This window comes from Esox lucius, chromosome 13 (assembly GCF_011004845.1).
Source record: "Esox lucius isolate fEsoLuc1 chromosome 13, fEsoLuc1.pri, whole genome shotgun sequence".
NCBI classification, from domain to species: domain Eukaryota; kingdom Metazoa; phylum Chordata; class Actinopteri; order Esociformes; family Esocidae; genus Esox; species Esox lucius.
The window spans coordinates 27339129-27594226 of record NC_047581.1 but is presented as its reverse complement, the minus strand read 5'-3'; the positions used below and the strand labels follow the sequence as shown (position 1 = coordinate 27594226).

General features: G+C 42.9%; 10 protein-coding genes across 23 annotated transcripts; 7 read left to right on the top strand and 3 right to left on the bottom strand.

The window, feature by feature from the left end:
* Positions 1-20959: 20959 nt before the first annotated feature.
* Positions 20960-31001, top strand: LOC105014517 (arachidonate 15-lipoxygenase B-like). The gene is made up of 17 exons (XM_034296525.1): positions 20960-21008; positions 21601-21682; positions 21921-22043; positions 22468-22618; positions 22818-23025; positions 23130-23211; positions 23434-23556; positions 23776-23879; positions 24218-24390; positions 24495-24638; positions 25036-25239; positions 25820-25906; positions 26088-26257; positions 26562-26683; positions 28067-28167; positions 28580-28750; positions 30555-31001. Exons 1-17 carry the CDS (start codon positions 20960-20962, stop codon positions 30732-30734), a joined length of 2274 nt encoding a protein of 757 aa, XP_034152416.1. The 3' UTR covers positions 30735-31001.
* Positions 31002-37872: 6871 nt separating this feature from the next.
* LOC105014467 (ubiquitin-associated protein 2) lies at positions 37873-58682 on the top strand. Of its 4 annotated transcripts, none has more exons than XM_010876836.5 (27): positions 37874-38011; positions 39682-39822; positions 39973-40050; positions 40225-40335; positions 40804-40963; positions 41068-41154; positions 42106-42169; positions 44852-44943; positions 45289-45341; positions 45422-45477; positions 46456-46672; positions 47204-47450; positions 48182-48426; positions 48852-49051; positions 49135-49366; positions 49668-49707; positions 49867-49990; positions 50219-50276; positions 50380-50560; positions 50701-50792; positions 51349-51396; positions 51687-51765; positions 52176-52538; positions 52834-52938; positions 53170-53243; positions 55529-55720; positions 57927-58682. In XM_010876836.5, exons 2-27 carry the CDS (start codon positions 39724-39726, stop codon positions 58017-58019), a joined length of 3390 nt encoding a protein of 1129 aa, XP_010875138.2. In that variant the 5' UTR covers positions 37874-38011; positions 39682-39723; the 3' UTR covers positions 58020-58682. The 4 variants fall into 4 exon arrangements, with proteins under 4 accessions (XP_010875139.2, XP_010875138.2, XP_010875135.2 ...); XM_010876833.5 differs by having other exon boundaries at positions 37875-38027; positions 51346-51396; XM_010876832.5 differs by having other exon boundaries at positions 37894-38011; positions 51346-51396.
* Positions 58683-61927: 3245 nt separating this feature from the next.
* pcsk5b (proprotein convertase subtilisin/kexin type 5b) lies at positions 61928-108943 on the top strand. Of its 3 annotated transcripts, XM_034296375.1 has the most exons (24): positions 61928-62529; positions 68979-69083; positions 74701-74847; positions 78681-78824; positions 79274-79350; positions 82483-82571; positions 82700-82872; positions 85632-85844; positions 87067-87167; positions 88549-88652; positions 90111-90228; positions 92076-92264; positions 92502-92638; positions 94535-94660; positions 95151-95253; positions 96731-96924; positions 98546-98630; positions 99551-99654; positions 99736-99874; positions 100218-100333; positions 106239-106341; positions 106726-106862; positions 107669-107869; positions 108761-108943. In XM_034296375.1, exons 1-24 carry the CDS (start codon positions 62350-62352, stop codon positions 108844-108846), a joined length of 3171 nt encoding a protein of 1056 aa, XP_034152266.1. In that variant the 5' UTR covers positions 61928-62349; the 3' UTR covers positions 108847-108943. The 3 variants fall into 3 exon arrangements, with proteins under 3 accessions (XP_034152266.1, XP_010875133.2, XP_010875132.2); XM_010876831.4 differs by lacking the exons at positions 106239-106341; positions 106726-106862; positions 107669-107869; positions 108761-108943 and adding an exon at positions 101619-103577 and having other exon boundaries at positions 61936-62529; XM_010876830.4 differs by lacking the exons at positions 106239-106341; positions 106726-106862; positions 107669-107869; positions 108761-108943 and adding an exon at positions 101610-103577 and having other exon boundaries at positions 61937-62529.
* Positions 108944-110585: 1642 nt separating this feature from the next.
* LOC117595434 (proprotein convertase subtilisin/kexin type 5-like) lies at positions 110586-118653 on the top strand. The gene is made up of 14 exons (XM_034296524.1): positions 110586-110772; positions 110948-110990; positions 111093-111232; positions 111321-111524; positions 111698-111781; positions 112070-112265; positions 112448-112662; positions 112755-112997; positions 113802-114035; positions 114155-114332; positions 114537-114754; positions 115055-115161; positions 115255-115450; positions 116765-118653. The coding sequence occupies exons 1-14, from the start codon at positions 110757-110759 to the stop codon at positions 117181-117183; spliced, it is 2493 nt and encodes an 830-aa protein (XP_034152415.1). The 5' UTR covers positions 110586-110756; the 3' UTR covers positions 117184-118653.
* A 4261-nt stretch (positions 118654-122914) lies between these two features.
* rfk (riboflavin kinase) lies at positions 122915-129879 on the bottom strand. 2 transcript variants are annotated; one of them, XM_010876824.3, is made up of 4 exons: positions 129403-129879; positions 128392-128543; positions 124984-125092; positions 122915-124883 (listed from the first exon to the last, which is right to left on the bottom strand). In XM_010876824.3, exons 1-4 carry the CDS (start codon positions 129482-129484, stop codon positions 124732-124734), a joined length of 495 nt encoding a protein of 164 aa, XP_010875126.1. In that variant the 5' UTR covers positions 129485-129879; the 3' UTR covers positions 122915-124731. The 2 variants fall into 2 exon arrangements, with proteins under 2 accessions (XP_010875126.1, XP_010875128.1); XM_010876826.3 differs by having other exon boundaries at positions 124990-125092.
* A 2920-nt stretch (positions 129880-132799) lies between these two features.
* On the bottom strand, positions 132800-171431 carry LOC105014463 (prune homolog 2 with BCH domain). Its single transcript, XM_034296523.1, has 20 exons — positions 171352-171431; positions 171206-171256; positions 170846-170890; positions 170289-170452; positions 164475-164624; positions 164188-164276; positions 151591-151749; positions 145524-149188; positions 145023-145073; positions 144405-144899; positions 140167-140237; positions 139462-139686; positions 138043-138222; positions 137761-137860; positions 137501-137632; positions 137326-137412; positions 136752-136850; positions 135898-135939; positions 134114-134143; positions 132800-133607 (listed from the first exon to the last, which is right to left on the bottom strand). The coding sequence occupies exons 1-20, from the start codon at positions 171429-171431 to the stop codon at positions 133574-133576; spliced, it is 5949 nt and encodes a 1982-aa protein (XP_034152414.1). The 3' UTR covers positions 132800-133573.
* An 18119-nt stretch (positions 171432-189550) lies between these two features.
* foxb2 (forkhead box B2) lies at positions 189551-190571 on the top strand. Its single transcript, XM_010876909.3, has one exon. It carries the CDS (start codon positions 189630-189632, stop codon positions 190569-190571), a length of 942 nt encoding a protein of 313 aa, XP_010875211.1. The 5' UTR covers positions 189551-189629.
* Positions 190572-200169: 9598 nt separating this feature from the next.
* On the top strand, positions 200170-201456 carry LOC105014515 (C2 calcium-dependent domain-containing protein 4C). Its single transcript, XM_010876908.3, has one exon. The coding sequence runs from the start codon at positions 200170-200172 to the stop codon at positions 201454-201456; it is 1287 nt and encodes a 428-aa protein (XP_010875210.3).
* Positions 201457-203568: 2112 nt separating this feature from the next.
* On the top strand, positions 203569-242719 carry vps13a (vacuolar protein sorting 13 homolog A). Of its 7 annotated transcripts, none has more exons than XM_034296236.1 (71): positions 203569-203806; positions 204576-204619; positions 204734-204776; positions 204914-205009; positions 205117-205218; positions 205821-205930; positions 206031-206090; positions 206277-206336; positions 206447-206527; positions 206632-206689; positions 206871-206998; positions 207469-207575; positions 207769-207940; positions 208333-208395; positions 208656-208791; positions 209086-209145; positions 213617-213711; positions 213819-213961; positions 214359-214557; positions 214832-214946; positions 215376-215512; positions 215748-215880; positions 215980-216097; positions 216219-216360; positions 216435-216519; positions 216656-216834; positions 216942-217098; positions 217699-217778; positions 217890-217949; positions 219549-219744; positions 219887-220003; positions 220311-220414; positions 220685-220852; positions 221079-221386; positions 221555-221702; positions 221833-221980; positions 222558-222682; positions 223028-223197; positions 223654-223883; positions 223995-224314; positions 224452-224814; positions 225221-225322; positions 225404-225556; positions 226051-226312; positions 226484-226644; positions 226850-226953; positions 227064-227358; positions 227476-227910; positions 228056-228160; positions 228393-228539; positions 228717-228848; positions 229082-229215; positions 230035-230112; positions 232508-232634; positions 233125-233354; positions 233576-233729; positions 233807-233953; positions 234057-234138; positions 234254-234323; positions 234528-234642; positions 234923-235036; positions 235233-235378; positions 235476-235557; positions 235681-235794; positions 235879-235954; positions 236110-236273; positions 237318-237602; positions 240304-240389; positions 241082-241205; positions 241475-241549; positions 241724-242719. In XM_034296236.1, exons 1-71 carry the CDS (start codon positions 203707-203709, stop codon positions 241772-241774), a joined length of 9810 nt encoding a protein of 3269 aa, XP_034152127.1. In that variant the 5' UTR covers positions 203569-203706; the 3' UTR covers positions 241775-242719. The 7 variants fall into 7 exon arrangements, with proteins under 7 accessions (XP_034152127.1, XP_034152126.1, XP_028980284.2 ...); XM_034296235.1 differs by having other exon boundaries at positions 228717-228869; XM_029124451.2 differs by lacking the exon at positions 209086-209145 and having other exon boundaries at positions 228717-228869.
* A 664-nt stretch (positions 242720-243383) lies between these two features.
* On the bottom strand, positions 243384-254069 carry LOC105014514 (guanine nucleotide-binding protein subunit alpha-14). 2 transcript variants are annotated; one of them, XM_020052226.3, is made up of 8 exons: positions 253628-254069; positions 249993-250177; positions 247547-247701; positions 245454-245582; positions 245208-245334; positions 244882-245035; positions 243980-244171; positions 243384-243842 (listed from the first exon to the last, which is right to left on the bottom strand). In XM_020052226.3, exons 1-8 carry the CDS (start codon positions 253758-253760, stop codon positions 243652-243654), a joined length of 1266 nt encoding a protein of 421 aa, XP_019907785.3. In that variant the 5' UTR covers positions 253761-254069; the 3' UTR covers positions 243384-243651. The 2 variants fall into 2 exon arrangements, with proteins under 2 accessions (XP_019907785.3, XP_012992203.2); XM_013136749.4 differs by lacking the exon at positions 243980-244171 and having other exon boundaries at positions 253628-254067.
* Positions 254070-255098: the final 1029 nt, after the last annotated feature.

The following is a 255098-nucleotide window of genomic DNA, read 5'->3' as shown; positions in this document are numbered from 1 at the left end:
GGCCCGTCTGAAGTTTGCCAATGACCATCTGGATGATCCAGGGGAGGAATGGGAGAAGGTCATGTGGTCTGATGAGACAAAAATAGAGCTTTTTGGTCTAAACTCCACTCGCTGTGTTTGGAGGACAAAGAAGGATGAGTACAACCCCCCAAAACCATCCCAACCGTGAAGCATGGAGGTGGAAACATCATTCTTTGGGGATGCTTTTCTGCAAAGGGGACAGGACAACTGCACCATATTGAGGGGAGGATGGAGGGGGCCATGTATCGCGAAATCTTGGCCAACAACCTCCTTCCCTCAGTAATAGCATTGAAGATGGGTCGTGGCTGGGTCTTCCAGCATGACAACGACCCGAAACACACAGCCAGGGCAACTAAGGAGTGGCTCCATAAGAAGCATCTCAAGGTCCTGGAGTGGCCTACCCAGTCTCCAGACCTGAACCCAATAGAACATCTTTGGGGGGAGCTGAAAGTCCGTATTGCCCAGCGACAGCCCTGAAACCTGAAGGATCTGGAGAAGGTCTGTATGGAGGAGTGGGCCAAAATCCCTGCTGCAGTGTGTGCAAACTTGGTCAAGAGATTTTAGATTCCATCATTCACAGTTGAAGAGTACCTATGATAAAAATTAATGAATGAATGTAAAAAAAATTACTTTAATATATAAAGAGCGTATTACAATTACAGTATCAAAGATAAAAGGTCCCCTCCATGAACTGCCACCTTAACGTGGTGGAGGGGTTTGAGTACCCGAGTGACCCTAGGAGCTATGTTGTCTGGGCCTATATGCCCCTGGTAGGGTCTCCCAAGGCAAACAGGTCCTAGGCAACGGGTCAGACTAAGAGCGGTTCAAAACCCCCTTAATGATGCGTACAATTTTGAGTTCCGTGACGTTGCCCGCTATGGCGCAGCCGGGGCCCCACCCTGGAGCCAGGCCCGGGGTTGGGGCTCGTATGAGAGCGCCTGGTGGCCGGGCCTTTCTCCATGGGGCCCGGCCGGACTCAGCCCAAACGGGCGACCTGGGGCCGCCTTCCCGTGGGCTCACCACCCACAGGAGGGACCATAAGGGGCCGGTGCAAAGAGGATCGGGCGGCAGTCAAAGGCAGGGGCCTAGACAACCCGATCTCTGGACACGGAAACTAGCTCTAGGGACGTGGAAGGGGAAGGAGCCTGAGATCGTGCGTGAGGTTGAGAGGTTCCGATTTGAGGTAGTCGGGATCACCTCTACGCACGGCTTGGGCTCTGGAACCACACTCCTTGAGAGAGGATGGACTCTTCACCACTCTGGAGTTGCCCATGGTGAGAGGCGGCGGGCTGGTGTGGGTTTGCTTATAGCTCCCCAGCTCTGCCGCCATGTGTTGGAGTTTACCCCGGTGAACGAGAGGGTCGTTTCCCTGCGCCTACGGGTCGGGGATAGGTCTCTCACTGTTGTTTGTGCCTACGGGCCGAACGGCAGTGCAGAGTACCCGACCTTCTTGGAGTCTCTGGGAGGGGTGCTGGAAAGTGCTCCGACTGGGGACTTTATCGTTCTACTGGGGGACTTCAACGCCCATGTGGGCAACGACAGTGACACCTGGAGGGGCGTGATTGGGAGGAACGCCCCCCCTGATCTGAACCCGAGTGGTGTTCAGTTATTGGACTTCTGTGCTAGTCACAGTTTGTCCATAACGAACACCATGTTCAAGCATAAGGGTGTCCATCAGTGCACGTGGCACCAGGACACCCTAGGCCGCAGGTCGATAATCGACTTTGTTGTCGTCTCATCTGACCTGCGGCCGTATGTCCTGAAAACTCGGGTGAAGAGAGGGGCGGAGCTGTCAACTGATCACCACCTGGTGGTGAGTTGGATCTAATGGCGGGGGAGGAAGCTGGACAGACTTGGCAGGCCCAAGCGTACTGTAAGGGTCTGCTGGGAACGTCTGGCAGAGTCTCCTGTCAGAGAGATCTTTAACTCCCACCTCCGGCAGAGCTTCGACTGGATCCCGAGGGAGGCTGGAGATATTGAGTCCGAGTGGACCATGTTCTCCACCGCCATTGTCGAAGCGGCCGCTCGGAGCTGTGGCCATAAGGTCTCCGGTGCCTGTCGAGGCGGCAATCCCCGAACCCGGTGGTGGACACCGGAAGTAAGGGATGCCCTCAAGCTGAAGAAGGATTCCTATCAGGCCTGGTTGGCTTGTGGGACTCCTGAGGCAGCTGACAGGTACCGACAGGCCAAGCAGACTGCAGCCCGGGTGGTTGTGGAGGCAAAAACTTGGGCCTGGGAGGAGTTTGGTGAGGCCATGGAGAAGGACTATCGGCTGGCCTCGAAGAGATTCTGGCAAACCGTCCGGCGCCTCAGGAGAGGGAAACAGTGCCCTACCAACGCTGTTTACAGTAGAGGTGGGCAGCTGTTGACCTCAACTGGGGATGTCGTCAGGCGGTGGAAGGAGTACTTCGAGGATCTCCTCAATCCCGCCGTCACGTCTTCCATTGAGGAAGCAGAGGATGAGGGCTCAGAGGTGGACTCGTCCATCACTCGGGCTGAAGTCACAGAGGTGGTCAAGAAATTCCTTGTTGGCAAGGCACCGGGGGTGGATGAGATCCGCCCTGAGTACCTCAAGTCTCTGGATGTTGTGGGGCTGTCTTGGTTGACACGCCTGTGCAACATCGCGTGGCGGTCGGGGACAGTGCCTCTGGGATGGCAGACCGGGGTGGTGGTCCTTCTTTTTAAGAAGGGGGACCGGAGGGTGTGTTCCAACTATAATAGCACAGGTTGAGGGCAGAGAGCAGATCAAGAGCCTGCGTGTCCGAAATGCGTGCTCTCTTCATGAGTGTGTCTATGACCAAGCCCAGGTAAGAGACCTGCTGGGCTGGCCTCGACACGCTCTTCTTCCAATTCACCGCGAGACCCAGTCGCGTGAGAAGGGACATCACTAGGACAGTGTGTGTCCTGGCCAATTCCAAGGACGACGCCAGAATCAGGAGGTTGTCTAGATAGGCCGAAAGCCGACATTTGATCTCCTCATAGCGAGCAGGATGAGGAGCCACCACGGTTACTTCTGTAACAACAGGTGAACTCACAGGACGCTCGGTAGCCCGCGAACGGCGGGAGAGAGAAGAGCCCGGCATTTGCATACGCGGACGTTGCACCCTGAGAGGGGACGCGTTGCCAAGGAGACGACGAGTAGGGCAGACAGGACTGGGATGATCAGGGAGGACAGGTAGCGAGACAGAGGCGAAAGCCGGCGGCGTTACCTGCCGTTTGATCTCGTCACAGCGAGAAGAATGAGAATCCACCACGGTTACGTCTGTAACAACGGTTGGAAGCTCAGGATGCTCGGAAACCCGCGAGTGGCGGGAGAGAGAGGAAACCGGCATTTGCATACGCAAACGTTTCCCTGACGGCGAGTGAATGTAAACACAATCCTGCCGAGCAGAACTCTGAGAGCGAACACGCCTCCGAAACCGCTAGCCGGCGCTTATGTCTATTAGAGGTGGCAGGTAGAGAGGGGAGAGAAGTTATACCTATAACCCCCCGAAAACACTCACTACCCTAAACGTAACTAACAAAACTCTTATCCTTACACTGCCTAGGGAAAGGAATAGAGCGTGCACAAGCAAACACATTAGAAAACCTACCAGCTGCAGAGCCTGCTGGTAAGTGACTTCTTACGCCCGAGTAACGTTTGGCTTGTTTATTAAAACGAAAGGATTGTGCTCTGTTAATGGAGGAAGAGGCGGGGGCCGTGAGGGCAACGTTGCTACTCACAGCCCGCTCCACGCCTTGTCAGGATGGTCTGGGCTTCTTAGATGGCCATGGGACGTTGAGTCTGGGAGCGGGTTGTCTGCGACGCACAGGAGAAGGAGCAGGAGCCGTGGCAGCAGGAGGAGGAGCAGAGGCAGCAGCAGAAGCGGCGGCAGAGACCTGACGGCGCTGGCGACGTTTGGCAGAAGAGCCCTGGCGATGAGAAGAGGGTCGTGAGGCCGAGCAGGAAGGATGACCAGCGAGAGGAAGGTGGCGAGACAACTCCTTTTTGTCCCATCGCGCACCCTCCTTTTATCTGTCTTCTTGAAAGACGCTATGGCCGTGTGGACAGCGTCACCGAATAAGCCCTCTTGGGAGAGAGGTGCGTTCAGGAAGGGTGCGCGATCAGGCTCACGCAGGGAGGAGAGAGACAGCAACAAATGACGTGTCTGACCACGGCAGACGCCACCAAGCGCCCGGTGCAGACCGTCTGAGCCTGGTTAAGGTGCAGAATAGCTTGTAGATTAGCCGCCACCTATTCGACGTCACATGACGACAGAGTAGGAGAACGGTCTAAAATATGGGAGGCTGCTGACACGAGAAGAGCAACGTTGTTCGCCGCGGCCAGGGCCTGTGACCCCAAAACGTAAACCTTATCCCACAGCTGTCCTGAGTAGCGGTCCTTGTGGGATGGCAGGGCGGGCTTCTTCCCGGACCAGGCCCAGGAGGGCTGAAAATGCACGGCCAGCTCGGGAGGGGTGGCCGAGCTGATGGGAGCCAGCCTACCGTGGACCCTGGTCAAGGTGGAGTAAGATTTGACAGGTGCCCTGGCAGAAGCTGGAGCAGACCAGGAACCCTCAGCGAAGGCTTTAAAACCGCGGATGTTTGAAGGCTCCTTCGGCGCAGGCAGGGGAGGCAGAGGCAGCTCTTGAACCCTCTCAATCATACCCGCAAACTCCACGCGGAGAGGGGGCGGACGGAAATAAGCAGCAGAGGAGAGATCTCCTCCATCTCTCCATGGAGAGAAGGAGAGGCGCGAGAACTGCCACCACAACCCACGTGGGAAGGGGGCGGTTCGCCTGTGTCAGAGGAGTCCGGTCCCGCGTAGGAGCATCCTCCTCAGACATCTCGTCGTCCTCGTCACCAGAACTCAAGATGGCGGAGATGTCCACCTCCTGTTCGAAAAAGCTTGCCCTCATGTAGAGAGGGACAAGGCAGCGCAGGAGGAGCAAACTGGGGGGTCTGTGAGTCCCTCACGAGCGTGGGCCGGTCCCAGGCAGGAAACACAAGAACGATGGGGGTCCTGGTCTGGAGACAGGTCGGCGCAACGGCAAGCGGCAGCGAAAAACTTCTTCATGGTGAGACGTCGAGCTAAAGAATGTCGACGGCAAAAATTCTCAGGCTGAAGTAAAGTAATCAGTAAAGCATTCAACAAGCGTTTGCTGAATAAAAAGGGAGGGCGTTCTCTGGGCTCACAGGTCATATATAGGGGCAGGCGTGCCCTGGCTAATGCATCTTGCATAATGAGTTTTCAGTACGGCCGCGAATGCAGCCAGGGTAAACCACTAGGAGCTAAAGCCCCTCTAGGGGACGGAGCTCCACGACATATAACCAACTGACTGGGTTTTTAAACCAAGGGGTTGTGTGATGTGATTGGGTAATGGAAAAAGGAACAGGTGGTGCAATTAGGAGGGCTGTCCACTGATTGGTCCACCTCAGCAGTCAGGCGATGCACTCATGACTGCCACGTGGGAAACACCAACGAGCACAATCAGGAACATAACCTGGGGAACCTGCAGGAGGGGAAAACACAAACGCACATACGTGGTACCTGCATGCGTAACAGCATACTGTGACTTCCCTGTCCATCCCTTCTGTAGTTGAAGCAGACCCCTGGAGATGACAACCCCATCTTCCTTCCCACTGACTCTGAGTATGACTGGCTCCTGGCCAAGATATTTGTGCGAGCTGCAGACTTTGCTGAACACAAGCTCAACTTTCACCTGCTGCGTACTCACCTGCTGTCTGAGGTCTTTGCCATGGCAACTCTTTGCAACTTTCCCATGGTGCATCCCCAGTACAAGGTAACTATCTCCCTACAGGCCTTACAGTATTTCAACAACATCATTTTTTAATACCTTTATAGTGCTGATCATCAAAAATAAATAAATAAAGAAATCTCATTAGATCTTACTTACTGACACTGAAATAAGCTTGTGGGCCAACAAACTTTAGCCCATGATACAGTTTACTTTAAACAGTCAATTTGAAAAGGGTACACTAACTTCAGCCACAGCTGGCAAATAAAAGCTATAGAGTATATTTAAAATGTATTTAAAACCCTTTTTACAACAGCAGTTGTCAAAACGTGCTTTTACAGAGACACCCGGGCCTTAAACCCCAAGGAGCAAACAACAGTAGTGCTCTAGTATTGTCTGTGTACCAGGGAGCAAGGTTCTTGTTGTGTATTTCTTTTGTTTTTAGTGGTGCAACCGTATCTAAAGTTAATGAGCGAACGTGTAAGAATATCAAATAATTTATTTCTAGTCCGAGAATTTATAGTACGGCTTTTGAAACTCATAGTTTGTGGAGCAAGTGGATTTCTTGTTTTAACGGTAAATGTAATAAGACAGTGATCCGATAATCCAGGATTTTGGGGGGAAATTATTAGATCTACAATATCTATTTCTCATGACAGGACTAAATCTAAGGTGTGATTGTGGCAATGTGTTGAACCTGAGACATGTTGGATAAAACCCACTGAGTCAATTATGGCTTCAAAGGCTTTTTGAAGAGTGTCATTGAACTTTTCCATATGAATATTGAAATAGCCAAAAATTAGAATACATCTGCCATGACTACAAGGTTAGACAAGAATTCTGGAAACTCATTGAGGAACATTGTGTATGGCCCGGGGGCCTATAAATAGTAGCTATGTTAAACGATTTATCGGCCTGGTTAACTTTCATGAGTAAAACTTCAAAAGAATGAAAATCAGTGATATGTTTGAGAGTAAATTTATATTTACTGTCATAAATATTAGCAACACCCCCTCCTTTTCGGGATGCACGAGGGATATGATCACTAGTATAGCCAGGAGAGGCCTCATTTAAGGCAATTAATTAATCAGGCTTTAGCCACGTTTCACATAAACCAATAACATCTAGTGTACGATCAGAGATCAATTCATTTACTGCAACTGCATTTGGAGCAAGGGATCTAACAAGGTTGTTTTTGTTAGCACTACCTTGTTTAACTTTTCTCAGCCTGGAACGAGTCACAGTGGCAATAGGTAAAGCTGTACTAACTACTCTGGCTATGCTATCGACAGACTCCACTATGCTAGCAGGCTGGCTAGCCTGCGGCCTGACCTGCACTCTATCTCATGGTGAGGCTATAGGAGTGAGACTCCTGTCAATGTTCCTAGATAAAAGAAGAGCACCACTCCAGCTAGAATGGAGTCCGTCGCTCCTCAGCAGATCAGGCATGGCCCTATTTCTGGGAGAGTTCCAAAAAGAGAGCCAGTTATCTACAAACTCTACCTCCTGCAACAGGCAGAACTCCGTTTTCAGCCTGCGATTGAGTTGCACAAGTCTGCTGTAGAGCTCGTCACCACCCCTAGCTGGGAGGGGGCTAGAGACCATTACTTGATGCCGACACATCTTTCTAGCTAGTTTACACGCTGATGCTATGTTCTGCTTCGTAACCTCTGACTATTTCATCCTAACGTCGTTGGTGCCAACGTGAATAACAATATCTCTGTACTCTCTGTACTTGCCAGTTTTAGACTTCGCTAGCACCAGCCCCAGATTTGCGGCTATGTCGGTGGCTCTGCCCCCCGGTAAACAGTGTATGATCGCCAGCTGATTCTTTAGTCTAATACTGCGGGTAATGGAATTGCAGATGACTAAAGTTTTTAGTTTTTCAAGGCCACCGGTAGAACATGCCTGCCGATCATTCCCCTCCGAAGACGGCTCGGGCCTTGACTCCGACTCCAGTGGGGAAAACCTGTTCAAAGTCTCAGTTGGTTTTAGCGATTCAGGTTTAACTGGTCGCCGGCATTTCTTCCCAGTGACCAAGAGAAAGTTCTTGCCCGGCTGCAGGAGCTGTGCCGGGGGGCTAATAAGATTATCGTTTTTTCCTGGTGGCACTGACACAGTTTTATCTATTTCTACACTAACATGATCCTTGCCTGGCATTTGCGTCAGAAGCTGAGCCTCTAACTCTGCTATCTTTACCTGAAGACGATAGTTCTCCTCCATGTTGTTGCTACAACAATTACAGTGATAAGGCATTTTAATGATACTTAGTCTCAGGTGTTCAGGGCTGAGTAGTTCAGTTAATTTTGTCCAAAAAGAGTCCCAGTGTAGTAAAGTTGGTTAAAGGGTCAACAGATAAAAAATATTGCGTTGGTAAAACTGTTAAAGTAGAATTTTTACCTTATTCCTAGCTCCCATGATACCTTGCGTGAATTATGGGCACGACTTCCAGAGCCGGGGATTGCCATGGTAACGGTCATAAACAGTCATTGCAGTAGCCAAGCGTGCCGCACAAGCCCTGAAAAGTGAAGCCAAAACGTCTCGATCGCCCCCTGGTGAGTGGTCCCAGTATAGGTCATAAACCCCGCCCTCCCCATGTTATTCAATGGGACGCGAGATCAACTAAACAATTAAATTACCCTTCAAATATATTTTTTCCGAAGCTGGTTTCTGTCATTTACTGTAGTTTGTATCACGCTAATGTAAATTCAAGAGTTTGTTTTTAAAATAAGTTTGTTTTTAGTTAGTTATTTAATGCTCTAAAAACGGTGGTGTGACGTCGTGATTCACAGCTATCTGAGCCGAGGAGCCACTGAATCTTCGGAGGACTGAGGAGATTGGAACTTTACATTTAATCTCTAAACTTCTATAATTGATATAATTTTACACGGACATAATGGGTTGTTCTGCAGTACATTGTGCTAACCGATCTGGCATTTCCAATCGATCTTTGAATTTTTTTCGGTAAGTTACATTTATAAGCTATTTAATTAGTAAATAAATGTAATGGGCTAGCTAACGTTAGCTAAAAGACAACAAGCCTCGTTAACAGCCATGTTAATAGCTAGCAGGTGATCGTTAGCTAGAAGTTACCAATTATTTTTGTATTAGGCCTATTCTAAATTAAGGTTAAACATGATGTAAGTTAGGCTATAACATATCGTCTAGGTTTAACAAGCAAAGGTTGTACTGTACTTGGACTTGCGATTGATTACGGTATGCGCATTCTGCGAGGGAGAGTGAGGGCGGGGCACAGGGGTGGCGCCGTTGATTTCGCGGCTTTACGGCTTTACTTCCTTCTCGCTACTGCGCATAACTACTGCGCAGAACTGGTCCCAAGATCGCTATCTGCGCAGACGCAAGTCCAAGATGTCCGCGCCGTATCAGGACACTGGTGGCTTCATTTTTCACCAATGGAAAAGAGCGAAAGGGCGTCGTCCATTATATATACAGTCTATGGCAGTAGCTAATTGTCTTTCAGCGTTTGGGAAATAAAACATGTGGGAACATAGCCTGTTATATGGGACAATGTGATTATACCTCTGCCTTCTACTATTGAGGGATGGGAGGACGACCTGAAAAAGTGGCCTCAAATAACGTACACTAGCATATTTAGCTACCTTGTCAACTCTGTTGCTACAGACGGTGAAGCTATGAATAACCTGAAAAGCTTGGTGATTGAGAATGCAGTCAGACAGGGAAAGACAGGAATATCATGCACTGATGTACAGAGAAGTGGAATGCAGGCATATGGAAGAATGTAGAGCAGAAAAAGGTGAAGCATGTTCATTTCAAATGTCACAAACCAGACCACAAAGTAGGATGCAGGTTTTCCCATGTCGGCTTTTTGTCCACAAAATGAAATGAGCACACATACAGGATTTTGGGTGGTCTCTTCAAGGCTAGGTTTAGAAGCCACATTATTTTGTATTCCGCATCTGTTGGCAGGTGATGGAAACTGTATCGTTTATCACAAGAACAATCCCTTTTTGTTGTGGGTGTGTGGTCAACACACTGTTGTTGAAGCCGCAGATTTAGCTTAGTCTGGTTGTTAGTACAGCCGCGAACAGCACAACAGATTCCAGAGTTCCGCAATGACATTTTATAACAATAATAATAACGACCTATGTTAAAACACAAACCAGTGTAAGTTAAATTATAGTTGAAATTACTTTAGAAAGAAACACTGTTGACGGCTGGCTGGGGCCCGAGCCATGTCTTTCTCTATCACTCTGGCTGGGGCTAACGTTAACATTACTAGAAAATGGCTCATTCCGCTATCTCACCGGAAGTTGCACCCATAATCTTTCTACAGTAGCCCCCCTGAGAGTGAATTCGAAAAAGTTTGGCAGGTAGCGTACAGCAACTCAACAATCCCACAATGCAACTGATCTGTCAAAGGTCAAGGCCATGTTCAAGCTTGTTAATTTATTCAATTTAATTTCAGCTTGCAGTGAGTAAAACAGTTTAAAGAAAAACTAAACTATTAATATTAATCAGCAATGTACTACTTTAATCATTTTAACTGGTTGAATAAATCACTGCAGTCATGTTTGTGGTATTACAAGCCTTTTCTAATTACTGGTCATTTCTAGGATTATATTAACTTTATCATTACCTAGGGATTGGGAAATGGCAACATTTAATGTGGGTTTCATGTTTACCTGTGTTATTTAAACTTTGTCTGCAGTTTGCAGTGTGGGTGGTCCAGGGATGATGATGTTCCTGAAGAAAGCAGTGGCCTCTTTGTCTTACAGCTCCCTCTGTATGCCGGAGGACATCACTGCACGCGGGCTGGAGTCACTTCCCAACTTCTACTACAGGGATGATGGACTCAAGCTGTGGAACATCATTCAAAAGTATGAGAGTTTGAATACAGTGGAAAAAAAGGTTTACTGTATGCCTCAAATGGATAGTTAAAGTTCAGATTCTAGAGGATTTCAGTGACATTCCCAAAAATCTTTTGAAAAAGACTGGGCATTTAATGAAGAAAGGAATATAGATTCCCTTTGTAAATGTCATGATAGTGCCCAACAATGTTTGGTGTAAAATAGCCTCTATAACTGTGTGTTTTGGTCATGTATGTTTTATATTGTCATCCAGGTATGTCCAGGGAGTGGTGGAGTACTACTACTGCCAAGATGCTGACGTCCTTATAGACACAGAACTGCAGAGTTGGATTAATGAGGTCTATATCCATGGCTTCAGGGAAAACCCCAACACAGGTTGATAATTATATAGATAGATAGATAGATATAGATAGATATATAGATAGATATATCTCTTTATCTACACTCACCTAAAGGATTATTAGGAACACCATACTGTGTTTGAACCCCTTTCGCCTGGAAAAGTTTTGTTATGCTAAAAAACCTAACCTGGTGGAATATCACACAACTAGTTGGGTCAATTGGCAACAGGTCAGTAACATGATTGGGTAATAAAAGATAATTACAGAGAGGATGGGTCTGTTAGAAGTGAGGATCTCATAATCTACAGTACATAATATCATTAAAAGATTCAGAGAATTTGGAGAAATCTCTGTATGCAAGGGACAAGGCCAAAAACCCAATATTTGATTGTTATGATCTTCGGGCCCTCAGGCGGCACTTCATTAAAAATTATTCATGATTCTATAGTAGAAATCACTGCATGGGCTCAGGACCACTTCCAAAAACCATTGTCTGTAAACAGACTTTGTCATGGGTGACTTGCACATCAGTGAAGGCACCATTTATGTTGAATAATATACAGTTACAGGTTTTGGAGCAACATATGCTGCCATCCAGACAACGTCTTTTTCATGGAAGGCCTTGCTTATTTTAACAAGACAATGCCAAACCCCATTCTGCTCTTGAGTACAACCCCAAGAACACCATCCCAACCGTGAAGCATGGAGGTGGAAAAATCATTCTTCGGGGATGCTTTTCTGCAAAGGGGACAGGACGACTGCACCATATTGAGGGGAGGATGGATGGGGCCATGTATTGCAAGATCTTGGCCAACAACCTCCTTCCCTCAGTAAGAACGTTGAAGACGGGTCGTGGCTGGGTCTTCCAGCATGACAACGACCCGAAACACACAGCCAGAGCAACTAAGGAGAAGCATCTCAAGGTCCTGGAGTGGCCTAGCCAGTCTCCAAACCTGAACCCAATAGAAAATCTTTGGAGGGAGCCGAAAGTCTGTATTGCCCAGCAACAGCCCTGAAACCTGAAGGTCTGTATGGAGGAGTGGGCCAAAATCCCTGCTGCAGTGTGTGCAAACCTAGTCAAGAACTACAGGAAACGTATGATCTCTGTAATTGCAAACAAAGGTTTCTGTACCAAATTTTAAGTTCTGCTTTTCTGATGTATCAAATACTTATGTCATGCAATAAAATGCTAATTAATTACTTAAAAATCATTCAATTAGATGTTCTGGATTTTTGTTTTAGATTCCGTCACTTACAGTTGAAGAGTAACTATGATAAACAATTTCAGACTTCTACATGCTTTGTAAGTGGGAAAACCTGCAAAATCAGCAGTGTATCAAATACTTGTTCTCCCCACTGTATTTTCTTTTCATATGTGGGTCTTGATGGTTTCATTTGTCATGGAGGCTGACAAGGAGAAGAATAAACTCAAAGAAATAGACTTTAAATTGACACATTTTGGTCAAATGCTGTTCTATTGGAAATCAATAAATAATAACAATTGATATCAATACTGAAACAAACAAAAAATGAATAAATAAAGTCTGTAATTTTAAATGCTAAGACAGAAGAGATGATCAATTCCAAGTGCCTGTTGTTAGCTGTTGACATCTTCAGCTAGTTTACCAATCACATAAAGAGAACTTATGTTAACTGACGTAAAATATTAAATATGCTCATTTGTTGTCATTTGAGGGTTTTTTCCATCAGTTTCATGAACCAATATGTTCTGTTTATGAGAAAGGCAAACATTTCCTTGAAAACATTTTATAGGATTATGACTCTGTACTTTAAAAAAGTTTTACTATTGATGAACTCCATGGTATTTACAAAATTTCTATTTCCAGTAAAAAGTGTAAACTAGTGGATGTAAATACACATTTAATACTTCATTAGTACATTTTTATGAATTTAGGAATATGCTGTTTTAAAGTGTTTGTATAATTACGGTTTGCAAATGTTAGAACACGACAGGTGACCATCTGTCTTCTCTTGTGGTTCCAGGTAACTTCTCTTCAAAAACCTGTATGTGAACAAGATACCTATACATGATAGATGGTCCATATAGAAAATACGTATTTCCTCATAACAATCCTTGTAAAAATATGTCAGTATTTCCTCATTCTACACAACAAGAGGTACGTCAAAAGTATTCACTTTTCAAGTGCGAAACCCACGCTCCTTATGTTCAGTTGTGGTTCCAGATAATATCTCTTTAACCTGTTAGATATCTGTACATGATGCATTGTCCATATAGAAAATATATATTGCATCACAGAGTTCCTTGTAAAAAAACGTGTTTAATGTCTTCTTTATTACTCTGAACTACAGGTGTGTCAAAGGTATTTTCTTTTCATATGTGGGTCTTGATGGTTTCATTTGTCATGGAGGCTGACAAGGAGAAAAATAAACTCAAAGAAATTGTCTTTAAATAGACACATTTTGGTCAAATGATGTTCTATCTTGATATTGGAAATAAATAGATGAAACCAATTTATACCAATACTGAAACAAAAATAAAGTCTGTAATTTTAAATGCTAAGACGGAAGAGATGATCAATTCCAAGTGCCTGTTGTTAGCTGTTGACATCTTCAGCTAAAGTTTACCAATCTCATAAAGAGAACTTATGTTAACTGACATAAAATATTAAATATGCTCATTTGTTGTCATTTGAGGGTTTCTTCCATCAGTTTCATGAACCAATATGTTCTGTTTATGAGAAAGGCAAACATTTCCTTGAAAACATTTTATAGGATTATGACTTCGATTTCCAGTCAAAAGTGTAAACTACATATTTCCTCATAGCAATCCTTGATAGAAAATATGTTTCAGTATTTCCTCATTCTACACAACTAGAGGTATGTCAAAGGTATTCACTTTTCAAATACGAAACCCACACGCCTTATGTTCAGTTGTGGTTCCAGATATCTCTTTGAAAAACAATTTTAACCTGTAAGATATCTGTACATGATGCATTGTCCATATAGAAAATATATATATATTGCATCAATTCCTTGTAAAAACATGTTTAAAGTATTCCTTATTATCCAGAACTACAGGTGTGTCAAATTTATTTTCTGTTCATACGTGGGTGTTGAGGGCTTCATTTGTCAGGGGGGACTGACAAGAAGAAATGAACTCAAAGAAATAGTCTTTAAATAGACACATTTTGGTCAAATGCTGTTCTATCCGGATATTGGAAATAAATAGATGAAACCAATTTATATCAATACCGAAAACAAAAGATTCATAAGGAAACCTCTCCATTGATTATATTAAGTGTACAGTTTTTTAAAAAAGCTTGAAAAAATAAAGTCTGAAATGTAAAATGCTTAGACAGAAAAGATAATAAATTCCGAGTGCCTGCTGTTCTCAGCTGACTTTATCTTGGCTTTTTGTAAAATAGAGGAGCACCAAGTTTTTAGTTAGATTAAGAGTTAATATATACTGACAGAATACGTTTTTCTAGACTTTACCTTTTCAGCTAATGTTTGGCAATCTCATAAACAGAACATATTGGTTTATGAAACTGAAAATCGGATTAAAAAAACCTAACTGAAAACAAAATGGCGTATTTAATGTTTTCCCTCACTAAACATAAGGAACTCTGAAATCCATTAAAAACTTACCATAGCGGTAACCATAATAGCATATCTTTATTTTGAGTTTAGAATGTTGGAAAACTTACGTTTACTGACTTGAAATATTAAATATACTTATTGGTTATAGATCAGATTTTTTAATCCCAATATCAGCTTCATGAACAGATTTGTTCTGTTTTGAGATTAGCAAAAAAAATTGGGTTATGACAGATAGACCACATCTTTTTGGTTTAGCAGCCATATTTCAGTATTTACTCACTTTAAAAACCCAATGTTTTATACTGGGCCATGATTGGCACAGATCTTGAAAAAACATACCCAGGGAGGAACTTTAAAGTTAAATATTAAAATAAAATACATGCAAGCACGCACACACATTTCCAGCACATTTTTATGACACCTTTCATTAAATACCTCTCAAAAAACTTTGGGACACCAGTTTACCAATCTCTCTCAAACAAGGTTAGACCTAAAGCACACAAACACAAGGTTTGACCCAAAACACACACACAACGACCTTAAACTACGGATCCCCTCAACCACCCTCCCCTGGCCAACCCCCTACTTACCTGAGAAGCATCTCCTCAGCTAGCATGCACAATACACTTTAAAATATCCCAATAAAACCACTTTAGTTATGATTGACAACTTATGTACACAACTTTCAGCATGAGAGTAAACACACAAAACTCACCTAGAATGACCACCTTGAGGACACTTCATATAATAAGGCATCCGGAAATGGCTGAACAATCATAAACAAATGACCATAAGTGGCAGTCTTATCGCCATCAAAATTAAAATGTTATCTCAGAACAACCTTATAACAACCTTATCTCATAAAGAGAACATTATAAGTTAATGAAACTGAAAATAAAAAATGTAACTGACGAACAAGTGAACATAGTTAATACTTTATGGCAATAAAAGTAAAGAACTCTGAATTTCATGAAAAACTGTTGGTTACCTCAGCAGGTTGATTTTATTTTGAGTTTACAAGGTTGGAAATCCAGGAGAAAAATAACTCAAAGAAATAGTTTTTAAACATTTTGGTCAAATGCTGTTCTATCCTGATATTGGAAATCAATAAATAATAACAATTGATATCGATACTGAAACAAAACAAAAATACAAAAATAAAGTCTGTAATTTTAAATGCTACAACGGAAGAGATTATCAATTCCAAGTGCCTGTTGTTAGCTGTTGACATCTTCAGCTAGTTTACCAATCACATAAAGAGAACTTATGTTAACTGACATAAAATATTAAATATGCTCATTTGTTGTCATTTGAGGGGTTTTTCCATCAGTTTCATGAACCAATATGTTCTGTTTATGAGAAAGGCAAACATTTCCTTGAAAACATTTTATAGGATTATGACTCTGTACTTTAAAAAAGTTTTACTATTGATGAACTCCATGGTATTTACAAAATTTCGATTTCCAGTAATAAGTGTAAACTAGTGGATGTAAATACACATTTAATACTTCATTAGTAAATTTTTATGAACTTAGGAATATGCTGTTTTAAAGTGTTGGTATAATTACTATTTGCAAATGTTAGTACATGACAGGTGACCATCTGTGTTCTCTTGTGGTTTCAGGTAACTTCTCTTTAAAAGCCTGTATTTGAATACCTTTTTGATTCCAGTGTGGTTCCAGAGAATTTCTCTTCAACAACCTGTATGTGAACAACCCAGCTAACAAAATTACGTTCCAGGACGTGACCTCAACGTTATTTTAGTCTCCACAAAGTCACGGTTATGTACTTGTGAAACGTTGTCTGTACGTACCAGTAGTGTCAGCTGACGAAAGTTACGTCCCAAGTCTATTCAGGGCATAGAAATTTGGGGGCCTCTGAAAGGCCTAATTACGTTATTTAGTAACGTTATAAAAGTTGCCTGAACGTGCACATGATTACGACCCCTATTGGTACTGTAAATTATGTTATGAGGATCACTTCAAATTAAAGCTGCGAGCAGCGTTTCAGGGGGCCAAGCAGGGCACATCTCACTGCATGCTCTCACTAGAGAAATGTTTTGCTATTTAAAAATGCTGAATGCCGCTAGTAGTCAGGATGTCCAATCGAAGGAGAGGAAATCAAAACAAAACAAAAAGACCTTGAAACCAGAAAAGAAACCAGGCAATCCTAGTTCAGCCGATTAGGAGGGATAAATATTGTTGTCACTGGCAGGTTTCAATCCTTGGTTTTCTATGTGGCAGACTGTCTTTAATCATTACACTATTTAAACAGCAGAATGCAACCTCAGCCATTAAATTTTTGCTGAAATAACGTGGACAAAATAACATTTATTAACAGAACTAAAGTGTAGTCTTGCACAAAGACTATGTAGCTAATAGCTATACATCCTACTTATAACGAAAACAGTGACTCCAATCACTTCATGGCTGATTTGTGTCTTTGGAAAACAATAACAGTATATAGGGGTCACGTAAAACGATTATTCTCCTAAACATATGAGAATCATGGTATTACAGAGGGGATATATATTGTAGTGTGAAGGGTGAAAAGTACAGTGGATATACATTTCTAAAATACAATATTTGGAATATCTCAAATGGGAATTGAACCAGGGTCAGAATATTGCAGAACAGGGATGTCCCCACTACACCACAGGGGCTACTTGTTGTCCCTACAGCTTTCTATTCTCTCCAAATGTAAATTTTACCCCAGCCATTACAATTTTGCTGAGATAAAGTTGGCAACAAAATGTTTGTAACGGAACTAAAGTGTACTGTAGCTATACCTCCTACTTATAACGAAATCAATGACTCCAATCATTCTATGGCTGGTTCCTTTCTTTGGAAAACAATAACAGCATAAAAGGGTCACGTAATACAATTATTCTCGCAAATAAATGAAAATCATGGTATTTCAGATATGTATTGTGGAAAGGCATTTATGAGATATAGAATTTAGAATATCTGAGAAGGGAATCAAACTGGTGTCACAATATTGAAGGACTGGGATGTTCCCACGACACCACTGGGCCAGCTGGCAGAATGAAGAGTTTCATCAGGTTGTGATCTATAATACCCGAAATAACACACACATGCATATTTTGTAAATCCACCAGAAACATTTACAACAATATAACTTTTAAAAACAATGGTCCAGTCGTCCTTTACACCAATTGTCATCCAAATCCATTCAGCTATTTCAGAGGAAATGTCATTTAAGTGCGTTTTTATCAAAAGCAAAATTGTGAGAAACATCGGTTATGCTTATAGTGCCCCCAAGTGGTATTTCTGTATGGGAGTTTTCCTGGCCATTCCTCGCAGACACATTTATGAGTATGTTTAATTTCGTAGCTGTCGTAGCTGTTTGCATATAATCAATCTATTGAGTCTCCTGAACATTTCCTACAATACATTCACTGCGGCATATAGAATAGTTTTTTTTTATAGGCCAATATGTATTTCATATCCATTGAGTTACATTGTGGCCAATGGGGTGGGTGGAGTAAAACAATTGCAAAACAATTGCAAATACAGAGTGCCCCTTGATTTCTTTGCATATAATTACTCTATCCACTCTCCTGAAGTCTTATTGTTGCTACGGAATCTCTAATGTTGCCAGCATGACATATATCTAGTTAGCTAGCTAGCTCTTCAAAAGTATCCTACAGATGTTCGCCCGCCCCAAATCTGATTTTGTTTGTGCTACTGTCGACTTTGTGTTACTGTCGCCCCCACCTCATTTCATATAGTATGAACAGCACCATTGATTCTGAGCAAGACGACATGGAAAAATAGCAAGCGATCTTTTTTTACAAAGGGCAAATTCGTAAAACCTGTACAACTTGCCTTTCATATAATCTTACAGAACCATTGATTGTGTTTGACTGTCTCATTCAGACAGTGGATTTTTCAAAAGACCTTCTTCGGCAGGAAATCTTTCTGGATAAATCCTTACCTTTACCACAAACGTCAAGGGTCGTTGTATTCAGTTTTTTTCCACTTGAATAAGTTTACACGCAGGTTTCAAAGACGTTCCCTGGATATCTGAATAGTGACGGGATATTTAACCTTTGCGTGGTGTTAGTATTTTAGTTAGTCAAGTCAAATGTATTTGTATAGCACATTTTCATACACAAGGCAACAAAGTGCTTTCCAGAAGACAAGAAAGACATATATAAAATGTATGTCACCAAATGTTTGTGGGGCTGGTGGACCCACAACTTTATTGGGCCTAACAACATATCCATAAATATGTCAAAATACTTCAGCCTAATAGATGATGACAAATACAAGAAAAGCAAAAAAAAAAAAGCTCAGTCCACGATGAACATTAATCTAATATACAGTATCTCACAAAAGTGAGTACACCCCTCACATTTTTGTGAATATTTGATTATATGTTTTCAAGTGACAACACTGAAGAAATTACACTTTGCTACAATGTATAGTAGAGAGTGTACAGCTTGTATAACAGTGTACATTTGTTGTCCCCTTAAAATAACACAACACACAGCCATTAATGTCTAAACCGCTGGCAACAAAAATGACTACACCCCTAAGTGAAAATGTCCAAAGTGTCAATATTTTGTGTGGCCACCATCTTTTTCCAGCACTGCCTTAATCCTCTTGAGCATGGAGTTCACCAGAGCTTCACAGGTTGCCACTAGAGTCCTCTTCCACGCCTCAATGGCGACATCACAGAGCTGGTGGATGTTAGAAACCTTGCGCTCCTCCACTTTCAGTTTGAGGATGCCCCACAGATGCTCAATAGGGTTTAGGTCTGGAGACATGCTTGGCCAGTCCATCACCTTTATCCTCAGCTTCTTTAGCAAGGCAGTGGTCCTCTTGGAGGTGTGTTTGGGGTCATTATCATGTTGGAATACTGCCCTGCAGCCCAGTCTCAGAAGGGAGGGGATCATGCTTTGCATCAGTTTGTCACAGTACATGTTGGCATTCATGGTTCCCTCAATGAAATGTACCTCCCCAGTACTGGCAGCCCTCGTGCAGCCACAGACCATGACACTCCCACCACCATGCTTGGCTGTAGGCAAGACACACTTGTCTTTGTACTCCTCACCTGGTTACCACCACACATGCTTGACCCCATCTGAACCGAATTCCACTAATCCATGTCCTTAGTCTGCTTGTCTTCAGCAAACTGTTTGCAGGCTTTCTTGTGCATCATCTTTAGAAGAGGCTTCCTTCTGGGACGACAGCCATGCAAACCAATTTGATGCAGTGTGCGGCGTATGGTCTGAGCACTGACAGGATGACCCCCTACCCCTTCAACCTCTGCAGCAATGCACTGACAGGTAACGTTATGAATGTACCTGTAACGTCCAGAAAAGTCTGTGACATTCAGTACCTCTGAAAGACCTTAGGGGAACGTTATGAATGTACCTAGAATGTCTGGAACAGGCTGTGACCTTCAGTACCTGTATTAGACCTTAAGGGAACGTCACAAATGTCTCAGTTATGTTCCTTGTTAGCTGGGAAGATACCTATACATGATACATGGTCCATATAGAAAATACATATTTCCTCATAGCAATCCTTATGTTTCAGTATTTCCTCATTCTACACAACTAGAGGTGTGTCAAAGGTATTCACTTTTCAAATGCAAACCCACGCCTCTTACCAAGCGTGTTGACAAATCATATAAAATAACCATGATGTCCGAGGTACTGAGTACAACGAAACCTAGACATCTCATCACTGAGTTACTGCATCTAATTGGGGTAAGAAAGCTGATATTTATACGGAACGTACATATTTATAACATTCTTTCTTACTTGTCATGTAATGAATGGACAGTGGATCCTATATGCCAGTGTTAGAAATCGGCCGTTTCGTATAGTGGTTGTAATAATTAGCATACCCGTTTGTCAAGGGAGAGAGAAAGTATATTATTTATTGCAGCATTAGAAAGTCTTGTTCATGAGGTTACGGACCTGGTCTTCCTTACACAACCTCAATCTCTTCTCACTGTAATGTTGGTTACCAGCTAGCCTATACATTAAGGGCGTTTCTAACTTTTTAGGAGTCAACCCCCATGCCATATGGCCATCGTAAACATTCCTGTCATTAGAGCGCTACCTACTGAGAGAATCTAAACAGAGAGGTTTCTGTTGTTCTCATTATCTAGGCACATTCACTTCCAATGAAACGTACATTCATATTGTAATTGTTAATGCTCAGATTCTACACCAGTCTCATTTGACTTTGCTGTTGATTTTTACATACAATATGTAATTGTCATACTTAAAGCTTTAACTGATGCTCTAATAGATTGAAATAGCTTCAGATGGACTTAATGCCATTACTCTGCCACACTAGATGAAGAGAATAATTGGTCTTCCACAATTTGGGAAATATTATTTAATTCAGCAGACAGACATTGTCTTGATTTGGTTTACAGAGTCACCATGGTTGTGTACAAAGCAGAGGTCTTCACTGGAGATATGCTGGGTGCTGGTACAACTAACTTTATCTACATACAACTCATTGGCACCAAGGGAGAAAGTGACATAATCGCCTTCCCCGGTCGTGGGAGCCGATACCCAGGGGGGGTAAGTAACAAATTGCCACTATTTGCAACTCTTCAACAGTCAGTTCATTCTAGTTACAATATTGAAATATGAATTGTCACCATCTGACTACATGTTTTATATGGAACTATTTACCTTCAGTTCTTTCAGGAGATGTGGTGAGGAGTGAACAGATGGTGAGAAGGTCTTTGTATCTTTTTCCTCAGAAGGATGAATTTGAGGTGCCAACTACTTCTAGCCTGGGCCACCTTGTACACTTGAGGTTGCAGACGAAGCATCATTTATTACACTTCACAGATAAAGAGTGGTTCTGTTCCAAGGTTGTCGTGACGACGCCAGAGGGAGAAACGGTCCCTTTCCCCTGCTATCAATGGGTGTCAAGTGACAAGCCGGTTGTCTTGAGAGATGCCGTTGGTCAGTAATAGGAAACAGTCTTATCACTGTCTTTTTGTGTCTTTCTGTTTGTCTCTCAATTGATACTTGGTTTGACTGACAATTCTATACTTTCTTCTTTCAAGCTACCCTGCCATTCAATGACCCCAACCCAGATGCTGTGAAGAACTGGAAGGAGGTGCTGGAGCTTCGGAGAAAAGTCTACAGGTAAAGTGAAAAACTAAAATCTTACTTGACACTGAGGTCATATTCATTGGAATACACTGTAATAAAAAAATTTGCAACAGTGACACAAAACATCCATATTTTTCCCTTCATTTTGTGGGGACAGAATAAACAACAACACATACTGTGATTAGGATGTTAAGAATGTCATATCTTGGCTGATGATTCTAGATTCCATAGTTAGTGAATGACAGCACCTGAATCAATGTGTTTTGTCCAGATGGAGCAAGTTTCTAGATGGTCTACCTGAGTCTGTTAAAACAAAAAGTGTTTTATCCCTGCCCCGTGGAGTTCAATTCTCAAAAACCAAGTTTGAGGAGTCCGCCTTGACCATCGGCGCAGCGTAAGTTGAGATAACCCATAAAGAAATGAAACACACTCCCTTTATATTGATGCTATTTTGTAAAAATAAGAAAATATATGAAAATATATGAAATGGGATCATTATTATAAATATATGGTGTCCATATTTCACACCCTCATGTCCAATTATTGAATACTTGTAGTAAAATGAAGATGTCTAGTGCTTAGTAAACCTGATCAGAAGCGGCTTTGTTCTGTCTCTAAAGACTGTTGGAGTTGAAACTACAGGGACTTTTGGACGATAAGAAACCATGGACGAGCATGAATGATATCGATCAAGTTTTCTGTGGCCAAAAAACAGATGCTTACTCTGCCACACTAGATTAAGAGAATAATTAGTCTTCCACAATTTGGGAAATATAATTTAATTCAGCAGACAGACATTGTCTTGATTTGGTTTACAGAGTCACCATGGTTGTGTACAAAGTAGAGGTCTTCACTGGAGATATGATGTGTGCTGGTACAACTAACAGTATCACCATACAACTCATTGGCACCAAGGGAGAAAGTGACAAAATCGCCTTCCCCAGTCGTGGGAGCCAAATCCCAAAGGGGGTAAGTAACAAATTGCCACTATTTGCAACTCTTCTACAGTCAGTTCATTCTAGTTACAATATTGAAATATGAATTGTCACCATCTGACTACATGTTTTATATGGAACCATTTAACTTGAGTTCTTTCAGATCACCGAATTAAGCAGATGTGGTGAGGAGTGAACAGGTGGTGAGAAGGTCTTTGTATCTTTTTCCTCAGAAGGATGAATTTGAGGTGCCAACTACTTCTAGCCTGGGCCACCTTGTACTCTTGAGGTTGCAGACGAAGCATCACATTTTCCACTTCATAGATAAAGAGTGGTTCTGTTCCAAGGTTGTCGTGACGACGCCAGAGGGAGAAACGGTCCATTTCCCCTGCTACCAATGGGTGTCAAGTGACAAGCCGGTTGTCTTGAGAGATGCCGTTGGTCAGTAATAGGAAACAGTCCTATCACTGTCTTTTTCTGTCTTTCTGTTTGTCTCTCAGTTAATAATTGGTTTGACTGACAATTCTATAAATCCTTCTTTTAAGCTACCCTGCCATTCAATGATACCAACCCAGATGCTGTGAAGAACAGGAAGGAGGAGCTGGAGCTTCGGAGTAAGGCCTACAGGTAAAGTGAAAAACTAAAATCTTACTTGTCACTGAGGTCATATTCATTGGAATACACTGTAATAAAATGTTTTGTAACAGTGACACAAAACATCCATATTTTTCCCTCATTTTGTCGAGACAATGACTGTGATTAGGATGTTAAGAATGTCATATCTTGGCTGATGATTCTAGATTCCATAGTTAGTGAATGACAGCACCTGAATCAATGTGTTTTGTCCAGATGGAGCAAGTTTCTAGATGGTCTACCTGAGTCTGTTAAAACAAAAAGTGTTTTCTCACTGCCCCGTGAAGTTCAATTCTCATTCACCAAGGCCACGGAGTTCTTCTTGACCATTGGCGCAGCGTAAGTTGAGATAACCCACAAAGAAATGAAAAAAACTCCCTTTATAATGATTCTATTTTGTAAAAAAAATATGAAAATATATTAAATGGCATAATTATAATAAATATATGGTGTCCATATTTCACACCCTCATGTCCAATTATTGAATACTTGTAGTAAAATGAAGATGTCTAGTGCTTAGTAAACCTGATCAGAAGCGGCTTTGTTCTGTCTCTAAAGACTGTTTGAGTTGGAACTACAAGGACTTTTGAACGATAAGAAACCATGGACGAGCATGAAAGATATCGATCGAGTTTTCTGTGGCCAAAAAACAGATGCTTACAGTAAGATTTTTTATACAGACTGAAAGTAATGTCCCTGTAAAAGCGTTGTTATACAGACTGAATGTAATGTTCCTGTAAAAGCATTTTTATACAGACTGAATGTAATGTCCCTGTAAAAGCGTTTTTTTACAGACTGAATGTAATGTCTCTGAAAAAACTTTTTCCAAACATGATGGTGGTGGTGGTTCTTTGATTCTTATAAGCAACTACAATAAAACATACAATGAAGTTTCCATAAATTCCAATACAACATAAGCATTTTCAACAGACTAAAAACACACACACATCCTCTACATTACCTTTTTTTTTTACATTGATGGTTTCTTGTTGTCTCTCAGAGTATGTTGAAGAGCACTGGAAAGAGGACACCTTTTTTGGATACCAGTATCTTAACGGTATCAACCCAATGATGATCCGTCGTTGCTCCAAGCTTCCAGACAACTTCCCTGTCACAGAAACCATGGTGAAGGCTTCTCTCCAGGAACAACGCAGCCTGGCAGAGGAGATTCAGGTTAGTCAAACTGGAAACGTAGAAAATAATGGCCAACTCTCCCAGCAGAAGCAAGGCAATAACGTGATGTCAGTTTTTTGTGCTTCTTTGCCAATTTCAAACAGAATGGCAACATGTTCCTAGTTGATTACAAGAACCTGGATGGAGTGACTGCAAACGTGATCAATGGGAAACAGCAGTACCTAACCGCTCCTCTGGTGCTGCTCCACAAGAACACTGATGACACCTTGAAGCCCATTGCCATACAAGTAACACTGACCTTCACTTAATCTACCTTCTAAATTATCCAACATGATATAGTTTAACAATAAGGCCAGAGGGTGTCAGAACACCATGACTAATAGTTAAGCTGCACTGCTGTTGTGTTGCCTTGAATCAGAGTTATTTGGCAGAGTGGCAAGGCAATAGATGTACTACATTTTCAGATGGATACCAGGGATGTCAAAAATACAGACTAATCATTTTCTACTTACATTGTTTTTCGGTTAAAATAGCTATCAGGGGTTTGTGGTACACGGCCAAAATACAATGGCTAAGGGCTGTATCCCCTCTTACATTGTATATACCACACCCCCTCGGGTTCTGCCATTAGCCACCCTAAGCTGTAACAGCATACTGTGACTTCCTTGTCCATCCCTTCTGTAGTTGAAGCAGACCCCTGGAGATGACAACCCCATCTTCCTTCCCACTGACTCTGAGTATGACTGGCTCCTGGCCAAGATATTTGTGCGAGCTGCAGACTTTGCAGAACACGAGCTCAACTTTCACCTGCTGCGTACTCACCTGCTGTCTGAGGTCTTTGCCATGGCAACTCTTCGCAACTTTCCCATGGTGCATCCCCTGTACAAGGTAACTATCTCCCTACAGGCATTACAGTATATCAACATCATCATTTTCTAATACCTTTATAGTGCTGATCATCAACTTTTAAAAATCATAAAGAAATCTCATTTGATCTTAGTTACTGACACTGAAATATGCTTGTGGGCCAACAAACTTTAGTCCATGATATAGTTTACTTTAAACAGTCAATATGAAAAGGGTACACTAACTTCAGCCACAGCTGGCAAATAATAGCTAGCTGTCAGAATATATTTAACAAAGGTTCACACACCTTAAAAAATTTAATTTAATTCCAGCTAGCATTGAATAAAGCATTTTAAAGAAAACTAAACTATGGATTATAGTTTCTCTTGGCCAATTGAGTACTTTCAGGGGGAGGTACCATCAATGTAACAGCAAGTAGAAAAAATGCTAATAGTTTTAAAATGTATTTATATTGTGTATGTGGTTGTGTCACAAACAAAAGGGCTTTTGGGAAGGATGAAATCAAGGAATCCTCCATCGGGATTTTCTGAAAATGTAGAGAATTACCATTATTTTGAAGCCCTATTTAGTTATTACTCATGCTTATGCCCTGTCCTGCCAGCTCCTGATGCCCCACTTCCGCTACACACTGCAGATTGACACGTTGGCTAGATCACAGCTGATATCGAAGCATGGGATCATCAATACGGTAGATATTATGAAACTGGTTGAAAGAAATCACTGCAATCATGTTTGTTGTATTACTAGCCTTTTCTAATTACTGGTCATTTATAGGATTTTATGAACTTTATCATTGCCTAGAAACAGGGTAATGGCAACATATAACATGGGTTTCATGTTTACCTGTGTGATTTAAACTTTGTCTGCAGTTTGCAGCTGTGGGTGGTCCAGGGATGATGATGTACCTGAAGAAAGCTGTGGCCTCATTGACTTACAGCTCCCTCTGTATGCCGGAGGACATCGCTGCACGCGGGCTGGAGTCACTTCCCAACTTCTACTACAGGGATGACGGACTCAAGCTGTGGAACATCATCCAAAAGTATGAGAGTTTGAATACAGCGAATAAAGGTTTACTGTATGCCTCAAATTGATTATAAGTTCAGATTGTAGAGGATTTCAGTGACTTTCCCCAAAATCCCAATTTTTCCAGTAAACCTTGGAGGACTGTGTTTTCATATTCCCTCCAGATTCCAATAATCTTTTGAAAGATCTGTGCATTTAATAAAGAAAGGAATATGGAGTATTTTTGTGATTGTCATGATAGTTCCCAAAAATATATGGGTTAAAATAGCCTCTATAACTGTGTTGTGTTTTGTACATTCATGTTTTATATTGCCATCTAGGTATGTCCAGGGAGTGGTGGAGAACTACTACTGTCAAGATGCTGACGTCGTTAAAGACTCAGAACTGCAGGGTTGGATTACGGAGGTGTATGACCATGGCTTCAACAAAGAACCCAACACAGGTTGATAATTTCCTATACACACACACACACACACACAGACACACAACCCTGATGGTACAAAGACTACAAATGTTGAAAATGAGACATTTTATTGTTTCTTGAAAAATATATGACCACTTTGAATTTGATGCCAGCAACACATTGCAAAGAAGTTGGGAAAGAGGATACTCTAATGCCAAAAAACTAAACCTGGTGGAATATCACACAACTAGTTAGGTCAATTGGCAACAGGTCAATAACATGATTGGGTATTAAAAGATCATTCGACAGAGGCTGGGTCCATTAGAAGCGAGCATAATCACCACTCTGTGAAAGACTGCGCGGCCATGTAGTGCAACAATTTAAGAATAACGTTTCTCAGCGTAAAATCGCAAAGTGTTTGGGGATCTCATCATCTACAGTACATCATATCATTAAAAGGTTCAGATAATCTGGAGAAATCTCTGTATACAAGGCGGAAAACCAATATTTGATGGCCGTGATCTTTGGGCCCTTTCACTGCATGAAAAATAGATAGGATTCCATAATGGAAATCACTGCATAGGCTCAGGAACACTTTCAAAAACCACTGTCTGTGAACACACTTTGTCATGGGTGACTTGCACCTCAGTGAAGGCACCGTTAATGCTGAACAATATATACAGGTTTTGGAGCAAAATATGCTGCCATCCAGATAATGTCTTTTTTTAGGGAAGGCCTTGCTTATTTCAGCAAGAAAATGCTAAACCACATTCTGCACGTATTACAGCAGCATGGCTCCATAGTAAATAAGTCCGGGTGCTAAACTGGCCTGCCTGCAGTCCAGACCTGTCCCCTATTGAAAACATTTGGCGCATTAGGAATCTAAAAATTCAAGAGGAGACCCCGAACTGTTGAACAGCTGAAACCCTATATCAAGCAAGAATGGCTTCACTTTCAAAACTACAGCAATAGATCTCCTCAGTTCCCAAACACTTACAAAGTATTGTTAAAAGAAGTCATGAAACACGGTGGTAAACATGCCCCTGTCCCAAATTTTCTGAAATGTGTTCTTAGCATCAGATTCAAAAAGGGGGTGTCTTTTTGTAAAAACAATCACATTTCTCAGTTTCAGTATTTGGTATGTTGTCTTTGTACTATTTTCAATTAAATACAGAGATAAGTGATTTGCACATCACTGCATTCTGTTTATATCTACATTTTACACAGCGTCCAAACCTTTTGGATACAGGCTTGTAAGATCTTGCCTTATTGGTCTCTGGTCAATGTGGAGAATTATTTTTGTGTAGGATCAAATAAACCTCTGAATAATTCTAAAGAATGTTGTATTTGCTTTATGACCATTCACATCTCAAGGCCAAATTACTCTTTTACAATCAATTGTTTTAAATTTCCTTTACATAGGAATCCCTCAGTCTTTTACATTGGTGACTGATTTGGTTAAGTTTCTCACCATGGTGATCTTCACTGCATCTGTCCAACATGCTGCCGTCAACAATGGGCAGGTATGACAACATTGCATTCATTTGAATTCATTGTACATTTTGAGATGTGGTTGTTCTGAAGATTCATGACGTTGTTACAGGCTTCCAATTACCAGAGGCCATGCCCCTTTCCTACATCTGTTCCTACTCCTCAGCCTTTTTCACCTTTGTCATTTCTTATTTACGCGATATGCTTTACCTACCTATTAAAGAAAGAGTGAGCAAATCTGTTCTCAAGTTGATGGTGTTTAAAAAAAACAATAATCACCACTGTTTACCATCTCAACCTTTTACCTGCTGCTCTGTTAGCTAACTACCAGTTCAGGTCAGAAACAGTCCAGAGATTAGTGAACCTAATATACAGTCCACACCAGGAAATTAAAATTACTTTTTATAAATGATCTTCTTTAATTGACCTCTTTATCTAATCCAGTTTGATTTTGCTGGCTGGATGCCCAACGCTCCCATCTCCCTGCAGAAGCCCCCTCCCACCACTAAGGGGCAGTCTACTGAGAAGACCATGCTGGAAACATTCCCGGACATTAATGTAACTGTGCATGGCTTGGCAACAGTGTATCTTCTGAGCAAGCAGTCAGATGACTATGTGAGTATATTATATGAAGACATGCATCTCAATTGACAGGCATGTAGCACACTGTAGTGTTTCATCTAACATTCATTAGCAGAATCAGAAAGTGTTTCATTGCCAAGTTTCACAACAAACTAGGAATTTGTTCTGGCCCGTTAGTGCAACAATTTGTACAAAAAGATTAAAACAAATAAGAATAGTGAACTAAGCAAATAAATAGTAGACTGGTCATTAATAAATTACTAAAAAATATTTAAAAAAATAGGTGCAAGATTTCTCCAGTTGAGGATTGTGTGTGTATGTGGGGAGGTGTCATAGACTTGTCCAGTTGAGGGTTGTGTGTATATCTGGGGTGGGGTTATAGACTTGTCCAGTTGAGGGTTGTGTGTGTATGTGGTGTGTGTGTGTGTGTGTGTGGGGGGGGGGGGGGGGGGGGGGTTATAGACTTGTCCAGTTGAGGGTTGTGTGTGTATGTGGGGAGGTGTTATAGACTTGTCCAGTTGAGTGTTGTGTGTGTATATGGGGGCGAGATATAGTCTGGTTGGCTCAGTGGGCATGTTCATGAGGCCTACTGCTGTAGGAAAGAAACTGTTCTTGTGGCGTGAGGTTTTGGTCCTGATAGACCTCAACCCTCTGCCAGAAGAGAGAGCTCTGAAGATTCAATTTCCCGGGTGAGAGGGATTAGCCCCAAACATTGCCGCTCACCTCCGTGTCCTGGAGGTGTGTAAGTCTTGTAGAGATGGTGGATTGCAGCCAGTCACCCTCTCTGCAGCCTGCCCTTGTCCTTGGCAGTGGATACAGTGTACCAGAAGGTGATGGAGGAGGTGAGGATGGACTCTATCATGGCAGAGTATAAGTGCATCATCATGGCCTTTGGCAGGTTGAACATTTTCAGCTACCACAGGAAGTACATCCTCTACTGAGCTTTCTTTGTAAGAGAGGTGATGTTCAGATCCTGGGCGATGGTGGTGCCCAGAAAGCGAAAGAACTTCACAGAGTTGACTGGGGAGCCACCCAGTATTTAGCCTCTCTAGTCTTTTTTCCCCACTCCCGAACGCCTCCTCCTTTTCCAAATGCAGCCCCCTTCTGAGTTTAGCTGTGAACCAGGGTTTGTCATTCTTGTAACTCACCCTAGTCCGTGTTGGTACGCAGCTGTCCTCACAGAAGCTAATGTATGATGTCACAACATCAGTGTACTTATCCAGACAATTAGTGACAGACCTAAAAATGTCCCAATCAGGTCATTCCAGACACGCATGCATGGAATCTGTTGCTTCCCCTTCTTTGACCTAGGCACAACAGGCTTAGAAAGTTTTACTTTTTGCCTGTATGTGGGTATTAGATGGACCATGACTTGGTCTGAGAGTCTCAGAGAAGCAAGGGGCACAGTGTGATAAGCATTGGTGATTGTATTGTAGCTGTGATCCAAAGGGTTTGCCTCTCTGGTCAGGATTTTGATAAACTGTTTTTATTTGGTGGGCTATCGGGCACCCTCTGTTAGTTGGTGAATAGACATTAAAACCCATCACTTTATTTGATGTAACAATAGTTTTAGTTCTTGGACATTCTATTGGTTCCCTTGCAACAAACCCACAAAATAAATAATAAAGTATCAGAAATTATTTTTTATAACTTAACTCAGGGTTTAACTAGTTGTACCATCAACTGCATTCCAAATGGCTCCCTATTCCCTTTGTAGTGCACTACTTTGATCAGGGCCTCTGGGTCTCTGGTAGAAATGATTGCAGGAACAGTGCACTATATAGTATATAGGGTACCATACTGGATGATATCTGACTTTTCTGATCCTCTATTTCAGGTTCCTCTTGGAAAATACACAGATGACCAGTTCATTGAAAAGATCCCACTGGAGAAGATTAAACAACTCCAGAAGGAGCTGAACATCTTCAACTATGAAACCAAAATCAGGAATGTTGAACTGCCATTGCCATACACCTATCTTATGCCTGAGCATGTAGAGAACAGTGTAGCCACATGAAGTGACTAAAGGAGCTAGGCTATCACTTGAAGATCACTGGGATCTTTATGGCTTCACTGGAAATCTAAGACACAGAGCAGAGAATGAATGGTCTGTTGCTTGTGCCTCTCTTTTAGTTTTATAAACATTAATATACTAAATACAATCACTTATAATGTAATCAATTATAAAGACAAAAACATTTGAGAAAGTGAAGGGGTCTGAATTCTTTCTGAAGATAATGGTACTATTACCTAGCCATCCAGCTTGTCTACAGAGAGCATTCTTATGGGTTTAAACAGTTGATTTGAGTGTTTTCTTCAAATGTTTGTTGTTTGCAAAGTTATTAAAACCAATTAAACAGAAACATTTCAAAATATATACTGTTCTCTTTCCTTAATTTAACAAAGTTTATTATATAAAGTATCTCACAAAAGTGAGTACACCCCTCACAGTTTAGCAAATATTTGATTATATCTTTTTATGTGACAACACTGAAGAAATGACACGTTGCCACAATGTAAAGTAGTGAGTGCACAGCCTGTATAACAGTGTGAATTGCTGTCCCCTCAAAATAACTCAACACAGCCATTAATGTCTAAACCGCTGGCAACAATATTGAGTACACCCCTAAGTGAAAATGTCCAAATTGGGCCCAAATCTTTTTTTCAGATCCTCAGAGAGTTCTTTGCCATGAGGTGCCATATTGAACTTCCAGTGACCAGTATGAGGGAGTGGGAGAGCGATAACACCAAATTTAACACATCTGCTCCACATTCTCACCTGATACCTTGTTACACTAACGAGTCACATGGCACCAGGGAGGGAAAATGGCTAATTGTTCAAATGACTGTGCCCCACTCCTAGTCTAGTGAACACAGATTCATCCAGTCTGCTTCTAGATGCCCTCCTTCCACCCCCAACTATACACGGTACTCTGAATAGGTGCCTCCCATTAGAGTCCCCATTCCACTGCTGCTGTAATCTCATCATGGTCCCAGTCCATACTACATATTAAGCCTGTGCTCTGCTCAGGGATACTGCCATAACTACCTCATCACTTTCAAGGGCCTGTTTGCTATGCCGATCATCTGCTTCATTACCTTTCACCTATGGGGACCGCATTTTCAAACCCGCTAACCGGGACCCTTGTGTAAAAGTTCAAATGGTTTATTTGTCATTGTCAGGGCCTGGGCGGAACCCAAAAGCAGACACTGACAAGTAGTGACAGGGAAGGGTGATTTAATCGACCAACAGAAAGGTGTAGGAGGTGGGTATGGACGGAGTGCTGGCAGGGAGGATGGCGTGCAGATGGTTGTAGGTTCCCAGGTAGACAGGAAGGTGAATGCAGGTAAGGGCGTGGTAGTTGATCTGGTCGTGGTGGCAGAATCCAGGTAATCCTGTGATGGAGCGGAGAACAGGGTGAAACAAAGCATATAACGAGCAGGTAAGTAAGACTAAGCAAATCTTCAGTTTAGGCTGGATGAGCACGACATATAAAGTACAACTAACGATCCGGCATGGACGAGACGTCAGAGCTCCTCTTAAGTGCTGCCGGTAAGTGGTGGAATCGGGAACAGGTGCGTGACGACCAAGGGGAAACAGCTGGCACCGGCATCACCCCGGAGTTGATGCCACGCCCCCTAACAGGTTGCCAGGACGACCAAAACAGAGACACAGAAACAGACAGGAATGGATATCCACACACACACTCAATCACGGGGGAGGGACTGTGACAGTCATTTACAATAACAAGTTACGGCAATGAAATGCTTGGTCTTCCTACTCCCAACAGTGCAGTTAAAAGTTAAAAAGTAACAGTAATTTTAATTGAAGAAAATAAGATAACACAATCAGTAATAACACAAAACAAAAATACACATCAATAATAATAACTATACAACTATACAACTGTAGTACAATGTAAAAGTGACAGGTGTGCATGATATAAAGTGACAGGTGTGCATGATATAAAGTGACAGGTGTGCATGGACTATGGATGGAAGGGAAAAGGGGTCCCTGAGTTGAGCAGCCTTACAGCCTGTTGAAAAAGCTGTCCCGTAGCCTGTTTGTTTTGGACTGAATACTCCTGTACCTTCTGCCTGACGGCAGCTTGGTAAACAGTCCGTGGCATGGGTGGCTGGGATCTGTAATGATCCGTTTACTCCTCTTAGACCTCTCTGTGTAGAGATCTTGCAGGGATGGCAGGTTAGACCTTGTGATGCTCTCTGCTGTTTTAATCACCCTCTGAAGTGCTTTACGGTTGAGGGCGGTGCAACTGCCATACCAGGCGGTGACACAGCCGGACAGGATACTCTCGGTAGTGCATCTGTAGAAGTTGGAGAGTATGCTGGAATCCATGCCAAATCTCCTTAATCGGCATAGGAAGAAGAACTGTTTCTTGGCCTCCTTTAACGTGACGTTAGAGTGATGAGACCAGGTCAAGTCATTGCTGATGTTGCCGCCGAGGAACCAGATGTTGTGAACACTCTTTACTACAAAAAATATAGCCAGGCAAAGAAATTAATACAAATAAAAAATACAATAATAAAGCTAAATTATACAATACACAGTACACTAGCTGCAGTTTAAAGAAAATAGTACTGTAAACTAGCGGTCATCTGGCTAGTAATTATTGAACATATAGCTACATTGAGGCAAAAAAGTATTTGATCAGCTGATTTTGTACGTTTGCCCACTGACAAAGAAATTATCAGTCTATAATTTTAATGGTAGGTTTATTTGAACAGTGAGAGACAGAATAACAACAACAAATTCCAGAAAAACGGGTGTCAAAAATGTTATAAATTGGTTTGCATTTTAATGAGTGAAATAAGTATTTCATCCCCTCTCAATCAGAAAGATTTCTGGCTCCTAGGTGTCTTTTATACAGGTAACGAGCTGAGATTAGGACCACACTTAAAGGGAGTGCTCCTAACCTCAGTTTGTTACCTGTATAAAAGACACCTGTCCACAGAAGCAATCAATGCTCAGATTCCAAACTCTCTACAATGGCCAAGACCAAAGAGCTGTCAAAGGATGTCAGGGACAAGATTGTAGACCAACACAAGGCTGGAATGGGCTACAAGCCAAGCATCTTGGTGAGAAGGTGACAACAGTTGGTTGTGATTATTCACAAATGGAAGAAACACCAAACAATGTCAATCTCCCTCGGTCTGGGGCTCCATGTAAAATCTCACCTTGTGGAGTTGCAATGATCATGAGAACGGTGAGGAATCAACCCAGAAATACAAGGGAGGATCTTGTCAATGATCTTAATGCAGCTGGGACCACGGTCACAAAGAAACAATTGGTAACACACTATGCTGTGAAGGACTGAAATACTGCAGCGCCCCCTGCTCAAGAAAGCACAGGGCCATGTACTGTAAAATCCTGGGTGAGAACATTCTTCCCTCAGCCATGGCTATGAAAATGGGTCGTGGATGGGTATTCCAACATGACAATGACCCATAAAACACGGCCAAGTCAACAAAGCAGTGGCTATAGAAAAAGCACATTAAGGTCCTGGAGTGGCCTAGCCCGTCTCCAGACGTTAATCCAATTGAAAAAGCTGTGGAGGGAACTGAAGGTTCGATTTGCCAAACGTCAGCCCTGAAACCTTAATGACTTGGAGAAGATCTGCAAAGAGGAGTGGGGCAAAATCCCTCTTGAGATGTGTGCAAACCTGGTGGCCAACTACAAGAAACCTCTGACCTCTGTGATTGCCAACAAGGGTTTTGCCACCAAGTACTAAGTCATGTTTTGCGGAGGGGTCGAATACTTATTTCACTCATAAAAATACAAATCAATTTAAAAAAATTTTGACATGAGTTTTTCTGGATTTGTTTGGTTCTTATTTTGTCCCTCACTGTTCAAATAAACCTACCATTAAATGTATAGACCGATAATTTCTTGGTCAGTGGGCAAATGTAAAAAATCAGCAGGGGATCAAATACTTTTTTCCCTCACTGTATGGCAAGTATGGCACTAATATAAATAACAGTGTAAACTAGCATCAATTGGTAGGGATATTGAATATTATAGATACATGAGTGTGACAAGCTTAAGAATGGTGGCGTAGCATATTACAACCACGTAGTGAGAATTTGAGGAGAAAAATGTATACACAGCAAAAGTAAAGCAAGAAGTAAAAGCAATATTATACATAACACTGTACATAGCAGCAGTTTAAAAAGAGTCCTGTAAACTAGCATCGATATTGGTAGCAGTATTAAATATTATTAAATATTATTTTGAAACTGACTCCACCTAATGGACAAAATGCATTGATGCAGGCACTGTCATTCACAAACTACGGAATCTGGAACCATCAGCCAAGATTTGACATTTTTAACATCCTTGTCACAAAAGCTCTGGATAACATCCTCATCACAATAACTGTTGTTGTTTATTCTGTTGGCACAAAATGAAGAGAAAAATAGGGATGTTTTTTGTCACTGTTGCAAAACTTTTTAATACAGTGTACTCCAATGAATATGACCTCAATGTCAAGAATGATTTTAGTTTTTCACTTTACATCTAGGCCTCACGCCGAAGTACCAGCTCATCCTTCCTGTTCTTCACAGCCTCTGTGTTGGTGTCATTGAATGGCAGGGTAGCTTAAAAGAACAAATCATAGAAATTTCAGTCAAACCAAGTCTCAATTGACAGACAAACAGAAAGATAGAAAAAGACAGTGATCCTATTACTGACCAAACGGCATCTCTGAAGACAACATGCTTGTCACTCCACACCCAGTGATAGCAGGGGAAATGGACATTGTCTCCTCTGGCATCGTCACGACAACCTTGGAACAGAACCAGTCTTGATATGTGAAATGGAAAAAGTGAGGCTTCGTCTCCAACTTCAACCGTACAATGTGGCCCAGGCTAGAAGTAGTAGGCACCTCAAATGTAGCCACCTGTGGTTAAAGATATAATGACTTTCTCATCACCTGTTCACTCCTCCCCATATCTCTTTCATTCAGTAGTCTGACAGAACTTAAGGTAAATGGCTTTATGTACATCTATGTAGGGATGACAAATCATATTTAAATTATGTTACTAAAATTAACATTACAGTAGAAGCGTTGCAAATGTTGGCAAAGGGTTACTCACCCCCCCCCCCCCCCCACCTCTGTTTTGGCCCCAATGATTGGGGAAGAGGATTTTGTGCAATTGTATATAGACCTCCTTAATATAATAAGGATTTTATCCAAGACTTCTCAGACTTCCTATCTTCTATTGTACTTACTTCTTACTTCATGTTTGCTAGCCATCTAAGACTATGGTTAGAGAGGTTTTACAACTTCTTGACTCATTTAATCTCACTCAGTATGTTAATGAATCTACACACCAGCATGCTCATACATTAGATCTTGTTCTATCATTTGGCTTTCCAATTTGCAATGTTGAGTTTTGCTTATTACAGTACCTGCCTTTCAGGGGACACACTTCCAGATCCAAGAATAAGAATAATCTTTATTTGCTAAATACATTTACAAATTACACAAAAATTTGATTGGTGCAAAGATGTGGTAAGTTGAAGAAGAAAAATTGATACAAAGGTGTTGCAAGTGGATTAAGGAACAGAATACATACATTTAAAGTAAACAAGCATTTATGAGCACATTATATAAGTGGTAAAAGTATATCTTATATGAAATAAATAGTTTGCAGACAGCACCAACTTTTTCTATTGAATGGGGTGAGGTCTTTTTCGATTGGTGCTTGCCACCAAATACTTTTGTAACTTATTTTACCAAGTATGTATGCTAAGAACTCATTCTTATTTTCTGTAATGACCTTGGAGAAATTAGGGTTAACTGTCTTGGTCAGGGACAGAATGACAGGGTTTTTCACCTTGCCAGCAAAGGAATTATAAAATTGTTGGTACAATACACAGTGCCGCTAAGCCAGAGAGGCGAAATACTGATAACTTGAGGCAACCTACACATCCTGCCAGGTGGCCAGGCCGTCCGTTCCCCGAGCTGAGCGACTGAGGACGCAGGACAGGGGCCCTGACATAAAGGCGGGAGAACCGTTCAAGGGCGTTTGGAAAAACCTAAAAAAAACTGCCAGCCCACTGTTGGAGGGTACATGCTCCCTGGAAAGCAGAACATTACTCTGAAGAAGGTGGTGTTGGCTCCAAACCCACAATAAGTGTGCCACCATCAATGGAGAACAGGAGTGTGTCTCACAGTGTCTGTCCACACACCACTGCTTTCCAGTTGTTGGTCCTGACCAGACACGCTGCCCAGTCAGGGAGCTTTGGAAACTGAAAATTCATGAAAAAACATATATACATAAATGGCCAGTAAAACTACATCAATACATTTACACATGTTAGGTTTTCTCCTTTCATTTATGAAACTCTCCATTGGAGAGTTTTCATTCTTCTGTTTTCCTTATTTGTCATTTGACTTCATTAGCCAGCACATAAACAAAGTAACACACCCACTTGTTTTTGGCACACAAACATTGTGTAGGCTACATTACATCATATGGGCAGCAGCCATAGAGGTAAAATAATTATGCAGGAAAGAAAGCTCCTTCCCAGAGACTTCTGCTCAAGTGTTCTGTGCGCATTACGCAATAAGCACAAGGTTAAGAGCAGTGAAGTTTATGGATTAACAAAACTTGGGGCCTTTTAGATCCAGGCCTGGATAAAAGGCGTGTGTGTTTCTTGCTTATACCACACAGCAACAGTTGCACTTTGGTCTCAACTCCACAATGTTTGACCTGGCTCGCCCAAAACAAACATTGCCTGAATAGCCTAACCTGGGATATAGGGGATGCATGCAGGACTGGGCATATATCGAGATAATATGCAACTATTTCCAAAATGATAAGAAATATTGAAATCATCATTTACAGATTACCTGACTGTCCCTGCCCTAGATATAGAATATATCCCTAAACCATGCAAAACAATATTGGTTGTTTTTTGTCCTACAGCCTGATGATTTCGACCTATAGCGTGAAAGGAGTGTTTTTTTACTTTTTTTTTTTACTTCTTTCTGATATGTGTATCCAGTAGGTGGCAGTACAGTGGTCCGAGAGAGACGACTGCAGCTTGATGCTCCCCGTACATACAGTACCTACAGAACAAACAACTAAATAGTCAGCAGCTCCTTGCCGAAGTTGAGGGAGCGAGCACGTACACAAGAGCGAACTACGTAAAACCACATGATTTGCTATTCGTGCTGTGAGTGGTGGATTCGGTTATTCGTGGTTGAACAACGGCGCGGTGGGTCACGTGACGGCATCTGCTGCTGGCTGAGCGAAGCGTGTTAGCAGGTAAAGAAATAAAAAGGTTTGTTATGATAACATAAACGATAAATACACTACAGGCCGTTCGTTGTATGTGTTTGATCCACTTTACTTGAGTGCTACCCCTCACGAAAAGACCAACAACATCATAATTTCACGTTGCTGGTTAGCTTAGCCACTTCAGTGCTAAAGGGACGATTAGGTATGGATGGAGCTAGCTATGCTAGATAGCGCTGCGCTTCGTGTTTATTGCCTTGTGAGAATGGTTTCAAACAAATGTTCAACAAAAAATAGCTAGCATGCTCTCCAGCTACCCCACGGAAAGTGGCTAACGCGTTACATTCTGGCTAACTAGCCATGTTCGCATGCTTCTTTCTAGCAGATCGTGTTGTGGTGTCTCCAACTGTTATCTTAAATAATCTTACATGTTAGTTGATTTAAAGTATAGCGAACGCATTTTAGTAGGTTCACGTGCGTGGATTACGTAGTAAACTGGCTTGCAATACATTTCTGATCGACTATTTATATCATTACAACCAGTATTAGCTTAACTAGCTAGCCGGCTAATATTAGCAGATTACACAAAGAATTCCGTCCTCGACAACGTTGTTTATTTTTGTCCCTGACACTAGTGAGCACAAGTGATCTGTCGTAACATGCTTATTTATCGCATGCCAGCGGTATGATATTTACAATTACAGTATGCGACGATTAAGAGGCTGCTGGTCTAGGTTTTCCCCAAACATTTAACACATTTGAGCGAATACTGTACTTTTACCATTGTTAATAGCTCACGTTCACAAATGATAGCTAGCACGCGTTTTGACGTGATTAATCCGAATACCGTTACCAATCGTTTTAAATTATCATAGTATCTATAATATGGGAATTCATTGATTCTTGGATTTGGCTAACGTTAGCCTGCTAGAATATCAAATTATATTGATAAAATTTGATACTGTTACTCAACGTTTCTCGTCGAGTAACATCATTCTCATATTTATATATATGAATTGGTACCTACCGTAGCTTATTAGCTAGGTGTTATTGATTATGGTTTGTTAGAACAAAACTGTCATAGTAAACAAGTCTGGCTACTTCTTTGTTAGTGAGACGACATGGTAACAAGCTAACTAGCTACGCACAATCATAGGGTTTTCGGAAGCATAACGTTTATTCTCTCGTTAGGCCACCTATCCAAGTACCAGTCCGTTAACAAAGCATGATTAAGCTAGTACCTAGCTGTTTCGTTAACTTCGTGGGCAAATAAAAACTTCGCACGTTGCAAGTTTCTGCAATCCTTTTGACTGGGCGCGGTGGTTTCACAAGGCCTTTGCAAGAACCACGTAGCTAGCTTTAAATTAAGATGTACTGTTATGTCAATATTATTGCGACCCAAATCCTATATTTTAATTAAATGCTTATACATGCCAATTAAGTCGAGTTTGATGCCAACCATAGACAGATTGTGTAATGACTCTGACTTCTGTTTGTGAATCTGTTTTTGACATTGCATGAGATGTAAGTTGACACTAGGGCAGCCCCCTCGCCACAATGTCTAAATTTGAACATGAGGTGCGATGGATGGGGTCATAGTCTTACATGGCACTAGTGGACAAAAGCATTACTCCTCTGTATAAAAGCAGTCCTGCTGTTGACGTGATTATAACTGTACCCCTCCTTTTGATTTATTACAGATTTTTCTATTTTGTACATACATTGTTTTGTATATACTGTATATGATGACTTCAGTGGTCAGCAATCCAGCTCGAGGACCTCGGGACAGAGTGCTGCCCACCACCACCACACAAACCACACAGCCACAGAAACAAATACAGGTGACTTTCATATACACTTTCAATGTAACAGTGTGTTAAATAAACATGCCTATCACCTTTCATAGTAGAAAATAAAATTAAAATAATGTCTCGTCACGCACAAACTTTAGAGGTCCTTTTTGTATGTAACCATGTCCTTTCTAAACGCAGGCCACAGCAGAACAGATACGTCTTGCCCAGATGATCTATGACAAAAACGATGCAGACTTTGAGGATAAGGTGAAACAGGTAAGAACCGTGTGAAACTTCAAGGTGTGGCGTACAAATTTTGCCCAGTCTATGTATGTGTACTATACCAGTGTTCACTTGCACTACAGCTGTGTCCCTTGCTTGAGTGTCTGAGTGCCACTGAGTCAGAGATGTGTGCATATGCTGATTGTGTGTGTGTGTGTGTTCCCATAGCTGATTGAGGTGACTGGGAAGACCCAAGATGAGTGCATGGTGGCCCTCCATGACTGCAATGAGGATGTCAACAGAGCCATCAATTTCCTGCTGGAAAGCACTTCTGACACGGTGAGGGTCGTCTGCAGGTTCTCACAGGTGTACACATCCTGTAAAGCTAATTAAAGGTTGTCTTAACGACAGCAAATATACTTCGTTCTAAGCATTGTATTTGTTACCGGTAGTTTTCTTGTAGCAATTTCTTTGTATGAAATAGATCTAGTAGGCGATTCTGGGGTTTTGGCGCACTTACAAATAATGCTCCAACATGCATCTTTAAAGAGGTAGTCTGTAGTTTCAACTAAGGCCAAAGCCTGGAGAACTGTAACCACTTTCAAACTCATAGTTATTAACTGACTGTCCTGGAATCAACATTTTATATATTTTTACCATGCTTAGAGGCCATACTGTCATGTATTTACTTATTACTGAATTCATTTTATGTCCAAAATCAATTTCAACTACTCAAGACTGCCAACTGTCTGTTTGCCTTATTCATTATTGAGTATATATGTTTACAATAAGCTCTTTGTTTCCCAGACCTCCTGGGAGACAGTTGGGAAAAAGGCGCGTGGCCCGGGGAAGGATGGAGGTCCCTCAGAAATGAAGGACAACAGAGAGAAGAGGGGAGATCGTGAGGCAAGCCGGGGCCGTGGTGGCCCCAACAGAAGGGGCCGTGGAACCAACCGCAGCCGAGAGGGTGAGCGAAGGACGACCGGGAGATGGGTGTCGTAGTGTGTTGGTAAAATCACATCTTTGAACGTCGGTTGTATGCTCTTTCCTTCTTTGGCTGTCATCCTTCAGTGCGATCAGAAGAGAATGGGTTTGAAATGGGTCCAGGAGATCGAGGGGCTGAACGTGGTCGCAGAGGAAGGGGCGTCGCTGGCAGAGGTCAGTGGTACTACTAGAATGATGTATCTGCTTGTAATCTCTGTTGTACTGCATGTCATGTTACTGGTACTACCCATGGATAGAGCCAGCCCCACCAAGCCCTCGATTGTACTGTGCCATATCCTCATCTGGCCTTACTGTGGCGCTTAATAAACGTTTACTGTGTCGTGCTCTGCTTTATATTCAACCAGATCCTCCAATATATTAGCTACTAAGCCCACTTGCTATTGTTGACCGGGCTGTTTTGTACCCAACATTGCATGTAAAGCAGCCATGCGGGTATCTGGTGGGCAGGGTGAACGATTTTAGTTGGTGTTGTGGCTATTTGTGTCACCTAGCAATTACCACACGTCATAGAACATGAGGAATGTACTGTGTCCTTCAGCTGCTCGTTTGGGGGGGGGGGCAGCCAAGGGTGTTCTTTTGGTTGAGACAAACATTCAGAGAGTTCAGGGGTGGGTTCACCAGTGACTGTCGTTGGTCTCTGAGAATGTATGTGTCATAATGTACTAAGCTCTCTAGGCCATGCCAGCCCTGGCTGTCAGACAGGAGACCCAAGCTCGGATTCTGATATGTATTATCAGGCTTTCAGTCCACTCAAAAGTCTTATCCAGATGTGTGTTACTGGCCCATTGCAGAATCCCCACTCAAACTTGTTTTATGCAACACGTATTTGACCATGGGGTGATAGGATGTCTAGCTGTTAGAGCGTCTGATCACTAACTCCCAGAGCCGACAAGGAGAAAAGTGTAGTTCTGTCCCTGAGCAAGGCAGGTAACCAAAGTGCACCCTGGTCGTTGTTCTGAATGAGTGTCTTGTTACTTAACTTTGCCGATTTTAAACAAGGGTAAATAAACAAATATTGACCATATTTCTCTTTAAAAAGAAAATGATTAGACTGGTGTGTGTGTTTCACAGCTGTTGTCAGACATTGTTTTTTTTTTTCTTTAGGATTGGGGGTTCGCGGTAGAGGAAGAGCAGCTGGCGGTAACAGGTTCTCCTCTCAGGGAATGGGGTGAGTTCAAGGATCAAATCCATCCAGTGTCTCTTGCTTTTAGACACTTGATGTTTGTGTGGGTGTGTTGGGGGTGTTTGTTTGAAAGGGAAATCAGTGACTGGCCATAGAATGCTTAACTACACATGTAAGAATATTACTTTCAGTATCAAGTTCATTATGAAACAGGGTTATTCTTTACTGTTTAGATCCCAATGCAATTCTAGAATACTCAAAATAATTCAGACTCCTCTCCCACGTTTCAAACAGAAATGGCGCAAAAAACATTAGTTTTCTTGATTTTAAAGAGCAAATGGTTTTGTTCAATATGACACCAAATTCTTGTAACTTGGAATAATATAAATGTTTTTCTCACTACGTGGACACTTGTGATCAAAAATTGTTCACAATCAACGCAAATGGGGAAAATGGGTTCACCTCACAGTGCTGTCACTGTTCCTCCACCACCGAATGTTCCTCTGTATTTTACTTTTAACTTTTAGTCATTTAGCTGATGCCCTATATCCAGAGCGACTTGCAGTTGTGACTGCATGCATTTCCTCCACATCTCCCTTGGCAAGCGCAGCACACGTTTGCCCCCGCACAATGTCTCAAAGTAGCCCGATAGTTAGCTAGCTAAAGCAAGCAGCTGGGGTCGTTTGTATATTTTTGAAGGTAGAAACGACTACAAACTAACTAGTTTGCTGACAAAAATTACTGCCTCTACTTGTGGCTAGTTAGTGGAAGTTACAGCATGTCGCTGGGCAAGCAAAGCACACATTTGTTACCACAGCTAATGTGCTCACCCATCAAGTAATCACCACAGGGTTGCTATTGTCATCTAAAATATTACCACATTTTGTAAGCATCGAAATGGCCAAGGCCAATATAAATCAGCTTTTTATTTACGTTACATACTCATTGGCCATGTTGCACGCTTCCAAACCGAGTGACATGACGGTGGTGTGTAATTGTAGATTTGAAGATGTAGTGACTCAAAGATGAAACAAAGTTCTGTAACTTTCCAACTGTCGCACTTTGTTTCTTCTTTGCTTCCCAAACACTCTTCCTCACTGGGCCTATGGGCAAGATGCACTTGTTTATAAGTTTATAGTATTGCCATAATAGTGGTAAGTGGTTCATTTAGCTCTTAGCATAAACAATGTTTAGTGCCCATTGCCTAATTTATGGTCAACAACCACTTCTCTTAATTTCTAAATTATTTCCAGGGACATATACCTCTCAACGTTTCTTTTTAGAACTTAAAATTGTTAAAGTTGAAAAATATATTTTTTGGGCCTGGTGAAATCTAGAATGCCTGTCACTGGCCAATTGTGCTGCCACCATTTCCTGTCCTTAGTAATTTGACTACTATTTTGCATCTATTTATAGTGGTACGCTTTTGGTTCGGCATATGATACTTAGACGTTTGGTCAGGCTTAACATTTTGGCTATGCTTAATATGTTGTTTCAACATGATGTATGTTATACTGTTGAATCATTTGTTTCATTACTTATCACTTGTAGCCATGTGTGACACCACACACACGCATCCAGCTCTTGGACGCTACATATACACTTGTTGAAATTTGGGGTCACTTAGAAATTTCAGTTATTTGAAAGAAAAGCTTCTTTTCTTTGTCCATTAAAATTACATCAAATTGATCCAAAATGTCTACAGGGTAGACACTGTTAATGTTGCAAGTTACTGTTGTACCTGGGAACAGCTGATATTTTCTTTTTTTAATGGAATATCTAGATAGGCAGTGGCCCATTATCAGCAACCATCCCTCCTTTCTTCCAATTCTGCATTGTATTTGCTAATCCATGTTGATCATTTTAAAAGGCTAGTTGATCATTACAAAACCCTTTTGCAGTTATGTTAGCACAGCTGAAAACTGTTGTAATGAATAAAAAAAGCTATAAAACTGGACTTCTTTGGACTAGTTGAGTATCTGGAGCGTCAGCAATTCTGGATTAGATTACTGGCTCAAAATTGACAGAAAGAAAGCACTTTCTTCTGAAACTCATCAGTCTATTCTTGTTCTGAGAAATGAAGGCTATTCCATGTGAGAAATTGCCAAGAAACTAAAGATAATTTGTATGGTACATACCACATCAAGCCAATCCAATTTATGGGAGGTGCTTCAGGACACGTGGTGAAATCTCTTTGGATTTACAACTAGAATGCCAAAGATATGCAAGACTGTGCTGCGAATGGGATGAGGATTTTTCGATGAAAGCAAAATTTGAAACACTTATTTCAATAAAAAAAAAAATCTAACTTCGTCAATATCTATTTCCTATTAATTTTGCTATATTGTCTATTCAAACGCTTTTCATGGACAACAAGGACATTTCTAAGTGATCCCAAACATTTGAATGGTAATGTGTATGGTAATCTGAGCTGATTGGCCATTCCTGGCTCAGTATATGTTCACTTGATTTGCTCTCCCCTGATTTAGCCGTAAAATGCTTCAAACTGAGACCACTTGAAATACCCTTTTCTGATTTTAATGGGAATGGTTAGGGACCACTGATAATAGATCGTTGACTGCTTGTTTCTGATGGGCTTGAAGGGCATTCTAGAGTGTGCATTATTTCCTTATAATGCACGGTATGATTTAATGACTGGACCTCCTTACATGTGTGTTATTTTCTAGACAATGTAATTCCCCTTGTTGATCTTTAATTCTCCTCAAGGATCTTCAACCCTGCTGATTACTCTGCCAATTCTGGCTCGTCGCGTCAGGAACATTGGGATACGGAGGGGAACGAAGGTGGCGACGGAACAGGTGAGACCTTTCATGCACCCTGAATTATTTTATAAGGCCAGCTGGGTTTGCCTGACATCTCACAGTTTCAGAGCTTTAACGCATATTTGTGTTAGTAGCCGCATAGGCCACATTTTCAAACAGGATTCCTATATTAAATCAAAAGGCTGAGTTTAAGGCAACATTGAATGTTGTCCTCAAAACAATTGTACGGGTAATCGCAAAGGATAAAGAACAAATCTTAATGCGGCAAAGATAGTGTTGTGCTGAATAGGGCGTGAAGATGTGAAAAATGAGTGTGCAAATTTAATACGTGATTCAGGTGAGGTCTAACTCTTGTACTCATCTTATCTCCTCACCTCATAGGAACATGGAGAGGCAATTTGGAAGACTGGGCTGCAGAAGACTGGAATGAGGATGTGAGTGATCTTTGCCACTGGATTTCATAATGCAGTGAACACACACTATGGCTCTCTTACTGAAATATCTTTGTCCACAGCTCTCTGAGTCCAAGGTGTTCACTGCCTCTGTGAACCACACCACAACTGGACACAGGTAGGTGCTGTATCTAATGCTACTACGGTAAAGCACACTTAACACTGGTAAAAGACTAGCGTAACTCTGTGAGGTGTTTCACGGTTACAACACGTCGTCAGATTGAGGTGTTATACCAGTTCCACAGAGGGCCGTGTGCATTGCAGGTTTTCACTTTTACATTGTGCTTGACTGATTAATTGGGTCACTAATTAGTTAGGATTTCCCCTCACCCAGTTATTCAGGTCTCAATTGGAATACATTAGGCCTGCCATATATATATATATATATACACATACACATACTACATATATATATGTATACATACACACACACACACAACGTGTGTGTGTGTGTGTGTGTGTGTGTGTGTGTGTGTGTGTGTGTGTGTGTGTTTATATTACATAAAAACTGCTAAACACGGAATAGCAAGACGGAGGCCACTCTTGAGATTCTCTGGTCTGGTGAGACCTAAATTAAACTATTAGGCGTGCATACAGAGGTTGTGGAAAACCTGATCCAGAGGGTGCAGGACCTTAGACTGGGCTGCAGATTCATCCATCAGCACAACCACAACAGGAAGCACACAACCAAGACAGCACTGGAGTGGTTTAAGAAAAGGTCCTTTAATGTCCCTGAATGGCCTTGGCAAAACTTAGAAACACTGTTGAATATATGTGGGGAGGCCTGCAGTTCCTTGACCCTCCCCCATCCAATCAAACTCCGCATGGGTCAATCTGCAAAGAATAATGGGAGGAAATGCCCAAATCCATATGTGCACGTCTGGATGATGCATACACTAGATGACTCCGTAGCTGTGGTCGCTATCAAATGCGCTTCTAAACAGTTTTGAATACTTACGCACAAGTTTTCAGTTTTCTTTTCAATTAATTTTATAATACTTCTAAATACTTTTTTTTTGCACAAATACAGCAGCAGCTCAGTGTACTCCTGTCTTTCTGTGCTATTGTAATCATGTCGGCTCTTTCTCTTCTCCAGTGTGGACGTGGACTTGCTGCTGCCCAAGGCTGGCGGCTCTGAGGCAGAGCTGGGTGGCTTGGACCCCCCTGCCTCGGAGGGCCTTGGGGGCCAGAGTCTGGTGTTCACCAACTCCCACCATAACAGCACTCGCTCTGCCACGCACAGCTACGCCAGCGCTGCTGCCAACAGCTATGCCAGCGCTGCCTCTGGCACCAATTACAACCACGCCGCCCTGGTGAGGCTCTCAGACACTTTTCTGGAACTTCATTTCAAATAATTCCCAAAAACTGTATGAACCGCAGATAAATGCCAGTGACTGTTCCCCTTGGTAAATGTGTAATTTCTACTGTAATTGACCAAAGGATGATTTTCCAAGTCTGATTTTCTTATTATTGATGGCGTTTTTTTTATGTCCTAGCAATATAGACGTTATAAATAACTGGAAAACCAGTTTGGATTCAGATTGCGTATTGTTTATATAATCTTTTAAAGATTGGTTTAATGCCTTAATATGTAAGAGTTTTTTGCTTAAGTGCATTTTATTTGATTTGGTTGGCCTTTACAAGTTAAATGAAACATTGTGACATTAGTGTTTGTTGTTGTCCTGGAATAGGATAGCAATCAATAAAAATGTCAATTGAGATTGCTCAGTTAAACATGTTCTTATATACTGACACACTAGCTAAATTCTCTCAAGTGAAGCGACACCTCCATCCATGGTTTCACATCCAGGTGTACTATCTACTCTGTCTCCCCTGGTCGTCAGTCCTCAGTTTTAGGTTCTGGTTTTGGGGTTCTGAGTGGGTCCAAGCCGACCACGGCTGAGGTCAGGATACCAGAGCAGCTCAATGGACCCCGGCTCTCCCCGAGGTCCAATCCACACTTGGTCACCTCAGGCATTGCCAGTGTCACCAAAGAATCTGGTTTACCTGCTGTTCATGGCTCTCCCCTGGTTTCTGGCAGTGAAGTCAAGACCCAGGGATTGGAGAATGGCCCAGTTCCGACCTCTCACTGTAAGTGACAAACTGAAACCTGATTTCCACTGAGATGTGGTTACATGGCGGGGATTGACATTGAAACTATTCATATACTTTCATGTATATAATGATTTGAAATATCGACTGCCTATCGCGCCCGACTGCTGGAAAGCTGTTATTAAATGTGAAATTCATGCATAAGGCAACCAAAACCATGAAATAATGTCCTTTTTAAACATTTATCCAAATGCATCAATGTGAAAGCTATGAACGGGTGAGATGTAAAGATTACAATTTTTTTTTGAAGGATTGTGCTTTTGGTTATTTTCAATAGCAATAGGAGAAGTTAATTTTTTTTTTAAAGAAAATTTTCTTTCCTCCATGGTTCTTTGGTCGGCCTTTAGCTAAGCTAATTGAAAGCAAGATATTTTCTGCCTCTTAATTAAGTCATTTGCTGATAGGCTGCCCTTCCTACTGGAATCTCAAATGCAGTCACTAGTTGACTACATCAATCCTCTTTTAACCACATCTATCAAATTCTGTATAATATCATTGTTTTTGTTGCACAATGTAATGAAATGCTTGATTAAATATACATTTTTTCTGTAATTGAGAAGATGGCACTTATTTAATTTCTTTAAAAAAAAAAAAGTGGGGTGCTAATGGGTTGTAAGTGAATTGGGGTGAACAGCCCTGCCAATGCACTTCCACGTGCTTCTACTGTGCTCATGGCACCATTAACCCCTGTGGTGCTTTGTCTTCTCCAGTGGATCTGAAGTTGCAGCCAGAGCCGTCCGCAGTCCTCAGCCAGCTGGCCCAGCGGAACGCCCTGGCCCAGGCAGCGCCTCTGTCTCTTCCCCCCCAGGTCCCCTCTCCCCCAGGCCATGGTCACCACGATGCTGGACCCCTGCCTCCCAGAGAAGGACCCTTCCTCGACCACCAGGCCCCCATGACCGAACCCCCACAGAGACAGGTCAAGACCCAGAGACGCAGAGTACCTCCTCCCTCCAAGGTGGGTGTGGAAGTCAAGGTTGCCATTTCACTAACAGTGGGCGTTGTTTCCCTAAGACTGCGTTCTGCCATTTTATGTTTTCATGTCAAGATTCACATGGATGTCAATCCGAAATGGTAGACTGGGCCCAGAATGGAGCAGCTTTAGTAGTCTGTGCCTTACTGTACATCAGCATCATGGTGCCCAATGTTTTAAACAGATCGTCGCATTTGTCATGATCTTATTTTTTTTCCAAAACGCCCAGCTTTAGTTGTCTGTCTCATTCACCTTCTACTTTCAGCCAGTCCGTTATCTCATTGGGCCCAGGTGAAAAACAGCCACCTGCGACTGAACATAAATAGCTATTGCCTTGAGCCTACATACAAGGAGTGTTTTCAACCATTTGTAAACATAATATATACCCCCCTCCCCGTTGCTCCCGTCAGATCCCCTCATCTGCGGTGGAGATGCCAGGCTCGACAGACATGTCTGGTCTCAACGTGCAGTTTGGGGCCCTGGACTTTGGCTCAGAGCCCAGTGTGACGGAGGCGGTCCACCAAGCCGAGCCCCCCAGGGAGCAGGCCCCCTCAGCCGTCCCCATACCTCCGCCTCAGAGCAGCTTGTTCTCCAAGCCTGGACCTGCCAGGTGGGTGTCTTGTTGTGAAGGGCTCAGTATCGTGGTAAGCTTGTCTCACGCTAAAATACTTCTCTTTCCTGTGTTGTTTGCAGTGAGCCCCTGGGCAGCTTGCCGTCCATGCCTCAGTCAGTGTCCAACCCCAGTTTCCCCTCCCCGTCTCTGGGCTTACCCAGTGCCACGCCTTCCCCCTCCCTGGGTCTACCCAGTGCGGCACCACCTTCCTCCACCCCCTCTGCTAGCAGAGTGGACAGCGCCACCCCACGCAGCATGCCCCCTCACATGGGCTACACCCAGAGCAAAGACCCCCCTGCCGCCCCCATCACTGTAAGTCACCCTGACCTCAATCATGTGTAACAAGGGCTTGTAGTTTTCAGCTTCAGGGACACTTTTTTGTAACACTTTTTGTGCCTCTTAAACATGGAGATGATGATGGTTACAAGCACATATCTGATTACGATGTAGACCACCTCAATTACTGAATCTCCTGTGGCCAACAGACTCTGTAAAGAATCTCAGGGGTGATTTTAGATGAGTTTGCGGTACAATTTTAGACCTTTTGGGAAGGCATGTCCGCTGATACGTAACATCAAACTGCACGTTGAGACCATGTCAATGTGTTTCACAGAATGGCTATGGTGGTGTGAGGACACAGGGCCCACAGGACTGTAAGTACTATGGAGAATGTTACCCAAGAGACTAATTCCTTTTTGGGGGGTGGGGGGGGGGGTTATTGCTAAACCTTATACTTAACAAACCAGATGGGGACACTGCCCCTAACCCCCCTTATGTCATGGCTCCTTATTTGGTCGTCTGTCTCCTGTCAGCAACATCGTTGACCTCACGGACATCAAAGCCAGAATCGCCTCCCACAAACAGCGACAGTGGCCCTGTCCACCACGTTCCCTCGCCGGCCCCCACCCACTCCGGACCCCTGCCATCCCTCAGCAGGTAAACCCATCTCCCAGTCATTGACATGAGACTGGAGATAATGATGGTTACAAGCACATAGCTGAATCTTAATGTGGACTACCCAAACGACTGAATCTCCAATTGCCATTGACTAATAGTAGAATTAGAAAATGTGAGTCCCTGTTGTCATCTGTTGGTTCAACCTGTTTAAGATGCAGCCGTTGATTTGGTAACTATGGTTGCTGTTTCCGCTCCATCTGTCTTCAGTCATGTGACCAGTACGTACTCGTCGGGATCGGCCCTGTCCACTAGCTCCTCCCTCACGGTAAGTGCAGTCTGTTCTCGGGATGAGGTGGATCACGCTGGGGTTGTTTGTGTGGGTGGAGTTTGATAAGTTGCTTTCAGGCTAACTCCACCCTACCCCACAGATGACCAGTGAGGATAGCACTACTCTCCACGCCTTCTCCTCCTCGGCTCCTTCGATCAGTGCCGCAGTGAGCAGCTCCAATGGCATGATGCACGCCCCCGGGGCACCTGGTCTGACGGCTAACGGGAGTGCCCCCCTCTCGGCTGCTGGACGCACTGCCCAACCTCTGCTGACCACCTCGGGTGAGTCCTGGAGAACTCTGCTGTCACACCCGTCTGTTACTGTGGCATAGTGGCCCTTCTGCCATTGTTATTTGACAGTAGACTCTTCCAGTCTGATTAGATACCCTTGTCTCACTGTTTGTCATTCATGTATTCCACAGGCAAAGCGCCCCCTAACCTTGCCCAAGGAGTGCCCCCTCTTCTGGCCAACCAGTACATTATGGGCCCGGGAGGCCTGCTGCCCGCCTACCCGGTATCTATGGAAGCCCTCATTCACACTCTTCCATGCTCTTGTTACCCCCACACACACAATCTAGTAGGAGCCCATTAATCGGCCTGTATTGTACATCTTAAGCAATATCTGAAGCCACTGACTGGCCAGGTGATGCAGCTGTAGTGAGGGACTGAAAATACTAACTGCGAGGTCACGTCCGTTTTAACTAAACTCATGAAATTTAGTACATAGGTTAAGACTGTTTTCTCTGAAGGAACGCATTTGCCTTAACATATAGTTCCTGCCTTATGAAATGGTCACATCAAGCTATTCAGCCCCAAAACAGTCCCTTGCCCATGCCAGCTACATCAGAATGCCCTCCATTTTCTTGTGTAGAACTCAAATGGTGACTTCCAGATTTGATTAGGCATGTTGCAATTAACCTTAATTTTTTAATGAATTGGTTACAACACAATATGAACAGCAAATTTTTTGGGGTGAAATCTCTCCTTTCATTTCATTGTTTTTATTTTGCTCATGAGTTATAGCAAAATATTTTGACCTCTTTCATTCTCTTTTTCCTGCTCTAAAGCAGATCTATGGATATGAGGACCTGCAGATGCTGCAGTCTCGTCTGCCTATGGTGAGTGAATATTCCCACGTGCGCATGTGCCGATGAAGAGTGACGCAGCACTAATTTCTGTTTTCCCGTTATACGTTACCTGCTCAATTTGGTTGTAGACCCAGATATAATTTTAATCAAAAATATAATTACTTTCAGCAAATGGAGATTATGATGGTTACAAGCACATAGCCTAATCTCAATATGTGGACTACCTCAACGACTGAATCTCCTGCCTTCTGTTGACTCTAATGTTGTTACTTCTCCTGTGGCTGTCGAGGCTGAGCTGTCTTTGTTGATCTCCCCTGCAGGACTACTACGGGGTCACATTCCCTGGTACGACTGCAACGATGCCTGGCCGCGATGGGCTAGCCAACAATCCATACTCAGGTAGTGCTCTCGAATCGAAGGCAAGGCGCAGCTGTTGAGTGAAGCACCGTAATGTGGAGATGATGATGGTTACAAGCACATAGCTGAATGTTAACATGTGGACCACCTCAATGACTGAATCTCCCATCTCCTGATGACTAACATTAGAATAACTTCATTCAGCTCTTGAAGGCAGTGGTGGCTAAACGGAACTAGGGATGTCACGAGAACCCATACTTCGGTACTAAGTCAATGCCAAAATTACTGTGATTGAACCGACCTTCACCCACCCTTACAGCGTAACTCATTTATTGAATTTGACCGACTGATTTTAGTTGTTTTTAAGTGTTGTCCTTAATACAGTCAACTTAACTTCTGTGACCGAAACAGAAAATGTCTATAGATCACCTTCCTCCCTCCATCTTTTTTAGGTGAAGCGACCAAGTTTGGACGAGGGGACTCCTCATCTCCGGTTCCCCCTACCAGCCTGTCGCAAGGCCCTGCCTCTCAGCCTCAGCAGCCTCCCCAGGCTCAGAGTCAAGGACAGGGGCAGAGCCAGGGCCAGCAGACCCAGAACCAGGCCTTCCTCAATCCCCCTCTGCCCCCAGGCTATGGCTACACCGGCCTCCCCTATTACGCCGGCATGCCCGGGGTGCCCAACGCCTTCCAGTACGGCCCCACCGTTTTTGTGCCTCCGGCCTTGGCCAAGCAGCCCAACATGGGCCTGGGAAACCCCTCCAGCCAGTACCACCAACAGCATCAGCCAAGCTATGGCCAGCACGCTTATGGAGCAGGTCTGTGTCTGTGTGTGCGTGTATGGGCGTGTGTTTGTGTGTGCGTGTGTGTGTGTGTGGGAGTGAACTGAAATCGCAGCCTGTGTTTTTGGCAGAGAGGGAGAGTTCTTGCTTAGCGAGCATGCCCCGCCCCCGCCCCCCTTCGCCGGATATAGTCGCTGTTCACATGCTATTCTAGCCGGTTGCCTTATTGCTTCTCTCTCGGTTCTTCTCCCCCCCCCTTCCTCTGCTCTCCTTTTTACTCTCCCTCCACTTCACTCGTTCCTCCTGGTCCTCTCCATTCCTCCTCTCTCAGCTTTTGACGACCTGTCTCAGGGCCACGCGGGGGAGTACAGTAAGGGAGGGTACGGAGGCTCTGCCCAGTCCCAGGCCAAATCAGCTGGCAGCGGCCCGGGGAAAGGTACACTCACTGGCTCGGCTGCCCCAGGACGCACCCCTCCCCGCCCCCGTCACACACCCCTACTGTTCTGAAACACCTCCCTCACTACTAACCACGGAAAACTCCCTCACTCACTACTAACCTATAAAACGGTCCACTGCCTCACCAGGCATTTTTAATATTGTCTTCCGCCAACGTGCCGCCTCGGGGGTCAGACTGACGTGCATGTGCCATGTGTCCTCTCGCTCACAGCTCCGGGTTTGTCCGGTTCGGCCAGCAGCGGAGGGGTACCTGATATGGGCGCTTCAATCTATAGCAAGACACAGGTGAGCTCCGTGTCTACTGTGGCCCATGCTGAAGTAAATCCGCATCCACTTCGTTGTTGTTGTCAGGGTGGGAAATGAACTTTATTGGCCACCAGCCACAGTGACTGGTGGATGCCCAATTTTACCAGCCACTTAGATTTTTTTTTTACTAGCCAGTCTTTTCCCCAATTAAAATAAGTGCAGTAGCTTATTTTGAATTTCTTCAATGCGTTCATAGTATTATTAATACATGTTTTATTAATATAGGCAAATGACTTAAGTGACGTGAAAACAAGCCTTTGAGACCATGGATTTCTCAGATGGTCAAATTACGCCAATCAGTTTCATGTCATTCAATGTCATATTCTACAGTAACTGTTGGCCTGTGGGTTTAAATAACTAAAGAAACTCTTCTAACTAAACTTTACTCTTCTCCGAATAACATAGCATGAAAGTGTCGCTTTAGTCTTCTTCAGAGTCATCTTCCTCTTCAGATCTCATCTTTAAGTTTGGTCTTTCTCTTCCTGGCTCTTCTTTCCATGAAATCTGGCCTCCTTGCTCTGATGCTGGCCTGATGCCACAGCTGTATGGCTGACTCGGGATCAAAAGTAATTAGAATGAGAAATGTGACTTGGATAAAAATGTACCTGCACTACAAATATGTACCTTATCCATTTAACAGTATGAGTTCTACTGCCTTTTAGCAATCACAAAACCCAACTTCAAATTAGTAATTAACTTACTTGCACATCCAAACATAGTCCTGAAAAGGTCTGCCCTTCTTGCAGATGGCATGGACGTTTCTGAAGAGATTTCTTATTCTCTCCAACTGGTCATCGAGGCACCACTTGTTTGAGAATTACCTTGTCTTTTTCTTCTCTTCTCCCTCGACCGTTTCTACATTCACCTTATCTACAGGTTCTGACCTGACAGCAGGCCTTTTAACTCCGGGGATATGTCGCCACATTTCAACCGTTAACTTTCCTTTCGTCTGCACCTCAGCTCAGGCTATATAGTGCTATATAGACTAGCACTGAAAACCAATCAAATGTGAACCTCAACTAAAGTGCATTTCTTGTTACTTAGCAATGGCATTTCTCGTCAAAAGCTGTCCAATTCGTTACCAGTAATGTTATAAGTAGTAACAAATAAATTAAAGTTCTACAGTCCACCCGCCACTGTGGCTGGTATTCAAGGCCCAGGTACCCACCACTGTGGCTGGTATTCAAGGCCCAGGTACCCACCACTGTGGCTGGTATTCAAGGCCCAGGTACCCACCACTGTGGCTGGTATTCAAGGCCCAGGTACCCACCACTGTGGCTGGTATTCAAGGCCCAGGTACCCACCACTGTGGCTGGTATTCAAGGCCCAGGTACCCACCACTGTGGCTGGTATTCAAGGCCCAGGTACCCACCACTGTGGCTGGTATTCAAGGCCCAGGTACCCACCACTGTGGCTGGTATTCAAGGCCCAGGTACCCACCACTGTGGCTGGTATTCAAGGCCCAGGTACCCACCACTGTGGCTGGTATTCAAGGCCCAGGTACCCACCACTGTGGCTGGTATTCAAGGCCCAGGTACCCACCACTGTGGCTGGTATTCAAGGCCCAGGTACCCACCACTGTGGCTGGTATTCAAGGCCCAGGTACCCACCACTGTGGCTGGTATTCAAGGCCCAGGTACCCACCACTGTGGCTGGTATTCAAGGCCCAGGTACCCACCACTGTGGCTGGTATTCAAGGCCCAGTTACCCACCACTGTGGCTGGTATTCAAGGCCCAGTTACCCACCACTGTGGCTGGTATTCAAGGCCCAGTTACCCACCACTGTGGCTGGTATTCAAGGCCCAGTTACCCACCACTGTGGCTGGTATTCAAGGCCCAGGTACCCGCCACTGTGGCTGGTATTCAAGGCCCAGGTACCCGCCACTGTGGCTGGTATTCAAGGCCCAGGTACCCGCCACTGTGGCTGGTATTCAAGGCCCAGGTACCCGCCACTGTGGCTGGTATTCAAGGCCCAGGTACCCGCCACTGTGGCTGGTATTCAAGGCCCAGGTACCCACCACTGTGAAGATGTACCCGCATGTGGCTGATGCTAATTTTCCAACCTGATTTTTGTTGTGGAAGCGTTGGTGTCTGACTAACAGGCTCTGATTAGTAGTCTGATTTAAAGGTTAATAGTAGTCAGATCTAGGCGCTCACGACCTCAGCGCCGCCAGATTGAAACACTCATATTAACTCAACGCGGTTAATGATTCAGCATTTAGGCCACATATTGTTCCTATCTAACCTCTGTCACTCTGTCCCAGTCTTTTGATAAGCAGGGCTTCCATACCGGAACCCCCCCTCCCTTCAGCCTGCCATCTGCCCTGGGGGGCACTGGTCCCCTGAACCCCGGTGGTGCCCCTGGTTACGCCCCAACCCCCTTCCTGCATATCATGCCTGCCCACCAGCAGCCCCACTCCCAGCTGCTGCACCATCACCTGACCCAGGACGGACAGGTAGCGCCGTCTTAACGCATTAATACACACCGTACAAGTCTTTGCTGTCCCGTCACTTATGGGGGCACTGAAGGTGTTCGTTTACAGCAGGTGGAGAATGGAAGTGTTGGGCGGGGCCATTCTGCTCTGGTCCCGGAGGGCCAAAGCCCTTGGTTCGGGTGTTTCCTGGTAGTCTGAATCAGGTTTTAGTCTCTCCAGGAGCAGTGTGGGATTGCCCTGTCATGCACTCTTATTCCACACCAGCTGTTAATAAACAACATGGACATATGTTGCCTCCATACGCGCTTCATGGATTTTATTTTGAATCATGACAGCATTGGTGGCGGATGCCTTATTATCATAGTCACTTACACTAGATCTGTAAAACTGATGTAACTACATTTAACCAACCACTGTTGCCATTAACAAATGACAATAACTGAAATTGTGATAAATGACATTTTGAAAAGCAGGTACAACCAACTAGTTAAAACAAATGTTGATGTAACCACTAGGTAATATCCTTCTTCTTTGACTCAATAGTAGGGATACAAACATTTGGTACATTTCCTGCCTTTTCCCCAAATTGCAGTTGGAGGAGGAAATGTCTAAAAGTGAATTCTTTAAACTAGGTGGAAGGCTACTGTAACTAATGTCCCATGTACAGTGGATATAAAAAGTCTACACAACCCTGTGAAAATGCCATGTTTTTGTGATGTAAAAGAATGAGACAAAGAAATAATGTCAGATATTTTTCCAATTTGAATGCTAACAATTCAATTGAAAAACCAACAAACCTTCGAGGGGCAAAAATAAACTCTCAATAACCTGGTTGCATAAGTGTGCACACACTAACTAATACTTAGTTGAAGCACCTTTTGGTTGAAAACAGGGGATGTGGCTGTGTTCAGAATTAACCAATCACATTCAGACTCATGTTAAATAGAAGTCATTACACACCTGCCATCATTTAAAGGGACTCTGATTAATCACAAATAAAGTTCAGCTGTTCTAGTAGGAATCTTCTGACATTTTCTTACTTGCATCTCAGAGCAAAAGCCATGGTCCACAGAGAGCTTCCAAAGCATCACAAGGATCTCATTGTTGAAAGATATCAATCAGGAGAAGGGTACAAAAGAATTTCCAAAGCATTAGATATACCATGGGACACAATGTCGATAATCATCATCAAGTGGAGAAATATGGCACAACAGGGGACATTACCAAGAACTGGATGTCCCTCCAAAAGACGAGAGAACTGGTCAGGGAGGCCTCCAAGAGGCCTACAGCAACATTAAAGGAACTGCAGGAATTCCCGGCAAGTACTGGCTACATGTGACAACAATCTCCCATAATCTTCATATGAATGGACTATGGGGTAGGGTGGCAAGACTGTAGACTTTTCTTACAAAGAAAGTAGTCCCCCAAAAGCATGTGGGGAAATTACATGGGTGTTATGGTCTGAACTTTTAATTCAAAAAGGTATGTTTGGCGCAAAAACAACACTTCACCCAAAGAACACCATACATACAGTGAAGCATGGTGTTGGCAGCGTCATGCTTTGGGGCTGTTTTTCTTTAGCTGGAACTGGGGCCTTAGTCAGGGTGGAGGGAATTATGAAGATTCACCAGAAGATAAACATTCAGTTGAACATCTGTGGGGTGATCTGAAGAGGGCTGTGCACAGGATGTCCTCGCAATCTGACAGATTTGGAGCGCTTTTTCAAAGGAGAGTGGGCAAATATTGCCTCATCAAGATGTGCCATGCTAATAGACTCCTACCCAAAAAGTGCTGTAATAATATCAGAAGGTGTTGGCATGATTTATCTCTCATTCTTTTATATCACAAGAACCTGGAATTTTAACTGGGGTGTGTAGACCATTTATATCCACTCACTCACTATTGTACAGCTCTGGAAAAATTAGGAGACCACTGCACCTTTTTCTTTCCTTTCCAGAAAAGTTGAGTGAGGATCAGAAGTGTTCAATTTGCAGTGGTTTCTTAATTTTAACCCTGTTCCTCATTCAAAGCATTCCTTTTCGACTTGTTTGGAAAGAAAAGAAAAAGGTGCAACTTTTTGGTCTTGATTTTTTTCCCCGGGGCGGTAAAGTTGCTCTGGATAGCTCTCCGCTAAATCACGCAAATGTAAACAAATAAATCCGATCTCAGAACTTGGCAGTCCTAGTCAATATCCTGTCTGAGTGTGGTATGTGCTCTCCTCCTGCAGGGCGGCCCAGGTCAGCGCAACCAGTCCAGCAGCATGCAGCAGAAGAGCCAGGGCAACAAGTCCAGCTACGGCAGCCCTTACTGGGCCAACTGAAGGACTCTGTGGGGGCCACCTAAGGTCCTCCATCCTAAAGGCTCTGTGTGTGAAGCTCAACAAAAACACACTACCCAAACATAACCCCCCCCCACCCCTTAACTCCCTGTAGCCCCCAAAGTCCTCATAACATTTTCTCTTTTCCCTTTTCAAATTGGTTGTACATGTAAGATATTTATGTATGTATTTATATATATACTGTATATGTAATAGTAGAACATGAAATGTGGTTGATGCATTTTATTTTTGAAGGACGTTTTTGTTTACTTTTTCAAAACTGCAGAAAGACGTTACAAAAAATAAATCGAACTCCTCTAGCGGAAAATGGAAAAGGAGAGAGCTTGAGCACTGAGTGAAATGAGGACATCTCAGATAGGGGGTTTCCACATTAACAAACTGCTTTTGTTTCCATTTTTATACACAAATCTTGAGTGACCCTGCTAACCCCACTCATTTTGACCCTCTTTTAAAAACACTTTTTTGTAGCCATAGCCACCCTCCCCAGCCTTCCCTGCTTTTTTGTTTCAGGTGGGGTGAGGGTGGACTAGGTAGGGAGGATGCCCCTCCCACAACGATCTCCCCAAAGACCTGCCCATTCAATTTTATATTTTTATTTAATTTTAAACCGTTGTTTCTCTCTAAATAAAAGTTCTGAGCAGTAAATGTCTTGACCAAGTTTTTTTTCCTCGTGGTCTGATTGTGAGGGCAGATGGGATTTGGATGTTGTGATTAATGCATGTTTTATTGGTAATTTTGTGCTTGAACTGACTTGGGTTACTACATCACAAATGCTTTGTTCCAAGAACCATCCCTCTTACTGACCCAGGAAATGGATGTCACTTAGAAAGTGACTGTCTCTAGTCTGCACACGTAACTTGTCAAGCAATTTAATTTCCCATCGACATAAAATGCAGAATGTGCTTTCTCCGCAAACCTTGTAAGATCTGTGATGTGCAGGTTGTCTGTTACAGCTGGATCTATAATCTTAAAATACAGTAAAAATATGTATTTTTCAATTCAATCTTTACTACTGTTATTTGAATGTAAATGCTGGCTTTATTAGTATTATTTAGTAGGACATGTTGATTTGTTGGCTTTGTCAAATGATGTGCAAAGATGGGGGCAAAACTTCACTGTAGTTTCTCACTGGTGGTTTGTTCCTCGGCCATATGGTAGTTTGGTGAGAGCAGAGAGCTGGAAGCACCACCCATGACAATACTCAGGTGTTTCGCTTCATAGGCTTACAACAGCAGTCTTAACCCTTGCCTCTCGCCAACATATACCCTCACCTAATGTATTCAACCACTGGAGGGCGCCTGCAGTCCTAGAGTTATGGCTTTCACAGTCTCCCAAGGCCACACCTCCCATCTCGTCAGGTCTCCTTAGAGGTCTGGAAACATGCCTATCAAAGAAGTTGCCGCTGACTATCAGCGGCAAGATTTCTATTGGATATTAGTTTTCAAATAGCCTCCACTCTCAGGCTCATTAAAGGCGGGCTTAGCGTTGTTTCACAATTTCTTCCAACTGGATAGAACCCTTTCACCTTAAAGGTAACATTGAAGTCTAGTAAGATCTAGTATTTTGTATTTCTGACTGCACATAGACACTGGCAGTGGTCACTGGCCTCGTAGTGGGTATCCATTGAGCAGCCTGTGTTTGTATTTAGACAAAATAATTTCGTAGCCCCCAAAATATACTGCTCTGTAGCCTATTCTAACCGGAAAGGGCAGGATGCGGAAGGGTGAGTGGCAGTTGCCATTGTGCTCAACTGAGGTTTTAGTGAACTTCAATTGGTCAAATCTCTCAGGAGTCCAACAGAGAACGGTCCAGGGCTGGCTATATCCATCCCTAATCTGTCATGTTTTAAATGTCCATAACCTTGGCAACATGTTAATTATTTCATGCTTCAAGTTTCCTGAAGTGAGTACTTCACCATCCTTATACCATATTTTGTATTTTCCACAAACAGCAGGATAAAATAAGCTTTTTTAGAGCATACAAAAGAATGTCCCACCAACCCCTAAGTTCCCTTAATGTGAAAAATATTCAAGAGGTGAGGTGTGTCACCAATATAAAACAGCTTAGAGCTGTTCTTAAGCACAAGACACCACAGAGCAGCACGGCTTAGCTGTGGTATATTGGGAATACACCACAGCTTAAAAAAAGTTATGTCCTCATATCAGTGCTACCAGCCAATGAGCATCCAGGATTCCAACCACTTGGTTTATAATGAATATGATAAACTAGGTGGTTAAAATCCTGAATGCTAATAGCCTGGTAAATGAGAGGGTGTATGACATGACATCACTTTTCACTGCTGTGATTGTGTTGGTAACCTGTTTATAAGAGCAGTAAAGCATATGGGGGGGGGGGGGGGGGGGGGGGGGGTGATATTGCCATAGCTATACCACGGCTAAGCCTGTCCAGACACTCCGCTATGCGTCGTGCATTTAAACAGCTCTTGGCCGTGGTATATTGGCCATAGACCATACCCCATCGTGCTTTTTTGTTTAAATGTAGGTTTTAAGATATGTTGCGTTAGACGTGATTGTTCTAGGCAGCGCAACTCTCTGGCTACCACCGTTTCATATCATGGGGCAAAATAGACCGATATTGGCGTCTTAACGGTGGATTGATGCCCTATCTTGAATATTTTAATGAAGTCGAGCAGGAATGTACGCAGGAATGCCAATGTTTGTTGTCACTTGTAGTGTAGCTGCTCTCTCAGATGTTCTCGACAAAGACGTTCTGTGGTGGTTCACTCGGTTCATTCCCGAATTCGGAGGCTGTCACGCGACCCCCCCAGCAGTGAGGCCGCACAGTGAATGAGGGCTCGTGAGCTGGGTAGTTGATTTCGTTTTCAAATCATTGCCTGTTTTTTCTCTTTTCAATGCTTTCAATTACAAGGCCGTCCTTGCGCTGAATGCTCATGGTCACGGGGTGTTTAGTTTTCTTTCATCTCGTTTTGGAGGACCGTGAGATATTCTTGTCCCCCATTTGTTGTTAGATTTGACAGCGGGGTCCATTCAGAGAAATTGGCCGCAATTAGAGCAATTATGGTGATTCGCTACTTGTGTTTGAGGCGGAACAGAGTTTTCGCTGTGCGCGCCATCCCTGGCTTGCTACGGGGTTACTCTGGGCAACTGCTACAATAACAAAAACCTATCAATCAGTAGTAGGCCTCAACTTGGCCAACAAATAACACCAACCTCAATAATGACACCATGAGCCTACTACCGTAACAAATGTTTAGTGGAATGTAGGTTACTGTGCAACATCTTTAACTAGGCTGAGCTCTGATGAGAGAGGTGGCAGCCACAATTAGTTATACTGGCTTGGAATCGTGGTGATGATAGGGCCGACCTAAGCCTTTTCTGGGCCCTAAGCGAGTTTTGGGTAGGGGGCCCCCACTTTGCTATCAAAAGATTCTACTGTATATAAAAGATATATATAAAAAATATAAATAAATCCACGTAGCAGAGTTACTTCTGTAGTTTAAAAAAATTATTACAATTATATTGACTTTTCCATCGGTCTTAGATAATTAAAATGTGTAACAAATTATCTATAATTTTACACATTTATGTATCCATGAAATGTCCCTGATAACAGTCTAAGTGATTTTCAAAATGCTATTTTTGTCAGGTCTATAATTAATTAAGCTGGGGAGTAAAACTATGTTTTTGTGTCTGTTATTTTTTAAAGTAACTATGTTGCAATGATAACTTGTTAAAATAGCCTATATAATTAGATTACAGTAACACAGTTTGACAAATTGTACTAAATCCACCTGCCATACCCTGTTATATAAAAAATATTTAGAAAATAACATTTACAGTATTGAAACGGGAATGTTTTCTGAGGCCAGTTTGATATCCAACGTCTGGTGTGCCTTTAAGACCCAGCGGAGCGCGGGCAGCCCCATGGTTAGTTGTTTCTACTCTACGGTGTGTCGCTAGTTATTTGGGGGGAGGCGCTGTAGCCATTTCGCCACTTTAAAGAGAGGAGAACCAACATCCGAGTTTTGTGGAAAAGAAATTAACCTAAAGCACTGTGCTCAGATCTACTACCCCCACCGCTGCGAATGAGCAGGACCGAACGCAAACTTCGAACTCTCCATGCACAGCACGCGGAGATTACAAACCAGGACCGTATAACGGGCACTTGAGGCTTTTTGCTTTTCCCGTTTTTTTTCTCCTTTGCGTGTATGTGGATGTTGAGCGAACAGTTCTATGAGAATCTTGCATGCTCTGCGGCGAGAAGAGAACTTTGGTTGTTTTCCTAGTCTGAGGAGGGAGACGCGAGAGGCTCCGGGGAAAAGTGGGGGAAGATGGTTTGGAACGCTGCTATGAGAAGAGGCTTGATGTGCGTTCTGGCGCTCTGGCTTGGTTTCTCATCTGCCCCGTGCAAAGCTCGGATTTACAACAACCATTGGGCTGTACGGATAAACGGGGGACCCGACGTCGCTGATCGGATAGCGGGCAAATATGGTTATAAGAATATGGGACAGGTATGTGGCTTCTGTAAAAGTTAACGTTATCTGTTTTAATTCCCTTTCATTCCAAAAATAATTGGACATCACGCACTACGATGTTGTTTTCCTTGATAAATACATCATTTCTATAACAAACCGTGGGTTTTTGTTGTCAGTCGAATTGAAGTTCAAACGTCAAGGTTAGCCAGCCGGGTCCACTTTGGAGAGTCCACCCCCAGGGCCGCTTGCCGGAACACTAAGCCAACGTTACCTACACCCTACATATTGTGCCTTGATCCTTGGACTGTGTGTGTACACGGGACAATGACATGAGCAAAGATATAGAGAGGAAGTGCGGTGATTAGGCTCCAAACCGATGGGACAACAGGTGCCATTGACTCCACACACCCGCAGAATCGATCTTTTTTTTATTTATCTTTTATACCAAGTTCCTAGTATTTCATGGGTCAAACTAATACGAGCCTGCCTGATCGCTCGTGAGCTGTAAGATTAACTTTATAGTCTAATAATCTTTTAACAACTGTATAATACCACCAGTGCTGGTAGCCCAAAGGCTGTATTAACACAGGCAGCCTAATTCATAGTACCCCCATTGATTGTTCTTTTTGCCATTATCTTCTGACATCAGATTTTCAGAGCTAATCTGATTTGTCAAAAGAATTGGCCGCAGAGTAACTTAAGTCTGGAAAGCGTTCGTTGCTGTTGCCGATGTAATGATTACCCTGATTTGATTTGCCTTTAGTCTGTTATGATGTCATTCATTCCCAAGCATAGCGCCACTCTCCCCACCAACCATCCGCACTCAGATCCATAGCTGGTTTCCGGTACCACATTGCACAATATGTCATGGCTTAGAGAAGGAGTGTGTATTTAATTGGAGGCATTTCTTTAAAAAATGTCCTAGATCACAGGCCCATGCAAGTTCAGCATAGGCAAAATGGGGTTGCTTAGCAATACATTTAAGAGGGTAGCCTATATGGGATAAATTGTGTAACAAAAAAAACAGCTAGTCCAAAGAGCTCACTTTATATTCATGCATAAGGCCATAGTATGTTTTCTGACAGGTTGGGAAGGGGTGTCTTAATAGTCAAGACTTCGTGTCCTCAAATCTCCTGCCCCTTTACTCCCTACTTATGGGTGAGGTGGCACTTCTCTCAATTCTCATTACGCTACCCTGCTTCTATAAAGCTACCCCTGCTTTATGGGAATTGAGAGAAGTGTCCCCTCTCTCTCTTTGGGAACTCCTCCTGGTGTAGTGCAGCCCCCCTTGCCCCTCATTTCCATGTGAATATTGGGTGCTCATTGGACTTTGACACTTAATAGGGGGTTTCCTTCCCTTCCAACTCTGAAATAATCTCCCATGGGGCAATATTGCTCCAGTCTCCTCGCCTGAACTTTGACACCAGACTTGCCTATCTCTCACACAAACAGAATGTGGACCCTATGTTCAGACAGTTAGTACACTTTCTATATGTGCTGTTGGAAATGATGAATATCAAGCTGGCACAAAAAAGGTGTGCGTGTGTGTATGAAATAAAGTAATTTTTAAAAAACCTAACAAGTTCCCATTATTTTGTTATTGTTTTCAGAAAGACTGTTTTCAGGAGACCCTGCAGAATTAGTGACCGCCTTTGTAAAGACGAGCAAAAAAAGCATATGCAATTATGTCAACGTTGTTCATAAGCTTGATCTTACATCCACAATAAGAGAGAAATCTAACCTTTATTTGAAGTGATGACTCCCATCTCAATTGCAATTGTCACCCCTACAAAAGTCATAAATATATCAGAGCTTAGGTGAACTATTCAGGAAGGAGAATAGATTGTATTTTGCCCCCACGCACAGTGAAGGGAATGGTTTGTATCACAGTTAGAGGATTACAGAAGTTGGTTGAATATTGTATCACCAAGTCTCCAAAAATACCACCTCCATGCCAACAAGCTATTTGGATGTCTTGCCAGAAGAAAGCCTCTTCTTTTATCAAGACAAATGTATAGTGCCTGAAGTTTGATTAATGTAATTGGGACTTTAATTGGAAAATTGTAAGAAAAAATTATAGCTTTTTGGACAGAAATGCCAGGGGAAGGTTTGGCAAAGAAAGCGGGAAGTTCTTGTAGAAATTAACATAATCCCCATTGTGAAGTGGGGTAGTAGTAGTGAATATGTGATGTTCCTGGGCTGTTTTTGCCTCAAAGCTTTGAAAACGTGTTTACAATACATGGCGTCATAGACTCTAGGAGTGTTTAATCTGTCTGTCTCTGGCACAATGTCATATTTGGGTAATCTTTAGATCTTCCAACGTAATAGTGATCAGAAACATTCCCCATGATCCAATCAAAAACGTCTAAATCAATATATTTTTTTTTTGGAATAATATCACCTCCAATATCTCCTTTGATTTCTCATTTTGGAGTGGAAGTCAATAATCCATCAATATTTTCTTTGTTTTTACTAAGGAGGCCAATAATTGTGGAGGTTGTATTTAGGACAGTTTAATGACTAATGACATGATCATAAAATTGAGGGAGACTGGCAGAAACAGACAAGGATGGGGGAGTGATGGTACTGAGAGTGGCTGAGAAGGACAACGTAAATCAGTTGGCAGGGGTGGCTAGCTGGGATCATACTGTACATTTTACAATGATACACAAACACTCCACAGATGGATGGAGAGGGAGGATGGAAGAAACGCAGGCAGAGTTGTTGGCAGTTAGTAGAGCACCTCTATCCGGCATTCTGGATGGAACCAACCAACCTTTAATCCTCTTACACATGAAGCCCCCCCTGCCCATCGCCAAGCACTGGGCCAAGCACTGATCTAAGTACAGTTGGCCATTTCTATGTAAAACAATGCACAACCTCCAACATTTGAGATTCCTAAGAGCGCATCTAATTTGTAGTTAAATCAAAGCTAAGAGGCTACATTTTTTTAAATAAAATTGCCAATATGCAAAGGCACTGCCAACTAATATCAACATTTTATACTGTTCCTCACAAAATTAGATGTCAGGAAAGTGTGTAAAGAAAGTCTCACTTGTTCAAACATCATGTTTCATCATGATCTGTTCGAATGTTATTGATTATCTGTTCAAACTCCCGATGGGCCAAAATCTTAATCGTCGAGTGTGAATCTAAATCAACTATATTAAAACAAGAGAAATCGTTTTTCCCAATGGAAAATTTCCATAGGAATTCATTTTTAATTTGGGACTAGGGTTAATTTGTGTCTGGGAAACTGCCCCAACGTAGTGTTTTCATATTTTTGTATGCTTTTCATATTTATAAGATATTCCTGTTCTTTTTAAAGAAAATTTCACACAGAAAGTATATCTTTGTAAAATGTTAACAAAGCACTGACCTTATCTTTTATAAGCCTTTTGCATTTAATTCAGTCTGTCATGTTTATTTTGCAGTTTGTATGCAGGATACCTCATAATGAATGAATTAAATCCACTGTTATGCATTTCTGTAGTAGATAGGAAAGACACATGATAACATTCCATAACAAGTGTTGATCCATTTGAGTTACTGTAGTTCACTAACCAAAAACTCAGTGTCATCATGGCTAACTTGTCATCATAGATAATAATCCATTATTTTTGCTAACATCTAATACAGAGTAGATGCTATCAAATCTTTTTCTTTGGAAGATCTTTAAAATAAGTGTGTGCCACTGTTATTATGGAATGGTGTGTGTGTGTATATATATGTAACTGCATATGTAAATGCATACATCATTATTTATGGCTGAATGAAGATCAACTGATGATTCCACACATAATACCTCCATCCATCCATTCATCCATTCATCTACACTCACCTAAAGGATTATTAGGGACACCTGTTCAATTTCTCATTAATGCAATTATCTAATCAACCAATCACATGGCAGTTGCTTCAATGCATTTATGGGTGTGGTCCTGGTCAAGACAATCTCCTGAACTCCAAACTGAATGTCAGAATGGGAAAGAAAAGTGATTTAAGCAATTTTGAGCGTAGCATGGTTGTTGGTGCCAGACGGGCGGTCTGAGTATTTCACAATCTGCTCAGTTACTGGGATTTTCACACACAACCATTTCTAGGGTTTACAAAGAATGGTGTGAAAAGGGAAAAACATCCAGTATGCGGCAGTCCTGGGGACGAAAATGCCTTGTTGATGCTAGAGGTCAGAGGAGAATGGGCCAACTGATTCAAGCTGATAGAAGAGCTACTTTGACTGAAATAACCACTCGTTACAACCGAGGTATGCAGCAAAGCATTTGTGAAGCCACAACACGCACAACCTTGAGGCAGATGGGCTACAACAGCAGAAGATCCCACCGGGTACCACTCATCTCCACTACAAATAGGAAAAAGAGGCTACAATTTGCACGAGCTCACCAAATTTGACAGTTGAAGACTGGAAGAATGTTGCCTGGTCTGATGAGTCTCGATTTCTGTTGAGACATTCAGATGGTAGAGTCAGAATTTGGCGTAAACAGAATGAGAACATGGATCCATCATGCCTTGTTACCACTGTGCAGGCTGGTGGTGGTGGTGTAATGGTGTGGGGGATGTTTTCTTGGCACACTTTAGGCCCCTTAGTGCCTAATTGGGCATCGTTTAAATGCCACGGCCTACCTGAGCATTGTTTCTGACCATGTCCATACCTTTATGACCACCATGTACCCATCCTCTGATGGCTACTTCCAGCAGGATAATGCACCATGTCACAAAGCTCGGATCATTTCAAATTGGTTTCTTGAACATCTCAACCCAATGGAGCATCTTTGGGATGTGGTGGAACGGGAGCTTCGTGCCCTGGATGTGCATCCCAAAAATCTCCATCAACTGCAAGATGCTATCCTATCAATATAGGCCAACATTTCTAAAGAATGCTTTCACCACCTTGTTGAATCTATGCCACGTAGAATTAAGGCAGTTCTGAAGGTGAAAGGGGTTCAAACACAGTATTGGTATGGGGTTCCTAATAATCCTTTAGGTGAGTGTATATCTACCACACTTAAAGGGAACATTCTCCGAATACTTCTATCCATTCATCTATATCTACCACATAAAGGGAACATTCTCAGAATACTTCTATCCATTCATCTATATCTACCACACATAAAGGGAACATTCTCAGAATACTTCTATCCATTCATCTATATCTACCACACATAAAGGGAACATTCTCTGGAAATACATTCCAAAAGTAGACTATGTGCGTGTGTGTATATATATATGGCATTTATATAAATGCCGTTGTTTACTTATGTAATATATTGCCACAGAATGTTCCTTTTATATGTGGTTTTATCAGTTTAGTTCAGTATCAGTTTATCATTCAGTCATAAAGAAATCTGAAGTGCAGGGCACTTCGGATTTTGAGTGGGTTTTATTGGGTGTTTGTGTAAAAGAATGAGTGTGTGTTTGTATATAACTCTAATCCTAATATACTGTTTAGCGTTTTTCCTCTTGGAAGTACTGTCCCTATTTATATAGAAGGTTTCATTCAAGTCTAAAGGTGTGCTGTGAAAGTACTTCATTTGAAATGTATTTACCATTCATTAATATAAAGTATTTAGCTAAATGTTATAAAGTATTTAGCTAAATAAGTATTTAGCTAAATGTTTTAAGATGTTGTTACACATATATAATATCTCTGTCTCTGTATGTTATGAATAAATATACTGTACGCCATCATTTTAAAATGAGTTGAGATCCCATTGTGGTACTTTAATATTCCGGTTGAGTAATGAATGAATTCATGTTAAAAAAAAAAAGTCCAAATATAGATATTTTCTAACAGAGCCAGCTGTAAATTGTCATGACAGTTTTTGTTTCTTTGTAGCACCTACAGATTATACACAATTGAATGGCATAAATATGCCATCGTAAAAATAATTTATCTTTCTACTTTTACAAATGTCAAATTCTTTGTATGTCAAAAGGCCTCTCTCCAAAGACTTCTTTGGATGACATTTTGTGAAATCCCTTGATATTTTTTGGGTCCTGATGTCATGAAGAATCACTTTTTCTTTAACTGAAGAATATCTAAATGACTTTATTTTCATATTCTGTTGCAATAACCATGGCTTGTATGATTAGTTGAAACATTGTGGCTCGTCCTGAAAGGATATACACTTAGCTCTTATAGTCACTGGGAACAGTATCTGACACCTGGCCGCCATGACAGTTTCATTATCTGGTTCTGAATTATTCAAGTTAATCACTCTTCGCCTGCCACACGTCTATTTCTGTCTTTTTGGTTTGAGGTTTGTGGTTCCCTGAAAGAGGTGACTCTTTAATTCCTCGGTCAGAATCGGTGGACGTTTTTTACCCTTGTGATCTTGTGAACCAAATACACATTCTTTTTCTGTCTCCTGTGAGTCTGTAATGTCACATCTAGCGTGGCGCTCTAATTCTGACCGTTGTGCTGATGTATTCACTGGAGACTGATCCCGCCGTGTTGTCCTCCGCAGATTGGTGACCTGAAGGACCACTATCACTTCTTTCACAGCAGGACAATCAAAAGGTCTACGCTCTCCAGTCGTGGTGGCCACAGCTTCATCTCCATGGAGCCCAAGGTAAGCCCGTCCCCACAGAGGCCCAACCGTGCTTTCCCCCCCCCGCCGGGTTATCGACACCCTTTGCATAATTGATGCGTCTCTGGTCCTGGTGCTGCTTACCGTACAACACACACCTTTAGTTCGGCTCACGCACTCTGGAGCACGGCTGTCATTCGGCGTGAGCCTCGGTGTGTTGTATGAAATATTACCCTCTGAGAAGTTGGCCGTGTCTCACTGACTCACAACTTCGCAAATACTCCGCTGGCAAGGGGGCAGTTTTGCTTTGACAGCCATCACACTATATGACTAGGGCTACGTTATCGTACAAGTGTCTGAATAGGAAAGTTTAAAGCCAAAGCAGGGAAATATGTCTGGATTTGTCTCTGGATAGGTTAAGTGCACCTGTGTCTGTCTGCTTGTGTGTGGTAAGAGAAAGGTTGCAGGGGAATAAACAGGAGGCACTGTATGGATATACCAATATTTCTCCCTCTTCTGTTGCCATCCCTCCCTCTCCCTCCGTCCTCCTGCTCCGGTTTCTCGCCTGTGTGGAGGGTTGACGGGGAGGAGATGGGTAAACGATGCCAGCTGGCCCACTAGTCAGTGCTGGGAGTCCCTGTCTGCTCTCTTCACTACTGTTCAGGGATCAGTGTCCTATCATTACCATTCTGATGTCTTCTTTCACTTCTGGTTTGGGGCTGTTCTCTATCATTGGTGCTCTAGAATTAGTCTGTGTAGTTCGTTATAGAACTAATCACGTTCCTATTCTTAGATATTTAATGACAGTTTGTGTGTGTCTGTGTGTGTGTGTGTGTGTGTGTTTGTGAGTCAGATGGGTGTAGCTGGCATGCCTTGTGTGTGTGTGTGTGTGCGCGCAGTTGGACTTCCTGTTTGCATGCAGGTCTACATGGTGGCAGGGCAGTGATAAGGCCTTAATTGTGTGCTGACTGTATGGCTGGCCCACTTGGGTCACGGTCAAAGGTCAAGTCTGGTCCAAGGTCATCCAATTGGAGACGTGTAAATGAAACCATATCACTTTTACCATTCTTTACAGGTCACAGAAGGAAGGATTTCACATGTTTCTTATCTAACCATCTATAATTGTTTGGGGAAAAGTCAAAACTCCATTTAGCTTGCTGTGACTAGTATATTTGACCTGGAGAAAATAAATGTTATGTATACATTTTACCCAAAGTGCATATGGTCCTTTTTGTTGTCGAATGTGTTCTACTTTTGTTTTTAGTATTTTTATATTCCACCCGGTTTAGTATGGTTGTGAAAAATCAGCAGGAGGAAGAACTGGGTCTTGCAGTGTGTTAAGAGTCTCAATTAGTATGACGTTATATTTTGGTGTCAGGCGAGGCAGACGCTTGAAGCGTGAAAGCAGTTGGGATGAAATAATTGAATAACATATACATTCATTTTGCAACACTTGCGCAACGTGTCGGGTCTAGTCAGGGTGTTGGACTTACAAGGCATCCACAGACTGCGATGGGGTGGCCCGGAATTCTGTTTATAGATTTACTGAAGTTTGAAAAAATAAATATTGAAAAAACCCATCATGCAGCTCACAACACCAGGGTCTTTGCGATGCTAGTCTGAAACACAGTTACTTCAGTTTATGGGCGGCGGTGTGTCCACTAGGTTTTTGCACTTTAGGATAAAAATATGCCTCGTTTGTCTCTTCGTATTCCTTTTAACATTTGCTTTCACCCTGTTGTTTTATCTATATTGAACCATCGCTCCTCAACAAAGCAACTCTCTAGAGCAGAGTTCATTTGATTGGTCACTTTCCAAGAATATCCTCGAGAAGGAGGGGGGCCGGCCTCATGTAGGGGCTAGCGAACTAGCAAGTATGCTAGATAGTGTGTGGCATCAACAGCCAACTGTGAATCTATGGAGATCTTTGGTTAAATAACGATGCGGTGTCCCAGAGAATTTGTACAAAGTTACTATTTTCTTATCTTTGGTCCGGCTCTTCACACTCCCCCCAAGGTCCCCCCTTCCACTTTGCTTCCCTTCATGGAAATGAATGGGACTCCATTGTTTCATCGTCCCCCTACTTAAGATGTTAAGATGCTCATAATGCATTACACAAACACGCTGAGGGACATTGGATGACAAGCAGACACGCAGGCAGACTTCACACACACACGCACGCGCGCACACTCACACAATGATGGCTCGGCTGTTTCAGCTTAATGAGGTTATTTAAATGGTGGTTTTGCAACTGACCAGAGTTCAGGTGAAATGAGCCGAGACTTACCTGCAATGGACTTTTGAACATGTTTTATTATGAAGAAGTTAATTTGAAATATACAGTTATACAATTTGATTTATATTATTGTATTTACCTGAGAAAACAGGCACATAGAGAACAAAACAAACGTGAGTAGCTCAACCGGGGATTGAGCAAAGAAGTTAATTACCTGCTACCTACCCCTAGCACCCTGCGCACCCATACCTCCCTCAACCCACCAGGTCAGATGTCCAACACAACACCTAAAAACACCCATACCTCCCTCAACCCACCAGGTCAGATGTCCAACACAACACCTAAAAACACCCATACCTCCCTCGACCCACCAGGTCAGATGTCCAACACAACACCTAAAAACACCCATACCTCCCTCAACCCACCAGGTCAGATGTCCAACACAACACCTAAAAACACCCATACCTCCCTCGACCCACCAGGTCAGATGTCCAACACAACACCTAAAAACACCCACACCTCCCTCAACCCACCAGGTCAGATGTCCAACACAACACCTAAAAACACCCACACCTCCCTCAACCCACCAGGTCAGATGTCCAACACAACACCTTAAAACAGAACTGCTCTGCAAGAGATGCGGAATTCCGGAAACAAACGTCTGCGAGAACATTCTTATCCATCTACAGTTGAAGACCACGAGTTTGTAATAGACTAGTCCTTTAATAGCGCGGGCTTCATACAGAATTCCTGCCATTCATTCTGACTGAAATGCTGCTGTGTGTAATCAATTGGCAGTTTCAGGTCGGAGAGGAAAGATGTAGTTGCATTTGGGACAGGCACCCCCAAATGGTTAGGTGGAGGAGCCCAACGTGGTCTGGATCTCCAAACGGAGTGGTTTGGATCCCCTGTACTCTTGAAGTCATATCATCTTGTCCACAATCTCCATCATCTGCTGTTCGAGCAAATCTCGGGCTGTTTCTGTTTCCGAGTCTGACAATGCTGCTGGGGGGCTTGGAGGCAGGGTGGAGGGGCCTCCTGGCTATGTCAATGGTCCATCTGTGCCTGTCCTCTGCACTCCGGGGGGCTGGTCCGTTTGGCATGTTGCTGTACTGTAGTTGGTTTAGTGTGTCTATTAACACAGTACATCAGCAAAACATAATAAAATAAAAAAAAAAAAACGTTTTTCTTCAGTTTTACATTGTTTGTGTTAAGAAATTTCTCTAGGTCAACATTCCTGCCTTAAGTTTTTCTGTGTTCCTCCCTTTCTTTGCTCATCTGTTCTCTCCTGAAAGATTTGTTTTAGTAGGTAATACTTTACCTGATATTTCCTTCAACAACTTCACCCCTTTTCTCCTTTATTTAACAGAAAGATATGAACTGACTTATTATATTTTACCCCTGGCTTTACTAACAGGGGAAATCAGTATTACTAATTCTACAGCCACAGCGCAGTGTTTTTTGCATACTAGGTCTGCAAAAAGATTCAAGAATTTTGCTCTCTTCTGTTTTCTTGATATTTTCTGTTTATCGGGTCCCATTAACTTTATTTCTAGACATGTGGATTGCCATGATGACACTATTTTAGAAGTTACAACTTGCTCTTAAGTGCTACCTGTGAAGTTCCTTCTGTAGAGAGGCAATACAACATTACGTAGAGACCTATACAATTATTTCAATGCCCCAAACTAGACCATTGATGTTTTGCTGTAGAAGTAATGTGACGAAATGCATATGATGTCACTGGTGCAGTCTTCCTGCCCAACACCCGGAGCTGTGATGATATAGTATGTACCTAAAAAGCTTTTTTTGAACAATGCTTATTACTTTATTTAAAATTGGTAATACTTTTTTCATCTATAAATTATGAAATTCTTGATTTTACACAACTGCCTAGCTTGCGTGGTTTTTTGCCAAACTGAAAATATGTATTGTTTCTTATAGAGAAAGGGTTCACCTATTATGGTGGAGACGATCGGACCGTAATAGTTCCTTTTTTCATCGTTTAATTATTTGCTTTTTCATTCCTTTTTAATTTGTCTTTCCTATTCCTCTAATTTTACCTTTCTTTGTTTTCTGTTTACAGGCTTAGAATGCAATCATTCAGCCTCTCCGATAAGCTATAAATGATTCTTATAGTAAAGAGGGAAAGTCTGTGTTGTCATTGGTTTCAAGTGTTCACCTAACACTTGTTCTAAGTCTGTAAGTGTACATTCTGCCATCAGTCCCCAATGAGCCCAAACAGATCAGAGGAATCCCCTTAAGCCAGCAAACCATTCAGATCATGTCAGCTGAAAAAGCAGCCTCAGCCTGATGGAGAACGAACAGACCCGTTTCAGGGATCCTTTTCAAGAATTCTTCTGCATCATGAAGCGAATGGAAGATTTGTCGCTTGCCATTGGATCCAATGCAAAGCTGTGCCCTGAAGAGAGTTTGGGTTTTTTCTAGCCCAGTTAATTTAATCTGGCTATCACATGATTATAGTGGATTGCACAATCTCTAGACAGTTCCAGGGAGCTCCGGGGATCTTCCAAAATGGGAATGGAGTGGCCACTTTTTGCCCTTCGTCTTGTTTTCAGCATGTGAAAGACATGCTCAACTGAATTCAAATCGGGTGGTTGACTTTGCCAGAAAGACCTTTAATCTTTTCTGCTTTTTGGCCTTGAGAAAATGCTATGGCATTTTATTTGGGATGATTGTCCTTCTGCGTGATGAAGCACTGTCCAATGAGTTTTGTATCTGAGCAGGCAAGATGTTTTTGTTCACTTGAGAATTCACTCTGATGCTGCTGTCAGCAGTCACATCATCAATGAAGACAAGTGAGCCAGCTCCTGTTACAGCCATTCATGCCCAAGCCATAACACATAACACTACCTCCACCATGTTTCATAGATGAGGTTGTGTATGTTGGATCATGGGCAGATTTTTTCATTCTACTCTTTTCTCTTTGCATCTCTCTGGTACATGGTAATTTTGATCTAATCTGTCCATAAGACTTTGTGTTCCTATAAGTAAATTTCAACAAACTTGTCATTCTGCTCATGTGGCCCCTTAATGGTTTTCATCTTAAAGTTCTGCTGGTGTATTTTCCTGAAAAGGTGTTAAGATTATTTTTCACCATTGAAAGTATTCTTTGGTCATTCATTGTACCGGTCTGTCAGGCTGCTCAGCACACCGCCACTTTCTGTCTTCTTTATATACAAGTAGTTGATTTTGGCCGTGTCTGATCAGTTTATTCAATTTATTGGTATGCACACTCATTTTGTCTGTCAGCCACTGTTTTACTTAGTTTGCTTCTCCACAAATAACCCCCAACCCCAATGGTCTATTTTAAACATTCAACCTTGTGTATTCCTCTTCAGTGATTGGATGTTGTTTGATGCTGTTTTTAGTCACTGACCAATGGTTTGGTCTCTGTTATAGGTGGAGTGGATTCAGCAGCAGGTGGTTAAAAGGCGGATCAAGAGGGATTACAAGGCAGCCCCTCCCCCACTCTCCAGCCCCTCCCAGACCAGCCCTGCCCAGTCCATCTTCTTCAATGATGCCAAGTGGACTAGTATGTGGTACATAGTGAGTATGCAGATCAGAAAATACCCTAGCTCTTCAGGTCAAAGGTCACCAGACTTAGCAGTGTTCTGATCTACTTAATGAAGGCCTCCTTGTATGTACTGGTGACTTTCCACATTTGACTTTCCACACATTTATCTGAGATTGACATAGGTTGGAGGGTTTAAATGCATACAGCAGTGTCAATTAACTCCAGACTGCACAATATATACTTTTGTGTTTTCTCTGATCTTTCTCCATATTAAAGGCCCCAAAATGTCCATGCACAGGCGGATCCCAATTTGGGCATTCCCCACGCCCCATTCCCCACGTCTTTGCCTAAATAATTGGGAGCAGGCTATTGCTGTGAATAGTGCTTGTTCAATAAAACAAAGTTGGGATGCTCTGTAAAATGTGAATAAAAAGAGAATGCAATGATGTGCAAATAATTTTAACCCTATATTCAGTAGAAAATAGTACAAAGACAACATTTCAAATGTTGAAATTGAGAGATTTTGTTTCTTGAACAATATATGCCCTCATTGAATTTGATGCCTGCAACATGTTTCAGCAAAGCTGGGACAGAGGCACCAAAAGACTGGGAAGGTTTTTTTTTATGCTAAAAACTAAACCTGGTGGAATATCACACAACTAATGAGGTCAATTGGCCACATGTCAGTAACATTATTGGATATTCAAAGATTCAGAGAGGATGGGTCTGTCAGAAGTGAGAATGGGGAGTTGTTCACCACTGTGAAAGACTGTGCAGGCAAATAGTGCAACAATTTAAGAATAACGTTTCTTAACGTAAAATTGCAAAGAGTTTGGGGATCTCAACATCTGCTGTACATAATATCATTATAAGATTCAGAAAATCCGGAGAAATCTCTGTGTGCAAGGGACAAGGCTGAAAACCAATGTTGGATGTCCGTGATCTTTGGGACCTCAGACGACACTGCATTAAAAGCACTGGAAATCACTGCAAGGGCTCAGGACCACTTCCAAAAACCATTGTCTGTGAACACAGTGCGTCGCTGCATCCACAAATTCAAGTTAAAATTCTACCATGCAAAGAAGAAACCATATATGAATAAAATCCAGAACCGCCGCTGCCTTCTCTGGTCCCCAGCTCATTTAAGATAGATTGCCACGAAGTGGAAAACTGTCCTGTGGTCTAACAAATAAAAATTTGACATCATTTTTGGGAATCATGGATGCCACGTCCTCTGGGCTCAAGAGGAGAGGGACCACCCGGGTTCTTATTAGCGCACAGTTCAAAAGTCAGCATCCGTGATTGTATGGGGGTGCATTAGTGCAGATGGCATGGGTGACTTGCACTTCTGTGAAGACACCATTAATGCTGAATAATACATGCAGGTTTTGGAGTAACATATGTTGCCATCCAGACAATGTCTTTTCCAGAGAAGGCCTTGCTTATTTCAGCAAGACAATGCCAAACCACATTCTGCATGTATTACAACAGCATGGCTCCGTAGTAAAAGAGCCTGGGTGCTAAACTGCCTGCAGTCCAGACCTGTCAACCATTTAAAACATTTGGCGCATTATGAAACGAAAAATACGACAAAGGAGACCCCAAGCTTTTGAGCAGCTGAAATCAAACGAGAATAGGAATTTTACTTTCAAAACTACCACAGTGGTTTCCTCAGCTACCAAACGATTTGCATGGTTTAAATGATTTGCACGTTATTGCATAGTTTTTATTTTATTTACATTTTATGCAGCGTCCCAAATAGTTTTGAAACAAGGTTGTAGTTAGATCAAAGCTCAGTGTTGACAAGACAGCAGTAGATACAATTATTTTCGTAAGTCTTTTTATTATGATATGAATGTGTTATTTATAATACTGGGGGGGGGGGGTTGCATGGAGAACCTGCCCGCCAGTTTCTTGCTGTGTATTTGCCTTAGGTATACATATGACTGTATACATACTACTATATTAACTAAACATTAAATCAATGTTTATGTATGCAGCAATATGTTTTTCTGAGTATTATTTTTGGGCATTGTTCATCTTGGAAAAATATCTTCAAGAATTCAGGGGTCAATAAATTAATCAGAGATGTCATGCCAGAGTTCTCTTTCATAACATCATAAACCTGACATTTTAAAATATATTTAAGAGAACATTTAATTTGTGATGCATCTTGATTTCTGATGCATCTTGATACAAAAATGGGGGTTTTGCACAACTCAGAAATGTAATATTCCAAAAATAACTTTGTAATTTCATGGATAGTTGTTGAAGTACACCTTTTTGCCTCTGGTTACCCGGGTGGGCATGTCTGCATGTGTGTGATTACGCCCATGAGGTGAGCTTGTGGTCAGGACAGCAGACTGCATGTGGTCGGCTGGTGCTGGCAGATGCTGCCAGCACCAGTAAAAACTACTAAAAGTAGAAAAGTAAAAACTACTATCATTTGTGACCGTGAGAGGAGACTAATTAAATAAGGTAAAGAAATTAATGTGAAGAACGTGCTTTTCATGCACTGAAGCGCTGGTGTCTGCAGACACGACCGACTGTTGATTTGACTTTACACTTTAGCATTTAGTTACAGAGGTGTAAATAAGGTTGGCATGTCTTGGGGGGTGGGGTGATCTTTGTGCCTCTATTTCCCCCATCACATCACGTCTACACATCAATAGTGTTTCCTGTACACTGTGTCTGTGCTTTTTAGAAACTCTATGGTCTTTTGATCTTCTGGCTTCTGTTCAACGGTTAACTTGGCAAAGATAACACCAATACTTTGACCTAATGTGCTTCCTCTTGTCTCTCAAGATTTTTGGACTTTGGTTAATAAATAATCAGTCAGAGTAGCTATCAGTTTTACCAATGTTGCTAGAATTTTATTTTAGTAATGCATCTTAAACAACTTTGCAAAATTGTACCGGTAGCTATTTTTTGTGTCCACATTGTTCATGATAGTTAAGACACTTGATTCAAAACAAATAGCAATAACTCATGCTAAAAGTAACAATTGCATTATTTTCTAATGGCTCTGCACCTCTTCCAACTATTTACTTTCTCTTCAACGTTCTGCCAAATTGTCTCTGAAATAGTTGATGTGTGAAATAGATTAAGCGCATAATTTACATACAACCTAGCTGCGAAATAGGATATTGGTTCTTTTAGCCATAGGGAATTTTAGAATTGCTTCAAATAATGTCTGTGTTTTGTTTATGCTCTTATATAAATGTTTGACCGAAAATGTTGTAGTCTACAAATAGAAATGAGGCAGAGAGGTAGGCTAAATCATCATGATCAAATCTTGGATTAAGAAACATGAGTTTAGTAGCCGATACATAAAAGGTAAAGGACAGGGTAGAGGAGTTCTGCATCTGGCAGAGTCATCTGGCACCATAATACAAACTTTTTCCATGACAAGAAGTCTTACAAGAAATGTCAATCATTGACTGATTGGCTTAAACCTTCTCTTTGGGCACGATTATGATCCCAAACACTCTACTTGGAGCCAAAGTCTGTGTTAGATTGGCCACCCCAGAGCTATGACCTCAACATAATTAAAGCTGTGTGGGATCACTAGAACAGAGAAAATTACAAAATGCTGCCAAAGTCAAAAGAGGTGTTATGAAAAATCCTGCAAGACACTTAAAATAGCCAATAGATGCTTGTGATAGATTGCATGAAGTCCTTTTGAAGGAACTATTACTCTGGTAGTTTAGTGCTAACCTGTCAAGTTCTCTGGTAATAAAGTGAAAAACCAACCTTAAAGCTTTCACCAATTCATTTCAGATCAAAAAACCGCAATGTTGGTCATCAGTGGTTTCAAAATTTTCCAGTGGCTTAAGACATAACTTTGTGATTGTGTTTGTTCCAGCACTGTAATGATGACATCCATAACTGCCAGTCGGACATGAACATAGTGGGGGCATGGAAAAGAGGTTACACAGGGAAAGATGTGGTGGTCACCATCCTAGATGACGGAATCGAGAGAAACCACCCCGACCTCGTTCAGAACTATGTGAGTGTGTCTATGTGTGTGTTTGTACTTGTGTTCCTGAGTATGCGGGAGGTAGTCGGTGTATGCGGGAGGTAGTCGGTGTATGCGGGAGGTAGTCGGTGTATGCGGGAGGTAGTCGGTGTATGCGGGAGGTAGTCGGTGTATGCGGGAGGTAGCCGGTGTATGCGGGAGGTAGTCGGTGTATGCGGGAGGTAGCCGGTGTATGCGGGAGGTAGCCGGTGTATGCGGGAGGTAGCCGGTGTATGCGGGAGGTAGCCGGTGTATGCGGGAGGTAGCCGGTGTATGCGGGGTTGGAGTCGGTGTATGCGGGTTGGAGTCGGTGTATGCGGGTTGGAGTCGGTGTATGCGGGTTGGAGTGTGTGGCATTTTCAGTTATTTGTTTAGTTAATCTACTCTGGCCTGTGCCATGGGAAGTCTGTGATGGTAACGTTTTCTCCCACTGTTCCCAGGACAACCTGGCCAGTTATGATGTCAACGGCAACGACATGGACCCCATGCCCCGTTACGATGCCAGTAATGAGAACAAGTAAGCATTGCATTGTGTGTCTGTCTCTACCCATGTGTGCTTGTCTCTGTAAGGTTATGTATGTGTGTGTGTGTTTGTGTGTGCGTATTTCTTTGCATATGCATGTTTGTCTATGTAGTGTAGTGTCATGTGTAATAGTATAGTGTATAGTGTGTGTATAGTGTAGTGTGTGTGTGTGTGTGTGTAGTGTGTGCATAGTGTGTGTGTGAGCCCTGTGTCCTGTGCCAATTTGGCTGTTAGTGTTTTTGGACGCTCTAGTCCAAATGTCTTGGCAAACACTGAGCACTCTGTGGTTGTTTTTCTTAAAGACACAGGAGTTTTACTGGCCCACTGCTTCATAGTGATCAGGCTCTGCACTCTCCCTCTCTGAATGGACCTCGTTGAGAAGTCTGTTACAGTCATCTGCATGTTTTAATGTCCATGCTCGCATATTGCTTCATAGTTCAGGGCTCCCAAACCTGTTGTCCATGGTTAACCAGTGGTCTGCTGGGATACTGCAGGTGATCTGACAATTTTTCTAGATAAAAAAAGAAGCTTCTTAAGTATTGTTCTCCTTTCAAAATCATAACCTTGTGGAGGATTAATGCTATTATCGGGATTTTGAAATTCAACGTAGGGCCACCCTGTTTGACACCGATTTGTTTGTGCAAACCGATATGCGGTTTTCACAATATACAGTGGGGAGAACAAGTATTTGATACACTGACGATTTTGCAGGTTTTCCCACTCACAAAAATCCAGAAAATCTCATTGTATGATTTTTAAGTAATTAATTTGCATTTTATTGCATGACATAAGTATTTGATACATCTCAAAAGCAGAACTTAATATTTGGTACAGAAACATTTGTTTGCAATTACAGAGATCATACATTTCCTGTAGTTCATTACCAGGTTTGCACACACTGCAGCAGGGACTTTGGCCCACTCCTCCATACAGACCTTCTCCAGATCCTTCAGGTTTCGGGGCTGTCGCTGGGCAATACGGAATTTCAGCTCCATCCAAAGAGTTTCTATTGGGCTCAGGTCTGGAGACTGGCTAGGCCACTCCAGGACCTTGAGATGCTTTTTACGGAGCCACTCCTTAGTTTCCCTGGCTGTGTGTTTCGGGTCGTTGTCAAGCTGGAAGACCCAGCCACGACCCATCTTCAATGTTCTTACTGAGGGAAGGAGGTTGTTGGCCAAGATATCGCGATACATGGCACCATCCATCCTCCCCTCAATACGGTGCAGTCGTCCTGTCCCTTTTGCAGAAAAGCATCCCCAAAGAATGATGTTTCCACCTCCATGCTTCACAGTTGGGATGGTGTTCTTGGGTTTGTGCTCATCCTCCTTCTTCCTCCAAATACGGCGAGTGGAGTTTAGACCTTGAGCAGGGGGACCTTGTGTGCGATGCAGGATTTTAATCCATGACGGCGTAGTGTGTTACTAATGGTAGTGTGTTACTTTGAGACTGTGGTCCCAGCTCTCTTCAGGTCATTGACCAGGTCCTGCTGTGTAGTTCTGGGCTGATCCATCACCTTCCTCATGATCATTGATGCCCCACGAGGTGAGATTTTGCGTGGAGCCCCAGACCGAGGGAGATTGACCGTCATCTTGAACTTCTTCCATTTTCTAATAATTGCGCCAACAGTTGTTGCCTTCCCACCAAGCTGCTTGCCTATTGTCCTGTAGCCCATCCCAGCCTTGTGCAGGTCTACAATTATATCCCTGATGTTCTTACACAGCTCTCTGGTCTTTGCCATTGTGGAGAGGTTGGAGTCTGTTTGATTGAGTGTGTGGACAGGTGTCTTTTATACAGGTAATGAGTTCAAACAGGGGCAGTTAATACAGGTAATGAATGGAGAACAGTAGGGCTTCTTAAAGAAAAACTAACAGGTCTGTAAGAGCCGGAATTCTTACTGGTTGGTAGGTGATCAAATACTTATGTCATGCAATAAAATGCAAATTAATTATTTAAAAACCATACAATGTGATTTTCTGGATATACTTGAGGTCCAAACGTCCTCAAAAGTTTAGTATATCACGGGAAATCTTTACTAGTGAAGACATATTGCCTGTCATCAATTATACAAATTGCTCTTTTAGGCTTGGTGTAAAGGTTATGATTATAATGGGGTTTTAGGGGTTAAGGTTAGGGGTTATAATGGGGTTTTAGGGGTTTAGGTAAGTGTTATAATGGGGTTTTAGGGATTTAGGTAAGTGTTATAATGGGGTTTTAGGGGTTTTAGGGGTTTAGGTAAGTGATATAATGGGGTTTTAGGGGTTTAGGTAAGTGATATAATGGGGTTTTAGGGGTTTAGGTTAGTGTTATAATGGGGTTTTAGGGGTTTAGGTTAGGATTATAATGGGGTTTTAGGGGTTAAGGTTAGTGTTATAATGAGGTTTTAGGGGTTAATGTTAGGGGTAAGAAAATAGAGGATTTTTAGTGGAAATCAATTGTGATTCCAAAACCGTCCTCATGAGTATAGTAAAATAAGGGTGTGAGTGCATGAGCGTGCATGCGTGTGCATTCGTTTCTGCGTTATTGTGGGTGCGTGAGCGTGTTTGTGCGCACGCGCTCCTTTATGTGCATGCCCCCCGGGATAGATGCTGGGTTGCCATGACAGCAGTCAGTGGTGACTCTGTGCCGTTCGGTCCAGATGTTCTGGGCAGGAGGCCCAGTCGCGCTGAGCTAGAGGGTGTTTGCTTCTTCCTCCCTTCTGGTGTGTTTGTGCTGGTCACTGCCCTAGGTCAGTCGTCACCAGCACTCCAGTCTGTTGAGGAATGTTACCCCTGTTTGTCGAGAGCTCTGGGACATGAGGAACATCTTCGTCTCGACATATTCCAAATATCTGAGAGTTGTATATATCCCAGCTGCTGCTGACACCACAACCGTGTTTATTACATAGCAGACAAAATAAAACAGAATAACAGGCCCTTGTCCTTCATCTGAGGAAGCCTGGCCCTGCCCCACTCCACTTTCCCTGTTCTACCATGTGTCCTTAGAGCTTAAACACCACCTTTTACATCCTTAGCCAACTGATCCGTGGATTCTTCTTTTTTTGGAGTTTGTTGACATATTGAGTTTGTGAATGTGTGGAAGGTACATGTGTGTTTGTGTCCTTGTAAAGTGTCTCTCCTCTCTTTTTAGACATGGAACACGCTGCGCTGGGGAAGTGGCTGCATCTGCTAACAACTCCCATTGCACTGTGGGAATTGCCTACAACGCCCGGATAGGAGGTGAGTCTGACCTGTTATGATTTTAAAGCTATTTGCTGTGTGAGTGTGTGTGTGTGTATTCACTATATGTGTCCATGTCCATTCACTGTGTGCGTGTCCATTCACTGTGTGTGTTCACTGTGTGTCAGGGGTGCGAATGCTGGACGGTGATGTGACGGACATGGTGGAGGCCAAGTCTCTGAGTCTGCAGCCGCAGCACATCGACATCTACAGCGCCAGCTGGGGCCCCGACGACGATGGGAAGACGGTGGACGGCCCCGCCACTCTGGCCCGACAGGCCTTCGAGAATGGCATCCGCATGGTGCGTCCCACACACACGTCTACATTAAACGCACACACACTCATCCGCATGGTGCGTCCCACACGTGTCTACATTAAACGCACACACTCATCCGCATGGTGCGTCCCACACACGTCTACATTAAACGCACACACTCATCCGCATGATGCGTCCCACACACCCGTCTACATTAAACGCACACACTCATCCGCATGGTGCGTCCCACACGTGTCTACATTAAACGCACACACACTCATCCGCATGATGCGTCCCACACTCGTCTACATTAAACACACACACACTCATCCGCATGGTGCTTCCCACACTCGTCTACATTAAACACACACACACTCATCCGCATGGTGCGTTCCGCACACTCGTCTACATTAAACACACACACACTCATCCGCATGGTGCGTTCCGCACACTCGTCTACATTAAACACACACACACTCATCCGCATGGTGCGTCCCACACGTGTCTACATTAAACGCACACACTCATCCGCATGGTGCGTCCCACACACGTCTACATTAAACGCACACACTCATCCGCATGATGCGTCCCACACACCCGTCTACATTAAACGCACACACTCATCCGCATGGTGCGTCCCACACGTGTCTACATTAAACGCACACACACTCATCCGCATGGTGCGTCCCACACTCGTCTACATTAAACACACACACACTCATCCGCATGGTGCTTCCCACACTCGTCTACATTAAACACACACACACTCATCCGCATGGTGCGTCCCACACTCGTCTACATTAAACACACACACACTCATCCGCATGGTGCGTTCCGCACACTCGTCTACATTAAACACACACACACTCATCCGCATGGTGCGTTCCGCACACTCGTCTACATTAAACACACACACACTCATCCGCATGGTGCGTTCCGCACACGCATCTACATTAAACACACTATCTCTGTGTGCTTGGCATGTACATGCAGTTTATTTGTATTCATGGGAAGTGTCATAGAGGGGTGTTGACTAGGTCCAGTGGTGAGGATGTCCTCTCTCTGGGTCAGAAAGGCTGTGGACCTTTTAAATGTACAGGTGGTAAAACGGTGTTCTGTTGTTCATGGAGGTGGTAGGTTAGGTAGCCCACATTGGTTTGGCATGGAAACTGCAGAGGCCTCTTGTGCTGTTTTTAAGTAAGAAGGCAGGAGAGGCTGTGGTAAAAGGCTAGTATACCATGGGTAGGTTTTAGGCATGTGGCGGCACAGAGTTCAGTTAGAACAGTAAAAAGGATCCCAGTTTTAGTGTCATTATCGCGTTGTTAACCGGTTTAATGCTTCTCAGGGGTTTGGGGCGTATTGCCAATAAGTCAAGGCACTTAAGAACAGCTCATAGTAGTGGTATAATGGCCATATACCACTCCCTCTTCATTGCTTAAATAAGGCAATCAGCCCTCTGGATTCAGTAAGTGGGTGACAGGTTGGGGGCGGTGCCAGGGTAATGAGTGGGGTGTGACGTGTTAACAACATGGAGTTGTGTGAGGGATCACTACATGTCACAAACAGGGTTTTGGCTGTTGTTGTGTTGAGAAGGTGTTGAGAAGGTCTGCATACTAATAATAAGTTTGACTCACCTGATTCCTTGCGTTCCCATTCAACTGTTTAACTGATAAATTATAAATTCATCAATAAATAATTATGTCAAACCCCCCCCCCCCCCCACAAAAAAGTGTAAAAAGACGTTTGGTTAGTGACTAAATGCTAAAGTGTTTCTTTTTCCTATTTAGACAAATTGGGCATTCATCTATTTGTCTTTCAAACTATCTGTTTCATGTCTCCAGTAGCCTGCCATAACCAGCATGGATAGAAGCTGATTAGTATTGTCATGTTCCAATATAGGTCCATAACCCCAGCTTGTGCCATGGGCGAACTTTCAGTCCCTTAGATCTGAAATAATTGGATGGTGAAAATTGGTGACCTGGCTGACTCTACCCACATTGAGGAAGACCTGGGAGGAATTTAAGTTTGTTGTCAGGCAGACCAGAAACTTTCATCCAGCATGAATAGAAGGCAAAGCAATTCAGGCAATTACAGGACAACTCTTGTCCTGTAAAGAATCACAGAGCTTTAGAATTACATGATTACATCATTTATTCATCAATCATAATTTATTAAACATATGGTTTCCATCATCATTTCTCACAACTACTGTTTGACAAAAGAAAAATTCACTGCTGTTGAACAGATAACATTTTTGAGCTTCACAACTTTTCTGCTACAGCTGCCGTTTCCATTAAACTCCTTTTTTTTCTTTCTTTTCTCTATCTCTCTCTGCTTCTGTCATTCTCTCTCTGTCTTGTCTGGTCCCTCTTTCGGTATTTCCAGAAATACATTTACAAGATTCCCAGTATCAGTAGGGAATAGGCAGGAAATCTGGGAGTCCCTCAACCTGAATTTCTGAAGAAGCGTTTGATTGGGGAAAGCTACCAGCACTTCCCATAACCCTGTGTTTATGTGTGTCACTCAACAACCTCCTCTACGCTCCTTCCTCCCTTCCCCTCAAACCTGGTGCCGGTGGTCGGTCAGCATTTCTTTCTCTTGCAGGGTCTGTGGGTACCTTTGGGAGTGCTCTCCTCGCTCCGTCTCCTCGCTCCGTCTCCTCGCTCCGTCTCCTCGCTCCGTCTCCTCGCTCCGTCTCCTCGCTCAGGCGTCTGATGTTACAGTTTCAGCACTGAGTACGGTGGAAGAATGTTTGTTTCCGTCCTGCCTGTAATCTAAATGACATGAATTTGATTTCCTGCCAGGGAAGGAAGGGGCGCGGCTCCATCTTTGTGTGGGCGTCGGGGAATGGAGGGCGAAGCCGGGACCACTGCTCCTGTGACGGCTATACCAACAGCATCTATACCATCTCCATCTCCAGCACGGCTGAGAGCGGACGCAAGCCCTGGTACCTAGAGGAGTGCTCCTCCACTCTCACTACCACCTACAGCAGCGGAGAGAACTATGACCGCAAGATAGTGAGTCTGTCTCAGAGAAAGAGGAATAAAGTGTGTGTATGTGTGAGCTCTGCAAAAGCCCCACTGGGCCTAGGTGGCAGTCATTAAGGCCAGCTGTATAGCGTACTGGCAGGTAACTCACTTGTGTGTATGCAAAGCCAAACAAACAGGCTTAAGTTGTTTTCAGGACCTTTGAACCCTGGGCGAATGAGGTCATCTGTATGTTGGATTCCGGCAATGTGCCGTGGGATGACCCCTTGGGCTACTGTCTGGCCCTTGGGCTACTGTCTGGCCCTTGGGCTACTGTCTGGCCGAGGGACTGACACGCCGGCCGAGGGACTGACACGCCGGCCGAGGGACTGACACGCCGGCCGAGGGACTGACACGCCGGCCGAGGGACTGACACGCAGACACACTCATCCACAGACAGTTGGTCCTTCTGTCCCAGCATGTCTGGCAATGTCTTGCCACATTCCCTATAGAGGGTCTGGCCACCAGGCATTGAGAGAGAGAGTGGGGGAAACAGCAGTCACTAAGAGCTAGTCACATAGAACCAAAAACCCCCCATTCATTCCTGACCCAACCAGACAATCCATGGCTGAATTCTTAAACTGTATCAAAGTAGGTCTGGTCTACCTGCCTGCCCCGTTTGCATATTCTGTTCAGTAAGAACTGAAAGGCTAAACGGATCGTAGATGAGCATGTGTACTCTTTATGAAAACGGTCTCAGATCCTCTACCACCAAAAGCCAGTGTTTTCCATTAGGCTTTCCTCTTTCGCTGTGACCCAGATACAAGCTGGTTCTCACTGTCAGATCTGTAGATTCAAATGGCAGGGATACGCTGTGGAGTCAGGCAGCTCTACAGTGACCGGTTGGTTGGTTGGGGATCCTTTTGATGTTGACTTTATATTTATTGACTGGATTTGGCACGCAACCCCAAGCCTCTCTCCCCTGACTTTAATGCTGTGGGAATAGATGTTTTGTTTTTCTTACCTGCATTTTGATGAATCCCTCTAAACACCCCAGCGGTCCTGTTTTTCTAGGCGATGATTTCCTTGGTACCTTAAAGAACAGCAGGTCATTGTGTGTGTGTCCTCTCTAGCCTGGGCAGCGCATCAAAGCTGGAATGTGTGCAGCCTCAGATGGGCCTGGATCTCCCCCCCGATCCGCGGATCTTAACGCACCTCTTTTCCTCCCCTCCCCTCCCTCCTTTCTGTCCCTCCTTCTTTCCTCCCTCTGTAGATCACCACAGATCTCCGTCAGCGCTGCACCGACAGCCACACAGGGACGTCGGCGTCCGCTCCCATGGCAGCTGGGATCATTGCCCTGGCCCTGGAGGCTAAGTACGCGTCTTAACCTTAACACCGGGGGCGCTGAACTGCAGTCAGTTTACTGGTCTCGCACTGCGTCTTCCTCCTCATGTCTCCCCTCTCTCTTGATCTCTCGGTCTCTCTGTCGACCCCCATGGCATCAGCGCTTATCTGATGAATGAAAGAGAGCGGAGTGGAGCTGGCAGAACGTCTGAGGGCCTGATTCTGTCATTTGGAAGCTTATCTTTCTTTGATTACACCCCTATGTTTATGCCCTTATCGGCACTTCAGTCAGAACATTAGAGGGGACTATGTGAGACTATCATTGGGAACTTCAAACGGGTTTGGCGTCAAGTCTTTGTGGACTGAGCAAGGTTTTAAAAGTGTGTGCGTGTGTGTGTGTGTGTTGCGACAGCATTCTAATTATATTAGGATGCCTGTGCCGTGGCCTAATTAGTTCACTGTGATTAAACATTTATGACATGTGAATTATGTAGGGACTGGTGGAGACAAACCGTTCATTTATGACATGTGAATTATGTAGGGACTGGTGGAGACAAACCGTTCATTTATGACATGTGAATTATGTAGGGACTGGTGGAGACAAACCGTTCATTTATGACATGTGAATTATGTAGGGACTGGTGGAGACAAACCGTTCATTTATGACATGTGAATTATGTAGGGACTGGTGGAGACAAACCGTTCATTTATGACATGTGAATTATGTAGGGACTGGTGGAGACAAACCGTTCATTTGGATCGGTTTTTATCAGTCAATAATATGTTTTCACCGCCGGGTGTCTGGGTCTGGACTATCCTTGTCCCCTGCAGAAGACCACTCGGTCCTTTTGCAGTTGCCAGGCTGTGACTACTGTCCAGGTTAACAACTAACTTTTTTGTTGAGCCGTTGACAGCGAGCCAAATGACTCCTGGCAAGTGAAACTCCTGGACGTACTGTCCCACTAGTGTTCAAGAGATTCTTGATGTTAGGTAGCTGTAAAGTTTGTCCTCGTTACACAATATATGTCGATGCTGAGTAGCACTTCTCTGGAATCTTCTGGAATGTTGTGCTCTCAGATGAGGGAGGGAAAGAGAAATGTAGCATCTGGTCAGCATATGGGGATTCCTGGGAAACTTGGTGACCCACATATTAAAAAAAAATTTTTTTTGCATCAAAGGACACATGGCTGCCATCTTGTAATGGTTTTCACATGACATCAGAGGCCAGGAGGGTGGATGGATGGCTGAATGGATGGGCATTTCTCTCACTCCCTGTTCTCTATCTTATACACATACTTCCGTGCACCAGTAAATGCATGTCTAACACAAACACCGCCGCACACACTGTTAAGCCTGTGTATATTTTGATTACCAGTGTGTTTCTGTGACGTTTTCGTTATTTCCCCTCCAGCCCTCTGTTGTCATGGAGGGATGTTCAGCACATTATCGTCAAGACGTCCCGAGCCGGCCACCTCAACGCCCCTGACTGGAAGAGCAATGCTGCTGGATATAATGGTGATTAACAGCGCTCGCCTCCTCTCCTCCCTGCACCGTGGCTACTCAGCCTTTCTTTCTTTTGTACCCCTTACTGGCTCCTATAGCACAGTCAGTCACCATAAACCACCCCACCGGCTGCCAGCAACCTGTCAGGGATTGTGTGTGTGCGGGTGCGTGTGCGTGCGTGCGGTATTTGAATTGCGGGTCAGCCAGGCTGTAGTCCCAGTCTGTTTGGACCATTTCCAAGCGGCTGTGTCGAAGAGGAATGGGAAAATGGGTGAGAGAGGAAAGGGAGGACGAGGGGGGAGGTCACTCTGGGGGAAAATGAGATTCAAAGAAAGGGGTGAGAGAGCGTTAAAGGAGGGGGAGGAATGTCGATATATTGTGTGATTGGCTGAGTGGATTGTGTTGAGTCGTTGATGTTTAACTGTTATATTGTTTTGGTTGAGACTTGGAGGTCTTTTCCTTGGTTGTTCTGACTTGAGTAACCCTAGGCACGCACAATACTGCAACTGTCAGCTAAATCACTCAAATGTAGATTGGAAAATGTTCAGATATCATCTGTTTACAGTTAAAAAATGATATGAATAGGTTACAAACATTTATATTATTGCTTAGTTAGTCTTACATACTCTAGAATGCCCAGTAGGCAGCACTTTTTGGCAGAAGCTTCTTCAGGTGGATAGTTCTGTAAATGTACAGTTGTGCTCATAAATTTGCATACCCTGGCAGGAATTGTGAAACATTTTGGCATTGATTTTGAAAATATGACTGATTATGCAAAAAAATGTATTTTTTTAAGGATAGTGATCATATGAAGCCATTTATTATCACATAGTTGTTTGGCTCCATTTTATATCATAATGATAACAGAAATCACCCAAATGTCCCTGATCAAATGTTTACATACCTTTGAATGTTTGGCCTTGTTACAGACACACAGGGTGACACACACAGGTGAAAATGGCAATTAAAGGTGAACTTCCCACACCTGTGGCTTTTTAAATTGCAATTAGTTTCTGTGTATAAATAGTCAATGAGTTTGTTAGCTCTCAAGTGGATGCAGTGAGCAGGCTAGATACTGAGCCATGGGGAGCAAAAGATCAAAAGACCTCCGTAACAAGTTAATGGAACTTTATAAAGATGGAAAAGGATATAAAAAGATATCCAAAGTCTTGCAAATGCCAGTCAGTACTGTTCAATCACTTATCAAGAAGTGAACAAATCTGGGATTTATTTTCTTTGTTGCCATGTTTTGTTTTACGATTGTGCCATTCTGTTAAATCCTATAGTTGAATGCGAATTCCATAAGAAATAAAAGACGTGTTTAGCCTGCTCACTCATGTTTTCTTCACAAATTGTACATATATTACCAATTCTCCAAGGGGTATTCCAACTTTTGAGCACAACTGTAAGTTATGTGTTTTAAACAGTTCTGATTGGCTAGGTGGATTGACTGACTGGCGTGTTTTGCAGTCAGCCACCTGTATGGCTTTGGCCTGATGGATGCTGAGGCTATGGTGAAGGAGGCAGAGCAATGGAAGCAGGTTCCTGCCCAGCACATCTGTGTGGAGAGTGCTGACCGCCAGATCAGGTACTACACAGCCAAAACCATACCTGCCTTTACCCAACCAATCATATAACCAATAAAATGTCATCTGTTCAAAGCTAATGACAGACCAATGATAACACTACATTTAACCACATTGTAGGGTCACATTCATCAGAGAGCACTGTGGTTAAACTCATGTTCACTGTTTCAGAACATGACCTCACATTTATAGTTGAAACACACTCCACATTGTGTCTCCACGATGTGGCTTCATGTACCCACATGAATGGGATTGTGCAAGCTGCTGTAAACTGAGGGACGCGTAAGTTCTAGAGGGCCTAGCGCACACACACAGCAGTAAGGGAAATACAGTTGGATGCTTAGTCTGTATTGGAACACATTAATGAGCAAATCATAGTTCGGTCTACTGGATTTGAATGGAACCTATCGGTGCTCGTTCCACCATCAGTCTTCCCTATCTATTAGCCCCATGATGTGTTGTCTAGACCAAAGGAATCTTATGGAAAGCTTACAATGTGTTTGTGTTTAATTGGCTGCGTGTGTTTGTGTGTATTTGACTGTCTGTGTGTTTGTGTTTAATTGGCTGCGTGTGTTTGTGTGTATTTGACTGTCTGTGTGTTTGTGTTTAATTGGCTGCGTGTGTTTGTGTGTATTTGACTGTGTGTGTGTGTGTGTGTGTGTGTGTGTGTGTGTATGACAGACCACAGCTCGTATTCAAATTGGGAACCGGTGGCTTCATCCCCTCAGGTTCTTTTGGCAGAACTGTGTGTTTTTGCTCTGGAGCTGTCCTCCTGACGTCATCCCCTGGATGTCATCCCCCAGCCGCTGGGCCCTGCTCTCTGCGCAGCCCTTGGCTGGCCTCTTCCTCTGTATTTGTCTGGGCCTTCTCCTTGTCGGTAGACTGCAGCCATGGATTCTGTAGACAGCCATGAGCTCATGGGTCCAATTATGAAGTTGATTGTGATGTTCATAGTAGCACATAAAAATGCTGGGTTCAAAGTAGCATATCAAAGTTGCGGTAAAATTCCAGCCCTGTATCTATATTGTCGATAACTGAAGTCACAAATACATTTTCAATTGGTGTCTTGGAAAACATTCAGCAGCAAAAATTATATTTCGATTAGAATGGAACTGGCCTTTGGTCAGTTAAACCACACCTGTGCTTTTCACATGACTGTATTTTACTCAACTTTTTCTGCCCCGTTTGTGAATAATTTAACTTAACCGATTACAGTAATTACAATAATTTTGTACTACAATGAAGTACTGTCCATTCCTATACTGTAAACTACGGAAAAGGAAAGTTCTGTACATACATTAAACTTTTTTCCTATATAGATTCTTAAGTATATCATGTTTTAGCTGACACCCGATACCCTTTGAATCTTAATTCTGAGAAGATATTCTTTTGGAGGAGTTTTTTGGAAGTCTGCGGGATAGTATGGGCTGTAACGTTGTGTTTATGAGCCGTGTTGTGACCGGGTAACCAACACTTGCCCGGCCATCTGAACTCCAGCCGCTGAACCCGCCGGGTTTCATTCCTCCCCCTACTGTCTGTCCTTGGTTCCACGTCTTTGCTGTGGGTTTTAAATTCAAAACAGACACACTGGATTAAAGGAAGTAGTTCAGTCTTTTTCCATATAATATAGCACGTGGGATGAATTCTGTTTTGAACTCCTTGTTGGTTTTTTTAGCACTTTGGCCATTTGTGCAGTGTGCAGGTCCCCGTCACCCGCTGTTCTGATGGAGCAATAATCTGTGACGGCTGAGTAGCGAATGGCCCGTCTAATGCTTTAATCCCACTTCCTGTCGCTGGTCAGATTTAGTTTGGGCTCTGACACCTGATTGGTGGCTTTCATCTGCCGCAGGACCATCCGTCCGGAGCACGTGGTGCGCTCCGTGTACAAGGCAACCGGCTGCCTTGACAACCCCAACCACCACGTCATCTACCTGGAGCACGTGGTTGTACGCATCACTATCACACACCCGCGGCGTGGCGACCTGTCCATCAACCTCACGTCCCCCTCGGGAACCAAGTCCCAGCTGCTTGCAAACAGGTGAACCTCCCTGCGATTCAGCTGCACTATCCCTGCTTATACACTCCATGCACCAACGTTTCTTTAACCAAAAAATTCCACTGTCATGCAGGCTTTTGTTCCAACCCAGTAATAACACGTCCCATTCAACTAATTATTATTGTACTTTAAACTTGAGCCAAGTGCATTGGCCCTGGACCGGGATTGAAGAAACAATCTACGTCTTTGGAGATACAGTCTTTGTGTATGCACTCCTAGGTTATTTGATCACTCCATGGAGGGCTTTAAGAACTGGGAGTTCATGACCACTCACTGCTGGGGGGAGAAGGCAGCAGGGGACTGGATCCTGGAGATCCATGACTCTCCCTCGCAGCTCCGCAGCCAGAAAGTCCCAGGTACAGTATACCGGCCAAGCCAACCTGATGAAAATATCCATGGTGTTCTTCCATCCATGTTAGTAGGTTTATATTGGTCTTGACAGATGTGAGATTAAGGCAAATGCATCAATCGATATACAAAACACAGTATAATTTATCAGGAAACAGGAAAAATGTCAGTCTCTTCTGAAGATATTACAAGAAGGACTGGTTTAGTTTTTTTGTTCAAGACAATATGTGAAGGTCTCAAGTCTCTCCAATTCTACGTGGTATTTTAACATTTGAAGTTTATGGATGAAAGATGGGTGCTTTGGTGGGAAAAATTCTCAGCAATCGGACTCTCAATGTAATTATTTATGCAGCTTTATTTTGACTGCAAGTCTTTCCCAAATGCTAGTACACTCAGGTGATGCACTGAATATATAGTGCCTCTGATCAGTTAATGTTATTGAATTACAAATTGTACATTGATGTTTTGTTTTGTTTGATATTTCATTTTAAAACCTTGAAGCTCAAAATGTCACATTGGTTTTATGTTGGGAAATATTTGTAAGAAAACTTAAAATAAATATGTGGGGTGCATAGCTTTTTTGATAGTTTTTGAGCTACTCCACTGTTGCTTTGGGATTATTATCCTGCTCCAAGATGTATCTCCTTCCAAAAGCATTAAGGATATTAGCTGACTAGCAAGTTATTTTAGGTTCTGTCATCAAGATGCCCGGTCTCTGGTTGGCCAGCGTTTCATGCCCGGTCTCTGCTTGGCCAGCGTTTCATGCCCGGTCTCTGCTTGGCCAGCGTTTCATGCTCGGTCTCTGCTTGGCCAGCGTTTCATGCCCGGTCTCTGCTTGGCCAGCGTTTCATGCCCGGTCTCTGCTTGGCCACCGTTTCATGCCCGGTCTCTGCTTGGCCACCGTTTCATGCCCGGTCTCTGCTTGGCCAGGGTTTGATTCCCGGTCTCTGCTTGGCCAGGGTTTGATGCCCGGTCTCTGCTTGGCCAGGGTTTGATGCCCGGTCTCTGCTTGGCCAGGGTTTGATGCCCGGTCTCTGCTTGGCCAGCGTTTGATGCCCGGTCTCTGCTTGGCCAGGGTTTGATGCCCGGTCGCAGTGTTGCAGTGCTGAGTTTTGAAAGCCACCCTTTTCTTGGCAGTGATTGGGTGGTGTGATGAAGCTTCCTGATTAAACTGTGTTTTGTACCCCTCTCCCAATCTATGCATTTTTACTACAGCTCTTGGACCTTCATTTTCCTTACCAGATTCACTTCAGGTTCACCAGTGATAATTCTGTGGGTTTTTTTATCCAGAAAATGTGACAGCAACTTTGATGGTTCACAGGTGAAGGCCAGTGGTGAGGTCTCTGTCGGCTGGGAGCTTCCACAGCACAGGAGTTGAATGGTCATCTTTTATTTCTTGTCAATGAGTTACTGTAATTTCTTAAGAGTTTCTGTGATTTAAAGTAAAATATCAAACAGAAAGAAATACAATGTACAATTTGCAATTCAGTACTATGAGAGAATTGGTCAGGGGTCTGAATAATTTTTCAAGGCACTGTATGACATTGCTGGTGTTGCATGACATTTTGCCTTTCATTTCTATCTCTTTGCAAAAGTTGAGAAAAGCTTTCACACAAAAGAAAAATATGGTGCATAGCCTTTTATCTAGTAAATGTTTTTGCATGAATAGTGTTGTCTTTGTGTTGTTTTCATTTTACATTTATTTTTGGATTCACACTTTTGCACAGTGACACGTGGAGAAAGATGAAGTCATTTCTGTTCATGTTGTGTTCCTCCAAATTGTGTTACAATTTACCAATTTAATAAAATCTCTTTCCCTCTCCAACTCTTACACTTTCTCTTTATCTCTCTATAATTTTGGTCTTTTTATCTCTCTCCCTCACCCGGTTGATGTAACACCTCAGGCAAATTAAAGGAGTGGTCCCTGGTGCTTTATGGCACCTCTGTGCACCCATACTCCTCCCTGCGCAGTGACAAGCCCCGCTCTGTTGAGCCCCCTGTAGATGAGGAGTTCACAGAGGAGTACAATGGTGAGTGGAGGAAAAGACCGACATTGGGAGGGAGGGATGGTGAATTGAATCAGGTCCTGGGAGGCAAATGAACCTCGTTCTGTCTCTGTTTTTGTTTCTCTGTTTTTTTTTTCTCCACCCCTGTATTTTCTTTCTTTACCTCTGGCTGTCCTCACCCTCCTGCATGCATACAGAGAAACGCTGTCTAGACATTACCCTGCAGTGAAAGCAGGACATACATCTGTAAACGTTTGTTAGGACATACACTCCTACCTTCAGCACGACGGAATACCTTACACACATAAACGCACATGACACTAAGTCTGGGTTCAAAACTGCTTTGACTGACTCGAAAACCTACACACTACACACAAATGTCTGTACGTGGTTGTTTATTCAAAATGTAGAATGATGGGTTGGAATGCCAGTGAACTCCCAGTTTTGTCTCCACCTAAACCCTCCCCCACCCTCTTGTAGCAATGATGCAATGCTAATGTGCGCTTTTCACCAGGGAACTGTGACAGCGAGTGCAACGAGAACGGCTGTGAAGGCCCGGGACCTCACCAGTGCATAAACTGCCTTCACTACTTCCTGAAGTTCAAGAACAACACCAGGTTAGCATGCCTGTGTTTGGCTACTTACTCCTGGACTACAACTGGGTCCTGTTCACTAGTCACCAAGATGAAGTAAAAGGACAAAAATTGCCTGCCTCATCCGCTTTAGATGTTCAAGATTTTGGCAAGATTCATGGGCTGGTGAGTGAGTGGTGATTTGACCACTGCCACATTAATTCAGACCATTGTTGGAAGGGTCATGTTTAGTACCATGAAGCAAGTGTTTTGCAGAAAGCAACTCTGTGTGAGAGGGGAAGGACGTGCCATGTGTGGTGGGTATTTAAGTCCAGCTTTTATTGCCTTTGTGTCTGCGAGCGCGGTGCATAGTGCATTTAGAGACATGCAGGTGCCTGTGAGGAGGAATCCTTTGAGGGCTTGGCAGCTCCGTCCTGTGTTGTGAAACCTTGTCATTAGCCCACTTAAAAATACAATGTTTTTCCACTCCTTCCAACCCTTGAGTGCTTGCTTGATGTAGCTGGAATGGATGTTGGGCTGGAAAGTATAGGAGGGGGTCGTTCAATGCTCGTAATTATATCCCTATGTTTCCCTTTGATGACTTCGCCCATTGGGTTGGTGTGTGTGTGTGGTTTGGTTTTACAGATCAAATCAGTAGGTCCATAAGTCCTCACAAGGATAGAAAAACATGAAATACTGCCCCTTGTTAAGACATCGCTGGTCTCTTATGAGGACAAATAAAAATGTTGGTTTAGGATCAAACTTTGGGTTTAGGGGTTAGGTTTTTAGGGGTTAGGTAGGGGTGGGTAGTAACGCGTTACAAGTAATGCAAATGAGTAAAAGAGTACAGTTTCAGAGGAACGAGTACTTTTCTAATTACTTTCTGGGGGCTGTACTCTTTACTCTTACTCAAGTATATATATATTTTTTCATAAATCGTACTCTTTACATTTAATCTGCTCTTTCGTAACAATTTTGTCTTCAGTCGTTTGTCCAAAAATCTGTACTTTTACTTGAGTACAGATTTTCAGTACTCTACCCACCCTTGGGGTTAGGTTAAGTTTAGGCAGAAACGTAGGGTTTTTGTGGTAAAGGATAGGTTAGGGTCATGGATTTTTGTCTTCTGGTCCCCATAGCAATATAAATACGCAACTGTGTGTGGCTGTAAGGTGGTGGCAGTGTGGGCAGTGAGAGAGCAAAGATTTATCTAACACATGTGCCTTTAAAGAAACATAAGCACGTATGCATGCATACACAAACAGCCATGCACAAACACTCCTGAGCACATACTGTACACACATGTACAGCCTCATGTGCGCACACGCAAACATGTGCTCTGTATACTTTCAGGAGTCTTGTGGAATTTTGTTTATCACCTTGTACAAACAGTCAGCGTTCAGAGTGCAAAAACTCTTTCCTTCTGCCGATTCCTGTCAACTGATGAAGCAATGACAATGATGTATTGTGCTTCTCTCTCCCTCTCTCTCACCCTCTCACACTCCCTCACTCTCCCCATTCGCAGGACGTGTGTGTCAGACTGCCCCTCCGGTTTTTTCCGTGACGACAGGAAACGTTGTAAGAAGTGTTCGTCTCTTTGTGAGACTTGTGTTGGCAGCCGTAGTGACCAGTGCTCCACCTGCAGGGCTGGGTTCCATCTCAATGAGGACACCAACACCTGTGTGGCCGGCTGTGTGGACGGCTTCTATCTGGACCATGGCAAGTCAACATGCGCACAGACGCGGAAAACATACTAACGTGGGCCTCAGTATCTGAAGTACTCCCGGTTCCCTTTCAGTCGGTCGCTTGGTGCGACGTGTTATGGGTTACGTGCCTCCTCAAGCACGCACCAACTAAATATTGTTTTCCTGGCCAGAAGGTATCGAGTCGGTCCGGAAGCCCTGCCTTGTTGCTGGCATAACTCTGGCTAGAACCTTCCGGATAAGAAATGTGCTCATACAGCAATGGTTCTGTTGCTTGAGGACCTTCAAGAGCACACGTCTTTGCTGTAGTCCCTGACAAATATACTCGCTTGAACTGACTGATGATTGCCAAGTTGATTGTGCTGTGGTAAAATGTGTACTGTTGGTTGGTACCCAAGGTCCGAAGAGGGTGAAACGTTGCCTTAGAGGACGATCCTGATGAGATTTCTCTCAAATACTTTGGGTGAACATGTTGTAATCCCTTAATGAATACAGAATGGCTTGTTGGGCTGGTTCCAGTCCAGTTTCATTTGAGGGCTGTAGTAATGCTTTTGCAACTCCCTCCATCTACTAGGATGATGGCTGCCATGATTCCCTTTAGGGTTAGCGTACGACCGGGTTCAGCTCTGGGTGTTATCTACCTGTCTGAACCCATCTTGTCACCTTCAGAAGCTTTGGGTTTTCAATCATGCCCCGGGGCACTAGCCCGTAGAGGAACCCGCGATTTGTCTTGCGGGGCACTCCAATTGGCAGAGTCTGATCACATCTTGTTGATGGGAGACCAGAGTGCCCCCCCCAGGCATGGATGCAGTTACGCACCAGTAGAGATAGACCCTCTACACCCCCACCATCCCCCCCACCCCCCGATCGTACCTTCACTGGACAGAGGACTACTGGAGGGGCTCTGTCATTGGCCTGAGAAACCAAGAAACCTTGGAAACCTTGGATACCTTGGTGTCCAGATGCCTGTCGAGGTTCTTCCCCTACAGAGCTTAATTTGCCGACATTTAAACATTCTTTCTGGAGCCCCTGGAGCTGGTCCGGCCAGTGAAGATTTCACTACTCCAGTGTTTTTTTGGGGGGGGAGCGACCAGACTCCTTTGCATCCCTCCTGCTCTCAGCCTCAAGCCAAATGTCTCTGTGTTTTCAGCACACTCCTGCAATGCATTGGCAGCTGGCAACTCCAAAGGGATCTTACTCTCTTGTGCCGTTTTCCCTAAATATGCCATTTTGGGAGGTCCTATCGCGTCACCAATCCTGGCACGCAGTGCCGGTTTAAGCAGGAGCGGATGGGTTTGCGGGCTGCATATTCTGCGTTGCCCCTAGAGACGGCTGCCATGTTCAGACGCTCCATAGGCTGCCCTAAGCTCCATAGGCTGCCCTAAGCTCCATAGGCTGCCCTAAGCTCCATAGGCTGCCCTAAGCTCCATAGGCTGCCCTAAGCTCCATAGGCTGCCCTAAGCTTCCGCGTTCAGTGTTCCAGCTTAGGGCATTAGAGGGTTCCCCCGTAGTATGTCGTACTTGATGACCGGCTGAAAAGTAGCTCATGGTCGAAGGTGGGGCTGAAGAAGGACCCCTTGGGGGGTAACGGTTGTGGTCGGCCCCTGTGTGAATGGACGTCTTCCTTTGGGTTACAGATTCCAATATGTGTCGGAGATGTAGTGAGAACTGCAAGAAGTGCACAGCGTCTAATATCTGCTCAGAATGCCTGCCAGGGATGAGGTAAGCCAATCCAAGCCTAACACAATGAAACCCTCACCTCCAGCTTTCTCCACCTCTTCCCCAGGTCCATGTCTCACACACCTCCAGCCTGCAATATTAGTTTAATCACCAAATGGTCATGTCAGCTATTTTGACATCTCTATGGGGTCTTTATTACCACCACTGCAATTGCCCTAACAGTGGCCGTTCCAAAGCATTTCTGTTGAGAACTAAACAATTTGAACCATTTCAAAACATTGTGGTTTCGAGCCCAGTCTGTCTTACTCCTGCTGTCAGTGCTAGATGTAATTCATGTGTGCTATAATCTTTTTGAACACCTGCAAGACCAGACAGACACTCCTGTTCACCATTAATGGGAAAGAAAGAGGACAAAACCCAAAATCCTTTCTGGGAAACAGAAAATATGATTCAGTCCAGCTGTTTTTCAGTTCTGTTCACCACTGAAACCTGTCCTCACAGCAACTTTTCAGAATGAGGTTCAGAATCTTTAGTTCTCTTCTCGGATATACTTTGGTAACACTTATTTCTGGAAAGTCAGTCTCTACAATGCAGTATAGTCTATATACAGACCATCACTAATATTTTAATTAGCTATCTACTAACCCTAACCTTAAACATTTCCGTAACCTTTAACCTAATACTTACTGTGAACCTCACCTTAGCAGGCATTTACTTAGTTTTTTGATAGTTTATTTTCTAGATAGACTATTTTTCCAACCCCCTTTTTTTTTGGGATGCCTGGCTGTTCCATTTATTTTTTTAACCCGGTCCCAGAGGAGAGATTTGAAACCCTTGGACTAATGTTTAGTCTATGATTAATTGATGTTGTGAGAGATTAATGTATGAAAGAGACAAACCAGCTGCTAGTGAGGTTAGGTACTAATGTGTGACTGTATTATTCAGTATGCTACTTTCTCCAGTCTCCAGGGCAACAAATGTCAAATGACCTGTAACCCGGGGACCTACTATAACGGCCATCGGCGGGCCTGTGAGCTGTGTCACCGAGCATGTGCCACCTGTGCAGGTAACACCCCCTTCATAAAGCCAATTGTCAGGTGAAAACGGCTTTCCCAGAGCGCACTGCTCACGTCTCCCCCGTCGGCAGGCACGGGGATGGAGGCGTGCAACCAGTGTGCGGAGGGCTACTTCATGGAGGAGTGGCGCTGCGTGTCCACGTGCAGCGTCGGGTACTTCCTGGCCGAGCAGGCGTCGGAGAACGGCGACGTCACCAAGTCCTGCAGGAAGTGAGTCTGCTGAGAACACGCTAACTACACCTTTCCGCGGGTTTCCTTTTTGGTTTCACACCAGCTCTCTAAAACCTGCCCGTGTTTATGATGTGAAAGCGCCTCAAGCCGGCTTCTGATCTTCAAAAGGTTTCCAACGTCTGTCCTGGATCCAAGGTCCCCCGTAACCTTCCATTTCCTCCCTTGATCTGCTAACTGTCTGATCTGAAGGACCCAGCCGGCAGCCTTCGAGTCCAATGGACCCACATCATACATTTAGGGATTTGGACAAGCTGGCTTTGTGTGAAGTGCGCCGTCTATTCTAGTGTATGACTGAAACTTGTCCGTCCTTCCCCCTCCCCAGGTGTGACCAGAGCTGCTATGCCTGTGTCGGGCCCGGCGAGAGCAACTGCAGCACCTGTGTGAGTGGCTACAACCTGGAGGCGGGAGTGTGTGTGGTCAGCACCATCTGCAAAGATGGTGAGTACAGCAAAGCCATCAAAATGTATTACATTGTGGACTCTTCATTTCAGGAGCTTGTATTCAGTGGCTGCTGAATGCACAGGTCAATGCCAGAGTAGACCTTCCCAGTGGTCTCTTTCACTCTTATCCATCTCTAATATAATCACTCACTTTTTCTCTCACTATTGCACTCACTTTTTTGCTAACTCTCTCTAGCTCTCACTTTCTCCCTCATTCACTGATAGCCTTTCTATCTGTCTCATTGTCTCCATCCTTCACATTCTCTCGACATTTTCTCTTACCGTCACATCTATCACATTCTCTTCAACACATTAACTTAGAATTCTCTCCTTCCGTCACATCCTCTGAACATTATTTATTCATTTTCCCTCCTTCATCTCTTACTCTTTTTGTTGTGATCATTGCTCATATATACACATATAAAACATTTCTGTTGACATCTTGTCTAAATTCGGTGTGGTCATACAATACTGTTTGTGAGTTGTGACCAAGAGTTGGAAAGAGAGCCCATGTCTTTCTTTGCTATTATTGGTCGTTTGTTTTGTCTTCATGAATTTATTGGTGTAAACAAACTTCCCCTGTAATTGTGCCCTTGAGCAAGGCACCTGATCCCCTTTGTTGCTCTGGATAAAAGCATCTGCTAATTTCTAAAATGTAAAAGGTGCTGGAATATGTACTATATAAATAAATGTGCCCTCTGTCCAACTTTATGGTCTTTCTTGTGTGTTCTGATTGTTTTCAAATGTCATCCCCAGTCTGTCTATGACCCACTGAAACAAAGATGTGATGTGTTGACTAACTACTTATGAATCACTTTAGTTTGTAGCCAAATCAACACACTCTAAATTTGTTAGTGCCCCAGAAGTGTTAAATGTCTGTTTAAATTAAATTGGGAGAAAAAGGTTAAGGTTGGGACAGACTGGCGATTGACATATTTTAGCAGTCATCTCTGATGAAAAAATGACTTAGTGTTGTGATTTTGAAAGAGTTATTCTTTAAAATTGATTGATGTTTTTTCTCTCTTTCCCAAAATATCTGTTTTCCTTTCCGACATGGATCCAATCATTCCTGCTGGACGACAATCTTTTCCCTACGATGAACCTCAAACATCTGATGGATTATAACCGAACTCTTTCTGTCACCTGACCTCTCTCCTGACCAATCACCTGGCTCTGCCTCTCCTGACCAATCACCTGGCTCTGCCTGTCCTGACCAATCCCACTGCTATGCCTGTTGTCTTTTCCTTATTTCCTCTTTCCTGGTCTATGGAAAGCAAATGAAGAATCTTGGGCGGAAGGCAGTTTCTGCGTGCTTGTAAAAAAGAACAATCTGTGCCAGAGGAAAGTGCTGCAGCAACTGTGCTGCAGAACATGTTCGCTGAAAGGGTGACGGGACATCCCTCCAGGGGACATGGGGGGCAGGCAGCCGCGGCGGGGGGCACCCCTCTACCTCAGCCCACTCACTCAGTCACATAATTTATAAGAAATTCTGTGCCTCTAAAGAGACTGTGTCAGAGGTGCGATGACAGAACTACAACAAACCTACCTTTTTTTCTGTACTGGGACATTTGGTCAGGGCGACAGTAGCAACTGGGACTTACAAAAAAAACAAAACAAAAAAATGTGTCGGTATTTTGTGACCAAAGCATCGATGCCAAAATAATTGTACCTTTTTCCAGTGTGGGATGTGTGGCGAGTTGGACGGCCCCCGTGAGTATGGGTTTACTGGTGTGTTTGCTCCTCCCCAGGAGTGATGATGCGCAGGTGACAACTGATGAACGTGCCAACGCCCGGCTGTGTGTCTGGAAATAAACGTAAAAGCTCACTCAATAATGTGAAAACCACCTGGGTTGAGGATGCGCGCGCGCACGCACACACATACACGCGAGGACACATGCGCACACCCACACATGCACGTGCAATCATGTACACACATGGCAAGATTGTGCAAACACTTGAATTGGCAGGTGTGACAACCATGTCCCCTTTCTGCCCATAGCCGTCGAATGCCACAGGGACTCCTGACTGCTTGATCTCAGTACGCCCCGAGAATCCGAGAGAGGCTGCCCGAACGGCGTCCGCTGTGTTTCAGGCAGTGAACATGGTAGCTTAACATGGATAGAAACCCAGCCAGCCTCAAACTTGCCTCCTTGCGTACTCACATGCTAATCGAGGGGGAGGGAGAGCTTGACTCTTATACACAAATCGTTCCACGAAACGGTTGAGGTCAAAGTGTTATTGAAGGCAGTCAATTTAGGAAGGGATTTACCATATATATTAATGGCTTCTCCGTTACATTGCAATTGCCGTTTACTTCCTGAACTGACAGCATCTCATTTGAATTGACCTCTATCTTGTTACACACGCACAAATATGAGACCTGTTTATAAAACACCACATTAAATAAATCCAGGTTGTGTTTATTAGGCAGAAAACCACAGCAAACGGAGCCAGGGATGACTACAGAGCCTCATCTTTTCTGTTACTACAGGGCGGTTTCACAGACAACAATTAAGCCTAGTCCTTGACTAAAAAAATCAAGGTCAACGATCTCCATTGAGCTATATTTTTATTTCTTTTGTTGCAGGACTAGGTTTAATCTATTTAGTCTGTGAAACCGGCCCAAAATGTTTTGAAGACCCATATCTTACTGCTAAATAAGAGCCATCTTACAAAAACCGCAGCATTATAAGGGCTTTTCCACCACATGGCATTCAAAAAGAGGTGGTACTGTGTCTTTTTGATCATCAAACAGTTTTTGACATGTTAGACATTTCTGGTGGACTTCAGATTTCATTCTATCCCTGCTAGCTGCCACGCGTTACAAACGTGCCAGTGACACCATATCCAACGGCATGCATTTCATAAGGAAGGTGCTCATGAAGCGCCAAATGGAAGAAACAGACTGTATTATGTATTAATGTGTTCAAAGGATTTCCATTGCGTGTGCCCCAAGTGAACACGACCCGGGTGGGAAGCATCACGAGAGACTCCATGACAGTGTAGGTGCTACAAAATGGTGTCACAGTCTGTCTCTCTGTTTATCATGGCTATGAGAGTCAGCTTTTTGTAGGTGTTGGAAAACATGTTCATAAAACCCATTATAGAATGAATACTGACTGGGTTTTGCGCGCCATTGATTCTCAGTGTGTGGGTTTATACCGTTGAACAATGACAGTGTTCCTGTAGTTGTGTCGTACTGTTGTTTTTGGTTTAATTGGAATAAAGATTGATTGATCCCATTGGTTAACAGAAACCGTTTCTTGGTCATTGTTGAAGATGGCTCAGAGTAGTCGGTTTACCACTCCTATGTTTTATTGTAAACCAGTGTCAATGTTCTGTATATTAATGTCATTAGACCGAGGTGTAGTCAGACCTTTTTTTTTTTTTGTACTTTCTTGTTGTTTTTTATTAAAAGGTTTTATCTGTTCATCTTTTCCATTTTTTCCACTGGACTATTTCAGCAATTGTGAATGTAATCCTTTTTGCACACTGTTAATCTGGGTGGTGTTTGTTAGACCAAACTGCATGGGCTAGCTGGACTGAATTGGACTACTACAGTAATATGAAATAGAAAGTGTAAAAAGTGTAGAAATGATCATCTATGTATTTTTTTAAAGTACCAGATATTTTTTTTATCATAATATATATATATTTTTTTGTAAATGATTGAAGGTGCACAACAGTGGCCTATTAGACCTGTGTTAGCAGGTTTCAAAAATTCTCAAAATGAAGAGAAAAATGTTGGTTTTTGTTGTTGAGAGGAAGAGTAATTTATACAAACAATATTACCTATTGAGAGATGTCTCAACTGTTGAGGGTGGACATTTGTCCTCTTGAAGTTTGACAGTTCCATTAAAACTGTGTTGAATTTCAGACATGATCCAACATTATCAAATAGCAAATTCTTTGTCTTTCAGTAAGCTAGCTATATAAATACATAATCAAAATCAGCCTTGGATTGCAGTAGAAATATAAAATATGGTATTATGGGTAGCAGTGTATTTGCATGTCCCAGGATTGTCTCTTGTTAAGTTAGTGTTAAAAAACATTCATCTTGAGGCAACTAAAATGCAATCGTGTCGCATAATTTCACCTTCTATAGAAATATTATTTATTCAGAATAACAAAAAAAACATTTAATCGACTAATTATCCACTGTATTGTTTATAATTGGATAGCAGAATAGTGGAAGTATGAAAACACATTTGCTCCCCCTGCTTTATTAGGGGGGGGGGGGTATGGCATGTGTTCCTGATTGAAAAATGTTCCATGCTGGTGGTTCATAGCATTCAGAATGACACCGTGTGGGACAGTTGCTTTTACCACTTCAAGGCTAAATATATCATATTCTGACTAGATTTATGATCAACTGATTCAAATCATTGTACAACATCTTCGTTACGCTCTGACCGTCATCTTTCAGGATTTCTACTGGTGTGGGGTTTTAGGAATGTAGTGAGTGTGTTATCAGGTAAAATGTCCAAAACGAAGCAAAAATGGCTTCATAGCAACGTGAAATTTCTCAATCAAGAATTGTGGAGGGAAAGCTTGCTTTCTATTAACTCATACTGCCTGGTAATGCCAAATCTAACCACCTGAATGTGCAGAAATTCCAATCTTTCTGTTTTCAACATGGTTTTTTGGGTGTTATCATCAAGGAAAGGAGGACATTTAAATTGTTTATTTTGTGAAATTGTTAGTAATGCTATTCAGCAGACTTTTCATTGTTGATTTCAAACATTCACCGTGCCAACATTCTTAATCTAGTGTATGAGCCACATAAAGTTATCATGAAAAAGGTGGAAATATGTTTCATTCTAATATATAGTCATTGCTTCATGTACTGTCAATACAGCATTAAAATAGCTCTGAAGATTGCAGCAATGGTGTTGCTTCACCACTGATACACATTGGTTCAATATGGGTCCCAGCAAAACCAACCCAACTGAAACACTGTTATTTTTTCTACTTTTCTACTCATTTTCAAGAATGTATTTTCATACTAAAACAGACAACAGGGTTTAAATAATATTTTTTCAAATAATTTAAGCCCTTAATTTGCAACTGAATCAAGTGCTAGATGGGCATGAAATTAAAGATTTATTGAAATGGGCGGACCACCTACATTTTATAGAGCTAAACATTTTACTACGGCATGCACTAATGAATACCAACTGTTTCTTGTATCCAGATGCTATAACAGGCAGTGCAAAATGCTTTTTCTGCTGTCAGAGGTTGCCCTCTGAAGGTCGGCCAAACGCGTCACTGAAACAACTCCGTCTCCCCCCAACTGACACTTCCTTTATTCTTTAAGCTGTTATGTTCTGAAGTCATTTTGTGCATGCGTGTGTGTGTGTGTGTGTGTGAGTACGCTGGGGGCCTTCTGAATCGTTCCAGCCCAGGCTCATCTGAATGGGGGTTCTGCCTGTTGTGTTTCACGCACAAAGAAATGCTTTTGTTTTGTCCCTGAAAACAATTAGGCTTTTCACAAAAAAGCCAGAGTCAGCGACCTCGCTCTCCGCTACCCTCGCAGGTCTGTGGGTACTCAAATCTCCTCCCTGTTTCAGACGTGTCCTTCCTCACGTAGTTTGAGGAGGTGTGGAATGTGTATTATGTAATTATAGCATTTATTCTATTCTCTATTCTAGGCTGAAAGTCTTACAACTCTTTTAAAACATAATTCTAACCAGCTACAGTAGTGGTGACCTAAACAATAGAATGGTACCATTTCACTTATTTGAAGTTAGCTTCAAACATTGTGGAGGCATAACCTGGCCAGCCGTAACCTGGCCAGCTCAGTGGTCTAAAAAGGCTCTCTGACCACAATGAGTATGCATCTGGTGTGTGAAAGGTGGGTCTTAGTGGGTCCTTGGTAAAGTACGTTCTCTTTCTGTTTCCAGGTGAGTATCTGAGCAGGCATATGAAATGCCACCTGTGTTATCCCACCTGCTCTAGATGCACAGGTCCTGAGAAGGAGGACTGCGTGAGTTGCCTAACCAGCAGGTGAGAGACTGGAAGCAGTGGATTTGAACAGGTTGAAGAAAAAGTGCATAAAATGCCTCCAGTTGGGTCTCTTCTGTTTGGCAACTCATTAATATGAATCTAGTCCTAAAATAACCTTTTGATCAAATGCCACCAAATGTCAGTTAGACTTCGCAATGGAAGAAGTTATCAGGTGAAATTAACATACAAAAAAAAGACCACGTCCGGCAGTTACTCGACCAAAAATAATTTCAGTGTTTTAAGGAATTGACTGAGTTTAGCAAGACAATACCAACATGTTATGAAGCATTTATTCACACATCTAAGCGTATTATGGGATTATTTATCCTAAGATGTACAAGAACAACTAATGAAAATAGTGTCTGTCTGTTCACAATTCCACAGGTATTTAAACAAAGGAGAGTGTGTGGTCCAGTGCCCACCAGGGAGTTATGGCATGGGCAGACAGTGCCAGCTGTGCCACCACACCTGCCAAGAGTGTGTGGATGGAGGGCCCGACAACTGCACGAGCTGTGATAAAGGTATAACATTTAGGACTTCACGTGCATCAAGTTATAAAAAGCCCCACAACATTAGCAGGAAACATGATCACAATAGTAATAGCTTTGCTTTTACAGTGTGTGACAGCGTGCTATCTCTGTCAACACGTGATACTGACGTTAACCACACAAAGAGCTTGCTGACAGACTCGCGTGCCAGACCGCAGAGGCTGCAGTGAGCACCAGATTTCTGTACATCTGGCACAAAGTCTCCACGTGCACACAGACTCAATTAGTCAGTCAGACAGAGTTTGAAATGTGGTTCCATTTAAAATGAGTCTGTCTGGAATTTGAGGAGACAAGACAATAACAGCATCGGCCCGCATGCTTTCCTGAGATCATGTTCGTAGTAGCCTACCTCAGAATGCTGGACCTCATCCAGCCAACTCACCTCTGGCTGAACAATGAACAAAATGGTTTTATTTGAGAATGGTTTTATTTAAGAATGACTCGTTGACTGAGAGATCCCACACATACAACGACTGCTACCCGAAAAGGAAGCTGAGGTGTTTAGAAGGACCAAAGAAAGGATGAAAAGGATTGGGGTGGAAGGAATGCATGAAGGAGGAGGGATCCACTGATTGGAATGGTCACTGGAAAAGACCACACCAGAACAACTTCACATGCGTTATGAAGCCATATTTTTCCTGTCTGATTCATCCGAAGATAAAGGCAGTTACAACATCTGATCCAGACACATTATGACCTCAGTAATTATTTGTCCTTCTGTCCATGTGTTTGGTGTTTGCGCCAGTGAAACGGTCTGTGTGTCTTTCCGCCCGCCTCAGACAAGTTCCAGACAGACCGGTACCTCTATGGAGGGGAGTGTCGTGAAGTGTGTCCAGAGGGCTTCTTCCACTCGTTGCTGAGGCGTTGTGAGGCATGCCCCGTCAACTGCTCGGCGTGCACCGGTGCCGACCGCTGCCTCCTCTGTAGCCCCTCCCATCAACTCAGAGACGGACGGTGCGATCCGCTGGAGTGCGGAGAAGGTGAGACGCCCAACCGACCGACACAAACCAGCTGTTTTCTTTTTTCATCTCTCTAGCACACTTTTACATCTCATTACTGTCTTCAGTGCGCTACCACTCAGCGGGTTATATCACAAACCATTTATATTCCAGTCTGTCCCATGCTCAGATATGCTTTATTTAAATTTTTCTGTTGGGCTCATTCCTCCCAAATTGATTGTATGTGAGTCAGATGTGTACAATTTGAGAGGGGGACACACAGAACAAATTATGTTGGATCCCTTAGGAGTTCTAAACATTAAAACTGTGGGGAAATATATATATATATATTTTTTTTTAAATAGCTCCGTTCAATGATTCCTAAAAGATCAGAACATATCCTCTTCAAAATCAGCCCCAAATGGTCCTTTAACCTTTATAACGGTTTCACCCTCACGGTTTCAGTTTAAGGACCCCTAAAAGATCCTCCAGCAACGTTTTTCTCTTTAGAGTGCCCAAAATTAAAAACCACAGAGAAACAGCTGAAACGACTAAGATGAAGAAAGAGGAAGATCAGACTACGAGGCGATGTTAGAGAGTTGCTTATATGTGGCAAACGTGTCCAAACTAGTCAAACGCACGGACCCACAGCCTGGCAGCTCACACCCCAGAACACCTTGCATTTAACACCTTCCCCTCTAAGCTGGAAAGTTACCACATCTCAATCTATCCTTCCAGTCAGCGGTGCTCATTGCATTTTCCAAGAGCATTACCGAGCTCCAGACCTTCTAATGAGTGTGTAGGACTGTTCTAGAATTCACACTAGCATGTTAACTAGTGGAAGGACTGTATTGGACATTGTCATGGCAGTGCCTGTGGTTATAGGTCCGTATGTATGCGATGTGAGTCCTGAATTATGTGTCTGTCTTGAAGGTAAGGTGGAGGTCTCAGAGGATGACGGGTGCCTGCCCTGCGAGGAGGGCTGTAAGACATGTCTAACGAGTAAGTACACTGGATGATTTCGGACCACCTAAGCCTTCCAAAGGGAATCCGCCGTTCGCTTCCTTTTCCTGAGCCCTATCTGAATAGCTGGTGTGCATCTTCTGCCGTATCGCGCAAAGCCCATGAGGCACTCACAAAATAGTTTTACCTCACTATCACAATCTTTCCCACCCCAGCTTCCCACTTTTAGTAATTATAATCCTCTGGAATTAAAAGATGAGTGACGGATGAAAACTTAGAGATTATTGTTGCGGCGACGCTCTGCCTCAAGCACTGAAATGTTGGAGATGAAAAGAAAAATCAGCGGAGCGATAAATAGCAAGTGCGTGTATACCCCTTCAAAGACCCTTCCAGTCTGACTGAGCATGATAAGAGATAGCAGCCCCCTCCCCCTCGAACAGATGCAGGTTCTGACTACTTTCATTTTAAACTGATAGTGAAACTTCTCCAAACTATAACAATGCTGAGAAAGATCTGCCTCTTTTCACTCTCTTTGTGCTCCACACAGCATTTTCTCTCCCAGATGTCTACCGCTTTGACGCCTTCCCCTAGGCCTCAGTAGTCATAAAAACATTGGGCAAAAATAGTTTGGAGAGCAAAAGAATGAGTTCTGTAGTCATGTTCTTATAATAATCCCACTGAGTAGGGGGTGATGTACCTGAACCAGGAGCCACTGCTCATCCCCTGTGAAGTTGGTCTGCCTTCTTCCCCAGGGAGATTGAGTAACCCAAAAGAGAGCGATTGCAAAATGTTTGACTTTTATTTAACGTGCTCTGTGAATTAAGGGTTAGGTTTAGGGTTCAGGTTAGATCATTTGGGTTCCAGTTACTTTTAGGTTAAGGGTTCAGTTTATGGATCGAAGGAAAATAGGATTTTGACTGAGAATAATTTTCGGGATTCCCACAAGGAAAATGGAAAGTGTGTCTCTGTCTGTGTGTGTGTTTAATGTCTTTGTTTCTGTGTTTTCAAAAGTGGTGGAAGTTTTTCCCTTGGCATGCTTCATTAATATTTATGTGAGGTGTTTTTTCCCCCCCACTAATGTGAAATAGACAGAGCCTGAAGGCCTGATTTCCAGCTCTTTGCTCTTGTTCCTCTCTATACCTCGTTTCTACACCCTCTCCTTTTTCTGTCGGTCTGTGCTCCCTCGCTCCCTCTTTCTAAGTAATTGCTCTCGCAGGTAGAGGCTTGTCCCCGGGTATTGTAGCCTAATGCAGCGCTGGCTTGTGGGTGTCAGGAGGCCTGGGTTAGCCGCGCAGCCCCGTACTGCAGCACTGGAGTAGAGCAGCCCTGTCTCGCAGGAATGCCCCATGGGGCATGGCTGAAGAAGAATGGGCTTTTGTTGCTCCTGTCTTTCCTCCTGGGATGTTTTGGCTGCCAGGAGCTGAGGGGATGACGGGATGTGGTGAGGCGTATCCTGGGCAACTCTGATGGTTGAGAGACAAATACGGTGGATGGGTTTAGTTTAGTGGCTTACTGTTAGATCACGTGCCTGGGTAAGTCATGCTAGGGTTTTCTGGTTTAGAGAATGTGAGTGTCCTCAGTGTACAGTATGACCTCTTCTTATAAACCCCCTTATGTGTACACTGTTTAATTGGTGGACTGTCCTGTGTCAGATGAATCACAGAGTGCCCTCTGTTTTTGTTTTGAGATCTCTGGGTTGAGCTGGTTGTAATGACTCCCAGCTCTGCATAGGAAATGTAAAGAGGCTGGTTTGGGTTGTTTTGAACTACATTGGTATGTTCAAATTGATCCCATTCACCCCAACAATGGGCAGATTGATGACTGCCCGGTCCCTTGTGATGCGAGGCTGCCATCTGCTGTCAAGATAAGGGAGTGTTTTTTTGTATTTGCATTCGCTCTATTGCATTCGCTCAATAGTCTAAACTGGCTTCCTCTCCTCATCTCCTATGTTCACACTCACTGAAGAATGAGAAAAATTCATAGTAGGTTTCTTATCCACCATAAAAACGTTATCTTGCCTAGTGTTTACAGAACAGTAGTGGTTAAAGAGGAGACTGCTCAAGGAATGTGAATGAGCCACTCAGAGGAAAGAGTTGATGAGGACAATAAATCTAACTTTTGGATAAAATATTTCCCCAAACCATTTTCTCCATACAGAAAACCCCAAGCATTGTCTCACCTGTGCAAACGATTACTACCAGTAAGTACCTTCTTGATAAATAATCTTTCACTCAGCTCCACAGCAGCCTATACAAAATATATGGACGTGACAGCAATGTCTCACCTTTCTATCTTTGTGGAGGTTTGGGACTGATTGCCACAAAAGCTGCCCAGACCGGACCTATAATGAGGGGACAGCATGTGTCAAGTGTGAGGACAAGCATTGTGTCAACTGTGACCAGAGCCAGTGCTACTGGTGTGAAGAGGGCTTCCACCTCTATGGTACAGTAGATCCCGTCATTCAGCTAACGTTTGGTAGGTAGAACACATCTTATGTTGCTGGCTATTAATCAAGTGTGTGTTTGTCTAGACGGAGAGTGTGTGGAGCGGTGTGCAGAGGGATTCTTTGTCGACAAGGAGGGTCAGGAATGTGAACCGTGTCACCGTATGTGTCGGTCTTGTAGTGGGCCCAGCTATGACGACTGTGATTCATGTGAGGATGAGTACACTCTGACAGATGGAGAGTGTGTGAAGAACGACTCCAAATCCTGCCCTGATAAACAATTCTATGATGGTAAGGCATCGTCCCTACTCAACGCGTCCCGTACATTTTGGGATCTGCGGCTAGCAGCTTGCGGACGTTGTACGTGCTGTACAGAAGCCGATTTGATGTCGCCCATTAAAGTGTCCTCTTGTCTCTCCTCTGTTTCAATACACTCTGAGTGGTTTCCTGTATTCTGTGCTCAGATCAGGGTAAATGTGAGCAGTGTCACTCTAGCTGTCAGACATGCACGGGCTCTGGAAATAATGAGTGCAACACCTGTAGCAAAGGTAAGAGTTGATTGGTGTTTACCTGGGTTGGGGTCTATTGGAAATCAGAGTGGTATATAAGCAATTCTTTTAATTCAATTTTAGATGAATGGAAATCAAATTTCAGGACATTTGCTTTTAAACAAGATAATATCAACAGACTGTGTTCAGTACAATAGCAGGGAATCCTTGAAAACAGACGTTATATGTAAATACTGCAACAGATGATTGAATTGAGCCCTTTATGGAACATTCATGGCGTAATACATAGTGGCATAACGTGACCTACTTGCTTGTCTGGGTCTGTAGGTCTTTTCCTGACAGCCCACCAGATGTGTTTGACAGAGTGCCCGTCCGGTACTTTCGGCAATGCCACGTCGGCCCGTTGTGAAGACTGCCTGCCAGGCTGTGATCTGTGCCAGAATGGCCACCAGTGCCAGAAGTGCCTGTCTAAACACACACGGTTGTACCTGGAGGGTGGCCACTGTGTTCCCGAGTGCAAGAGGTCAGATCTTCTCACCACCTTCTCCCTTTCCTCCATCCCTTCCCCATGAAACTGATCTGTGACGTCCTGTGTGCACACCACAAGCTACAGTTTAAGTCCTTGTGAGTGTGGTTGATTTTAATATTTGTCACCCACTTGGGTTTGAGTCGAGTAAATTCCCTTCACTTACGTCTTCCATTCAGGGGTTTCCCCAGGAGTGGCGAGTGCCAGCCCTGTGCCCCAGAGTGTGCCCTGTGCCAGGGGAATGCCACCCACTGTCTGAGTTGTGCAGACGGCCACCTTCTACTTGAGCACTCGTGCGTAGGGCACTGTCCCGACAGGTACTACTCCCACGAGGGACGGTGTGTCCGCTGCCGCTCGGCCTGCCTGGAGTGCAGCCAGGACGGCCAGTGTTTGGGTGAGGCTGCTGTGGTTCTCTCAGACATACGAGCCACACGGATTGAATCCCCGGGGGTCAGTTCACGTATGTTCTCTGTCTTTCTGCCCCAGTGTGTGGTGAGAACTACTTCCTACATGAGGACCGCTGCCTGGACCATTGCCCCGAAGGCTTCTTCCCCACTGTGGAGCAGAGGGTGTGTGCGCGCTGTCACACCGACTGCGCGTCATGTGACGGGCCTGACGTGGATGACTGTAACGTCTGCCGGAATCCCGCTGCTGTGCGCCACAACGGGGAGTGTCTGGCCCACTGCCCCTCGGACACTTACCAAGACACAGCCACCTCCGAATGCCAGGGTACACGCACCACATTTCACCGTGCCAGGGTACACACACCGCATTTCACCGCTCCAGGGTACACGCACCACATTTCACCGTGCCAGGGTACATGCACCGCATTTCACCGTGCCAGGGTACACGCACCACATTTCACCGTGCCAGGGTACATGCACCGCATTTCACCGTGCCAGGGTACACACACCGCATTTCACTGTGCCAGGGTACACACACCGCATTTCACCGTGCCAGGGTACAGGCACCGCATTTCACCGTGCCAGGGTACACACACCGCATTTCACCGTGCCAGGGTACACGCACCACATTTCACTTTGCCAGGGTACACGCACCACATTTCACCGTGCCAGGGTACACGCACCACATTTCACCGTGCCAGGGTACACGCACCGCATTTCACCGTGCCAGGGTACACGCACCACATTTCACCGTGCCAGGGTACACGCACCACATTTCACCGTGCCAGGGTACAGGCACCACATTTCACCGTGCCAGGGTACACACACCGCATTTCACTTTGCCAGGGTACACACACCGCATTTCACCGTTGATTTCATTGTAATAGGGTAAACAACATCATTTCACCATGACATGCTATTGGTCTGAGATACAGCTCTGGAAAAAATGAAGAGACCACTGCAAATTCACCACTCACTCACTCACTTTCCTTTTCAATTTTTTTTGGAAAGGAAAGAAAAAGGTGCCGTGGTCTCTTAATTGTTTCTGGAGCTGTATACGGTATCAGGCATTGATTTAGTAAAACCATAGGGTCGTCTGTTTCTTACGGACGAGGCGTCTGTTTCTCAGCCTGTGACAGGTCGTGTCTGACCTGCTGGGGTCCTGATGCCTCGTCCTGCCTCAGCTGTGGGCCCGACATGCAGAAGGACGCCGATGGCCACTGTGTTTCCTCCAGCCAGTGCTCTCTGAACTCGTACAAAGACGCGTCGGGCGACTGCCAGGCCTGCCACCCCTCCTGCCACCGGTGCTCCGGGCCCTCAGGGGCGCACTGCCTAAGCTGCAAACACAAGGCCTTCCTGTTCAGTGAGTCGCCAATCAACTGGACACATCTTTCAGTTTCAGGACGTTGTCAGACGTTTGGTGCCTAACGACGTGATGTGTTTTCTCCCTCTCGCCATATTCTTTCTCTCTGCGTACGTCAGACCAGACCTGTGTGGATGAATGCCCGGTGGGTTTCTACGGTGACAGAGACGAGCGTGTGTGTGACCGATGTCACGCCAGCTGCCTGTCATGTGCAGGACGCTACAATGTTCAGTGCACGGCCTGCAGACCCAGTCTATTCAAACAGGGCCGTAGTTGTGTAGAGACCTGTGGTAATAGGTAGGAGACACACAAGCACACGCACGTTGGACTCTGAACGGTCCGTTGTCCTTTCTTAGTTAAAGGGATGAAGTAGCCTGGGTCCTAGTCTGTTCATGCTCTTTTGGGGGAAAAAGGAGTTGCCATGGAGCAGAAACAGGCTGGCACCCAGGCTGAGCGTGTTCATAGATTGTGACCAGCCTGAACTTTTCCTCTTTCTCCCAGTCACTTCGGCAACACCACCACGGGGACGTGCGACCGCTGTGACCCATCGTGTGGCACATGCAGGGGTAGAGGCATCCGGGACTGTCTCAACTGCCGCATAGGTTACTTCTACCTGAAGCAGACGGGGCAGTGCCTCCAGACATGCCCATCAAACTACTTCCCCGACAACAGAACCAAAACATGCCTCAGGTGTCACCCTACCTGCAAAACCTGCAGTGGTAAAGGCCTAGACATATTCATTCTCTGCCTACATTAGTGAATTCTATGCTTTCTGCAAAGAGAGCGCAGATCACTTGTCCCATAATGTTTACCCTGCTTCACCTGAACAGAAATTTTTACAGAAATCCTTAATGTGCTGTGGTCTGCTGTACTGGATTCCATGGATATTATTAGCTAACTAGTAAAAGCTTGGTCCTTTACTAGTCCACACAAAGCCAGTCAACATGTTAAATTTGAGGCGTGAACTTTTGGTGTCCGCTACATTTCCCATTTCAAACGGTACCATTCTCCATCTGCAGCTGCGGGAGCCCTGTTCTGCACGTCGTGCTTCGAGGGCTTCAGGTTTTGGGGCGGGATATGCGAATCTTCCTGTTTCGTTGGATTCTACGCTGATTCCGCCACATTGGTAACTCACTTTTGGTCCTGACTGTGACCATTGTAAATAAAGTCCATAACGGGGGGGAAGACTCAATGTCCCGTTGTGAACGTGTGTTCCCAGGGCTCAGATCCTCCGTGTAAGGAGTGCGACCCTTCCTGTTTGGACTGTAAAGGTCCTGGCTCGCGGGACTGCACCGTGTGCCCCGCCAGCCTGCTCTTCGCCGACGACGGCCGCTGCCTGACCTGCTGCGGAAATGAGACGCGACACAGGAGCAGCCCAATCCCCTTGGATTGTTGCGACTGCCGGACATCACAAAGTAAGTGATCCCCCGTTCTGTTGGCTTTACCTGCAGCGCAGTCTGTAAGTGTTTGGAGGGTGACACGCGTTTTCTTGTCCTGGCTTTATTCTCCAGAACATTGGACTTGAAATGAAACTTTGACTAAGAGGTTAAAGTGCAGGGTGAGAGCTTTAATTTTCGGGGTATATTAACCATGAACGTTTAGGAATTACCACCTTTTTGATTTTTAGTCCCCCCATTTTAGAAGACTGAAAGATTATTGGACAAATAAACATAATCTTAAATAAAGTTCTTATATTTAGAACTTGGATGCAAATTCTTTACAGTCAATGACTTCCTGACATTCACCACCCATAGAAATCACCAGTAGCTGGGTACCTTCCCTGGTAATGCTCTCCCAGGCAATCTTCTCCCAGGCCTGCATTGCAGCCTTCTTCAGTTACTTTTTGCTTCAGGGCATTTTTACCTAAAGTCTTGGCTGGACTGAGGGTGATTGACTTGACCAGTCAAGAACATCCCTTTTCTTGTTGCTGATAAACCCCATTTGAGTGTAGAGTTCCTCCTTGGTCTAACAATAAATGTGTCATTGCTGAGTTAAAGGGATTTATTTTTTCTTCTTAATGTACCAAACAGTTGATTTGGCACATCTAATGTTTGGATAATTTTTCTGATGAGTAGATTTTTGATTCATCTGTGTTATGATGGCCTGCTTGTCTTTGGTCCTTGTGTTGTCAAACTCCAAATGCAAGAATCAAGACTAGGCATTGACATTCTCTTGTGCATGCACTAATGATTCAAACAGACAGACATGCATAAAAAGAGACCAAACACCAAATACTTTTGGTACCCTAAAATAGGGAGAGTATGCATAAAACATGTTGCTATTTCTAAATTGTTCATGTGATATTTATGAAAACTTGGATTATTTGAAATCCAAAAAGCTGAAACAATCAAACTGCACTGGACTGTAAACACAATGAAACACAAGTTGAAAACATTTTTTTCCATCAGCCTATTGCATTTCAGTTCACACATTCCTAACTAACCATGTCTGCATAGGATTTTGGCAAATTTGACGCTAGTCAAAGGCAATGCCAAAAGCTGCTAGTGGATTTAAATTATTTAACACTATAACATTTTAACACAAAACAAAAGCTATGCAGTTTTGGCAAGTCCAGATCTTACCAAATCGTCCCCTACGTTTAAGCCACGCTGTATTGTTGGTTATTGCATACAATTGTGCTCTTGGCAACATATTTTATATTGCAACTTTATCACATTATCCCAAGACAAACAAACAAAAGAACCTAACCACGCCTGTTTGATTCCCAGTGGAGTGCGTCTTAGGGGTGAACTTCGTATTCCGGGGCATTGAGGAGCTTCCAGAGTGGCATCCCATGCACTTCATCATGGCTGCGGTGTTCCTGGTTTTGGGCCTGGGTGCTGCTTTCTTCCTGGTCCTCCAAATGCGCTCCAAAGCGGGCGCAGCCTTATACCAGACGGAAACCAGTGGCTATAAGAAGCTGGACACCAATGTGGGCAGGGTTGGGTCGGTTGCTTACCCTGAGTCGTCCTATAGTGAATACAGTGATCGCATTGTTGAGGATGAAGAGGAGGAGGAGGAGGATGATGATGAAGATATTGTCTATATGGGTCAGGACGGGACAGTGTATCGTAAGTTTAAGTATGGACTTCTTGAGGAAGATGACATTGAGATGGAGTATGATGACGAAAGCTATTCCTTCAGATAAACTGAAACCTCAGGCAAGCCCACAATGTTTACAAAAATTCATAATTTTCCTTAACTTGAAAACAGATTTTTTTTGTGTGTTTATGTGTCTGTGTTTGGGGGGATAGAATTATAAGAATAAAATAATTATGCATACTTTGTGTGTTTAGAGAAACATTTGATATTTTATTCTGCTGCCACTTTCACAATAGTGTTGTATGTAGGTTCCCTTTTTTTTAAAATGTGGGTTTGGGAAGTGGCATGGCCATTATCCCATGAACAACCAAAAAGCATTGTTTTGTTGGGTATCCATTTTTTCTTTCTATGATGATCAAGAGATTTTAGTGGTAGTGCACTTTTAATTTTGTGAAGTTTCTTAATGTAGGATCCCACTGTCATTTAAAAATTCAGTGTTCAAATTGTTTAATAATCCTGTAGTTGTGATCCCAAGATGTTTACATACACATCCTTGAGTGCATTACTAATTAAAACCATGTGCTGTAACAATGGATTTACATTGAAAATCCTATTTTCTTTAACCCCTGACTTTAACCTAATACAAAAGCCAATACTTAAACCTAATTCTAAACTTTTCATTATTATCCTTGGTATACTATACTTGTGAGGACTTTTGGTCAGTAGTAGTAACACACTACAAGAAAACATTTACTGACCTTGATAATGAAGATCAATCTATTCATGAAACAGAAGGACGCCATAGAGCCCTTAGAATAATGTGGATCTATTCATGACACACAGAAGGACGCCATAGAGCCCTTAGATTAATGAGGATCTATTCATGAAACAGTAGAACACCATAGAGCCCTTAGAATAATGAGGATCTATTCATGAAACAGTAGAACGCCATAGAGCCCTTAGAATAATGAGGATCTATTCATGAAACAGTAGAACACCATAGAGCCCTTAGAATAATGAGGATCTATTCATGAAACAGTAGAACACCATAGAGCCCTTAGACTAATGTGGATCTATTCATGAAACAGTAGAACACCATAGAGCCCTTAGACTAATGAGGATCTATTCATGAAACAGTAGAACACCATAGAGCCCTTAGAATAATGTGGATCTATTCATGAAACAGTAGAACGCCATAGAGCCCTTAGACTAATGAGGATCTATTCATGACACACAGAAGGACGCCATAGAGCCCTTAGAATAATGAGGATCTATTCATGTGTTTTTGCATCCCATGCATGTGAAACAGTGTGGTTGATTATTATTATCAGAAATATAATGTTCTCTCTATTTGTTTAAATTAAGATGACTGGTCACCTCTCTGAGCCTGGTTCCTCTCTAGGTTTCTTCCAAAATAAATGTTCACTTCTTAGGGAGTTTTTCCTAGCCACTGAAATTCAACACTGTTGTTTTTTGCTCCTTTGGGTTTCAGGATGGGCACTTTGTGATACCTGCTGATGTTAATTTGATAGATGGATTAATCAATGTTTACTTGAATAAAGTTGTATTTACTGTGTGAGATCAAATTATGTACTTTCAGGCATCCCATTCTTGGCTCCAGCTTTGAAATGTATTGTTCCTTGTTATTGGCTAATGGACACAGTTCCCCTTAATCTACAGTGTCTGGTCAAATGCCTCCCTTTTGATGCAACATATCTAAGTATGTATCTGGTTAGTTATTTTATTAGTAATATAGTATGAATTGGCATAGCATAATCCCTGGAAATTAACTACTCACAAGAAGTAGAAATGTTATACTTCTCAACCGTGAATTCAACAATGGTACTAAAAGTAATAAGATCTGGTTATTTGAACGTTTTATAAAACTTTTGGCCAGATTGTTCAGCAGCAAACACATGGGTTTTGAATATGTGACAAGCACAACACATTCTACTGGTCCCTGAGCACAGGCCCATGGCTATCTGATGATAAAACAAACACACAGTTACACACTCATTTTCACCCCAAGAATTGTATTTCAGGACACGTTACTTCAACAGTTACAGAATATAATCACAGTTTAAATAACTAAAATACTATTTTCTATTAAAGGTCTGTTAAATCTGTGAGTTATTAGGAAAGGATGTGTATGATAAATATGGAAAAGATCTATACAGACGAAGTGTAATACTGTGAAAAGCTATTGACAATCTGCCTTTACACACACTTAAAAGAACAAACAAAAGGACAAAACTATTCGGATAACTGAGAAGTGGATCAGTTCGCCCTGGTTTATGCCATTTTCATCTCTAATGAGCTAGGTGTTTTGCTTGATATTATATATGAGTATATTGTCTGACTGGGTGGTACTTAAGGGCAAAACTGGAGAGAAAAGCACACAGACCTACTACTGGATAGATTCCTTTAAAGGAGAAAATGAAGAGTACTGGATTATAAATATGAGCTATGATATTTTTGGACAATGACAGTAAAATGAGTTTCAGGCTACACAAATTTTGTAGAACATCTGACAATGTACAAAAATGAGGATAAAATATATACACATGCCCCTCTATTCCTAAAGAACAAAACTTTAGACAGTGGTTCCATCAAAACCAGCAACAAAACCCACTAGTAATTGATTTGTATGAAGTGAGTATTTTTATTTTACTGAAATTACCACAGTACATTGACCTCATGAACCAGACCCTGCCATCAGAGAAATGCCAATACATAAACTCCCAGACAAACGTCCCTTTTTTAGTCTTGTGTTTTCGTTATATTTCAGGTTTAGCTACAGTTAGTGGCGGCACCATAAATGTTTCATGGGGTTAGCTTGGTAGTTACTGGGTGCTTGCAATGTATTGTGTATATTCTATCATAATAAAGTGTTTTATTGTGTACTAGGCTCTTCAAGGGGCTTTCGCAATGCCTTGCCCCTGCACCAGAAGACACCCATGACTACAGTACTAATGCTGCTAGCATTGCATGAATACATGTAAAGGTTAATGGAATAACTGCTTAGAATGTATCTGGATGCGTTTAAATTACATTTCAGTCATTGAGCATGCACTCTTAAACAGTGTGACTCATAGGAGAAATTTGAATTAGCAAAACAGACATTTTCGTTACTGATGATCTTTCTGTCATTACACATTTTTCAACCCATTCTCTTCCCTGTGCTGTACAACACAGGTGCTGTACAATCAGATTGGACCATCCTGGGTTCACATTAACACAGACACATCTGTGTTTCTGAGAAAATGTATAGTCAATGTGTCCATCCTTCTAAAATATAAAAGGCATAGTACTGCTAACCAGTCAGGCATATATTTCTGAAAGACACAATACTAAACTACTCTTTGACAAAAGGCACTCTGGGTCACGGTCACAAACCAGAAACAAACTTTCGCTCACCACTGGGTTTTTAGGTGCTAGATCAGAGCTATTCTACTCTGTTCCGAAAAACTTCTGGTTTTCCTTCTTTCTAATCCGGGACTGTCAGACCTGGAACACCAGGTGAGTGCAATTAACATTTACGTTAAAGCAACAACAACAACAAAAAAATAGGCCCTACAGGAAAACAGTTGAATATATCTGTGTGAGATTATCTCAAAGTGCATCTCTTTCAATATGTCAATACAAAATTGTTGACTATTATATCTAAAGCTCTAATAAATAATGCAATGTAATTTGCTTGCTTACATTTTCTGCATGGTATGGATGAGGGGAACTTAAAATCATCTTCAATAAAAAATACAGGATTTATTTTAGCAACAAACAAAGCTCAATCTTAAATTGTAGGGAATATACTCTTATTCACAGATTAAGTGAAAAATGCCAAACATATATATTAAAAACACTAGCCATATTGTTCTTTTTGAAAACGTATAAACTTAAACACATTATCATTAACGCAACACAGCAAGATTAAGATTCCGGTTATACTTCCATTCACCAAGATTAACAACTTTGGAGATTTAGGTCAGTTTAGCTGAATTGCTGCCATGCCCAGGTCATTTATTTAGTTTACATTTCACTTCCTGTCTCCATGTCATAAAAGAAGGTTGGCAATGACAGAGGAACACATAGAAAACACAATACAGGTGCTGGTCATAAAATTAGAATATCATCAAAAGGTTTATTTCAGTAATTCCATTCAAAAAGTGAAACTTTTCATTCCACACAGACTGATATATTTCAAGTGTTTATTTCTTTTAATTTTGATGATTATAACTGACAACTAATGAAAACCCCAAATTCAGTATCTCAGAAAATTTGAATATTGTGAATAGGTTCAATATTGAAGACACCTGGTGCCACACTCTAATCAGCTAATTAACCCAAAACACCTGCAAATGCCTTTAAATGGTCTCCCAGTCTAGTTCTGTAGGCAACATAATCATGGGGAAGACTGCTGACTTGACAGCTGTCCAAAAGACGACCATTGACACCTTGCACAAGGAGGGCAAGACACAAAAGGTAGCTAAAGAGGCTGGCTGTTCACAGAGCTCTGTGTCCAAGCACATTAATAGAGAGGCGAAGGGAAGGAAAAGATGTGGTAGAAAAAAAGTGTACCAGCAATAGGGATAACCACACCCTGGAGAGGATTGTGAAACAAAATCCATTCAAAAATGTGGGGGAGATTCACAAAGAGTGGACTGCAGCTGGAGTCAGTGCTTCAAGAACCACCACGCACAGACGTATGCAAGACATGGGTTTCAGCTGTCGCGTTCCTTGTGTCAAGCCACTCTTGAACAAGACACAGCGTCAGAAGCATCTCGCCTGGGCTAAAGACAAAAAGGACTGAACTGCTGCTGAGTTATGTTCTCTGATGAAAGTAAATTTTGCATTTCCTTTGGAAATCAAGGTCCCAGAGTCTGGAGGAAGAGAGGAGAGGCATAGAATCCACGTTGCTTGAAGTCCAGTGTAAAGTTTCCAAAGTCAGTGATGGTTTGGGGTGCCATGTCATCTGCTGGTGTTGGTCCACTGTGTTTTCTGAGGTCCAAGGTCAACGCAACCGTCTACCAGGAAGTTTTAGAGCACTTCATGCTTCCTGCTGTTGACCAACTTTATGGAGATGCATATTTCATTTTCCAACAGGACTTGGCACCTGCACACAGTGCCAAAGCTACCAGTACCTGGTTTAAGGACCCTGTTCTTAATTGGCCAGCAAACTCGCCTGACTTTAACCCTATAGAAAATCTATGGGGTATTGTGAAGAGGAAGATGCAATACGCCAGACCCAACAATGCAGAAGCGCTGAAGGCCACTATCAGAACAACCTGTGCTCTCATAACACCTGAGCAGTGCCACAGACTGATCGACTCCATGCCACGCTGCATTGCTGCAGTAATTCAGGCAAAAAGAGCCCCAACTAAGTATTGAGTGCTGTACATGCTCATACTTTTCAGTTGGCCAACATTTCTAAAAATATTTTTTTTGTATTGGTCTTAAGTAATATTCACATTTTCTGAGATACTGAATTATTATTAGTCAGTTATAATCATCACAAAAGAAATAAACATTTGAAATATATCAGTATGTGTGTAATGAATGAATATAATATACAAGTTTCACTTTTTGAATGGAATTACTGAAATAAATAAACTTTTTGATGATATTCAAATTTTATGACCAGCACCTGTATATGAATTCAGTGGGGGACTTTAAAACTATATATATGAATTACTTTGTACAACTTTAAAATTATAAACAACCACCCACCCAGCTATGGAGTAGTTAACAGGTGTATTTTTACAAAAATAAAATCTTCTGTGAGTTTGTCTAATTTTAGTTAAGTAAGAAAATGATGGAAATCCCAAAACCCTCCAGTGTCTCTTTAAATTTAAAATCACATTTAATTAACAATTGCGAACTAGAAAATGTACATCTGTTATTAAACACTACATACATGTGCTCGATAATGTCCACCTTATCCTCTGACTACATTAATATAAATATAAACACACATGTCCACCAATCTGCAGAGAATCAGAGGGCCGAACTTTGTCCTTTCTTCTACCATATCAGTGCTTTTGTCAGTGGAATAAGGGGTCAAACACAAAGTTCATTTAGTAAAAAAATATTCTGGGAACAAAAAGATTGAATCTTTCTATAGTTTCTCTCCAACCATAATCAAGCACATCTGATCTGAAACAACTTCGCTGAGCAATCTTGGTCTAGATACGACAAAGCCATTCTGGCACACCTTAAGGTAAGTTGGTTGGTTGATTGACTGGTACAGCAAATGTAACATGCAGCTTTTGCTTTTTCAATCGCTTGTTATAGTGCCACTATCGACAGAATCAGCATTATTTTGTAAATGCCAGATCTGAATGGCAAACTTAACCATTCACACAAATCAGGTCAGGGTAGTGTAAGTTACAGTGAGTGACACACACACAGAGACCGTTCCAGAGTCCCATTTCAGAGTTTTTTTTGTGGGGGACCATTACTCGTGGGAAACTCGTCCATTATATCTGAGCCCAGACTTTTCTTGTATGCTGACCTCTGACATCACTAGCAAAAAAAAAAAGGTCCTTGATAACAGCCTTTTGGCAGTTAAATGTCACAAAGAGCAATCTCTTAATATGGTTTTGAACAATATTGTTCGTTTACTAGCTAGCAGTACGTTGTGTATATAAATGAACAATACAGTATCATATTGGTGAAACAATGGCTGCAAGGTCTTGTCCATTAACTAGTCAGTGTATTTAAATTTTAAGTAAATAGATTCGTTCAGCTGGTATTTACAAATTCTTAACAGGTAAACTCCTAACTTGGATCTCCATATTTTATGAAACGTTATGCATTTCTGGGGAGGTTAGGGGACATTTCAGACTTGACCAATGAAGAACTAGAAACCTAAGGACAGCTGAACCGCATTAAAGCATATTTTTCTTGCCAACCATGTAGTTTGTATATGTCAAATCAGAATCTCTTGAGTATAAAATATTATAGATGAATTCAGCATATTTTTTGTACTAGTCTCCTTCAAAGCAGACATTTTGAATACATCTGAATAAGAAACAGGGAAATAAACTGTGACAGAATGAGACTAATCCCCAATTAATACAAGTCTTGCAAAGATAATTTGTTGCCCTGAAATGCACAATGGTGACATTCACTTTCTCAAATTTGATATGGTCTAGCAATAACTGGGGGACATTCATTAGGCACCAAACTAGGCCAATAAAAAAAGAAAACACTCATTCTATTGTAGCTTCAGGTCAGATACAACGACAACCAGCTTTAAACTGTGTAGAGGACCAAATAAGTAACATATTGGGCCTTAAGGGGTACTGGTAACAAAGAGATAAAGACCGAGCAGCACACATAAGATCATAGACAGGACCGTCCGTTGTTAGTTGACCATCCTGCCTCTCAAATGCCGTGGGAAAAAACAAACACCCAAAGCATTTTTTGGATGTCACATGGCTTTTTTTGATGAGGTAATCGTAGCACTCGCCAACTTCAGTGGTTCATGTTTGCACCACACTAAACAAATATGAGCACAGCCCCTGCCAGCCAGGTCCACAGAAGATATGACCAGATGACAGAATGGAATGGTAGGATGCATACTGGTGAACAACGTGACAGAGGGTACAGAGACAAGAGAACAACAGACGGGGTTGTGTGATGCACTCATTGGTCAATGGCCGTTCAGGATCTGGTTGGACGTGGTCGTGGAGTTGCTGCCGTCAGCTCTGAAGAAGTTGTCCTCTTTAAGTTTGAGGTGTTCTGGGAGCTCAAGGTTTCTCTTGGCCTCCTCTATGTCGTGGTTGATCGCGGATATCAGGGCGTCTGGAAACAGATGGGAGTAAGAATGTGTGGCCTTAAGGCTCTGAAGACTGCTGTGCCTGTGCAAGGATGGGGAGGTGTGTGCATACATACAAGTACTCACTCTTACCAAGCGAGTCATAGCTCCTCTCTGGACGGATGTAGCCCACCATAACTACACTGAGGATCTGTCCATAGAAATCCTCTTTAAAGGTGTGGATCACATGGGTCTCCTGCAATACATGTACAATTTCATTATTTCCCAAATGTAAGAAACATTCTAATTTTCAATGATGACCTGACCAGAGGCATACAACTGCAAGAGGACAACACAAACACATGAATAAAAACACCTGAATAACCATGAAACCACAACAAGTAAAAATCACTTTTTAAAAGCATAAAGCATTTATACTAGGGTTGAGCAGATATATTTTAAATACTGGTGGTACTTAATTATAACCACTGCCAAAATGTACTACTGCTACTTGCATCCATAACACTATCTAGAATATGAAGACAGTAGGACAACCCTTCTATAAAAAACAGGGGGGGAAAGCAGGCAGCCCTAGTTCAGCCTGTCCGCGAATAGAAGCGACAAATGTTATTGACCTCACTGGATTCAATCCTGAGTCTCCCACATGAGAGGCTGTGTCTTTAACCACCATACAATGGAGCTATACATATGCCTAGTGTAGGTATAGCATCTGAACATTAGATAATTTTGTCACACATTAACATCACGCCAGGTTTGAACATTTCGCAAGACACCATTAAGCATTGTGTTACACATAATAAGAAATGATAGTCAGTTTATCACCACCACAAATAGCATCTACTGTATGGCTTTTGCCACTGGCCGTTTTAACGGCTTACAAGTATCTAACTTACTACTTGGAATATTCATAAGAACTGAGCAATTGCTAGCAAGACTGAAGATGAACTTTACACTGCCAAAGCTATTTCATTTCATGCCACAACAACACTCGTTTTTCCATTCTTGAATTACATTGATACAATAACTATCCGTATAGGTGACAATAACTGACTTTCGTCAATTGAAAAGACGAGAGAATCGTGGAAGCCCCAACTCTTTCACTGCCCAAGGGGATTTGATCTAGCCTACATTACCCCAAAAAGCATGCACAGGTGGGTACTTTGAAAATCCACCAGAAATAGTCACAATATACAGTTTTATTTTAGATTTATTTTAACGTAGCTACTGAAGGTTGTAGCCAGTTAAGTATTTGTCTAGCCCAAACAAATCTTAATGCATTATTTGTTTTGACCATGATGAGGCTCGAACGTGAGAACTCTGGGTTGACTACTCAAGGGGTAGTCAGTCAGTCACTCACTAAGACAAATTCGCTCTTATTGGCTAGCACCGCTTACACGGTCCAGCAAAAACCTATGAATGTACTAGAATTTAGCATTTGAGATTCAATATTTCATAAAGCAATGAATGTTACCTATAATTTGTGGGTATTTTTATTCATGTTTACAATCTAGTCTTTACAAACGGTATTGATGTTACTGTTTAGAAGCACTAAAGTCTTGCTTTGTGTTTTTTTCCTTCACAAGTATTTGAACAAATTCACTTAGGCTAGTATATTTAAGTATTCAAATGTCTAGTATTTGGCCCCATTTTACCAGAAAAACAACAACCTGCTGGTATGCATTCGAAGTTTGATTTGTGACAAAACATCCCACTAGGGCAATCCTCAGTCATAACAGTAATATTAAATGGACCAAAAGTCAACTGACCACAACAATAAAAAAAGACTGAATCTCAACCTGACATTAGAGTAATTTCATGTAAACGCAAGTTCCAGTTAACAGTAAAATGTAACAAAATGTTTTGGAAAATATGAATAATCTACATGAAAATCTCCAGTCCACTAAAGTTCTTATCTTCGGTATTGGTTGTGACATGTTGTGAGAGAACTAGCTCATGAAACCCATATTTTCAGTTAATCCAAAATGATATTAAACATTTTATATACAAATAAATATCTTACATAAACAGTAAGTAAAACTACTTAAACAAAAAGCCTTAATTATTAATAGCAAATCTGACTTAAAATATATGAATGTAACAAGCAAATCTATAGGTAGAGAAAATATAAACGCAAATGGGCACTCTATTTGATTTGAATCCCAAGATGGAAGTGGACTTAACTTTATGGGTATGATTAGCATTTCTTACATCAGAAAATATAAAGGGTAAATTACTATTTTCTGAACATAAATAGCTAGTCCACAGGGATATGCTTCATGACCCCATACTTGATCTAAAACTTTGCTGCAAAAAACACCAATGACATAGCCACTGAATAAATAACACTGCGCGTTTCTCACCACTCACCAGTTTCCAACATTTTAATGATTTTATTATGTACCTCTCCTGCAACCCATAGACTTCAGCAACTGCCCAAGGTAGCGTATGCTACATTTTCAAAGTATTTTTTCAGAATATTGAAGAATGAAACGAAATGTAACATATAGACTTCTGAAGAGAAAACTATTGAAATATTATAACCCTTTTGAAAAAATATTATGTTTGGCTTATTTTCAGAACTATGTAAGCTTGTGGGCCAATACTGTTGCTGTAATTGTAACGTCATGCACAGAATGTTTTTGTCCATGGTTGTCAGCATAATGCATCGCAGATTTAACCTGACCATAATGTACGTGAAAACATGCAGGTTTGGCACAGGATTGTTCATTATTATACACACAGTTCTGATCATATCCTATATTAGAAAGTGTGGTGAAAAAGTACTTCCCCCATTATTTTCTGTACTTTTGCCATTTTTTCACATTATAGTCAGGTGTTTGAATTTCATGATAAACAATCAGGCCTGATTTGGTCTACATATCTACACATCCATAACTATGGATATAGATATATCATATATAGATATATCATTCAATTATTGAAATAACCACAACTGACACATTAACTACATACTGAAAAAAGTTGGAAACATTACCTATCACCTGTAACATGATACAGTTGCAGGGCAAATTCCCCCTTTGGCTGCCACCAGGCTACCTTTAATCTAAGTTTAGGTTTGGGTTGAAGATCTGATAACATTAAGGGCCACAAAAATGCCCCCAACATGCCCTGGCACTGTATATGTATCAGTCAAATTGATGCACATTCCTGCAGTTAAGACAACAGTATTTGTAGAGACCAGACTCCACAAACTCCACTAGTCTGCTTTGACCATGTATATAGCTTGCAACTTTAGTGAAATCAACCGCAATGCATTCTATTGAATTCCATCTATTGTTATTACTATAAGTGACTTCCAAATCACAGTGCATTACTCAGTTCCAATGTGGCAAAACACAATACTAAACAACCTAAACATACTGCAAATGCATCCACCAAGTGCACAAAACCGAAATGCTGGAGTTTAAAGCCAAACATACACAGCTTAGCTTTACTGTCTTAATAACTACGAAGGGTAGTGTATATAGGTCTATAAAGTTTTATAGCCTCTAAGGATCAGCATGCTGGACTTGCCATAGATTTCTTGGTGTTCTTGTAGTAAGGATTCCAGCCGATGCTCATCACCATCTTGTGGACTTCCCCACTACCCACGCATGCCCAGCCATAGTAAATCCCAGTGCTGATATCACCAGGGAGGTGCTCCACCACGGAGTCGGGGAAGTTGGCTGATTAGAAGAGACATTGAGAAGGAAAATTAGATGCATCTTCACTTAATGTCCATTTCCTCACAGACCGTTTCTCCCCCAGCTGAACACAATAAAAGGGCTCAATACATTGAACATCTTAAATGGAATTCCAGTTAAAACGTACTAGTTTTGCTAGTTGCCAGCTCAACTACACTTGCAGTAACCGTAACAATAATATGAAGGCTTAACTGGTACTCGTTTTTTTGTCATGCAAAATAATGAACGTTGCCCCCTGCCCTAGGCAAGAAGTTCATTGAGAGTGTAGACATAACGAGGTTCATTGCCCGGCACCTGTCTTTGGCTCAACAGGATCTTATCGTTAGCCGGGGAGGCTAGAGCTAGGTAGCTATCTTTAACGCCATGTCCAATGTTTCGAATAAGACCCCGAAAACGATCCTTCCTATAACTAGTTATGTAGTTACGGTATAATGTTAACGATCTGTTTGGGTAACTATACGAACGTGGATCTGTTTGGACCGCACCCAGAAGGTTATATGTAACGTAGCTAACGCGTTAGCTTAAGTTAAAGTACTTCAAGGGATTCTAGTAAAAGTCCAGTTGTTTTTGTGTTGTGGCTACAATAACGTCACACTGATTACCAGTAAACAGGACTTGTGGTAGATAGTCGGTATAGTTCGGATAACACATTTCTCACTGGCACACGTCATGAAAAAACGGATTATAGCTAGTATAAACGTTATGTAGCTACTAGCTCGCGGGTAAGTACCTAGCTAAAAAGCACAACATTTGCTAAGCTAGCACACGAAACATCACTACACGAAACCTCTTCACATCATAATTATCTGACGTTAGCTAGGTAGCACTGTAGTTTCGTTACCTGTGGGAATCCCAAGTTCTTTGCTTCCTCGCCCAAATCCTCGAACGACTTCCCCCCGGCAGAAATACGGAAGACTTTTCATGTCTTCTTTCCAATTGCAACAGTAGCTATTCAGGTAGCTGATCAAGCCTACAAAGATAGTGTACCTGAAAAAACTTGTTATAACGTTAATTTAGTTAACCCGATGCGGTAACCACTCAGAGTCACAGTCACTAGGATGACCTCGTAAGACAGCTACCGGGCTATGTACAGTAACCACTGTCTGACATTGACAACCAACAAAACATGTATTCGTCCTACTATACTAAAGGCCAGTTCCAAAGACCACCAGAGATAGCTCCTTAATAATAACAGCTGGAGGAAAAAAAACCTTTGATACTGTACTGAAAAATATAAACTGTATGGCAAGACTGCTGCGCTGCCGTCAACCGCTCGTCATGAAAGCAGTAGTGCGTTCGCCTTAGCACCGCCCCTTTCCCTTACTCGTTTTCTTCTTCTTCTTATTTCGCTTCTTCTTTAGGAGTCTGTTGGTGAATCGTAGCTAACTTTAAAATGCTTATAACGCCACCTACTGTTTAGGAATGTGGCATCAACCATGGCAACCTACACTCATACTCTCCTGCCTAAACTTGCCTCCCTAATAAAAGATAATTCCCCACAGGCCTCACTGCTTCCATCTCCCCCACCCAAAACACCACCCAACCCCCATCTCCGTCCCATCCTTCCTACTCCGTCGAACAGTCTCTCTCTCTCCACATCATACATCTCACAATACAACAATACATGCTCCACTGTCTAGTCACCAATCATGCATCACACATTCAATTTTCATGCTTCTTAATCAATTTCAGTGAAAGATTCAGTCCTATATGACCAAATCTCAATCTTGCCTGTACCACTTCCTCTCTTCGATTCCCAGCACAACCGTAATTCAGCACCACCATAAACATTCTTCCTATTGCTACGTTAAAATCTTCCCTTACTAAACGCTTCCCACATCCTTTGCCATATATCTAAATCTTTTTTATGAATCAGTGTTTTAATTTCCCATCTACTTCACTTAACCTTCACATCTACTAGACAGGGTCCTCCTATCTTAGTTATAATAGCTTACTGACTACAGAAGCTATTAGACAACGTTTCAGGTATGGCTAACTCTGGAGATGTCTTTAATCTCTCCACAATACCTTCCTACATGTGTATCATGTGCCCATGACCAATTGGTATGTTGTTATAAAACAGCTGAGCCAAGTGCACAGCACAGATGAACTGCCTCAGATTGCTTCCTTAAAACTTGTTCAAGAAAATGTCATGTAGATCTGTTTGTTAACCTTTATAAACATAGGAAATAAGGTGAACCCATGGGATTTTGTTTTGGCTGCAGGTACGGTTTTGAAATGTATTAAAACTAAAGTGTTTGCTCTCTCACTCCCACAAACAGTGCCCACTTGAAAAACGCAAACAATGAGCAAATGTATAAATGAGACAGTATAGAGCAATGAGCTGGTAATCGGCAAATATTGCTTTATGGAGGGGATGAAACTCAAGTCACTGCCATCACTGCTGAAGTTGACCAATGATAATATTGGGAACTTACCACAAACCCCCAATATTCCTTACTACGATTATAAACTTGTTACTAACACAACTAGAGCATTAAAAAGTGTTGTTATGTCATACCATTGGTATACGGTCTCATATACCATTGCTATAAGCCAGTCAGTATCAATTTGCACTGAAAATAACAAAGTACTGAATAAACGGTCAAAATTCTTATGTACATAAGATGTTTTCCCTATTCAGAAAATGTGTTTTCACTTTGTAATTATGGGGAATTGTGTGTTAGTTGATGACAAAGAAAAATGCATCAAAATGCAATCAATCATAGATTAAGAGTTTAACACAAAAAACTATGGAGAAAGTGAATGGGTCTGAATGATTTCCAAAGGCAATATATTAATATGCACAGTGCCCTTTGAAATTATTGTCCACCCTTGGTAAAGATGAGAAAAAGGCTATGAGTAGATGTCATTGTAGTTAATCAGCTTGATGTTACACTATCCTCTGAGGAAACATTGTGAAAAGAAAATTATTTGTGTATATAATAATAATGTTTTACAAATATTGGCAACCCTAGAAATTATTAAGTATATAATTCTTGATATATATTGTTTTGAAAGTTCAGCAGAACCATTAGGCGGTCATCAGTGACATCCATTATAATTGTCTAAGTTCATCTGAGCCACTCTTAAGTGGTCATCTGTAACATCCTTTTTAAGATAGGATGTAAATATGCAATTGTTAACATACCAAACTCTATTAGTCATCTATCAATATGGGAAGGTCAGATAACACAATGATGCAATTAGAGAAAATATTGTTGACCATCTAAAATTAGGCAGTGGCTTTAAAAAAATGCTACATGCTGGAAAAGATCCATCTCTACTAGTGAGTCAATAACCAAGAAGTTAAAATTAACTAAAGCAATTTACTAACTTGTATTTTGCCGCCAAACAGTAAGGAGGATGGGTCTGAAGGGAACTTTTTCACCTAAGGTTCACAATTTTGCAATGGATTTTGTACACAGAATTGCAAAGGTGGTTTAATCTTGGGGTCTCCAAAAGTGCATTTAGACATCACCTCCATGCCAACAAAGTATTTGGGTGTCTTCCCTGAAGAAAACCTCTACTCTCATCAAAACAAGAACACAGTTCCAAGCAAAGATCCAATGATATTTAGAAAATTCCAGCTACTGAAGTTTGTCTTACAATAAAGAAATACAAATCAATAGGAATATACTTTTATTAGAATTGGTTCATATGAATGTGAGGGGTTCCAACAACTGTGATCATTGATTCTCAGAAAAATATTGTATCGCTTGATTATGAAATTGTACAAAATGTTTTAACCTTAATTTAAGGTTACATTTTTCTTATATTTTCAGTATATGGTCAAGCTGATTAATGCCACAATTTGTTCATTGACTTTTTCATACATCTTTACTAATAGTTCCAATGGGCACTGTATATGTTTAGCAATGCCTGGCATTCTAATGACTTGTGATATGAATGAAAATCCATATTCTGACTCATTTTATTATGTAAAGGGAGTTGGTCTTGATCATGTGACTGATAACGAAAGATTCAAGTTTTTAACCCCTATGTCTTGTAGATGATTTTAATGTTGTGAAAATCCAGTTTTATTTTACCAACTGTTATGGGACATTTTACTAAGTCAATAGTGATGATAAAGAGCAAGTGAAGAACATAAATCATTGTAATATTTTAAGATCAACAAATTACATTAGATGCCCTTCAGGATATGAGGCCAGTCAAAGTAGTTGACATCACAATTCTGGTAGTGACAGCACAGTCCCTGTGCATTCACCGAAAACATCTTAAAGATTCCCTTTTTTTTATTCCACCTAACAATAGACTTGAACAACACTCACAGAGAAAGGTCACACTGCAGACATCAGGCACGAGGGTAACAGAGCTTTACTTTTACATACATCATTTACAGTATGTGAATGCAGTGGCTAACTTGACTCACACACACACACGTGCACTTACACACGTACGGACAGACAGACAAAATTATAGTTCAAACCTTGTTTTCACTGTCAGATAAATATTTCAGGAAAATTATTTCATTACATTGCTTATTGGTAGATGATTGCTGATAAACTTGGTAAACACTGCCAGGGGCAATAAAATATCACTGCAGCAGCTAAATACGTTTTAATGAGGACAACTGTATGTGGGGACGACCTTGTGAACCTTATCTGGAAAATAACTTAGTAATTGTCTAATTGAGAGGTTTTTATAACAATTTATTACATAAAAAAGGTCTAAATGTAATTACATGTTTTTTCAAAAACTCTCACAATCTCCATTTCTACCCAAAACATGTCAGTTTCCCTTTAAATATACATGCTTACTTGTTTGCTGAAAGTGATTATACGTTGAACAGTGCTTGGTTTTAAATGCTAACTTCGGGGCCTCCTGTGATCTTGCTTCTGTGCCTCTTTTTTTTGCAGGGACAGGCTAATAAGTTATCATACAGTTCATGGTAGCGTAGCTTCTCTTCTCACCACAGATGTCAGCATGTAGGACCAAATGTGGTCAAATCTTAACTACAGGGTCATATGGTAGCAGGCATCAAGGAAAGATCAAACACCACCAGAGTTCAGTCTCTTATCCACTCTGTTGAAGAGAGAGGGAGAACACAGTATCCTTATTAAACTACACATATGAGCACAGTGTTTTGTGAAGGTGTAAAAAAATTAGACCTACAATGCCAGATTAAGACATTTCTAGATTCTGGAGGGCTAAGTTATCATTGGATATAAGGGGGAACTAAAAGTACATGTGTGTGACTGTCATGGCGCCTTTAGGAAATTCCTCATATTCAAATTATTAAATTGTATTTTATTTTTTTTGCTTGTTCCATATTCAGCTCTAAACTGCCTTTAGTGGTACTCAAAGTATGCCTGTCTAAATAGATATTATACTATACAAGTGCTTCAATCTCACATGGAAAAACGCTTGTACCTAAATATATGTAACTGTAATGGTAGGATACACAAAACAGAAAACCAACCAATGCTCCCAAGACACAAACAATGCTGAAGAATGTGATATTTGGTCTGAAAGGAAACAAACATAGAAACACAGACACACACACACACACATACACAATACACTCTTACTTAGTTGCCTCCTGTAATTCTTTTTCCAGTCTAGATCAGGATCAAAGTTAAGAATTAGTAAAGGAGGAGAAAATATTACAGGCATGCAGTGAGGTCAGTACATCCTGGGGCAAAAGGGGTTAAAAGGGTTAGAAGAATGTGGCAGGGAACAGAGAATGTTATTTTGTGCAGTTAAACCTATTTTATTTTATTACCCATGTTATAAATTAATCTAATCAGCTTTTATGAAGCACAGCTCCTAATGGCATCAAGCTCAATTGACAGATTTTCAACCAAATTTTCAAGTACATCAGTTGCAAGAGATTTTCGTACAATTGATTATACCATTACTGAGTATTTATGAAATAAATTTAGGGAATTAAAATAGTTTCTCAAAATAAAATCATATCCGTGTGAAATTCCCTTTACCTTGTGTTGTGTCTTAAGGCCAATGCACAATCATTCAAATTGTCATATTTCCAAGACCGTAGTTTGCTTAATTAGCATTGTTAAAATAAATACTTTAACATTGTGCGACCGCTATAGCAAAAGCTAGAAACATTATCAGAAACACAAACTAACTTCGCTGGCATTGTCTTCCTTAAAAACTGCTGATTTTCTTTACCTTGAGAATGTTATTTTTGCAATACATCTATTTAGCTGACACTTCCTATGATTGTATGCCAGAATCAGATCTTGATTAGTCCTTACTAGATATACACCAGAGCTTGGACAGTGAAACTATTTTCTTGTGAGACACCAGAATGAAAAAGATCATTCTGAGGCGAAATACAAGGAAGAATAGGCGTTTTGGGGAGGTATAACATTACTTGTTCAAACTGTAATGACAAGGTAGTGAATCAAGCACAGACAGAGAGAGCAGCTATGTTACTGGAGCAACTGCAGCAGCTGGCGGTAGGGGCTTGGTGAACCAAATAATCCCAACCCTTGCCCAGAATTTCAGGAAATTGGGCTGCGGCTCACACAATCCGATGCCAATTGAACTTCAAAGCCTCGGTTGCAACGAGCGGGACCTGTTGAGGCCAATGTTGGAGAACATAAATGACAAAGTTGCTGACAGCCATGTCATTACAGGATGTGTGAGTGATCATGTGGATTCCACCCCCTTCATAAAGCCCTTAGTGTTGGAGTTTTTCCCACATTATGAAAATAAACTGGGAAATAGTAACATTAACGAGCAGCTTTTATGTCCAAGCCGGCTTGAGTTTCCAAATGTGAAATGTCAAATCTTTAGCGAAAGTCTTACAGTGATCCATAATCAAGACAAGAGCATGCTAATGTTCTGTGTTGATCCTAGTAACTAGATTGCAGTTTCGCTGTACATTGTCAACCCATTAGGATGACATAAAAAATATATACATGCTAATGAGACAAATTACTAAATTTAGTTGGAAGTGTTTTCAAGGAAAGGTTCGCTTGCAATGCAGCACTTACTATAGCAGTCACACGTTTTCAAACCACAAACTTCGACAATGCTGATTAAGCTAACCCTGAAGTGAAGAATGGCCAACTGTGAAGTATGACACCATGGGTCTTCGGATAAACAAGTTAATCACCAAAGACAGAAAAAAAAATCCTTCATGCAGAAACAATCACAGGACGGGTCAGGACAGACAGGACACATTCTGACAAATCACACAGGCTGTGGGTGAGGTCTTCAGATCAAATTAGGGGCTGGGTTGTTAGTGCCAAGGGGTGGGGCATGTCCGAAAAATACCATATTACAGGAGGGGGTTGGGGGTGGGGATTGAGGACACTAACACGGGCAGACCATTGGAGTTTACCTCATACATGCAAATGTCTGTATACCTCTCCCCTCTTCGTACCTTAGGAGGGAGGTAGGAGGTGTACAGTTAGGGAGCAAGCACAAAACACAAGGGCTTCACCCTCCCTTCCACCAACCACCGCAGTTCAGTTCCCCTAAAAGCTGAGCAATCCCAGTGCCTTCTCAGTGTCCCCGTGGAAAGCACCCGGTCTAGTTTGACTCTCTACACGGCCAGTGCCAGGGCAAGGCGAAACATGCCCTCCACCTCAGGACGGCCTCTGTGAAAAATGCCACCCTTCACATGGAATCTTTGAACCGAGCCTCCAAGAAATCAGCAGAAGGTTTTGGTTTTTGAAAGGTTTATGCAAGTCCAGCACGCTGGGTGTGTGGAAAGCATGTGTTAGTGGTCAACATGTGGACTTCTTTCATCTAACCAGTTCCTTCCATCTGTCGGACTAGTTTCAATTAACCTTGTGCAACGAACAATAAAGCAAAGACACTATTAGTCAGTGTGGATTTAAATTTTGTTTCTTGAAAAAGTCCTATTACAGAATGACATCGTAACTTATTCCAAGCAATGTTTACACAGGGGTTTGGGTCAATTGAATTGAAGACTCACAGTTCTGAAAGTAATTTGTATGTAATGAAAAAAACAAAAAAAACGTTAATGCACAACTTCTCTATTTCATTTAACAGATCACATAATCATACAAATGAAATATTTAAAATGTTTTTAAATGGAATGTCAGTTTACCTAAAAAACTGTCCCCAAATCCTGGTTCACCCGTGTGAACAGATCTATGTGAATCATTCTGGGTGGGTGTTTTCTTACTGTATCTTCATGCTTACAATATCACATTCACATTCACTCACTTGATAATGCTCTCAGGGATGTGCACATACTCCATTGGAATTAGCTCCTGTAGCTCTGTCAGGCTGTTCACATACTTAATCTTACTGCTGAACTTAGAACTGCAGAGATAGGGAGACATAAAGTCGCTTAGCTGGATAGAATCAGGCCAACATTTAATTAAGTCCTATGGGTAACTGTAATCTGCATTCAAAAACTCTATGCAGTTTAATCACTCATGGCATATTTTGCAGAAGGCAGACTATTATTATAATCATAAGGAAATATACTATACCTTATTTTACTACCAAATGTATCTAGTTAAGAACTACATTTAAGCAGACATACTGTACATATATAATATTATATTAAAACTGATTAGATACATTTTTAACAATAGTCACATTGTGGAAAATGTATTCCCAAGTTAAGAACAGAGCCACATATTCCTCTGGCATTTTGATTCTGGACTAAGAATCTAATATATCTAAGACATCCCATGAATAAGGTCCGGTTGGGAACACTTGGTGTAGGCTGCTGTCTGTGAGAAGGTGTCACTGGACTCTGGTATGTGTGAGAAAACATGGAGATCTCCACCTTATGAAGGGTCTGATGACTCCCAACACCGTTCGGATAAACCATGACGGATGGACAATGATAAAGGACTTGAGATTCTTCCTAAGCCTGGGACGAGACAAGAATACAACAGAAAATATGTTAGGGAGGACTTAAGCATGTATGTTGGTAGGTGTGTGTGTGTGTGACTTCTTACCTCCTGTCAATCATGTGGTAGCACTTCTTCATCCAACCCAATCCAGGCATCCTTCTACGGGGTGTGGCTCCATTAAGATACACAATTAAGTAGTCTTCTGCAACCATGAGCTCCAGAGTGCTGATCACATACCTAACCCCGCCCACACATACAAACTGTTTCAAGCCTTTAGATAAATTATGACACATGCATATTACATGATCAGCTATTGGATCCACTGACTTGATCACAATCAATATGAGGCAATGTGAGGCACTAACAGAAAGAGGTTATCCATGATGTAATTGTAACCATCACAGTCACTGTCGGGTAAGAAACAGGCTGCAAATACGACAATGGCATTCAGGTCACCATTGTAACCTGAGGAAAGAGAGGAAAATGGGTTTGCTGAACACTCAAGGAAGAAACCATTTTATTGTCAGGGCTGACGTCCATTTGAATTGAAGTCCCAATTCAAAAATTGAAAAAAATTGAAAATCAAGGCTATTTTTTTATTCAGTTGAAATGTCATTTTATTTACTCCAAATGGTGTGTTTGTATACCTCCGTGAGAGATGACTCTTTGGTAAGGCTCGATGCACTTCATGTCGATGCGATGCTCCTGCTCCCCGATGACAACTGTCCTCCACAGTTTGGTGTCCTGTCGCTCCTCCTCTGCACTGTATTCTGGGATGGCCTCGCTTGGCTCCCTGTCAGTTTCCTGTTTTGATCCTTGGAGGTCACCTGTTAATGACATCACTCTAAAGTTTTAATTGTCTCACACATCATGATAGCGTAGCATAGAAATACTGTACAGTAAGTGGATGGCTGTATCTCTGGGTGGGTGGTTGTATCTCTGGGTGGGTGGCTGTATCTCTGGGTGGGTGGCTGTATCTGGGTTGGTGGCTGTATCTCTGTGTGGGTGGCTGTATCTCTGGGTGGGTGGTTGTATCTCTGGGTGGGTGACTGTATCTCTGGGTGGGTGGTTGTATCTCTGGGTGAGTGGCTGTATCTCTGGGTGGGTGGCTGTATCTGGGTGGGTGGCTGTATCTCTGGGTGGGTGGTTGTATCTCTGGGTGGGTGGTTGTATCTCTGGGTGGGTGGTTGTATCTCTCTGGGTAGGTGATTGTATCTCTGGGTGGGTGGTTGTATCTGTGGGTAGGTGGTTGTATCTCTGGGTTGGTGGCTGTATCTCTGGGTGGGTGGCTGTATCTCTGGGTGGGTGGTTGTATCTCTGGGTTGGTGGCTGTATCTCTGGGTTGGTGGCTGTATCTCTGGGTGGGTGGTTGTATCTCTGGGTAGGTGGTTGTATCTCTGGGTTGGTGGTTGTATCTCTGGGTAGGTGATTGTATATCTGGGTAGGTGGTTGTATCTCTCTGGGTTGGTGGTTGTATCTCTGGGTAGGTGATTGTATCTCTGGGTAGGTGGTTGTATCTCTCTGGGTTGGTGGTTGTATCTCTGGGTAGGTGATTGTATCTCTGGGTGGGTGGTTGTATCTCTGGGTTGGTGGCTGTATCTCTGGGTGGGTGGCTGTATCTCTGGGTGGGTGGTTGTATCTCTGGGTAGGTGGTTGTATCTCTCTGGGTTGGTGGTTGTATCTCTGGGTAGGTGATTGTATCTCTGGGTAGGTGATTGTATCTCTGGGTAGGTGGTTGTATCTCTCTGGGTAGGTGGTTGTATCTGGTGGCAGGTGGCTATATCCACTGATTTTCCTTTCAGTTGGATTTCCTATTTATTTACTAACCAAACAGCAAGTATTCAGCAAGGGAAACTACTACTCACATTTAATGTACTGGTCATTATTGAGAACGCATTACTAATCAATGCAGATCTTATTATAGGACACAGCAACACTGGCTATCATAAAAAAAAATGATAGCCAGATTGATCAATTGCAGGGGGGTGGGTGTCTGTATCTTGTGAGTGTGCAGAAAATAGTGTGTGGATTATTCTTCCTTCACTTCAGGTGTGTGTGCACCTCACCTAGCCCATTGAACTCCAGGGAATCTGCCTCGTCAGGTGTGTCCAGCTCATCAACATTGATGTCTAGATCATCGCCTGTATCCAGGGCATCGTCAGGCGTGTCCAGGGCATCGTCAGACTGGAGGGAGCCCTCACTGTGGTCCAGAGACAAGCTCATAGAAGGGGCCACAAGCTTCTTTCTGGGGGGGATACTGGATCCAGTCTGCCCTAAAGAAGAGGGGGGATCTGGGGCAAATATTCAGGAAATGTCATGTTACTCCTAATGTCACACATCAATATAGTGATATATTATACACTGAAGAATATAGTGATGATACCACTTTGACACTCTAAAAAAGATTTCACTGGTGGTATAGATGTCTGTCTCTTTAGTAACAGTGATTCACCAGAATGACTATAAGACGAAATAATTAATTCAATTAGACTTTTATTTTTTCACCACAAATTGTTAGCAGGATGCTAGCGGAACTGGTTGTAGGGTAGACCTTTAAAGTCTCACTCACACCACTGGTCCATAAAATGTGGACAGATCCAATGACAAACATGACGACACAGAAGCAGTTTATTTTTGCATGAATCGAGAAGTGCATGTGTGTGTGTGTGTGCCTGTGTGCGTGTGTGTGTGTGTGTGTGTGTGTGTGTGTGTGTGTGTGTGTGTGTGTGTGTGTGTAAGCATGCATGCACAGCACAGCGTGTACGTGTCACCTTGTCTGTTTTCCGACCCATCCGCGTCATCTTCATTTGAAGTAATCATCCCAGGATACTCCGAGGTGGGCCTGTACCCAAACACAGTAATCCAGTCATAACTACCATGACTGCGCAAACTTGCGTTTCACACAGTAAATTTACAGACAGCTAATTGTTTTGTAAAATAGTTCACAACAACGGAACAGAAAAAGTATCCCTGCATGCACATGGACCAGGGATAATACACCTCATTTGCATACTCACCACACCCCCAGATCGGCTATTTGCATAACTCCCATTAACAAAGACTCCAGTACTGAATGCACACGCACATACACTTACTGACATGCAGAGCTTTCATAACTTCAGGAGGAAAACATACAACTAACCAATTGGTACAAATCTAAACGAAGTTGTTGATTTTGATGCCATTCTATCTGTCCGAGACCCACACAGCGTTGCTCTAAAGACTCACCTACTCCCAGACAACCAAGAAATCTCTGTGTTGCTTTCCTCTCACTTTGTCCCCCTCCCCTTTCTTCAACCCTCTTCCTCTCTTTCTGGCACCCCCTCAGTTTTCTTTCTTCTTTTCTTTCTCTCTTAGCATGAGGGGTACTGTCCCCTTTTCGCCATATTGGAGTCATGTGACATCCCTCTGAATCCTAATGAGAGATGCTCAGCTGTGGCAGCAGAATGATGTGTTACAATAAACACACATGAACTAGTATACCAGCTATTTAGTTTTACATTTGTCCATTACACATTACCAACTAGAACTCTATGTTGGTCTCCAAATAATAGAAGATTACCACAACAACCATCAATGTCCAAAATACATTGTATCTATTTTAGTTTCATACCCTTTCTCATGAGCTGGACAGCGCGGAGACCAAAAGCACAATTATTCATTCACTCAGAAATACGAGCACACAGATACAGAAGTAGGGGGAGGGGCCATATCTATTCCCTACAAAGTCATTAGAATTACAAAGTGGGCAACAGGGCAAGACAAAATGTGACCTGACACAGAAAAATACATGACAAAATAAACAATAGACACTGAGTCTGTAGCTTTTTTGAAATACTTTATAGGAGAGCTACCTAAAGTAAATTTCACTGAAATGAGACTTCATTTTTAAACACACAGTGAAACATGGAATAAGTGATCCTGGGGGGAAATCTAGTTTTCCACAATGAAAAAGGGAATTTCTGGCTAAGAAGTTAGGTTAAGGGTAAAAGTTAAAAATGGGTTTACAGTTAGGGTTAATGGTTCAGTGATGGGGTTAGGTTCAGGGTCATGGTTTGTCTTCTGGGATAACAGTTAGGGGGGGGGGGGGGTTACAGTACAGGGTTAAGGTTAGGTTGGGGGTTACAGTACAGGGTTAAGGTTAGGTTGGGGGGTACAGTACAGGGTTAAGGTTAGGTTTGTTGTTAGGTCATAAGGAAGATATCATTTTGAAAGGGAATAATGTTTCGGGGACCACAAGGGTATTAAAATGTGTGTGTGTCTGACAGAAAGAAAAATAACCAGAGTGTATGATTAAAGCACAAATGTTTGAGCTACACAAATGAACGCTGTTACAAAATAGGTTAAAAAAATACATTTGCTGATAATATGTGAAATATCAAAACATAACTGTGAGATAAATTTGCATACGCAAACACACACATACTTCGGCAAACCGGTTCCACAAAAAAAGCTAAAATATATGCAAATTAGATTCAAATAACTCTGAAATGTATTTGTGAGGAGGTATTAATGCATCCAGGTCTTTATTCTGATTGAATTAACGCATGTGTCTGTGTGGAGCCTTGGTCCAGTAGTGACACTGTTGGGTACATATCAGCAAGATCCCTCTAGAGACCAAAGTTCAGTTCCCAGTGTGCTTCCTTCACCAAGTATCTCCCACCATCTGTATGTCAATAAAGCCTGAACAAATAAAGGAGTGTAACTCTCCTTTACAAAAAACGATTGTAGGTTTGGTTTCCCCGGGCACAGACTAGGACAAGTATAGTCCTAGATATAGTCCTAAAAAGCAGGAGAAATTCTACACGCAAAATTGGAAGTTAAGTAGTAATTGTTAAGGACTTCCCTCACGTCCCGTGGTGGCATTGTATATCCATAGGTTTAGGGGTGGCATATGGTGGTTAGAACATCTGACCAGTAACTGAAATGTTGCTAAATCAATGCAGTTAACCCTGCCTCCAGGTTTTAGCTGTAAAGAGAAATGTGTTCTCAGCCAACATACCTGGTTTTAGAAGGGTAGAAAAATAAGGGCAGACAGAGAGAACTCCTTAACTCATCCAGACTACCCCAGAGTCTGTATATTTAAATCAATGAAATGGCTGTGAATCTGACTTTTGCTGGACCCTTCTTCCTGACAGGTGAAGGTCCCAAAGCTTCTGTGGGTTTCTACCATACCCAGCAGTGCTCTACTGTACACTAAACTTAACCTAGCCCTAATGCCTAAACCTAACCCCAACATTTTGAATACCAATTGATATAGGCCTATGTTCTTATTAAATGTAAATACATATTTAGGTCCTAAAGAGGCAGAGAAACAAGAACACACACACACACACACACAGACACACAAACATATAAAGAGTAATCTACCGTGCTTGGTCTGCCCCCCTAGGATTTAGCTTTAGATGATAATGTGATACATCATGCAATGGGAAGGCATTACATCTACAACGGGAATGCATTACATCCACAACAGGAATGCATTACATCTACAATGCGAATGCATTACATCTACAATGGGAATGCATTACATCTACAATGAGAATGCATTACATCTACAACAGGAATGCATTACATCTACAACGGGAATGCATTACATCTACAATGGGAATGCATTACATCTACAATGGGAATGCATTACATCTACAACGGGAATGCATTACATCTACAACGGGAGTGCATTACATCTACAACGGGAATGTATTACATCTACAGTGGGAATGTATTACATCTACAATGGGAATGTATTACATCTACAATGGGAATGTATTACATCTACAATGGGAATGCATTACATCTACAATGGGAATTTATTACATTTACAACGGGAATGCATTACATCTACAACGGGAATGCATTACATCTACAATGGGGATGTATTACATCTACAATGGGAATGTATTACATCTACAATGGGAATGTATTACATCTACAATGGGAATGTATTACATCTACAATGGGAATGTATTACATCCACAACAGGAATGCATTACATCTACAATGCGAATGCATTACATCTACAATGGGAATGCATTACATCTACAATGAGAATGCATTACATCTACAACAGGAATGCATTACATCTACAACGGGAGTGCATTACATCTACAACGGGAATGTATTACATCTACAGTGGGAATGTATTACATCTACAATGGGAATGTATTACATCTACAATGGGAATGTATTACATCTACAATGGGAATGCATTACATCTACAATGGGAATTTATTACATTTACAACGGGAATGCATTACATCTACAACGGGAATGCATTACATCTACAATGGGGATGTATTACATCTACAATGGGAATGTATTACATCTACAATGGGAATGTATTACATCTCGAATGGGAATGTATTACATCTACAATGGGAATGCATTACATCTACAATGGGAATTTATTACATCTACAATGGGAATGCATTACATCTACAACGGGAATGCATTACATCTACAATGGGAATGTATTACACCTACAATGGGAATGTATTACATCTACAATGGGAATGCATTACATCTACAATGGGAATGCATTACATCTACAATGGGAATGCATTACATCTACAATGGGAATGCACTACGTCTATTATGGGTACTGCATCATGAAGTACATTAAATTACAATCCAAAACATACACCTTGTCTTGGGACCAATGTGCTACAATCACACAGCTAATGTGTTTAGAATGAATGTGTACTGCCCTCCTGTGGTCAAACGAAATACTGAAGCTCAATGTCACAGCCACTCCTCTCCCACTAATCAGCCTATTTCAATAAAGGCAATTATTTTTTTATTCATTACATACAGTTGAGAAATGTTCAAACAACAAAAAACAATATTTAAACTCAGATCTGTTTAGGTATGGAATTTAAAGAACCTGGTCCAGATTTTTTAGTGTTTACATTATCAGAGAAAGGAAACACCCTTCCATTTGTGGCTATTACACAGTATTTTAATGAATTAAAATCAAAAGATGAAACCCTTTACTCAGTACATGACTTACCTGGCAAGTAGAAAGTGGGCGTAGCCATCAGGGACATAGGGGGTCTGCTCTTCAATCGCGTAATGATCTTCATGATGGAGTCCGTTGCCCGTGGGGTCACCTGTCTCTTCAAGAGTTCTAGAGTGTTCTTGACATTCAGCCTCCCAGTGAGCCTGGCCTTCACCCGCATAATGGAGACGGTCCTCAGTTTGGTCTTGGACATTGTCTTTAGTATGGTAGTAGTAGGGAGTAGTATGTACTTCAGCTTCATGATGTTGGCTGAGGCCATCAACTCTCCAGTCTTCAGCATGCTCTTGGGTTTGGGTTTGGTAGTAGACGAGGTCTTCCGTTTCACGGTGGCCTTCAGGTGGATGGTCAGTACGTGTTTGGTGGCCAGCGTGGTCACATCCGTCCTGTGTGTGACTGATATTGGCTTGGTTCTGATCTGCTGGACCCTGCTGAGGAACTCTCTCACTGGCTTGCTGGCTCCAAGACAGGGACGTAACCTCTTTAATTCTGGACATGGAGAAATTGGATGACAAATAAATCGTATAGCAAACATGTATTAACCACTCACTATAAGTCACTCAGTAATGTCCACTAAAAGGGGGGAAAATCTAGATTCATACACACACACACCTTGTGTTAGACTGAGGGGAGCTGGCTCCATTAGCTGTGGAGGGGATATAGCTGTAATGAGGCAGGTAATGTATATTTAATGAGGCGTAAACAGATTTATAAACACACCCAGCGCTGAGATCAATGCCTGGCCCAGCACACACCCGCACACACACACGCCCACACATACTCTGTGATCTCTTGTCTTCAAAAAGCACTGTTAGTGCCAGAGAGATGTAGGAGGTCACGTGGGTGCAACATAAACTCCCTCTCCACCCGACCCGACCCATCCTCCTCTCACATTGAATACACCATCTCACTTTACTGACAGCTTTTAACTCTGCTTCCGCAGTCAGAGCTACTTTACAAATACCAAGCAGCTGTTTAGAGACCCACACACACTCAGGGCAAACACAAAGAAGCATCCAATGCAAAAGAAAAGAAAAACACCATAGCTCTCTTGTAGGTAAACAATTACACAGCGAGTGATATACTATATAACACTTCAGGGACATCACTTACCCAGGACAGGAGGAGGGTGTTTCTTCATAATCATCTCCATGGCCTCTGATTTTCAGATTGACAGGAAGGTCTTCAAGGCCCTGTGAAGTGCTTTGAGGCTGGTTCCTCATTGGTTGCTCTGATTCAGCTTGACCCTGTAAGAACCTGTCACGGCTCTCGGACTGTGATGTCATTTTTCTACCATCCTCCGAGAAATTATCCCCACTTGGATGTTCATTCTCCAGGAGTTCAACAGTTTGCCCAAAGTATGTTTCAACCGCGTGGCTATTTATCACCCCACATACTCCTTTCTCCACCTGCTCACCTGTATCCCAACCGGGAGGTTCCACACCAAACTCTGCCTCTTCCTTTTCCCCCTCATCCATGAGGTCGCCAGAGAACGGCAGCCCCACCTCCTGAACAGGGGAGGGTCCAACCGATTGGTTCTCGGGAGTGCCAATCAATGAGTTATCTCCCAGTGGGGATTGGGAGCTGTCTGTGAGGGGGAGCGGGGACTGGGGGGTTGTGTGCTGGAGCTGGTGGTCCTCCTGTTTCCTCGGTAGAGAGCCCCATCCCTGGTTTCGTGGGGGCAGGGGTGGCGGGGGGGAAGGGGAGAGACCATCTGAGTCTGAGTCCTCCAGAGATATCTGAGAGTGGACATACACCTCCTCCCTGGTTTTAAGGAAGTGCTGTTCTGCTGGGTATCTCAAGGTGGCGCTGCTACTCTTTACTACTATGGCGTTTGTCTGCACATCACGGCTGTTGTCATCCAAATCCGATCTACCAAGGTCAACTAATCTACTTTCTGACTGGTGGCGGCTTGTCTCTAAGGATCTAGACCCCTCCGTCCTGCCGCCATCCTGGTCTCTGGTTATATCCCTATTCCCGTTCTCTCTAACAGTCCCTGACACGATGATGTAGTCCATCTCCAGGCCTGAGGAGGACTCTCCATCTGAGTTGGACCTGACATCCTCACGGCTGCCCAGAGGAAGACTATCTGGGCTGGGTTTGAGCCCCTCTTTCCCCCCGGAGCTGGAGCTCAGTGAAATAGCATCCATTGTGCTACTATCTTCCATATGATGAGATCCCCCATCCGGATAGATCACTTTAGTAGTCCATTTGAGGGGCGATGCCCCATTTGGCGGCAATTCAGAATCACCCGGTTTTACGGCAGGGGTGAAGAGATGATCCCAGTTGTCAAGCTGAGTCTGAGTTGTGGCAGGGTCTCTCCATGTTTGATCACAGTTCAGCTCGTTTGCTGGCTTCTCGCCGGGACCCAGAGGCAAGAGGTCACATTCTGTCGGGGAGGAGGCCTCATCCACCAGCACGAATGGAGAATGGCTACTAACGTCCTCAGTCCAATCAGGGCCCTCGGATGCCTCAGACCCATCCCCTATGTTGTTGTCATAGTCACTCTCCACAGAAGTGACTCCTGGATCTGGAAGCTGCCCACTCTTAGTCTTGTGACCAGGTCCAGAGTTTCCATCAAATAAGAACACATGTTTGCCAGTACCCCTCTCAAAATTTAACTGTTCAATGCCTGTTGCTGTTGACCCGCTATCACAGTTACAGTCTGGCTTCAGCACTGCTATAAAAGGGCTGGACTGACCTTCAATATGCTCAGTAGTGTCTGTTCCAGGACTGGCCTGGGAGTCTGGTAAGGAAGACTGACTCCAGATGTTTTCTCCTACGTTATCATACTCTGAGGTAGACGTTACCATGTTGGAAATGGGGACAAGTGTGGCCCACGTGTCCGGTTCTTGTTCCGGTGGGATGTAATCCTGGGTAATAAAATTCTCTGTCGTCATGTGACGATCATGTCCTGACTGGTACCATGTTTGGCCCTCGTCCCCTTGAATGACTATCTGAACTCTCTGGGCCTGCCTCCACAACCCCTGTTGAAGTGGACACGCCTCTTCTGAACATCTGTCCACCCCCTTAAGCTGCTTCAGGTCTATCTCCCAGGACTCCATGCCAGAAAGCTCCTCCCTCCCAGTCCCAGCAACCTCTGGACTCGTTGACGTGGAGGCGCTGTCCTCCTGTATGGTGGTGTTCCACATGTCCATCCCCTCCCTGGACACACCCACTGGACTCTCCAAGGATGCTCCCCGTGCAGGGAGCCCGCAGGAGTCTGACCGCTCAGATAGGTTGGTCATGTCTGGGGTGGTGAGCGTGGATTGGCTGTCCTCGTGGATGGTCATGTTCCATAGGTCCAAAGACTCTGGGTAAGACGCGGTTGTGACACTGGTGGCGCTGGTGGCGCTGTCTGATTTGAGGAATCCCTTCTGGGCTGAGTAGGTCCAGAAGTCCAGCTCTGAGGCTTTCCGGTCTACATCATCTTCTTCCTCCTTTGATGTATCTGGCGTGAGGGGGGCCAGAGCCTCCCGCTTCTTTCGCACCACAGAGGGCCCTGAATGAGCTGAGACTTTGAGTCGTTTTTTCTCTCCGTTTTCTTCATCTGGAGGAGTAAGCTGCAGATCGCTTAATGTTGCCGGCTGCCATGGTTCTGTGAAGCCTGAGTCTGGGTTCCAGGTGTCGTATGGTTCTATGTACTCATTCACCAGGGTGAGCTGTCTCTCCACTGGTTTGGAACATACTTCCTTCTCGTCCTGGGTCTTAGCATTCCTCAAATCCCCGCCTCCGCTCTCTTTCTCTCTCACTCCCTCCAGATCTGTGTCAGGGTTCAGACAATCTGTACCGACGTACCCAGCCTCTGTCAGGCTCCAGGTGTTGACGTCATCAGAGGTGGAGCCCTTGGTGTCAAAGCCAAAGTCATCCCAGGCCTCTGAAGAGGACACACTCTCTTTGTGCTGTAGCCCTTTGATTCTCTCAGCGATGTCCTCTGGAAAGAAGCAGACGTCTGTGCCAGGCTGAATGCAGCTACCCTCGAGGCTGTTGACAGGAGTGTTCGGCACATTGTTGACACTCTGGCCCATCAGAGCTTTTCCTCCACTCAGGTCACTACCCACTGAGTCGTGCCCAACAGAGACATCAGTGCTGTAGAAATCCACCATGCTCAGTTCGTCAAATTCTGACAAGCTGGAGATGCCGTGGACTTCTGTACCTACAGAGGAGCGTGGTAAGGCACCTTCTGCTGGTGGAGAGGTGTTACTGCTGTGCAGTGGGTCAAAGCTGAACAGCTCAAAGTTCTCACTACTCCTGTTCCTGCACGAACGCTTCTTCTCAGGCGGGATAGGGGACAGAGAGGGGAACCCGAGGGCTGGGTTCAAAAGGAAACCACCGGCTGCTGCTTCGGCGACCGGGCTGTCATCGCTTAGAAACACTGAGCTTTCCTTGGACGAGCGGCTGCTGCGCACAGTCGCCAGGCCACTGTCCGGGCTCACCAGATCGGCTCCCACATCAGCGGGCATCGTCGCGGCGACCGGGCCCTCTGGCCTCTCCACGTCAGAGCCATACATGTCGGTGAATCCCGAAGAGCCCTGGGACAGAGGGGCGCTGCCTGCCACACCCTCTGTGGAGGAGGTCCTGCTGCTGGGGCCACAGGCTAACATGCGTCTCCTGCGATCCATGAACTCTTTGAGGAGCTGCATGACCAGGGGTCTCAGGTCTTTTGGTGTTTCTGCCTGGTAGCAGTAGAGCTGCAGTGAACCCTGGGTACCCTGGAGACATTCCACTGGCTCCAGCCCCACTGAGACGTTCGCTGATTCCTCCAGCTCACAGCAGAGCTGGAACAAAACCATGACCATAAGGCATGGTGTAAAAACTGCTTTTCACATTTAAATGAATGTATGAGTTTATGAATAACATTTCCAAAATTCACAGCAAATATGTGTGTGTCTCTCTGATAGGTGATGTTTCAATTTACTAGGGGATGTGTGTTTGTATCCACTAGGTGATTTGTGTTTGTCTCTACTAGGTGGTGTGTGTTTCTAACTACTAGGTGATGTGTGTTTGTCTCTACTAAGTGGTGTGTGTTTCTAACTACTAGGTGATTTGTGTTTGTCTCTACTAGGTGGTGTGTGTTTCTAACTACTAGGTGATTTGTGTTTGTCTTTACTAGGTGGTGTATGTTTCTAACTACTAGGTGATTTGTGTTTGTCTCTACTAAGTGGTGTGTGTTTCTAACTACTAGGTGATGTGTGTTTGTCTCTACTAGGTGGTGTGTGTTTCTAACTACTAGGTGATTTGTGTTTGTCTTTACTAGGTGGTGTATGTTTCTAACTACTAGGTGATTTGTGTTTGTCTCTACTAAGTGGTGTGTGTTTCTAACTACTAGGTGATGTGTGTTTGTCTCTACTAGGGGATGTGTGTTTGTATCCACTAGGTGATTTGTGTTTGTCTCTACTAGGTGGTGTGTGTTTCTAACTACTAGGTGATTTGTGTTTGTCTCTACTAGGTGGTGTGTGTTTCTAACTACTAGGTGATTTGTGTTTGTCTTTACTAGGTGGTGTATGTTTCTAACTACTAGGTGATTTGTGTTTGTCTCTACTAAGTGGTGTGTGTTTCTAACTACTAGGTGATGTGTGTTTGTCTCTACTAGGTGGTGTGTGTTTCTAACTACTAGGTGATTTGTGTTTGTCTTTACTAGGTGGTGTATGTTTCTAACTACTAGGTGATTTGTGTTTGTCTCTACTAAGTGGTGTGTGTTTCTAACTACTAGGTGATGTGTGTTTGTCTCTACTAGGGGATGTGTGTTTGTATCCACTAGGTGATTTGTGTTTGTCTCTACTAGGTGGTGTGTGTTTCTAACTACTAGGTGATTTGTGTTTGTCTCTACTAGGTGGTGTGTGTTTCTAACTACTAGGTGATTTGTGTTTGTCTTTACTAGGTGGTGTATGTTTCTAACTACTAGGTGATTTGTGTTTGTCTCTACTAAGTGGTGTGTGTTTCTAACTACTAGGTGATGTGTGTTTGTCTCTACTAGGTGGTGTGTGTTTCTAACTACTAGGTGATTTGTGTTTGTCTTTACTAGGTGGTGTATGTTTCTAACTACTAGGTGATGTGTGTTTGTCTCTACTAGGTGGTGTGTGTTTCTAACTACTAGGTGATTTGTGTTTGTCTTTACTAGGTGGTGTGTGTTTCTAACTACTAGGTGATTTGTGTTTGTCTCTACTAAGTGGTGTGTGTTTCTAACTACTAGGTGATGTGTGTTTGTCTTTACTAGGTGGTGTGTGTTTCAAACTACTAGGTGATGTGTGTTTGTCTTTACTAGGTGGTGTATGTTTCTAACTACTAGGTGATTTGTGTTTGTCTCTACTAAGTGGTGTGTGTTTCTAACTACTAGGTGATGTGTGTTTGTCTCTACTAGGTGGTGTGTGTTTCTAACTACTAGGTGATTTGTGTTTGTCTTTACTAGGTGGTGTATGTTTCTAACTACTAGGTGATGTGTGTTTGTCTCTACTAGGTGGTGTGTGTTTCTAACTACTAGGTGATTTGTGTTTGTCTTTACTAGGTGGTGTGTGTTTCTAACTACTAGGTGATTTGTGTTTGTCTCTACTAAGTGGTGTGTGTTTCTAACTACTAGGTGATGTGTGTTTGTCTTTACTAGGTGGTGTGTGTTTCAAACTACTAGGTGATGTGTGTTTGTCTCTACTAGGTGGTGTGTGTTTCTAACTACTAGGTGATTTGTGTTTGTCTCTACTAAGTGGTGTGTGTTTCTAACTACTAGGTGATTTGTGTTTGTCTCTACTAAGTGGTGTGTGTTTCTAACTACTAGGTGATGTGTGTTTGTCTTTACTAGGTGGTGTGTGTTTCAAACTACTAGGTGATGTGTGTTTGTCTCTACTAGGTGGTGTGTGTTTCTAACTACTAGGTGATTTGTGTTTGTCTCTACTAAGTGGTGTGTGTTTCTAACTACTAGGTGATTTGTGTTTGTCTTTACTAGGTGGTGTGTGTTTCTAACTACTAGGTGATGTGTGTTTGTCTCTACTATGAATTATGTATTTAGCTTTTTATTAAATGTTGCCAAGTCAGCTCATTCTATCATCCAAACAGAAATAAAACATACAACATTCTACACAAGAATATATTTCAATGTTGCTCATATTACGTCTTACAGCACTGTGTATGTGTGTCTTTACTATGTGATGTGGGTATATCTGTCAACCTAATGTAAAATAATACCTACCTGGTTCAGAATGTCAGAGTTGTCTGAGAACACCCCAACCTGCTGGTGGGCATGGCGAGGGTCATTCTGCAGAGATGACACTACGACTAGGCTTTCATAACCACGGCGATGACAGAACAACTTCAACTCCCTCGTTAGTTCATGACGATCATTCCAGTCCTAGGTTGTCATATGAAAATAGGAAAGATGTGTGAAGATAAGTGTTAAGGTACAGTATGTGTTAAGTATCAAGATATGTGTTATTTGTGAAGATATGTATGATGTTATGTAAGTAAAACATATATATGTCTTCATATACTGTAAATGTTTTATGCTTAGTCACCCTAGCAGGGTCACAGAAATGCCCTTCAGAGTGCCTGTTGGACAGAACATCTTGTCCGCCTATAATGTTTTTTTAAAAGAGCCACATATTTCATGAATTGCTCAACCAGAGAGATTTAATTCTCACAAAAAAATTATAAACAATGTACATTTACAAATTAAGTGTATAATGAATTTGCAGGTCCAAGTCTTTTAATTCTGAGTTTGTGATGGTATGTGGCTGAGTAACCATAAGAGACAAGAGAAAGGGCTGTATAGTTTGCAGACTAATAGAAGAGTAATTTTGCACTCTTCCTGTAACAAGAAAGTCTTCAAAATGTCTTGAAATCCACAAGACAATAACAGATAACAGTGTTGACCGGGTCTGCAAAGCCTGCGGATGACTGAAAACTTTACAAACGTTCACTCTGAAACTCTGAATCAGCTACCTCAGCACATCTTTTCAGCTCAAAAGACAACGACAGTCAGCCCAACTGAATCAAGGAGGCCGACGCTTATCAGCTGGAACAACAGACCGCACCGACAGACCCGAAAGGAAGACGCAAAACATCTCCCGCAGTGACATCCTGAGCAAAATCAAAGAGCGAGAAATGGCACTGTTTTGAATTTAATCTCCTCTTCATGACAGTGGCAATGTCTGAAGTTATTTAAATTTAGAAGTGCTGATGAAGTGTAGACTGCAAGTATGTTACAAAGCACTCCACTGCCCCATACTATACTAACTCCTGTTTCTTCATTCAGAAGGGATGGTCTTTAAAAGGCCAAATGAGCTTTACCATCTGGTACAACACCTGAAGTCAGTCTTGAAGGATGCAGGCATCCTTCCTTGTCATTCCATGTTCTGTAGTGTACTGTATACCACCAACACTACTTTTTTGCTTACATTAGAAATCAAACATTTGTACGTTCGGTCTCGTTGCTGTTTGAAGCAATAGGATGATTCATTGAGGATTTTGAGTACACTTACTTCATTACTTTAGTTGTGCCATCAGCCGTTAGTTTGGGTAAATAACCAAATGTAAAAACTCATAAATATGTAAACAGACAAACTTTATAATAGATGGTGAGTGCATTTTCAAGAGTTGCATTTCCTGGTTGTGGAAGACTGGAGTGGAGGGGAGACAAGGACACAGTGACTGGTCACACACAAGCAGAAGCCCAGTTGATTGCTGCACACACAGAAAGGGACCCAGAATTCATTGGGGCATCCTTAAAAAGTAGATACATTTGTTGCTAGATTCTTTTATACAAAGGTATGGAAAACGTGCTTCATATAGAGACAAACTGGCTTAACACTATGAACGGACAGAGTTGCAAGCATGTCCTTCTACCAAGTCAAATGATATAAACCAAGATTCAAGCCGACGTAATGGGATGTATCCTTGTCAAATGATATAAACCGAGATTCAAGCCGACGTAATGGGATGTATCCTTGTCAAATGATATAAATCGAGATTCAAGCCGACGTAATGGGATGTATCCTTATCAAATGATATAAACTGAGATTCAAGCTGATGTAATGGGATGTATCCTTGTCAAATGATATAAACCGAGATTCAAGCTGATGTAATGGGATGTATCCTTGCTGCACGTTAAATATTTTACAACCTCTTCATTCATTATTCACAACCAACGTGGTTGCTGCAAAAATACTGTACCCAGGTCTAAAACCAGATATTTGTTCCTTATATAGTTGTCAGATAAAAAAATAACTACATATATATATATATACACTCACCTAAAGGATTATTAGGAACACCATACTAATACTGTGTTTGACCCGCTTTTGCCTTCAGAACTGCCTTAATTCTACGTGGCATTGATTTAACAAGGTGCTGAAAGCATTCTTTAGAAATGTTGGCCTATATTGATAGGATAGCATCTTGCAGTTGATGGAGATTTGTGGGATGCACATCCAGGGCACGAAGCTCCCGTTCCACCACATCCCAAAGATGCTCTATTGGGTTGAGATCTGGTGACTGTGGGGGCCATTTCAGTACAGTGAACTCATTGTCATGTTCAAGAAACTAATTTGAAATGATTCGAGCTTTGTGACATGGTGCATTGTCCTGCTGGAAGTAGCCATCAGAGGATGGGTACATGGTGGTCATAAAGGGATGGACATGGTCAGAAACAATGCTCAGGTAGGCTGTGGCATTTAAACGATGCCCAATTGGCACTAAGGGGCCTAAAGTGTGCCAAGAAAACATCCCCCACACCATTACACCACCACCACCAGCCTGCACAGTGGTAACAAGGCATGATGGATCCATGTTCTCATTCTGTTTACGCCAAATTCTGATTCTACCATCTGAATGTCTCAACAGAAATCGAGACTCATCAGACCAGGCAACATTCTTCCAGTCTTCAACTGTCCAATTTTGGTGAGCTCGTGCAAATTGTAGCCTCTTTTTCCTTTTTGTAGTGGAGATGAGTGGTACCCGGTAGGGTCTTCTGCTGTTGTAGCCCATCCGCCTCAAGGATGTGCGTGTTGTGGCTTCACAAATGCTTTGCTGCATACCTCGGTTGTAACAAGTGGTTATTTCAGTCAAAATTGCTCTTCTATCAGCTTGAATCAGTCGGCCCATTCTCCTCTGAACTCTAGCATCAACAAGGCATTTTTGCCCACAGGACTGCCGCATACTGGATGTTTTTCCCTTTTCACACCATTCTTTGTAAACCCTAGAAATGGTTGTGTGTGAAAATCCCAGTAACTGAGCAGATTGTGAAATACTCAGACCGGCCCGTCTGGCACCAACAACCATGCCACGCTCAAAATTGCATAAATCACCTTTCTTTCCCATTCTGACATTCAGTTTGGAGTTCAGGAGATTGTCTTGACCAGGACCACACCACTAAATGCATTGAAGCAACTGCCATGTGATTGGTTGATTAGATAATTGCATTAATGAGAAATTGAACAGGTGTTCCTAATAATCCTTTAGGTGAGTGTATACACACATATACACACATATACAAGCTCTCTCTCTCTCTCTCTCTCTCTCCCTCTATAAAAGCTCCAGGAACATATTAAGAGTCAACTGCACCTTTTCCTTTTCTTTCCCAAAAATGGGATTAACATGGATGCAGGCTTCTGAACTGAGCGCTGATAACAACTTGGGTTGTCCTTGTCCTCTTTAGTCCGGATGACATGGCATCCGAGTTTTCCAAAACTTCAAATTCTGATTTGTCTGACCACAGAACACTTTTCCACTTTGCCACAGTCCATTTTAAATGATCCTTGGCCCAGAGAAAACGCCTGCGCTTCTGGATCCTGTTTAGATACGGCTTCTTTTTTTACCTATAGAGTTTTAGCCGGCAATGGCGAATGGCACGGTGGATTGTGTTCACCGACAATGTTTTCTGGAAGTATTCCTGAGCCCATGTTGTGATTTCCATTACAGTATAATTCCTGTATGTGATGCAGTGCCGTCTGAGGGCCCGAAGATCACGGGCATCCAGCATGGTTTTCCGGCCTTGACCCTTACGCACAGAGATTGTTCCAGATTCTCGGAATCTTTGGATGATATTATGCACTGTAGATGATGATGACTTCAAACTCTTTGCAATTTTTCTCTGAGAAACTCCTTTCTGATATTGCTCCACTATTTTCACCGCAGCATTGGGGGAATTGGTGATCCTCTGGCCATCTTGACTTCTAAGAGACACTGCTACTCTGAGAGGCTCTTTTTATACCCAATCATGTTGCCAATTGACATAATAAGCTGCAAATTGGTCCTCCAGCTGTTCCTTATCTGTACATTTAACTTTTATTGCTACCTGTCCCATCTTTTTTGGAATGTGTAGCTCTCATGAAATCCAAAATGAGCCAATATTTGGCATGACATTACAAAGTGTCTCATTTCAACATTCGATATGTTATCTATATTCTATTGTGAATTAAATATAAGTTTATGAGATTTGTAAATGATTCCATTCCTTTTTTACTCACAATTTGTACAGTTTCCCGATTTCTTTGGAATCGGGTTTGTAAATGCAAAATGTATCTGACAGTAAACCTTTAACAACACAATGTCAAAAGTATTTAACAACACAAAAAAAGGATAATTTCCAGATCCTTTTAGTAATAAAAGTTGCATGAGTGTTTAGAAACTAAATTGGCAACACTGTAGAAATATATGCAGAGAGCAATTTGCATGCAGTCTCTTCAACTGCAGTCATACATGCTGTCATCTTTCACAGAAATGTCCTGAAAACATTTCACCCCCAAAAGGAGATGTATTTTTTCTAGGTATATAAGAACAGAGTGGGGCAATGGCTGAAATGGGTCAGAGAGTTACCGTTTAATAAATTAAACTGTCCAAACCATTTTGTGCCACATTAACGATCTTCACTTAAACTGATAGGAAAACTTTTTGTCAAGTGTTTTTAAGACTTCCTTTGTCTGTTATGAAGAGAGACGAAGCTGTCAGGGCACAGAGAGGGGTAAACAGACATTTGATGATTTATTGTTTGGAAATTAACTGTTTGCTCTTAAAACATCTAACATTCCCCGATTATGGTAATTCTCTGACAGCCTGGATGATTGATGGAAATAAAGTTGCATTAATTAATGGTTTTGTTTGTCAAATGAGGTTGTTTATTTCCTTTTTTTCCCTCTACAATGATTAACAATGATTCTGTAGCTAATTTGCAAGACAATATTCATGAAAAGTGTGCAAGTGGTACATGTTAAAACAAATAGAGAGGTTAATCATTACATTTGTTGTATGATGGTTGTTTGTTTTTTCAGTGGTGCACAAGTTAACATACTGTACTTGTGAAAACACCCCCCAAAAATCTGAAGAAGCTATTACGTTATTATAACTTGGAATAGTACAGTGAAATTGTCAATACACTTATATATCAGCAATAAACACCAAAATATGTCAAATGAATTGACAGGATCTAAGTAAGCACTGTATGTCATAAATACAAGATACAAGACAAAGATACAGTGTGTGTAAAGATACAGTCTCTGAAAAGAAACCTCTCAGTCAGTCTCCTCACCTTGCCTTGTTTAGATCAAATCCTGAACATTCCAGCATTACAAATGAGCACAGGTATGACGTTGTGGGAGGGCAAAGGTGCCCTAAATGGTGCCAGGGAGACACAGAGTTGCTTTAACCTGGGTGGAGTTGCTTAAACATGACTTTGTGATCCAGAAATACCTCCAAGGCACATTGTCATGTGGGTTAACGTAATAGGTCCAGGGGAGTATTGATCACTCCTGTCTCTGGGTTCTCTCTACCACGTCACACATAATTCCAGGAGGTTGGAGATATGCCCTATTCATGGTCTGTGTGGTGCGACATGGCTGAGTTTGTGTTGTTGTGTTTGTGTGTGTGTTTGTCTGGGCGTGTTTTATATACCCAATGGGGACTAAAGCATGCCAAAGTTAAGCAAAACATGAATAATTGACCACGTGGGGATGTTCCCCCTGGGAAAAACAGGACTTTCTGGCTTAGGGTTAGGTTTAGGGTGAAACCAACAACTGAGGTTAGGCTGTAGTGCTAGGTGATGTTTAGCAATTATGTGTTAAGTTTAGGGTTAGGCTTTAAGGCTAGGTTACGTTTAGGAATAAAGGTTTAGTGATTGAGGTTACGAAAAAACACATTACTCCAGTATTAGCCTCTCTACACTGGCTGCATGATTTGAAGGAGGAGTCAGAGGCTTACTGCTGTTTCTATGTTGCGGCCATCGTGCAATGGGAGTGATCTCTGTGGGCGATACTCTGCCCTCTTTCAAGGTGGTTCTGGTTGGTTAGTGTCCCTCTGGTTGATACTTGGTGGGTAGAGTGCCTTCCTGCCTGATGGGCCATGTCCAAGGTTTCCCTTGGTTTGGGCCACAGTGTCACTGGACACTCATGCATTTTTTATTATTACAACTTGTACTCATAAAATGTTCACCCGGCACAGCCAGAAGAGGACTGACCTCCCCTCAGAGCCTGGTTCCTCTCTAGGTTTTAGGGAGTTTCTTGCTCCTTGGGGTTTCGTAAAAGCACTTTGTGACAACTGCTGATGGTAAAAGGGCTTTGTAAAATAAGTTTGAGTTAAGGCTATGGTTAGGGTTAAGGTTGGGATTAGGTTAAGGTTAGGGAACATGGAAATTTAGTCCCCACAAGGTTAGTAATACAGGACTGTGTGAGTGTGTGTGTGTTTGTGTAAGACTGTGTGCGCATGCATTAGTGAGTGTGCACGTATTCCAGCATGTGTTTGTGTGGTTGACGCCTGTGTCTGTGAAGACCCAGTAGAAGTGATGGATGGCTGCTGTAGGGCTTGTTGTTGCCCAGGCTGAGTCAATATTAACCTGCGTGGATGAGGGCCACACGTCTCCTCTCTCGGCTCTCTCCCTGCACAATATGGCTGCTGTCAGGGAGAGCTTCATCAATCTGCTCACACACAACTGTCACCCCGCCGACACAGTCATTTTTCACCAGCGATATCCTGATGAGTGCAATGAGGCCTCTCCAGCCTTGTTAAAAACACACATATTCACTCACTCACATGGGCAAAGATGCACACACACACACACACACACACACACACTCAAGGACACCCACACACCAATGTGCAGACATAGGATATATGGACGCACACTGCACACGATTTGTTGATTTATAAACACAATTATACAGTGATATACACACACACACACACACCCACACAGACATGCACACACACTAAAGCTAGAAAACATAGGGAGAAAGTGAAGCACATATCTTTCAGATAACACGCAGAGCCACAGTCTGTCTGCCGTTTGTTTGTATGGTGAGTCAATTACAAACCATACCCCCCCCAACATTCCCAAATCGTCTCTGCAACTTCACTCACTAACCTCATAATGCCAGCCATGAACTTTCAGTTTGCTTAAAAGCACGGGCCACATTTCAAACACAGCATGTGCTTCTGAGTTACTTTTAAAGGTCTCTTTTCCAGTGAAGATTTAGGATTAGGATTTTGTCAGGATCCCCTTGAGCCACTGCCAAAGCAACAGCTACTATTCCTGGAGAGGAGCGAAAGAGCAAAGTGATTTACTCATGCCCAGTCTATTCAAACTATTATACTGTACTTTCTTCCCTGCTGCCCAGCCCAATTCTTTTCACCAGTGGTTCTCAAACCCGAGTCTATGGAGCCACAGAACTGTTAGTTCTCTATTCCATGTTAACTGCATCCACTTGCTGTCCTGGGTTCATACTAGTCTGTAACTAGAGGGTTAGATTGAGAACCATCTTTACTCTTGATACCGAGGCCTTGGGCTGAGAACCACTTAAATCATTCTATCTACCCCTTTCGTTCTCAGCCCAACAATCTCACTCTTTCACTTTGCTCTCTCTTTTCTACTCTCACCCTCCCCTCCCTCCCCTCCCTCCCTTCACCCCCCCCATCTACTCTTTCCCTCCCTCTTCCCTCTCTCTAGTTGTTTGCTCCACAGGTAGCAAGTCTTTAGTGGCTCCTCCAAGTTCTCCAACCTGCCATCATTATGCAGAATAGCCTAAGGTATAAACTTGTGCTTCATAACTCACGCCCCGCGTTCACAAAATTCCCATACAAACACAGTCAAAGCGAAAAAAACACATTTCCTGCTGTCGACAACATCTCTGGCAAAGAATTAATCAACCGTTCATCCATTTAGGCTCTTTGCATACCCCTTCTGTCAGAAACCCAACGCTCAGAGAGCGCGCTCTTCTGAGGCGATCGTTTCATTGCCCTGATGAATCCATCAAGCTAGGTTTGATTTATACGTCCGTCTGTGATCACAGCAGTACAGCTACAGTAAATGTGGTGGCAAGGAGCGAGCCGACGCCAGCCGCTCCGCGCACAACTCTGGAACTTTGGGAGACAGACTGGATGGGGGGTGAAGGAAGGAGGAGGAAGGGCCAAAGAGTTTGTCACGCGGAGGACGCACAAATGTCTACCACACATTCGGCCCCCGTGTGCTTGACTTCCCCCACAACAAGGGACGAGGCACGGAGCTGGAATTCATCCATTCGTGGTTTTCTTGCCCCGAGATCGGAAATGTTATCCAGTGAGGATGTACTTGTACTACATGTACCACATGAAAACACATGGCATTAGACAAAATGACAAGCACAGCCTTTTGGCCATATCATATCTCTAAATGTAAATTTTTTTGGTGTCCTGGGTTTCATCTTATCTCTTGTGGCTGCCTTTCAAAACATAGCTAACGTGCACAAGATTTGGTTATGGGTTCTATCATTAGACCTGATCTAACTTAGTCCTCTGGCTATTGCACACAGCCCATTTGGGTGTAAGTGTCCGGGAACGAGATTAAGCCTTGTCTGACAAGCACCGCTTCCTGCCTCTTCATCCCCAGACCTTCCATTCCTATGGCACAGCATCTCAGAGTCCATATAACTCTGTCCATATAACTGAATCCATTATAACCTAAAGGGAAATTAGCCTAGATTTGTGACGCTCCCAAACTGACGCCTTTGCCCGCTTGACCAGAAGGAGAGAAGGGGGGGGGGTGAAGGAGATAGAGAGGAAAAAGGAGGCAGAAAGAGGGAGAGAGGGTGGGGGAAAACGAGTAGTGAGGCCCACTCTTCAATCTTGGTCCCTGGGAGGGCCACCCTGCACCTGCTATCCCAGAGCTTGTCTCATCAGAAAGGCATTTGGAGCGCTGTGACTGCAGGCCCATAATTAGCACAGATAATTATTTGCAAGGGGCGCTGGGTAAAACTGGCCTGGCATAAACAAACAGGAGGGCTTGGAGATGGATGACAAACAACATTAACATCCCCTCTAACAGACAAACACAGTGATGAGAGACAGGGACACAAACACCAGCAAAACCCACTTAGAAGACAAACACTACGAACACTCTTTCCATCTAGCTAAAATCACAGGTGAAACAGCAACAAAACAACAGGCATACAAACATCTCTAACTCACATTCAAACTGGCATGTCTTTACACACACACACACACACGCACATACACACACTCTCTCATGAATATGGTAACGTCTCTGCACACGTGGCTCCAGGCTCCCATCTCTCCTACAGTTCATCAACTCCCCAGCACGCCGACACCAACCAACGCTTCATCTGCTGCGGCTAATTACCGAGCTTGCCGTTAGCTTAGCAGAAAACACCAAGACCCTGCATCTCATAATATTTGTAAGGCTTCCATTTGTTCAGTTTGGGCACATTCTTTTACAATATTAACCCAGGGAAATAGAAATGTATTACTGGCATGAAAAACGTGCCGCCATCTATTAGCTTGTATAAAAGTTCAGTGGGGGAAAATAACTAGAAACACAACTCAGCGCAAAGTAAAAAAACCTTTAAGATTGGGTGAAAATGTAAGAAAACAATGCTTTTAAGTATTCGTTTTAGAAAAGAGGAAGCTGGTTTTGATTGGTGTGTTTGTATTGTTAAGGGAAATTAAAGCATTTTCTACAAGATTTGGATTTTGGTTAAAGTTGTTATATGAATGGAGTTTGAGGTAGATTTCTAAACCAAACTATAACTTTCATAACAAGTACAGTAACTTCATTACTATAGATGAAAGACAGAGAAAGGGAAAGAGAGAAAATGGTGACATAGATAGAGAGAAAAAGAGAGAAAGTAAGAAGAAATGCAAGAGTTCCCCAGATGGCTCAATCACTCTTAAGATCTGTTTGTTTTCTACCAAAGTAGATTAGCAACAAGTCAATTTGCAAAAGTAATGAATAAATGCTCCTACTTTGGTAAATGGGATTTTCTGAAAGTTAGAGGCACTTAGAGCTGATTATCTCGTTTTGCTTACAGAGAAGCACAGAACATATACAAAATAGAGACCGACATCAAATAAAGGTAACACTGCCACATAAAGTACTACTCTATATTCATGGTCCCAAATACATAGATTGTAAATGTTCAGTAGATGTTCAACTATCAACAACATTTCAACTAAATATCCACTAACCCTAAACATAACCGTTACCCTAAACTTAACAAATAAAAAAATAAACCCAACAACAGCAAACTTTGGCACATCAACAGTGTTTTTTATGTTTTTTATGTTTTTTATCCACCTATAGGGGACCATCTAAATAAAACCTGATGAGCGTTGTGGCACCAGCCCAGTACAACAGACAGAAACCACAGAGGCGCACGTTTGAGTAATGTTTTCTTCTTTATGAATTGGTATCTGTCTCTTTAACCTATGTTCCATACTGCTCAAATAAATAGAGGAAGACTCAGGTACACTTGTTCATATCTATTTAAGTACTTATAACCAACACACTCTGGGGCTTACTCTTGTGCTAACAAGACAATCAGCACAACAAATCACTCCCACAGCACTCGAAGAAATCTCCAAACCCTCTCTCTTTATAAGCACACACACACACGCACACACACACACACACACACACACACACAGAGTCGCAGACACGCACACGTACAAAGAAAAACCCACACACGCATACACTCCATTATGGGCTAATTGAATCTAATTTATTTAGTTTCTGAGAAGCATTTAAGGCAAACCTAAATGATGTGCTTAGTGTTTTGTTCTTCTCAAACACAATTAAAAAATAATATATAAATATATACATATTGCAAATGACATGCATATAACAGATTCATCCGGAGTCCTCGCAGGTCATTAGTAACCCACCATGATGCTGCTGAGCCATGCGTCCGATGGCGCCAGTGCCGCCCCTGGCCATTTATTCTATATTAAGTCCCTAATGGGCCCTCTCCTTGGGCTGGTAAAATATGCACAGAAGTCCAGCGCACAAAGCCATTCAAATGAATGGTTATTTATTCGCTAAACGAGGATCTGATGTTTAATGTTCCTTGGACGTAGGTAGTTCCGGGGGAGGCTGAGCTACCCCTACAGCTATAGACATCATTTATTCTACACATACCCTAATATCTCACGCCGGGCAGCAGGGGAGAAAAATGGCTTTGGAGAAGAAAAAGATATAAAGAAATAATGAATGAATTGGAGAGAGCCATTAGAAGTTGCCGCGGAGGGCGTGGGGAGGGAGGCAAAAAGCAGAAGCACGCGGGTGTCTGGGAAGTACCCTCTGTGAGAGAGAGAAAGAGATAAAAAGAAAGGGAGCTTGTGTGTGTGTGTGTGTATAAAAGAGAGAGAGAGAAGGTCTCAAGCCATGCTCCTGTGTGATTCTGTGTTTCAACAGTAAGAGGTGAAAATGGAGAGGACAGGTAAGGGGTTTGAAATGCTGAACCCAGGGCTGTGCCCCTGACTGTGACACATGTATTCAGCCTCCTATTTCCATAACCTCTCAATGCAGAAGACACAGAGGGCCCCATGAAAACACAGGCAAAAGTCTGTGTCATTACACGTTGTCATAAAGGGCTAAGGATTAAGTCCATGAGGGAAAAGATGCTGAAATATGCTACCTAGAACCAAGTAAAAGTTTGCACTTCTTTGGCGTATATAACTTTTGGCTTTTCATCCTTTCTATTTGCCAGTCCAGTTTAATATAGGTATTGTTTGCATTTCAAGTGCTGAACATGGCCTATCTCCCCCAAGTGGAAGACAGGTGAATTACAAGAACATAAACTCATAACAAAAATCCCTCCCCTGCACCATAACATAGTAGAGACTTGTGTAACGATGCTTTACTTTGGTTCCACCCACCAGTTTTTACAGTGATGGAACAAAACATTTTGATGCTAAAATATATTTCACAGTGATTTATTTAGAAGCACAGATTGTTGGGTGCAGGTTTCCTCACATACACACACACTCAGCAAACTGTGAAGCAACCAGTATGACAAAGATTTCTACATTAGCTGTTGCCCCGATTAGCCACTAAGTCAAAATAGCGAAAAAACAAAGCTTTTACAACAGTGTCAGAACTGGGTGAAACCAGTCGGTGAAATCACAGCTAATTATAACATTGGTGGGTTTCTACTACTACCATACCACACAAGCCAGGAGACATTTTCCCTTAAGTACATTTAATTTTTAGGCAACACTGTATTGTACGATCACATGGCACTTCCTATCACTCTCAATTACACAAGAAAACAGCAAAATGACCTTGCAAAAAAAAAGTTAATCGCCTATTGAAGACCGTGAAGAGACCTGAAACACACTACACACAATCTATAAACATTTTCTGAAATGACAGCAACAAAAATGTGGAGGGTCATGTGTGTACATGGCTGGTGAAAGCGTGTCAGACCAATTATTTTGTAATTTTTATACAATTTACTATTAACATATCATGCTATCAAAAAGGTATATTTTTTGTTCGGTCTCCTTGTTCAGCTTATGACCTTGACCTTACCTCCAAGTCTACTGGCACAGTGGTGAAGGACATGGTCAGCTCACCATCAGAGAACTCCTTCAGCTCCTTCAGAAACACCTGCTCTATATCTGTTACACACACATACAAAAACACAATCTGTATATCCTACATTGATTTCTTTGGCGTCGATTCCAACTCGACAGACTTTCCTTTCCCTTTAAACACCTCCAATTCCATTCAATTTAAAATCCCAAATCTCCTGCGACAAAGGGTGACGCACACTCTCTTACACACGGACACACGCACCAAGCCACACACCCACGTACCTTGCAGAGTTTCCCCAATGTTAGGACTGGTTGTGACCTCGTACGGTGAGACGCCGCTCCTCTCCTCCAACTTCCTGAGCAGCTCCTCCAGGTCCTCTGAGCGGCGGCCCTCTTTCCTCCACAGCTCCTCCGACCGAAGCCGCAGGGCCTCTAAGAAAACCCATGCTACATCAAAGCCTAACAGTGGCTGAATATTTGACCACACCATGATACAGTGCCCTCTAGAATCATCTTTAACTTTATTAAAAAGTCTATGAAGAAACTTGACAGCGGTCACAGCTTAGGATTCTCGGGCCACGCCTCTGCCAGCTTTTGCACTCTTGGATATGGGCAGTTTTCTCCCTTTCTTCTTGGGTAGATCCTCTCAAGATCTGTCCCGAAGATTATGTGAGGATATTTTTCAGAGGCAGGGAATGGAAGACTGATCAGGACTGCGGGAAAGATGACTGGAGCAAGGTACAGACAGATCCTTGATAAAAACCTGCTCCAGAGTGCTCAGGACATCACACTGGGGTGAAGGTCCACATCCCAACAGGACAATAACCATAAGCACACAGAGCCAAGACAATGCAGGAATGGCTTCGGGACAAGCATGTGAATGTCTTTGAGTGGCCCAAACAGAGCCTGGACTAGAACTTTATCAAACATCTCTGGAGACACCTGAAAATGGCTATGCAGTGATGTTTCACGTCCAACCAGACACAGCTTGAGAGGACGCAGAGAAAAATGGGAGAAACTCTGCAAATACAGATGTGCTAAGCTTGGAGCATCATACCCAAGAAGACCCAAGGCTGTAATCGCTGCCAAATGTGCTTCAACAAAGTAAAAGTGTCTGAATACATATAAGTCATGCATTTGCAAACATTTCTAAAAACCTGGTTGTGCTTGTCATCATAGGGTATTGTGTATAGACTGATGAGGGAAAACATTTTATTCAATACATTTTACAATATGTTGCAACGTAATAAAATGTGGAAATTTAAGTCTGAATACTTTCCAAATGCACGTATTACACAACATTCAGAGAAACTGAAGGGGTTGGAATACTTTCAAATGCAGCGTCGATTTCTTTTTCAAGTTCATCTGAGTGAGTAGAAACTTTTAAGTGCTCATCCATTACTTCCTGTTTCACTAGGATATAATTATGAGGAATATAGTTATAACAAACTAATTAAACGAGACATAAGATTGTTGGCCTCCACTGATCACAGTTTAAGACATGTAGAAGTTGTTTGGATCTTAGGGTCACCAAAGACTCCAAAATTTCAATTAGATGCCACTTCCTTGCCAACAAGCTATTTGGGTGTCTTGCCAAAATAATGCATCTACTCTCATTAAGCCATAAAAACATAAGAGGCTGGATTGTTTTTTTTGGTTTGCTAAACATAATTGGAACGTAGGTCTGAACTCGATTGTATGGTCAGTATAATTTTTATAATTTCTGTGGCCACAAACTCCAGAAGGACAGTCATGCAAAAAAAAAACAAAGAAGAATCCTCACTGTGAGGATCCACCATTATGGTGGTGAATATGGGAGACATTAGGCTGTGCTTCCAAATGAACCTGGGTTAGGATAAATGGCATCATGAACTCCGTGAACTACCAGGACATTTTATAGTACAAAATCTGTCTGCCTTTCGGAGGCTAAAACTGGGTTAGTCGGTCGGATTTTCCTGCAGAACAGTGATTGAAAGCATTTCTCCAGATACAGATTCTCCACCAAAAGATTACTCACTGACCACAGAATCAAGCTTTTGCAATGGCCATGCCAACCCCCGGACCAAAACTGATTGAAAACCTGTCAGAGAGCTGAAGGGGAGAATCCTGAAACGAACACCAAGGGAACTGAAGGACTCCCCATGAGAAATGCTCTTAGAGCCCTTGCTCTGTGTTCTCCCACCTCATTAAACATCATAGAAGACTCGGGGTGCCAATAATCCTCGCATGGTTTTTCAGAAATATATTTTTTCATTATGAATTTGTATTTCTTTGAACACCTCAATTAAAAGTTAGATTCTCATATTAAATGTAAGATCAAGCTGAGAAAATGCTTTTTCATAATGCTTTGTTGTTCATTTTTACCATGAGGGCCAATAATTGTGGTGGCACTGTACTATGTTTGAGGCACTGAAATGGTCTGGAAGAAAGATTTACTGGCTACAAATATCCCAGGGATTCTTCATCCAGACCATCATGTCATCCAGAGGCCCTCTCAAAAAAGATTTCAGTGACATCAGCTCAAATCATTGACCCCCATCATGCCCTGATCCCCATCATGCCCTGACCCCCATCATGCCCTGACCCCCATCATGCCCTGATCATCATCATGCCCTGACCCCCATCATGCCTTGACCCCCATCATGCCCTGATCCCCATCATGCCCTGACCCCCATCATGCCCTGACCCCCATCATGCCCTGATCCCCATCATGCCCTGACCCCCATCATGCCCTGACCCCCATCATGCCCTGATCCCCATCATGCCCTGACCCCCATCATGCCCTAACCCCCATCATGCCCTGATCCCCATAATGGCCTGCAGCCTCACTACCGCACAGCATCTGTCTTCCTAGTCATCTGAAATCCATAAACTAGGGCCTCATACATTTGAAAATAAATAAAATGCAAATTGACATTTTATTTCCTTTTTTGGGAATAAGCAACTCAGAAACATTTGCAAAATTGGTTTATGTCGCATTGCATTTGATGTCCTGCTACTTAAATGAGTTAGCCCTTGATACAGCAAAATCACCTGTTTATTAATTATCAACTCATTCATATTCAGGTTGATGAAAGGCCCTGGTCATTTGCAGTGGAGTAAGAGCATAGGATGCCAGCCATACTTTTGATTATTTCAGGAATCCCAGTTCACATGACTTAAACCGTTTTGTTGTAGTGTGGTGCTGTCAAATATGTCACTGTGTCTTAGCAGTTAGAGCTGTCTACCATGGGAGTGTAAACATCCAGTCGTACCTGGGCAGCCAGATAACGTTCTGAGTATCAGTATTCGAGCTATTATACAATCTCTTTTACATTGTAGACTTCAGATTCTTCCTCTCTCCCTCCCCTTCTGCATTTCTGTCCCTTTTCTTCCTCTCTCTGTCACTCCTCGTCTTCTTCTCTCTGCCAACTCTGTTCTCTCTGTACCTTCTGTCTTCATACAGAGGCATGTTTAAACATGATGGCTGGTGGGATCTAGACTGCCCTCTTTTGTTAGACAGCCAGACAGATTTCTGTCTTAGTAAGTATTATATTGTAAATTCACTGAGCAATCAGAAAATAGTACTGTACTAATGCAGAAATGCTATGATGAAGCTGGTTTATACACCACCGTTCAAATGTTTGGGGTCACTTCAAAATGTCCTTGTTTTTGAAAGAAAAGCTAATATTTTGTCTATTAAAATAACATCAAATTGATCCGAAATACAGTGTAGACAGGTTGGAAATGACAATTGTAGCTAGGCGTACAGAGGACCATTATCAGCAACCATCAGTCATATTTCCAATAGAGCACGTTGGTGTTTCCTAGTTAATCATTTTAAAAGGTTAATTGATCATTAGAAAACTATTTTGCAATTATGTTAGCTCATCTGAAACCTGTTGAAAAACTCTCCTTCTTTAGAATAGTTGAATATCTGGTGCATCAGATATTCTGTAATCAGGTTTGATTACAGGCTCAAAATGGCCAGAAACAAAGAACTTTCTTCAGAAAATCATCATGTCTATTCTTGGCTCTGAGAAATGAAGGCTAATTCATACAAGACATTACCAAGAATCTGAAGATCTCATAAAATTTGTGTACTGCTCTCACGGAACAGCGCAAACTGGCTATAACCGAATAGAAAGAGGAGCAGTGGCCCCAGAACACAATTGAGCAAGAGGACAAATAGTATCTAATTTAAAAAACAGACGCCTCACAGGTGCTGAACTAAATAGTAAACACCAGTCTCAATGTCAACAGTAAAGATGTGACTCCAGGATGCTGGCCTTCTAGGTAGAGTTGAAAAAAAAAAGCCATATCTCCGACTGGCCAATAAAAAGAAAAGATTAATATGGGTAAATGAACACACACACTGGACAGAGGAAGATTGGGAAAAAGTGTTATGGACAGACGAGTCTAAGTTTGAGGTGTTCGGACCACAAAGAACATTCATGCGACGCAGACCAAATTGAGTGATGTAGGATGAGTGCTTGACGGCAATATGGTGGTGGCAATATGATGGTCTGGGGGTGCTTTGTTGGTGGTAAAGAGGGGGATATGTACAGAGATCTTGGAGAAGGAAGGCTATCACTCCATTTTGCAATGCCATACCATACCCTGTGGATGGTGTTTGATTGGAGACAATTTGGAGACAACTCCAAACTATGCAAGAACTGTTTAGGGAAGAAGCAGTCTGCTGGTATTCTGTCTATAATGGAGTGGCCAGCACAGTCACTGGAACTCAACCCTATTAAGCTGTTATGGTAGCAGCCGTATGGTACGAAGTGGTAAGAAGTGTCCATCAAGCCAATCTAACTTGTGGGAGGTGATTCAGGAGGCATGGGATGAAATCTATTCAGATTACTTCAACAATTTGACAACTGGAATGCCAAAGGTCTGCTCTAAGTTCTGCAAATGGGGGATTATTTGATGAAAATTATGTTTGAAGGACACAATGATTACTATTAATAAGATTGTATGGCCAGTACACTATTATTACTACATTTCTGATCCATTTTGCTATATTTCCTATTCAAAGTAATTTCATGTAAGTTTTCATGGAAAACGAGAACATTTCTAAGTGACCCCAAACTTCTGAACGGTAGTGGCCTGATTTGGATTTTAAAAAATTGGGTTACTTTAACAGCCTTATTACAGCCAGCATGACTTGCATAGTCATTTCAAAATATGTTTGGTGTCCACTGTATATAAATGTTTATAACCACCTAGACAACTGTGGGGTTATTGTGGACCTCAACGCTGGGCAGGAGCTGCAGTTTACCCCTGCAGACAGTGGTGGAGGAGGTGAGGTGATGCCAAATCAGGTTTGCCTGGGAGATTGTTTTTCAGCTGCTTATTTGGAGATCTCTGTGATGTTGTCCTCACACCCAAGGTTGTGAGAGATGCTGAATTAATTTGAATAATTCAGCCAAACTAACAGCTGAACCCTGAATCTCAATGGGAAGAGGTGGAAATACTCCCTGAAGTCCACCACCAGCTCCATTGTTTAGTCTGTGTTAAGATCAATGTTATTCTGACTGCATCAGGCCAGCAGCCTGTCTGTAAATGAACTCAACACAGTCAGCAGTGCATGGTCTAGCCTTTTGGGGTTAGACCACGCACAGAGCTAAACACGTGCATTTGGAAGAGTTTGAAGTCTTTTATTAGTTCTGCAGTGACGGCGCTGAATGCAGAGCTTAACTCTATAAACAGTCACCTTGCACACATCTTTAGTTTGTTGAGTTGTCGGGGTACGTTGGTGGAGACCCTTGCTGACACACCAAAGAGGTCATGCATTGTTGTAGTTGGTTTAAAGTGATGAACACAACAAACTCAGTATCCAGAGGGGTTGCAAAGAACATGTACGGCCCGTCGCACACAAACGCATGGACACGCACCTCCACTTGCAATCACACAACACGCACAGAGTCATTCTAACCCTCCTTCTTCATTCTCTCTACTTCTAGATGTCATGACTCTGTTACCCTGCAGTCCTGCCCCATCCCAAATGTGCCCAGACACACTCCTGTGGGCTGTTAACTGAGTCATGTCGGGGGGGCTTTGTATGTCCTGCATCGGCCCATTACCCCCGGGGGGGGCTCCATCGGTCCTCACCTCCTAGCAGCTCCCCCAGCGGTGCACAGATCTGCTCCAGTGCTTCTTGAAGAATCTCCCTGGCGACCATCATCACAGTGGGACGACACCCCCTCCCTCCTGCTTGTTGCTCGTGGCGATGGACCACTCTCAGGATGCTGGACTCCAGACCATGGCTGTCAAAACTAGAAGACAGGGGAGGGGCTCATTACACTTCATCTTCACAAAGCCTTCAGGGCCTGTCTGAAACCATAAACACACACCTTCATACCATATCCAACCCAATAAAGAACATCATGCACAACCACAGATGTGGCAAGTGCACAAACACACACAAAATATAAACCGCACTGTGATTCAAACCTGCATAGAGAAAGTGTGCGTCCCATTGCTTGTCTGTGTGGCGAGCGTGTGTTTGTGCGTGGGGTGTGTGGTTTGTGAGGCATGTGTGTGTTGTGTGTGTGATACCTGTCGGCACTTGCATCCCCTCATCAGAGTGAGGGAGAGGTTCCCTGTGTTGGTGGAGCTGGCAGTAGGTTGAATGTCGATCTCTTCCACAGCAGTGAAGACTCACTCACCACACCCTCACCCTCGCGGAGGTACTGGTGGCACCGTCTCCTCCCCTGCAACCCCACATCACAACGCTGACGCACAAAGGACCGCTTGGGGAAAACACAAACACAGCCTGATGGCTCCCTTTTAAGACACAAACAGATAAAAACACCACGCACGCACGAGACAGACAGACAGACAGACGACAGAAGGAAACACATACAAGAACGACACAGGATACGTGATGACACTACACACCAAAGGCAGCATAGACACACATACACACATATACACCATGCAAAGCCATGTGAACATGCCTGACCATTACCTGGCTGAGGGAAGTAGGCATAAACTCAGTGTTGAAGCCACAGAATCTACAATCTAACCCCACCCCTCCTAGAACTGCAATGGACGTTGGTACATCAGGTCCTGACAACCTGGAACAAAAAACAAGAAGAAAGGGGTTGTCAAAGGCCAATCAGCTCTGAAATTCGTTAAAACTGACAATATTTGGCATGCATACTGAATTTACTGTGATAACTGGCTCTCTTTTTGGGACTCTCCCAGAAAGAGAGCCAGGCCCTGATACTGCTGAGAGCTGACGGACTCCATCCTAGCTGGAGTGGTGCTCTTACTTTTATCTAGGAATATTGACAGGAGTCTCACTCCTATAGACTCCCCATAAGATAGGGTGCAGGTCAGGCCACGAGGCTGTTAGCCAACCTGCTAGCATAGTGGAGTCTGTCGATAGCATAGCCAGAGTGGTTAGTACAGCTTTACCTATTGCACACTGTGACTCGTCTCCAGGTGTGAGTAAAGATTAAACAAGGTAGTGCTAACAAAAGAACAACCTTAGTTAATGAGTGAAAGCCTTCCTTCACCTCGGTCACAAAGTGACAAAGAACAATGACTGCTTCTCAAAATGGGACTCCTAAATGTTAGATCCCTTGCTCAAATGCAGTTGCAGTAAATGAAGTTAAGCTCCTGATCGTAAACTAGATTGTTATATGGTTTATGTGAAACCGTGGCATAAAGCCTGTGATTAATTAATTGCCTTAATATGAGGGCCTCTCCTGGGTTATACTAAGTGATCATATCCCTTGTGCGTCCCTAAAAGGGATGGGGTGTTGCTAATATTTATGACAGTAAACATAAATTTACCTTCTCAAACACATCACATGTGTTTTCATTCTTTTTGAAGTTTATGGAAAAGTTAACCAGGCTGATAACTGTCTTACATAGCTACTATTTACAGCCCCCCCGGGCCCATACACTAATTGGTTCCCCAATGAGTTACTAGAATCTTGTCTAACCTTGTAGTCATGGCAGATAGTGTTCACATTTTTGGCGATTTCAGTATTCATATGGAAAAGTTCAATGACACTCTTCAAAAAGCCTTTGAAGCCATAATTGACTCAATGGGTTTTATCCAACATGTCTCAGGTTCAACACACTGCCACAATCATACCTTAGATTTAGTCCTGTCATGAGAAATAGATATTGTAGATATAACAATTTCCCCCCAAAATCCTGGAATATCGGATCACTGTGTTATTACATTTACCGTTAAAACAAGAAGTCCAATTGCTCTGCCAACAATGAGTTTCAAAAGCCGTACAAAAAAATTATCTGACTACTAATAGATTTCTTGATATTCTAACAAGCTCGCTCATGAATGACAGAGTAAATAAATCTGCAAACGATCAAATTGAGGATCTAAACTCAACACTGCGAAACACTTTAGATATGGTTGCACCACTAAAAACAAAAGAAGTATGCAATACGAAACTTGCTCCCTGGTACACAGACCTCACAGCACTCAAGCAAGCCTCCAGAAAATTGGAGAGAAAGTGGCGCTCCACCAAGTTCAAAGTATTCAGACTAGCCTGGATAGACAGTACACTACAACACCAAAAATAACTCACATCTGCTTGATCAGCTTATTTCTCCAACCTGATTGAGGTGAACAAAAACAATCAACATTTCCTCTTCGATACAGTAAAAAAAATTACAAAAAAGCAACGCTCAAGTGGGTCTTCAACTTTAGCTGTAATGAATACATGACTACTTTTGATGAAAAAGATCATCACCATTAGAAAAACAAATAACTGACTCCTTAAATAGTTATAGTCCCCAAAAAATGTGAATGTCCTGAACTTCCCTGACCAGGTGTCAATGGGACACTTTGAATTTTTTTATCCTCGTATCGCTTGACACATTCACTAAATTTGTAATGAGTTCTAAACCCACAATTGTCAGCTAGACCCGATTCCAACAAATTACTACTTCCTGTGCTAGGTCAGCCAATTGTTGAACATAATAAATTTGCTCCCTTTCCTCCGGATGTGTACCAAACTCACTAATAGCGGAAATTAAGCCTCTTCTAAAACATCCTGACACATGAAATATTTATAGGCCAATATCGAACCTCCCGTTCCTCTCAAAAATCTCAGAAAATTGTGTTTCCCAACAACTGAATGCCTTCCTAAAGACAAATAACATTTATGAAATGCTCCAGTTCGGTTTCAGACCCCATCATAGTACTGAGACAGCACTTGTGAAGGTAAACAATGACCTTCTAATAGCCTCAGACAAAGGTTCTGCATCCGTTCTGTTGCTTCTTGATATTAGTGCTTATTTTGACACTGTTGATCACTCTTAGAGAGATTGGAAACCCTTATTGGGCTATGTGGACATGTTCTAACCTGGTTGAAATCTTATTTATCTGAAAGATATCAGTTAGTATGTGTGGATGGCTTATCCTCTGACAAATCAAAGGTATGTTTTGGTGTTCCTCAAGGCTCGGTTCTGGGCCCATTATTGTTCTCACTATATATGCTGCCTCTGGGCGATGTTATCCGGAATCACAATGTCAACTTTCACTGTTATGCTGATGACACACAGTTATATACAGTGGGGAGAACAAGTATTTGATATACTGATGATTTTGCATGTTTTCCTACTTCCAAAGCATGTAGAGGTCTGTCATTTTTGTCATTGGTACACTTCAACTGAGAGACAAAATCTAAAACAAAAATCCAGAAAATCACATTGTATGATTTTTAAATAATTAATTTGCATTTTATTGCATGACATAAGTATTTGATCACCTACCAACCAGTAAGAATTCTGGCTCTCACAGACCTGTCAGTTTTTCTTTAAGAAGCCCTCCTGTTCTCCACTCATTACCTGTATTAACTGAACCTGTTTGAACTCGTTACCTGTATAAAAGACACCTGTCCACACACTCAATCAAACAGACTCTAACCTCTCTACAATGGCCAAGACCAGAGAGCTGTGTAAGGACATCAGGGATAAAATTGTACACCTGCACAAGGCTGGGATGGGCTACAGGACAATAGGCAAGCAGCTTGGTGCAACTGTTAGAAAATGGAAGAAGTTCAAGATGACTGTCAATCTCCCTCAGTCTGGGGGCTCCATGCAAAATCTCACCTCATGGGGCATCAATGATCATGAAGAAGGTGAGGGATCAGCCCAGAACTACACGGCAGGACCTGGTCAATGACCTGAAGAGAGCTGGGATCACAGTCTCAAAGAAAATCATTAATAACACACTACGCTGTCATGGATTAAAATCCTGCAGCGCACGCAAGGTCCCCCTGCTCAAGCCAGCGCATCTCCAGGCCCATCTGAAGTTTGCCAATGACCATCTGGATGATCCAGAGGAGGAATGGGAGAAGGTCATGTGGTCTGATGAGACAAAAATAGAGATTTCTGGTCTAAACTCCACTCGCCGTGTTTGGAGGAAGAAGAAGGATGAGTACAACCCCAAGATCACCATCCCAACCGTGAAGCATGGATGTGGAAACATCATTCTTTGAGGATGCTTTTCTGCAAAGGGGACAGGACGACTGCACCGTATTGAGGGGAGGATGGATGGGGCCATGTATCGCGAGATCTTGGCCAACAATCTCCTTCCCTCAGTAAGAACACTGAGGATGGGTCGTGGCTGGGTCTTCCAGCATGACAACGACCCTAAACACACAGCCAGGGCAACTAAGGAGTGGCTCCGTAAGAAGCATCTCAAGGACCTGGAGTGGCCTAGCCAGTCTCCAGACCTGAAACCAAAATAAAAAATCTTTGGAGGGAGCTGAAGGTCCATATTGCCCAGCGACGGCCCCGAAACCTGAAGGATCTGGAGAAGGTCTGTATGGAGGAGTGGGCCAAAATCCCTGCTGCAGTGTGTGCAAACCTGGTCAAGAACTACAGGAAACATATGATCTCTGTAATTGCAAACAAAGGTTTCTGTACTATATATTAAGTTCCGCTTTTCTGATATATCAAATACTTTTGTCATGCAATAAAATGCAAATTAATTACTTACAAATCATACAATGTGACTTCTATATGCTTTGAAAGTGGGAAAACCTGCAAAATCAGCAGTGTATCAAATACTTGTTCTCCCTACTGTATTTCAATGAAGCATGGAGAAGCCCCAAAATTAGCTACTTTGGAAGCATATGTTTCAGATATTAGGAAGTGGATGACAGAGAACTTCTTGCTTTTAACCTCAAGAAAAACAGAAATGCTTGTTTTAGGACCCAAGAAACAAAGAGCGTTGTTAGCAAATCTCACTGTGAACCTCGACGGCTGCATGGTCGTATCCCAAAAAACTGTAAGAAATCTTGGCGTTACCCTTGACATTTCCTTCAATGAACATATAAAATATGTCTCAAGAGTTGCTTATTTTCATATTTGAAACATTGAAAAAATCTGAAACTTTCTATCAAAAGCTGATGCAGAAAAATGAATCCATGCTTTTCTTACTTCTAGATTAGATTCCTGCAATGCTCTTCTTTCCAGTTACCCTGACAAATCAATAAGTAAACCTCAATTAGAATCCCAACTAGAACAAAAAAATGTGAACACTACTCCAGTACTAGCCTCTTTACACTGGCTGCCTGTTAGGGTTAGGGCTGATATTAAGGTGTATTGTTAACCTATAAATCAATACATGGACTTGCTCCTACTTACCTCACTGAAATGATCCAGCTATACATACCTACACGTAACCTTAGATCAGAAGATGCAGGCCTTTTAATTGTACCTAGAACTTCTAAACAAACAGCTGGCGGCAGGGACTTCTCTCATAGAGCTCCACTACTGTGGAATGATTTGCCAATTAAGGTTAGAATCTTTCAAGTGCAAACTTTCAAGTGTCTACTAAAGACTCATCTCTACAGCATGGTCTATGATTAAGTGTAGTCTGGCCCAGGGGCGTGAAGGTGACCAGAAAGGCTTGTTACTGTCCACCCTTGCTGTCTTGCCAGGTGGGCTCTCATCGCCACTGGGATGCCCTCCCTCCAATGCCATTTCGGGGGCGGGTCACTGGCTTGTTGTTGTCCTCTCTGTTGCGTACTTGTGCAATTGGGCTGCACTCTGCGGCAATTACTCGGCCCTCGTTCAGGGTGGTTGCGGTTGGTGTGGTGTCCTTTGGTTGATGCCTTGGCCATTGTGGGTGGATTGATTTCCTGCCTGTTATGCCCTGTCCGGGGCCTCCCCCAGATAGTGCCACAGTGGTCCAGCCCCTGTCTCAGCCCCAAGGTCTTACACTGCTATATTATTGTGCTGTGGGAGTATGGTCAGTTCTCCTTCTCCACTATAAATCCTTGTAGATATGAGGAATGCATTTTCTAAATTTGACCTGTCTCCTGCCGTTTTAAACTTAGGAGGACATGAGGTCCTGGCCCACACCTGAGGAGTACCTGGCTTGAAAGACCCATTGCTGTCCCTGTCCAAAGTCATCCTGGTTGTGATGCACATCAAGACGATACCTGAAAATTTCAGCTGCCACTGTGCTGACAACTCCCCTTCCCCTGTGTTGTCCCTGTCCTTGTCCATCTGGTCATGCTTCCGACCTGGACTAAGTTTAAAAAGACTCTGGACTCACCCCACATGCATTTATTAATTATTACAATATGTACTCTTAATATGTTCACCCGGGACAGCCAGAAGAGGACTGGTCACCCCTCTGAGCATGGGTCCTCTCTAGGTTTCTTCCTAAATTTCGGCCTTCTTGGGTAGTTTTTCCTAGCCACTGAAATTCAACACCACTGTTGTTTGCTCCTTGGGGTTTTAGGCAGGTGTTTTGTAAAAGCACTTTGTGACAGCTGCTGATGTAAAAAGGGCTTTATAAATAAATGTGATTTATTGACTGATACTGTGCATCTGTGGATTAATAAGCGTTTCACTGGCATGGGCTGACTGAAAACAGTGCAGACTGAAGAAAGCTACACTGTGAGATGTGATGTATGAATGCAGGCAGAGCAGAGGTAGTCGAGACCCCATGAGTAGCATGACTATGACTGTGCTGGAATGCCCTACTCAGAAAACCCATGCATAATGCAAAACAGGATTTAATATGCATGAGGGAGATTAATGTAAAGTCTACCTACACACGTGGAGTGGTGTGGATGGTAGACCAGTGGTGTGTGTAAATGTGTGTGTGTGTGTGTTTGTGTAGACTACTATCACTATTATTTCACAAAAAAACTGCGCAGTAGTTGTGACCTGGTGGTGAAGTATCTATGGAGGTAGTTACACAGAGCTACTCAACAAATGATAAGACACTGCTGGGTAAGCAGTCCAGCTGCTGTTTTACCGTGCCATCATACGGCAGTCCCCCCGGAACAACCGCAGATCCACCAGGAGAACGGGCAAAGAATCCTAGCGCACATCTCAAATGACTGTGCATGACCATGATCAGAGTGGAGAGGGGCTGGGTGTAGTAGTAGGCAGGGATATCTGTGGGACATGCTAATATCTGGTTGCTGAGCAGCAGGCCTCGGGTTTCTGAGGATGGAGGGGGGTGGGGGGGGGGGGGGAGGCAGCTACTCGGTCGATACTCTGATGGCCACGGGAGAAGAGCTGCATTAGTGGAGAAAGTAAAGGCCACTCACTGGAGCAGCACACAGCCTGTATGGCTCTCATCATCAGTTCCCTGTGTGCTCCCCATCTAAAACTCACCCCATTCACATCAAAAAGGTTTCGGGTGGACACTGCTACTGCTGACGTCTTCTTTCTCTGCCTTCTTTAGTTCTCTTATTGCTGTCCAGTATGTATTATAATCTTAGAATAATTCTGTCTCTTCACTCGTGTTAATATACCTCCATTATAAATGTATATAGTTTCGTTTTTGCACAGAACGTGTCTGTGAATGTTCTGCATTATGACGTGTTGTGTGTGTATGTGTGTGTCGGAATGGTGCACAGACCCCAGGAAGAGTGACGGCTGCTTTTGGCAGGACCAAATGGTGATCCTTATAAAATCCCAAATCCTCTCTTTCCCCTGATTATCTCCTTACTTCCATCATCCTGTCATTCACCACTGTGTTGCGTTATCAAACCCCGATACCCTATCCTTCCCCCTCCTCTATTCCGGAGGTAACATTGTGATTCCTTTAAGCCCCGGCCTGCGTATAAAGCAATCATCACTACAACCTCCACTGACAAACAACTGACTGCTGCCTTGATATGAATGATTCACAGTTTTCTGCTGAGTACTGAATCAGAGGAAAGCCCTTGACACAAATGTTGAACACAGAGAGATATATGAGCTAAAGGACATTAATCACATTATCAAACAGATTTTTAACAAAAAAAAAAAGACTGTATTTGCCTTGACTGCACATCTACACATTCCACTTTTAACGTATACTATACTCAATACTTGTAAATATCCTGCCCTCTTCTATTTGCTCTTCTGGTTAGATGCTAACTGCATTTCGTTGTACTGCACTCGTACTGTTCAGTGACCATTCAAGTTTGAATCAAAATGTAATCTAATCTAAAAGACCACATTTGGTTAGACTGAACCAAGCAGTATCAGATTGGATGTACAAACATGAAAAACAGACATTTCTGTCACTGTTTTTTACACTTTACCTTAATAACTTCACACACTAAAATCAACTGAGCTACTTACAGAACGTCTACTGTACATCACGGTAGTGAACTGTGTCATGTGGCGCCCCTGCCCACAGATATTCCCAACCATAGATACAAAGCAAATGTCCAATGTATCTAAAACATAACCTAGTCTGTTTTCTGTGTCAGTCCCAGTCTGTTAGTCACACTCACTGTCCATGTCAAAGACTGTCCAAGTCACACACTGTCAAAATTCAAGAATTTCCTAAACAATGATTGTGTCTCCAAATTATTGACTGTCATAGTCCAAGTAAAATATGTCCTAAGTCTGTCCAAATCAAGGACTGTCCAAATCAAGGACTGTCCAAATCAAGGACTGTCCAAATCAAAGTATGTCCAATTAGAAATGTTTTAGGCCTAATATGGCAGTATCTATCCAGGCACTTCATCTGTACATCTGTCTCAAGTCGCCACAAAACATGCTTGCACTAGGCAGGGTTCCACTGTCCAAATCTATTGCCACTGCCTGGATCAATGGGACTTTGAAAAACAACGGTGCATGCATGTATGTGCGGTGGTCCAGATTGAGAGACAGATTGAGAAGGAAAAAAGAAACAGCTGTAGACAAAAAGAAGAGTTAGAACGTGTTAGAGGAAGAAGGATGGGTCCAGTAAGCACTTATACACAGAAGCCAATTAGAGGAATGGATGTTCTGGGTGGTTGCCATGGAGGAGGACAGCAAGAGGAGAATGAGGGGCCACCGCAGCACAAAGACAAGGACGGAGCAAGGCGGGACATAGACAGGGAGATGAGGTGCGAGATCAGGGAGCAGTCCTGGATTAAAGGGTCAAGTTATCTACGACCTCCAGGACACATCGGTTAGCATCTGTTTTGATCAATTACGCTTTCATCCCCCTACAGCTGGCTCCCCGGCTCCACCCAGGATCCCATGCTCCCATGTGTACTTCCTGCTTTCTGTTATGACATCATCTGTCTTATAGCTCTATGTCATCCTTGGATCCCATGGTCTCAGCATCACACAAAGACAAATGTTTAGCTAACAGAAGGATAAGTAAAAAAGAAACTAAAACAAACAATAATTAGCCCACACCCACTTCAACAACCAACCAAGGCCCACTTCTGACACAAAGCTTAACAGCCGTCACATACAACTGTACTGCAGAGAGACAAGACATATGCAAAATAAGACAGCCTTCAGTGGGGTGTGAAGATAATAGATTTCTTTCTGGCGAATTACCATTAAATATCAAGCAGCTGTAGATAACACACACATGTTGACGGTAAACCCAAAATGTTGATTGTAGTTACAGTATAAAATAATTTACACTTGCGATGTAGGCCTAATTTGCAACTAACAGCCTACCTGTCTAGGGATTAATCATGGGTTGTTTTCAACAACTTTTTTCTTTAAACTATTTGCATGAACCATGTGGAGACAGTATATGGCTTTTTATTTTAAATAAAATACAAAGAGTGATGAGAAAATATCTGCAGCACAGTTGCGCGCGAATGTACGTGCCTCTAGTGAAGTTATTGATGCCGTGCATTCCCTAGTCAAAAAGAATTCAGAAATGTATGGCAGGGGAAGCTGATGTTTTTGACTATTCATATTTTATAAGTATTCTGGACATACACCGAATACCCTATGGGTGCTTGGGGGCAAAGAGAAGAGAGACTACGGTTTCAGCAACAGGAATACAGCCTGTAGCACGTCGTCATCATCCTAATCGGCAAAACCCTCATTAACCGCGGGCTGTTTAGGCTAAAACTCACCAGCATGGTCTTGGCCCGCCGCAAATAATCTTCCATGATGGCCTTTGTTGTTGCGGAGATGCTGTAGCCTCCATGTACAAGTTTACAACGCTTGATGTTGCGCTGTCGAATCCCCCGCTGCGCTCACTGCAGCACTGGCTCAGCTAGCGGTCCTCCTTCTTCGCGCTGGCCAGACATGGAGTGGGTGTGACGGGAAGCTATCCAGCGGGCGCGCGCAGACTGAATTTAACGCGCACCCAGCATTTGGGAATCCCTGCCAATGGCAAAAATGTATCCGGGTAGATTTACGCTGTTTGTAACGGGAAAGCAACCGTGGACAGCCGCTTCAGTAATGCAGAATGCTGCAGCACAGAGGATAGATGGTGTCGGCAGTAACAGAGAACGTTTAGGAGGCCTAAGAGAACGGTGTATACGTGGGTGCGCGCGCATGTGTGTGTGTTAGAAATCTTGTCAAACGCGCTTGGTTTAACAACATATTTTGTTAAATTCTACGTCGGGGTACATTTATGTTTAATCAAGGTTTTAAACGAAAATGAAAATGCAAGGCATTTTTTGCCAGTAAACATTTTATTGACTCTTTAAACAACCTAATTACATTCCATTCACGTGTTCAATTTTGCTCCGTAGTAAGAAGCACTCAAGCACACGCATGAAACACGTACATAAATACACATTTTCCTGGTTCGTTTTTATGGGTAACTCTACTGACCGCGTTTTGGCGTTTGTACTTAATATTATTGCTTGTCTCTCCCCCTCCTTCAAGCTTCTGTAAACAGGCTTATAGGGTCATCGTTGCAATTGTCTGGCTTAACACTTGTTTTGAGAACTTATTAGAACGATTCATTACAAAATAATGTAGGTTGAGTATTGGTAAAAAATGTATTGGTAAAAAATGTGTTAACAAGAACACTCGAATGAATCATCACATAGCCTTTTACATACCATTCTCTATAGCCTAAGTACTACACCAAACCCCCACCAAAGAAAATAAGAACTATTCAATATGATAAAATAACTGTCAGTTGATTGTGGCAAATTGTGACACTGTGATTGACAAAACCTTTAACTAGGTAAAACAGGAGAAATGAGAGCTATCATATAGTCTATGTCTAATTTCAATGTTATTATATATCCATAGTACTTAACTACTGTGATGTTTGTGATTGTATAGTCTATACATTAAATTAACTTAATCTGCTCTCAGCGCAATATTCTCAATATTACACTCTTAGTGGTCATTTTGTTGAATGCAACCAGAAACACCCAAGCATCGCAGCTCTACAATTTCAAAGACTGGCACCATGCTGAAATATAGTCAAATGGAATTGTTTTTATATCATACCTATCTTGGATGTGAATAGATGTAGTTTTGTTGTTGGTTAGTTAATATATCTCTAAGTAGTGCAACAATACAAATAACATTACCAAGCGCCAGGAAACGCAGACGTTTTGACACGTCAAAGCAGTAAAGCACCCAACTTGTCCGTTCTGTTGAAGTCACATTTGATCCAATGTAGAAAATCTGTTTTTGATAAATACATTTTATTTTTCTCATTCTCAATCAATATAACAGAAAATGTACAAGCCTAGTGAGCGTTAATGAAACCCATTTAAATTATTTCAAATCACAAACCCCCACATGGTAAATTGAGGTCTATAAAGACCTAAACACAATTGTTAAGGAGAAATGTGTTTTTGCCGGACACCGTAGAATATAAGTTTTGTTATGTTCATTTTTCTTCTGAGCCTCTCGAACGTTCGCAAATACTAGTGTGGAATAAGTGATTATCCGATTACTAGTAAGGACACAATTCCATAGTTGGAATCAAAGCTAGAAATTAGCAGAGTTTTGAGCTGGGAGTATGTGTTGCTGTTTAGTTAACAGTTACCAGGTTTGTAAGTGGCTTGATTTAGCCAGCATCCCTGTCTAGTTATTGGGCATTTAAGTGATACTCAGCACTCGAATAACTATCCCCATGGACTGTACACTCAGTGGCGTTTCTTGAATATTGGGGAGGCAGAAGGCAAGTTGAATTTCAAGGATGGCATATCATTTGAATTATTGTATATAAACCTTAACTTACTCCACATATGGAATTAACCATGTAATTATCCATAGCAATTTACATCAAATTGTTCAATGCCCCTTTGTCAGAACAAGCATTACATGGCAATGATGGCAAGCTACTTCATCTGCAAATTTGCTAGCTCGCAAACTTTACCAATAATATTGACGATTGCATTACGATATGACGACGATATCAGACATATCTAAACTATAATAAATGGTTTCTGCTAATGCAAGATTATAAGATGACATTTTGTAACTTATATTTAGTAACATGTTGCAACAGTACCTTCTTTCATTACAGCTAGGCTGGCTAGTCTAGTGCGATACTGAGTGCTCAGTTGCACAGACAGTGTCGCCAGGTTAAGTAAAAATGTCCAGCCCAACGACTGCTCAAAACCAGCCCAATATGCCTGAAAACCAGCCCAACTGGTTGGTGCATAATATTGGACTAAGTGACCCCCCCCCCCCCCCCCCCCCCCCCCCCCCCCCCCCTTTCCCAGCAGAACAAATTTAGTATATATATGCATGTGGAGCCATCGGATTCTACCGTAGCTGGCGTCAGATTGTGATAACAGCAAAGAAATACACGAAATAGCATATAAAGGCAGAAACGGAACCGCTGCAGTGAAGTTCAGAAGTACTTCACTGCAGTGGTTCCGTGTTGGGTGGCAAGACATTTTTGTAGGGGGGCAGCTTCTACCCCTTGCCACCACGGTGGTTTCGCCAATGTGTACACTTGTCCAACCAACTAGTAACAATGTACCTGAATGTAGTTTATTTCAAGACCATCCATAACAGAGAGGAATTGTAAATGCTTGTACATGCCAAGTATGCCTTCTGATTCCACTGTGCTCAAACTACATTGGCTCACAAAAGTATTCATCCCCTTGGACTTTTGCACATTTGAGTGACAACATGTAATCAAAATGGATTTAATTCGTCGCATTGCCCTCTGATGAACATTTCTAAGCAAAAAATATAATCTGCAAATTGTTTTAGATTAATAAAATAAAAAACCATGTATTAAATACGTGTTGTAGCTCATTGCTATGACACAGCTGAATGAGCTGTTGTGCAACCAAATGTCTTTAAACGTCACATAATTAGTTGAATAGAGACCACCTGTATACAATTAAGGTGTTTCACATGATTTCATGTAAAATACACTGGTCTCTGGGAGGTCCCACAGTTGTTTAGTACCATTACTAACAAACATTTGAAAATGAAGACAAAGGAACAGAAAGAGGAAATCTGGGCACCAATCAGGGATAAGATATAAGAACAAGTTTGGAATAAGCCTAACGCCGCAAATCATCCTGAAAACACAATCCCTAGCGTGGTGGTGGCAGCATCATGCTACTGGGATGCTTCTCAGTGTCAGGGACTGGGAAACTGACTGTGAAGGATGAATAGAGCAAAATACAAAGAGGTCCTTGAAGAAAACCTGATCCAGAGTGCACCAGACCTCCGATGGGTCTCCGATGGGCCCTGGATCTTTTATAATTAGCCCCGGATCTCAAACGGACCAAAAAATATATATAATAAAAAAATAGCCCCTGATCTACTCATCTATAATTCCGATTGCACATTACGACATTGTAGACGTGTAGGCCGTTGGCGTGTACATCGACATTTTCCACATGTATATTCAAAATCCAGAACTTTCTGTCCCAGACAGGGCGGAAGGATGGGCTAAGCCCCGAATGTATTGTGATCTTAGCGACGCCTCCGATGACAACCAACCAAAGCACAACATTTGCTTGGCTTTGGGACAAGTCTATGAGTGACAAAGTCAAAGCCCAGAACTCAGTCCAATTGAGGATATGCAGAAGGAGTTGACAATTGCTGTTCTTTGGCTGAACATTTTTGCAAAGACTAATGGGCAAAGATGGCTGTGTCCAGATGTACACTCCCTGTTCACCCATGACTGTTTCACTTTGCACAACCCCAAATCCATCATCCAGGTTGTTGAACTACATATGTGTTGTAGGAATGATAACTAACAATGATTAGCGGTAGCCATTGTGGACAACAACCTGTCCCTCAACCTCAGCTAAACAAAGGAAATCATTGTGAGTGAACAAGCCTCAATCGAGCCTCATCGATGGAGCTCCAGTTAGAGTCACCAGTTGTAAGTTCCTCTGCATCCACATACATAACGTATTTGTCAGTGCTGTGCACACACCTCTTGAGTCAGAATCTGGGACCTCGCTGGATTTATGCCACAAGAGGAACAGACATCGAGTGACGAGCGTCGGAGCAATGTGGACAGCAGAACCACCAAAAAGGGCACTTGAGGTGAAAAAAACCCTGGGGTCTGTCTGTACACGTGCCTAGTACTTGTTACTGAACACCGATGCTACCAATGTTAGCCTAGGATGCTGAAGCATTGTTACTCCTTAAACCCACTCTGGTATTTCTCCAAATGCTATATCGCTGCACCACAGAGTACTTCCTGCCTTGTGGATACAACTTCCTGACACATTCGCAAAACATAGGGACGCTCACAGTCAACTCAACTTTTATTATTATTTTGCCATGGTAATGTGGAGCCCTCCTGAACCTCCCCAATTCAGACAGGCTGGGAAGCTGAACATTTTGGTTGGACCATGTAGGCGTTTGATGGAAAAAAAATGTGTCCCTTGACATGGTTAACATGGCAATTATTTTTATTTTTTTTATATGTACATATTTCTTCAGCTTGTGCAACTATATTTTATTCATTTTCATTTAAGCTGTAAAAATGTTGAGAATTTTTTTCCACTTGAAATTATTTAATATCATATAGATGATTTTAAAAAAAGCACAATTAATCCATTAATTCAAATTCACACATGCAGCAAAATGGTAACTAGGTATGTTTGCCTGTCTGTGTATGTATGTTTGTATAGTGTGTGTGTGTGTGTGTGACAGAGTTTTCAAAAACTTTTAACTGCATCAAGAAGAGACATCACCACCACCCGCTGTTATATTGGGGAATAGAGCGATCATGGGGCATTAAACGTCTCCAATAAATAATTTCCCATTAATCCACCGGTAAGACTTACCACTGCCAAACAGGCTAATTTTCTCGTTGAAACAATAGGCTAATTGATTTAAATGGCTCGCTCTGCCGGGATGCGCCCTTGATGACTTTGCAAGGGGTCTTTAAAGATTATTATCATAATTGCGACTATCCACATCCCTTTTCAAAGTGGAGATAGAGGAAGAATATCCTGCCCTAAGCTGAACAAATAATTATTAGGCTCTCGAAACAGACATCGACCCATTTTCTCCACAACCCCCACCCATGTGTGTTGGGACCCCTCCCAGTGCCGTTATCCCCCTACCTCCTTCTCCAGCGGTGTGCCGCCATAATTTATGCAAAATTAATTGATATATCTTTTATAATTGATGTGCTGTAAAATTAATGAGTAATTTATGTAATTAGTCAATTAAGGATAATTCCAGCATATGTTCAGTATGCCCAGAAGGTGTGCTTTACAAGTAGTTATTTGTCCAGAAGTTGGATGCTGCAGACTACCTAATTAATTTTGTTATGCATATCTGCGCGGTGTCTACTTAACGGCTCCCTTTGTGAAAACAGATTTAATATTTATCTTTCCCGCGTGTGTAGACTACCCACCCGCGTTAGCCTCTGTGGGCCTCCAAGGGCACCAATATTTTTTAGGCGCAGAAAAACAACCTAAATGCCTTTTTAAAAGCGCACTCTTTGTCAGGGAGCCACAAAAGTGATAGTTATATAACGACTCTTATATAAATTATGCTCTCTTTTGGCAACGGTGACCCTTTAGTGATGGAAGGACTGTGGCAAGCGGTAGAGATAATGGGAAAGATATGTTGGCTAATTAATTGACACCGTTTTGAATATTCATATCTAATATAGCAAGCTCGTGCTTAATTACATTGTTAGACCTCTCTCCAAGGAAAGTAAATCACGGAAGGCTTAATTATTGTAATGTATTCGGGGCCCGCCGGGGCGCACGAGAAGACGGGCGCCGTCAAGGGCCGAGCCGTGACACCTGGCCACGCAAAAGCGGGAGCAGCTTTTGTTATTCCGTTTATCGGAACTCAGAAGAGGGAGCAAGTTTGTTTACATCTTTGCCTTGTAGGATACGCGGGAGGGTGTTTTAAACAGACAGACAGCAGGTTGGCTACAACGAGTCCCCTCGTCGCAATTAATCTCTGACAACATGAGTGTTTGTGTACATGTGAATGCGAACGTTCGTGTGCGTGTGTGTCTACATGATTGATTGTAATCTTAAACTGCAGTTTCAACAACTTGAAAATAATGAGATTGGATGAAAATATTGACTATTTCTCGAATTTCACTCATTGCCATAATTGTGTGATATCCTACTGAACAATTTAAGTTGCACAAAGTATATATAGGCTGTGATCGGCCTAGGTTCGCATCTGGCTCAGTAGCCAGCCAATGCCCTTTGTCTCCAACTTCCCCTACCTGCCCCGTTTTTTCCAGTACCGGTCTATTTCTCTAAGTGACCAGAATATACGTTTTTTATTTTTATCACACATACAAAGAGAAACAAAGTTAGAAAATGAAAAAAGGGTGGATTAAGATATCTTTACTTTTACTTTTTTCTTTGTGCTTAATGGAGATAATACACCATTTACAGATTACATATTTTATCGTCGTCGCCCGCCCCCCCAACAAAAACAAAAACTAGGTTGAGAATATAAAAGAATACCAAAAAAATGTAAATATCCATATCATTTTGTTCTGATGTCTTTTGATATATTTTTTTACAATATAAAATAATATATATATCTAGGAACGTTGCCTTTCAACCTGCCACAGCAGACACTGCCAGTGCTCACATACAGTAGCTATGGGTTATGGTTTCTCTTGGTCTTGCTCACCTTTATCATCCTCTTTCCTACCACTTGCCCCCGGCCCCTGCTGTTCATTTGTCCTCATCCAGGCCCACCTGACAGGTAGATGTGCAGGATGTCATTAGTTAGTTTTACATTTACATTGTACTTATAAAACCGGTCGTTCGACTCATTACACTTTAAGTTAATGTTAATGATCATATAGATACATGCAGGAGACCAGGTAATAAAGAATAATGTTTTGATTTGAAACTGATGTTTGGGTCAATCATGCAATAAATTGACAACAAATGATTGTATTTGCTCTTTTTGCGCGGTCATATAGGCAACAACAAAGTAGCCACATTTAAGTATGTTAGTATTCAAATAATTTTCCTAAGGTTTCATCTTAGCTGTCAAGTTTAAAGGTAATACATATTTCCTGCGTTCCTATTCAATTTAATAACTCTAAAATGCTATTTGCAGAACAGCAAAAACAAGCCAAATTGACTATCGATCGTTATATGAGATATCGCAAATATGAGAGACATTTTACGATGTCTCAGAGCATGAGAGACTGTTCAATCAATTGTAAAGCGGTATTGCATATTTTTATATTATTTTTATAATATTGCTAAAGCTTTTCTCAAAGGAAATCACACTGGCCAGACCCCAAGTTTGGGAACCTGCCCTAAGCACTGCTTGTGCTTGCTTCCTCTGTTTCTTCAGCTCTTCTTCAGCCTCACAACTGAGTTGTGCCACACTACTGCCTATCTCTTCTAGAAGACAACTTTCTGTAAAGCAAAGTTATTATACAAACTTGGTAACCATTTGCAACATATTGAAGTCAGATTCCGTTTACGTAAGCATCTTCTTGATTAGCTTCTTCTGGTGAATATGGTCTGAGCCCTTCAAATAACTGTATTAGAAGTCTGTGCCAGATATTTTTAGTAATGAACTTATTCTCTAGTCGGGTTTTCCATGTTTAGGAGAAAACAGTAGACATCGCAGTTGTCGCAGTATCGTTTTACAATAGCCGTTTACTGGCATCCCGGAAAAATACTGTTACCAGCATTTTCCTATTTCTACAGCCACTATCCTTTGGTCTGCTGAGACAGAATCCGAACTGGGGTAAGGTGTTTCAAGCCTCTTAAGTCAGACACACGGAGTCCAGATCGCGTCGGTGTCCTCACAACTAAATTGATTTTACAAACTCAAAAAATGGGCCATCCCCTGCGGCTAGACCAAAAAGACAGAACGAGGCCACTGGTGTATTAACTCCACTTTAGAAACTTAAAACACAGTCTGATGCAGTGTCTTGGATGATTAACCATTAGGTCTGGGATAAACATTTGTGAACATGAAATCATAACAGTTATACCAACGTACGATATAGATCCATTCCACAATTTAATAACGTTTAAAAGCATGTTGGTCTCTTTTTTTAGCATTAGCATTATTAGACTACGTGGTGGGGTTTTATCTTTCCCATCAACAATATGCCAACACTTCATCCTCTCCCAGCGCGCGAGGTTCACGATTGGCACAGAACAAGGGCGCGCGGATGATTTAGAGTCCCCCTTCCCCTCTCCCTCTCTCTCTAACCATTCCAGACTTCTCCCTCGGCGGATCCCTAAATGTCTGGATGCCATGTGATAATGGAACAAGACCTGCAGGGGTCTCCGCGACGCTGGCAGCCTTACAAAAACGATGCTGGATGGCCAGAAGAGCGCACACGGAGATCGGTCCGCCCGACGGGAGGAGCACCACCAACCACTCTTCCGGTACTGCAGCAGAGACTGGCCTCTCACCTCCGCAGTTGTGGGGACAGAACATGAAAGACACGGACGATCTTTGATGTGTTGTTGTCTACTTTTACGCGCGATATGAACTTCTGAATTTGAGTTCGACTGTGGAGAAAAGACAACGATTCTTCCAAAACCTTTTGGGGGCTTATTTTTTTTTTGTCTTTGGGGAATTAATCTGGAATGTGCATGACCAGACTGTGCGTCTGAGTTTGCTTGACTGACTCAGAAATTATACTCAGTCTAGACTTATATTAAACTACGAACACTATGCCAGGAGATACATAATTGTTTAAGTCTCCAAACTTTGGAAAACTGTTTCATGAGCAAAGATTACCGATCCTGACCACATTCTGGCAAGAATAGCCTACTCCGGTGCCCTCACAAGAAAATAGACAGAATACATAAGTCATAAATAATAATGCCTCGTCCGGGGAAGAACTCGTACAGTGACCAGAAGCCACCATACTCCTATATCTCTCTGACAGCCATGGCCATCCAGAACTCCACCGAGAAAATGCTCCCACTGAGCGACATCTATAAGTTCATCATGGACCGATTCCCGTACTACCGGGAGAACACGCAGAGGTGGCAGAACTCCCTGCGACACAATCTGTCCTTTAACGACTGCTTCATTAAAATACCAAGGCGGCCCGACCAGCCAGGAAAGGGCAGCTTTTGGGCCCTGCATCCGGACTGTGGGGACATGTTCGAAAACGGCAGTTTTCTACGCAGGAGAAAGCGCTTCAAACTGCTGCGCGCTGAGCACATGGCTTGCAAAAGCACTCCAATGATGCACTACTTCCACCACCAAGGTAAAATTAATGGAGGGCACCATGAGCACCCGGGCCCCGCCTCAGCAGTGGAAAGAATCCCTCACTTCCAGGGCTATGGTAGTATCAACTGCGGACAGTCCGGCGGCTTCAAGCACCCCTTCGCTATTGAGAATATTATAGGTCGGGACTACAAGGGCGTGATGACTAGCGGTCTGCCAATCACTTCGGTAATGCACCATTTGGGCTACCCTGTGCCGGCGCAGCTCAGCAGTGTGGTCAACTCCATGTGGCCGCATGTCGGAATGCTGTCAGATTCCATGGGTGCCATGCCGGTCCCTGTCTCCTCAGATTATACGCCCTTTGGAGTGTCCATGAAGGGTCTCTACCATCACGCGAGTGGACAGACACTACCGGCTGTGCCCGTGCCCATCAAACCCACCCTGTCAATGGGTCCGATGCCCGGTCTTTCGGGCCTTCCGTCCGGCCCAGCCCAGCTCTGCTCCTCTTCATCCATGCTGGAGAAGACTGGTTCCGAGACGTTGGAAAGTAAGGGCAATCCGATACACCCGGCTCTTCGGCTGTCTTAACCTGGTAGAAAAACCCGATTGTGTGGGAACAAACAATCGATGAGGGAACAGACAAGACAAGGGACAATAACACTTTCTAAAATGTTAATCCTGTTGCCGAAATGTTGAGCAGTTTTGGTGCACTGTGAGGAAATTCTGACAGTATCATTTTAGTGACGAGTTTAGGCTACCATGGATTTCAGAATTATTCTATCTTCTATCTTAAATCTATTATCAGCACATTTCGTAAAGGCATTTACCACATTAAATGTGGCACTAAAATACAATCAGGAATAGACCCAAAGAAAGTTTTGATTTAATTATCATGAATCATTAAATCAAAATACGGAAAAAATATTCAAACTTGCTGCTTCAGTTTTAAAACGTTTGAGTGGATAATATAAATAAAAACTGTTTTTGTTCATTACGTTTATTTGAAAAATGAAATGATTAGCCCAATAATTGCAACAAATTGTTTATTTTGGGCGTTGCTATAAGCAGACTCAATGAATTGGAAATGTAAATGAAATGTTATAACTGTAAAATAACATTATTTAAGATATTTATAAATAACTTTAAACTAAATTCGTCATGCTTGGGTTATTTAGTTAGTTTTTAGTGGAATGATTTGTTTGAAGTATCGAAACTTTTTATCTATTGTTATTTCTTTAGGTTTCCATAATTGTATTCCACTTCATGTACAAATCAAAAAGAACAAGTGACAATATTTTGCAGTTATTATATACGATAATGCTGATGTGAATTCTTGCGTTTAAATTCAAGATTATAACGCACAATGTTTGTTCTATGAGCAATGTAGATATTCACAGAGCATCTAAAGAGAACACGAGTTCATGTCTTAATTATTATTACCAATGTTTGTAATAGTTTTCTGTCCTCTACACATAATCAGATAGAAATGCAAGCGCAGTGAAGTATCAAACTCCGGCGTGACACCTGTTGTTTGACAGTTTATTCATTAGGAATTTAACCATTTCTATTTAAAATCAAGCCCACACATTCGTCATACATTTTGAACTATAGCCCCTGGAAACATATACACCGTTAAACCATGCTATACCATCAAATATACAAATATTGTTGTGACATATAGGCTTTTCATTTAAGTATCCGGAAGCTCCAAACGTTAATCGAATTAATGTCCATTAAAGCAATTGACTTAATTTTTTTAGGACTCCAGGGGTGGTTCTGAAACGTATATTACCAAGTGTGTTTGTGTGCGTGTTTGTATGTGTGTGCTAAAAATGACATTGTGAGGGGGAGTGGGGTATAATATATCTCCATAACTTCAAAAGCGGGCAGTAGATGAGTTTTCTTTTGTTTCCCTCGTTTCAACATAATCCCACCTTTGAAGTCCAGGGAGCAGGTCCCCTCCAGAAGAGAAAGGTCTTGGTACTCCCCACTGTCAGTGACTTACTTTCAGACTTTAGTCTTCCTGCTTAGCATGCCAAAAGCAACCATAATCCAAGCCATTGTTACACCAGCCTCTGAACAAATAATTGAGATGCACAAGTGGAGAGAAGAAGTGGATTGAAATGGTTCTATGTTATTACTAACGAGGTCCCTGTCACACACACACACACACACACACACACACACACACACACACACACACAGTCGCCGGGATGTCTTCAGGTTAACCTACATTAGGAAACATAGGCCTACTGGTGATATTGTTACGGAGAGGTAATGCCCTCATCTATGTTAAGTCTCTATACTCTCCCAATTTTTTATCTGTTTAATTAAACACGTCTAATTACCAGCTGATAAGAGGCATGATAATGTCTCACTTACCCCCGCTGATCCTCTGGCTTCGCACTATACAAAGTACAACCAGCATCTAAAAGAAGAACATCACATGACGATCTAACGAGTGTTTGCACATGCATTTTTATTGTTCTGAGTGGTTCCTTGTGTGTGTGTGTGTGTGTGTGTGCGTGCATGTGTGTCTGTGTGTGTGCGCAATGAAGTACACATTCACTACAATTGCAATTATCTTGTAGCTGACACAGAGCTAAAACTAATCTGACAAGGGCTGAAAGTGATATTTTGTTTGCGCAAGGCAGATACTTCATTATATTTTACTAAAACTGTTAGCAATAACTAAAGTGTACGACATGAATACGAATCTAACTTTGTTCTGTGAAAATCGGTTAATCAAGAATAATATATCTGTTAAGATGAATAAAATATGAGGTCATGGGGTCGTAGCGCGACCCTCCCAAGCATAACGCTCCAGCCTTGAATAGACGATGAGACATTAACCATAATTACCCAGACTCCATCGTGGCCGGGGTGACAAATTCTACATGCGTTTTTTTAATGACCAACAAGAGCAGACCATCATAATGAGTAGCTTAATTCATTAATGCTCTCATTCATCGCCACACACACAAGTACACACACACGTACACACACACTTACACACGAATGCACAATACCTTTGAAACCAATATAAGATATAATATATTGGTAGCATTGTATGTGAGAAATTGTGTAAATGAATAAAAATATAAATTTAGCACTGATAGATTAATTGTATAATCCAGCAACATCTAGAATGAAAAAAAAAAATTATGAGCATTCTTTTAACAAAGTTGGTACAGTGACAAGGGCCATTCCACAGATTTGAGGTAACTTAGTAAATCTAGTCAATTAATAACAGATGATACCAAATGGGCTTTGTAATGTCTATTAACATAAATAGATAATATTGACAATTATTCTGTACTAAGACTTTCAAAGTTGTCCTATTATTTATACTTCTTTATGCCTGCTTTTTTCTCCCTTTCCCAATTTTGACATATCCAATTGTATCTGTGCTCTTCACCTAAGGCAACATCTCCCAACAGATTCAGGAGAGCTGAAGATCACAATACACTTTCCCCATAGGCATCAGCCCCATCCAATCAGCTTTTTCCCCACACGCTCTTCCAACCAGGAAGTCATCTGCATCAGTATGTATGAGGGCATGCTTACCTTTGAAGGTGACAGAGCCAGCATAGGGAGTCATTATGGTGTCACAACTCGTCAAGTTTATTGCTTTACAACATAAACACAGTGCGACCTTACCTCACAGAGGAAGCTCCACAGATATTAATCCAGACAATTACTGTCTGGTCATCTGCAATCTGGACTAATGTAACTCACTGCAGGTTGGGCTCCGTGTGTGCCTTCAAACCCATGCAGCATATCCAGAAGGAAAAAGCCTGCTTGGTTCTCAACTTTCTTCAGTTCTCCCATGTCACTCCGTTCCTCTGTACACTCCACTGGCTTCCAGCTTCCTTCGAGTTCCTGCACATTTTCTGAAAACATCTTGAAGCCATACCTTCCTGAAGGGGCCAACATTGGTTAATGTTTGTACTGTATAAGGCTGTACTGAAAATCCTTACTGTTTTACCTTACAAACAAACTGAAAACCTTTCATCAGAAGCATTCTCAAGACTAGCTAGTCCAAGAGATATTGAGGTAAAACTGCTTTTGACTACCACGGCTCTCACTCATGGAATGTCTTGCAATAACCCTCTAATCAGGGACTTATTTAGACCTAGGACACCAGGTGGATGCAATTAAAGATGAGGTAGAACCAAAAATGGGTTAGATTTGGAAATTCCTGATCTAGACCTTCTAGGGCCCATAAAACAATTCAAATGCTTGATTGATCACTTTTTTAGTGTTCTCTGTGCTTGCTGGTATGTAATGTCATCTATGCATGGGTCTGTGTTTTTATTACCGTTGTTATACAGGGCTCATCTGATCTGTAAAAGAGAACTAGGTTTCTGCTTGATCGCTCTGTAAATATGAAGGTGAACACCTGCAATTCCAAATAATTAATAGCAAACATGACTACATGTGATTAAATGAAAATATAAGGCCTTCATCGACACTAAAATAGAATATGTACTGTAATAGCCTCCTTATACATAAACACAGATAAAAAACAATCAAAACATTTTTCTTTCCAAGTTAGCCTATGACGAAAAATGTGCATAATATAACTGAACTACTTACAATTCTCAAGTTAACTCATGTTTCCTTCTGATGATCTATAAAATCTTTATCATTTATCTTGCATTTTCACTTTTCCACTTTTGTTTTTAAAGACAACCAAATAGCCACTGGACAATTGTTAAAATAACCTAGAAATGTAGTTGCATTAAGCCGGTGATTTCCTCTTAACCTCTGCACCAACTCATGGCTTTAGAGGACAGCAAAGAATGAGATCTCGACAAGGACATACAGTAAGGGCTTTCCATTGTAGCACTAATTAAATTATAATATTCTTAAGAGGTGTCTTTTTCTATTAGAATGTCCATTGTCAGGGGAGGCGTGACCTCAGAGAAGTCACAGAAGTGCAGCAACAATACAATGAGGCTACCCCTGTTTATAAAAGCAGTAGTAGTATTCTGCACTCCAGTAATCTACATCTGCCACACCCATATTCAAAGCCAGCCTCACCGCGGTAGTTAGCCTCATGGTGAAAACTGCGCGTGATTCAACGCTAGCGGTCGCTGGGATTACGAACCACAGCTGCTGCCAGTCGTTAATGGCTGCCTCACCGCCTGTGCCACGCCTGCCCCTTGACGGCGGGGATAGTCAGCGCGGGTCTGCTGCCCGTCGAGCCAGCCAAGCCCGGCTAATGAAAGGCTCACCCAGGCAACATTAACCATCGGCCCCGGCGACAGCAAGAAGCTGTCAGCCCTGGCACTCTAAATGGCGGGTCACCCCGTGCAGATCACAATAACTCTCTCTTTTCACTGTCTCTCACTTTATGCAGCCTTTTAATCTACCCCTCTCTTTGACCCATTCTTTATATGTTAGAGACACCCTTTGCTCTTTCTCTCAATCCTCACTTTCTTCACCTCTCTCACTCTCCCTCTTTCTGGTTCAGTGCTCAGAGGTGAGGGCAGCTGGCCTCCTAGCTGAAGTAAGCAGTCTCTGATCGTCCTTTGAACAAGGTCCTCTGACGCAGCTCATCCAATCTCCATTTTGCTGTCTGCTTTAATGGTTCACATTATTCTACCTGATTAGTCATTATTACACTTTATTATGGATTACAAAAAGGGGTCAGGGGTCATTCCTGTTGGCCTCCGTCCCATACTTTCTCTTCTTTCAATCCTTTTACCTATTTCATACGTTATTTTCTAACATGGAGTCCGTCCAGTTGGAGAAGAGGTCAATTTAGCCTTCCAAAAACGTTCCAACCTTATAACAGGGTGGGGGGATAAGTGCTCACATCGTTATTTATGGATTCAACAATAGAAATGGAGTGTGAAGTACTTAAAAATTGCTGAATGGACAAACTGAATAGTTTGTATATTTTCTGTATCCTAATGTTTGTGCTACACCTATAGCCATTGGTTTCAGGCATTGAAACACATAGCATCTCCACTGCTTTCATTCAGTCATTGGAATTGTAATCGTGCAAAAAAGAACATTTTCATTAATGTGTAGCAAGTAGTGTATCTGACTTGTAGGCGCATTGAACTGTTCAATAAGACACTACCACAGCCTCACAGACTTTCACACTTGGGTCGTATACATTTGATGTCAAACGGGGAGAGACAACCTGAACTTGTCCAATGGGAAAATATATATATATTTTCCCTTTCTAAATGTTTTGCTAAAAGGTATTGCTACGGTCTGCCCTGATAACCATGGCCTGTCCAAACCAGCCTGGGGGCATTTAAAGATCTATCAGTGGATGTCTGACTGTCTCCGACTTCACTGCAGCGTCATCGTCCAGTAAGAGAGTAGAGACAAACACCACTCTCCGCCCAAGGCTACAGAGATGGAGTTACCAGGTGTACAGGGTACGAGGACAGAGAAACAGAGAGACAAATAATTACGTCTTTGATTTTATGTGCTTCTGTATTATGTTAGACGTTTGCATCCTATATTATATGTCACAGTGCTTTATAAGATTGTGCGCTTGGAAACTGGTGTAGTTTGAGAGAGCAAACCACACAGTGAAAGGCTGTGAAGGATAGAGTGCCGGTGTTAGTACTGTACAGCAGCAGAGGAACATGAGACCTTGGGATGAACTCTTAGATAAACCACACATAGACAAAGGAATGGATAAGCATGGGATAACTTGAACTGGTATAATTCTGAAGCTCACATTAATCACATGAGCCCTGAGGGTGTGTGTGTGGGTGTGTGTGAGTGTGAGTGTATGTGTGTGTGTGTGCTCAGTGTATGGATCTGTGTAAAAGTGAAAGAAAGAGAGGGGGAGAATTTAGAAGGTAGTCAAAGGGACAGTATCTCCTATTACAGGTAGCTGGATTATTCTTTATTATGAAGGTGATAATCTGTCTTCCGCAACCAATGGTTTGACTCAAAAAAATGTTCCCCATTATTTCACTTGGTAAGTATGCTAAGAGCACATTAATATTTACAGCATAGACCTGAGAGCAATAGGGTTAACTGTTTTGCTTATCGACAGAATAACATTTCTTTTCAATTTGTCGACTCAGGGATTAGAACCAGCGACCACTAAGCTACCATGCCGCCCCCAAAACACACAGGTGCTTTCTTTCACACTATGTTGTGGACACTCCTTCTTTGCCTGTAATCAAAAAAGTACCTCAGCGTAGAAGTGCTGCTGAGCCAGGAAAACTCTTACAATTTAGAAAATTATCAATCAACATTGGAGACAAAGTCCTTGTTCAGCCTTCCTGCTCTAAGATGCTTTATGGGACTCAGCCCCTTGGGGTAGAGGCTACGGGAATGGTAGCTGTGCAGGAGCAGTGAGGTCTGGCTGTGACAAACTGTTCTCTTACTCGTTATTGTTAATTGTGGCTGTGACAACGGTTAAAGGAAAGGTCCTACACTGACTCCCTGATCATTTATCTCTCAATTAGAAGAAGCACTTGGGGTTTTATTGCTGCAATAAAGTCTCTTAACTCCCACAAAAAGCCACCTGACCCCTGAGTGCGATGGGGCCCCCCACTCCCTCTGCATATTCATCAGCTCACTTTGAGCGTGAGGGGACACGGGCATGTTTCGCCTCCCAATCACTTAATTACTGTTGTTTTTAATTAGACAAACAAGGGGAACTTGATTAATCACATTGTGTCCATGTGTGTCAAGGCATGTTTCTTCTGTAACTGCACAAACGTTTGTGTCATTATTATCAACTGTCAGACAATTTTTACTCACTGTGGTTTTTTTCATAATAAAGCCATTACAACATATTGCCGGGCTGTGCTGGACCCAGTAATGCACAGAAAGAACTGTAACATACTCCAAATCAAAATCTGCCACGTATGAAGAACATCATGCCTCATCTTAATATCATGCCGATCACATTGTTCAAGTGGACCTTTCGATTACACTCAGTCTGCTTGCACCCTCTATTGGTCATCAGGCTTGATGTTTTCAGGTACCCAAAAGAAACATTGTTCCAACTCCCAAATGAAACAGGGATCCAGCCACCCAAATTAGATCTAATTGTAAAGAGTGATTATGCATTGGATAGCGATGTAATCTCTCACACACCATCAATTTCCACGTTGAAAACTACTGTTCAATAAGCCCTGAATAGACATCTCCACTGCACCAAACACAAGTGAATCTCTAGTAATCAACTTTACATATTCATCATGAACATTTCATTGACATTTCACTTGCCATTTCCAGCAAGTGTGGGTAACCAATATACATATGTGGAGTCAGTTTCAAAGTTGTCACAAACAAATGACAGGATCAGAAGTTGGTTTATCAAAACCTAGTAGATAATTGAGCAGATTGGTTGCCAATCAAACCCAGTTAGGCAGGTTTGGAGATTAGCAAATCAGGTTAAATATTATCAGCCAGCCTATATGTGACTAGGTGTCACTATTCTAACATCCTGCAATGGTCCAGGGCTGCCTCTCTTCCTTTACAGAACGCTGCAGTATGTAGGATAGCTACTGGGGTGGGAGGGGTGTGGCAGAGGGGCGTAGAGTCAGCAGAAGGGAGGCAGAGGGGCATGGGGTCAGCAGAGGGGTGGCAGAGGGGCATAGGGTCAGCAGAGGGAGGCAGAGGGGCATGGGGTCAGCAGAGGGGTGGCAGAGGGGCATAGGGTCAGCAGAGGGAGGCAGAGGGGCAGAGAGTCAGCAGAGTGGTGGCAGAGGGGCATGGGGTCAGCAGAGGGGTGGCAGAGGGGCGTAGGGTCAGCAGAGGGGTGGCAGAGGGGCGTAGGGTCAGCAGAGGGGTGGCAGAGGGGCGTAGGGTCAGCAGAGGGGTGGCAGAGGGGCGTAGGGTCAGCAGAGGGGTGGCAGAGGGGCGTAGGGTCAGCAGAGGGTTGGTGGGAGGCAGAGGTTTAAAGGTCAGTCTTTGAGGTGGTGTGGATGTGTAGGCCAGGTGAGCTGCTGTCTTTTGAAGGTCTTTGATGCCAACAACAGTGACGTTAATGCTATTTTTAGAGAGCATAGGATCGAAATACCCAGCTAGCACATTTCTATCCTTGGAAGTTTTTGGAACATTTGTTTTTGTTTTCACGTTGGTTGTGGGAACGAAACAATGCATTTCCTAATTTCATTTTTTTGTACCTTCCAACAATGATCTGATTTTGCAAAAGTATGTTTTTTCATAACTAGAAAGTTGCTAGAAATACAGTAAAAACTATTCAATTAAATGTTACCTGAGATACAAAGACAATGTTACCATAAATGCTGGGAATGCTGAGTATGTTTCAAAGCTAGATAAATATTCTGCAACATCCTGAGAATTGGTCAACTCAATTAAAAGAGTAGAATAGGATAACCCAATTCAAAGAGTAGAATAGGACAACCCCATTTAAAGAGCAAAATAGGACAACCCCATTCAAAGAGTAGAATAGGACAACCCTATTAAAAGAGTAGAATAGGACAACCCCATTCAAAGAGTAGAATAGGACCACCCTGCTATCAAAGAAAAGATTCTCAGAATGTAATGTTCTAGCATTTGATTGCCTTGGCCAAATCAAGCCTGTGGCTGTGGTCAGACCCTGCAGACTGCCTGTCCCCTTGAAGAATGACATCACTACCACAGAAGTCTATTGGACCTCTAGAATCGTTTCATGTGTTTGTTTTTTTGCTGGAACACAATGAATGAAACAGTGTGTGTGTGTGTTTGTGTGTGTGTGTTCGTGTGAATCCCTTTCCGGCCATGGGAGCAGCAGACCACTATAAAGGACAGTGTATTTAGCTGTTAAAAACGCTTCTCCCCTGCATGCGTGTCACTCTCACAAACACTCTCATTCCTGACACACCACAGAATCCAGAAGACCTAACACAGTGGGACAGAAGTGATCACTGTGTGGAATACACAGGTAAGTAAACATTAATTGTACTGCACTGTAAACTATAGTTTGTATGTTACGCCTGATGATGTTAGTATAGCATGGCTCGTGATCTCCTGGGTCCCTTTCATCTTGCATTGAAACGTGTGTTATTATGGATATACAACACTATAGATACCTATATACATGATTTTATCTTGAGTCAATATACTACATCACGTATTTCATGACAATAAGTGTTCATGACGATAATTCTCTGTCTCCTACTTTGTTTAAACCGGGATAACTAACAAGGACTGCTTGGATAGGAGTGAACACCTGCTCACCAACTGAATGTGGTTCCTGGGTAAGATCCGAGAGAGCATGGATAGCATTCCCCTGGAGATTGGACACTATGCAGAAAAGAGAAAGGCGGAGGATCTTTCAGCCAAGGCAAGTCTCTCAAACAAGTTGCATGGTAACATTCTGACTCCGGACAAAATCCCTGAGTTTTGCCTGCCCCCTCGGCTGTACAGGAGAACAGTGGCCCCAGAGAGAGCTGCAGCAAAACCAGGTGCTTTGAGTCAGAGGTTCACCAGTCGAGACTGTGGTGCTAGTGCTCTCTCAAGTGCTCTACATGAACAGGTTGATCAAATGAAGTTGACCAAAGTCAGTGTGTTGGCCCAGAGGGCTCAGAAGCCACTGCCATTCTCTGCAGAAGGCTACGGTTTGGCTGGGATGTATGAGAGTCCCAACACACGGAGGAAAGAGTCGTTGTTTCACTGCAGGAGCGTTGTTTACACACTGGACAGGAGCTTCCTCAAGCACTCAACAACCATGGCCCTGGAGGAAAACCAGTGGAAAACCACCCAGACAGGTGTTGGACCCAGGCTCACTTCCAAGGGCCCGTCAGAGGCAGGCAGCGCCGAAAGCGACACCCCCTCCTCAAATGACTCCTCCCCACTGGGCTCTCCCCTATTCAGCCGCTGTCGCCCTGGCTTCTCGCTTTCTATCATCACCGCTTTGGAGGCTGGTTCTCCCGGTCTGCGGTCTGCTTCCGCCTCTAGGTGCCCTCTGGGAGCGGAAGGAGCCTGCCCCTGCTGTGTGGTTGACCCCAGGAGAAGAAGGGGAGCACTCTCACCCGTTTCCTCCTCCTGCATCGAGCCCTGCTCCAGTAACCCTACGGAGGTCAGCTCACTGTCGCCCCCTGTCCTGTTCCCGCTGGATGTGCTCCACTGCCAGAAGCGTCTGCAGAGAGAGCATGTCCTTCCATTGCCGGGGGGCAGCGGGAGGGTCCGCTTCTCGGCTGAGTACACCTCGTCGGCCCCTCTTCTCTCCACAGTGCGAGTGCGGGTGGTGTCCGTAGAGGGTCTAATGGACAGAGGGGACCCAGGGGCCCTTCACTGCAGCCTTAGCTTGAGCCTGAGTCCGGGAAAGCTCCAGAAACAAAACAGCGCCACCATCAAGAACTGCAGGAACCCCATGTTTAATGAGGACTTCTTTTTCACTGAACTGAGTCGGGACAGCCTTGATGTCCTGCGGCTCCGGCTGAAAGTGTCGGACAAGCCCTCCGCTCTCAGACGCGGCTTGGTGCTCGGGGTCGTCCTAACTGAACCCCTGGCCCACCTACTGCACCTGTAACTTTTTTTTATTTTAATTTTTTTGCGGGGGAAATTTCATTTGAACTTAGCGAAGTCAACCTCTAGCTGTTTCCCAGATGTATCTCTAGCTACCAGTCCAGTGGGTCATCTCTAGGTCTCCAACCATTTATAGTTTTAACTGTTTGTTTTTCTGTTATGATTTTGTCGTGTGAATAGAGCAGTTTCCCAATCTTGGTCCTGGGGACCCCAAGGGGTGCAGGTTCTAGTTTTTGCCCTAGTACTCACACCACTGATTCAAACTGAAGACTTGATTACGTCAATCAAGTGTGTTAGTGGCAGGGCAACATTTAACTAAGGTGTGTGTGTGAGGGCAAAGACAAAAATGTGCACCCTTTGGGTTCCCCAAGACCAGGATTGGGAAACACTGAACCAGAGAGACCTATGTGAATCCTTAGGCACTAGAAGGCCAGGCATAGTAACACATTTGGATTCACCATGTCATTTTGTCACCAAACTCGTGTAAGGAAAATTAGTGACCTGCTGTGATCTACAACATTTTGTTAAACATAGTATGTTAGACTCTGTGGTTCACTGCACCTTCAGGAAACTGTTCGCTTCAGGCTTCACATTTCACATTTTTACAATTTGTATGTTGTATGTGCATTAAAACCAAAAAAATCTTGTTGGAAAGTGTTTAGGGTTTGAGAGTCATTGGAAAGGCAGGCAGAGGACTGGACTTACCCTGTACTCTGTAAACCACTTGGATAAGAAATAAAGATATGAACATATGTTGTCATTATACTGTAACTGTGTCATCCATTGAAAGCACTATAAGGCTGTCTCCAACAAGGGATGTAAACAAACCCATGCACATGCAAACCAATGGCATCAATATGAGAAGACAGCCTCACGCTCCAACTTTGTTTCGGGAGAATCCCTATTCCGATTGTTTGTGGCTAATACGTGAAGTTTGTGTCGCTATACACTCCAACCTCCATTTCTCATTTCATGACACCCATCTGCCATTTAAAATGAGAGTAAACATGATTGAGGGTATAGGCCGAGACTTATTAAACCCTCCAGTGTCCCACTCCAGAAATGTCTTTAACGATGCAATCACCATAAGCAAACTGGAATTCCATAGGGCAACATATTATTTTTGAATGTGCAAAATTTCTAACTGTATAAATTTTTTCATGTCTGATTATGATGTCATAATTAGCAGCTACTTATTTGTATAACACTTCAAATTGCATGCATCAATCCTGTGATTTTACAAAATATAAATCTCAGTAGCAGTTAAACATGCATTTGATTTCATTTAATAAAACGTTTTAACCTTAACCAACAAGATTAAATTGAAGAACACATGGATTTGTCAGAATTATACAAAAAAAAAAATGCTTTTGTTGGCCGGCAGGAACAGGCAGCTAGCTTAACTCATCTTCATGTCCAGCATCCCAAACTGGGTGGGCTCCAGGCATAAGCAACATAAGCAGTCCCTTAGGGCCCCCGACTTCTAGGGAGCCCCCATTGATAAGGGGCCCCAACTGAAATGTAGCTGAGTCCCAAAGCAGAGGGAGCAAAAACGAGCAGGCCTCATTCAAATAAAAAATGTGACTCAAAGTTTATGGGTTTATTAAACCCCTACCCACTCACTGGAAGTCACCCTAAGAGGTATTCCTCTAGCGAAAAGCCAGGCCTTATTTAAGGCTTAACAATACACAGACCTTCTAAAATATATCTAAAAGCGATTCTAAAATTCCGCATGGGAAAAATGAATGGTGAAATGCGAAAAGAACCAGTATCATATTTTGCCGCTAGGTTTTATGGGATTATGACACCTCGGACATTTCAGTGTATTTTCTTTTAAATCTAGACTTTTTCGCTGTAGAATCTGACTTTGTGGCTATATAATATCTAGTTTACAGTTGTATGTTTTTATACAAAAAATATAAAATTATATGTTACAGTATATAAAATACACAACTTTGTAACCCAGGAGTATATATATTTAAAAAATAATTTAGGGTTCGTTTTGCTTTACCCTTTTTTACATTAATATCTACTGAAGACCCCCAGTAACATTCTGACATCTGACGCAATTGAGTAGACCGCCCACGTGACGGAGCGATTGTGGATATTTCAGGAAACAGGACCAGGCAGCTAGCTTAGCTCAGCTCATTGGCTTAGCCGCATGTAAGCCATTCTGTGTTCACAGCGGTCATAACTAAAGCGAAACAGAATGTAAATGTAAACATGGTAACCGAGAGGTGAACGACACAGAAAAATGGTATTCGAAAGCGTGGTGGTGGATGTCCTTAACAGGTTTTTAGGGGACTACGTTGTGAACCTTGACAGCTCACAACTCAAGCTCGGGATTTGGGGAGGTAGCTAACGTTATTATTTTGACATATGATTAGCTTGCTTACTTATTAATGTATGCAGCTAGCTATTAACATTACCTGCAACTGATCGGGGGCATGATCACTACTGTTCCCAATTTTTATCAGACAACTCTGCCCTACGTTAGCTTGTTTGTTAGCTAGTGTAAGTTAGCCTGAATCTGTCTGTCAGTCTGCGCCGTAACTTGCCATTTTCTCATATTTGATTGCAAGCACTGCCCTGCCCAAAATGCCAAACATTGTTTGGATGCAGTCCAAATACTTACGTACAATTACAGTTAGCTAGCTGAGCTTAGGTGCTATAATCGTGATTACATTAACACACTACGCTACGGGGGCTTCAGGATTAATAAATCCGTGCCTTCTTGTTTCCTTATTGCATATCTAGGCTACAATACAACTGCTAAGAAAACATAACTAGCTAGCTCAATAGCGGGATAACTTTGACAGTTGCACTGCTTGATTGGTCTGACTGCCCTCTTCTTCTGGTGAACCCCGCTCCACTACAGTGTCCTTTGCTTTGTAACATGTTTCATTTACAGTTGAATTGCTTACTTTTAAATCTAGTACACTAACAATTTGTTGCCGCATGTTTAGTAAGTTAGTCGTTCCTGGTGGTGGACACATTTTGTAAATGTACACTGATATGAGGCAACAGAATTTATCAGCTAAGGACATCTCCAAGGTTGCTTATTTCTATGGTTCTGGTGCTATGCGTTTATACATATTTATAATCGCGAAATGTTTTTTTTAGGTGATGCTGTACTCAAAAATCTTGAAATAAAGGAAAATGCCTTGGTAGGTTTTGCATGAATGTCCTTAAAAATATAATTATCGATTCTGAACTGTCAGTTATGTTATTACATTAAAATGTTATATTCCTTCTGCTAAATGTTTTTGCTTTTGTTTTAGTCTCAGTTGGACATTCCATTTAAAGTAAGAGCTGGACATATAGGTAAGATGAAACAGGACCCATCACAACACATTCAGCTATTACCATACCATAGTATTCCTGTTATGGTCCCCCTCAATCTCATTCTTTCTTTAATCTCGTTCCTCTCTACTGTGTCTTTGTGGGTGTGGTTCTGTCAGGACGCTTGCAGCTCAAGATTCCATGGAAGAATTTGTACACTCAGTCAGTGGAGGCCACACTGGATGGAGTCTACCTGCTCATAGTGCCCACAGCCAGTAAGAACCTGACTGTATCACTGCTACGCAGGTCTGTGGAGGGCGTGTTTGTGGCTTGTGTCTTTGCATTTTCTAATGAGTAGCCTGTGTGTATGTGTGCATTTTAGGTATAAAGTATGATGCAGAGAAGGAAGAGAAACAGCTTCAGGAGGCACGTCAGAGGGAGCTGCAGAGGATTGAAGAGACAAAACAGAAAGCAGCAGAACAAGGTCCTTCATTTGGTTACATTATACATAGTCTTTGGAAATAATGGAAAGCTTGAAACTCTCTTGAACTTTCTTGTTTCCTACAAAAGAAGTATTTACACCTAGCATTTTTTTAGTTTAGGGTGTCTAATCAAAAACTATTTTTGACTCAAGTGTTTTATAATATATTTATTGTGTAGTAAAGAACTCCCAAATTATAAAAAATCTATCAAAGGAGGTTAGAGAAAAGTGCACCAAAATCATTTAAATTGCATTCCAACAGTACTAAGAAGTCTAGTGTCTATATTCGAACAGACTTGAAAATAAAACTTGTTTTAAATTAATCCTAGCCATCTTAATAATTTTCTGCAAATAAATATATTATAGTCTATTGATATAATGTTAAATTGGAATTCCATTCAGCACAGTTGTCAGTGTAAGATGTATTTTATAACCAAAGAATGTTACATTTAATAACCCAAGTGTGCTGGACAGCCTGTAAAGTATATATTAGTATACATTACTTAGTTTTGCAGGGAAACCCTTGGTGGGACTGCTTTGGGCTAAAACACCATCTTGGAATCGTGGCTATGCATACTATTATATCTTGTTCAATGTTGCCACAGAAAACCCTGCACTTGAGAAGCAGGACACCTTTGTGGAGAAGCTGGTAACTCAGGTAATCAAGAACCTCCAAGTGAAGATCTCCAACATCCATGTCCGCTATGAGGATGATGTGAGTTTTCATACAGTTATGACTGTGTTCTTAGAACATTTAAACATTCCCGTTTTATTTCACTATTGCATTACTTCTTTTCTATTCCCATTATTTTCAGGTCACCAATCCCAATTGCCCATTGTCATTTGGAGTGTCATTGCAGAATCTCAGCCTTCAGGTAAAGTGTGTTTGACCCTTCTTTTCTGGAAAACTGTTGTTCATTGTGGATGGTGTGCATACTATATTTGATCGGTTAAAGACGCATACAGTGGTTTTGTTGTGGTCAGAATTACTGTCTATTTCTGGTCTGACCTTGAAAGGTTATCACACACCTTCTCAACCCCAAAACTGTGTGTCCCCACAGACCGCTGATGAGAACTGGAAGCCTTGTCTGTTAGATGAGAAAGCCAAACTGTTTTTCAAGGTATAGTAAATACAGTGTTGCTTACTCTGGAGTTTTATGTACATTATGATACTGGTATACTATCAACAGCTGTTTAAGATGCTTTCTGTTGTGCAATTTCTTCCCCTCAGCTTGTCCAGTTGGACAATCTCTTTGCCTACTGGAACGTGAACTCAACGCTGTACTCCAATCACATGCCAGACGAGGCCTTGGTGAGGCATTGGGTCATGATTTCGTGCTATTGCAGGGAGACAAGTCAGTGAGAATTATGTTGTTATTGATTTCTAACAGAGTCCCTTCCTGTCTCTTTCCACAGCTATGCCTTCAGAAAAGCATGGATATCTACAGTTCCACCCCTGTGAACCATGATTTCAGTAAGTTGGTTCCCCAGTGCCTTGATGTTCATGTTACAACCAACCTGATTTACTGAATCCAACCTCACAGAGTTATTTGAGTGGTAATGTTTATTGAATGATTTGTCATTACTTCAGCCCACTTTTTTTAGCTTCATATTATGTCAATATTCAGCATATTTTCTTGTTTGATGGTTGACAGTTTTTCGTCCGATAACGGCCAATGCAAAGCTGCGCATGAACCCTCGGTCAGATGTGAACTTCTCGTCTCCCAAGGTGGACTTAGTGGTCAACCTAAGAGAGGTGGCTGTGGAGCTCAACAGACCACAGGTGAGAGAGGAAGACAGAATGAGAAACATTTGTGAAAAGGAAAACAATAACCTGTTGGGTGGATGGAGAACCACTTTCATGCAATTTGAATTGCTGCTTTTTTGCTTTGTGTAACACCCACTGCAATTAATCCGCTTCATGGTTGCAATCAGTTTTGCATGATTTTTGTCATCATGATTCGTTCGGAGCTACAGCCTAGTTGTCATTTTACCATATATTTTAGTGCAGCAGGAACCATTATCAATGTAGATACTTGCCATTTAAATCTTCGTGTTTAATTTCTCAGTTAGTCCACCCCAGCATTGTGGGATGCAGCACTGAATCCAAGGGGTTTTTCATGTAAAATTCTAAAATCTCACATGTGAAGGGCCAAGGCAAGAGCAACTTGTGTTTATCAAAATGCCAGTGACAACCTGCCTACATCTTCCTCTGTACTGTTCTCTCATCTTTTCTTGCCCCCTTCTCTCCAGTACATCAGCATTCTGGAGCTCCTGGGCTCTGTGGATATGATGTCCCGCAACCTGCCATACAGGAAGTTTCGGCCACAGGTCCATGTTCCCAACAATGCCCACATATGGTTAGCGCTGACGCCTTTCTTTATTTCTAATGAAAGACTTCTTTACAAAATGAGCGATTGAGCTTAAATCATAATTGCGTCATATTGCATGACTCATTAAAAGATTATTCAAATAAGAAAAAATATATTTAATAATTTCATTACCTGGACTGGTGCTGTAGCGACTCTGTGACTATTCTTGTTTGCCATCCAGGTGGCAGTATGTTATTAAGGGCATCATGGAGGTGGACGTGAAGCCGCGCCTGCACATGTGGTCGTGGCAGCACATCCGCCACCACCGACAGACAGTCAAGCTTTACAGGAAGCTCTACAAAGACAAGATCACCAGTAAGAAGCCCACTGAGATGCTGCTCAAGGAACTGGAGGTGTGTTGTGATGTTTGTTTGAAAAATGTGTTCTCCATTACCAGAAAGTTCAACAATGTCTGTTGTGTTTCATAAAGTGTAATCCCAGACCTGGGTTTATGATGTACATTTTCTTGTAATGCTTGGGACCTATGGAATAACTCCCAAAATACAAACCCTGCTCATCTGACTTGCCAGGAAGGCTCGATGAAGTGCTCAAAATATTTAACATATATTATTAAAAACAAAATACAGTTTGAACCCAGGTGTGGTGGAGATGGACAATTGACTTGTTCCGCCCACATTCAGAGTTGCAACCCCAGTACTTTTGTCTATTCTGTTGCGCTGGGTGATGGACGTTAGTGATTGTCTTAATGGACTAATCGATTACTCCTTTCTCTCCATGTGCCAAGGAGGTTGAGCGGTCTCTGGATATTTTTAACATCACGCTGGCCAGACAGCAAGCGGAGATGGAGGTACGCCAGCAGTTTGAGCTGTTCAATTATCACAAGTGATCTCTCCTCTCTACATACTGTACCGCGTTATAGCATTTCTGCCTGACCTTTAGCAGGAAAGCATGACTGCGGTCCTTCTGCTCAGTCACTCACTGCCGTTGCGTAACCACTAGTGCCACACGTGGTCAGTCGGTCGCGCCCTGGCTAGCAGCGGTTCCAGCTCGTGGTTGTGGCTGAGGTCTTGTGTGTAGATTGTGACCTCTCTTGGTTTGGCGTTCCAGGCAAGCAAGGCAGGGCTGCGTATCTTCCGGCCAGGGGTGAAAGTGGAGGAGGAGGAATCTCAGGGCTGGTTGGGCTGGATGTGGTCCGGCTGGTCCGGGGATAGTGACACCAAGGCCAAGGAGACCAAGACTGGAGGTGAGAGCGCCTGGTTTTGCCAATCACCATGCATTTGATGCAAAACCAATTTTATAATATTTATATTGAAGGAAACAGTATTTTTATTGATACTGACTAATGTTACCAGAAAAATAGATAATTTTATTAGTGTTCTGCCACAACGGCAAGCGAGTAGGTCCTAGCTAGTTAAATAGTTAAACTTTGCAATATAAGCTTGATAATGGCAAACCAAAGCCATTGAAAAGAAGTCCTACTGCTATTGTGATGGAGAATTCCTTTAAATCCCCTGGCCATGTTGTTCCTCGGGCCTAGACCTTCATCGTCCATTATCCAGGAGGCTGTCGCTCCTTCCCGGGGAATCCTCTGACGCAGGTGAAGCACGGTTGGAGTTGGGACTGCTTCGGCATATGTATACTAAACCTAATGAACGTTTCATTTCATTTTGAGACATTGCCAGGACATCAAACTTGTTACTTTGCACCAAAAGGGCTCTCCCCAAAGAATGTAAGAGTGGCACTGAAACACCATGTAGACATTTCTTTTGGTCATCAAGTGAATATTTTAGTGCAGCCCCTTTCCCTTCTGAAAGACATTTGAAAGGGCTCCAGACTGGGACCAAATTGCCCTGTTGTGTAACATTTTCACAGGGATTTTAAGGTTTACATTTGAACACCAGATATCAGCTTTTATTTCACAATCAGCATTTCAAGCCTTTCTATTTATTCAATGGAAAACTGTATCAATGTATTTTTTTCACTAGTCATGAGCACTGGGCCGGTAAACTAAACAAATCCTGAGCCGACAGGTGAAAATCCTTGTTGTTCTTTCCCTGAGCAAGACCGTTAACTCTCATTGCTCCCAGTTCAGTGATATAAAAACAAATGTTTTCTTTGCATCATTTCCTAGTAAAATAGCTATAAAATCGCTTGTTTTTTCGGTTTTGTTAAGGGGTAAAGAGCAGTCCAGCATCGCTAATAACACAATCTAATTCGCAGAGCCAGGCAGACCTGTGTACAATTTAATGTGTGGAAATGAATTAAGCCATTTCATCTTGTCTGACTCACAGGCAAGGTGCCCATTCTGATCCCCTATACCTTGTGACCTTTTGGCTTCAGTGATGAGAAGAGATTATCTTCATTATAGTAATTGTGCCTCTCTTGCTGGAAGAAGGATTGCAGTAACAATAAGTTGGGGATCTATAATTCTTCTGAAATGCTTTTGGAGGCCCTCTGGAATGGCTCTAATGATTGATAGCCATTTGTTTCAAAATGCTTCTAGCCTGTTTTGCATTCAGCTAAAAGATCAACGGCAGCAGCCACCCTATGCGGGCATTGGTTTCTGACGGAAGGATGTTTCACTTCTTTGATGAGCTATCCAACTTGTTGTTCGGGGCAACATCATTGACTCTAAAAGGGACAATTATGGTCTTTGTGTAATTGGCAGCTTTATACACTGTTTAACGTACAGTAGGTTTGGACACCGCTTCGGTGTAAGCTATTAATTAGTTTATCAATGCCTTGAATGTGGGTTTCTCGACCATGGAGAAAGATCAGCTGTGAGAGATGTCTGCCTCCTCCCACTGGTGTCATGTGAGATATCTTTGGTTGCATGCTGCGGTCAGTTAATTGTAGATCATTGTATTTCTGTTTCTTCAAACAGAAATATTCTATCCATGTATGTAAAATCTCAACCCATACATTATTCTCTCTACACTTCACATATTGTATACTGCAAACACACACGCGCACTAGTGTTAGACCGATGTAGTTTTTTAAGGCCGATACCGATATTTTGGGATTCAAGTGGCTGATAACCAAGTCTGTAGTCAGTAATGACTCTAGACTTGCTGATGCAGAGATCTCATTATGTGCCATGCCTGTTGTGGATATAGATGGGAACGGGATGGTACTAGCTAGCTAATAACACCTGTCTACAAATTAGTTATTCTCTAGATAATAACAAAGGCTAAAACCAATTGATTTACTAATTGCTAATACTATTTGCTAATTTAGCCAGCTAGCTAAAGTTACTGTTGGGTAAAAAAAACTATTGTTTATGATTTCCAAACTTTGGTTCAAGTTAACTAACACATGTAAATTATACTTAGTTATCCTTTGTTATAACTTTGCTATTGTGCCAACCAGTTTTCTTGGTCTAACGCTATCTAACATGACCAGATAACATGGGTTGCTTCAATAAGCTAAACAACAGATTGCCTTAAATAATAACAAAAAATAGATGCCTACGTGGCACATTATTGTCAGAGCTGGTGAATTCAGTCTTTATTTATTTTACAGCAGTAGTTTGATTTGCGTCACAGTTTAATATCCAAAGACTCAAATAGGAAAATACGTGACCTTGCTTGATTGTTCTTAGGACCACTGAAAAATGAAAGGATCACACTGCAGTGGTATTTATTTTGATGACCGATGACACCTTCCTGTTAGTGGTGTCTGGATGCTGCTTTAGATCCGATAATGGCTAAATTACTAAAAGGCCAAAATCAGTGCAGATGATTGGCCAGGCCGATAATCGGTCAAACACTAGCACGCAAGCACATTGTTAGCATTCCTGAATAACTTGCATGGCTAGCTGAAGTTAACTAGCCACAACCTCTCAGCGTAAACGCCTAGTTTTCATCTTTTGGTGGTGGTGGATCTAGCTAGATAACTAATGTTAGTACACTAGACAACTTAGCCAACACCAACAATAACTAGGTACATACTATATACATTACAAGAGGCATCATCTTGTAATGTAACTTAATCCTTCATAGGTCGTTACCCTACGTTCCCTCACGTCTTTGGTAAGCAAAGCATGCAATGTATGATTAGTCACTTCTCCGGCACTTGAAAAAGGAGGCATCTTCCCTCTTTGAGATGCAGCCAGGAATTCTCCTAGTCTTTAAACACCAACTTCAACCACATTTTAAATGAGGTTGGCTGATTTTGGCGTAATGTGACATTTGCTTGGTAACTGACTTTTATATGCTTTTGCAACACAAACTTTTCCATAAAAATGAAGCTGCAGTACTTCAAAACGTAATTAAGTTTACGAAAATACTCAAAGAACAAGTAGGCCTACATGGAAAAACCACTCAATTGCAATAACAACAGTGCTTGTCCTTTGTTACTTAATCCTCTGGATGTCATACTAATGTGATTGTCCCAGATCTACGTATCCTGTCTAAAAGCTGGTCTTGGAGAACAAAGTGCAAAGATGCGTCTGTTTCGATAAGGGCAAGTCGCTGCTGAACTTACACTTTCGGCCTTTTATTTAGAACTGTATGATGCCTTCCTAGCTGAATGAAATGAGAAGTGAATGTTTACCAAATGATTGTAAAAAGTACACTTTAACGACCCTCTAACTTGTAATTAGTGAAAAACATGTCTGTCGTAGAAAAACAAATCTCTATGGCCCACCCCAACATTTGCTAATCAGAATTGCCTTATCAATCCTGGTGAGAACACTAAAAGACATGCATGAAAGGAGGGTTACACTGAATTTAGACTAACATAATTTAGCAGCAAATTAGATAAAACAAGGAGGCTTTCAGATCGATAATACAGTGTGCTCATATCCTCCAAGCCCTATGGATCAGGAAACAAAATGGCAGCTCAAATGATCATAGATTTTGATACCACTGTGATTTCTTTTAAGTGATTGCTAATCTTTTGAGTTAAAGATGAACAACTGTCACCTGATCACCCCATGAAGGTTGCCTAACTCCTCCAAAAACTCACCGTCAGCCCTTAAATCACATTTTGCATGGCATAGCCCCTGAGGATATGTGCGAGTTCACTTGCCGAAGCAAGAGAGTGTAATAATCGAAGCTAGCTAACTTGTTGCAGAATTTGCTAACTAGGTACACACCTCACAAGGAATATGACCAAAGTGTTGATTACATTTGAAACTTCCCAGCCACCAGTGGTAGACGCGTGACTAAAGTTTGCATTATATTGTGGGTGAAATCAACCCTGTAAATTGGCCCCTTGAGCTAAATCAACAACTCAATGGGCAGCTTTTGTGAATTGTATGATGGCAATCAGACCGAGTCCTCCTGAACTCAAGAGTAGCCATAGCACATTATTAAATGTTGCAATAGTCTAGTCACTGTAACTGATGTGATAGACAAACAAAACCAGCCAAAACCTACTTGCCAATTCCTGTTTCCTAAGATGTTTTTTCAGGTGTGAGGAGATTCAAAATGTATGTAACTGTGGTTTTAACTTCAATGGTTAACCATAGAGACTCTTCAGTGTTTTGAAGCACTTTTAAGCGCAAAGTTGTCAAAATGTATCTGTGCATACTAAATGCCTGTAGTGAAAAAGTGGGAAACGTGAGCCGTATGCTAAGATCACCTTGCCTCTTTTGTCGCATTGCATGTGATGCAAAGCTCACCGTGCCATTTATTCTGCTTGTTTATTATGTCATGAGCATGTTGATGCATGTTGCATCCTTACTGTGTATTCAAACCCGGTGGATTAGTGAAGAACATTGCTTTTATGTTGGGCTGGATACAACATGGGTTTAGATTAGGCATCGTCCCTCTCCTGCCCACCCTATGAATTAGGAAGTAGCCTTTTGAATCATGCTGACGACAATATGCTCCTGACGGCGAGGATGGTGTTTTGACCACAGGTCTGTGTGCTGGATGACTACAGCTTGAGTTTGACTGTGCACATGGAGCCGTGTTTTGCACTCTATTTTCTGTTGTCAAGTTTTAGCTTGATGATGCGTTGCTCCCAAAAATTTTTATGTTGTTTCCAGTTATGTTGTGAAGCAAATAATTCTACATGGCATGAACCATGATTGTAAAAAAAGTTCCTGTTCTAATCCTTAGCTTTTAACGAGCTTATGACCTCTGCCGAGAAGGCCAAACTCTACACCGCCATTGGCTACAGTGAAACAGCCGTCAATCACAACCTGCCAAAGAATGTGAGTTGATTCCATTATGTTCCCACGCATACTAGTACCATACCGCTGTCCTTGGCGTTTTTCAAAAAGCATTGGATTAGATTTTTACTCCGATCTTGTTTGTGCAGTTTGAGGATATGAAGATTAATTTCCGCATGGAGAGGATGTCTGTCTCACTGAAAAACAACAGGGACCAGAATGAAATAATAAAACTCACAGTTGAAGACCTGAAAGCTATGCTTACCCAGAGGCCTGGAGCACAAGCCATTAAGTAAGTACAGTATGCACTTAGGGGTTGGTTTAGTTGAGAAGGTTAGACATAGAAATGAAATAAGCTGACATGATGCCCAGTTCAATGTACCTGAATGTTGTATATTCTAGGAAATATACATCCATATATCAATGTTTTGCAACTTTGTACAATTCTAAACAGACCATGCTTCTAAACCCATATGTTTCAGTACTTTTGGTCCTGCCCTGCTTGAGTACTTTATTAATGGGAGATGTTATTGTCAAAAGTAAAAAAAAATGGTGCCAAATTCCAAGAGGCAACATTTTTTAAATTCTGCAACACACTCTCTGTTTTTCATGCGCCTCTTCTTCTAGCGCGCTCTTAAACCTCCTGTCTGTCCCTGGTGGTGATGTTGTCTTGTGTTTGTGTCATTCAGACTGTCGACCCAGCTGAGTATGTTTGAGGTAACCGGACTGGCCGACAAGCGGCCAGCGCCCACGCTTTTGTCTTCGAGGAAGACAACTGTGAAGGGGACCCCGCTTCTGGACCTCCTGTTTGAAACAAACCCCCTGGATGAGGGTGCTGACCAGCGTTTCTGTGTCAAGTCCCAGCCTCTGGAGATCATCTATGATGCTGTGAGTCTGTGTGTGTGTGCGCGCTGTCTATATTACTGTAATCCAGCAGTACCTCATTTTCATCAGGGCGATGTGTGTGTCTTTGTGTATTTCTGGGTGGCCTTGTATCATCCTGAATGCCTGGGTCCTTGTATCATCCTGAATGCCTGGGTCCTTGTATCATCCTGAATGCCTGGGTCCTTGTATCATCCTGAATGCCTGGGTCCTTGTATCATCCTGAATGCCTGGGTCCTTGTATCATCCTGAATGCCTGGGTCCTTGTATCATCCTGCAGATTACGGTGAACAGCATGTCTGCGTTCTTCTCGCCGCCTGACGACCTCCAGTTGGACGAGCTGACCAACGCCACTCTCATGAAGCTGGAGCAGTTCAGAGACCGCACCTCCACAGGTCAGGGTCAGGATTAGAGTTGGGGTTAACCCTAACCCTGCCTTCAGGCCTCTCTCGCATGCCTGTCACAAGAAACAGAGCACCGACTGATTTGAGATGGCGCCGATCCAAACAAAGTCATCTAGTCTGTTAATTAGTTTTTTATGGAGACTAATGAAGTAGCCTTATGATTCATCATCCAAGATACAAGCCTCGTTGACCTCAATCTCTCCTCCATGCTTCCTACTTTCCTACTGACCTTGGCCAGAGCCACTAGGCCGATGTGTAAGCTCTAATAATCATCCATACTGACAACAACAGTGTGGCCGTAAGTTATATCTCTCTGTTACCGAGCACCTGTAGCTAGGCGACTGGAATGTGCCAGTGTCTTTTCGAATGGTGAGTATCCTAGGTACTAAAGTATGCCAACCTCTTTATGGTTGTCTGCAGGGCTAATGTACGTGATTGAAACTCAGAAGGTTCTGGATCTGAACATCGACCTCATGGCCTCGTACGTAATTGTTCCCCAAACGGGCTTCTACGACTCCACGCAGAACATCATGCTGTTGGACCTGGGTCACTTCAAGGTCAGTTCCTTCAGTAGTCACAGAGTGCATTGTTTGTGTAGGGAGAGTGGTCCGATCGGAAATTAGATAATGCACATAATGCACGCCGATACGTACAAATGGTATCAACAAGTTCGTCTGACTTTGGGGAAGTAGATAAGAGTCTGGGAGTTTGGCGGCAAGGTCCTTACTATCAGTTTGATGTTCGTCTGTCTAATGAACAGGACCTCATCCAGGTGTGTTTTTGTGTTGTCAGGTGTCCAGTCTGAGCAGAAAGGGTCTGCCCCAGCTCTCTGTGGGGAGCAGTACTATAGAGGACATCATGTCCCGAGCCTACGACCGCTTTGACGTTCAGCTCAGCAGCCTGCAGTTTCTCTACAGCAAACCAGGTAGCCCCACTGAAGTCTAGAAACGCTGTTCTGTATTTTCGCGTTGCGTCGTGAGGTACGCAATGGGTCGTAACCATGCCAGTGGTTGTTGTGTGTTAGACGGGGACTGGAAGAAAAGCCGTAAGCAGAAGAAGTCTGCCCTCCACATCCTGGAGCCCGTCGACGTCAAGGTGGTGTTCAGCAGAGCCATGGTGGTCACAGACTCCCGCATGCCCAAGTAAGAGGGCGGGAAGGAGGGAGGGACGGAGGGGCAGGGGCAGGGGCCGGGGCCTAATTGTCATTTTAGAGTCTTCCACTGAGCAATGGTCAGAAAGTTTGTGTGTGTGTGTGTGTGTCAGGTTTAAGATCTCTGGGGAGCTTCCTCTGCTGTCTCTGAAGATCTCTGATGATAAGGTTCGAGGCATTCTGAAGCTGGTCGACAGCATCCCTCTGCCCGAGAGCAGGCCGTCCCCACGCTCCAACACCCACTCTACACCTAAGGTACTGACTCTTCCCAGCACGTCCATGGTGTGTTGATTTCATGTGTGTAACCTCTGCCTGTGTTTTGGCTGCAGGCTCCAAAGCAGTCATACACCCCTCAGCTAACGCCCAGGAATCCCACCATGGCTGAACTGCGTAACTCCCTCCTCTGGGAATCAAGTGAGACAGGAATGCACGCACAACACATGGAGCTCATTGCTTTATGACCGCACACAACTGTGATGGTGACGATTCGATCGTTTGACATTTGCACTTCATTGTTTTTGTGTGTGTGTGTGTGTGTGTGTTTTCACAGGCTCAGAGGAGGACCTGTTCTACGACGCTCCAAGCTCTCCTATAGGAGACCGTCCGTTCTTCTCAGATGACATGTCCGGCCCTTTGCAGCGCTCTGACTCAGTCAAGAGGAGAGGTCTGGTCATTAAAGACCCCAAGAAGAACATGACCGAGTTCCTTATGATATTTGAGATCAGCGAGGTACTGTGTGTGTATGTTGTGTTTTTTTTTTAAAACTTTTATTGCTAATAGCAATTTGCGTCCTTGAACATTAACAGACTCCCCCCGCCCCCCCCCCGGCTGTTTAGTTGTGTGTTCAGCTGTGCCGTCTGTCTGGAGGTCAGGAGGTCACAGTGTTGCACCTCAGCATTGAGGGGCTGGGCACCGAGTTGAAGCTGCGCACCTTTGACATGACGTCCAATGTCTTCCTAAGAGAGATCTGCCTCGAGTGCCCTGAGTACATGGGTAAGTGAGGGATTTAAAATGAGAGAAATCTTATGTTTCATTTGGGTAACATTTTTCTAAGAACAAACTGAAAAAAACAAGCTCTCAGAAGTAAATCCTTTTTCTTTTTTTATGTAAAGGAAGGTAGCTGCTAAAAGTATTTTGGATGTACACCTAAATGCCATTTTTCTCGCTAATTGCCTTCTGAAGGCCCAGTGCTGTACAGTCTCAGCTGTCAGCCATGTTGGTAATATAACTAGCTTTTAAATGTTGCGTTCTCGTCATAATAGGGCGTTGAATGTACTGTGTCTGCTTTGAAGACGAGTATGGTTGAAACCATGCCATTTTTATGCACCACCCGCACGTTTTCCAGGAAATGTATTATCTTACTGAAAGTATATGGAATCTTTTGATTTCGTAGTCAACAAATGCGGCGAGAAGTACTTAAATGTAAAATGCATATCAAATCAAGACTTTAGTCTTATGTCTGGTGGTCCATTCATTTCTCCATCGCCAAACTGTTCCCTTTTAATCCTACTCTGGTATTTTATATTGTTGTGGATATTTTATGTGCGTTGCATGTCTGCAGACATTAATATGGGCATGTCTTTTATTGTCCAGATTCGGAGGAGAAGAAAGTGCACCTGATAACCACTCTGGACAACACAGAGGATGACCTCCTCACATTGGAGTACACAAAGGTACACACACACACGCAGTCTATACTTAAACAGTTGATATTGTCTTCATGCATTGTTCATCCAAATCCATTAACAGTAGCGCAGGTCTAATTGCTTGCATGTCTCTTCCAGGCTGATAAGAATGGGCCAGAATTCAAGTCTCAGTACAAGAACACTGAACAGTCTATTAAGGTAAGGTCTTACAATGCAATTCAGTACCGTATAGTCAGTACCATACTTTATAGAGAGTCAACAAGGGATTGTGTGTTCTATGAAAAAAAAAATGTGGACATGGAAGGTGCGTCTAAACCTACCCAGAAGTGTACTTGTTTTAATGGTGCTGAAAGTGGTGGACCGCATGTAGGGACAGAATACACAAAATATACGTAAGGCCAACATCCCTTTCTATACGGTTTGTAACTAAAACAATGGGAATTGGGCGGGGAGTATACAGTATCCTATACATTAAATCACAGTAGTACTGTATATATTTACAGATTTCTAATTCTAGTCCTGTGGAAGTATTAGCAGGATTTACTGGCTGGCTACAGTAAATGTCTTGTGTAAATGCAAAATACTGGTGTTGAGTCACAAGTTCTGTTGTGGTTTTTGTATGGGATTATCATCAAAATACAACCACATACACGTGGTTGGAAATGGAGCAAAAATCAGTTACCCCAGTCCTGCTACCACGTTTTATAGTCCCCTGTCCTGTGCATCCCCCTACTCATTACCTTATAAGGACTAAACATACATTTCTCTGCCACATAAGACCAACCCTGCATTCCTTCATTGTGACTTGTAAACATTTCACAGCATACTACAAATACCCCTATATAAACGAATATAAAAGACTATAGAATACAAAAACCCAAAACTGCCAACTTAAAAAAGCAGTAATAATATTCTGGTCATAATTCCATCACACATGATAACTAAATATATTTGCTAGCTTAGCTAACCAAACCATTATCCTAACTTGATAATATGAAAATCCAACAATGCCAAAATGGAATTGTACTGTATGTGGGTAATCCTTGCCTTCTAGGGAAATAATGTACATTCTAAAACAGGGGGAGGGCAAACATTTTGGCTCGAGGGCCACATAGGATTTTTGCACTTATTTTTTAAAAATATATTTGTGGGATAATAAAGGGTAGTAAAAAACATTTTACTAAATAACGTACGTGTCAAGGACACAATTGTATCAGCTCAATGGGCAGATCTAGCCGGCCGGATTTATTTTGTCCACCTCGTTCTATAATGTTCTTCAAGCAAATGACTATTCAACAATAGTTTTGAAAAATTGCATAATAAATAATTGCAATATGAAAGGCAGTTCTATAGTAAGGTCAATCAGGGCATGAAAACAATCAGAAATGTATTTCTTTATTAAAGAAATAAATATGGTGATTAATCATCTTTATTATTGAGCTATCCCGCCCCATCATTCCCTATAAAAAAAAAAAATTCTGTTTAAATATAAGTGTATTTTATAAGTGTCTACACTTCCTTTGTAGGGATCTATCATTTTAGGTGTTACTAATTCTGGGAGGTATTTTCTTTCAGGTTTTGAGCTGGAATTAGGGTGTTGTGTATGAGTCTGTATGGGTATGATAAAATATACCTTTTGGTGACATGTTTGTAATAGGAGTAGGCACTTCTCCTATAACCATATTGTTTACTTCCAGTTCAGCACATCTGTCCAAACTAAACCCCCATTAGGAACTTGAGCATGATATTGATTTGAGCTCCATTTAGTTAATTTGTGTGTGATGTAATCTGTCTCAGGTGAACTTCTCCTCTCTGGACATTCACCTGCACACAGAGGCTCTGCTGAATGCCATGAACTTCTTGAACAGCCTCCTCCCCGCCAGCAAGGAGGCAGTGCCCAGCCAAGAGGAGCTGCCCACCATCCCTGAAGAGGAGGAGGGCGAGGGGGAGGAGGGAGAGAAGGAGGAGGAATTGGCCGTGGCAAAGAAAACATGTAATTATCCATTATATGTTCCCGGGGATCACTTGACTTTGATGTATTGTGATGCATGAACAAAGTAATACTCACATCAAAGGTTCTTTTAAGTTACAGCGACGGAACAACAATAAATGTATTTCTTCCCCCTTCTCCTCAGCTTCTAAGAAGTCAAAGTTTGAGGACGTTGTGAATTTGCACATCAGAGCCGATCTGAACTGTCTGAAGGTTTTCATCCGGGGCCAGAGCCACAGGATAGCAGAGATCAGCATTGAGGGTCAGGCCGGTCGTACATAAAAGACAAGTCACCGTCCACAACATAAGCCCATAAAACAATTAAACAGCTGCATGCATATCAAATTAAATTATAAAATATGAATTACATAACAATAATTTCTAAATAGTGGCGCTTTGTGTAATGTGTGGGAAGCAGTCTCCTGCAGATGAACATGGTGCTGTCGCCATCTTGTGGTCAATATAAAGAGGTACATGGGCTAACAGATGGCTTCACCGGTTCTGGAAATGAACCGACTGTGTTCTGAACCTGCTCCTCAATGTTCTCCTTCTGTTTCACTTCATTTCAGGCTTGGTGTCGGAGGTGCTGATGAGGAAAAAGTCAGTGGAGGTTCTGGCAAATCTCAAAAACATAGTCATCCTGGATTGTGATAAGGACGCTTTCTACAAGGAGGTAATGTTTGGGGAATGCTTGATCGGGTCTCATTGCGTGTTCCAATGAACGCAACCCAGCTGTCATGAACCTGCCATACTCGCAAGACACGCCAAGTTTCTACAGTTTCTAGATCAGATGAGAGCATGACAAATCGACATTCCAGAAATGCCTAAAGCGGTCTCTTCATTTTTTGCAATTGGAATCCCTTTGTTTTCCCAGTCATTGATTCCTTTTTTCTTTCTTTCAACTGTTGCTAATGAGCATTTGGAAATGTGTTCTGTATCCTAGTGTGTGTCCATAGCTGACGAGGAGGTGTTTGCTTTTCGCATGGTGAACCACATGGGCGCCACCGAGGGCGACGCCTACCTAGACATGAGTAAAGTGGACACCAGTGTCACCCTGACTGTGGGCTGCATCCAGGTTTTCTTCCTCAACAAGTTTGTCTCCTCTATCCTGGTAAGAGACACACACCGCTGGTCCCTGTTAAGACGGCAGTCACATGATCACAGATTCAGGTGGCCAAACTCCTCCAGGAACACGCTGTTCTTATAAAGTGAACCCTCCTTATCTCAGACATGTCTGCGTCCGTCACGGTTGAAACGAGGTTTAGATGTGCTGCGGGTCTTTTGGGGAGGGTGGTGCACTCCTGATGCTCGTCCGTTTCCCCCTCCCTCTTCCGAAGGTGTTCATAAACAACTTTCAGGCGGCTAAAGAGGCCCTGGCTGAAGTGACCGTGCAGGCTGCGGAAAAAGCTGCCACAGGGGTGATGGAGTTGGCCGAGCGCAGCACGCGGATCTCCCTGAACGTGGACTTCAAGGCTCCGGTCGTCTTTCTGCCCCAGTCCTGCTCCTCCCCCAATGTCATTGTGGCCGACCTCGGCATGGTCACGGTCAAGAACCACTTCGCCACCGACTCCTCCCAGAAGCACGTCAAGATTCCTCCCATCATCGACATAATGAACGTGGGCCTCAGTGACCTCAGGATGTACAGGTGACACGTCACAGGGTTGATATTGGGATGTTCCAGAACGGGAATTACAAGTCGAAATTAACAGATGACTGCTTTTCAGTCAGTTTTGCTCCCTTGGTCTGTCTTCCGATATGCGGCTAATCAGAACCCGTAAAGACGTGTATGTTGGTTGCTCTTTTTACTGTCCAGAACCACGTTTGAGCACGGGACTTCACAAAAGGAGATCCAGCTTCTGAAGCCGGTCAACCTGGACCTGAACATCCAGAGGAACCTGTCGGCCTCCTGGTACCACAACATCCCGGACATAAAGATCACTGCTCACCTCAAACCCATGAACGTGAGTGTGTGAGAGAGAATGGATGTGTCGCAGCTCCTAATGAAGAAGAGAGCTTCGTTTGTGAGTTGCTGGCAACCTGTGGTGTGAAGTGCTGGTGGTTTATATATCTGTGGTGTGTGTGTGCTACCAGCTGATCCTGAGTCAGGATGATATGACGGTGGTGCTGAGGACTTTGAGTGAGAACCTGTCAGAGACGTCAGATGTAGCCCCGCCCCCTCCTCCGCCCACAGTGGAGCGTATTGACACCGCTTCTAACAAAGGCTCCCAAGGAACAGGAGGTACTGCGTGCGTGCGTGCGTGGTTAGGTCTTACTGAACGAATGGGGACCAAATGTCCCAATGAGTATAGTAAAACCACAAAAAATTTGGTCCCTGTGAGGCAAAAGTCAATTTCCGGCTCAGGGTTTAGGTTTAGGGTCAAACAATTGATTTTATAGTTAGAATTGGGGTTTCTTTAAGGTCCAGGTGTTGTTGGTTAAGTTTAGGGTTAAGGTTAGGCATTACATCTAGGTAAAATTTAGGCATAAATGTTACTTTATTGAGGTTTGGTTTAGGGGTTTGGTTTAGGGGTTTGGTTTAGGGGTTAGGGTTTGGTTTAGGGGTAGGTTAGGTTAGGGTTAAGTTTAGGGCAAGGGAACATGCAATTTCTACTTTCTGGTCCCCATGAGGGTAGCTGTACTAACTTGTGTGATGAGGAATCGCGTGCATGCGAATGTGGGTCATTCATGCGCCCCCATTGGCGTGTGTGTGCTTGTGTATAGTTGCTATCTGGAGGATTGTGGTACTCATCTAAGGAAGCTGAACTGTGTGTGTAGGTAAAACCGTAGTAACCTGAAGCTGATTCGTGTGTGTGTAGGTAACACTGTAGTAACCGCTGCTGTAGTGGAGCCCCAGAAGACCACTAAGCTGAAGAACACGCTGAAACTGGACTTCAGGTTCGACTCCATGACTCTGGTACTGTACAGCCCTAATGGGCCTGAGGTAAGCAGTATACACACACACACACACACCACCTTCACAGACAGTATTATGGACCACGGTACATCCCCATCCACCTGGTGGCTCCTCCTAATAAAGTGTGTGTGTGTCCGTGTCCGTGTCCGTGTCCGTGTCCGTGTCCGTGTCCGTGTCCGTGTCCGTGTCCGTGTCCGTGTCCGTGTCCGTGTGTCCGTGTGTGTGTGTCCGTGTGTGTGTGTCCGTGTGTGTGTGTCCGTGTGTGTGTGTCCGTGTGTGTGTGTCCGTGTGTGTGTGTGTCCGTGTGTGTGTGTCCGTGTGTGTGTGTCCGTGTGTGTGTGTCCGTGTGTGTGTGTCCGTGTCCGTGTCCAGATGCTGGTGTTGGACTCGAGGGACGAGGACCTGAAGCTGGCCGAGTTCACCCTGGGGACCATCTCAACGTTTGTCCACATGTACTCTGACGGATCCATGAAGGCCTCCGTCAAACTCACTGACTGCCTGCTGGACGACAAGAGACGAGGAGTAAAGAAGATCACCGCCAGGTAGAACAATGCCGTTACCTTTGTCCTGTGTCTGCAGACACGTTCAGCCACGCTGGGAGAGCTGGAGCAGGGCGACGCGTGTGTGTACTGTGAACGTAAGAGCATGTGGCTGAGTGCTGGCCTTGATGTACGAGTCCCAGTGTGTGTTCTTCAGCATGGCATGGCGTTCATCACTGGTTCGCCATCTGTCTAGTCACATAAGACTGTCGCACAGCTGAGATGAATGGCTTTGCTTAGCAGCCCCATCGTATTCAAAGTAGCTCCAAGTTCACTCCGAACTCCATCGGAACCCACCAGCTTAGCCATCTGGGGAGAGATGAATTAGAAGTCAGCTTTGAGGGAGTCTTTGAATCTTGCGGAGTTGAATAAAAAGTCTGTGTGGCTCCCTAGCGGAACAGCACTGATTTGTACCAAGTAGCCTGGTTGTGTTTATCGACGTTGCCTCCTGCCTGCCAGGATGATGGCGATGCGCCCGGGCCACGAGAAGAACGTGATGGTGGAGGTGAACTACAAGCAGGGCCGTGACGGCACCTCGCTATCCACGGTGGTGCAGGATGTGTACCTCTGCGCCAGCATGGAGTTCCTGCTCACCGTGGCTGACGTCTTCCTCAAGGCCAGTCAGCAGGGCTTCTCGGCCGCGCCCCGGAACAGCAGCGCTAAGCCTGCCGCGGCCGCCAAGGAACCTGGTACGACGCGCCTCACGGGATTCACCGCAGGTGTCTCGTTTGTTTTCCGGTGTGTGCCGTCGGACCGTGTGTAACGTCTTCATCCCCGGTTTTCACATCCGTCCACCACAGCGCCGGCGGTGGCCAAGTCGGAGATCAACGTTCTGGTGAGGAACCCGGAGGTTGTGTTCGTGGCGGACCTGACGCGGGCGGACGCCCCGGCCCTGGTGATGACGACGGAGTGCGAGCTGGTGATGAAGAGTGACCCGGACGGTCAGCAGATGACGGCGGTGGTCAGCAGGCTGAAGGTGGTGGCCTGCCCCTTCCTGAGGGAGCAGGGCCGCTACAAGGAGACCACGGTGCTGCGGCCCTGCCAGGTGTTCTACAAGAGCGCCCAGTCCTCCACCTCCCCGCAGGCCATGGAGGTCTGCATCAAAGCACTCACGCTCAAGGTAGGCCTCAGTCAGACCGCACGTGGGAGTGAGCGTGTCCTTCCCGTTGGGGTTTTATTTGGGACTGCATTACCACAGGGAGTGAGATGTGCCCCACGCTCCCGCTCTCCTAATGTTTCGTGTTACTTGCGCTCCAGGTGTCTCCTATCATCATCAACACGGTGATCACCATCCAGTCGGTGCTGAGTCCAGCCAGCGCCGAGACGCCCCAGTCGGACCTGGACAGCCCGGTTCCCCCCGACCTGTGGGAGCGCCGGGCTTGGCGGGACCTCAAGCTGTGGTTCCTGGAGGAGGAGGGTAAGGACGAGGACGCCCGGTCCCTGGTCCCGCTGATTCCCCGCGGGGAGTCCTTGAACGTGGTCATCAAGTCCATCTGTCTGACCCTGGAGGCCGGGGTGGGCCACCGCACTGTTCCCATGCTGCTGGCCAAGTCCTCCTTCCGTGGGGATGTCAAGGACTGGAGCACCCTCATCAACCTGCACAGCCAGCTGAACCTGGAGGTCAGATACTGCACACCTGTACTCAAACGTTACACAACCCTTAACCAATACACCACACGTATACACCCATTAAACGACCTCTATAGGGTCACTTGCTAACTTATTATAATTGAGAAAAAAACTAAATATGCGTTTGTGTTATTTTATTGTGTACGTGATAGGAATGTGTGACAAACTACAAAACGTCAACAACAAGGATATTTCCAGTCTTCCCCTAACATGTCTAGAGCCGGCTGGTCTTCTGTTCTACCATCTTCTGCTTTAGGTTCTACTTTAATTTCACCCAAGTGGTGTCCCGGGTCTAAATATCTCACTGATTAGTGGGTCCTACACCCTCCACACAACCTTTCCCTTAACCCCTGGGTTTCAGTCAGACTCATGGAGTGTTGTGTTGTTGTGGGTTCAGGTTCACTACTTCAACGAGGTGATGGGAGTCTGGGAACCACTACTGGAGCCTTTAGAGGATGATACCGGAGAAGCCTTCCGACCTTGGACTCTGGGGTTAAAGGTGACCACTATATAGTCTCTCTCTCACACTCCCTGTCGCCAACCTTCCCATTTTCTCACACTTTCACCCCCCCCCCCACAGATGAAGAAGAAGCCAGTGACGTACTCTGGTATATCAGATGAAGTGGACTACAGCATCCCAGACTACAAGACGGTCATCAGCATCAGCAGTAAGGACCAGCTCAACATCACCCTGTCCAAGTGTGGGCTCGGCATGCTCAGTAACCTGGGCACGGTGAGTTCATATCCCACACAGCCACTCCTGTTCAGTAACCTGGGCACGGTGAGTTCATATCCCACACAGCCGCTCCTGTTCAGTAACCTGGGCACGGTGAGTTCATATCCCACACAGCCGCTCCTGTTCAGTAACCTGGGCACGGTGAGTTCATATCCCACACAGCCGCTCCTGTTCAGTAACCTGGGCACGGTGAGTTCATATCCCACACAGCCACTCCTGTTCAGTAACCTGGGCACGGTGAGTTCATATCCCACACAGCCACTCCTGTTCAGTAACCTTGGCATGGTGAGTTCATATCCCCTCAGCCGTTCCTCTTCCAGTGTCTAGCTGAAAGTAAAATTTTTTTGGGGGGGAAATATAATCTTATATTCTTTTGTCCAGAGGAATATCAATCTAGTGTTTTGATCGGGAGCACTTTTCTTGTTTGCAGTGTCTTGTTTACACCTCTGATTTTGTGTGTGTGTGTGTGTGTGTGTCTGTGTGTGTCTCAGGCCTTTGCGGAGGCGGCCAAACAGACGTCGGAGAGTTTCCAAAAGGACGAGGCTCCGTTTGTTGTGAAGAACCGCCTGGGCCTGGCCGTGTCGGTGGTGCACAGTGACATGTTCCGTCCGCTGGGCCGTGACGTCACGGGGCGCCGGGTGGAGTTGCAGGACGGAGAGAGCCTGGAGATGGACTACCAACGCACCACCTCTGACCTGGACCAGTTCTCCGCCATGACCTCGCTGGTCGCCAAAGACTACTGCATACAGCCCAGTAAACAACACCACCCGTCCTAATGAACCACCTGATCCTAGACCAGCACTGCTACTCTGAGACGCTTTCTAAATATTCACACCCTGGCTTCAGGACAGGCTGGTAGCCATTCGCTGGGGATCCCGTCTCGTCGGTCGCCGATCTCACGGATTTCTGTGTTGTTGTCCTCAGCTCCGGTGGGCCATACTTCGGCAGGGGTGATTCCATTGATCAAAGTGGGCCGTGGCATGTACAGTGTCATGCACAAGGACTCGGGGGTCACCCGCTTCCTGGTCTGTCAGATCTACTCCGTGGAGGGAAGCAAGTACATCAAGATCCGCTCACCCTTCCAGGCATGTTTCAGTCCCCTCCGACTCCCGACCCAGGAGCCTCACACATCCTCCCATGCAGCTGTCATCCAAGAACGAATGACCCCCATCCTTTCCCCATCTATCCACACCTCTTCACTCTCTCCTCTTCTCCTTTTTCAGATTTCTGCTTAACTTGACCCTAGACCTTGTCTAACGTGTGTGTGTGTGTGTCTCATATCTCCCGTAGATCATAAACCACTTCTCCATCCCGTTCAGAGTGTTTGAAGGCTCCACATGTCTGGGGACTGCACTGCCTACTGAGGAGTTCTGTATACCCCTGGACTCATACAGGTGACGCTCTTGCAAAAGCACTGACACACACACACACACACACACACACACACACACACACACACACACATACACACACACACACAGACTGACTAGTGCACCCCCCCCAGGTCGGAGCTGAGTCTCCAGCCGGTAACTGAGACAGAGGACCAGTACGACTGCTCTGAGGGTTTCAGCTATGAGTCCGTGAGTCAGACACCGGGCGCACGAGTGCAGCAGACCTGCCATCGCCGTGGCAACAGCGTTGGTGTGCTCATGGTCAACATCGTCCCTCTGAGAGACATGGTGACGTCACAGCACACAGGAGTGGCTGGGGAGCACTATGATGAGCCCTATATTCTGCACCTCTGGCCCTCGGTCCTGTTGAGAAACCTTCTGCCTTACCCCATCACGTATTGCCTACAGGTGCAGACGCGCACACAGACACGTATACACACGCGCGCGCACACAATCAAACGATTTTGCCTCTTCGCACTGCCTGTCCGTAGATCACTGAAGGGTATTGTGTTGATTGGTTGACAGGACAGTGAAGAGCCCGCCCCCATCGCCCTTACAGATGGCCACTCAGCAGAGCTTCACACGGCAGTCATGGACAAGTCTAGCCTGGAACTCCGCCTCCTTGACTACTTGGGGCAGGATTGGCAGGCCCACTACAGTCTCCTTGGCAATCAGGAGGAGATCACCTTCATTGTTTTCCACTCCCTGCGTGATGAAGATGAGGAGGTGAGTCTGGGCGACAGGGAGGAGAGGAAGAGGGCCGAGCTGGACATTGCTGTGCATGTGAAGTATGACGCGGGCCAGACTGAGGTGGCCATCCATTCTCCCTACTGGATGGTGAACAAGACGGGGCGTCTGCTGCAGTACAAGGCCGACGACATCCACCGCAAACATGCCAAGGACTACGACAGGCCCCTGCTCTTCTCCTTCAAACCACACAACTTTCTGCGCAACAACAAGGTAGTGGGAGGGGGTATGGGCCAACCTCAAACCAGCTAGCAGGCCTTCAGTCAAGCGGGCCTGGAAGTACTTACTCTGAACCTTGAACTCCTGAACCCTGCTGATGCTCTCCCCGACCTCTAAACCTTTCTCTCGGCCGTGGCAGGTGCGGCTGATGATCTCTGACAGTGAACTGTCGGACGATTTCTCCTTGGATACCGTGGGTAGTTATGGCGACGTGAAGTGCAAAGGAAGGCTCAAAGATTATCTGGTGAGTGACGCGTTGGTGGAACAAAGACTACCCGGTGAGTGGTGATTGGATCGGGTCTGCCAGCGGAGGAAGCGGTTGGGATTGTATCTGAAGCAGCAGTCCAAAATAATAACTGTCTCAGTTGACGTTCTGACTTTGTCATTAAATGTGGTTTGTTGAACACTGAGCGGTCATTAGAGGAGGAGTGCCCTGACTCTGGTTGTCTGTTTGTCTTTCTGTGGTGTGATGGAAGATCGGGGTGAAGATCGACGCCAGCAGTTTCAGCCTGACACGTATTGTGAGCTTTGTACCATACTACCTGTTGGTGAACAAGACCAAGCATGTTATCTTGGTGGGAGAAGAGGGCCAGAACTACTGGACTGAGGCCCAACCACAACAGGTACCACAGCCGGTCCATTCAGAACAGGAATGATATTCACAGATTTTAAAGATTTTTTAAATGTTCTGCCAGTCGATTCCCTGCATATAGTAGCACATCCATGTTATGAAACTGCCCGTTGTCTTTTTCCCACTGGTCCGTTGTCTTCTCTCTATTCTCTTTCTCTGGCATGTTTAGGCAGCCATCCCGTTCTGGCCCGAGAAGGACTCCAAGAAGCTCAAAGTCAAAGTGGAAGGCAGTCAGTCACAGCCTCAGACTGTAGACTTCACCAAACCAGAGAACTGCTTGCTGCTACACCTGGACAACACTGTGAGTAGCTCAGAGACACACGTGAGTTTGTCCTTCTAGTAGTCTGCGATGAACACACTCACCGACTGGTTGTACATTCTGTGATGTTTATACACTGGAAGGTGTGCTGGGCATTCCAAGTGGCACAGAGCTCAAAGGCTTTACATCGCATGGCAATATGATTGCCTGAAATTGGAGCAAGGGGCAATATGTTTTTTTATTTTTTATTGTGCTTTACGTCTGCTTCATTTCAGCTGGGTGGGATCATTGTGGATGTGAATCTATCGGACCACTCAACCGTGATCCGTTTCTCAGACTACCATGACGGCGCCGCCCCCTTCCTGATCATAAACCACACCCAGGACCAGATGCTGGAGTTCTACCAGAGGTAAAGGAGGAGGCGAAGGGGATGAGGAGGTAATGGGGTGGGGGAGATGGATATGGGGATGAGGACAGCAGGGATGAGGGGAGACTGATGGATACGGGGACAAGGAGACAGGATGATAAGAGGGTAATGGGTTTTATTATGTGTGACATTTACTTCCTCTCATAACTGATGCTAAGCAGGGTCTGATTGGTTTAGGTCACTGCCCTCATGCTGTGGTACCCTCCACAGCCAGGCTTCACACCTGGGTTGTTCCACTGACTGAGCTGTGGCATATAAGCCCACCGCCTCCTGGGTGGGGGAGGCCTAGTCAGTGGGGAGCAGGCTGACAAGAAGTGGTTAATTGCCTGAGCTGTGTGAAAAGACCCGGAAACTCTTGAGCGGGTGTCTAGTGGATCCGTGCCGCAGTATTAACGGTAGCCATCTCAAAGTCCATGAGATGGTTAACGGTTTACCGGGAACTAAACAGTTCTACATGTGTTTTACCTTGCCTTGTTATTGCAGATGTCTCTGAATAAAACCTGCATGTTAAAGGTTTTTAAACAAACTCCCCAGCCTGGGATGCTAAAATGGAGAAAAAGAATTTGCTTTAATTGGTTGTAACTTTGTTTTTGTGTTTGTGTTTGTTTGATACAGGATTAACTTGTTCTTTTGTGTTCATTTACAAGGTTTTATCTGTATATTTCCTGTCTTGTTTCGACTGGCCCGAATTTAGCTTGATTTTAAGTTCTGTGAGTAAGATGCTTTTTGCCTGTTTTTTTTACGAGTTTGTGTTGATGGTTTTGTTTCGCTTTTTCCCCCCCACACCTCTTGGCCGGGCAGATTGCAGAGAGACTCCTCAGAAAGGGGGGCGCATGAGCTGCTCGACGTCTCCTTCTCAGTAGAGGAGACCCACCCCAGGTAGCAGGATCCAGCCAGGGGGGGGCTTCGACTCATCCACTCTGACCCGAGAGGAAGGTCGATGTGGGCTTTGAGGGCAGATTGAGTGACATAATGGGAACTTAAAATGCCCTCCCTAACATACAGTGGCAAATACAAGCTCATTTAAAAGGCCCATATCTCATGGTTGAGTGGGGTCAGAGGGTGGTCAGAGCTGGACCCCCAGCTAACTGCAGGTGTGGGTACATAATAGCCTTTGATCTGTTTTGGTGTTGGAGTCGGATCTGCTTCTTAGATGCCACTCCACAAGAAACGTATCGTTTGGGTTTAAATGTTTGAAACAAAACGGACAGTGGAAAAACAGGGCTCCAGACTGCAACCTTTTTTCATGGTTTTTAAAGTTACGTTTTAGTTGATTGGACAGTGTGACTTTCATAAATGTTTTGTATATTTTGAGTTTCCTGATTGGTCAAACAGTGATATGAATAATTATTGTCTTGATATCAAACTCTACTTGTCTGTCTCTGTCAAGCAAAATACTTCAATCTAATCGTGTTGAAGCTGCAAGTAGACCTACGGCAGTTCTATAAGCATAATTTTTTTTTTAAAGTGCGTGCCTGGTAGATATAAATGTACCTTGTGCAAGGATAAAACATCTCCGCAATAACCCGCTATTCTGAAGGAGAGGTGTGTATGTAGACTCATGACTTGAGTTTTCAGTTTGTGGTTCGCCTACAGTGGATCATGAGATGCTTTGCGTGATACTCGTACTAATTCATGAAATCGGTCGAAAGATTTTCTCTTTTCACCAAATGACTCCAAGAGCTGGGTCATTAAGAAGAATGTATCTTCCTATCACTAGTCCTAATGGTTAAGTTTAAATCTAGCATGACAAAGCACAAACTATTTACTGCAATGTAAGATTGTAATACCTAAATCGACCCAAGAATTTTTTTATTTATAAAATATATCAAATGACATTGCTAGAAGTATTAATGTGTTCTTGGTATACTTACCTGGTAAAAAAAAAGGGCTTTGTTAGGTGTAAACAAATTTTTTCTTAGAAAAATACTTAGACTGATGTCCCATTGCTGGTAGCCCTAATCGTAGATTTGAGGTACAGTACAATAAACTAATACGCCAGTTTCACTCTAATTATTAGAGTAGACTCCGACGCACCAGAGGAAATCGTTAGTCTGGAGCCCTGAATAATGAAGAAGGAGCTCCGTCTTCAGTGTCATGACATTTTGGCCTTTGTCCTCCCCCTTAATTCCAGGTTGATATGCTTTATAGAGTGGGACTTAGATTTGGCTGCAGGCTGTTGCTTGCCTGGGACTCTGCCAATGGCGTCTGACCTCCGCTTCCTAGTGCCGCCCATTTACTCTTCTCCCGCCCTGCATCCCAACAGCCCTGCTAAACACTCTTTATGATTCCTCTTCCCCTGTGTTTTCTGAAATAATAATGACTTTGAAAATTCTCTTTCTCCTTGACTTTCAAGAAGGGGTTGCTGATTTGTTGTATTCACATGTTGGAAGAAGAATTGCTACATTATATGATAGATTAGCATCCGATATCATCTCCAATAATGGAACAGATGTTCTTGTCTTGGGCATCTGGCTTTCCGGGCCACGTCATCTTGACCATGGCTGTTTAATTGGACTGTCAGCTATAGTGTGTGTTTGTGCACTTGTTTCCATTATCAAGACCAAAACATCCATTAACTGAAACGTGACGGAAATGTAGGACTTTTTGCCGGACCGTGTAAGCGGAGCCGGCCGAGTAGAGCAAATGTCCTCTGACTGAGAGTGTGCCTGACTGACTGATTACCCATTATTGAATAGCATAGTGGTTCGAGACGCTGACTGCCACGTAGTCAACCGGGATTCATTCCTCGCCACTGACTAAACAAATTAGGCATTAGGATTTGTTCAGGATAGACTAAAACTTTGCAGGCTACATGCTTCAGTAGCTACATTATAGTAAGCCTAAAGTAAAACTGTTTACGGTTATATTGTGACGTATGAACTGCACTGACAACAATCATATTGCTCTTGATTTCGATTTACCTAGCATAGTTCACATAGCGTAGTGGTTGGATATTCAACTGGCACTGTTTTCTAAAGAAATGAACCAGCCATGGAGCCATACTGTATTTGTTGGGAAAGGAAGGTTAGGGCATAGATTCATACAATAATTCCACACGTGTTTCTGTGTGTGCATGCTGTCTGTTTCCACGCTAATGACCAAGGCTTGTTGTTTCATGCATTCAGCTGTCTTCCTGTTTCGGTGTGTGTTTGTTTTTATGTAATTGTAAACCAGTTTATTTTTTTGGTCTGACCTTCGGTTAGTTGTGGTATGTGCTTTCTAACACCTTCCTGTTGTGTGTGTGTGTGTGTGTGTGTGTGTGTCTGAGCAGCAGTCAGAAGGAGAAGGAGACGCTACATCCAGGGAAGGCTGTGTACTACACCTGGGCTGAGCCCACCGGATCACGGTCTCTCGCCTGGCACTGTGGCAGCCACACTGGAGAGCTGAAGAACGAAGAGGTACCGCCCCATGGCTATATATTCAACCCCTGGGTACCGCCCCATGGCTATATGTTCAACCCCACGGTACCGCCCCATGGCTATATATTCAACCCCTGGGTACCGCCCCATGGCTATATGTTCAACCCCACGGTACCGCCCCATGGCTATATATTCAACCCCTGGGTACCGCCCCATGGCTATATATTCACCCCCACGGTACCGCCCCACAGCTTTATATTCACCCCCACGGTACCGCCCCACGGCTTTATATTCACCCCCACGGTACCGCCCCATGGCTTTATATTCACCCCCACTCACCACTGGCTCTGGCGAAGGAATGTTCCATTGTTACTTATTTTGATTGGTTAATGTTTTGACCTAGAGCTTAATACGGCTTATTTTGTTGTTAAGCCAAAAGAAATACTGTTTTATAAGCAGAGATTTTTATAATGTTGGAAGAGGTTCTACGAGCCCTGGGTCTTATGTGATACTTGACCTGTGTCTTTAGGACCTGCGGCTGGATGTAAACAACGAGGGAAAGTTGTATCTCATCTCGTTCTACGAGGGCCTCCAGCGGGTGGCACTGTTCACTGAGGACAGGCGCATCTACAAGCTGCTGTGTGAGAGTGAGAAGGCAGAGCTGGCTGAACAGGAGATCGTCCTCTCCCTTCAAGACGTGGGTGTCTCCCTGGTCAACAACAGCAGCCGACAGGAGGTGTCCTTCATTGGCATTACCAGGTACCAACTCACATACATAAAACACCTATGTATGCACTGTCACTCAGCTTTGTGTGTGTGTGTTACATGTAGGTAAAGTTTAGGCATAAATGTTACTTTATTGAGGTTAAGGTTAGGGTTATGGTTAGGTTTAGGGTTAAGATTAAGATTATGCAATTTCTATTTTCTGGTCCCCATGAGGATAGCCATACAAACTTGTGTGAGTGTGTGTGTGTGTGTAGTTCAGATGTTGTCTGGGAGTCCAAGCCAAAGAAGAAGTCACGCTGGAAACCCTTGAGTTTGAAAGAGGCAGAGCTGCTGGAGACCCACTTCAAAGAGTACACAGAGAGTGGACCGGTGGACAACACCATCCTAGACCTACAGAACAACTTCCAGGTCAGACACATGGATATATATACCGTGTTCTATATAACCTACCGACATGAGCGCTAACTGTGAACCGTATTACCCAGGTGTCTCTGACGCCAAACGGGCAAGACATGAGGATGATGCAGCCATATGATGCTCCAATCAGGCGGAACTTCCTGCCGGGAGTGAAGGTGGAGTACAGCGTGTCGGCCCGCCAGAGTGCCTACCGCGTCCAGATCAACCGCATCCAGGTGTGTCCCAGGGAGTGGGCCCTCACCCACGTTTTCCCTTCATGGTCCTTTCAAGACAATCTGTTGGAGTCAGATTTCTTGAGGTCCTTATTCTCTTCCACAGATCCAGAATCAGATGCCTGGAGCGATATTCCCTTATGTCTTCTACCCTGTAAAACTACCCAAGTCGGTCACCATGGACTCGGGTCAGTCACAAACGCTGTCCGAATGCCTTGGTCTAATGCAGTCACGTTAGCGTTGTTCTCCAACGGCTCTGGATATTAACTTAGTAATGGCTGCTTCTGCCCCACTGTCTTGTAGAGCCTAAACCACTGACCGACATCAGCATTGTAACCAGGGCGGCCGGACACTCGGATATCTCAAGAATCAAGTTAGTCTGACGCCATCGATCACTTTCTCTCCACATCTCCTCCATCTCTCCCTCCCTCTAGCTCCGTCTCTCTCTTCCTCTGTCTCTCCCTCTTTCTCTCCCTCACCCTCCCTCCCTCCCTCCCTCTGTGTCTCTCCATCTTTTTTATTGGCCTTCTCTCTGTTCTCTCATTACACACAAACAACCCTTTCCTGTTGTGGTCAGGTATTTCAAGGTACTGATCCAGGAGATGGATTTAAAGTTAGACCTGGGCTTTCTTTACGCCATCTTGGATCTGTTCACCCCGGCGAACGCCAATGCGATGACATCAGAGCACATGGTAAGACTCCGAAGCCGCCAACACGCACCACCTTTGCTGATCCTCCCCTCTCCTCCACATGTAACATTATCTACCCCGTTGCGGTGTCATCTCATTAGTTGTAGGGAGATAACTGAACTACCGTAGCATCAGCAAGAAGCTCACGGTATGAAGCAACAAAGTACCCGTTTCACTTAGTCGACACCTGTCGATAACCGTGACATTACATGTGATTTAAACTAGGATGTCTGTTGATCGAGGATTAGCCCGCTACTACTCTGTGTCTGTCTGGGCCAATCAGGTGGAGTTGTTTGAGAAGGACATAGAGTATCTGAAGACTGAGCTGAACCATGTCTCGGCCACAGACACGTCCCCTATCAGTCTCTATGAGTACTTCCACATCTCTCCCATCAAGGTGAGCTTTCATTTTCACTGCCGTGCTGTTACTGTGTGTCTGTCCAGTCACAGACTGTTTTTGGCCGAGTTATGTTCCGCGGCTTCTGACCAGTACAAGCTTGAGGGCTTGGAGTTTTTCCTGGTCACACTGTGGAGTCAGGAAAACTCCTTTTTCGAAGAGCTCATTTATTTATAATGAGATGTTTGTTTGGCAGTTGCACCTGAGCTTCTCTCTTAGTTCTGGTGGGGAGGACGGGAATAAGGAGAAGAGGGAAACGGAGCTCATCCCTGTCCAGTCCCTCAACCTGCTGCTGAAGAGCATCGGAGCCACCCTGACCGATGTGCAGGACGTTGTCTTCAAGTACGAACGCTGACAATCACACACCACACCCATGTCAAATGTCTCAATACGTTCACCCAAGTGTCAGGCCCATAGACCCTTTCTTGAACCTCTGTAGATTAGCCTTCTTCGAGCTGACCTTCCAGTTTCGCACTACCCAGCAACTTCAATGGGAGGTCATCAGACACTATTCTAAACAGGTAACGTCTCAGCCATTCAGTTCAATTCATGTCTTGAAGAAAAACCATTGATCTCCTCCACCCAAAGTCATTCATCTGCTTTGGTTCACAACTCAACGTAGTCATGTACCGTCTGTATTCCAGGCTATAAAGCAGATGTATGTGCTGGTGTTGGGCTTGGACGTGCTGGGAAACCCATTTGGACTGATCCGAGGCCTGTCAGAGGGTGTCGAGGCTTTCTTCTACGAGCCCTATCAAGTAAGACAGTCAGTCTAACCTTAATTTCACCAGTTCTGTCTGCTGACATGGTATTCTGGGTAATAATTCTTTGGTGTTCCCCAGGGAGCCATCCAGGGTCCTGAGGAGTTTGTGGAGGGCATGGCTCTGGGGGTGAAGGCACTGGTTGGAGGTGCTGTAGGTAGGTGCTGCTACCACTCTTCTCTTGAGCACCTTCATCCTTTATCTTTCTCTCTCATGTCTCTCTTCTCTTTCTCTGCTCTCTACTCTGCCCTCTTTTTCTACATGACTTCTGTCTTATTTGCCACTGTGTATTCACTCTGTCACCACTCCCAGGGGGCATTGCAGGCGCTGCCTCCAGGATAACAGGTGCAATGGCGAAGGGTATGGCTGCCATCACAATGGACGAGGAGTACCAGCAGAAGAGACGAGAGGCCATGAACAAGCAGCCCAGCGGCCTGAGAGAGGGCCTGACCCGTGGGGGCAAAGGACTGGTGTCTGTAAGTCTGACTCTCTGAAGAACAGCACCGCAACCTCACAGCTGTCCGACGATCAAACCCAGCCACTCCCAACACAACAGAACCGGGATGTGCTGCATGGGGAGTGGGGTGTTTCTAATGTCTCTGTTGCAATGGTGTTCCCATGCATAATGGACACCGCTGTCTGTGAACATGCTGTTGTCTGACCTACAGTAGGTTGGTACAGACCACATGTACCTGTTGCCTTCAGAACAACTCCAATCCCTCTTGGAATGCTGTCATACCAGTCCTGAACTGTGTGTGGTGGGATATTGCACGGTTCTTCAAGAAGAAATTCCTTCAGTTCTATGATGGACGAAGGAGATGGTAATCTGCTTCAGAATCGGCCCGCTATAGAACGTCCCAAAAAAAGGTTCAGTGATGTTCAGATCTGGTGTTCATGAAACTGTGTACGAGGGTGTTATCATCCTGGAATATAATGAGGGAATAGTGGAACAGCACTATAGGATGCAACTAGTGCTGTAAAATGACCTCCTTCCTTTTGGTTTATACGACCGTGCAGAGCCTTCATCAGACCCCAGACTGCTGCCCACACCATTACGGATCTCCTGACGTGTCAAACAGTTGGCTGCAGACATGGTGGGCTGAAGGCATCCTTTGGCTTTCTCCAAACATAAACGCATCTCTGCTTTTTCCATTGCTCTGGGGTCCAGGTTTTGTGCTCCTTACACCAAGTTATGCATTTTTGTGCATGGGCCTTGGATACAAGCAGTTTCCGAATGGCCGCTCTGCTATCAATTCCAGCTTAGTGATGCATTGAGCAACTATTCTGTTAAGTGTCCGTCTGTTTGTTCCCTTTGACTCTGACCTCTTTGAGAGCAGACACATACTGTATGTACTGCTGATTGGCCATCAAACCTAATGTGACCTCTGCAGCTCCATTTGAAATTGTGATTTAGTGACTTTGTGTGGCGTTTCCCCCTGTATCTGTCAAATAAGGCATAAACAAAAATGCCTGAGAGAAATAGGCGTCTCTGCTCAGTCTAACATCTCTCTCCCCCACAGGGCTTCGTCAGCGGAATCACTGGGATCATCACCAAGCCCATTAAAGGGGCTCAGAAGGAGGGCGCGGCGGGCTTCTTTAAGGGCGTTGGAAAGGGCTTGGTGGGGGCCGTGGCCAGGCCCACAGGGGGCATCATTGACATGGCCAGCAGCACCTTCCAGGGCATCAAGAGGGCGGCCGAGACGTCCCAGGACGTGGAGAGTCTGCGTCCACCGCGCTTCATTCACGAGGATGGTGTCATACGACCATATAAGAAGAGGGAGGGTGTTGGCAGCCAGATGCTACAGGTAACATGAGTTCTAGAAGATGAAAGGAGCCCTTGATGGGATATTTCAGGTTTTTTGTGCACGCAACTACACAGACAAATCTCAGGAATTGAGCATTGTCCAAAACAGCTGTATGGATGATGATTCAACACTGAATGTGTTGAATAATCGTCATCCATTCACTTTCACTAAACAGAGGACTCTACTGGTCTGGACACCTAAAACTAAAGTAACCCTTTAACTGAGGCAACAAATGGAAGAAAAACTTTTGTCTTGTCAAAGATTTTAATTCCCCCCCCTAAAACGTGCTTGTGTTTTTAAAACATTTTCCAATTTGTGTCCTGATGAACACAGTGCCGTGCCTCATCACAGGGTCAGGGGTCATGTCAATATGTGTCCTCCCAAAAACATCCACTCCCACTACTTTTCTTATTGCAGCTCGTAGTCCAGATATATTTCCATCCTCATAATCTCATTTAACCCCATGTCCAAGGGACTCTCTGTCTCTAAAGGTCCCCTACAGAGCGTGACTTCTGTAAGGTCAGTGGAGAGGTGTACAGTGTAGGTGTTGTGTTTCATCCACCAGGGTAGTGACTGCAGTCATGGATTGTTATGTCCGATGACCTGTTTAGCTGATATGTTAAGTAATGTCATCCAAGTGTTGGAAAATATGTGAACCATTGAAATGTAGTCAAACAGGAACTCGACCAGAGTTTGGATCGATTCCGTTTCAGTTCAGTCGATTTTAAGTGGTCTGGAACTGGACCGTTATGATATATTCACCTGTGGATTGGGACCATGATGACCAGGAGCTGTGATGAGCCTAGAGCTCTGTTGGCTGTTGTGTAGTTTCTCCAGTTGTGTTTTCTAGCTGTAGCTTGAGTACCAACATGATGATGATGATGATGATGTAAACATTTATTTAATTGCAAACAAGATCTTTGTGGAACTGCTGACCGTACTCTGTGTTTGTCCCTCTGTGCGTGCGTGTTTTCTTTTTGTCTGTTCTGACATTGGCTTTGTCTGTTTCTTTCTTGTCCACAGAAAATGGTGCTCTACACTGAAGGGACTAGAACTGTGTGTGATGAGGATGATTACAAAGCGCTATTTAAATCAAATATATTATTGTTTTTATTATTGATGTGGTGGATGACTACTAGAATGGAATTGATAAGCGGCCCAAAATAACGCTTCAGGCTGTCATTGTTTCTGTGGATGCTGTGCTGTTTCGTTGTACTGGTGTTTGACTGGTGAAGTTATGTGATCATTGGCTTCAGTGGGAACAAGGTGTTTTTGGAGAGCTAGAGATTATTAGAGTTGTCTGTGTGTGACATTGCCTTGTCTTCTGTCTTGCCCCTTAATGAAGCAGGGCAGGCAGTGATGTTAAGAGACATGTAGAATGGAAATTCCTAAACAAGTTGGTTATTCTTTTTAATGTGCCCTAGCCTGGTCTGGCATTTTGTTTTAACATTCAATGCCTGAATAACCAGCTGTAAGATTATGTTTGTCCTCAGCTGTTTTCATATTTTGTATTGAGTTTTACTTGTTTTAATTAAACAGAATGTCTGAATTCTGTTTTTAAGGGCCCTCTTGCCTTGGTAATGTAAAACTGTAATTCTGATTACCATAACATATCTTTTGTCTAACCTCCTGCTATATCCTGTTGGAGGGAGGAGTCAGAAAACCAAGAGACTCGTTAATCAGGATAATTGAGTAAATCAAAATATTTGCTTAGAGACAGGGAGACCAGAGAGAAAAGTGTATAGTATTTAAATTCAAAGTTATTGGGTCTAGAGTTACCTAATGGTGTCTGTAGTCCTGCTTGTCATTTTGGCCCCTCCCTCTTTTAATAAAGGAATTTAAATGTGCTCAGTCATTCAGTCATAGTCACCATCACGGCTCTTTCTTCTGAATAAAGAGGATATTGAAACATCTATTTCATGATCTTCTCATCCTTATCTTTTCCTATCCCTTCATTAATGGTGAATTAAACATGCATTAAACTATTATGAGCAGTTTCTAAAGGGTATATGATTTGAGAGCAGTATGTCCTGTCACACTAGAGCCTGACACTAAAGCTTCCCAAAATGTAAATGGGGAAAATGAGTGCCATGTCCGGGTCTGGTTCTGCGGATCTGAATCTACAACGTGCGTGTAGTCTGCAGAGCAGTAAGCACATTTTGGAGATTGTCGGAAAATGACCGGCTTTTCGTCACGCTGCGGTTCACGTGTGCGTATTGAACCGTAGGGTGCGTGCCGAACGGTTTGATAACATACCGTGTACTGTTGAATCCCTGGTGCATACCCCTCCTTATGTAAAACCTTCCCCTGAAGGTACCACCGATCAAACATGTGTAAGCAACTGGTCTAGCACCGCTTTCTACAACCCAGTCATTTCAGAAAATGTCTCCCTTGAAGTAATTCATGTTTTCATCAAGTAGGCTGTTCAGACAGGGCCTGGATGTACGTCCAGCATAGAAGCCATTATCTGACCATGTAGATTAGTAAAAAGTACTAATCAGATCATCTTGCCAGTGTGAATGGTGAAAATCCTGAGGCTGATTTTAATCTGTGTGAAAAGGTACCAAATGACTCTTGATGTATCATCCGTGCAGTAGCATTAGCATGTAGCGTAGCATACATATGTGTTTACACATTCAATTTAAAGTATTTTCTGGAGAAAATGTTGGGGAAAAAAAACTGTTATTTTTCTCTCATTTAGAAAATTGAGAATGGACGGTTTGCCAAGTACAGATACTTTGCACACGCCAAAGTCAACGAGTCAGATTTCTTAATGATCACCAAAAGGTAAGAGAATGTTAAGGGTTTGCTGTTTATAAAGCAGTGGCCTCCTGCAGTAGTATGGAGTGTATGGATGTCACAATGCTGGAATTTTGAACTTTGGAATGATGGAAGAGAAATTCGACAAATCTTGATAACCATTTCCATGCCACAGTCTTAACACCATTAGTGTATTTTCTTTAATTACCAATTATTTTTCAAGAACATTCAATAATGTAATAGAATCTGCAAATACATGAAACCAAACAGTACTCGTAATGCGATTAGAAATAATCCTGAAATATAACGATTTAAAAATGTAAAAGAAATTATGTTTAAAACTTAAATACACTGCAGTGAGTGCCTGGCAGAACTTTCAGACTAAAGATAAGTCTACTAGCATGTATTGGAAAAAAATCTAGTTTCATGGTTCATTTGTCAAACATGCGTTTATAGTTAACACATTGTGAAAATAAATTATAATAAAAACAGACAATGTGTTAACTAAATACTTTTTAACTAGATTTATCTAGTATCATAACACTGCACTCCTGCTGTTATTTGTCCACTAGCGCAGAGTATTCGGATACATTCTCTAGTAAAATCAATACTATTGAACGTGTGAAAATAGATTTTTTTTATTGCTATTGATTTGGAATATTTTTTTTGTGACGTGTCCACCTATCGATGTCCTGAGGCTCTGTGTCTTGTCTTGCCAGGGGAATATTTTTTGTGACCAAAGGCACATTTGGGCAGCTGACCTGTGAGTGGCAGTATCTGTTTGACGAGTTCACCAAGGAGCCCATGATCGTAGAGGGGAGGCGGCTTCGAATCGAGGCCAAGGTATGTTCATCTGCGTGTTTGCAGTGACGTACAAACTACCAACACAACAAGCAAAACTCCCCAGCTGATTTTCTAAATAAACCACCATCTCTGTTCCCATGAATTCCCACTACTAGCTGAAAACCTCTACAAATGGACCCTGCACTTGTTTGCATACGAACTGTTTGTTCCTCTTCATTTTCTATTATTGTATATCACCCTATTTCTCAGAACTCGCATGTCGATAAAAGAAACGTTATCTTAAAATGTCTTTCCTCTATGTGTTTCAGGAGAGAGTAAAGTCTGTGTTTCATGCCAAAGAGTTTGGGAAAATTATAAACTTCAAAAGTCCAGAAATAGCCACGGTGGGTTTGTGCGAAATCCAGCTACTGCCAATTTCTGCGCTTGTTATAGATACACACCAAACAATGTTTGTCAGAGAGACACTGGCCTCAAGTGATTTTTCTGTTTCTTTCTGTTTAAGACTTGCTAGTGTAATGAATGTTTTAGTACTGACCTGCGATTGTGTTCATCTACAGTGGGTTCTTACCAAGCTGGAGGATGCCAGGGAGAGTCTACAGAAATATTGAATGCTCATTTCACTACAATCACCTACTGTGTGTGTGTGACTGTGTGTGACTGTGTGTGACTGTGTGTGACTGTGTGTGACTGTGTGTGACTGTGTGTGTTACATGCTGGTGGAGTAGGATGTGCCACCAGGTTTAATTCACATGGACTTGTCTGGATGTATTTTGACACAGATGGCACTATCATTATCACAGCTCTAATTTTCCTCATCAATGTGGCATTGTTCTTCCCTAAGCCACGAAATGCACACCTTAAGTTAATGTGGGTGACAGTAGAGTGGCTGTATAATATTAACCTTCAAAAGGCAAGTGATGTCAAGATGTGAGTGATAACAGTCACTGCTCTCATTCTAAACAACTTTGTGCCAGAAATGTCTTCTAAGTATACTGGTTTATTTCTTGTATTTTTTTTTTTAAGTGTACCTGGGGGAATTTTCTAACTGCCAATGCAACTTTAGAAGTAGTGCTGCCCATCAAATTACAATTACAGAGCACTGTGTTTAATGGCCTTAATGAGCTAAACACAAGGTTATTTTACTGTTTATATGAGACAAAAAAAGGTTGGCTTGTTAGCAGAGTCCAGTTCTAAATGCAAATTATTCTATCCCTGGACCCACACACCATTTCCCCCTATTCCTGACTCACACATTTTCTACTTTCGGCAAGCTATGACTGCACGTGATTGAAAAGGCATGCTATTTTTATACAGTATATATTCTGTGTGTGTGTGTGTATACAGTATAGGTGTATATATCTGTTGGAGGGGTTGCATCTCATTATTGGCAATTTTCAGGATTTTATACTACAGGTATGCAATGCCATTATTGACTTAATTATGCTATTTAAATAAACATTTATTGAAATTAACTTCTAACTTAATACTCAGACGTGTTAGGGTTGTTTGTGTTGGGGTTAATGCAACTAAATAAATAACTGTTTTGCCTTTAATGGTTGTCACAAGTGTTTTCATTGTCAGGTAGTAGGAAATCACTATTGCAGAATAAGTTATTCTGCAATTCTTTGAAAAAGATCACATCTTTTAGCATTGGATCTGTTTGTCTTGATAGACATTTCAAAGACATATTAAACAGCACACATTTATTTTTCAGTTCTTCTTGAAATTTTTAAATATATTATTCAGTGGAAGGTTTTGGGTAAATGTCCCTCTGGTTCATTGGAAAATTATTCCTCTTGTAAACCTAACATTATGAAGACCGATTACTTGGCTGAAATATGCACACTGGCCTATTTAGAAGTATTGTGGTCTTGTGAATGAATATATACATACACAATTTTTTTGAAGAAAGCACTTTTCTTTTTGTGGTTTTGTTGTTGTTTTCACATTTAATCAAGTGAAAAGGGGAATTCAGTGCCACTCTGCCACCATCACACTAACAGACAGTGAGTAAAGATATCATGAACAATGTTTTTTATTCAACTACTAGGACTAGATATGAAATCACTCATATTCACATAGCTACGGATGCATGACTGACCATCCATTATAGACAAATTATAGTTTAACCATGTTTTGAGGCTATGTAATGATTATTTACATTGTTGACGAACATTTGAGTTGATTACATGTTTGATTTTTGCTCTGGTGGGGTTTTATAGGTGAATGTGGCATTTATAACTTGAGTCCAATAATGATGGAGCCTTTTAACCAACTCATGTCTATGTACCATGACTTAGAGCAGGTGTTCCCAACTTTGTTTTTTTATTGGAAAATGGCGTGTCCCAGCATGATTTCGAGTAAACTAGAAATAGTTTGTTTCAAAGCTAGTTTTATTCAGTGTTACATAGTTTAACATGGAGTACATGCTACAGATCTGTGACCATGCTATATATGTCTTACTGACTGGAGCCCTAGATCTCCTCTAAACAATGCTGAACTCCTTTAGGTGGTGTTTGATAATGGTGTCTCTTACAGCAGCAAAGACAAAGCGGATGTTCTCTGTGTCTGTGGCACAGGTAAAGTGGGAATAAAGAGTCTCCTCTCTGTCTGTGTTCTGATCCTGGTACATCTTGAGGATGAACTCTCTGGCTGCTTCAGGGTCATTCTTTGGCCCTGGAAACAATTCAGATATGTAAAAATAAATGTAAGAATATCAGTCACACACAGACAACCTTCAATACTTGCAGTTAATTAAAGGTGCGCTATGCAGCATTTTCCATTTAAAATATTCAATAATTACCCTTACATACCATCAGTTAACGTTAAAAAAAAGTCTCTGGCAGTGTCCGGTCTGACACTCCTCAGTGCCATGCTTGCAAGTAAAACATAGAAGGCTGGGACGTTCATAGGCATGTGCTTCCTTGAAGGTGTGTGAAGTGAAGGCCAATGACAAGCTTTTTTGGGTTCGTGTAGCCTACACTGAACGCTCCAGAAACCAAAATCTACGGAAGCAACGCAAGCATAAGACAAAGCACGGAGTAAAACAAGGGTCAATTTTGCATTTCCTGGCGATAGCTGAAGTTTGTGAGAACGATGATTCAGAGTTGGCTACCTTTCTACTAGACAAATAGGTTACGTCACCTCATTTAGCTAGTTGGCTAGATAGTCAAGGAAACCTATTTATAAGTTACTAGATTGATGATGATGGAGAAACAATTATACTATGTAGGAAATCATTCAATATTCTTGTTAATTTTATTTGTATGAGCGCAGATAGGTTCCTCCAAAATCTTTGGTCGAGACAATAAGCTAACATTAGCTAGCTATGTTGTGTCCGAGCAGACACTCCTTGACGCAAGCGTAGCGTGGTGACGCCGGGCCCGGGGTGCAAGATGTCCTGAAATATGGCAATGCATCTAACGCAATACTGTACATAACCCAGTTTTAATTGGTTTAGCTGTTTACTTTGTTAATTATGTGTTTCTTAGTAATGGAAAGGACCCATCAACTTTAACCCCATTTGAAACAAAAGTCTGTGCGTTTATTGCTCCAGCATTGACTGGAGGAGACACTGCTTCTGACCGGTCAGTATGTTTGTAGTTAGAAATGAGTGTCAGATCCTAAAGGAGTAGTGGTATTCAACTCACTGCCGATAGGTGGCGTTAAAGTTGCATAGTGCACCTTTAAACACACAAACCCAACTACAGCTTACCAGTGTATTCTGGGAAGTAGTTTACAAGGTGGGAATGTCTGATTTTCTCCTCTAAGAGGTCGGTCTTGTTGAGGAAAAGGATGACGGAAGAGTCCTGAAACCAGGAACATGTGATGATGGTCTTGAAGAGGGCTTTGCTCTCCTCCATACGATTCTAGGAGAAAAAGCATGCATGTACAGTGGACAGGAGGACAAAACATGTAATAATGTGTAAGATACTTTAAAATGCGTGACTAAAATGTAAGCTACATTTTACACTACAGAATGTTAAAGTCAGTGGCTGCTGGCGAACCTATGCTCTGGTCATCATTCTCTGACAGGCTCACCTCGTCACATTCAGCCAACACCTGGTCATACTCGCTGAGCGCCACCAAAAAGATGATGGACGTGACGTTCTCAAAGCAGTGGATCCACTTCCTCCTCTCTGACCTCTGGCCCCCCACATCCACCATTCTGTCAAAACAAGTCAATGTTAGGAGCTGCTGCAGTACCTTGTGGGCAGTTTTTCTCTCAAACAGGACACGCTCTTAGTGGAGACGACGCTTCGTTGACAAAACCAAAGTGAGTCGCACCTGAAGATGACATTGTCCATGTCGAACGGGTACTCGATGATGCCGGTGGTGGGCACTCGGACCCTCAGGATGTCCTGCTGGGTGGGAATGTAGGAGGGATCTGCGATTCGGTTTAAGTCACTCAGATAACTGAACAACATAATGGGAAAAAATCAAGGCCTCGGTTAGAATCTAGATAAAATAGGGAAAGACACAAATGCATGCGTTTTCCATTCAGTCTCAGATGTTGCATCTAAAGAAAAGGGAAAGATATGTTGAATAAAAAATATAAAGGCAAAGATTTTACAGTTACTGCCTGTGTTCAGGTCAAAACCATGTTGAGAAGGACATGCAGTCAGCAGGCCAATTGCACATTCACTCGCTACTTCGGGTTGTGTAAAGAAATTGCACCTTCTTGAGTGGCCTTCCATTGTCTCCAGCACACCTGGGTAATGATTGTTATTTAATCAGCTGATCTCCATGTTTAGGCACGCTAATATGCTTTACCTCTCAGGTAGATAATCTTGGCTAAGGGGAAATGCTTATTTACAGAGAGAAACAAATTTGCGCAAAAAACGTATTAATAATTAGCTATGTGCATATGGAATTTTTTGGGTAAATTTAATTTCCAGTCATGTGGGGCCAACACTTCGAATGAGTTGTGTTAATATTTTTTTCTCAGTTTATTACAACTGTGTATAACTGATTCCTTGGTAGGCTGTTTCAATCATTTAAATGTATAGCTGAAATGTCTACTGCCCCATTATGTTACAGCTTATTTAATATGTTCCTACCAATGACAATGGAAATCCACAGCTCTGAGCCAATTGTCAGCGGCTGGAAAAATCTCTGTTTTACCACCCTGAAAATATAGCATTTTTTTTACCAAATGGTGTGTTTATTAAACAATGTCCATAATTCAATGAATTACACAATGTACAGTAAATATTTTAATCTTAAATATATTTCATTCATCGAGACCTGGTATGTGATCTAAGTGTTCCCTTCATTTTGTTTTGTGCAGTGTACATAATGTAAACTAACGGCAATTTTAAAGAGTGTAGAATAAGGAATATGAACAATATGGGTAGAAGTATTGAATATTATAAATAGATGTAATATGCCTATGAACTCTACATTAAAATATTCCAATGTAGCTTGGATGTACATAGAAAGACATCAATAGCATTTGGAATGTTCATGGGATCAATATGATCCTAGGTCAGTGTTGGTGGTTGAGAAACCTTATGGCCTGAGGAAAAATATTGTTTGTGAGTCTGGAAGTGCGTGCCCTAAAGCTCCGGTAGTGTCTACCAGACGGCAGCAGTGTGAACAGACCATAGCCTGGGTGGCTGTAGTCTTTGATGATGTTCTGTGCTTTCCCAAGGCATCGTGTATGGTAGATGCCTTGCAAGGTGACGCACTCCGCAGTCTACACCACCATCTGGAGGGCCCTGCGATCCGCAGCGGAGCAGCTGCCTTACCAGGCAGTAATGTAGCCTGAGAGAGTGCTCTCAATGGTGCACCTGTAGACGCTGGTGAGTGTTTGTGCAGACAGGCCAGTCCACTCAGGAAGCTCCGGCCCAAGTCAAACACTGATGCTACTCCTTTTATCTGTACTATTTGGTGGAGTCACATAGCTGATACACTATATGGCCAAAAGTAGGTGGACATCCCTAGTAATTATTGAGTTCAGGTGTTTCAGCCACACCCATTGCTCACAGGTGCACTAAATCCAGCCTATAGCCATGAAATCTCCGTAGACAAACATTGGCAGCACAATGGGTTGTAATGATGAGCTCAGTGACTTTAAATGTAGGACAGTCATAGGACTGACTTTGCCACAAGTCATTTAGTGAAATTTCTGGATCTGCCCCGGTCGACTGTAAGTGCCATTTGTCAGATAGCTGGTACTTTAATATCAACTCAATATTTGGTGGAGTCAGACAGCTGGTACTCCTTAAATATCATCTCACTATTTGGTGGAGTCAGACAGCTGGTACTCCTTAAATATCAACTCACTATTTGGTGGAGTCAGACAACTGGTACTCCTTAAATGTCTACTCACTATTTGGTGGAGTCAGACAGCTGGTACTCCTTAAATGTCTACTCACTATTTGGTGGAGTCAGACAGCTGGTACTCCCTACGGCGCTGGTAACACTCCTGCACACCACGGTCTCTCCACAGGCTCCTGATGGCTTCCACATGACTTGTCTCTAGATCATTCACCATGTCCACCTCCATCTCACTCAACATTATGGCATAGTCCTGAGGGGGAGGGAGCAAACCAGATGGTTGGGCCCTGCTTATTAGGAAACCATGCAAATCATGAACTATACATATACATAGGTACATATGGTATGCTTTCTTGCATGTTTTAAAATATTTATAGAGTTTAAAATAATCTTAGAAACAGTAATGAGTGACTGATTGATTTGTTGAAAACAGTGAAAAGATGATTCATTGATTGGACTCATTGGTATCCTGAATATGTGAACATGTGAATTTGTTTGGTGTGCCTAACTTGAACATTACATTGTATTTAATCATAGCATTTCAAATTTGAAATTATGATAGTCTGGAAAGTTGTTTTTCTGTCTATAGCTTTAAATTTTGCTTAATTTTGAGTCTATATAGGTAATAAAATGTGAATATCATCAAAAAAGTTGATTTATTTCAGTAATTCCATTCAAAAAGTGAAACGTGTATAATGTATACATTCATTCCACACAGACTGATATATTTCAAGTGTTTATTTCTTTTAACCTTGATGATTATAACAGACTAATGAAACTAATGAAAACCCCAAATTCAGTATCTCAGAAAATTTGAATATTGTGAAAAGGTCCAATATTGAAGACACCTGGTGCCACCCTCTAATCAGCTAATTTAAAGGCAAAGGCCTTTAAATGGTCTCTCAGTCTAGTTCTGTAGGCAACACAATCATGGGGAAGACTGCTGACTTGACAGCTGTCCAAAAGACAACCATTGACACCTTGCACAAAGAGGGCAAGACACAAAAGGTCATAGCTAAAGAGGCTGGCTGTTCACAGAACTCTGTGTCCAAGCACGTTAATAGAGAGGCGAAGGGAAGGAAAAAATGTGGTAGAAAAAAGTGTACAAGCAATAGGGATAACCGCACCCTGGAGAGGATTGTGAAACAAAACCCATTCAAAAATGTGGGGGAGATTCACAAAGAGTGGACTGCAGCTGGAGTCAGTGCTTCAAGAACCACCACACACAGACGTATGCAAGACATGGGTTTCAGCTGTCGCATTCTTTGTGTCAAGCCACTCTTGAACAAGACACAGCATCAGAAGTGTCTCGCCAGGGCTAAAGACAAAAAGGACTGAATTGCTTCTGAGTTATGTTCTCTGATGAAAGTAAATTTTGCATTTCCTTTGGAAATCAAGGCCCCAGAGTCTGGAGGAAGAGAGGAGAGGCACAGAATCCACGTTGCTTGAAGTCCAGTGTAAAGTTTCCAAAGTCAGTGATGGTTTGGGGTGCCATGTCATCTGCTGGTGTTGGTCCACTGTGTTTTCTGAGGTCCAAGGTCAACGCAACCGTCTACCAGGAAGTTTTAGAGCACTTCATGCTTCCTGCTGCTGACCACCTTTATGGAGATGCAGATTTCATTTTCTGAGCTACTGAATTTGGGATTTTCTTTAGTTGTCAGTTATAATCATCACAATTAAAAGAAATAAACATTTGAAATATCAGTCTGTGTGTAATGAATGAATATAATATACAAGTTTCACTTTTTGAATGGAATTACTGAAATAAATCAACTTTTTTATGATATTCTAATTTTATGACCAGCACCTGTATTATCATTATAGTTAACTTTTGGATAAACTGAACATTTTAAATTAAGGTTTTGAGTCTCTTTAAAGTTCATTCAAATGTCTAATTTTAAACAGTTACATTACCTTTAAAAAATTAATTTGTGTGGGTAGCTTGAATATGTGAACGTTATTTAGGTGTCTATAGATTTGACAAACAATCTAAGTTGGGTAAATGGGTAAACTCTGCCCATCTGTCAGATTATAAAAGTGGATTTCTACTGGTGTTGGATTTAAAGAGGTGAAAAATGATTGACTGTTTATCCATTAACTTGTGCTCTGTATGTGCTGTACTCATACTGTTCAATTACAATCAAGTTGAATTGAATCTAATTAAGGTATATGCATCTTTCTTCCCACATTAAAAGTATTGGCAGCTCATTTAAATTGTTTTATATTTATAAAGTAAAATAGCTTATGTCCCAAATATTTTTGAAAGCATTCAGGAATTCTGGACATGTGAAAGTTTGGTTTTGTGGTAATAACTTAAGCTGTCCAGCGAAAGGAATGAAATTATCTATATCTGAATAATTTGCCAGAGTTAACTTACAGCATTTAATATGGCTGGGACAATAGTGGGACAATCAAACAACCCAATCATAATATCAACATTTTATTCAAATAAGTGTCTCAGCAGTTGGTGCTAGTGGTGCATTGTTTTGACCTCACTCCATGAGTGTTGAAGCTGAGGCAGACACAATGTGGTTAGATTCTTGCCTCATTCTGAGCCTCCGAGTAGGGGATGTTGAGGGTCTGCATGGCGCGGATCATTGACTGCATGGCAGTAAAGATGTTCTGGTAAACCAGCTTGGTGAAGCTTTGCTTTTCCTCCTCTGAGTAGCCAGCGCCATGGATTAATCTCATTTGCTTGATGAAGGTGCTCTTCCCACTCTCTCCAGTACCTTACAGAGAGAGGAGAGATTCAAATATGGACCCATAACACAAGGAGCACCCTAAAGCACCATACTTGGCCTACTATTCCTAGCCCTCAGTGATGCTAACCCTAAGTTATAGGAGGTACTATGTTTGTAAATGCATGTTATTAAGCTATGTAGGTAATCGATTCCTTACTGATGAAAAACACTGTTTTTGTTGTTTCTCTAACAATAGTAGACACCTAGCAAGTCCCCAAGCTACAGTGGCTCAAAAGTATTCACCCCCTGTAGATTTCCACATTTTCTTACATCATTACATCAAAAAGGATTTAATCGGTAGTTTTTGCCACCGAACAACACAAAAAAAGTACAAGTTGAGGCCACTTTGTTCTAGATAGATTTACAATTGTGCCTTATTCTTGCCATTTCTAAATAATATACTCTATTGTGCTCTAGGGATATTCAATGTCTTAAAAATTTTCTTACCCCTGATTGGTGCATTTGAAAAACATTATTTTCCAGACTGGCTTTAAATGTTCCTTCATATTCATTATGTCATTCTTGTTAGGAATTGTACTAACCAATGTTATGAGGGACCTCCCAGAGACAAGTGTATTAAACCTGAAATCATGTGAAACACTAACTGCACACAGGTGGACTCCATTTAACTAATTATGTGACTACCAAAGACAATTGTTTGCACCACAGCTCATTTATGTGCATCATACCAAATCATATTTAAGCTCTCCAAGTTAATCCTTGTATGCAGTTATGCATTGCTTATTGGTTGAATGCTAGCTGGCCATTATCTTTAGCCAGCTTGGATTGTAGACTGCTGGAAGAGCTAGGAGAAGAACCTTGTTCATGGTGGTGGATATGTATTGTGAAAATGTCCTTAACAAGTATGGCAGGGTAGCAATATTCTCTTGTTCTGTAAACAGGTTTTTTGTGTTTTTCCTGAGAGGAAGTAAAAGACAGTCTCAATCCTGGCCACCTTGTATTAACAGTTCCTGGAGCCCCTCAGGATTTAAAAGATTGGGATAATTTCTGCCGACTATAACCAGAATCTTTGGCATAACCCATCACAAACTAAGTTCTTAAACTAATTGTATTACATTGGGTTAAAAGAATATCTTAGACCTCAATCTCAACTTGAGTTTTACATAAATGGTGTCGACAAAATTGGCTGGTCAGGTATCATGGACAAGTCAATAACAAAGTTATGAACATGGGGAATGGTATATCTGTAACAAAAAGAGGTACTGCATTTTTGTTGTATTGGAAGGAGACAAATTATTTGTACAAACAAAACTCTTTGAGGAAAACTGTATGTAGACACATTTGAATTAATTTGACTTACAAAAACGGACCTGTCAATTCTTAATAGATCATTGGTAAACATGATGTTAAATGTTTTATTGTATTTTGATGCTAGTGGTATGTAGACTATGTATAATGACATTGACAATTATTTACATATTAAGTAATCACAATTATTTTTAATTACAAAAAACATTTATTGACATTATTAAAATGCACATAATATAAGCCTGTTTTACTCCAACCTTTATTAACAATTTAGATGTTAACAAACACTGTAGTTTCCCAAAATGTAGTTACAACTAAAACACTGAAATCATGGATGGTCAGACTCTGCTTTTGAAGCTGTAAAAATCTGAATAGTTACAGCACTCCAGATCCATCCCTTAACTTTTATGAAAACACTTAACCACACCTATTGTTCAAATGAATACCCTACCTTTAAGGATATGGACTGCCCTCTTTCAAGTCTGGTGACAGACAAGACCATTGCAAAATGTCGTTTTTGCAGCCAGGTAAAATACAGGCAAGTTCTGATTTGTGATGTGGGTTACAGTCCCACTTCCAGATCCACTTGCATCAATTAGGCTAAAATAAATATATTGTGAATAATGATGAGTAAATGGGTAAAACAAATGTTTCCCCCTCAAAGATTTCAGTTTGTTTTTCAGTTGAATTGTTCACATTATACGTCACATTGAAAGTGGAAAAAGTTCTAACAGGATTTATCTTTGTCTCATTCTTTTACATCACAAAAACCTGGCATTTTAACAGGGGTGTGTAGACTTTTTATATCCACTGTATGAGAAGTATTTCTATATTTCTCATAAGCCCTTCATTTTCTCATGCTAGCCCCTTTTTTTTGTGTATTTACAGTACGATTCCATGAGCATGGACGATGCAAATGTGATATGATACTCACAGCTTTTATTTACATGGCTTTGCATAAGAGCATAAGCATAGCTGACCAGCTACCTGTGAATACAAACAGTTCAGTGTGGCAAAGCCCCAAGGCCAGCCATGAAGATTTCGTCACTGACAGCTTCACAGTTAGTAGACAGCAAATTAGGCTATTCTCTTAGTCAACATTTAAAGAGAGGCCATCCCATTATTATATATAAATATTTTTCCAATTGTATTATCTTGTTGCTGATTGCCATACCACCTGCGATCTGACTATCAACATTGTTCAGTGGGCTTTGGATATTTTTTGTGTGCTATAGCCTAGATGTAAGTTATGTAACTTATGACAGGAGAAACTGTGAAGTGCTCACATTTGAGGAACAATGTTTATTCCAAGTTCAGCAAACAGTGACTGCACAAACAACATAAACGGATGCAGGAAAAGCAAAAATGTTTTTAAATGCTCTCCCATGGACACATTAATATTACTAGATATACTGGGAATGTCTTGTAACAACTATCAGAATGTTCTATTATCCTCAGCTGACTTAACCCTCGTGGCCAGGTGTGGTCCATGATTTACCTACAGTGGAAGAAACACTGGGTGGATTCGTCAACCAAATAATTGGGTTACAGCCTTTGTTTGATTAGGTCGTTTTTATTTTTCAGCATTTTGAGCTGTTTTAGCAATGAACAGTAACTGTTGGATTCAAGTCAATTAAATGCAGTCAGATGTTATATAGGCCTAATAATGATACACAGCAAGTTGACCAGTGCTTCCAAGTGTTTTTTGGTTAACATTTCTTATATAATTTAAGCAAGTTTCTACATGTCGTCATCCACAAAATGTTGGTAGGTAACGTAGAGGTTAAAGCGTCTGTCCAGTAAAATAAAGGTTGTTAGATTGAATCCCTTAGTCTCCAAATCGGGCTTTTATCCCTGAACAAGGCAGTTAACCCTAATGTTCCTAGGTAGTTGCTGTCAATAAGAATGTGATCTTACGCAACATGCGCAACCATGGTCTATTAGATACATTGCACAAAACTAATGCTTAGTGTAAATATTCTGCATTCTTGTTTTGGCACAAAATTCAACTGTTAAAACAACCCACAGCGACATTGGTTACTTTGTGTGTGTGCGTTGTTTAATATATATATATTTTTTTATATATATATATATTTAAGAAACGTCAAGGAGGACATTGGCTATACACTAAGTAGACTCCAATGCATTTATTGATGTGACGGCTCTTACCTAATAGCAGCAGTTTGACCTCGAAGCGAGAGTCTCTCTTGTCCCGTTTCAATTGCTTCTCAATCTCCAGATTAATTCTGTGATTCTCCCTTTCTTCCGCTGACATGCAACATAGAGCCATCATCACCGACATAGTCACTATAAAATCTCACTAAAGGTTGCGCTCACTGGGGCAGCAGACACCGCCGTCCAAATGGAACGCCAACCTGTCAATCCAATTCCAGTTCCCCCAAAGTTGGAACACAGAGGAAATAAACGAGCATTGTATTTTTAAACTCCAGAATTGTATTCTCCACACTTTCCGATTTAGGAATAGAAACGTCCTGCTCCAGCGGTAGTAGCCGACCGCTACGAAAGTTTTACAGAGTAAACGTTATGCTCGCAGTACACTGGTGCACTTATAGGCACATCAAGAACTGAATCAGTGGAGACAGTCATTTACACAGGGGCGGGGCAGGGACAGGCTACATATCTGATTGAGACTGGTGACCTATCAGTTCTCAAAATCAATCAATACAATTGTACAAAGCCCTTTTTACATCATCAGTTGACTCAGTGTTTTTGCTGAAACCCCAAAGAGCAAACAATAACAAGAATTCATGCACAGTGGCAACTCTGTATTTTGGGTTTTAAAAATAGCATTCCAGTATGAGCAGAAAGTAGTACAGTAAAGATACATCATTGCGGCATGTCATTTTCATCCTTGTCATGTCATACAATAAGTGCCTGGGGGGTTTCATAGGTCGGAGAAAACTGGTCAGCAGTGTCTGGGGTCGCTGGGTCGGTTGTCAAAGAACCTGTTGAAGGTCGGGTGTCTGCCAGCTCCGTGGTGATAGTTTTTCAGGTGAAATTGCTCTCCTCCCAGCACTTGTATATACATACTGTTGCATAAAAATGAGATATTCCTATTCCATCCACAAGAGATTAGGCCACATCCTGACTTAGCTCTTGGAGGACATCATGGGGAATGAACTGGTGGAAGCACAGTAATTTTTCTGCCATGTCACAAATTATGACCAGGCCAGTTAAGTGTTTAGGTTTACATGACCAAAAAATGGGTAGCTACTGTGTCAACAACCTTCCATTAAGACTTCCCATTTATAAAATGTGTACCTACATCTCCAAGTATAAATGTGTACCTACACTGCAAATTCCCTGTCATACCTCTTTTCTATGTTACCCAAGTGGCCTGTGGTCCAAGAGTAACTGTAATCAACGGTCATTACAAATCTTTAAACGGCCATTACAAACTTCGATTAACTTGAGCAGTGCTTAGCCAATCAGCATTGCACTCTGAAAGACTCCAGAAATGGTCTCTTCTACCCCTGGGGTCTAAACTCCAAGCCATAGTAAAGCAGCTGTGCTGCAAGGCAGTGCTTTATATCACCGCGTCATTCAGTACCCCCTATTCTGATTTTACTTAGTGGTGGTTTGACCATAAAAACATAACATGCTCGCATTACGTTCAGTA

What these genes read in the sequence shown, in the direction of transcription:
- LOC105014517 (XM_034296525.1), top strand. Translation starts at nt 20,960, where the DNA reads ATGGTTGTGTACAAAGCAGAGGTCTTCACTGGAGATATGCTGGGTGCT. An exon ending in GCCTTGACCATCGGCGCAGC is followed by an intron (nt 22,044 to 22,467) that starts GTAAGTTGAGAT and finishes TTTGGTTTACAG; the next exon opens with AGTCACCATGGTTGTGTACA. An exon ending in CTTCGGAGTAAGGCCTACAG is followed by an intron (nt 23,212 to 23,433) that starts GTAAAGTGAAAA and finishes TGTTTTGTCCAG; the next exon opens with ATGGAGCAAGTTTCTAGATG.
- LOC105014467 (XM_010876833.5), top strand. Translation starts at nt 39,724, where the DNA reads ATGATGACTTCAGTGGTCAGCAATCCAGCTCGAGGACCTCGGGACAGA. An exon ending in CAGAAGACTGGAATGAGGAT is followed by an intron (nt 45,342 to 45,421) that starts GTGAGTGATCTT and finishes CTTTGTCCACAG; the next exon opens with CTCTCTGAGTCCAAGGTGTT. An exon ending in ATTACAACCACGCCGCCCTG is followed by an intron (nt 46,673 to 47,203) that starts GTGAGGCTCTCA and finishes CCTGGTCGTCAG; the next exon opens with TCCTCAGTTTTAGGTTCTGG.
- pcsk5b (XM_034296375.1), top strand. Translation starts at nt 62,350, where the DNA reads ATGGTTTGGAACGCTGCTATGAGAAGAGGCTTGATGTGCGTTCTGGCG. An exon ending in TCATCTCCATGGAGCCCAAG is followed by an intron (nt 69,084 to 74,700) that starts GTAAGCCCGTCC and finishes TCTCTGTTATAG; the next exon opens with GTGGAGTGGATTCAGCAGCA. An exon ending in GTTCACAGAGGAGTACAATG is followed by an intron (nt 94,661 to 95,150) that starts GTGAGTGGAGGA and finishes GCTTTTCACCAG; the next exon opens with GGAACTGTGACAGCGAGTGC.
- LOC117595434 (XM_034296524.1), top strand. An exon ending in TGATAAACAATTCTATGATG is followed by an intron (nt 111,525 to 111,697) that starts GTAAGGCATCGT and finishes TTCTGTGCTCAG; the next exon opens with ATCAGGGTAAATGTGAGCAG. An exon ending in CGACTGCCGGACATCACAAA is followed by an intron (nt 115,451 to 116,764) that starts GTAAGTGATCCC and finishes TTTGATTCCCAG; the next exon opens with TGGAGTGCGTCTTAGGGGTG.
- rfk (XM_010876824.3), bottom strand. Translation starts at nt 129,484, where the DNA reads ATGAAAAGTCTTCCGTATTTCTGCCGGGGGGAAGTCGTTCGAGGATTT. An exon ending in AGAACACCAAGAAATCTATG is followed by an intron (nt 125,093 to 128,391) that starts GCAAGTCCAGCA and finishes CATGTATTGCAG; the next exon opens with GAGACCCATGTGATCCACAC. An exon ending in CTATGACTCGCTTGGTAAGA is followed by an intron (nt 124,884 to 124,983) that starts GTGAGTACTTGT and finishes ATCTGTTTCCAG; the next exon opens with ACGCCCTGATATCCGCGATC.
- LOC105014463 (XM_034296523.1), bottom strand. Translation starts at nt 171,431, where the DNA reads ATGGAGTCCGTCAGCTCTCAGCAGTATCAGGGCCTGGCTCTCTTTCTG. An exon ending in ACTCTGACATTCTGAACCAG is followed by an intron (nt 149,189 to 151,590) that starts GTAGGTATTATT and finishes GTTTTGTTCCAG; the next exon opens with CTCTGCTGTGAGCTGGAGGA. An exon ending in ACACCCTCCTCCTGTCCTGG is followed by an intron (nt 145,074 to 145,523) that starts GTAAGTGATGTC and finishes GCCTCATTACAG; the next exon opens with CTATATCCCCTCCACAGCTA.
- foxb2 (XM_010876909.3), top strand. Translation starts at nt 189,630, where the DNA reads ATGCCTCGTCCGGGGAAGAACTCGTACAGTGACCAGAAGCCACCATAC.
- LOC105014515 (XM_010876908.3), top strand. Translation starts at nt 200,170, where the DNA reads ATGTGGTTCCTGGGTAAGATCCGAGAGAGCATGGATAGCATTCCCCTG.
- vps13a (XM_034296235.1), top strand. Translation starts at nt 203,707, where the DNA reads ATGGTATTCGAAAGCGTGGTGGTGGATGTCCTTAACAGGTTTTTAGGG. An exon ending in GCTCATAGTGCCCACAGCCA is followed by an intron (nt 205,010 to 205,116) that starts GTAAGAACCTGA and finishes TGTGCATTTTAG; the next exon opens with GTATAAAGTATGATGCAGAG. An exon ending in ACTGGTTGGAGGTGCTGTAG is followed by an intron (nt 235,955 to 236,109) that starts GTAGGTGCTGCT and finishes CACCACTCCCAG; the next exon opens with GGGGCATTGCAGGCGCTGCC.
- LOC105014514 (XM_020052226.3), bottom strand. Translation starts at nt 253,760, where the DNA reads ATGTCGGTGATGATGGCTCTATGTTGCATGTCAGCGGAAGAAAGGGAG. An exon ending in ATGGACAATGTCATCTTCAG is followed by an intron (nt 245,335 to 245,453) that starts GTGCGACTCACT and finishes TTGTTTTGACAG; the next exon opens with AATGGTGGATGTGGGGGGCC. An exon ending in TGTTGGCTGAATGTGACGAG is followed by an intron (nt 245,036 to 245,207) that starts GTGAGCCTGTCA and finishes TTTTTCTCCTAG; the next exon opens with AATCGTATGGAGGAGAGCAA.